The 285,646-nt window shown below is 38.0% G+C and overlaps 2 protein-coding genes across 3 annotated transcripts; both read right to left on the bottom strand.

Moving 5' to 3' along the window:
* Positions 1–21,233: 21,233 nt before the first annotated feature.
* On the bottom strand, positions 21,234–50,459 carry mei-9 (DNA repair endonuclease XPF mei-9). Its single transcript, XM_083117187.1, has 3 exons — positions 50,310–50,459; positions 41,701–41,802; positions 21,234–28,938 (listed from the first exon to the last, which is right to left on the bottom strand). The coding sequence occupies exon 3, from the start codon at positions 28,724–28,726 to the stop codon at positions 26,057–26,059; it is 2,670 nt and encodes an 889-aa protein (XP_082973313.1). The 5' UTR covers positions 28,727–28,938; positions 41,701–41,802; positions 50,310–50,459; the 3' UTR covers positions 21,234–26,056.
* Positions 50,460–123,618: 73,159 nt separating this feature from the next.
* LOC145983963 (uncharacterized) lies at positions 123,619–273,233 on the bottom strand. Of its 2 annotated transcripts, none has more exons than XM_083117185.1 (27): positions 273,143–273,233; positions 221,026–221,168; positions 212,015–212,184; positions 207,190–207,350; positions 206,645–206,804; positions 204,592–204,805; positions 203,653–203,873; positions 199,997–200,099; positions 199,031–199,158; positions 192,742–192,864; positions 190,347–190,514; positions 182,390–182,555; positions 180,858–180,973; positions 178,415–178,498; positions 174,029–174,242; positions 167,213–167,399; positions 161,431–161,614; positions 153,972–154,167; positions 149,976–150,187; positions 146,308–146,469; positions 144,872–145,000; positions 144,443–144,573; positions 139,749–139,842; positions 138,364–138,525; positions 131,339–131,435; positions 129,935–130,042; positions 123,619–124,731 (listed from the first exon to the last, which is right to left on the bottom strand). In XM_083117185.1, the coding sequence occupies exons 1-27, from the start codon at positions 273,202–273,204 to the stop codon at positions 124,661–124,663; spliced, it is 3,966 nt and encodes a 1,321-aa protein (XP_082973311.1). In that variant the 5' UTR covers positions 273,205–273,233; the 3' UTR covers positions 123,619–124,660. The 2 variants fall into 2 exon arrangements, with proteins under 2 accessions (XP_082973311.1, XP_082973312.1); XM_083117186.1 differs by lacking the exon at positions 273,143–273,233 and adding an exon at positions 228,078–228,141.
* Between the last annotated feature and the right edge of the window lie 12,413 nt (positions 273,234–285,646).

Raw genomic sequence — 285,646 nt, 5'->3', positions numbered from 1 at the left:
CATGATTAAATTCACATCATTTAAAATATGTCTTGATGTATTTATATTCCTTTTTTTCATAGAGGTCCTGTGGACCGCACGACTGTGTTAGTGCCCAAAATGTTCACGACTGTGGTTAAGGGTTAAATATATCAAAATGATTAAAGAGTTAAAATACTGTAAATTTTCTGAAGTTTTTATCTTTCCTTAGTAGGTTTCCATATGGGCTTCATTTCTTGCTTGACAAACCTCCAACTGTTTTGATTTAATCCAGTAACTCATGTAACGAGTGGCTGTTGTGATTCTCTGCCATAGGTGCTGGAGATGCATCAAAATTTACATTCTTTTGTATGAACATTAAAATGTGTAACTAAAATTGAAGGACTCTTTTTACTTTGTAACTCAATAATCACCAACATGTCACTTACCATGTTTTACCCTTGAGCCCTTCAAACCATTTCTGGCTTGAAAGGGTGGAATAATATATGTTGCAGTGCTTGAAATGAAATTTTGTAATCAAAATGGATTACTTCTGTGAATGGAAATCAGGAAAGCTTGATTGTAAGATGGAAGACTGAAGGAAGGTAAACTTTAAGATGCATTTTTATCCAATTCCTCTCTTACATTTTTCAAACATTCCGTGAGTATAACATACAAATACCAAAGAGGAAATGATTTGGTTGGTTGGTTGATTTAGTGTTTTAAGTCCACTTTATGCACAGTAAGGCTAATCGGGACTAAACCTACAGTTTAAACTGGGATCCGAACCACTATGAGCCTCCACCAGGTATCGAACCAAGGACCCCTTGATTACAAGGCCACGACGCTACCACTGCACCATCGGGGAGGCCAAAATGAGGAAATGAAGAAGGCTTAGAAGGTTTTCTATAATTGCTAAACATCTCTAGAAAAAAAGCTTAATGCATTTTCTCTATGTTTTATCTACACAACGAAGCAAAAATCCTACCCATATGACTGAAATCCCATGCAGGATTCAAATCTGGGTTATTTGGATGTACAACTGTTACAATTTTAAGGGGCTGTGCAGTTTCTTGGAACATAAGTGCACATGTATATTCAAAGATGAACTAGAACTTCTAGCTAACACTTCAAAAACCTTACATTTTCATTCTCAAACACATGCAAGCCAATACTGGCAAGATTTCAACATGCTTTGGAAGTCCTATATTACAACTTGACAATGCACAAATCACTACAAAATAAATTTAATTTCAGTTGTATTATGATAAATTGCACATTTCTGCCTTCTTCCGATAACCGACATTGTCATGGTTGGATTACTCAGCCTATATACGAACGGATAAGTGTGATGATTCAATTTTTTCTCATAGCATTCTAATTTCTTCTGGCAAAGCATGATATGGCATGATAATCATTTCATGTAGGGAAGTTGATTGGGACATCAAGTAGTCATCTAGTACTTGAAATGGAAATGTTACTCTTGTACCATAATATAACTGCAGTCACATAACTACATTGAAACTGCCTTGGAAATGAGTTCCATTCAAAATTATTTGCACTGTATATCCAAGGAGAGTCTATATAGATTATGAAATAGATTGAGTGTCATTTCTTGCAAATGTAATGATTATCTTATCATCTTGCAAATGTTTTTTAGCACACATGATCTTTGGTCCTTCAATATTACGCACATTATTTTTTTTAAACTCTTAGTTTGTGATAAGAGAAACTTAAAATCTTGATTATTTACTATATTACTCAGCATATTTTTTTGAACAAAGCAAATGAAACTTCTTCACAACAGAATAGAAACATGTGATGGCAAAACATGCAGTTACAGATATTACAGTTGAGATTAGATAACTTACAAATTGATCATGAGGCTTCTATCAACTCTTTGTCAGAGTTGTCCATGATAACATCCACACAATGCACACTATACCACATAAAAAAGGAGATGGTACATCATAAAGTAGATTGCTGGTGCAATAAACTTTATCTTCCACATTTGAAGATGATTATCTTCTATTTTTGACCTCCCTGAAATATATTGGTAGAATGTCATCTTGAGATCAAGAGGGTCCTCAGTTCGATCCCCAGTGGAGGGACATTGCACAGTGGTTCAGATTCCACTCTATAAACTGTAGGTCCAGTCTTTATTAGCCTATCTGAGCATAAAGTGGAACTAAAAGGCTCGAATTAAACAAATCAACATAAGTCTTCATTTCATTCCCTGAAGATGAGAGTTCAGTTCTTGAAACATTAGACACAAACTCTGATTGAACCTGACTGATCATCCAAGAATATCTAATTTATCACATATAATGCTTATTGCTGTATATTTTGAAAATTACACGTGAAGTTTGCACAAATAAAATGTCAAAAAGGGTGGGTTGTAAGTATTGGTATTGGCCGATACCAGTGGTATTGATTTACTGATACTGGCCAATACTTTTCTGGTATTTCACAGGACTGCAAATATATCATGTAGCATTTTTGAGAAGTCTCATCTTGGAAATTATGAAAAATTTAAAGATTATTTTTATTCTGCACCAGTTTTGTGTGAAAAAACTGAATTTTGTAATAACATGCAAGTTAATATTCTTATGTGATTTTCGAAAATTTTAAAGTAAAAATCTTGGCAAATTAATGCACATAATTAGAGTGGAATACACTAATATTAATAAATATTTTGAACAACTATTAATTATTACAGTTTTCAAGTATTGGTATCAGTGGGAATCAGTGATAGTATAGGCATCGGTTCAAGGTGGTATCGGGTCATAGTCAATGGGCCAGCCAAGAATTCGGTATAATTTGGGGGTACTAATTTTCCTTTATGCCACAGTTATATGAGTGTGTAGAGATACCAAAAAACATGCTTGCCATCTCAAATTGGTAGCTAATAGAAATGGTGGCCAATCCAAGATGGCAGATGTTGACATTTGAAGAAATGACGATGTCTATTTTTTACTATTAATTTTATATTAATCATTAATTTATTAATAATCTAGGCATCTAAGAAGAAAATGTTCCAAACAAACATTGTAGCATAAACGCTTCTCTTTAATTTGACATATTACAGTTGTTGGTTTTCAACTTAGAATTCATATGAAACAAATGAATTATGTAGTGTGTGCATCAAATTCTTCTAGCAGCATATGTCCTTAGTCCTATTTAATTACATGTATTGTAATTGGTATTGACTATTGAATAGTATATTATTGTTATTGTTATTAATAATAATAGTTTTTGTAGTATCAACTAGCCATTAAATTTGTTTAATTGTTACCAATGCTCATGGAAGAATGTTATTGATTGATTGAAATTAAATGTGTGTATGCGTCAGCACTTAGGCTATTTTCACCCATCATACAAGGTAACCAAAAACGTTCTTGCTGTTCTAGAGCAGTGATAAACAAAGAGCAATACAGTGGACAGTACGTACCTTTAGGTTTCGAAGTAATCTCCATCAGCATCCAACACCTTTTGCCAACGTTCCTGTAGCTGCACAATACCCTGGTGATAAAACTTGGCGGGCATGGATCCAGAGAAGTCCGTGAGTGCATTCTGCAGGTCTCCCTCATTTGCGAAGGATGTCCCACGGAGGTGGTTGTCGAGGGAATGAAACCGATGGTAATTTGTTGGTGCAAGGTTCAGTGAATATGGTATATGGCACTGTGTCTCCCAGCAAAGTTGCTGAAGGGTCTCCCGGGTCCTATTTGCCACATGTGGCTTGGCACTGTCATGCAGGAACAGAACACCCTTGCAATTCACCAATGCCGGCTCCTTCGCAATGCATGGTGCACCCTTTGCAACTGCTGAGAGTAGAGGTCAGCAGTGATTGTCTGACCAGGTGGAAGGAGCTCGTAATGCACCACTTGCCGACAATTCCACCATATAGAGAGCATAACCTTTCGTGGGTGCAGAGGTGGTCTTGAGGTGTGAGGAACAGGGTCACGTGGCGACAACCAATATCTGGTATGCTTGGGAGTGTCATAGAGGGCCCACTTTTCGTCACCAGTGAGCAAGCAATCAAATATGGGTGTGTTCAGGTGCCGAGTGAGCAAGGACAAACAGGCTGTCACTCATTGTTCCTTGTTGGCTGCCAACAATGTGTGGGGTACCCACTTGCTTAACTTGTATGACTTCCCTATCCCATGCAGGTGCAGTCTGACTGTTTCAGCGGAAACATAGAACCTTTCTGCAAGTTCATCACACGTTAGACCACTGTCCTCGATGGCTGCTTTTAAATATAAAATTAAGTAAAAGCCAAGATTTTTTTTTTACTAATCCATGATTTACTACTTAACGGTTGCTCCTATCGAAAAACTAAAGATAACATTAAATATAGAACATATTAAGCTTTCATTTTAAAAAAAGTTTGTTGAGATCGGGATGTCGGTTTCAGAGATATAGTCAGTTTTTCAAATGTCAACATCCGCCATCTTGGATTGGCTGCCATTTCTATTAGCTACCACTTTGAGATGGCAAGCATGGTTTTTTGGTATCCTTACACACCCATATAACTGTGGCATAAAGGAAAATTAGTATCCCCAAATTATTCAATTCTTGATTTTGGCCACTTGGTCCATAGACTATCTATCAGTCCTACTTGTAAAAAGTAAGGACTATTTTGCTAAATTTCCACATTGCTTAGAAGGAGCAATTTGTACAAAATTTTCACCTGCTTCCCAGCATATTTCTTTCAGCTAGTATTGGGCGATTTACCTGGCTTTACTTTGTATGTTCATAACATTTATAATATTAGAAGAATGCACTTTTCTATGACCACCTTGAGCAAGTACAAGTGAGAGAGAGCGCGTGCGCACACACACACACACACAAAATTATAGCCAAGTCACCAGACAGCCCAGTGCTCCAAGTGAACTTGCCCAGTATGATGTTAACAGGTTAGCCATGTGTGTTATCATTAGAACTCGGATTTTGGTTCTAAAAGGTGTGCTTTTAGGTTCCTAAAATAGGATCTAAAAATCCTAAAATAGGTTCGAAAAATGCAAAATAGGTTCTAAAAGTCATAAAAATCTTAAATTAGGCTCGAGAAAATTCAAAGTAGGTTAAAAAAAAACTTAAAATAATTCAAAATTCCTGAAAAATGCTGATTAGGTATAGTCACCGGCAATGAAAATGGATCACCTATATCCTGAAACATGTACTATCTTACATAACATTATGTGTGTTGCCTAATCCTACGGCGATGGCAGAACTTACCATTGGAAATTTACTATTAAAATCCACTCTTCACCGTATAGTTAGGCAACAATCTCTTTTTCATGTTATCCACAGTCAAACTCCGCAATTTTGTCTGTGAGGATCATCTTACATGCTGAAAATATTTTTTCAAGAAACACATAGTTAGTGGTGCAAACTTCAATGCTAAATGTTAGTTTGCAAGGCGTGAATGTCACAAAGCACCAAAGTAACTCGAAAGTGAGCAAGAGCACACAGATCAGACCACTTTGGACTGTACAGGTAACAGTGGCACCAGACATTTTGCTTTGTTTAGTGCTTTGAAAAATCACCATGGACTTGGAGGAAGGGAAATCAATACAGAGAACGTTTCAAACACGTTTGTCATTGAATTTTTTTGTGACCAATCAAAGAAAATTCCTCTGTATGACATAAAAATCCTGTAAAACCTTTAAAAATATATAAAAACATAAAAAAGGCTTGATTTAGGCACATAAACCTAAAATAGGTTCTAACAAGCAAAATAGGTTTTTTTAGATACTATAAAACTTAATCAGTTGTTGCGTTTTTTAACGAAACGCTGATATAACTTATTATTTCTTACATACCTGTAAAGGAAAAAATAGGTCAAAAACCTAAAATTCGAGGTCTAGTTATCATCATACTGAAAGCACAAATGCAAGAACACTCTAGATGGCTTTGCTGTCACAATGAGTAAACAGAGAGTTGTGTGCTTTCAAACAGGACATGATTGTTGGGGACCATAAATTCAGGCATTCAGTCACAGATTTATCTGCAATTAAATGGCCCTGGTCCACTGTTAGCGATGTCATTGTCAAGTAGAAATGTCATGGAAGCACTAAACCCAGTCATTGCTCTGGTAGGTCCAAGACAGTAACTGATCAGATCTGATGAACTCTGAAGTATATTGCGCGCACCAATCTTCTGGCAGTCTTATCAATGACTGCAGACAATTTCCATCAGAGTTCAGGCATACAGGCCAGTGTTCTCATGGTAATGCTGCTGCTAGGAAGCCATTCATCACATGCACAAATGTCTGATGTCATTGGACTATGGAGCAGTGGAAGAAGATCTTATGAAGTGATGATTCTTGGTAGTGGACCTAGTCGATGGTATTTGCCAGATTGGGTAGTGTTGACAGTGAAATTTGGTGGTGGCAGGGGGTAATGGTGCATTTTTTTCTTATCCCTGGTTTGTACTTGGACCCTTAGTTTTAATCAATCGAATGAACCAAGACATTTTACACAATAACATGTTTCCCACACTATGGCAACAGTTTGGAATATGCCCTTTTCTTTATCAATGCAATAATGCTCCTGCTCACAAAGCAAGGTCAACTGTGAGTAATTTGAAGAAAATCAGGTGGGAGTGCTAAACTGGTCCGCCCACAGCCCCAGCTTGAGAACCACCCACAAGGTTAAACACTGTAATAACAGCAAAGGGAGGCTTGATATCCTATTAATAACATGACTGGTGCCTTTGGAACCAACAGCAATGGGTGTGCAATGACTTTTGGCTACATAAGTGTGTGTGTGTGTTTGTGTGCAGGGTGACTACTCTAGGATCGTCATAAAATTCAAGTATAATTCCCAGTTTTTAAGACTAACTTTCCAAAAATTGAAGCAGTTTTCTTCTCTGTTTCAGCCTCTCACCACACACAATTATATTAACAATATAAAGGTTCTGTGCGATTCCAATGTATCCAAAAATTCTAGCAACATTCAATTGACCGGTATACATACAAACATATTATATGTATATAATTTAAGGAGCGGAGTTTACATTTGTCATTTTGCATACTAAGACTGGAAATATATCTACAAACACAGTCACAAATGTTACGGGATATTCTACAAAAAATTCTTCATTGTACACGGAGTTCAAATTTACCTAACGAAATATCTTATCTTGCAATAATATTTCCTATATGAGATAGATTGTTCTGCAAAGAACATTAACAAATCAAAGGGATTGAGATAATTCTGTTTTATTTTCCACGCAGCTTTCTTTTCTTACTCTTCCTCGATAAAAATAATAGCTAAAATGTAAAAAAAAAACTTGCCTCAGAACATTGATAAATATGTATAAATTCAATGGGATTTGGATTAATAAAAGTTTCAATTTTTCAAGCCTACGCAGAAAAATTCAAGCAGAATTAACGCATAATTCCCGGAATAACCACCCTGGTGTGTGTATGTGCGTACATTATGGGGAAACTCAAATTTGGTATTGTTCTGGAGAGAACACAGAAATTCATGTAGTGGAAGACAGAAAGTGGCAATGAAATTTACAAATACAAAAGTAGAAAAATTTATTACATACATTATAAATTACATTAAAGCTTTTTGTTTTACAACTTTCTGTAAAAGAGAAACCACAGACATAAAGTATTTAACAAAAACAACATATCATATTTGACAAAAACAACATATCATTTAATGAGGAACACAAAAGAGTCATTATCACATTTTCCACAAGTTTCACCTCTTTAAAAATCCTTTTGACATTTTATTGAAAGTGTCTTCTTAACACTCTTTGCTCTACTGTCAGATTAAAAATTATGGATACTCGAGCTTGGACTAAAAAAGAAATGGTTAGCATATATTAACACAGAACTGAATAAGCTAAATTTTGATGCAACTCATTTTTATGTAGATCTACTTGTTATATTTTAATTGGAGTCCAAACTAGAGTATCCATAATTTTTAATCTGACAGTAGTTCACATTGTTTTCTTTCATACTATCATGAGATTTGTACTAAGCACAACAGGTTTTAAAAGAAAGTACATCATACAGGCAAAACGACAATAGTTGTAACAAGATAATATTTCAAACATTGTGTACACTAATCCTTTGAATTAATCTGAAAGACAAGTAATAATCAAAGAGCAAATGATTATTAATGCTGACGCAGGCAATTACAACTCTACATATAAAATTAAGTTGAAACGAAGGAGAACTTAAATGGACGAAGACAGATGGCAGCTCCATGAAGCAAGTTTCAACAATTTGCTGTTGTGATAAATCACATAGAATGAGAAAAAAAATGTGGATTGAAGGACAGTAAGTAATTAGGAAAATATATAGGAAAGGATGACAATATACGGGAATAAGGAAAAGAAGTGATACAACAAATAAAGGACAACCCACCATCGTCAGACTGAGTAAATTTAACTATTTGAGAATCCCGAAATTTGCATTCTCATAAGGAAAAGATAAACCCACAAAGCTCAAAGAAGGAATGGAGAAAAATTCATGGAGAGTTGTATATGGCATTGGAGTCTGTCAAGCAATGCAAATGGACTCTACGGCTCATAATACCCAAGATCAACTCAAAACCTTAAGTTTAATCTGTAAGTGATGTAGGATATGCGAGTTCTGTCTGTGATTAATTGGATTGAACAAATATGATCCAGATGAGGGAACCGTGAACTCTTACTTGAAAATATATGATAATTACTGCTGTTTTTACAACATTTTTGAAGAAAACAAAGTTCCTCTATTCATATCTGTATGCAAGTTATTTGCTCAAGATGACAAGAATAGTTGATTTGAATTGCGCCTTGCTAAATGTGTTACATAATATCCAAATGGCCCCAAGTACAGTTAATTTGAAATCACTTGCTGAACTGATGTATGCATTTGTCTATGCCAGAACACCAATATTTTTCACACAAAAAATTGTTTTCATACCATCCATTGTGGGTAAAAAAATGTTTTCATACCATTGTGGGTCTCATGAATTATCTAAACCCTGAGGCCTTACTGCATTGGGTATAAGAATTCTAGAACTCCACATTAATATATATATATATATATATATATAAAATAGATAAAAGCAAGGAGGGCCAAAAGGGCTAAGTAAAAATCAAAGAAGGTAAAAGGAAACACTCACCGCACAGTAGAAAAATTCAAAATTTTCGCTAATTTCATAGCATCATCAGTGTGAGAAGAAATAGACGGAACACCGATGATGCTATGAAATTAGCAAAAATTTTGAATTTTTCTACTGTCTGGCGAGTGTTTCCTTTTACCTTCTTTGATATTTATATATATATATACACACATATATATACACATACACACTTATGTTTATCTTGCAATAATCTCAGGGCTTTTAAGCTCCTTTGTGTCCATTTTAGATTTCTTAATCTTAGATCCCAGATATCCTTACAAAACAAACTTTCTGAGTGACTTCAGTATCTTACCTTGCTCTTGTATAGTTTGGAGAAGATCTATCTAATATGTAAAATGGCAAATGTGCAGAGTTTACATTTGCCATTTTACATATTCAGACTCAAAATACACCTACAAACACAAGTCACAAATGTTACTGGATATACTAATTTACGAAGAAATTTTTACGAAAAATTATTAATTTGTTAAGGATTTCAAACTCAAATTTCCCTAATCAACTTCAAGATATCTTATCTTGCAATATTCTTCCACCTGTCTAATAGATTGTTCTGCATAGACACTAACAAAGTAAAGGGACAGAGAGAATCCACGCAGCTTTCTCTTCCTTTCTTGATAAAAATAAAAGCTAAACTGTTAAAAAAAACTTGCTTTGGGGCATTTATAAATATGTATATATTCACTGGGTTTAGGATTAATAAAAGTTGTAATTTTTCATGTCTACAAAGAAAAATTCATGCACACATAATTCCTGGAGCCAATAATTTATGCATAATTACCAGAATTCAAAGAATTCCTGGTGAGTAGCCACCATGTACAAGCAACTTTTTTTGGCATTTTCACTCAAAGCTAATTGCCAATAACGTTAAGTAAACGGTTTTGTATATTTTATATTTTATGAAACACTTATTGTAAATCCAGACCAACAGATACGTTACTTCCTCTCACTTTATAGAAAATATCTTCTAACAGTGGTAGAGTATAAGCAGCATTTTCTACATATTTATTCAATGTACTTTAAAGAGTACTGTTACATTGATTAATTAATTTTAAAGTTTTGGGTGCATCGTCTGGTATGACCATTTTGCAGCCTTCAATGTATGAGGGTTTTAAAGATCCCCTTATCTAAAACTCTTACCTTTTAGGTTAAAAAGGGATGTAAAGACCCCCCTTTAGAAAGGTTAAACATTCAAGTAATAGAGGGAACTACATGGGACAAATACAACACATTAAAAAAAGGAAAGGATAATTTAAAAACAACCTCAGAAACAATGGAAGAGGCATGCTCTTCTCAAAAAACTAAAAGCATTGGCTAAAACACACATTGTTTCCCAACATAGCTACCAAATCGTTGGGAAAATTAAAACTCTGTCTGAGGTAAATCAGCCATTGCAGAAAAGACGATGCGTTAGATGGCTGTGTTTCATTCGGGAGGGAGGAGACAAGGAATGCCAAGCATTAGTGGTGGTCTTGATAGTATGAAGCTTGTTCTCCGTATCTTATCCCACTCTACATGCTACGTCTCAAGAAGGTAGCAACAAAAAACATTCTGCAAGTCCCTAGCTGGCAGACTTGCCGGCAGCATTGGCTGCTTCATTACTTTGGATGCCTACATGACTTGGGACCCAGCAGAAGTGGACTTCAGCACTAGTAGAGAAGGGTACAAGTTGGCAAAGAATATGCTGCACTGCAGGATGTCTGGATGTTGGCAATTCCAAACTCTGGAGCACACTGATGAAATCTGTGCATAGGACTCGTTGAAAAGTATGAACTTTCACATAGTCCTGGGCCTTTATGACTGACTGCATAAAGTTCTGCCATGTATATCAAACATGCAGGATGTAAAGCACAGTTGTAATTTTCTGAGTCCACAACAAAGGTGCATCCAACTGATTTGACTCTGCATAAAACACTTTCAAATTGGGGTACCATGATCGAAGTTCTAAAACCGCTGCTAGTATATGACCGTTGATGTTTCTGCCTTTAGAATGTAGAATGAGTGGAGAAATGCCATGCTGACAGGATCTCATCTGCATGGACACTGAATGATCTAGTGGCACAAGGATGTAGATGGGACATAACCAGCCAACCATCTCTCATCTGAGAGATTGTGATCTGAAGGATGCAAAGGCATCGAGGTGAGGATAAGTCGTTGTCTTCGCAGGGATAAAGATGGCTCAGATGCCTCTATGCACAAACTGGTGACTTGACTTGTACGGAAAGCACTGGAACACACACAAATACCAGCATTATGCACTGTGTCTATCTAGGATGCAAATCCAAGAAGGCAGGGCAGATGAATACACAACACATCCATAGCCGAGCTTCACCTGATAAGTGAATGGTACAGGCGGAGAAGTACCATCCCACAAGTGCTCCATGATGAGTTAGCTAAAATTCATAGAAGATTGAGAACTCTTGAGACAAGAGAACTTTAGCTGGTGAAGGTGAGATGAGTATGCCAAGTTAGTTTCTTATCGAAAATGAGACCGAGAAATTGAACATCATTCACAAATCATTGACCCCATGTACAGGTCAGGGCAGTAGCGGCTGCTGGCTATTCGCGCACTCACACGTGCACACCCAAATAAATGTGCAATGATCAATTTTTATTATATTTATACATTGAAAGCCATTTCTTTGAAACAGCAAATGTTCCCGGGCCACATCACCTTCCATTTACTCGCTTACATCAGCTTTTTTATCTGTGTAAATCGCATCGAATGAGCGGCATGAACACAATTGGAAAGTGCACACAGTTGCACACTGAAGTAGTGCTGTGTTCGATGGTGGGTAGAGGAAGCAGAAAGACACTTATGGCTTGGATCCAGGGCTTTCGGACTCGCTTCGCACAAAGAATTGTGACATAGTAGATACGGACATGCGCTGCTGTGTTGCAATCTTTCCACTCTTTGCTGCTGTGTGATGGAATCGAGAACAACCCATGCATCATTGCAAATTGAGTTTTTTTTTTCCTCAGCAAGGGAAATTTTGATCTATCTTGCCTCACGCGGTTCTAAGCAAAGCATTGAAATCTGAATGAGGGAAGGGTGGGAAAGGAAGGGGAGAGAGTGTGGCATGTGGTGACGAGCGTATTTAAACATGCAAGGCCAGATGCGATGAGTGGAATACGTTGATATAGGTGCTAGAAAAATATTTTATAAAATGTCAGCAATTCAAATTAAAAACATTCACAATGTCGTAGGAATTGGTGCATTTAGATGGTCCGACTAGTATTTGGAAGTTCAACAAAAATTTCAAATAATCAAAGTTTAATCTTGTATTTTTTGTCACAGAACAGTCAATCCAATTCTTTCTTCAGTGCATACGAGAATCTGTAACTTGTACTATTATGTCACTGATTTGAGATAATTTTTGTAAAGTGGCTGACAAGAACAAGTTGCATTTGATTAGGGTTTCGAGGATCTCATGACAATGACTAAATTGAATAAGTACATTAAAAATGGTAATTAACTTAAGTGTATGATGTAATGTTTATGTGGCATTAAACTTGGGTTTCTGATGGGACATATTTACATTGAAGAAAGATAATATACACTATTAAAACCCAGCAATTACACAAAATACTGGCAATATTATTTTCCCTTACAAACCATAGCAGTTTATCGGTATAGCATTGTGAGTGATTTTTGTCAGGTCGTCGAATGCTGAATTTTCTACAGGTCACGAAAGAGACCAAACAACACATCTTCTCTTGTGATCGATTAAAAAAATCACTAGGGTATTTTTTACTTTGTAATAAAACTTATTTTTTAAAAAATTTCATGAAATATAACTCTGCTATCGTCTCATTATCAGGGAAAGGTGCGACATAACTTGGGATTGCAAATGCGGTTAGCAGAAATGGGCAGGAATAATTTGGTGGGAATAACAACACTTCTTCTGGATGCAAGTCCAAGGTGTACACCTATAGATCCAGACCACCAGCCACCACTGGGTCAGGGTCATGGTGGAAGGTACATTGACCACAAAAGTTAACACACACAGATTTCTCAGATGAGAAGCTGAAATCAGTTTGGGAGGACTACTCAACCAGATGGTTTATAATCAGTTGGAGCTGGCGAAAATTCTGTGAGCGGCAAAAGGTCATCCACATAAAGAAGACTATGTACGGGGGTGAGAATAGCAAACAGAGTCAAGACTAATCATGCTGCTCTGGGGTAATGCCATTCTCTTGAAGATGAAGGTCCAAAAAGGAGTTCCCAAGACACACATGGAAATATCGGTCACTTAGGAAGTTTCAAATAAAGTATGCCATGTGGTCACGAACACCCCAAGAGTGGAGCTGCCTCATTGTGGGAAATTGCCACGTTGTGTCATAGGCTTTATGGAGGTCCAAGAAATCATCCTGAATATGAGTTTCCAGCTGAACCAGATGGAATGGTTGGAGCGAAACCCACATTGAAAGTTAATAATATGGGAGTTCGCCTCCAAGACCCAGGTGAGACATTTGTTGACGATGCACTCCATTAACTTACACACACAGCTAGTTAAGGTGATTGGCTTGTAGCTAGATTTGTGGTGTGATCATGGCCTGGTTTCAGGATAGGAACAATAATAGCCTCTTTCCAGGATACAGGGAATAAACCAAACCAACCAAAGACTGTTGGAAGACCGTGAGAAGACCTTAGCTGTACTGGGTCCTGTCCACTTCAGTAGCTGTATTCTTTGAATTGCAAAGCACATTATCGAACTCCCATTCAGTGAATGGAGAGTTGTAGGGCTCGGTGTTATGAGTTCGGAGAACTAGAGGATTTTGTTCTTGTCAGTCCATCTCATGGTGGAAACGTGGCTGGTAATTGTTAGAGCCTGAGAAAACTGATGGCCAGGATATTTGCAATTATTTGCTATGTCTATGGAATCAGTATACAACATCCTGTTATGCTCTAGTTAGTTTGATTTGGTGTTGTATAAGTCCACTTTATGCACAGTAAGGCTAATTGGGACTGGACCTACAGTTTTAAAGTGGGATCCGAACCACTAGCTATGTGCCTCCACCGAGTATCGAACCTGGTACCCCTTGGTTACAAGGCAATGACACTATCACTGTGCCATTAGGGAGGCCCTGTTATGCTCTAGTGCACTCAAGAGGAGTGGATGAGATGTACTTTAGTCCAAATGGCTTTCGACGAAGCATGCATTGTCAGAGAAGACACATATTGGACCCAGCATGTCTTCTTATCTGCTTGAATGAGCCGACGGGCATGTTTAATGCGGCACCACTTAAGGTTCGTGGCAGTGTGGTTCCTTATGACTGCACTGATCTCCGCACACCACCGGGAAAATGGGTGTTGCTTTGCAGATCCACTGGGATGTGGAATTGAAGTGTGTGCAGAATCAATTATGCATGACGCTAAGATATGTAGGGTGTCAATTGTCGGCAAAGTCATTGCAAAATTGACCAAGTCCCACCACACGCAACACATCCCAGTCAGCTCGACAGATGCCAGTGAGAGAGCTGTTCAGGACCTAAAAGATGATCAGAAGTGAGTAGTAGATGGAAGTGATCACTTCCACAGAGATCAGTATGAATGCTCCAAGAGATGGAAGGAGCAAGGAAGGGACTGTAAAACGACCAAGTCCAAAGCAGAGTATGTGCCTGAGGATGAATTGAAAGAATTGAGAGTTCCATTATTCCACAACACTAAACCTGATGCCTCATGGAATTCATCTAAAAACTCACCCCGGGTGTCTGTATGGACAGAGCCCCACAAACGATGGTAAGAGTTGAAATCACCTAAAAGAACCACAGGAAAAATACATAGACAACAAACAGCTTTTGGCTGTGGCAGATGAACCTGCACAGCAACAGCTTTGAGGAGGGTGGTGAGAAAGACTGGCATCAAGTGGATGGAATCCAAATACAGATTGCTGCAATACTGTGATCACAAACACCCTCAGGATGCTTGTCTGTGTGGTAAAGTGCGTAGCTGTTTAGCACTGCTGGTTGGTTTGGGCAAAAATGTGTCTCTTGGTGACAATTAGAGCAGGGTCAAATTCAGATATTAACATTTTCAGTTTCTCGAGATGCATGCGGAAATCATTAAGGTTCCATTGGAGACAAGACATAATGTAGGGATTGGTGTTACTTTGTAAGGGATAACTGGCTTTGTCCTCTTATCATGTCCTCAGGTAAGGACAAAGAGGGCAAAGGGGATGGGGAAGGTCCAGCTGCTTTTAGTGGCAATTTAAGTTTTAGTGTGATAGGGGCCACCCTGACAGGAGAGCTTATACTTTTCTGAAAATATTCTCTCGAGTACTTCAATGAGGAGCATTTCTTGCCTGCTGAGAAAATTGTGGTCAGTGGCTTGCTTGAGGAAGGACAAGAGACTTCAGCAAGTGGTGGTGTCTGGGTTGACATATCACTGGTTTGGATGTTAATACTGTAATAGGCAAAAGCATCAGAAGCAGCTGTCGCAAATAGCACAGGCAAGGTTTTGCACAAACTTTCATGGAGATGACACTTCACTGCACCAGCAGAGAATTTTTCTATGATGATCAACTCTCGGATCTTCTTTCCTCATTGGAAAGTTTCCATGATGCCAGACTGGGTGCTTGCCTTTGCAGTTAATGAATTTTGGCCCAGATGGGTATGAGTTTGTCCAATGATTGGATACACTTACCACAAATGGCAGTAGTGGCCTTGGAAGATGGCTCAGTGTATCCAAAGTGCTGACATGTGAAGCACCGCATCAGATTGGGGATGTACGGCCTGACATTAAGGCTGGAATATCCAGACCATACCTTCTTACACAGGAGAGTGGTCGTAATGAAGGTGAGAATGAGTGAAGCAGTTGGTACAAGTTCTCTGGATTTTTTTTTCTATTTACTGCACTGTGGTGACATGATCTGAGAGCTCTTGGATTTCAAAAGGATTTGGTGTTTTAAGTCCACTTTATGCACAGTAAGGCTATCAGGACTGGACCTACAGTTTAAAGTGCGATCCGAACCACTATGTGCCTCCATTGGGTATCGAACCCGGGACCCCTTGATTACAAGGCGACGACGGAATTTTTAAAAAAATGGTGACATGTCCTTTAAGGTTGCAGCTCCATGTTTTTTGGTGTTGTCGAAATTATATTTACTATCAGCTTTTTTTTTAAACTATGCCAATTACAAGGTAACATGGTACTGACATGATGTTACTTGCCTGTTCCATTATGTTAGGCAGGCTCAAGTGTCTTGCATGTTGTTGGAAGTATCTTTAGTAAAACAATAAATGTAAAGGGTCAATAAAAAGTCACCTCTGGTCCATGCTGAAAAACATATGGCGTGTTCCACACTCAACTACACCTGCAGCCAACACTGTCCCATTGGAACATAACAAAAAAAAAAAACACATTGAGATAGATTTTTTTTCGAGGTTATTTCCTCTAGTAGGACCCTTAGTTATAGAGAGGATGATAAAGACCTCCCTACTAAGCCCCCTCGCCACGTCAAGGCCGTCCCACAGGAGGGGGAGTACTGTTGCATGTGTGCATCTTTGGTTAACTTGTAAGTTAAGTATTCAAATTATCACAAATTGAAAGTGGTTTAAATGAATGAAGTACTACACATTGGATAAGTAACTGTTCACACTATTGTCTAAGCTATGCTGCTCAGACTGACACATATCAGGTTCCATCTCTCTTGAAAACTTTAAAATTCATTTCCAATGGGGTTGTTTTCAATGTACTGGTGGAAATCCAAAAGAAGATTATTAAAACAGAAGATGTTATAAAATTCAGTGCAGGTGGGGGGAGTACAATCAATCATAAAATTTCTGAAGAAATATAACAAGAAGATCATAGAAATTACTCTTAAATATTTGGTAAAGTGCTGTTTGGAACCCGAAGCAAGGGGAGTCAGAAAACAGGTTCCATCCTCTTGTGTTCATCTTGAGGAAGATGAAGGCAACAAGCATCATTCAACAAGGATGTATATCTCATGGAAATTTTGTGCAAGGATTGTATGAGTTTCGACAGGTCCAACATAGTAAGCATTGTTGATGTACTTGTACCATTGTTACAAAGGAGTGTACACACACAAAGAGTTGGCTCTGAGGGTTATGATGACTTAGGCAGAGAGAGAGAGAGAGAGAGAGTATTACAGAGGCAGTTTGCAAAGATGAGTTGTACACAGTGCAGTCCTGGGCAGTCAGGTCTAGCCAGGAGTAAACACCCACTTTGGGTTGCTACTAGAACCATGCTTAATCTTATAGTCAACTGCTACATCAAATCGACTAGCAAGTTCACTTGCTACTGGACTGAATATCAATTTCTCATTTCGAATCTGTAAATTCCACCAGTACAAAGATAGATGTCTAATTCCGTCAATCAACTGCCCTATCATGTATGCACATGGCCCAATATAATCCAGAGGGGAATGGGAGTTTTAGAAAACATGATCTCAGTTGCCAATCTTCAACTTAGGTGATCATCAAATAATAACAGCATTATCGGTATTTTACAAAATAGATGAGAACGGACTATTAATTTAAGATGGTGGAGGACTTCCAATTCTTCTCGGATACCTGAACGACGAGAGACCAAGGAAACTGTCCATTGCAGGTTGCATGGCTTGAAAACTTTTTCGAAATGCATTTATGGTTTGAATATTCTCATGTACGAAGGTCTTGTTTCTATTATCATAAAACACATGAGGATGTATATCAAGAAGGACAGTGAAGATAATGATTGTAAGGACTTCAAACGTACATGGCTGAGATATTCCAGCATGTATCTTGGGAGTTGTCTATCTTATGATTTTAGACTCTCATGCAGGAGAGTATAAAGTAGACTCTACTGAAGTTGTTATTGCCTGAATAATATTGGTGATTTGCCATAGACAAATGAATGCATTAGTTCAACTGGTAATTTCAAATTAACTGCATTCAGGAGCATTCGGATACTATGTAACACATCTAGCAGGGTGTAATTCAAATCAAAATGCTTATCATCTCTTCTACATTGTGATTTAAAAGGCCCACAACCCAAATTTTGATCGCTTGTAACATGAAAACCATAAGAGATATTTACATAGGTTATCCTGCATTATGAAGCCTCATCCATTCAGATATTTTTTCAATGCTTAACACTATCAGTTTGCTCCATTCAGAAAATTCCATAAATTAATAACTGGAGTCGGCGTTTGTTCCAGAAAATGCACTTTTTGGTGAGAAAATTGTACGAGAAATTTTTAAAGGCCCATTTTAGGGGCATAATTCCTTACTGGAAATACTAACAGGCTGATATTTTGTCAAGAGAGACACCATCGGGCAAGTGTGTCACAAATGTGGCTACTAGATGTCCTGATTTCACAGAGACTGTATGGTTAATTTTAATCCCTGTGCTTAATGTTTTTAAATTACAGTTTGGACATTAAATGTCCATATTAAATTGTTTTATTAATCATGCAAAAAGGGCATATTTTGGAAAGAAATGCAAAAATTTCAGAATATTTATTCAAACCACAAAGCTTTCCTTCATTCACTGCCGCCCCTTTATTATTTAATGGCAGATGAAATTTTGGTGAATTGTATTAACTTGTTCATACTATGAGATTAGATTATTATTTTTGTTTGGTGGCAATTAGGAGGCAGGTGGGATATACCCTTATTTTTGAATTTCTTGAAATTTTTGCATTCTTTCCCCAAAGAATGCTTTTATGGGCTTTCATTTTCCAAAATGTGGGGAAAACATGTAACATGTCAGGACAGGTCTTTTGTCTTGATTACCTGCAAATTTCAACCTATTTGCATCCTTAAGTCAGATGCCAGAGCCACATTTCAGTAACATTGAAGACCTTTCCTTGACAGAAAAAAAGAAAAACAAAAACCCATTTACAAAAAGCATTTAAAAGAAAATAAAGTAACTATATTATATTGTTATTCAAATATGTCATAAAAGCATGTTTATATTAATGCACACAAAACATAACCAAAATATGATTGTGGTAAAGTGATGCTCATTCAGCAAGGCCAAACACAATAGAGATGGGGCGAGAGAGAAGAGAATTCAGGGTAGCCAGGGGTAGCATAGGATTCTCTCAGGAATCCAATATCAGTGCAAAATTATGATTTATGATTTTCTGTGTAAATGTATGGCCAATATTTAGGCACATGTTGCTTGAGTCTGTTGAACAATTTTCAGCCTGCTAGTGTTGCCAGCTAAAGAATTATGCCCCTACCTTGGCACTTTTTCACCTCTCTCATTGGCCCAAACTCATTAAATGCTGCACATGACTCATATTGGTCGCAAATCACAGAGCAACATGCCATCAGTCATCAGACAAATTAAATTTCCTTCAAAAGTTTCTTATACATTTTTCTCACTGAAAAGTGCATTTCTGGAAGAAAAAAAAATTAACACATACTTCTGTAAGTTATTTGTAGAATATTCTGTATGGAGTAAATTGATAATGTTAAGTATCAAAAAATACCTCACTGGGGGAGGCTTCATAATGCAGAAAACTTGGTGTAAATATCTCCTATGGTTTTCATGTTACAGGTGACAAAAACTAGGTTTGCGCTGACTTTTGAAACACACAGTGGTTTTGTATAATTGGTATCTTCAATAAGATGATTGAATTAAGCAGATAAAGGTAACTAAGCAATACATATATAATCATAAATAATGTATAATATACAATACACTGAAAGACAACTAATGCTTCATTTTATAAAAATGAAGAAAATGCTTTTTTTAACTTCTTAATCCTATTTCATGACTATAAATATAAATTATAGTGCAAAATAACATGTAGATATTATGATGGGTGCGGTAAATGCAGTTTATGAATTACTTACGAGAAATTTTGTTTTTCCACGATGCACAATTGGATAATTATTTCCAATTAATTGCGAAGGCTCACTGTGCAATAATTATCCAATTGTGCAATGCAGAATAAAAATATTATTGCCACTACATATGTTTTCAGTACTTCATAATTACACCATACGTTGTTGTGTTACTTTGAATTTTAAGTAATGATATATATCTATACATACACACACACCAAAATCATAACAGTTCACAAAATATATTTTTACAACTGTGCTCAAAATTTATGAACAATGCTGTCGAGTATTTCCATAACACTGCATTGTCAATTTTATACATTTAGATGGTAAATTAGTTCCAATGTATGTACCCAGTTATCACAGCATGAGAAACAATAACTACCAGTAGAATAGCTTTGTTTGACAAGAATCTTGGCAATTAACTTAGACTGAAAATGCAAAAGATTTGCTTGTAATGGGGCTTATTAAAACACACAAGATTACCTTTTGGAGTAATTTTTTTTTCATCGCAAATATTTCACTGAGAATAACTCAATCCCACATAATCTAACATTGTTCATTCCTCTAAATAAAGTACCACTACACATTTATGAGAAACTCCACATATTAAAGACAATACAACTTACTTCTGTTGATTTGGTTCCTGATGCATATGCTTGGTATATCCTCTTCAAGTTCAGAATCGGAGATCTCTCAAAATGAATTCACATCATGCCTTTTTGGATGGCCTGCATATGCTTACTTCTGAAGGTGAAGTACTGGTTCTCCTACCAGCTGCAGATTTCATGTAACGTACAAACTCAGGTCTTCCTGAGATGTATCACCAACACAGTCTACTTCATACTTCTCTGCATAAGAGTCTGACATCTCAAGACAGACCAGTGTCAAAATATGTCCTGGAATCATCATCGTCACTATACTTCTTGTTATACATCCTCATGTGTTTTATGATAATAGAAACAAGACCTTCGTACATGAGAATATTCAAACCATAAATGCATTTCGAAAAAGTTTTCCAGCCATGCAACCTGTAATGGACAGTTTCCTTGGTCTCTCGTCGTTCAGGTATCTGAGAAAAATTGGAAGTCCTCCACCATCTTAAATTAATAGTCCGTTCTTGTCTATTTTGTAAAATATCGATGATGCTGTTATTATTTGATGATCACCTAGGTTGGAGTTTGGTGACTCTAGTTCTGAGATGATGATAGCCATGTCTTCTAAAACTCCCATTCCCCTCTGGATTATATTGGGCCACGCGCTTACATGATAGGGCAGTTGATTGATGGAAGTAGACATCTATCTTGGTGGAATTTACAGATTCGAAATGAGAAATTGATATTCAGTCCAGTAGCAAGTGAACTTGCTAGTCGATTTGATGTAGCAGTTGACTATAAGATTAAGCATGGTTCTAGTAGCAACCCAAAGTGGGGGTTTACTCCTGTGTAGATCTGACTGCCCAGCACTGCACTGCGTGCAACTCATCTCTGCAAACTGCCTCTCTGTAATACTCTCTCTCTCTCTGCCAAAGTCATCATAACCCTCAGAGTCAACTCTTTGTGTGTGTACACTCCTTTGTAACAATGGCACAAGTACATGAACAATGCTTACTATGTTGGACCTGTCAAAATTCGTACAGTCTTTGCACAAAATTCCCATGATATATATATCCTTGTTTAATGATGCTTGTTGCCTTCATCTTCCTCAAGATGCACACAAGAGGATGGAACCTGTTTTCTGACTCAACCCTTGCTTCGGGTTCCAAACAGCACCCTACCAAATATTTAAGAGTAATTTCTATGATCTTCTTGTTAAGTTTCTTCAGAAATTTTGTGACAGATTGTACTCCCCCACCTGCACTGAATTTTATAACATCTGTTTTAATAATCTTCTTTTGGATTTCCACCAGTACATTGAAAACAACCCCATTGGAAATGAATTTTAAAGTTTTCAAGAGAGATGGAACCTGATATGTGTAAGTCTGAGCAGCATAGCTTAGACAATAGTATGAACAGTTACTTAACCAATGTGTAGTACTTCATTGATTTAAACCACGTTCAATTTGTGATAATTTGAATAATTAATTTGCAAGTTAACCAAAGATGTACACATGTAACAGTACTAAAATAAACAAATAAATAAATATGTAGAAAATGCTTCTTATACTCTACCACTGTTAAAATTTTTTTTCCAAAAAGTGAGATGAAATAACACATTTGTTGGTCTACACTTACAAAACATTTATTGGCAATAAGCGTAGTCTGAAAATGCTTGTAATAAACCCCATGTTGATGCTATTAAGGTTGCAAATACGTTTAAGCTTTTCCTTAATCTGAAAGATCTTTTGAACTATGCAAGAGTAGATGAGACATGAAGCAACTCAGAAAGTTTGTCTTGCAAGGATGGCTATAATCTAAGATAAGAAATCTAAAACGGACACATAGGAGCTCAAAGCCCGGAGACTACCACGAAATGAACATCGGTGTGAAGATAAATACTTAAATAAAGAATACATATATTACTATGAGACCTACAGTTGTTATTCTTCATGGTAATGACACCAGGCTTTAATGAAAACCCACGACAACCACAATGGCATGGTCAAAATGAAACTATTACTGCATGAAGGATAGTGGTTTAGTGGTACTTTATTTCGAGTAACATATAACTCAAGATTATGTGGTGTTCAATTATTCTCTAAAATATTTGTGAAGAAATATTTATTCCAAAGTGTAATCTTGTGTGTTTTAATAATGGCATTTTTATTACAACTCTTTTGCATTTTCAATCGAAGCTAATTGCCAAGATGCCTTTCAAATAAAAATAATGTATTGGTATCATATCATTGTATCATAGCATGCTTCCCATGCTATGATAACTGTGTACAAACAAACATAGAAACTAATTTACCATCTAAATCTATATAAAACTGAGAATGCAAAATGCAAAGTAACATGGTAGCTTATGGTGTAAGTATGAAGTATTGAAAACATACGTAGTTGCAATAATATATTCTTCTGAATTATAACTAATATTTTCATGTTATTTTATACTATAATTTATAGCTCTGAAAGAGGATTAAGTAGTGAAAAAAGAACATTGATTGTCTTGTAGGGTACTGTGAAACATACATTATTTATAAGAGTACAGAGTGTCCGGGCTAAAGGTATTAAAAAATTCATACATAAATCTCTGAAGCTATAAAGTTTATCATAGTATACAGGGTGTTTCCAGGCTGATGATACAAACTTTCAGGGATGATGGAGAAGGGCACATGTATCAATTTGAGAAAAGGAACCCTAGTCCAGAAAAGACCATTCGAAAGTTATAAGCGAAAATCGGTGTATGAAGATGTAATACTTTTTTATTACCTGCACAAGCTGTTCGGTCACCTGATCTGACCCCACTTGATTTCTTCTTGCAGGGTCATGTGAAGAGTCTTGTGTACAAGACACCTTTCGAGACTGAAGAGGATCTCCTGGCAAGAATTCTCGCTGCCTGTGACATTGTTCGAACGACCCTGGGGTTGTTCCAATGGGTACGCCAGAACTTTGTGCAATGATGTCATGCCTGCAGCGAAGCTGGGGGACGCCACTTTGAACAACTGTTGTGAATGTAGCAGCTTGTGAAACTTGTGCAGGTAGTAAAAGTATTACATCTTCGTACACCGATTTTCGCTTATAACTTTCGATTAAGTCATTTCCGGTCCAGGGTTCCTTATCTCAAATTGATACATGTGCTCTTCCCCATCATCCCTGAAAGTTTGTCTCATCAGCCTGGAAACACCCTGTAGTAATTATTATACAAGTTAAGTCACCAAGTTTTCATGAATATTAATATGGACACAATTTGTGAAAAATGATACTCGAGCTCTCACTAAGTCTTTTCCAGCATCTGAGGTGTTATTAGAGCAACTGCTTCACCTTATATCACTTGGTAAGGATCCTCACAAACCAAAATACAGCAACTGTGTCTGTTAACTTTGAATGTTTGATTCATCACTGAACAACACTGGATCAAGATTTGAAATGGCATCCATATCTCGATTAATTCAATATTCTTTTTTATGTCACTTTTGTAAATGTGTGACTATTGGTGACGTATCTGCACCAGTGACCTCGAAAGTGTGATAAAAGAAATTTCCTGCCACTGAGCTTTAGATTAAGAATACAAAGCGTGTTGTTCTCACATTATAATTAATTATTTCTGGATACTTTTACCCTGGACACGCTGTACATTTATTGTTCATTTACCTGTGATTATTGATCCAGTCAAAATATTCTCTAATATAGTGACGTAATAGGTAAGTGATGTAATAAATATACACTAAAATAAATTTTAAATGATTCAAACAGGTAACTAATGTCTATTGAGTAAGCACCCAAAATCGTGATTTATCACAATGCTGCCTAGTCAGATGTGGAGGGAAATTGGAACCTAAGAAGGGTAGCAAGGAAAGGTAAACAAAGTGGTACATGAGTTACCAGTCTTCATTTTTCATTAAAGTTCTCTTTGAAGCACAAATGCTCATTTCACTTCGTTTCCTGTAGAGAAAAACATCCCTTCCAAACAATATGCACACATATAATTATGTGGCATACAATTTACTGGTACCATATTTCACTGTATAATCATCACACCTGGCTATTTCAATCCAAAAATTGGTTTTTAACCTTCCATCACATAATTGTCGCATGGCATAATTCTGTTTGTCCCACTGCTTAAAAGATAAACAGAGCAGCAATGTATTCATCAGTGGCATATGGATACGAATACTCTCAAATGTAATATTTCGACTATAATGCACAAATCAGTAACTAAATGTGTTAACTTTTTTCAGACCAGAAAAATGTATGCTAAACAGTCACACACAAATAATGTGTGTCAATTTGGACTACCCAAATTTAACATGATTTTAACATAATACATGAGTATTCTGTGCATCCTAATCTTCAACCAAAGACAGTTTAGCTGGTAATAAAGAGTACAGTTATTATTTTTAAAATAAAGCATAATATCTGCGACAATTATGTGGTGAAATACAGTACATGAAAATGTAAATATATTCAACAACAACATACCAAATTGACTTTGGAAAATTACATGTGCAATATTCCTTTAAATTTTCAACACACATTGCACCTGGGGATATGTTTTTTAGTCAACACTATATTCAGAAATTTATATAGCATTCATAGGCAACAAAGTCAAGTCAAAAAATAATGTTATGTTTATTTCAATTTTTTTTTTGACAAATTTTGAAATGATAGCCGAACAAAACCACACACATGACAAGTTAATACTGAAGGAAGAAGAAAATAAACTTATCATGTCTACATGAGAGTTTCATGCTGCACTCCTAGTTGCAGCATTCACTGCAAATCTAAAATATGATGGCACCAAACAATGAATAAAAATATATTTAACTACGATCTTGTACACAAGTTGTCATCAGTTGAACAATTCTAAAAAAACTCTCATGATCACCTGTCATTTCAAGCATTTTGATCTCAACTTCCATGCAATTGAAAGGAAAGTTTAGATCAAAAATTTGATGGTAATTTTGATTTCAAAAAGACCACCTAAGGGGAAGCCCTGAGTTACTCAATAAGGTGACTTACTAATAACAGGCTCTGATATTAGCTCCTTATGTTGAATGTAAGTTGTTAAAAATATAATTTTGGATGAGGTTCAAGTTGGATTATGCTAATGTAAAATAATTTCAATCATTTCTCCTATTCTCTTGTCTTTAGTGCGTGTGGTTTAAACGTTCTTTATTTTCCTGAAACATTTATCTCATCTTAATGTATTTCTCTTCTATTAAGCAGATGAATTTCTTTTTCTTCTTCCTTCTGTAGGATTTTCTTACACTTTCACAAGATAATTCTTAATTTTCCTGTAACCTACAACAAAATACTTCAGCTTTGTTGTTGACATAATGAAAATCCTAAAAGGCTATCAATTTTCTCTGTGCAAGCATCTACTACAGAAATTTTCCCCAGTGTCTGTATATGAACACATAATTAGTTCAATGCAAACTTATTGAATCACTTAAAAAATTAAATGGTAATACTGGAAATTTTCCAATAACTTGGGGACATCAAACAGTATCGTGCAGTGGCTCCAAATAACCAAATAACAAATTTCTGTCACGATTTTGTGGAAGAGGACCGTAGTTCCATCTTCGCTTGTGCTCCTCTGCCTCTAAAGCCTCTCTTTCTTTCCTTCTTCTTCGGCTGATCAACTGGAACAGTCTCCTGTGGTTTCAGTGGTTTATGTAGAGCATCCCACAATGCATTGCCATTCAAGCTATTCCCCAATAGCTCAACCAGAGCTTCTTTAGAGTAAGACAATAAATCATCTAAAGATTCAACTTTGTTCAAAAGAACATATACATTCTTTGTGTTAATGCCAGGTAGTTTACTTACAAAATCTTGAATATTAGAATTGTATTTCTCACACAGTTCATCCATTGGTGTTTCTGCACCTAAAGCAGCAGCCTTGATGCCATCAGGTTGTTCTCTGCCTTGCTTTAATTCCTCAAACAATTCTGCAGTTGCATACGGAGATGGAGACCACACAATACGAAGCTTCGGAAAGTGCAATGTTAACAACTGAAGCCTGGCCGCCACGTCATTTGAGGAGATATCATTTGATACATAATAGTGACCTTGCAAGGCAAAGGGTTTATTTTGGTCAAATTCTATCAACAGCATTGGTTTTGCATAATACCGTGTCATTGATTGAGCTTGGTTATACAAACGGCCAGAATTGAGTGATCCAATTAAATCGCTTATGCTCTTTCTTTCAACACATATCTCCGGAGTCAAAATGTAGTCACCTATTTGTAATGTAACTGGTTCTATGTCTATTCCACGATGGTGAATAAGACCTGGAAGCTCACTACGAAATTCTCGCATGTCTACAATGATGATTTGCTTAGGAGAATCTTCTGACTGTACACCTCCGTGTCTAGTTGATATGTTGGACTTTTTAATCTCACTAGGTTTGCTTACATCTCTTATAAGGTCAGGATGATCATCAGTTCGACCATCCCTATTTTCTGGAATTACCATGGATGCTTTCTCTTTAATCAAATGTTCAAATGCTTCCTTTTCACGGCGAAGGGTAGTAAGATATGCCTGTTCTTCCACAGATCCTTGGTACATAAGGAAGTACACGTTGAGATTTGCTTCAGGGCAGGAGCTTGAATATACTTCCAACTGTCTAACAGCTGCCATGTCTGCATCATACATAACAACATACGATGGCTGATTCTCTTTCAAAAACCGTAATAAATTACAAGGATCATCACTTTTCAGTGGCTGTACAAGAATAATTGGAGATCTCATGAATTTAATATCTGTTTCATCATCATCATCACACTTGTTTTCTTCCTTTTTCCTTGTGCTTTTTTCTGCTTTTTCATCAGCATTTTTAACTAGCTGAGTCAACGTAAGTGTCGTACTACTTTTATCATCATTGTTGGCTTTTGCTTTTAACCCTTTCTTCATTTTTGTTTCTTCTGTTGCATTAGTGGTCACTTTCTTGCCAACTACTTTGTTATATAGTTCGCTTAAGACAGTTCGTGAACCCAAGGCCAACACATCCACCAGCTGCTTGCATACTCTTGCATCTTCTGCAAGGATTAGAACTTTTTCGGATTTTGGTTTGCACTTGTCTATCTGCCCTTGGATTTCTGCCAATACTTCAGAAAGAGCTTGCCACTTTGGACTGCATTCGAGGTTTGGTTCAGTTTCACTTCCATCCTTTTGAGCATCGTTGTTCCCTGCTTTATCTTTCTGCGGTGAATGGATGTTTTTGGCACTACCAAAAAGTCTATTGCGAGCTTGAACAAATAAAGTCTCGGCAGCATCTAAGATCACCCAGCCAGAGCTCTTCATTGCATATTCCGCACTTTTCAGAGATTGCACATACAGGTAAAAAGTCACACAATCATACTGAGTCAAATAACCTAGAACACTTCTCAAGGTCTTCAAATCGGCTACCAACTGTTTTGTTTTTGGACTTAACTGATGCCATATTGGATCCAACTGCAACTGCAAAATCTTATGGAATGATCTGGATATGGCATTTTCAACAGTAAGCTCATCAGTATCCAATGTTGGATTACATCTTTTCAGTTCCTTAACTGTGAAACTCATCAGATCTAAAATGGCTGTTTGTATTTGAAGCATGCTAGATGTCATCTGTAAATGAAGTTCCACAAGCACTGGTTTGTGTTTCTCTAAACTGCTAGTCACCGTTGCATGGAATCTTGGCCATAAATATAAGTTTCGAACAAAAAGTGTCCTCATAATGCGATCTATTCGAGCAAATCCAACAGTGAAAGACTGTGGGGAACTGGAACATGCTTTCACAAAACCTTGCTTATTCTTCTGCCTGTACAACCGTATTGCAAAAGCTTCTTGACATGATTCTAAAATACGATGTGCCCTAAATACAAGTATTCCAGTAACTAAACTAAGAGGTACACGCTCTTTCAGGATATCCACAACAAGAATGCGAGAAGAAACAAACAGAACTCCGCCCTCCTTGTAGATCTTCTCTCTATCACTAGCTCCAAATTCAGTTGTTATTATTTTAGGTAATGGTTTTACACTTTCTGCATCAAGCTGACTAATGAAAAATTCCTCTTCCTTATTCGATGTTCCCACCACCAAAACTAAATTTCCAGGATCACAGTACACTTTAATCAAACTGAGAAAGAACTGTTCTGTACCTAATCCCTTTGCAGCAATTACAAGTCCATCTTCTTGTAATACATCTATGAGCATTTGATTCTGAAAATGCAACATTTTTAGAATTCTTAAAATTACAGATACACAGTAAATCAAAATTATTTACACCTTTTTGAAATATATACAACTTCAAATTTGAACAAACAATTTCTTACATACCTTAGTTACATTGAGTAAATTCAGCAAACACAAAACCACTGACAAACTTTAACACACGCAAACTGAATATGCAGTCCTTAATGGTCACCAACCACTCCTTCATTAGCACCCTGGAAAGAACACAAAATGTTGGATAGTGTAAGTATTAAGAAATAATAAGTACTTAAAAATACAGTACATAAAAAAATATCAACATCTTAGGTACAAGAGTGAAATATATATGGCATATGATAAATATCAAATGGTGCTGAAAATTTATAGGAAAATAAACTGAAAAATGGCATAGCCATGAACAGGCACCAAGATGGATGCACCCATATTGTCTATCACCATTTTCATTTGTTTTGTGAAACGTGTGGCTGAAGTATTGAAACAAAACCCTCAATATATATATTTTTCTTATTTTCTTCTGGCATTTTGGGTTAATTAGGAAAATAAATAGCTAGGCAATTTGTGTCTTTGTGCACAACTGCACAGAAGTTTCACTTCTGCATGTTCATGATAGTCTTATACCTTACAAAAACCTTGCACAAAAAAAAAAAATCAAAATTATGATTAATGTGTTTGAATAAACCAAATATTGATTGGATAGGTGAGTTTGCAGGATGTTTGAGTATGTTACAAAAACATAACAGTATATGAAAATCACAAAAATGTTTTACTTCTCTTAACCTTTAGGAGCCCGATCGTCTTAATCGAGATGATCTCATGTAACCCTCGGTGGGCAGATCGTCTCGATCGAGACGTTCTGTCAAGGTCGTAGTTTTTACACCATAACTTCACTATTTTTGGCTAGAATTTTGATTTTCTTTTTTCATATTGTTGTTAATACATGTATTTAACAGAAATGATTGTTGCACGTTTTTTATTTTCATGAAAAAGGTGGGAAAAAGGAGACTTCTTTTTTTAGTCTTTTTTCAAGGGAAAAATTTTGCACAAAGGAAGTCCCGCTTTGTTGTTCTAAAGCAATGCATTTCCTCACCCTAAAAACTGCATTGGAAGGAAGTTTGTATATCGGTACCCCGAGGTCAAAAGGAATGTTTTCCATGTGGGAGCAAGCAGGGGTTGGGAGTTGGGGGGAAGAGGGGTTGTTGAAACTGCGTCGTAATAATGTAAGTAAACAGGAGCACACTGAAGAAAAGCCTTTGTTCTTGAGCACAGTGTTTCACAAATGGCAACAAAGGTTACCCTGCATTGTCTAAAAATAGAATTCGGAAGTAGCTGCAAGAATTGGCATGCTTTGTCACTCTGTTCTAGCTTTTCCTCCTGGAAGAATGTGCGTACGTGAGACTCGTTTTGTGCCAAAGATTTTTGAGTGAAGTGTGACTCTTCCCAAGACTTTATCATCATCTTTGCTTCTTTCATGTGACGTGTGATAGTGTCATCTGTGCCTGCTGTGTGCATGTTGACCTTTTCATGTCCTTTTTTGGGGGGAAACAGGGGGGAGGGGAATTCCATTTTTTTTTAAAAAAATTTTGGGGGGGATTCCCCCTTCCCCCCTCCACATATATGCCGAATGTGCATACATTTTATATCGTCTGAATCTGTGATTCATTCTGCAGACAACGGTATATCATTCATCTCTCTAGGGAAATTAGCCTCTGAGCTACAGTCATTTCAAGGTACTGCTGCATTTTGAAGCTTGAATCAGTGGTGTGCTGACCATGTGTTTTGGGGGTACAACTCACGTTACATTGGTCATAAGATAATAATGCAAATATTTTTGTGTTCCTTACATGTCAGCGATAATTTCCATGTGCATGTCGACACTGTCATGTACTTTTTTCCTTGGGGGAGGGGAAATCCCCATTTTTTCCCCGAAATTTTGGAATTTTGAGTGTTCTCTCCCTCCCCTCCACCACATATGTGTCATATTTGCATAAATTTTATATAGTCTGAATCTCTGGTTCATTCCGCGTACAACACTAATGTCTCTAGGGCAATTAGCCTCTGATCTGCACTCATTTAATTGAAACTCTGTATTTTGCTCAAAATTGGCTCGGGCATCAAGGGGGTTACATGTGAAAAGGCCTTGGGCTCTAAAAGGTTAACCAATTTTCAGACCAAAGCAATACAGGACCTCCAATTTGAGAAAAAGCATTCACTATGCATACATAACAAAACTAAGTCAGAGTTGCACGCAAGCAACATGTGCAGCTTGTCATGCTACTTTGGTGCGAAAGGTTCCATTTGTTTCCGAGGGTTCATTCCTGAGGGCTGATCATTGCCAAACTTTTCCGGTGGCAGCGCCACCCCTGTTATGTGTCTAAATAATTTTGTTCGTCATTTGGTTGCCCTTAGCTTTACATTGGAGAGTGATGGGATGGCTATTCAAACGTTACTTTCAACTAAGGTAAGAATTTCTCATCGATAATAAAAATGGGTTTAGCAAAGCTTTAAGATTATGCAGCCAGTCATATGTTTCCGAAAATTACATTCTCCTAAACCTAAGAATTAATACAGTATATTAAAGTGCAATGGCAGGTTTGCGCAAACGGGCTAAATATAGTAGTAGGTTCATGCACAAAGAGCACAAACTTGATGTCATTTGGGTTGTCCCTAGCTGCCATGGGATGATAATTTAAAAATTTAGATTTTTACACTACACTTTTTTTTTCTGGTTGTGTATGTGTAATTCAACAGCAGGAGTAGGAATCGGAGAAACTCCCAAAATTATAAAGGAAAAATGTATTAAGTGTGTAAGAGCATGATATTTATTATTATACACTATGACACTATGCCCTATCTGATAACTTAATATTAACATATGTTTTCATTGTATTAAGCACACATTTTCCCACTCATATTTTCATCCCTTGTTTTTTTTTTTTTTGGCAACAACAATTTTAAAATTAAAATTCATGTAAATAAAGAAAAACTAGTGGTTGTGAGACATGAAACAGAAGATAAAATATTATTTCAATTACAATTCTTCTCGACAAATGTGTGTATATAAAACAAAGGACCATATTTACTAGTCACGTTGAAAAGTATGATCACGTGAAAAAAAAAGTCAGTTATTAATACAACCATAAAAATAAAATACAGTCCCTGGAATTATTATGTATTATTCTTTACTGGATTCACAACAATAAAACACTTAAATTGTGAAAATTGCAGGTAACGTTAACAAGTGCTGTTCAAATTTTAAGGCTTTTTTGAGTTCTGATATCTTTTCTAATGTTGACGATAGACTTTTCAAAACTCTTAGTTTTACAGCACTGATTATAATTCATCTACCATGTTCAGACATAATTTCTGAGGTTATGATGAAATTGAACTTGCAAATTAATGTTATAGCGGCACACCCAGCATCAAATTCCCCATGGGAGAAGAATTGCCCATCAAAAGCGTGGGGACACATCAGGGGTGCTGCCACCTACAATAGTTTGCTTTGACCAGGCCCATTGACACATCACTTGTCACTTCAGTCTGAAAGTTGCTTTATAATCACACAGTCTCATAAAATTCTTAGATGCACTGCAATGTCACAAATCTTGCTGTTGTATTAGTAGATTCAGTGACCAATCAAAGTTAGTCTGGGAGTTGAATTACCCATTTAATAGGTGTGTAAAGTTTTCACTGACCACCACTGTAAATTCCAATTTCAGCTAGTGAGATACTGCATGCTGGTTATTGGGGTCAGTTCTTCCCATCAGGTATGCAACACAAATTAAATTCTTCTTTGTTTAACAAAGAAGGTGTTAACTTGGTCACCTTGCTTAATGAAATGGTTCATTACAGAATCAAATGACAACCAATTTTGAGATGAATTTAGCTGAACAAAATTTCAGTCTGCATAAAGGTTGTACTTCTTGTATCATGTTAACTTCAATAATGTTATTTTTGCTTATTTTGCTTTTGTTGTTCTATTGTGTAAGTTAATCTGTTTTTTTTTTGTTTTTTTGGGCCAAGAAATGTCAGTCTGATTTCAACGAAACTTTGCATAGTTGTAGGAACGTACAAGCACTACATTCTAATTTTTTTCATTTACTCCAGTCTGTCAGGGGGGACACAGGAGTGTACCACACGCAGGGTGGATAAAAATCATGATTTTTATTTTAAAAATCATTTTTGATGATTTTTTAAAAATCACACTTAAAGTTGCTTCCATGGTTTTTGGCACCACACATATATATGTGTGTTGTTTTTATAGAAAGGATTTTTCTAGTGGAGGTCCTGTAAAATATTTGAACAGCTTGATTTGAATGCATAGTTTCAGTAACTTCTCTTCCAGTGAAAATTCTGGAGGTATTTTATTAAAATACATATGTAAATTGTAATGTAAATTATTGAATTTTAAATCAAGAGAAATTGAAGTGTGTTTAGAGTACACATATTACATGTCCTTTTGTATGAGCTTCACGCCATCACTACATATATTTTGTTTCCTTCTTTTTCTTTCATAAAGCCTAATAAACACTATTAAATGATTACAAGATTAATGTACTTTCGCTGGAGAAGTAATAGAAAATGACTTCCTCAAAAATCATCCCTGATTAGAATGTGTCATGACAAGATGCTAGTGACTCCTGGTCACTGTATGTAATATGTAAATATCAACAGGCATAAATACAAATTATGCTTGAGGGTTTTTCTGTTTTGCAGGAAATCATCACAAATACTGTCATTAAAATTGCTTCCACAGTGGCCGCAGTGGCTCAGTCGGTAACGCATCTGACTACCATGCTAAAGGTCCCGGGTTCGATCCCCGGCCGGTTCAAATCCAGGAACTTTTCTAACGATGGAAGCGGCCCCGGTGTCCACCCAGCGTCGAATAACATGGGTACCTGGGGGAAACCCTGGGGGGGTAAAGGCGGTCAGGGGCGTGATGCTGATCACATCACCCCACTCACGACCGGATCAAGAACGTGTGGGGCGTTACCCCCACACCCGCTATATGCCTTCATGGCGTGGTGCTATGCACAGGGGAACACTTTAACTTTTTTTTTCCACAGTGTAAAACTTTTACTATGTCTTTTACCTTCAGTCTTATAATTTTGTGCAAATACGGCAGGTTAGGGAGCCAGGTTGGATTTCTTTAGCAGTATCAAAAATTTTAAAAAAATAAAAAAAAACACGTATAAAAGTAGAATGGCTCTTTTCCATGACTTTTCACCTTCTACTGTAACATTTTGTGACACTGAGAAAAGTGGCGCCATTCTGGAAGAATTCGAGCATGTACCTCTTGACAGATTGGAGGTGTGAGAAATAATGGACAATAACTTGCTCAATAATTGTTTCTACCTTAGAAACTGTTATGAACAGGTGCTAGCGACCTCTGCCAAAATTACTGGAAAAACATAATGGAAAATACATAGCACAGTGTAGTGTAGGTATGGGACAGATTAATTGGTACGCTATCGGTGTATATGGTAAAATTACCGATAATTATACCGATCCGATATATTGATAAATATTTTATATTTAGTGCAATATTCTGCCAATTTGTTATAATTTTTATGGATATAAACATATAATCTCCATACCCTTCCTTTTTTTAAAAAAGTAAATGTCTAAATATGCAACTTCTTTTGTCAATGAACCATATAGGTTCTTCAAGGACCATTTGCAATTGTATATTGGATCGGTAGGATATTGGTAAATTTTATATAGGTACTTTATTGGTATCAGCAAAAAATTCATTTCAGCCCATCCCTAGTGTAGTGTAACATAACCTCAAAGCAAAGAAACGAAAGTAAAATAATTAGTCAAAAATTGCCAAATAGATACGAGGCATATTTGGAAAGTAAGTACCGAAAGGGTGTAAGAAATAAAGTAAAATAGTTTTGTACTTTCTTTTATTTGCACTGCATTCTACTGACCTTAAACTACTTTTCTACATAGTTTCCACAATTTTTCAAGCATTTCTCATAGCGTGGCACTGGTTTTTGTATCCCATCTTCATAGAATGTTCCCGCCTGTGATGAAAGCCATCCATGCACTCCTTCCTGCTTCGACGTCATCATCCTCGTCGAAACGCTGACCACAATTTTCGATATTCCACGCGATCCGTCACAATTTCGTAGAGGACTGTTTTCCTGAAATTTGTGGAAATTCCATGGAAAGCGACGATATTGTGAAGCGTCTGTTTTCACGAATTTCCACGTCGACCGCATGCACCAAATTCTCGGTCACAACAAATGGCCGACCGCTCCTTGGCTCATCGTGAACTGTCTCACGACCTTCTTTAAACATCAAAATTAAAGACATCTCACAGTTGACGGTGGATGTCTACTGGTTTCATGTTTCTTGCATTGAGAAAACATAGAGAAAACAATCACAGACCGGACATCACAGTCGGTGGGCCGATTGATTTTCTTGAACATTTGAAACCTTCATAAACCTACGAAGAAAAAGCATGACCTGCTCCCACGACTGCCTGTGGCTTACTAATGGATGAAGGACGTCAGCGAGAACTCACACGGTCGCGACTGCAGCGCTACAGCGGCAATATTTGCAAAGGGTACTTACTTGATGAATACGCCTCATATAAGTTCTGTATCTTTATTACACTTTGCCACATGACTAATGTAGGAAATAACTATGGTACACATTTAATTTTATTATTCACTTCCAGCAGTTCACTCCCCATCTTGATCTTGAATAAACAATAAGGTTACAGAAGTGAAACCTTTGGAATGTTAATCATACTAGAGGGAGAGTGGGAGTATGTAGTATGGGTTGGTGACTCATCGCATACACATGATATTCACGTCTTGGTCTACATAGCAACAGGTGACTCATTGAATAGGAATCACGTCATTCACTCATGATCGACATACTGACAGCTTGACATCCTACAAGTAAGAAAGCCATTTCCTGAACCTGAATTGTGCTGTTATACGAAATATAATTTTTTTGTTGCTTTTCCCTTTCAAAAACCAGGGCGCACGTTATACATGTGTAAATATGGTGTATATTAGCAGAAGAAACTGTTTGCAATTTAGTCTGTATCTTACAGAAAATATTAGTGTTATTTTCATCATCACATTTTAACAGTGAAAAAGCATGGCTCACAATGACTACTAATGCCTATTAGTACAAACTCCACATGTTTCACTGAATCAATGGAGTATTGGTCATTCTCAAAAATGCTAGAAAATCATACAGTTTCCATTTTCTTATGTATATATATCAATACAGTAGAACATCATTTATCTGCATTAATTGGGACCAAAGGTTATGTGGATAATCAAACATGTGTTTATTTAACAAAGAAAAGCACGTACTGTACAGGTTTATCTTATACATACAGTACACAGTACTACATACGTATACATTACAAGAAAACAAAAGACATGAGAAAATACTCATACTATACGTACAGTATGTGCCTAAATTACAATACTGTGTTATTTATGTAGAAAAATAGGTGTTCCACCTCTTCAGCTTAATTGTTGCAGATTCCGTTACCCAACTTTCCTTCTGCAGGTTTGCCGATCCATTTAAACAAAACTAAAACACATCTAGATCCAATGTACAATTGAAGAAATTGCTTAAATTTGTTCGAACCTGAATCTTGCTTTTTTGAGTGTGCGGATAATTGATGTGCAGATAAACGACGTTCTACTGTACTTGGAAAAATTTTAAAATAACGGTTTTACTATTTCTGCATCAAGCTGACTAATGAAAAATTCCTCTTCCTTATTGGATGGTCCCATCACCAAAACTAAATTTCCAGGATCACAGTATATGAGTGATATTATTTTAAGTAAGGTCAGTTTCACAATAACTTGTTATATCCCACCCAGGCATAGTATTGCACATGCACACCGATTCCTGACATCCCTTGCACATGGAGAGTTGTGTGAGTGGGCATGACTCACTGAAAGAAGAAAAGTCCACTTATCCGACCTGCCACCCGTCGGACCCAATCCCTCAAAGCACGGCACATGGTGGATGGATGTCGGCCGACTTCACGCAGCTTGGCTCTTTGCTGGGCAAGATCCACGTCCTTCAAAGTGCAGTTGCAGGCTAAAGAGTCATGCCCATGCAGGAGCGGGTATTCACAGTTCATCCGGAACTTTGAGCGTGGGCACCTTTAGGCAGATGGCACAGCATTAAGGGAAACTTTTGATAACTGGGGAGACAGTTCAGAATTCTCAATAAACCCACATAATTTGTCAAAACCCCTTTAGAAGTTCTTCCGAGCTTTTGATTCCATCTCGGAATCATCATCAACCGCATCCCTTCTGTCACCCCTCGACCAGCTCTGATGATGATGTGCTATTTGTGTGCTTTTTAGTGTTTTTAACAAATATGTTGCCGGCACTTGACGTAAGTTTTCTACTGTCATATACTTAAACCTACAGAAGATGATTACTTCAAGCTCGGTTCCAGTATAAAATAAATTATAAGTGTAAGTATTAGGCTACACAAAAGACTGAGAAGAATCACAATTTTTAAGGTTGGTGAAATGGCAAAGTAGTTAAGGCAGATTCTCGCGGTGGCAAGGGTCTCATGTTCAATCCCCACTTCGGCTATTTAATGTCGCGTTGCATTTCTGTAGCTAATTAGAACATATTGGTAAAATGAATGAAAGAAAATACAACCAATTTACAACTTTTATAAATTCAATTATAATTATTTAAAGCTATCCTATTGACAACACCTGAAAAATATTGTAGAGTTATAAGACATTATAATTTTAAGCCCACTTGCACACAAATCAAGAAATATGAATATTAAATTGACCTCCATGACGAAATGGTGGGCACAGCACACTGCAATGCTAGGGGTCCTGGGTTTGAATCCCAGCCTGGGCATAGGTGTTCCTTGTGAGTATTCCTTCATCAATTACCATAAAATCACTCGCCCTAAATAACAAATCAAATTAAATTAAGATTTCAAAAAAGAAAAAAAGAATGTGTAAGTGGATATATAACAAGGTTGATTGATTTGGCTTTATTTTACTTTGCTTTTGTGCCACTTTTGGCTAATTGCGAAGATGGGAATGAGTGATGATACGATGAAAGTGATGAATGGACACTCACAAACATCCATGCTCAGGCCAGGATTCAAACAATTTGGTGTCGTAGCATGATCTTATGACTGATGTACCAATTACATTTTATCAAGATCTCATTTTTCTGCTCTCTGAGAAAAGGACAGCAGTCTCAAACGAACCAGCATTCTTTCCAATGAAGCCCTGGATATATATTAGATCACCGCACCTACTTCGAGAGAAAGAAGTCAGTGTGTTCCCGCAATAAACTTTGATATCCATCCAGTCCACATTCGGCTCACGTCACCATCAATTCACGTTCAGCTTGATGGTTGAAATTTAGAGATGCAGCTAATCACGGAACTTAAGGCATTTTAAAATTAAAAATGCCCAACAAGACTCTTGCCCTCGTCCTGAGCAACGATCCTCTGTTCTCGAGGGGGTAAGAAGTTGCCCAGGCTCAGAATCAAAACAATAGTTCTACACATAATAGACTGAAACAGAGGACATTACTTATGCAAGTGCGCCAGCCAGTCTGGCTCATTGACAGTGAAGTGATAAGGGTAAATAGTATGGAATCTTGACCCCCGACCTCGTTCAAAAATATATCTCTCCACCATGAAAGTTAAGACAGCGAGAAAACACATCAGTTAACCAAGTGTCAAAAGTAAAGTGCTCACTGTGAAGTTATTAGAGACTAAAATTTAATTAGAGCCAGATACTTCCTCGAACTCCAAATTAACCATGAACAAGGTTCTGTTGCTGATCCGTGCAAGGCTATCATCCCTTCTCTCATCCCCCTCAGTGTAAACATGACCACGTGTGGGAGGAGTTAAAACGACCAATAGAGAAGGAGGACAATTCCTCCCGGAGATGTGTACTCGAGGAATCATGGGTGAAGGAAAAAACTTCAAAACACTCACATTCACACCTCTACATATCGTAGAGGAAAATATTTCCTTCTCACTTGAGGACTCTCGCATCAGCACCTTTACATATCGGAGAGTAAAATGTTTCCTCCTCACTTGACAGAGTTTGGACTCTTAGCTTTGTACTCAGTTTTCAATCAGACTTTTTAACTTATTAAGAAATGGTGCATACGTAAAGACTAGTGTTTGTGAGCAATGCTGGCCATCAGCGGCCTCCGCTACGAACTTGTTTTGACCCAGTGATTGTATTTTGTCTGCAAGGCATGTGTGGAGAAGGGAGGCAAGGCGTTGTAAGTATTTCAACTGCAGCCCATTAAATACTATCTCATAACGTGTTTCAGTGTTCTGATTTCTTCTAGTAATAATAATTTTTGCTTGCATTGGCTTGTGATCGAAGACCAACATATTAGGAACTTATGTGTCCTTCTCCGTTGGCCAAGCTCGGGGCCGTTAACACAACCAACTTCCCCATATCTTAATTATTTTGGAACAGTTTCTTTTTCTCCCTTTTATTATAATCTGCTAACCACTAAGCCTTTGGGGCCGGTGCTATATAACAAGAATCAAGTGGGTTCATGTTGCAACTCTGGTTCTAGTTGTATCACGAATGCACAACAAATGATGATGCTTTTATTAAACCACATGTAGGTATCTTTCAATATATTAATTGGAAAAATCGTAAAACTATTGGGCAGGGAACTGTTTTTATAAATTGTGACACCTTTAAAGTGTTTATTACAAAACGTACAAGGGGAATATTTTGTTACCTGGGTTTGAAAGTTTTCAGTAAATCGTTCAAAATTAACAACCCTGGATGTTACATAGGCTGTCTTGTAAAGATAACATAAAAGATCTTTAATAAAACATGAAACTAGAATTGAAATGCAACTTTGTTTAGGACTACGCTATAATCGCAGTAGAGACTTGTCCCGTTAAATTTGAATCCTACCAAAAATTTAAAAATCCCACGCAAAAGGCACGGCGAGAGAGGGGTTACTTTCGAAAACAGGCTCGGCTGTTTAAAGGATAAGACGATAAATTGGCTTGCCAACTGTGAGGTATGGTCAGTGATCCGGTTCTTGGCAGCAGCAGAAATTCGTCACCGATTTGTGAAGTGTCCATCCACAATGCAAAGAGTGAAAGCAAAATGCGGAAATGGGTGATAATGTTCAAGGATGGAGAATGTGCATGATGAGCTGCACTCAGGTCGGCCATCTGTAACCAGTGACAATTTGGTGAATGTGGTTGACACCAAAATCCATACAAACAGACAATTTACAATCTCCATGACGTCATTGGAATTTCTGCAAGTGTCAAGGTCAGTGCTGTACAAAATTGTGTCTGAAACCTTGGACTTAAAGAAATTGGGTACTAGTTTACTATCCTTCGGACACATTTATTTATTTTTACAGAAGAAACTACTTACCGTAATAAGTTCCTGTAGCATTGTCGAACATCGGGAAGGTGTTTTGTGTGATGTGGGAATGTTTCATAGCTGAAATTCATGTTGTTCGTTGAAAATTAATTCTCCGACGGAGAATAGTGTTTGGCACGTACGCCTTCGTACACCATCACACGTCGTGACTGTAACATGATGCGTCGTGATTGTGTTTTGTTAGCCCCACGAACCATTGACACGTGGTTAGGTTAGGCAAACATAGTTAAAATTTGGTGTCGTGTTAGTATCAGGATCTAGAAATTGGAAATAATTGCGAACCATTGACGCTAGCCCCACGAACCATTGGTGCTAGCCCCACGAACCATTGGTGCTAGCCCCACGAACCATTGGCACTAGCCCCACGAACCATTGGCGCATGGTTAGGTTAGTTCGGTTAGGTTAGGCAAACATAGTTAAAATTTGGTGTCGTGGTAGTATCAGGAATATATATTTGGTTGTGAAACAAAAAAAAAATCGCGAAAATTGACAGTTTCAATTCCGAAAACTAACACCTTATTTTAGCTTATTTTGCAATTTCTAGATGTTCTACACCTTCAGAAATGCAGATACGTAAGTACGAATGTCAAAAATTGACGAAACGAAAAAATTAGAGGTGTCCGAAGGATAGTAAATTTTTACCAAAAAATTGTGCATCGATGAGTTCTGAAGATGCTTTCCAAGGAACACAAAATGAGCAGATTGGCCAATGCCTGGACATTTTTGACCCAATACCAGGAGGAAAGTGATGAATTGTTGGACATCATCATGGGGATAAGTCATGGGTGGGTCCCACTTGATGCCTGAATACAAGCTGCAGTCAATGGAGTGGTGACACACTTCATCACAGGCAAGATTATGGTAACCATGTTTTGGGACAGATGCAGTGTTTTGCAAGTGGATACATGCTGCAAGGGACCAAAATAAAAGCTGTATGCTGTCTGACCTTTAAGAAACTGTGGCTTGCAATCCAGAATAACGGATGTGTCAGCCATGATTTTGCTGCTTCATGATAATGCGAGGCATCACACCGCTAGTCAAATGCAAGATCAGATTGCATCATTTGACTGAGACAAATTGGCTCATCCTCTTTACAGACCGGACCTTGCACCCAGTACTATCACCTCCTCCAGCAGCAACAATGAAGTGAAAATGGGAGTTGAGGAACGGATTGCCTCGCAAGCAGCTGACTTCTATGGGGAGGGTCTACAAATGCTCATCATATGTTAACACAATTATTTAAATAACCACGGAAACTATGTGAAAATATAGATCTAGGCATGTAGAATTACAAAATAAATTTTCACTAAAAATTTGCAGGTTTTTTTCCTTTGTGGCAGAACAGACCATAATTATTTGTACCTTAAATCAAATTAAGAAAGAACTGTTCTGTGCCTAATGCCTTTGCAGCAATACAAGTATGTCTTCTTGTAATACATCTCAAACATTTGATTCTGAAAATTTAACATTTTTAGGATACTAAAAATTACTGATACACAGTAAATCACCTTCTTGAAATATATATTACTTAAAATTTGAACAAACACAATCTCTTACATACCTGAGTAACTTCTGCAGACACAAAACTGCAGACAAACTAACACACGGAAATTGAAAACATGGTTCTTAATGGCCACCAACCTCCTCTTCTTCATTTTGCACCCTGGAAATGAGAAAATGTTTGATAATGGAAATACAAAGATAATAAGTAAAAAAAAAAAAAGAACACAAAATTACATAAACATCCGAGATACAAAAGTGAAACATCTGGCATATCGTATTTAATCCCTGGTAATGAAAATATACTAAAAACAATATAGGCATACACAAGTACCACAATGGATGTACCCACATTCTTTACCACCATTCTCATTCATTTTGTTTTGTTCATCAATACTTATTTTGTTACTTTTCCACCATTTTGGGTTAGTGAACATGAACATGTGCTACCCATGTTGTTAGGTTGCAGGTTAGAGGAATAGACATTCTAGTTTCCCTTGAAATCATTATCAAGGGAAAGTGCTGCTCTTTTCATACGATCTTGAAGATAGCAGCATTGAATTTCCAACCCTGCTCCAACAGATGACATTAAATCAGCAGTTTTTTTATTTAGATTTACAAAAACATAACAATTAGGACTGAGTCGATACCACTTTGAACCAATACTCTTACTGATTCCACCAATACAGATACTTGAAAATTGCAAAAATTAAATTTTGTTCAAAATATTGGTGCGTAAATATTAAAATAATGTTATGTAATCAAAAAATGCTGGATAATTAGACCCTGTGAAAATGTTGCGTGACTATCTTGAGGACCTCCAATATGGTTGGTACGGGTAGATGAATTTCAACTGATACTAACACATCGGTACCTGCTCAGCCCTAATAACAATATATGAAAATTGCATTAAATGTTTTCTCTCTCTTTGGCAGCGTTCAGACCAAAATGGCAATGGCATGTACGTATGTGTTTATGCATGACAAACAGACCAAAGAAACACAATGCATACAATTGAGAAAACAGTCCAGTGCAAAATATATGCACGTAACATGTGCAGGTCATCATGAATTTCGCCACGAAAGATTGCATTTAATTCCGAAGGTTCATTTTGAATTGACACATTCACTTGTCGCTTCAGTCTGAAAGATGCTTTAGAAACATAGTCTCATAAAATCACTTAGATTTATCTGAATGTCACAAATATTGCTGTTGTATTAGTACAGATTCAGTGATGAATTAAAGTTACAGCTTCAGGCTTGGCTGGACCTTTGGCTGATGCCAGGGCAGTTGTTTGAAATTTCCACTCCTATCGAAAATATGCTACGATATTTCAAAATCTGAAAAATTACATGCTTCAAATTCCTTCTAGAGCATTCACGTGAATCATACGGGTTTGCTTTCACTGTTGATAACATCTAAAGCAAACCAAATGAAGATCCACGTGAACGATCCAGAAGGAATTTAAGCATGTGTAATGTGAAATTTAGAAAACAGTTACCTTGATATCACAGGTCCAGCCAAGCCTTAAGTCACGTTAGCCATGTTACCCATTTATAGGTGTGTAAAGTTCAATCTGAACACCTCTTGAAAATGTACTTTCAACTAGTGAGATACCGTATACTGTTGCTTGATTTAAGAGTGACCATAAGGAAAAGAACCTTTGGCCAAAAGTCTCAGTGTACCTTCCCATCCATCATACAACTTGGGCCATAATGAAGCCTGCTCAACTCTGTCCCTCCCCTGCAGCGGGAGCACAGGATTCGCAGGTCTGCGCATGTTCTTTTGCATGCGATTCCACTATAGCATGGTAGGTAATAGCAAACTGTCACTAGGGAAATTTTCACATGATTAATGAAAATTATCCACTTTAACACAAACCTCGTGGAAGTTGGTCATGTTAGCGTAAGATAATTACACATTAGCAGTCTTTCCAAATAGCTGATTAAGACAATTCCTAATATGAAGTGGCACTGTAACTGGCAAATATATGTAAATATATGCATATATATATTAGAAGCAGAAATTGCTTATGATTTAGTCTGCATCTTACACAAAATATGAGCATGTTTTATATTGCTATTGTATTAATAATTTCATTCTAACAATGCAAAAGTATGGGTGACAAAGGCTACTACTGCCCATTAGTACAGCCTCCATATGTTTCACTGAATCAATGCAATATTGATCAGTCTCATAAGTGTAAGAAAAATCAAAGTTTCCATTTTCTTAAAAAAATTACAGAAACACTAGCAAAAAAATTTAAACAGAAATGCACTTTAAGAAAAATAATAACGTCTTGCATGTGCAGGACCCATATTTTGTTACTCCTGCAGTAATCAATCAAGTACTGCTAGGCCAAATTATATTTTTCTAGCAGTATCAATTATGGTATATAACAAATCAAACTCTCCAGATATCAACTTATGTTTTAAAAAAATAAATACCTTTATAATGCCCATACACAATACAAATTAGATTAAATCCTCATAAAACAAATCCATTTCAGATTTACAGTAATTCATATTACTCCCATCTTTACCCTTTGTTACTCAAGTGCAGGAACAATCATGGATGCTTCTGGGTTGCAAAGATTCCATTGTAAGTCAAGTCAATGAGATCATTACAACCCCGAAGTGTCCATGACTGTACCATGCATTAGAACATAAAATAATTTACTTTCACTGTAAATGCTTATAAGACTAGTTTCGCTTCAGTGAGAAAGGCAACATCCACGATTTACATGGGATTTGGAACATTGCACATATACTTATAGCCAGAATACATTCATTTCAATAATTGTGATTTAATTTCCTTTGAATCATCTTTCTGCTTCATATGCGACAATCCGACATCCATAACAAACTTTTGGCTCACCGCTCATTACGTTGACATTTATATTAATCTACAGATTTTGATGTTTTGCGTAATACAAAATTAGTTGCAGCGTGCGGAAAACAAATAATGGAGATTTTCGATCACAAAGTATGATCAGCATAATCAAAAACCTGCCATTTCGGGGTGCCTTCACCGCTTATTAAAACCCTTTGTATGCACACTCAAATAGCAAAAGAACACACATGGTAACAAACCCAACAACGTAAAATTATAGTTGCTGTTGTGGAATGTCGTTTTGGGTGCTAGGTTCACTTGTGTGAAGCCTTCAGGCTGCTGTTCTTCACGATAAGGTAACAGACTTACTTTATTTCACAACAGAGGCGAAGATATAGTACAAGCAATGCAAGCACTGCTTGCATTATTCAAATATCATTTAATGTACTTAATGTTTTAGCCTTATTTAGTTTCCATCGCACTCAATTTCATGGAAAATTACGGTCGCAAACTTCCTAAGCAGGTCTGTAGCAAGCACCAGGCTCAATGCTTGTAGCTGCTCTTCAGGAGAATAACGCACCCGAAGGAGTCACATGGTGAAGCATGAAATTCTGGTGGAAACCATCCACAATGCTTCTACAAAAAGCTCTGCTTCCTCAGCTTGCGTGATTCCCGAAAATAATAGAGCTCAACCGAAAAACCAAAACTAGTAACAAATATTTGTCTTCATGAACACATAAACAAGATCCTGACTATAATAAAAAATTTTAGTCATAAAATAACTAAAAGAAGTTATCATCACTGTTCAAAATTCCATATATATATATATATCATTATTTTAGATTTCGCGAAATGCAAAATGCGTAAAAATTGACATTGGGAGTTGGGGCGAGATGGCAAATGCGAGCGTTTGTGTTTCCAGGAAGTGGAATGTGCACCCCCGTGAAGAGTTTCCCCAGAGAGGAAGACGACTCAAAGGACCTTGGTGTACACCCTGCATCCAGCTCAAATTACGTCAGAAGCGTTGACCGCTACCAGTGTTTGCAACTGCTACATTATTTACACAGTAATTAAAGTGAGCTGTTTCTCAAATTTTACAACTACATTCAATAAATTGACGGCTTTTGAATAGAAGAACTTGGGGTGAAAATAAAGCTATCTGAAAAAGAACTATATACTGTTATTTGTACACAGCACAGAAGTAAATCGTATACATTGTCAACAGAAGAACATGTTTTAAGTTTTTTGTTGTTGTTGAGTTCGTGTTTTAAGTCCACTTTATGCACAATAAGGCTAATTGGGACTGGACCTAGAGTGGGTACTAATAAGTAATAAGAAATTCCATACACTTTTAGTCGTATGTGGAAAGTTTGCATATGAAAGACGTTTACTACCATATGAATAACGTTAACTGGAATTTTGAAAGTAAATGTGACGTTTGCGGATCACATGGTTTATTTCGTCAAATCCAGCAAACAGGCCAATGAGGCTATAAACCTCGAAACCTCGAAAGTAGCCGCGGTGGCTCAGTCGGTAACACGTCTCACTACCATGCTCAAGGTTCCGGGTTCGATCCCCGGCCGGTTCAAATCTGGGAACTTTTCTAACATTGGAAGCGGCCCCGGTGCCCACCCAGCGTCTAATAACATGGGTACCTGGGGGAAACCCTGGGGGGCAAAGGCAGTCAGGGACGTGGTGCTGATCACATCACCCCTAGTCACGACCGGATCAAGAAAGTGTGGGGCGTTACCCCCACACCCCCTATATGCCTTCATGGCATGGTGCTAAGGAAAAAAAAAAAGCCGCGACTACTTTCAGCAGGTGGTAAGAATAGCATGTGGGGCTCTTTTCACCAGGTGTTCAGAAGACAAGAAAGTGCTGAAGACCACAAATCACATGATCATTTGCAGAAGTAATTATAATGCTAATAACCCTAAAGAGAATCAAAAAGTGCAGCGATCTGGACAGGGTTAATTAGTATGGAAATAAACGGTTCCGATTGTTATATGATTTTGGTAAAAATTTACTATTCCACAAACACATGTAATTTCTTTGTTTCGTCATTTTTAACATTCATACTTATCTATCTGCTTCGCGGAACATACTTTAAGGTGTATTCACATTTTTTTTATGAAAGTAATTTCAATTTTCACATTATGAGTACTTCTTTCTTTCAGTTTTTTCACTTGCGTAAGCACAATATGGCAATGTAAAATTTGTGTAACTAGTTAGGTTAGGTAAACATAGTTAAAATTCATTTAACTATGTTTGCCTAACCTAACCTTACGTAATGTTTCTTGGAACTATCGTGAATGGTTCAACGGATTTTAACTATGTTTGTATCATTGGTTGGAAACAAAGCATACCCAATGAACATTGACAAAACACAAGCACGACGCGTGATGATCTACGAAGGTGTAGACGCCAAAGGCTATTGTGTTCCGGAGAATTATTTTTTAACAAAAAACATGAATTTCCCACTATGATACATTCCCACATGACAGAAAACACCTTCCAGATATTAGACAATGCTACAGGAACTTATTACCGTAAGTAGTTTCTTCTGTAAAAATGAAGAAATCTGTTTGTGTGATAGTAAATATGTACCATGATTTCTCCTAGCACAAAGACTAATTATCGTAGAATTTTGAAAATCATTGTCACACAAAATTTGAACCTTACTTAAAGTAATGAGCATTGTTTGGACTCGAAAAAAGTTATTTATGTTGAAAAAAAAAAAAAAACAATTTGAAAATTACCTTATGCACTTCTCATGGTCAAGATATTCTCAGTTGACAAGTGAAAGTAAGTATCGTAGAAGCGTGGGAATGAATGTAGAAGTAAATCGGAACCTTAGTAGAATGCATGGCTAGAATTTACAATACCGGACCCTTCTGTAATTTCCATAATACTAATTATACTCACGAAATACTTAGTCGCGGTGGATCTTCTAAGGTTAAGATGTTGAGGTCAAGTGCAGAAATTGATCATTAACATGTACAAGTTGTAAAAGAAGTTCTTCAATTCTCGCAATCATTCTCCGTGTACAAGTATGGAAACCATATTTGTTGATAAAAACAATTGACGTTCACTATGACTTACTGTGTCTACAGCGTTGCCACAGTTTTGATTTGTGACGTTCGCTATGACTTAATGTGTCTACAGCAATGATTTGATACTTAAGAGAGCACGGATCGTGTTAGAATTGTGGAGGAGGATGCGTCGAAGATGAAGGACAAAAGTGAAAGTGACAATCACGATGTAGAAGAGGATATGGAATGCGAACTGATTTGATTACAGGTAAGTTTGGCAACAGTGTATGGATCGTAAAATTGCAGGATACGAAAATGGCATCTTCGGTGAGGAATGTTTGTGGTTAGTGCTACGAAAATAAGATTTGGAACGACTTGAGATGACCGGACCCCTATCAGATTTTCTTTATATTTGGCATACTCACTAATTGAGGCCTCCTAATCACGAATCTGAAGTTAAAATTTGTCGGAAACTTCTAGAAATTGCAAAATAAGCTAAAATAAGGCATTAGTTTTCAGAATGGAAACCGTCGATTTCCACAAATTTTTTTGTTTCACAACCAAATATATATATTCCTGATACTACCACGACACCAAATTTTAACTATGTTTGCCTAACCTAACCACGTGCCAATGGTTTGTGGGGCTAGCGTCAATGGTTCGCAATTTCTAGATGTGACCGACAAATTTTAACTTCAGATTCGTGATTACGAGGCCTCAATTAGTGAGTATGTCAAATATGAAGAAAATCGGAGAGGGGTCCGGTCATCTCAAGTCATACCAGATTTTTTATAGGTTCGTTGCTGCAATTACTGGAAAACCATTGACGAATAGCCGCACTGAAAATTCTCGGTAAGGTTAGGTTAGAAAAGTGTGAAAAAGAAATTCTGGAGCACGGAAAGTAATTTTTGGGAGTTCTACATACTACGAAACTTACATTTTTTTAATATTAAAATTCCTTACCAAAGTATCAATAGAGACAGGTGGGTAGCTGGAGCGGAGGCGTTGCCGCGACAGCAGTTGCAGGTTATTACCCCAGGGGCAGAGCCCAGAATCGGCGAGAAATTTTGACATTTCTTGGGGTACAGCAATGAAAAACCGACGGTAACAGTTTACTATTGGGGTGACAGATTTCTTCAAATTTACAGGACAAATTATTTACGGAAATCATTTTCTGTAGCATTGTGGAAGTTCGTAAATGTAGTTTTGATCCATTTTAATGTGAATACATGTTGTTTTCTGCGAAAATCTCTGTCCGACACGCTGTCTCTGCTGCCGCCTTTTGCTTTCTGCACGAGAGCACAATGTTCCGTGTGTTAGATGAAGTAAACCCTGTAGTCAGTATTTCAAACTCCCAGTGTTTTCACTAGAACATGAAGTGCCGAGTATTTTTAAATTTTTTTAACTATGCTTGCCTAAACTAATCTTACGGAAAATTGCTTGTGGGGCTAACATCAATGGTTTGCGAGGTATTAGCATAATTTCAGATCCCCGCACCCGATGAACAAGGTTGCAACACTGCATAAATCGACAAAACACTCTCACAACGTGCGATGAACCAGTACACTATCGCCATAATGTGTGTTACAGAATTGAAATAACAAGTTAACAGTTAGTACTCGTAAATGTAAGAAATAGACATTATGTTAGAAATGCATATTTCACCTTCCGCATTTCAAAATAGTACGTTAGCAATGTCAAAAAGTGTGAAAAAATTATTTATAGGTGTCACCCCCACAGTAAACTAGTACCAAACCGACTTCGACATACATTGAATGGTACAGATGCGGAGAGATTTTACAATACCGGGAATTTCTCCATTTCGTTTGAAATTCGGCATACTCACTAAATTAGGGCTCCTAATCACGAATCTGAAGTTAAAATTTGGCGCTCACATGTCAAACTTGCAAAACAAGAGGGTCAGTCATCGCAACCCACAATGCACAATTGCTCATTATTTATCGCAAGATTTTCCGTTTCGAATACTTAAAGAACGAAATATATATATTCCTGATATTACTACGACCCTAAAATTTAACTATGTTTAGTAACCTAACCACGCACCAATGGTCCGTGGGGCTAGCCATAATTCAGGAATTTCTATACGTGAGCGCCAAATTTTAAGTGCAGATTCGTGATTAGGAATCCCAAATTAGTAAGTATCCGAAATTTCAAACAAATTGGAGAAATTCCCTGTATTGTTAAATTATACCTAGGAATTTCTATACGTGAGCGCCAAATTTTAAGTGCACATTCGTGATTAGGAGACCCAAATTAGTAAGTATCCGAAATTTCAAACAAATTGGAGAAATTCCCTGTATTGCTAAATTATACCACAGATGCTTCGAAGTTCGCATACTCACTAACTGAAATCGAACTATGTAAAAATTGCATTCGTAGCATGATGAAATCGCAATAAAACAAAAGGAACTTGGGCCCCTAATACTTCCAATTCGAAGACTTAAAAAATAGTGGAACATTCTTGATACTTACAGCCTCGTTCAGTACTTTCTGAAAACATTATCTGTTACGCCATCGTAAATGAACATCATGATGGGTGGTAATTTAACTAGCCTACTGTAATATTTTATGTTCTTTGTACCCTTTTTGTAGACAACAATTAAAGCAAGATTACGTTTGTCGTATCTTTACTGCAGAAGATGACAAAATAAGGCCAACGTAATGTTGACGAATTTTAACATTTTAGCACAAATATACCGGACATATTCCTACGGTGAATTCCCCAAACACAATGGACCTACATGTTAGTACTCAACATTCAGCTGCCAAAACACAAAATACGTACTACACACAAGCTGGAAGCACTATTTTTGCAGGCTTAATGGTTCAATATGCGAAGATATTCCTCCTTGATACTGTGTCATCCAATTTCTTCCTTCGCATCATATATTGCTGTATCATTGTCGGTTGTAGCTTGATGAAAGTTCGACGTTGGTTCGTTGCTCCGCCATATTGTTTGACTGATGCGTGCGCACAGATTACTCATACATCAGGCAACTGCGACTTGCAGGTATGACTATATACACACAAGTGGAACACTGAAGGCCCCCCCCCCTTTCCCCCGCTGTTTCTTGATAAACCAAGGCGCTAGCCTGAAATAAGTGGGGAGCTACAAAATCGGGGGCTAACTAATACCGGTCAAAAGCTACTTACTTAATACTTTACTACGGTATAATTTTATGAGTGACATATTTTAGTCAGCAGAACCAAAGAAGCAGTGTTGCTAATGGAGCAGATGGAAAAAAATTGGTCCAATGCGCCGATCCACAGCTGTTACGTAATCAGGGGCGTCGGAACCGGGGAGAGACATCATGCCTTCCTACTCATCAACGAGGCGGGGTAATATGGTATTTTGCCCCCCCCCCCCCAAGTCGCGACATAAAAAATGTAGTAGTATTTACTATAATTCAGCCACTCGGTAGAGGGTTTTCCCATTCGGGTGACAAAGCAAACCTTGTAACAGTCAATGGCTGAACACGTGAACAGCCTTGTTCATTGCGAATACATAGGTTAGTTCTGACTGGCAAGAACTTAATGTTATAGGAATGCCTTTTCTGGAATTACGATCATTTTCTTCATAATATTTATTTCACAAATTTTAAGATAATACTTTTAGAACACACTGGTTTACACGCCAATTTCTGCAATATAAGAGGTGATACGGTATAAAAAGGTACGGTGAGTTTTTAAATTTCCTGCAGTAAATGACAGTTTTCTTCAGTTAATATATATATTGCAAATGTTTGTATTTGGCCTACTTTTACGTCGCTTTTCCGTTCACTTTGTTTAACCGCAACGATGAGAACGCATGGTTAATTTATTATGTATCATCTCTAACATCAAATTTCTTCCCACTTTTGGCTAATCGCTACAATGAAGATGAATAACTACAAGCAGTATTCGAAGTCGGGGTGCAGGAGTACCCCCCCACACGCACACTACCACCAACTGCACAATCTAAGTATCACCCAACCTGCCATGATAAGAGACGAACTTTTTCTTCTGTCCCATCACATTTCGAAAACATTCACTTGTCCCATCTCCTTTTATGAGACGAGACGGAACATGCCTCGCCTCGTGAGCAACACTAACATTACCAATAGAAGCATCCCCCTAGCTGTCCCCAAAGTCTCGAGCAAACATCCTCCCATGTAACAATTTACAGTTCAATGAAATGTCACTCACAAGAAAACAATCATGCCAAGGCGAGAGTCAAACCTGGAACATGCGACTTCTTCAGATAAAGCATGAATTTTGTGTATAATAATTACAACGCCAGTTCATTCCTGGTAATTCTGAATCTGCAGTTTGGTTTGCATATATAAGCAGGATAATATTTAGTTTTCGAGGGCTGTACCGTCGAAACGAGGAGTCAAAAATAATAATAATAATAATAATAATAATAATAATAAAAAACATATTAAGAAAGGTTTTTTTTTTGTATTTATGATGATAAGCCTTTGCATACGTTGTTAATTCTATATTTTTCTAGACTTGAGATGAGAACGAGAATTGCCCTCCCAAACCGAGACGGATGTTTATAAATTGAGACGAGGCTGTCAATGAGACATTTACAACTCTCAACGAGAACGAGACCAAGGCTGCCATGTCTCGTCTCGATAGCATCCTTAGTGGTGAAGTTGTGAACCAACCAATTAATGCGTTCGGGGTAACGAGATGAGGCGGCTTTTTTCGCAGTACAAAATTCAAAATAATTATATCGTACCATTTCAGTATGGGATATACTTTTCTGTTCATCTTGTGTCACTACGTTTTTAAGAACCAAATTTCTTTAATATGATTCGAGGGGGAAAAAATATGTGATTTGACAGTCTCAATGCAGTTTCTTATCGCAGAAATTCCGAAACTATCAGGAAATTGCAGATATTGGTCTGCAGTCCCATCTGGTGTGTGGAATTACGAAATTTCCTTCCCATCAGTATCCCGTCCTATACGTCTCTAATTTAAGAGAATGAAATAAGTCCGAAGGAATTTTTTATGAACAAGCGGATAGAACAAGGAAACTGGTAATTTTAGTGAACCAAAAAAAGAGGGGGGTTGGACACGTTGAATCCCCCTTAAATACGCTCATGGTTATACACATTATTTCCTTGTAATAATTATACATAAACTAAGTATAGATATGTACAGTGCAACTAATGTAATCTTCTCCGTGTATTTTCTCTTATCTGCACAAAAATATTTGATCATAATTTGCGCAACAGAAATGAAACACAAACTGAAATTGCTTTATGGAAAAAAAAGTAAAATAGGCTTTATAAATAAAGTGAAGAATGTGAAAATTCCTATTTTGCACTACATAGGTTACGGTAAATATCGATAAATATAAGTTTAAAAAATATTTTTGAGTGTCTGGTCAGCAACCAATTTTATAAGCAATATTTTTAGCATGGCCTGAGAACACACACGCAGCTGAACCCTTTCATTTATCTTGCACGTGAGCAGCACGGATATTTCATAGAAGAATGATCATTACAAAGCATAGCTTTCCTTTCTCCTATTGCTCCTTCTTCCATTATTTAAATCGGTACAGATTTGTAAAACTGCTGCACGTGTTCACTCACCGTGTGCTACCCATCCGGAACTGGACGCTCGAAGCAGACGACAAACGAGCTCTCCCTAAGGAGTGACGTAGTAACATGGCGGCGGCGTGTTTTCAGCGCAACGCTTGCCTCGCAACTTTGGAAGTCTCGTTTCTGCCTTAAACTGGACGCAGAGAAACGCGAGAACTTGCAGGGGTCATTTTTCCAGGGTGTAGTTTTTAAAATTGTTGTAAAAAAAATTGAGTGCAGATTTTGTAAGAAGAGCATATTACGCATACTTTAAAATGAAACTAGGAGATCAAGATAAATCGTGGGCTCCACACCAGGTATGTGGATCATGTGTGGAATCTTTACGAAACTGGAGCACGGGAAAGCGGCCATCTATGCCATTTGCAATACCCATGGTGTGGAGGGAGCCTCAGGATCACAGCAATGATTGTTACTTCTGTTCTTGTGAAATTGTAGGTTGAAATATTAGAAACAAGAAAAGGATAGTGTATCCCAATATTCCCTCTGCAATGAGACCTGTGTTGCACGGTCCAGACTTGCCTGTACCGACACCTCCATCAAGTCTTGAGTGGGTAATGGCCGCGTGCACCAACGCCGATTATTTCGAAGTTCAGATGAACGATATCAATTGTAATCCACTCTAAATGAACTTGGTTTAAAGATTTGCATTGCACCAACGAAAAACGACGTTCAGGAGATTCCGTTCAACTGATCCGAGATTAATTTGTAAGGCTATACCTGATTGGTTGGCTAAAACAAATGACAATCAAGAACCCAATAGAGTAATGTGATGTGTTAAAGTATCAACATGTAGGAGAAGAAAATAATTCGGGCTGCAAATTTCTATGAATTTGAGAGATGTACTAATCAACCTTCTCAATATGTACAAGGATGTAGTGGAGTGTAAAAAAAGAATAATATTAAAAAAGAACTGACGGTACAACACAAAAGAGAAGGAGAAAGCATGGAACCTTCTTCTACGGGACTTTAATGCCATACCAAATGCATTCGGAGAACAGCGTATGCTGAACCTCGCCCGCTAAATAAAGATATGTTATTATTATTTCTATTATTACTGTACTGTGGTAAGTATTTGAATTTTTCATTTCTTAATTCTTATGTATTTATATTGTCGTGTCGTGTAAACTGGTGTAAATAGCCAGTAACATGTATTGTCGTAAATGTATACAATCATATTTCCAACAGCATGTAGCAATATCGTAAACATTGCTGACTTTTATATATGTTTTGTGTTCTGGGATAGAAAGTACAGTATTTATAAACATTACGACTTTGCACCACAGAACCACAAATTATTATTATTATTTTGGCAGTTTTTAGTTTACATAGTTCTCGAATTATCAGCATTGTACATCCAACATCTCTAACGTTTGCACGCCCTCGATATCACTTTCCGCTCTTTTTATATTAAAAAACAACTGCCTGCAGTCGAAGCGTCAGTATCGTGAACCAGGATCAGACACCAAAACGGTCGCGAATGGCCGATCAGAAGATAATCTCGTTTTGATGTTCCTAGATCGCGATCAAGTGTTGAACCGTCTTCGTGCAATGGAATTTTCCAGTGATCCTTTCCCGATCCGAGTTTAAAATTTGATCTTCGTTCGTGCACACGGCCATAAGTGATCCTGGTTCAATAAGTGATTCAGTGGAAGGAAGTGACATGGAAGATGACATTTATGCCCCCCCTCACGGATCTCGTGACCTATACCGTTCACTCAAAGTGAACTCAATGATTTAGTTAGAGACCTAAATTTATCTAAAGAATTAGCTGAGCTTCTTGGTTCCAGATTTAACGAAAATAACTTGCTGGCTTGTGGAACAACATTTTACTGATACAGACACCGAGAAAAAGAGTTTGTGCCTTATTTCTCGAAACAAGATTCTCTCGTGTTTTTTTGTGATGTGTCCGGTTTGCTGACTAAGTTAAATTTTTCTTGTCTTTGAACTGATTGGAGACTATTCATTGGCTTGAATAAAACAAGTTTAAAATTTGTTCTGTTACATAATGGAAATAAGTTCCCCTCAGTTCCTATTGCTCATTCTGTGTCACTAAAAGAAACCTACAGCAATATGCAACTTGTTCTTAATAGAATTAAATATGAGGACCATGTTTGGTTGGTGTGTGGTGATCTTAAAGTTTTGAGCATTTTACTTGGACTACAATGTGGATATACGAAAATGCCATGTTACATCTGTGAGTGGGATAGTAGGGCACGAAATTACCACTGGGAAAGAAAAGAATGGCCAATACGAAAAACGTTGAACCCGGGTTCAAAGAACATCGTACAACAACATTTAGTCAGTCCTGAGAAAGTTGTACTTCCCCCTCTTCATATCAAATTAGGGCTGATTAAACAATTTGTGAAGGCACTTAACAAGGAAGGACAATGTTTCCAGTTCAGGTGCAACAAATTTCCATCCCTGTCGTACGGCAAAGTGAAAGAAGGTGTTTTTGTTGGACCAGACATTAGGAAATTAATGAATGATAAAGACTTCCAGGAAACAATGACTGTAGCTGAAAGAGATTGCTTGGATAGCATTCAAAAGTGTAGTGTTGAACTTCTTGGGGAACCACAAAAGTCCTGATTACAGAGAAGTTGTTGAGAATATGTTACATAAATTTCAAGAGCTGGGTTGTAACAAAAAAGTAAAGTAAAGTGTTCCCCTGTGCTTAGCACCACGCCATGAAGGCGTATAGGGGGTGTGGGGTTAACGCCCCACACTTTCTTGATCCGGTCGTGAGTGGGGGTGATGTGATCAGCATCACGCCCCTGACCGCCTTTACCCCCCAGGGTTTCCCCCAGGTACCCATGTTATTCGACGCTGGGTGAGCGCCGGGGCCGCTTCCACCGTTAGAAAAGTTCCCGGATTTGAACCGGCCGGGGATCGAACCCGGGACCTTTAGCATGGTAGTCAGACGCGTTACCGACTCAAATTACATTTTTTGCATTCATACCTTGATAACTTTCCACAAAATCTCGGTGAATTAAGTGAGGAACAAGGCGAATGTTTCCATCAGGACATGAGAGATATGGAGAAAAGGTATCAAGGACATTGGAGTGTTAGCATGATGAAATCGTGCTAAACAGAACTGAAAAATATGTATTGTGTAATGATACTGCTATATGTCGTTTTCTATATTACATGGGTCCTTTCTGTCTGTCTATATTCAGTTTAAAATAAACATGTTGATGCGTTTAGTGTGATAAGCTACTTATTCTGATTGAAGAAAACAATAAAACAGTATGCAATATTGGACAAAGCCCAAATTTTGAAATTTGATTTGTAAGAAAACCTTGCGTGATAGAGAAAAACGAATTTCATATTCGTGATCAGTATGGCACAAATAATAAAGTTCACCGATTAAACAAAAAACAACATTAAATTGAATTTAATTTGCGGCCCTGTGATCAATTGCTGATTGTGCTTTCGTAGCTGCGAAAAAAATGTAAATTAAAGAAATATAAATAAACATGTACGAATTGGCGTTTATACATGAATATGCCACATTTTTTAGTTGTCTTTATGATTAACTCTGCATGATCATCGTTTAAGTTATTGTAATACCATCCTCCTTCCAGTGGATTTTCAAATATCACACGGTGCATTTCTTGATATCAAGCTCCCTTGAAAAGTATGTATTTCACCCAGGACATGGCCTCGATACTTGATGCCAATTTTTCTTGCAAAAAAAAGCTGGACACGTACTTGAAGAAGGGACATTCACAAATAATATCCCGGAGTGGTTAACACATCGCGCTACGACGCCAGGGGTCCCGGGTTCGAATCCCGGCCTGAACATGCTATTCCTTCACCATATCATCACTCATCCTCATCTTCGCGATTAGCCAAAAGTGGCAAAAATGCAAAGTAAAATAAATTTAATCAATCAAATAACATCCATGCCCAGTACTTGGGTTCTTTATTTTTTTTTAACTGCGTTATTTTGTTGGTATTTTTAAATATACTTCAGTTGAAGCCAGTGCATAATTATTCGTTGACATATCACTCATTCTCCGAGAATATAGTGGCGAAAAAGTTATTACTATGGGCGCCTCCAGGATCACTCAGCAACCCAACATTGTTGAGTAGCAAGAACCCTGGAGGCGCTTGCTACCTGGTTGTTGAGAAGGAGCGACCGCGGCTTCACTCAACATAAAATTCTCTCGCTGCCTGCGGTCAACAGTCGTCTGCAAGTCTGTGGTAGTCTGCTTTGCAACATGGCGCGGCGGAACTCAGATGCGTGGAGTGAAAAGTATATACTTGCAAGTTTGATTATGTAGCCCAAGTGCACCTCTAGGTCGCGCATCCGATAGATTTAAATAGTAATAACTATTTCGCCACTATATTCTCGGAGAATGAGTCATCTGTCAACGGATAATTATGCACCTGGTTTCACCTGAGGTACATTTAAAAATTCCAACCGAATAACGCAGTTAAAAAAAAAGTAATGAACCCAAGTAATGAACATTAAGTTTTTTTGGCAAAACGGGTGAGCATGCTCTTGCAAACACGTGTCCAGCTTGAAGTCGAGAGAACCTTTTATATCGCTACCTAAGTTCAGGATTCGAGTTCCGGTATAAACATGGATGTTATTTGATTGATTTAATTCATTTTACTTTGCATTTTTGCCACTTTTGTCTAATCGCGAAGATGAGGATGAGTGATGATATGGTGAAGGAACACTCACAAGGAACAGCATGCCCAGGTCGGGATTCGAATCGGACCCCTGGCGTCGTAGCGCGATGTGTTAATCACTCCGGGATGTTATTTGTGAATGTCGAGTACGTGTCCAGCTTCTTTTTGCAAGAAAAATTGGCAACAAGTATCGAGGCTATTTCCTATGTGAAATATATACTTTTTAAGGAAGCGTGATTAAAAAAATGCGTCGTTTAGGAAGTGTGATATTTGAAAATCCATTGGAAGGAGGGTGGTATTAAAAGTGAAAAAAAAGTAAAGTGCTCCCCTGTGCTTACCACCACGCCATGAAGGCGTATAGGGGGTGTAGGGGTAACGCCCCACACTTTATTGATCCGGTCGTGGTTGGGGTGATGTGATCAGCATCACGTACCTGACCGCCTTTACCCCCCAGGGTTTCCCCCAGGTACCCATATTATTCGACGCTGGGTGGGCGCCGCTTCCAACGTTAGAAAAGTTCCCGGATTTGAACCGGCCGGGGATCGAACCCGGGACCTTTAGCATGGTAGTCAGACGCGTTACCGACTGAGCCACCGCGGTGGTATTACAATAACTTAAACGATGATCATGCAAAGTTAATGACCAATACAACTAAACATATTGTGGCATATTCATGTATAAACGCCAGTTCGTACCTGTTTATTTATATTGCTTTAATTTACATTTTCTTTTGCAGCTACGAAAGCATAATCAGTAATTCATAATTTAAACTATATCAAACATTATTGCGTGAAAACAACGTGATTTCTTATGGACACAACATCGTTATACAATTTTCCACACATTTTGCAACTTATACTCACTGTTTAACATTTCTGTTCGTAAGCCGACCTCCGTGGCTACCACGCCAGGGTCACAGGTTTGAATCCCAGCCTGGGCGTTATTTGTGAGTGTCCTTTCATCAATTTCATCATATCATCACTCGTCCTCATCTTCGCGATTAGCCAAAAGTGGCAGAAAAGCGACGTTAAAAAACAAAATTACTGTTCTTAAATCATATTTATTATTGTCCTATTAACAATGGCAGATTGATTGATTTGTTTTATTTTACTTCGCTTTCGTGCCAGTTTTGGTTAATTTGCAAAGATGGGAATGAGTGATGATGATATGATGAAATTGATGAAAGGACACTCACAAACATTCATGCCCACCACGGGGGCCTATTAACAATGGTATGAAACTATTTAAGGAATAATGATCTAATTTAAAAGCACATTCTCGAAATTAATCTTTCTTTCACTTATAGTGTAGCGTATGTTATAAGTGTTTTAACAAAGGTTTACAACCAATAAGGTCACACGCACACAAAAAAAGCAGAGTATTGTGTCGAACTTGCGCTCCTATACGAAAATAATCTTTAATTTAAACATACTTATATATCCTTAAATAAAATTGGCCACAACCTTTCTACACTCAATGTCACTCCTCCATGGCCATTACGTATTATTTTGGTCGGAGAAAGAAAATTGTAACCACAGAGAATCTGTTGTAGCTAACCAAAGTTCTCAAATCAGGAATATCAAATTTCCCCCCAATTGTATCTCTAGTCACAGATCTAGATCTACTCATGCTTTACTTCGAGATTAACCACACACGTTCATTTGGAAAATAGCATCCGATATATATGTCATCATCCATTCATAATCCATGAATAGTGGCACTGTATTCAACAGCCCAACACGTCCTGCCATTTTCGCTGCAGACGCCACAAGGCAACGCAATGCGATTTTCGATTGTTATCGGCTGGAACGTCGCTACTTCTCAACTCTGCATCCAGGAAAGGCCATAAAACCGTGTGACGTAGCAGGTCAACATTTGCTACCATGTTGAGCGATCCTGGAGGCGCCCTATTTAAGGCTATTGGATGCGCGACCTAAAGGTGCGCTTGGGCTACATAATCAAACTTGCAAATACTTTTTACTCCATGCATCTTTTAGTTCCGCCGCGCCATGTTGCAACTACAGAAGACAACAGACTTGCAGACGACAGTTGACCCCAGGTAGCGAAAGAATTTTAATTGAGTGAAGCCGCGGTCGCTCCATCTCAACAACCAGGTAGCAAGCGCCTCCAGGGTTCTTGCTACTCAACAATGTTGGGTTGCTTAGTGATCCTGGAGGCGCCCAATGCACCAGGGAGGGTGGGGGGTAAGAGGTCGGTGCACTCAGATAGGAAAAGTCTGCAGTTCCGAAAAATATCCAAGCCGACATATTTCCGCGAAACAGATAACAGATGTTGTGCAGGAACAAAATATCCCTTGAAGAATTTCTGGCCTCACTCTCTCTGTATCCCTCCTGCTGTTGCGTGTCCACAACCCTCTTGTCCGGAAAGCTTTGTCCAGATGGACGTTTCTAAAGATGATTGAGTTTTCCCTCGATTTGTCTTGAAATTTTCAGTTGAAGTTTGGTGTTGGTCAGTAGTCCCCAGTTATCAGGTGCATCGGAAACATGTGAATAACAATACACTTACATAAGATGAAGCTATTGTGGAATGGTAAAGCCGGCAAAATTAAAAGCTTACTATCTTGAAAACAATCCCATCAAAAAAGTTACCTCTCAAAAAGATCTCGGAGTTATCATCGACGAAAAACAAAACTTTAATGAGCACATTACGAACACTACTAAAAGAGCAATGCGTCTCCTCGGTCTTCTGTACAGGTTCACTGAAATCCAAAACCAATCATCCATCAGCATATTTTACAAATCCCTTATCTCCCCCATTCTTGAATACTGCTCTCCTATCTGGACCATGGCTTCAAAAACAAATCTTTCCCGGATTGATTCCGTTCTCAACTTTTTCCTCGCCATTGCTCGCCACAGAATACCTTCTCTGAGGCACCTTCACAAAACAGACATTATGTCTGTCTTCAATATCCAACCACCACACACTCGTCGCGAATTAGCAGACATGAAATTCTTGCACAAAATCATGAATGGTAAAATTAAATCCGAATTTCTGCTCAACAAATTTCATCTACGTGTTCCCACACAGCCAACCCGCAACGTTAAGCTCTTCCACAATCCCGCCACAAGGCTCTCCCTTCTACAGCGGTCTCTTTTCTAGAGGCTTCCTCACTCATATAATAACCTGCCTCCAAATGTGGACATATTCTTGCCAGAACAAAGTTTTAGAAAATTGTTAACGATATATGTATAATTTTGATTTGTTTTCAGTGCCATCTTGTACTCTATTTTGTTGTTGTTGTTATTGTTATTTTCCTGCTGTTACTGTTTCAGTGTAAAATGGTCATTCAGTACTGTATCTGAAACTTTAGGTAAAATAAATAAATAAATAAATAAGGTGTTCTATTTCCAATGAAGCACATACATGTAGTGGCTGAGCGTGACCTTCCCAACAGTGTAAGCCTATCATGATGAAGGTTATTTCCCGTTGTGCTTATTTTTGGGCTGACATGGTTAGTGATTTATCCACACACATCGACCCCCCCCCCTCATTTTTTCAGAACACTTCCCTGGAATTTTTCACCAAATTAAAAATTCTGGATAAATCTCTGGGATTGGTGTTTTCTTTGCTAGGCTGTGTATCTCCTACATTTCAACTGAATTTTAAGTCAGTCTTTTTCCTATCACAATGAGTAACGTAACGATAAAAAATATGCAAAGTTAGATAAAATGAATAATAATAATAGCCTAATAATAAAGAAACGAAAACAGAAGGAAACAGAAAAATGCTGAATACTTTTTACACCGCATAACCAAGTATCAGCTTCGTACCCTGAATCACAAAATCGGCGCACTTTATTTTTTATTTGTGTTACTAGAGAAGGAAGGGGTGGGCCTACCTACATCCACAAGTTTCTTCTTGGCAGCAAAATCCTTGCTGGATAACGGCGTCTGCACCAAGTTTTCCACCCCACCGCACAATGACACTCGTTTTATTCCATAATGCACTTCACTATCACACAACAGCACAGGGCCAACAGTCCACTTTGAATAGATGGAATTCGCAAAAGCAATACCTCGACAACAAGAACGGGGAAACAAAAAGAAACCAGATCCAAAATTGGTCACTGCTCAAAGCAGTGATCTTTCGGACTGTGAGGGGAATATCCCTTTCGGATATAAAAAATTCCCTATATTTAGTAAAAAAAAAAATAATACAATATTAATTATAAAAGAAATGCTCACTATTTGTTGGGATATATCCAGAAATTTCTATCAAAGGACATGTAAGTGCTTTCTTAAGATAGTGTAAAAGCAAATCTAACACCTAAAAGATCATAAACAGGCTTTTCGAACGGTGTTCGAAGAGTGTTTGAATCACGGACTACGTAATTAATAATATTTTGTTCACATATGACATGAGATTTGTAAAATTGGTTCAATCTTCAGCTTTCATTAATATTTATTTATTTATTTATTTTTGCACTTTTTAGCTCAATTATTACCAGCTAAGTTCATACATAAAAGGAAAACAGAGATCTTAATATTTCTGATGTTTATGCTCTCCTACAAGCGAAAAACAGAAACAAGAATTTAGCACATCAATGTGTATCTAGTTTTCCCGTATCCCGCTCATTTTTAGGTTTCTCCTTTTTCCCCTTCCTGTTAGATTTTTGCTTCAGAATTCCCTGTTCCTTGAAAAAACCTCCTTGAAGCACCACCGGCTCAAATTTCCTTTGCAGTCAACCATTCGTACCCGACAACGCTGGAGCCCCTCCTTTTGCAGGACCTGTCTCGCTGGCGCGTATTCAGTGATGCCAACCCAAGCATAATGGTGCTAAATTTCGCACAAGTTTAAAAACTCTTTTGTAAGTTGGGGATATAAATAAAACAAGAGGGCCACTTTTCGTTGTGGTTGAATTTTCTCAAACTTTTCACGTATAACGTCGAACCCATGTCGTTGGTTGAACCATTCGAATTTATATTTATATTTTTGTTATAAATTAATATTAATAATATGAAAATCACAGAACAATTTAGTAGTACGTAGCATAATTGGGGAGTTTAAACGACACCATGGATGTCCAGAAGGGGCAAGGCAAGGAGACACTTCCTGAAAAATGAATGTCAACCATTTTCACACATACAATTTCATTTCAGTCACATCAAATTGTTAATTATTGTAAGGGCGTTGCAGAAAAATGTTAACTTCAAACTGAATTAGTATATTTTGAGAAGGGAAATATACCTAGTTTACCCCAACCCTTTGCTTAATCCTCCCTGGTGGAAAGAAATACTGCGGACGTCCATGAATAACACTTTTTCTAAACATGGGGTTTGCAACGCTGCTGTAAGCCTGTGGCCGTAGGTTTACAAACCTAGGGTTTGGCCCGCTCTTCTCCCTATATTCCTTGCTCTTCTCCATCCAGATACGTGGTCAGAAATTTGTAAGGAACATTCAGACGGCTTACAACTTTCCGCAAGCAAAAGGCGGGAGTTCCCATGTGCCCCTGGTGCTGAAGTGTTGCAATCTAACAAACAGGATCTCGAAGACTGGTATTAGGCCGAGTTGAACTTTGAAGTTTTTACTAATTTTGCCATATAATTACATACATTTTACTAGAACTAATAAAGTGTAAGCCCGGCTTACACGGCTTACATGGATGCTCCGCGCCTGCATACATAATTCTTTCATTCATGACTATCATCATCATATCCTTTAGCCATTGCGCAAAAACCTGTTACATGTTGAACGGTAATTGCCTCTGTTTGAAAGTATACATTTAAAACTGAAAGAAAATATATCGCACGGTAACACATCGCACCACATTTCGTCTCACGCTGGCTTTTCTTGGGGGGATAGAGGCGCAGGGGCAGAGCCGACCCGGGGAGGGGCAAGTCGGGCACTCTCCCGAAGTCCAGCGCTTCAGGGTTCTCCGTGCCAGATAAAAATAATTGATTGTGCACAGTTTATTGTGGGTTTATATGTCCCTGGTGGTTCCAATGAAGCAACGAATCGGACTTTTCATAACTACATTGATTCTATTAACACACTTAAAAATATCCCAAATTATAGAAATCATATTTTAAACAAGTACTAAATAAAATTCATGTTCTAATATTTCAATCAAAAATAGCTCATATGCACTATTAATTTAATTATAAAATCAAGACATGGTAATATTAATTTACATGAAACAATGTAAATTCACCACAACGCGTCAAAATTAAATATAATGAACATATAACCCAAGGAATATACAGTATAACCATGAAAAGAAACACCAATTTAGAACCTCACATATTTCTTGGTTTGTTGTGCCTGCTTATTGCCCTTACACTTTGCCTGCTTTCCAAGAATCATTTCGCTATTTTTAAATTCTGAAAACAAAAATTGTCCTAAGGAGCATGAAGGATATTTTTAATGGCTTGTATGATATTTTAACTGTTTTTTTTTAATCATTTAGTTACGATTCCGAGAATCACTTAACATTACAAAAAGAGGCCGTTCACTGATGATAGCGTAGTGGCTAATGCAGTCGTCTTATCATTAAAGGGACAGGGTTCGATTCGTAAGGAGAGGGGACAATTTCAGTGCTTCGGAACTATGTATCCCGCTCGAAATTGCATATAAAGTTGATTATAATTGACAGTAGTAAGTGACATTCTTGAAAATTCATGACAGTTTTGAAAAGTTAACCCTAACATCACATATTTATAAAGTTTGATGAAACGCAACGATGATTGGAAAGCAGTAATTCCCCAATGCGAGTGAGAAGGTGATAGGGGCCGAGCGAGACTATTTTGAGAGTGGTGATTCCAATTTTACGTAGTCCATACTCCTACATATAATATGCAAATTTCTCTTTTACAGACAAAATTTCACTGTCAGGTTATTTACTACTGGAGTTTTCACTGTTGAAAAACCGGCAATAAAACGGGAGAGAAATGTTCCTTTCTATTTATTATTAAAGGTGCAACATCAGCACTAACCTTACAGGAATGAGAACGCTAGAAAATGTGATAGGATGACTGGTTACTAGGTTTGAATCTGCGACCCCGAGATTTTTTGTTCCCCGTTGCACATATATTAGTGTTACAACATGAAATGTTTACGAGATACAATGTCCCTTACCTTGTTTTAATTAATTAGTTCACAACCACCCAAACTACTTCCCGCGTTCCACACCTGGTGATTGCGTTTGCTGCCCGGTAGGACCCTGATTGTCTCCCTGGAATGGATTGTATCACCATACGGACCCTCCCAAAAATCCTTAATTTTTTGTGGATTCTGAAAATACCATCCACAAGTTTTTCTTAAAAAACTGTTTTGGTACAGTAAGTGAAGTTGATGTGTTTTTTAATAATATATGCAGAGGTGAAATACTAAAAACAAATAGACGGTGTTAAAGGCGGAGCTACTGCGGAGCATGGGCACTCGTCTGGTCTTCCTCTAACATCCGGTTACGCTTAAGGTGCTATGGACGTTAATATGAAAGGGCAAGGTGGAGGTTCTTTTACAAGGAAATAGGGTGTCAGCTGTGTAGCATGTGGTTGCACAGTTCGATCGGGAACAAATTTATTGAGTCAAGTATCACTTCGAAGGTTTCCGAAGGACATAGAGAGACGAAACCTGTTGATACAAGCAGAACGAAGAAAGGATTGGTACCCGGAAAGGATTTGTACGACTTGCATTTTATTACAAGCATGTTGATCGTTTATCTGCGTATTGTGTTGTGGGTAAAAGCACGCCTCTTAGTGAGGTTTCAAACCGAAGCGACACGCGACAGCAGTGGTTTGTACCGAAGTGACAAGCGACACAGGCCCATTTAGTCTATAAATAAGCATTTACCGCTCATGGGAGATCAAGTCTCAGGTGGCATAATACACGCCATTGGGAATCTGAGCGACACGTGCAGCTTGTGTTGTTTCGATTCGAAAAATTTCATTGATCACTGAGGAATCACTTTTAAGTGGCACGGAGATTACACACCGAAGCGACAAGCAACAGCCCCTTTACTCTCAAGGAAACAATTCACCTTGCATACAAGTACAACAGACCGAGGCGACACGATGCATGGTACTGAGAAAACAACAGTCCAGTCCAAGCGACTCGTGCATTTTCTCGTGGTGAATTTGTTCGAAAGGAAGCTTTCAGACTGCAGTGATACGTGTCTCTTGGAAACCAACATTCAGAAATAAACAACACCTTCCGAATTAAAGCAACACGACAAATTGCAGGTGTTGCTTGTCGCTCGGACTGGGCCGTTTTATCAATACCGTGCATTGTGTTGCCCCGGCCGTTATTTGCGCAAGCGTGACTGGTGAATGGTTTGCTTTAGATCGAATGCTTCTGTCCGAAATCCCAATATCGCTTGTCGCTTCAGTCTGAAAACTCCCTTGTTGTTTGAAGTAAATTCGTGCAAGTTAAAGTGGCATGCCATATCATAGGTTTTCCCTAAATCCCTCAGACGGAAAGGCGACGTTGAAAGCACATATATTTACTAGAATTCGTTATGTGTCATTACCTTTGTAGATTTGTTGGCAAAGATTCACTTAAGCATACTTTATAATATAATAATATCACTTTTCCATTTACAAAATAATTGAATATATCTAAACTTTCGTACGTTTTGAGTTAGTCGTGCGTGTACATGAGATACTTGTATGTAGTATGCTATACAACTGGCGGCCAAAAAGACACGTCATATTTTAATAATCTGCTTTGCAGTTATCATCCGACGGATTCTAGACGTCCACTCCTTCATAGTAGAACCTTAGCAAATACCTTTCTTGACTATAGTCTCACAACTGATGAAAACAAGCGCTCATTTCTTACTTCGTATGCCGGTGAATCTGCACTGGCAACAACGAGGACTGGCCTAAACCGGAAATTCCGGAGGGACCGGGCAAGACCTCACCAATGTTTATGTTTACATTTTTAACACGGTCTATACATTGTATTATGTACCAGACATAAAAAACCTATTGTCAATGTGTGAAATTCGATTTCTAGAAAAACATGATTCACTTCATGTTTTGTTAAATTTCTTCAAACTTGTCAGTTAAGTGGAACTGTCGAAGTGAACCATCCCAAGCAAGTGATCTTGTAGCCGCAGTTGAAAAGAGGACTTTCTTAATTGTATTCTTTATCTGAGAAAAGTTTTTCATTTTTACTGAACAGTTGTCAAAGCATGCTTCACTCTGGCCCTCACCTCCACGCGGGAGTACGATGCACAGGACTCGCGGGTCTGCGTCTGGAACCGCAGCCAGCATAATCCTTTGTGGGATTATGTGTTGTTCTTGCGTGTGATGAGTGTCTCCTTAGCTTCAGCTTTAAGCAATGGTATGGAGATTCAAAGAAAGTTTTGTGTGTCTTAGTCTTGGTAGGGAGCTCATTTCGGATGAAGGTGTTGAAATCAGAACAGTATATTTTATAAGGACCCCGCAAACCCGCGATGCAAGGACTTCTCAAAAGGTTGGTTTCTATTTTCAGTCATTACGTTCTTCTAAGTACTTTCTAGCCATTGGCAATTTTCTAATATTTAAATGAGATGATTCACGCCATTGGTAATTTTATATATTTAAATGATATGATTAAAAAAAGTCTTGAACAATTAAGAACTTTGATATATTAAAAAGCACCTCTTCTAGATTGTGATGTGACCTAAATCAAGCTAGTATTGCCTCGATGTATACATACCATCAAAGTTTAGCTAACGGAAAGAATAAATTGAATTGAATGCGTCAACAGAGCATCGATTGGCTGGTTAATGTATTTATGACCGCTTGTTTGTGCAATTATTACCTAGGGTGGAGAAGACGATTGGAGCAGCATATCTAATTTAATCTGAAATGTAATATAAATTACATAAATATATAAAAAATAAAATATATAATTATTAATATAATATATTCTGTCGTTAACGATGGTTGAGTTATTTAAATTATTTATTGAAATATATTTTTTCTCGGACACACAGTGTGTGTGTGTATATATATATATATATATATATGAAAAGAGTGTTGGTGGATTTAAGAACTTGCCCCCCCACTCCGAAATAAGTTCCGACGTCCCTGTACGTACAACAAGAAAATTAGAGAATTCAGGCCTATCTAACGTTGAGTTTTAAACGTCATGCATTATACCAGGACTAGGATTAATATGTACTAACAAGTGGCTTTGTATGTAGCTACATACATATGAACTAAAAATTCGCAAAATATGGACTAACACATACGTAAAATTACCAAAAATGCTGCAAAGACTTCTTCATAGTGATTCCGGAACTGCAACGACAGACAATACACTACCGACACTACCACTGCTTTGAGAACTAATAACATGCGAACGTGTTAAACCGCGACAGGACCAGAACACTCCTCCTCAAGCAGTATTATTGCCTCTCTGTGATAAGACGACAGTCGGTTGCCTTTGTTGTACATTTACAAACGATGCCGGCTTCCACAACAATAACAAGTACATATACTGCCACATATACTGCTATGAACTTGTCACCCATCAAAACATGGGAATTTTAACACAGAAAACAATATGCATCGCATTAAGCAGCAAAATGACAGCCTTCTCTATGCAATTTCTACAAGAAGACGTGCCGGAGCCAAGAGTTGAAATGCATATGGAGCCACATAAAAATTATGGTGCTTCCAATCCAACAAAACTCACCGTCACTTTACCTGCCTTTCTCCTTCCGTGAGAGAAATAGTGCTTCATTATTACAGTTGGCAACACTAGTTACTAGCTAGCCAAAGAACATGCACTGCATAAAAGAAGCAACCACTACGTCATGCTATATTGCCACATTACCGTCCCTGTCGAACGGTGTGGACCGCGAGCTGGAGCGCTATTCAATTTTTTTCAATGATGTTTGCGCGAGTGTGTCCAGGAATGGAATGACAATATGACAACAATGGCGAAGGTTGGCGAGCAGAGTAGAGCACGTGATGCTAAGAGAGAGGGAGACGAAACGAAAATTGGTATCTGCGCAACGGCAAAGATATGTGTGTTGAACTCTACTTTTAGGCAGGAATCCTTTATGTCAAATAAAATGCAATAATTTTATTGTTTTCTTTTCCTAAGCCATTATTGAGTGGAATAATATCAGAGACGTACTATTCATATGAACAGTACAAAATACATTATAAAAACTACACTCAGGCCGTGTCCGAAAGGTTCAAGACGTGCAAGACCGTACTTGAAGCGAGCATCCTCCGAGTTTGATATAGGCAAAACACATTTCTTCAATTTTGCAGGAGAAAGTACTAACGGAACTGAGATTCTGTAGACTTTTGAAAGGTCGTGGAAGTGTTTTCTCCCTTCGTTCAATTTATTCGGCCGGTAAAACATGTATTTTTCGAAATTAATGTCTCTGCGATGCACAAAAGCTCTTGCCTCCATTACCTTCGACAAAGTGAACCAAATGTTCCGTGCGTTGGATGACGTAACCCCCCGGTCAGTATTTCCAACGACGCCATTGTTTCCCCAGAACATGACAATTTTAACTATGTTTGCCTAACCTAACAGAACCTAACCTAACCTTGCCGTGAATGGTTCGTGGGGCTATTTATGAATGGTTTGTGGGGCTATCCCTGCATGGTTCGTGGGGCTAATCGAATGGATTGTGGGGCCTATCCGTAAATGGTGTGTGGGGCTATCCGTGCATGGTTCGTTGGGTTTTGGGACCCGGAAGAAAATACAAAATCTGTAACACGAAAGTAGGAATTTTTCGGTTAAGATGGTTTGAAACACTGCATACCCACAGATGATAGACAGCGCTAGTCAAGATTTGCCTCCATATTGCGTGTAACGGAAGCGAAAAAGCAACGAACAATAAATACTCGTAATGTGAAAAATTACAATTATTTCAGTGAAAAAAGCAAAATCCCACTTTAAATAATGTTTCGCAATGCATAATAGGTAAGTACGAATGTAAAAATGACAAAATGGAAAAAGTGAAATGTGTTTTGCCTATATCAAACTGGTACCCGCGTATTAAACACTTGTTTTTTAACCATAGAAATTGAATTGAATTGAATTTTATTTTCTTCCGTTGATCCTTGATTAAAAGGGCATGGAAAACGTCAAGATACATAATGAAATAATATTTAGTTTAGTACATCATAACAAAAAAGAAGAATCATTGTGTAGTACATTACATCAATACACCAAAGCAAAAATTGAAAAATACACTTCATTACAGTACAATAAAAATATAAACACATTATCATTGTTGCATGATTGAAATAAGATTACAATTAAAATACATATTGTTTAGTACATTTGCCTTGTATTGTCTTGTTCCATGAATTCTCTGATACTGTAGAGAGCTCTCACATAGCATTTTTAAATGTTCGTACCAACAAAGTGCTGACCCATAACGTATATTTAACCTGTGTTGCTGGCTTTCTACCTCCGTAATTTCAAACAAATGAACAACGAGTGCGGAAATCACGTGACCTCGTCAGTATCCATCTGTACGGCGAGCTGTGCACTTGCGTACTTCTGTTCTTGGAGCTTTCGAACTGTACTAAGTGACGTCACTTCCGTCAAGACCATACTTCAAGTCTGTACTTTGTACCTCTCGGACAGCATCAACTCCCTGGATGTATAAATACTACACAGCAGCGGCGGCTCAAGGAGTAGAGCAGCCGTGCCATGGCACTACCCTCAGAAGAATCGCATACCTCGCCCAAATATTTTTAAATGAATACATTGATAGTTTACAGACAAGGAGATTGGAATCTTGCAATCGGTCAAGCTGACGTGACGACCGCCCCAACCTCCTCACTGCATCGCCAGCTATTTCGTTCGTATCCTCGCGAGGCAACAGACCGTGCCGCCCAAGAGCTGGCCTAACCAAGTTGACACACGTGCGGAGGGTTCAAGAAGTATCAGCGAGGACCATTTCCACCATGAGCCGAGAACAAAGTGGCAATGGGCGGGGTTAGCCCATAAGACACCAACCGTGCCCGTTTTCGCCTGGCACGGCGAGGGAACTTTCGCAGTGTTGACACAGTTGCCACCTTCAGAGATAAGTCGCTAAATATGACTGATTTGTAAGACCCGTTCGGGAAGTAATTTCTGCCTACTTTTGGAGAAAAGAACCTAGTATTTTTTCAAAGTAAATGAACATTTTGATAATAGAGGGCCATCCAGACTTGTTTAAAAATATAAAAGTAAAAAATTCTATGATGCTGCGAGTTTCCTTTGGCATTTCGACAATTTCTTTGTACAACAAATATAATTTCGACATCCAGTTGGAATACGTGTGCATGGGGGAGGAGAAGGTTAGAGGATTTGTTTTTCCCTTCCTCTTGTAATTGTTGTGTTTTTAGGGAAGTGTCCTGTAGTGTATAAAGATAGGTTAGTGAGTGAAGATGAACCGGATTAGTGCGTTATTACTTAAACACACATTGTTTTCCACGTTACAAAACAAAGATAAACATTTTGGCCAGTGGCGCAACCTCAACGAGGGGGCAGGGAGTGGGCTTTGAGGAGTTTTTATATATATATATTTTTAATTTCATGATCATGTTGGCACTACCCATCATAGTTGCCGCCACTGCTACACAGTGCGAGTACGTTTTTGCTAAATTGAGAAGATGAACCACAGCAACTACGATAAGATACGTCTGTTTTTATGAGCAGCTAGAATCTTGTGTATATCCAAAGATTTTGCAAGCTCTTTAAAGGACAGAACGGATAGAACCAAGGGCAGCGCCAGGGTGGTGCGAAGGGGTGTTTGCGCACTCCTAAATTTTTTCCGCGCCCCCTTCAGTACCCCTCCTCTCAAAAGCTATATTTAACCGAAAACAATACAATCATAGAGAATGTATTGCATAAGGTTCAAAAAGTGTGTTTTTAAAGGCACTATTTTGTATTTTGTATTTCACTTCCACGTTCAATAAAACTGCAACGTGTGTCTATGACAATTTGCTTGGAGTGGACGACGTTATATACATAATCATGAACTTCCAGAAAGGGAAGGGACAAGATGGGCCACGGCTCCCCTGGAAAATGAATATCAATCTAAAATTATATATTTCGCAGTAACTTAGGTTAATTATTATAAGAGAGTTGCAGGAACATGATAATTTCAAAGTGAAAGAGTGTTTTTTTTTTAGACAACAACATTATTAGGGGGGATATACCTCGTTTCACCCCCGTGGAAAAATAATTAGCTTGCCTCTTCTTGGAAAATAAAAATGCTCCAGTCGTCCATGTATGTGTATGTCATTGGCCTTCCTTGAACAAGCTGCTCCTTTCAAATTTCCAAACATTTGGTTGTGCTAAAATCAAGCAAAAATGAAGTAAGTCTAGTATTCTTCATTTTCATTGGTATATTATCGTAGATGCCAACTAAAAGTTGATTGACATTTGCTTTATATATAGTGGCTAAAACATGCATGCATGTTTTCTTTATATTGAATATCGCATCCCTTAAATTTTATTCAGCTCCCCTGCTATCAGCCGCTGCTGGATAGAGCACAACCTATCGTTACCAATTCGATTACGAAGGTAACACTTGATTTGCCGCAAGCAGCCGTTGATAGGGGATGCCAGGGCCATCTTTAATCCGAGGGAGGCCGGAGCCTTCAATTTGGCAACCCTGTAAACCCTGACACCAGCCGGCCGATATTACTCGGAAGAAACATTAGAAAAAGAACGTACAGACCTAAAAAAGGAATAATTTTCTGTAATATTCATCCCGTAATCACAGCATTCGCTCAAATTGTATTCGCTAGTTTATTCAACGTTATTTTTCATAAGTAAAGCAGTATGTTATTAAGGTGTTAAAAATATGCATTAAAGTTTTTGAGCCGCATATCAGCATTGCACGGATTATTCATCTACTTTTCACATGTGCCTCACATATCCAATATTGATGTCATTGAGATTTTTAATTATGTGCAAAATAAATCAGCGACGTCGAAGAGCTATAACCATGACATAGAGGTAGACTTATTTAAAACAAATTTACGCAAAAAGCAAATTCCACGTTAAGAAAAGTTGTGTCCATGAGGCACCACACGCTAAGCTTAAACTTAAAGTTACTTATATTAAGTACAATGGCGAAACTACAACTCCCGAAAAACAATTCGTATAACCTCTAAGAGCATAAAACTTAACAGGCCTAACCTAACGAAAACAGTAGAACACGACACTCATTCTTTCACTGTAACATATCTCCGCAAGAGAAAAACAACGGAAATGTAAAACTCATTTCGAAACCATGCAAAATTATCCACTTTCTCTCAGGGAGTACATAGCCACCAACACCCGAAATGCCACTTATTTGGAAAGATTTATTTTAAGATAATCAATTTCGTGGAAGGCATTATTTTAGCCTTGTACATATATACGTATATGCACACAAAATAAATATTTGCTCATACGCACATGCACATCGTAATTACAATGTGTTGTCTGTTGAAGAAAATCTTGGCAAATTATGTCATAGACTGCTAAAATGAAGACGCTATACAGAAATATTATGTACACAAGATAAATTTTACACTCTCCGCTAGACCTCAGAAGGGATGAGCTTGGAATTCTCAACCCTGGCCGCATTCGACAAGACCATAGCATATTGCAGGAAACATAATCGGTAATTCTCTACAGGCGTTCCGCGGCCGGTAAAAGTAGTATTACGCTACCTCCCGTTGGAACTTCCAATATCACTCATCGAGGAAGATCTTTGCGAAACGAAAAACTATCCGGTAGAAGAAATAAAACGGTTGACCAAGAAAGGGCCACCGGGTCAAGCCAGAGTACCAATCCCACTCTACTTGGTCACGCTCCGCAGAGCGCCGGGCACCGCAGATATTTACAACGAATATCTTGTCGCGAAGCACAGAGTAGTTGTCGAGACATACCGGGGAACCGGCATCCTCCAATGCTGGAAATGCCAGCGCCTGGGCCACACAGCCAGGTCCTGTGAGGCCAACCCGCGCTGCGTGCGCTGTGCAAGTGTGCACAGAGCTAGGGACTGCAAAAAGCCTAACAGGGAGGACCCCTGTCTCTGCGCCAACTGCACTTTACCGCATCCGGCCAACTTCAGGGGCTGCAGGATCTTCACAAAAGTAACGCAGGGAAGGTCCTTTGCAGATGCCACACGGATTCCAGATCCAACTGCGGCCACCGACAACAACAGACCCAACCAGCAACAAAACGTCATCCCACCAGAGATTCCAGTCAGACAACAACAACACCAGCGCCGCCCAGGATGGCCACTGCAAGACCACCGTGGACAGCAACCAGGGAGACGCCGGCCGCCAGCCACCCAGGAAGATGACGACGTACTTCGCACTTTCATCGCAGCACCCACAGGAATCAGCTTCACCAAAATGCTGCCACATCGGATGAGAGCAGCAGGAAACCTAAGAACAGCGAAGGACCCCTTCGATAAAATTGCAGCAGTAACTATCATGATTGCAGATGTGAACGAAGATGGCTGCTTCCCATAGATGCACAATACAACGGCAACTGCGCATTGCGTCCTTCAACGCAAACGACATCAAGAAACAGAAGACTAAACTTCAGAATTACATCCATATCCGGAAAATAGATGTCATATGCCTCCAGGAAACCTTCCTTAAACCCAAGCACCGTTTCCAGCTGCGGAACTACAAAACATATAGAGGGGATAGGCTACAGGCGCAGAGGGGAGGAGTAGCTTTCGTCATCAACAGAAGATTACCCACGGAAGAAGTGCAGATTCCACCCCTGCTACAGATGGAGGCAATCGCAATCTGGATACTCACGCCGAGGACTCCGCTTGTGATTGTCTCATGCTACAAACCACCGGACAACAGGCTGGAAGACCAAGATCTTGCAACACTGGAATCCATTAGCCCACATCTCATCATCATAGGGGACCTCAATGCCAAACACCACAGTTGGAACTCCAGACACAACAACATAGCAGGAAACCATCTAGCACGAATCCTCCCAGGCACCGCACTACAGATTGATGCACCAACAGAACCCACGCACTTTCCACCCAGAGGAGAGCCAGACGTCCTGGACGTAGTACTATACACTGGATGTGCCATCACAGTAACACCGTACACTGATGTGGCACTAGAATCTGATCATGTACCGATCCTATTCGAAGTGGCACATCAGGTAATAACCCACTCACCACCGGCACAAACAGCACCATCTATAAACTGGGAGGCTTACACAAGACATCTCAACCAACTCGTCGACCCTAGGATGCCACTCCAGTCACCAAGGGAGATCGACAACGCTATCACCAACCTCACCACCTACATGAAGGACTCAATGCACAACGCTCGATAGCACCGACAAGACGAGGACAGAAACCGACGAGCAGACCACAATGCATACTTTCAATTCCTACTGATATCCAAAAAACGAACCAGAAAGCACTGGAATACCACCAGGGACCCCAGGAGCAAGCAACTTTACAACGAGCTGGCAAGACTGACGAAAAGAAGACTCCAGCAGAGCATCACCGCCCAATGGGAGAAATGCTTCTCAGCTGTCCAAGAGAAGGACCGAGAATTATGGAAAATAGTCCGACAAGCTACCCGCCCACCACCAGACTCGTACACCACAGTGCTTCAGGGACCAACGGGATTAGAAGTGGAACCACAGCAGCAAGCAAACACCTTTGCAAGACACTTACAAGCAGTCTTCACTCCAAACTCCCGCAGCCTCCAAACCCACACCACGAACGAGTCCAAGAAACGGTCAACCAACTCAGAAATGCACAACTAGAAGACAGGCCGCGTCTTGCAACCCAAAGAGAGATCGCCGGATACATCCGCCGGATATCAGAGAACAGCGCACCGGGACTGGACGAACTCCCACCGATGGCCCTGAAGCGAGCACCCCGGAAAGCGGTAGTGACCCTCACGAGGATCACAAACGCCGTACAGCAGACAGCCCACTTTCCTGCGCAACGGAAAACGTCAAGAGTCACGATTATCCCCAAACCCGGGAAAAATTCGCGCCAACCAGCCAGTTATCGCTCAATTAGATTCCTTTCCCACTGAGTAAGGTGTGTGAAAGGGTGATAAAGAAGAGGCTGCAAGAGCTCACCACAGAGAGGAATATCCTGCCCTACATCCAGTTCGGCTTCAGACCAGGGCACTCCACCACGTTGCAGCTAACCCGGGTGGTGGATCACGTGACTACCATGCGAACCAGAAAACATTACATCTTGGGTGTATTTCTGGACATCCAATGCGCCTTTGACAAAGTCTGGCAGGAAGGAGTGACCTACAGACTCCACACCTACCGCTTTCTGGATTGCTACGTCTGTCTCATAGACAATTACCTGAGAGACCAGAGTTTCATCTTATGCCACAAAGGAGCAAGCGCAACACCGAATGAGAATGCACGCCGGGGTACCGCAAGGTTCGGTCCTCGCCCTACTACTCTATGCTGTACACCACAGATGTTCCGGTTCAACGAATGATCTCCCCTGCCGTGTTCGCCGATGTCACTGCATTCTTCACAACACACTGAGATCTGGACGTGTGTTACAGAAGAATGCAGAACCAACTCCAAACATATGAAGCCTGGACCAAACAGTGGAGAGTACAGCCAAACCCCACCAAATGCGAGGCGGTTATCTTCGGTGCCCGAAGAGTCCACCGACAGCGGAGACTGCAGCTGCTGGAAGACGCCATCCCCCACAAAGCATCTACCAAATATCTGGGGCTAACCCTGGACAAAGGTCTCACATTTAGATGCAACATGGAGGACACAAGACAAAAGCAGGCAGCAGGCTAGGAGGACTCTATGCTGTACTATGAGCTTACTCCCTCACACTGGAAACCAGACTTCATGTATACAAGACATGTATCCGGCCCATACTTCTCTACACCATCCCAGCCTGGCACCAGGTGGCACCATCTACTTTCTACCAGCTCCAGATCATACAGAACAGAGCAGCAAGAACCATCAGCGGACACAGCAGAGACACGAGAGTAGCCCAGATCCACGAGGACCTGAACCTGCAGATGCTGAGAGAACTAGCGGTAAGACTGACACAGACTTTCTGGACAGACATACACTTTCACGACAACCTGGCTGTACGCAGCATAGGACAAAGTAACCATCCTTAGGTGGAAACACTGCACCCCCTCCCCCCGACCCGATGACCCAAGAAACAAAGAGACGAACCACTGTACGACTAAACCCAAAACCTGACGCAAAGCAAAACCCTGCCTCAATCATTTTACTTCCCAACCCGAAACTAAACCCCTTGTATGATTTACATAGTATGTTTTCCTTGTATGCCTATCCTTGTATGATTTCTATGTATACACCTTGTAATTTTCTCGTATGTACCAAAACTATTGCCTTTACAATATGTCCATTCCTCATATTCCTTGTATGATTTTCATGTATACCCTGTATGTTTTCCGTGTATGTTCCACATGTATCCATTCCAACTGCACTTTACATTGATTCCATTCCACACACCTCGCCCTTAAAAGCCTAACAACTCACACCAGCTGACGGAGCAAAACATCCATAACGAACTGCCAACACGCTCAATCTCCAAGGAGGCAACCACACACCACACTTCTACGAGGCCAAAACCTCAAATCTCACGCTCCAGCCAAGTTCATAGGGGCAAACCTTCTCCCCAACCCTAGATACCCCCGCTGTTGCAGTTGCAGCAGAAAAACAACACATCCCAAATCATCAAACAAAATTCACCTCTTCTTACACACAAAAGAAAAGCCGAGTCCTATGGGACGTTACTTACACCACTTCCTACCAATGAAGAATGATGATGTAATACTCGCCCATGTTTGTTTATCACATCCAGAACTACTTTGACGTCTTAATTTTAAAACTTTAAAGCCAGTGTGTTAGACCTTCCATCACTTAAATATTTACATTCTAAAGAATTTCTAACGTCATTTCGACATTCTAGCAAATAAAATAGGGTCAAAGGACTGTACACATTATTGGAAAGTTCCTTGCGGCATATTATATGTCTCATAGTTGGTCTTGCGTTTTCTGTTTATTTCAGATCCCCAAGCAGTAACCCAAAATTATTTTTAAATAAATTTGAAATTATGCTAGATAATTTAATCAAATCCATGAATGAACTAATTATACTAGGTGATATGAATATTGATCTTCTGAAACGGGAATGTAACAGTCAAACATACCTAGAAATATTAAAATCAAACAAATTAGAACAGCTAGTAAACAAACACACAAGAATTACCGAAACTTCCGAGTCTTTAATTGATCATGTTATAACCAATATTCCCAGAAACTGTGTAACTGTCCAAGTTGTTCACACCCTAATCTCCGATCATACTGCTCAACTTGTACATTCAAATGACAAAAACCTAACGTACATGCCAACACTTTCAATGGAGTATAGACAAAAAACATGGAAAATATAAAATATCTTAAACTACTATTGAGCAATGAAACGTGGGATGACATCTTCAATCTTACTGATACCAATGAAATATGGGACTATTTTGTTACTAACTTAATTTATTACTTAAATTTAACATACCCCAAAATAACTAAGAAAGTAACCCCTAGTTCTACTAAAATCCCACTCACTAATGATATAATGCTTCTCAAAGAAACAATGAATAATGAATATACTAAGTTCGTAATCCACAAAGATATCAAGTATCAAAATAAATATAAAGAGCTAAGGAAATTATACAGAAAATCCATTAAGGAACATAATTCAAAGAAAATATATAATGAAATTGTGAATGCTACTAATAAACAAAAAAACAATTTGGAGTATTATAAATAAACGGCGAAAATCAACCATAAAATATGAGGATAACATAAAAATTATAATTAATGATGAAGAAGTAACTGAACCAGAACTAATATGCAACACATTCAACAAATATTTTGCCGATTTGCCTAATACAAATCACAATGTTGATAATAATAATGACACAACTTGGAATCCAACACATAAATATGTTATAAATAGTATACTTATTTCTGAGTTAACAATAAGCGAACTTAATGAAGTCATCAGAGGAATAAAAAATAAGAGGACTTATGGTCCAGACGAATGGTCACATGATTTAGTAAAGACCTGTTCACAATTTTTTGAGAAACCATTGCTTCATGCAGTGAATTCCTCAATGAGAACTGGAATCTTTCCTAGAATATTGAAAACTAACAAAGTTGTACCTATTCATAAAAAGGGAAATAAAAATAATATTGAGAACTACAGACCTATTTCACATACTTCTACATTCTCAAAGATTATTGAAAAAATTATATCTAAAAATATACTAAATTTTTGCAATAAATTCAATGTATTAAATAAATGTCAGCATGGATTTCTCTCAGGTAAATCTATAAATACAGCTCTTGCTCAAATGATTAATTACATATCTGAATCGTTGGAAAATCATGAAATTGTTAATGCAGTATTCCTTGACCTCTCTAAGGCATTTGATAGAGTAAACTATAAAATTCTGATGGACAAACTCTATAGCTATGGAATAAGAGGGATTCCACATTTATTAATACAAACATATCTACAGGAAAGAATGCAATATACACAAATACGTTTTAATATATGTGGAACTCTCACTGATTACACCTCTAACATGAGAAGTATTATTAGTGGTGTTCCTCAGGGATCAATTTTAGGACCATTGCTATTCATCTTATACATTAATGACATCCCTGAATATCAAGATACGAGAGTAATTACTTATGCAGATGATACAACAGTTTTGGTTGATGACAAGGATATTGCCAATCTTGAAATTAATACTTTTGTAAAAATTAACCAAATAATTCAATATCTAAACCTAAATAAACTAACTATTAACAATAATAAAACTAAATTTATGACCTTTAATCCAAGTAAAAACAACAAAAATGTCCCACAAACTACCTTCATTGATAATATGGTAATAGAAGGTGAATATTCTACCAAATTATTGGGTGTTATCATAGACAATGATTTAACATAGGACGAGCAGATTGACAATATATGTAGTAAACTAGCCACAAATCTTTATCTTTTGAAACAGCTAGCACATTATAACGTAACTGAAATCAATAAAACTATTATGGACTTATTTACCCTCATATTGAATATGGTATTGTAGCATGGGGGGAGAGCTTCTCATATTAAAATCTCCAGAATACTAAGACTTCAAAAAAGGGCATTGAGAATTATGTTTAAATTAGGTTATAGAACTTCCTCTAAAGAAACTTTTAAGGAGCAACAAATAATGACTGTTTTCTCTCTATACATATACAAAGTCATCTTATTTGTTTTAAATACTGGTCAAGTGACCAAAAATTACCAAATACATGACCATAACACTAAAAGCAAAAATGACACTACCACCTAAAACAGACTGCAGTTATCAAAAAACACACCACTGAGTTCTGGAATATGGTACTATAATAATCTCCCAATCAATATTAAAATACTCACACCCCAAATTAAACAGACAAAAGCTATAAAAGACTATTTTCTAAACAAAGCACTGTATACTCTAACTCAAGGGTTTCCAACTAGCAGCCCGTGGGCCGCATGCGGCCCCCGTTGCCTTTTTCTGTGGCCCTCGAAGCCAGTTTGCAAAATACGTTAATTTTATTTATTTTTATTAAAATACGTTATATTTTTACTGAAGGAACGGAAGCTCTGTGAAGAAAGACAATATCACAGGTAGAATTGATTTTGCAGTCAATAATGATCATCAGAAGAATCTAAAGTGATGTAACTTTCTCTTAACACCATGCATTCCACCCCTTCGCTATGTGGAATGAACTCGCCTGCTTCCGCGAAGGCTTCACTCTTTGTGTTTAGAAACAAACTCCAGAGCAGCGCTATGGAGATCTGTTTTATAGTACTATGTACGAAGTACGAAGAGATTTCCGGTGTTCCAACTCGGATTGTACTGTGACTGATTGTTAAAGTTTGTGCAAATATCGAAATGAGCAATATCTCCAAAAAACGAAAGATTGAAAATGAAAATACAGAAGGTTGTTTCATGTTGGTGGTAACGATTTCGATCACCAGGGAGCAGCACGTAGGCACAGCACAGAGCAGCCAGAGCCAGTAGGACGAAAGTACTGTATGTTGACTTGCAAAGACGATGGTTGGTGTGTGAATGAGTGTTTATATGGTACCAAAAATTCCAGACTTTTTGGAGGGGTACATCTGTGCCCTTTCCGACGTTGGTTAGTTATAGCCAGATAATTAAACAGTGCCACATGAAAGCATTCCATGTGTCAAAGAAGGGCATCAATGCAGTGTTGAATCGCCCTAAAGCTTGCACCGTACCTCTTGCTGGAACCAGTCAAAGTGGGCCTCAGATATATCGGAAGCCCAAGCGTTCCTCCGATGTTGTGCGGAAAATGAGATCCTTGGTGCGATGTGAAAACCCTGCAACGCAAAGAGTGACTGCACAGGCAGTGCAAGGTTTCCCTGCAACTGTAAATCCCATCATAGCCCAAGATTTACAACTTGTGTGGAAGCACAAGGCTCAAGTTCATAAGTTGCGTGCCTCACATGTCCAGGACAGGAAGACTAACAGTCGGAAGCTCTACGAACGCCATCTGGCAGGGGACCGCTGGAAGTATGTGGTGTCCTTGTATGAAGCATGGGTGTATCTGTCGGGTTGTGGTAAAAAAAGGGCCATCTACTATCATCCACGTGATGCAAGAGGTCAATCTGAGTGGGTACGTGGATGTGCTGAAAGTTTTCCATGCGGGTTCATGGTTGTTGGTGGTTACTGCCATAACGGCAAACTTCCACTGTGCAGAGTGGTAAAAAAGGGTAAAATAAATGCAGACTATTACCAGACGAATATTTTGGAGCCACTTTACAGACATGATATTCCTTCTCTCTATGGCAGCGACACATCTCGTGTTGTCATCCACCAGGACAAGGCTTCCAGTCATACGGCAAAGTCCACGCAGGCATATAGCCTATGGATCGGATGGAACGTGAAACGGGCATTCATGCAATCCCCTTTACAGACATCCCTGTGAAATCCCCCGATGCCTCTTCCATGTATTTTTGTGGGTTTCCGTTGTTGAAACAAGCCTTGGGAAGCTGACGGCCCCGCACAATTGAGGGTCTTTGGAAAGCTTGTCAGGAGGAATATGATAATTTGGACCAATGTGTTCTTCAACGCAGTCTCCTCCAATGGAAACTCCGCTGCAGGGCCATTGCTGCAAGATAGGGGTATCACGTGGAGCACCACCGCTCGTGGCGTCACAGTTTTTCTTAAGGTGAGGTGTGTTCTAACTTTGTTACCATGGACGTGAAACAACCTTCTGTAGCTTCTCTCGAACCTGAATTGCGTGATTTGCAAGGTGATGTGTTCCTTCAAACTAGGCAAGAAAAGAGCCCAGAGTTTTTCAAATATCTTATAAAGGAACGCTTTCCAAACCTTCATAGTTTTGGGCAAAGAATGACATCAATGTTCAGCAGCACATAAACGTGTGAAAGTGTTTTTTCTTCAATGAAGTTTATCAAGAACCGCTACAGAAGCAGACTGGCAGATTCTTCACTCCTTCACCTTCTGAGACTTTCAAGTACAGAAATTCAAATACAACTTTAATAAGAGAAGCAGATCGGGCTCAATTTTCACATTGAACACTTACTATGAAGTATTCTTATTTGTATGGTGTGTCTTTAATTTCTTTCAATTCATCAATAAGTATTAGGTTTTTGTGAAATAAATTGTAATTATACAATTTTGATTTGTAATTCCATTGTTTTATTGCCTCATTTTAGAAATTTAGGTCATGCGAAAGTACTACATTTTCAGTTCAGTACTTGTAATTTTTAATCCCCCCCCCCCAAAAAAAAATGCGGCCCGCCTATCAACTGCTGGATACAATTTTGGCCCTCGGACCTTTTGAAGTTGGAAACCACTGCTCTAACTGAATTTTTGGAAAATCCAGGTCTAGAAATTAACTAATGATACCTCTAATTTTTATCATATGTGATTACACCATATTTACTCATTTTATAATATATATACTTTATTTTGTACTTGTTTTAACATATATGCCCTCATGTATGACATTCTGTTGAAATATATCTCCTTTTGTGTACGATAATTTTTATGTAACTTTTTAAGGATATATCATATTCTTAACAATCATGTATCTTAAACTATTTGTAGAAAAACTCTCAATAATACACATGTAATCCTTGACGTTTTGCATACCTATGTATTGCAGATTTATGGAAATAAATTATTATTATTATTATTCCAGATATTTAACAATAAATTTCAATTTCTATTGGTAATGTATGTTTTCCACTTACATCGTAATGCCAATCTTTTGTCCAGATTTAGAAAAATAGAAAGATTTTAGACAGATTCCCATGTTCCTTTAAAAGTCAACATCAATATTGCTATTCGCGCCTATCTTTGTAGATTGATTTTTAAGCCGGCGAGAGAGAGTTGCAAAATTTCAGGATTCCGACCATAATATAAAGCTGGTCATGGGTATGCACAATTCAATAACACAAAGCTTATAAAGTTCGTAAAAGGCAATGTTGAATGTTTCAACCATTGCAAGCAGCTGCTTAAGGGTCTTTATTTTTAGTTCCTTTTTGCCCCAATGTTCCATAATTCTTAAACTGATCAGCGAAAGATTGTAGCTTTTTGTGCTTCAGAAAAGCGACACTAACTTAATAAAGTAGGCATCAAATAAATAATAGCACCCTTAAATAATAAGTGCGTTAATGACTACATTTTCTCTGCCATGATGAAATATCTTATGTTTTCTTGTTCAACGACTGGAATTCAGAACTTAGGGCTAAAAATGGGAAGGTTGAGGAAATACCGTCCACTTAGGAGGTGCCACTCTCAAGGAACAAACATATATTCACTACAAATTCAGCTCCACTATGAGACAAATGTTGATTTGCTTTATTTTACTTCGCTTTTTGTGTCATTTTGGCTAATTTGCGAAGATTGGGATGAGTGATGATATGATGAAATTGATGAATGGACACTCACAAACATCCCCAGGATTCAAACCTGGGACTCCTGGCATCGTAGTGCGATTTGCTAACCACTTCGTCACAGGGCCGGCACTATGAGACAAATGTATTGACATAAAAGCAATGAATGTATAGTTGCAACTCATGCACTGGGCATTTTAATTACTGAAAATAACTGCTGAAGATTATAATTCTTTTCAGAATATATTATGCATAAACACGTATCAGAATTGGATCAATAGTTATAGACATGCTTCAAAGATGGTTTTTCCTGCAATAAATCAAATTTCGCCATTATGACGGTATTGCAGAAATTATTTTCTAACCCCACAAATGATAATTATCGTGCATGACCATGACAATAAAAATAATGCCACTGTACCTCATAATTTTTTTAAAACACCCATTTGGACCGGTATGCCTTTACGAGGCATTTCAGGATTGGCTATACGCGAAAACGATCGGTTTTCTTCTCTGGACTATAGATGGCGAAATAGTCCACCTATCCAAGGTGGAAATTGATGTCCACATTTCTGTACGAATGTTTGACATGCAATTTTCCATGCTATGTGGAAAAATAAATTTACACTTTCACTTACATTTGGCAACACTGCATGAACAACACTGCACCCCGTTTGTTGTTTCTATGTTTAAAAATATCTACTTGGACAGGGCTTATATTTGGTGTATGACTTATGTATGTACAGGTTTCGGTTACAAAGTAACACCACTCTTAATTCCCAGTTGCGCCATTCGTGGGACACCCTGTATATACATATAGTATAATATGTGTGCATGTGTGAAGGTAGGTAGAGGGGGGCCTTTGTTAATATTTTGCAGGGGGGGGGCAAAATTTGTAGATCTGGCACTGCTCAAAACCCTGTACCATATCAAGTGGAGTTCCACAAAGATATATTATTGGACTATTACTCTTAATATATATTAATGGTTTGCTACTAAATTTAAATTAAGCAAAAAACACTCTTTATGCAGATGATACCAATGATAATGAACAAACCCCTAACTCTAATATCAAACATGTAACAATCAAACTCAGTGAATGGTTTTCTGAAAATAGTTTAGTATTAAACAGCAACAGCAGCAAAACTGTTGCTGTCAATTTCCATCACACATGGAATAAAATTATAAATGACTCAAATGTTATGTTAGGTAATAAGACAGTAAATCACGTTAAAACAGTCAAATTCCTGGGAGTATGGATTCACGAAAGCTTAAAATGGGACCCACACATAGATCACCTTTCCACAAAAGTAGGAAAAATTATATTTTGCCATTAGTACATTGAAATCAATATCAAACTTAGAAACATTGAAAATACTATATTTCACCATGTTTCAATCTTTATCATCATACAGTATAATCTTCTGGGGAAATGCCACAAATAGTAAAAAAAAATAATTTTTGTGCTGCAAAAGAAAATTGTCCAAATAATAGCAGGAACTAAGAGAAATGCACCCTGTAGATAACTATTTTAAAACTTAGGCATATTACCCTTACCATGCTTGTATATACTTCATCAGCTGATGTATGTAAAAACAGACTTAAACGATTCCTTCAAGTGTAACAACTCCTCACATAAATACTATACAAGGAATGACAGCAAATTCACAACACCACATTATTTAAAGAAGGACCAAAATACACAGCTGTTCACTGTTTCAATAACCTTGCAAGTGACTTAAAAACAATACAATCAGCTACCTCATATAAAAAGCATGTGAGAAAATACCTACTATATCATTGTTTTTATTGTTAAAAGAGTACCTGACACATGGGCGTCCGGAAGGGGGCAAGGAGGGGCCGTGCCCCCCCCCCCCTGGAAAATGAAAGTCAACCAAAAATTATGTATTTCACACATAAAATTTCATTTTAGCCACAATAATATGTGTTAATTATTGCATGAACACCATAAATTCAAATTTAAGCAATGTTTTTTTAGGGAACAACTCTCTTTTGGGGGAAAATGTGACTTTTTTGCCCCCCCTGGAAAAAAATACCTTCCTTGCCCCTCCCTGGAAAAAATCCTGTGGACGTCCATGATCTGACAATAAGTTGTAAATCTTAAATGAACTCCTAGGACATGTACATGTATGTATTGATTTTATCTATTATGTGTATGTAAATTAATGTAAACATACCTTCCCAAGTAACCACAACCATTGGACCTACATAAGTTTTTACATGGGAAAGGTTGGCTTTACCTTGATTGTCAAATTGACGTTGCTCTTACGTTGGGCCAACGGTGGTTCAAACGTTTGCCCAAACATGGAAAAGAAGTCAAAGTCAGTTTTAAAAACTACTTTCTTAAGTTGAGACAACTTTCAGGAGTATGCTGTAAATTCTAGAGTGTAAAATAAGTGACATGTAACAGTGCTTCTTTTCGAATATTTCACTCACAGCATATATTGGAAATATAATATACTTATAATGAAAGTATAAGCTATTTTTAACTTCAGTCACTCACCAGTCCTTTGACAGCCGCCATGGATGAAAGATGTGTTGGCAACAAATGTTTATTGTTTGTCTCCTTAGCTGTAACAGAACAAGAACATTTTTACAGGTATTCTTGTGAAAGTGGTTAAAAAATGTTATGTGCAGACTAAATTCCATGAAAGGTGAAAACTAAGTAAACTCTAGAAAGTTTTTGTGCTGCCACTTGAAGGTATGGTGCCTTGAAAACAATGATACCATGTGACTGAGAAAGTGCTGTGTATTTTTTTATTTTCATAAATAGATTGTTCTATTGCTTACATTTGGCCTCACAATAAATTATGTATATATCAGAACACAAACTTATCCATTCTTTAATTTTCAGTACGTTGGGCCAACGTAAAAGGTAAAAACAACACATTGGACCAACGTAAAAACCACGGCCAAAATTACTGTTGCCCAACAATATGTTTTTACGTTGGGCCAATCACTTTCAGTTACTTGGGTTATAAGTAACATTAGCGAAAACAAGAAGATCTCCAAGAATCCTCAATCAAATCAATTATAACGTAATCATTGTATTTAAATGTTATGTATAATATATTCACACACACATATTATATATATATATATAATTGAAAAAAGGATTGTTAACTGTAATCTAATGTACTGACATGTTCCATACCATGTGTGTTAAACAACTGCTGTAGAATGGTCAACGGAATGAAATACGTAAATCATGCATAAGATTTGTCATTTTACACGGTACCATTTTTGTTATGGCGTAAATGTTAAGAAAAATGTTTTCATCTAAAGCGAGCCTTAAACATCATTTTAATCAAATTATTATTATTTAATTTTATTAATACTTTTGCTGACTTATGCCTGACGATTTTGAGTAGATTCACATTGAGATTTCAAATTGAAAGAATAGATGTGTTGCTACGCCAATGCCTGATGTTGAGTGGATATTTGTGGCCCATTTGTAAGCGCAACTCGCGCTTGTTCATGTTCTCTATTATGGCCTCGATTTTACCCTGTGCTTTACAGTAACCTTCTTTAAAATCCTCCCTGTGAGGTTCATGTTTCTCGTTTATATCCTCTACTTCTCTAAACGAGTTTTAACTTCATCAAAGTTTTCTCATAAAGGTGTGAAATTCTGCAAACGGACCCTTACCTCTTTAATTTCCCAGTTTTCTTGAAATGCGTTACATTCGTGATAACTCACCTTCATTAAACTAAACTTTCTTGCGTACCAGCACTCCCATCTCTGCTTCATCAATTTGTTCTCTCGAAGCTTGCCTGGGTGTGGCCATGACGTAACTTCTAGTTGGCGGGCAGGATCCTTTGTGTGCTCAAAACCGTCGCAATTTATGATATTCAGTTCTTTGATGAGTTATTGTACGTACCAAACAACACTTATTTGTCCACTACATCCTACCATCAGTCTTGTACATAACTTTTTAAAAAATTAAAAGAAAAAAAAATCGATGCATACACACTACACATTGATACGAAATATCTGTTCAAACAACACACCAAACCATAAACATACTACGTAACCTTGATGATTGGGACACACGAAAGTACTAGGATTGGGCATATAACATGTTACAGTGAACTGACGTAGGTGTTACTTCTATGTCTGACTCTATGCAAAGTCACTTCCATACAACGCGAAAACACTTGTTCATTGCATGGCGGCCGAGTGGGGACGTTTGTTCTGATTCTTAACACGTCACATCACATGACATCGTTCACTTAGAAAAAAGTAATCCTACCCAGAGATGAGCGGAAAATGTTGAGTTTCACATATACACACTGGATGAATATTTAACTAATTTGAAACCAACTCTGGAGCACATTGAAGTGGAGATGACCACACATGACCACCGCGCAGGAATGTTGCTTGATGTTTTCGTCTCATGTCGGTTATTCCCCGATGGATCTTGTGCGGGGCACATCCAGCTGCTACAGTAACAGTCACTAAAACTAATTGCTAAACCTGGCGCTCCTCACATAATTCCGCTTAGTTCTAATAATACATATGTGGTTAGGTTAGGAGAGCCAGGTTTAAAATTCCTAGCAATTTGTTTTGTAGTTTAAGTGACTGTTAGCAGCTGGAAGTGCCCCGCACCAGATCCATTCCGGATACGTACGCGTTAGTCTCGGGCGTGGTCTCGTGAGTGAAGAGCATTGTCCTGCCACCTAGTGTTGACAAGTTAAATTACAACTTAAAATGTACAACTTCTCACACATCATAATATAGAAATGAATTCAGGGTCATGGGCGTCCGGAAGGGGGGCAAGGGGGGGGGCGTGGCCAACCCTGGAAAATGAAAGTCAACCAAAAATTATGTATTTCACACATATAATTTCATTTTAGCCACAATAATATGTGTTAATTATTGCATGAACATCATAAATTCAAATTTAAGCAATATTCTTTTAGGGAACAACACTTATGTTGGAGACAATGTGCCTTGTTTGTTCCCCTTAAAAAAATACCTCCCTTGCCCCTCCCTGGAAAAAATCCTGCGGACGTCCATGTTCAGGGAGCGAAATCATGGAAGACTGTTGGGGGGTGGGGAAAAAGATCTTAATCTACACACTCGCGGGCCCAGATATAGTACTATAATTATAATATGACATCCATATTTATAGTGTTATTAAATATAAACTTTTAAATACATTCTTATTAAATCTCATACATAGAAAGGAACCTAATTTGTTACTTTTATTACATTGCCTTTCACTATCGACTCTTCCGTGAAGCGTCGGCTAACACGCCGGGTGTTGGGAGGGCGTCTGCCGGCATTTAAACCCACAACAACTGTACGCCGAGCTTGACACTGGACGCGTCAGTGCTTCAGTATCCAGACAGTTGGTGTCCAGTTTGTACGTGTTTGTGAAGTGTTAAGGTGTTAACAAGTGTGTTAGATTGTTTTGTTTTAGTTTACGTATTACTGGTGCTGCAGGGGTGCCGAGATATTTAGATTTTTCCAGCTTCTTGTTTGGCACATCAGGGGGCGGAAACGTGTGGATAACATATCGCTAAATACAGTCTCCAAAATTTAATGTTCGAACTCTCTGTCCACTACAGAAATCCCTTGACACTTTATCAAGATCTTTCTATCTCTCCCTTTAAATTTAATACCAAATATTACCACCAAAATTTCCATGCCAATTTTACATTTACTGTTGATATTGAAGAGTGGATATTGCCTCCTCCAAAAAATTAATTCTCAATCTCCACACCAGAACTTCCGCAACAGTCTAAGACACAAGAATTGGATACCCCCCTCAATTTAATGCTCAATGCCCTCTAACTAAAATACGCGCCATAATCTAAGACCTAGAATTGGGTACTGTCTCCCCCAACGTTTAATTCAGAATCCCACACAGAACCCACGTGCCTAATACCCTTCAACACTTTATTTTCTTCATCTAATGGATTAAATATGTTGCATTTAAGGTGTAAAATGTTTACATATATTTTGGAAAAATATATAAATGTTGAATCTTATATTATTTGAAGGAAAAAGAAAATATCGATGGCGCAGCCTGCGAGTACCTGTGAGTACCCTGCTGGTGCTTTTCTGCTGTCTAATAATGCTACGTACAATTTAAAACAACGCATTTTTATGTACTACGACTCTTACGTCATTACGAATTCTTGTAGGGAAGTCAGAAGGCGTTTTCCAGCAGAATTCCCAGATGTTCCTGTTCCACACAGACAGAGACAATGTTCGAGAACTTATGAACAAATTTAGGGAAACAGGGTCTGCTTGATAAGAAGCGAAGGGAAAACGGCGTGGCTTACTGGGGAGAAACTAAACGACGTAGGAGCACGATTGGAACGCACATTTCAAAAATCCCTCCGGAGCCTTGCGCAAGAAACAGACATTTGCATGACGTCTGCATCGCGAGCTACCAAGCTTTTAAACCTGAAACCATACATTAGAGGAATTGAAAGAAAATATCAGGAGAGTAATTGAAGCAATTTCGGAAGAGGAATTGATACGTTTTAGTGAAAATTTCCTTTAAAAATGCCGTAAATATGTGGAAGCAAGAGCACATAATTTCCAACACATCTTGCAACAAGGCACGTGCTCGTTTTAATTTTAACTGTCCGCGTAATTGTACGAGCTTATTTCATTATATAGCTAGTGGTTCCATTTACGCGGTTGTAGCATCCAGTTTGCCGGCAGACGCGATCTTCCTGTCCGGTGTAATTGCGGCCGTGAAAGGCACTGTATATCAGTGGCGTCTCCTGACCCTGAACTTAAGGCGTTGGCAAAGAAGGAGTGTTAACCCCTCCCCTTCTCAATGTGAACAAATGTTACAAATTTTGCCCGAACATTTTTGGTGTAAATTTAGAAATATTTAGAAAAACATTAAATTACATAAATTGTTTTAAATCAAGTAAATACTTCATTTAAAATAAATTATTAATCGTATTTGAAGGGTAAGGAGAAACAAGGACTGCCAAAGAACAGTTTAAACGAGAAAATTAATGTACAATACTTCGCCATACAATTAATTTTTAAAGCACGAGTTTCAATGATCTTAACGTATTTCTAATTCCAGTGGGGGAGAAATTCTAGTTACTTGGGATATTGTATGTATTATACCTAGTCTGGCCATAAATACTGTTACACACTATTTGGTGAATAAATTGAATATGGTTTCAGATTTTTAAATGTTCTTTTAGTATGTTACAGTTACATATATTACACACAAATAGCACCATTCAGTTTTCAAAATGTACACTTTCCGAAAGTTTGTAACAGTATTTATGGCCAGACTAGGTATATTTAACAAGCCACTTTGGCTAAAAGCTTGCAACCAGAGGGGTCTGCTCGTTCATTACAAAATTGCTAAAATGCACATGCACATTCCCGGTTTTTCCCCTTCCCCTTCATTTATCCTTCCAAAAAGTAAAATTTGAAAAATCAACTGCTCATTACTTAGTTACTTGAATTCCAGTCTATTCTTCTTTCTTTAGAGAGAAATGCGCTGATCACCGCCTCATAAAATTTGGGTTTATCCCCTTCTCGCAGCTTAGAAAGTAATTCCTTCTCGATGGAGATAAGACTTAAATTCGTCATGCGGTTCTGAGGTTGAGTAGATCGGCAGAATGTGTGGATCCTCTTCAGTGATGTGAACGATCTCTCGACAGATGACGTCGTGGAAGGAATTGTTGCGATCAACATTGCTAATTTATACATTTCTGTAAACTCACCCACTAGATTCGTGTCCAGTAGATAATTTACAATCTCAATTGGTGTTTTCTCTGATCCTTCAGTGGAAGCATACCAAACATAATGTTCATTCTGTAGTGTGGTTAAATTAAACAGACTGCCATAAATTTCCTGCAATTTATGTACGAGATGGTGAGGAAAGTTTTCTCTTTTATTCAAGTTGCCCCGTTTTGTGGGATTTAGTAAATCAAAATATTGCAATTTTTCAAATGATGCGAATATAATTGTTATCTGGTTGTTGATATTATCAATGATTTCAAAGTAAAGCCTCCGGCATGGTCTTTCTGTGATACGTTGTTCAGTCGCCTCCTTTTCATTTCAACAAACTCTTCCTCTTCTACTGCACCAGTTATAGAACTCCATAGTGTTTCGAAATTCTCCCTTTCCTTTTGCAGCTGTTGTTGAAATTCAGTTACTTTATTACTGCAATACAAAATATCAACAATTTTAGACTGCAATATACTGAATAATACGTCTGAAAAGGCAAGCAAGTTGGATAAAGCCTTTATTAAAAATATGTTTTCGAAATCCTTCAGGAAGCTAGAAAATTATCTTGAAGTCATTGCAGTCAAATGATCGAAGTCTCCACTTTCACTAACATGTTCAAAAAACATCAGCAGTGCTTCTCTGTTCTCATTGACTGTCCACAATAGCCTAGAGGTAAAATTCCATCTGGTAGGAGCTAATGACGGGAGCTTTCTGGACATGAAAGCAGAAAGTTCGTGTAACCTCTTTGGGGAATGAGAGAAAAACGTAGGCAGTGATTTAAGACCACAATAAGCTCTTTGTTACATTCTAACGATTGTTGCAGCACCAAGTTCATGACATGAGCATAACAATGCGTAAAAAAAAGCTTTCGGATACTTTTCCAAAACTTTGCTTTGAAGGCCATTCAAATGGCCACTCATTACCGAAGATCCATCGTATGTCTGGGAAATTAATTTATCCCCACACTTATATTTATCCACTATTTCAGTCACGTGACTAAAAAGAGCTCCTGCAGTTTTATCGGCGCTCATGTCATCAAATCTAAGAAATCTTTCAATGACTTTTTTCTGTGAGGCCGAAAAAAAAACGTAACACGGTTGACACCTGAGATTTATTGCTAATATCTGATGTTTCATCGACCAGATAGCCACAAAGTCTGTGTTTTGAATTTCATTATAGATTTCATCTCTCAGAATATCCGAAACTGAATTTATTAAATCATTTTGAATGCCTGCCGAAGTACCGCGAAAAACTGTAGAATTTAATAAATGTTCTTTTAATGAGGGATCGAACTCGGCACTTGCAATAAGGAATTCCATGTAATTGCCCTTCTTTAGAGATGCTGCATATTCATCATGGCCTCGGAATGGCAATTCTTGCTTTGCTAAATAGCAGACGGCGTTAATCAACCTCTTTAATATTTCCCTGTTCTTTTTTTACTTTTTCATTGTGTAGCTCTATTTCAGCTTTTCGTTGAGTATCCATAATAACGTCAATTCTAGTAGGTGTGGCAACAAAACTACTAAATTTAAAGAAACTAGAAAGATGCAATTCAGACTCACTGTGTTTTTTCGCTGCAGTATTGAGATGATTCAAATCCGCATACCCTTGATAATTCCAAACATGTCCAACAGTAAAATTTATTCACCACATCACACCCGCAAAGCCAGTCTGAAATTTCATAAAGTTCTTTTCGAAAATGTCTCTCAAAACCTTTTCCAGCACCATTTTTTCCTTTAACACATGTTGACATCGTGAGATTCGGACATGGTCGACCATTGCCAATCACTTGTTTCTTCTCTGAATACGAAAGCGAAGAAAAGGATTTATTTAAATACTTTTGCACAACACTTTCACTATTCCCCATCTTAAAATAATCACATCACTTCACACCACACGTTTAAAAAATAATGCACAACAATCACGAGCAAAACAACGCGGAACGCATTGGATTTCCTCGCAACGCCCTACCCGTCACGGACCGATCTGCCTGCCTGACAACCACTGCGCGCTGCGCCGCGTTCGAAAACTACCGGCCGCTCGAAACTGACAAAGAAAAACGCTCAAAATCGTAATTTATAAAAGTACAGATACTTTCTTCTTTATTTCATTTTCCTTTAGGCGTTGACACACGACTTACACACCCAGAGAAATCGCCACTGCTGTATATATCAGATATTTATAAAGTAGCGAACTAATTCCTATACTAGCTGGTTAAAGATGTCAATAAGTTACAAAATATTTGAAATAGTTTTATTATGTAATACTTGAAATAGGTTCTTTTAGTTTTTGCTTTCTATGAATATGAACCAATTAGATTTCATACTTATATTTGTCTTGCATTCTTGTTTTACATTTAGCTATTGGACATATATAGATCTATTAATGATTTCTTGAAAGACAGAGTGTGTGTTTTCAATATTATCCTCAGTGAAATCTTTTGTTGTTATAACATAAACTCTTCATCCCTCCGGAATTTTTTGGTTTGAGGTCAAGATTGTTGGTGGGAGGAAGAATTTCCCCAAGAATTTCGCACCCTGAATTAATTATTACTGTATTGTTATTATTACATGATGATGAACAGATAAGGATACAAGTAGTGGCGCGAGACGGCCCCACCAATGAACACGCGAGAGGAACGGTATTTCGTGGAAGGGAGCAAGCGACTGCAGTTACCAGCCTTCCAGCATCGTGTACTTCCTCGCTCTGCCCACTTCCTTGCTCCAGAGACAGCTGGGACAGGGTATAGGGGAGCAGATGCCCCCACTTTTGCCAATTATTGTCCCGTACTATTGTCTCTTATAGCTAAACCTTGTCTACCAGAAAAGTAAAATGTCATTGTCCTCCCCGCCCTTAAGTTTTGTCAGCATACGAGATGGCAAATTGTCAATCAGGCACTGATTGCCGAGCATCAACAATGTTGTCCTTCACGCAGATCAACGTTAACGAACAGCCCTTTCTCTACTGCGCGGCCTGCTCTTGGGCACATGTTCCAGACTCCTTCCAGTGGCATGCACAAGATTTCCGAAAGGGGAGTGTTACGTATATTTTTTTAGCAGCCAGCCCTTATTTTCCATTCTTTTCCTGCCTTTGACGTTCTCTTTCTTAGGAATACTGCTGAAAAGGGGGTTATGATCCCCCACCAACTCCTTCTTGAGTACGCCACTGGGTCCAAATATTTTCCAGTTGTTAACCGATAGCGAGAAAGAGTTCTACCAATTCAATACGTTTGTCCCGTGCGTCCATTTCCTTGCGAGGCTGAGAGATCGGGAGAAGTGTGGCGGACGGCGCTAGTAGAGATGCCGACATTTTCGACCAGCAACGTTACGCTTAAGTTTACCCTCGAAAGCGTTTTGCTTCGCTCGGAATCGTTTGGAGGTTTCGAATGTGCAACACTGTATCAAGATTACGTTGCAGACTAAACCGTTAAAGTCAATAGTTTTTGTGAGCATTGTTTGCAATCTGAGAGCTCCGAGCTTGAGTTGTTCTTTCCTTCGCGACTACAGGTGCCCTGGAAAGAGCTGCGAATGAAGTGAGGAACAGACCTTGAACGAAGACAATTCCCTGGCGTTTCCACTCCCACGACTGTTTGATCGATTGCTGAAAGAGGAGTAAGCTGATTCATTCATTTATTATTATTATAATTGTTGGTGATGCATGGTACTGTACAAACTGTAGTCTTGTCAAGGAAAATGCAAAATTAATCTATGGTCACAACCGAGGGCACTCAGTCGCAAACAGCATGATCTGGTCTATGCACGTTTTTTTAAAAATTTTTGTTACTTAGCGTCGTTTTTCTTCCACTTTTGGCTAATCACGACGAACTGTATTCGCGGAAGACAAAACGATAATGGAGAATGTCTTCTTTAAGACAATCCTGATTATGTTCCTACCATTGAAGAAGACCCCATCACTGGAAAAACCGATCCATGTCTCAAGCAATCTCCACTTATGCCGTGCGAGGTCAATATTGGAAGCAAGGTTCTTAATGGTTTTATCTACTTCTACTAGAGAAAAGAAGAAAAAATAATTGGGTCGTCAATAATGAAGTTAACACACATGTTGAATACTTACTAAATGTTTCACTTTTGTGCACTAATATAGTCGTTTTTTGGTTTTATAAATGTTTGTGAGGTTTGCTCACGTTTTTAAAGGAGAATGCAGACTTCGGTCACCATTTGCTATCTGCAGAACAAATTTCATCTTCCAAACCAGCGAAAAAACAACACGATTGCTGGGTTCAATGTTCTTAGAGATGATGCCCTTTGTTGCTCGTTTTTTGTGCGTGTTTTCGATATTATTCCAGTAAAGTATATCAGTGACGTGCGGTGACGTCGACACTTGGGGTAGCGATGAGTGGCGTGCCCAACGGGAGTTTGTGTGGGTCATAATACTCCCCCCCTGTTTTAGGGCGCAATTTTCCTAAAAGAAGAACGTCAAAGACAGGAAAAATTGCAAAGTTAGGAATTACTACAAAAAATTGTACACGTAACTCCCACCCACCTTCGGATATCAAAAACGATTTGATTTTACTACTGAGCCAGAGATGCCGGGTTCGAATTTCGGCTTGGCAATGGGTGCTCTTTGCGTGTCCCTTCATCAATTTTATCGTATCGTCTTCGCGATTAGCCAAAAATTGCGGAAAGCGAAGTACAATAAACCAAATCAAACAATCAATCAATGAATTATTTGATTTGATTCGCTTTTTTTACACATTTGGTTAATTGCGAAGATGATACGACAAAAGTAATGAAGGGACAAACACAAAGAACACCCATGTCCAGGTAGGGGTTCGTACCCGGAACTCCTGGTGTCGTAGCGCACTGTGGTAACCACTCCCCCACTGTTGGTTGATTTGATGTTTTAAGTCCACTTTATACACAGAAAGGCTAAGCGGGACTAGACCTATAGTTTAATGTGGGATCCGAACAACTATATGCCTAAACTGGGTACCGATTGATTGATTGATTTAGTTTATTTTACTTCGCGTTTTGTGCCTCTTGGCTAATTTGCGAAGATGGGGATGAGTGCTGAAATGATGAAATTGATGAATGGACATTCACAAACAACCAAGCCCGACCGGGATTCGAACCCGGGACCCTTGGCGTCGCAGCGCGATGTCCTAACAACTCGGCCACAGGGTCCGGCACCGGGTACCGATCCGGGACCACTTGCACTCCCCCACGGAGGTCGGCCGACAACAAAGATGAGAGGAAGGCGCTAACCATTCGAATACGCGGGTATCAGTAAAGCAAACTGCATTTTTCCTGAGTAGTAATTTTCAATTGAATTTTTGAAATACGATCTTTATATATGATTAACGTTTTTTCAAAAATTTTGCATTGCTTCATTTCCCTAATTTCCCCATCTCACGATCTCGTTACTGATAGTGTTGCCCACGAGACGAGACTTTGGCCTGTCTCGTCTCGAAAATATTAGTTTGTCTCGGGACACATGATCAATCTCGTCCCGTCTCGTCCCGTGGGCAACACTAGTTACTGAAGAATCCGGGCTCGAGCCCTGGCCTTTCCATGAGTGTTTCTTTGCAACCAATCTTCACCCGTTTAATTTAATCAACGTTCATCGTCATGGCAAAAAATACATAAAGCGATGGGAGAGAGAAGAAAATACAAATAATTTCCACCAGTGCATCTGCAGGGCACTGTGAAATCAGGAGCCTAGAATTCTCTGTTTGTGATTGTCCCTCACGACTTTCATAAGCTCTTAGCTACTTATTGTGATTAAATCTACATATACAGCTAGAAAAACCAATGGGGGATAAACAGGTAAAAAACACACCTTTAAACACACCTTTTTCTACTTTCTTCAATGATATTCATTTGGCTTTTTGAGTTCTGGGATACATTTTTCATTTCTAATTTTCTCATTATTCACTGCAGGCAGAGTACAACACATAAGAACAAGAATGCACGCTCGTCACGAATTCCGGCCTGAATTGTTCTTTGTGAGGTGTCTTTATCAGTTTTATCATATCATCACTCATCCTCATTTTCGCGATAACCAAATGTGGTAGAAAAGCGAAGTAAAATAAACCAAACCAACAACAAGAAATAGAATGCGCGTTCTCTTGCCCAAATAAGTACATCCGTATTTATGATTGTTTAGCTTATCCATTCTTTTTATTGGAGGCCAAGAGATTAGTATATTTAAATAAAACACTACTAAAACGAGAGCAAGAGAGAGCGTGAGCAAATATTTGTTATTTAATCATTATATATTCCATATTTAAAAATAAAAAAGCATAAATTTTTTGTCTGCACATAAGACGTTCCAATCGTATAAATAATAAAAGCACATCCCATATTATACATACATATTGTACGTACAACGTGTAAAAAGTAGTGTAAATACAGAGAACATATGTACTGCAGAAACATTTTCCCATAGCTCTTTAGAGGATTTACAAAGGAAGTAAATCTCCTATCTATCTCCTATATGTCCTATAGGAGATAGACTGGAGGACCTGAAAGAACGGACTTTCAACCATTGAAGAGGGGGCAAGGGAGGTAGAGGCATCAAGATGGCTGCCGACCATGCGGGTGACGTCAATGTGGTTCCCCCTTGGCCAGGCAACGATTGGTCATCGCCATTTTCACGTTCCATGCCGCAGTGGCCTTGTACTGGGGGTGTTAAGTGACTTATTGAGCCACCCTGTATGGTTATTTTGAAAACAGCTCTTAAGAACAGATAACAATTCCAAAACACACAAAGCTCTAGACCTTGTTCTGGGCTCATTTTGAATTTAACGGAACGGTAAATCAATAGTTCGAAATGTGAAAATTGTGGACAAAGATATACATCTATTCATTTTAATGCAGGGTGAGATTAAAGGCGCTAAGGAGAATTCCCTCGTCCTATATCTTGAGCCATCCCAACCAGGAATAATCAATCATCTTCCACCCACTGGATATAGAAACCATATTATTGAATATATCACACTTATAGAGTTCCATTCAGTTCATTTTAATTTGAAAGTCCCATAGCTACACATAAAAAGATATTTAAACAATTTTTGGCTGATGTGTACCACATCCAATGCTTTTTAGAAGCCAGTATTTTCTTAGTTTACATGGATCCTAATCAACTCGTAAGAGGTCTAACTTTAGAATACTTGTAAAACATTTGAAGGGCTCGGATGTAAAACATGGTAAGTGATATTTTGGTCATTTTGGAGTTACAATGTGCATCGTGTAGTCCATCGTAAATGGAGTCGAATCGTACTCAAAGTGTTTCGTTTCGTCAACAGATAACAGAGCTAGACATGTTGAAAGTTATGGTATATACCAGTTGTTTTATGTAAAGTATGGTAAGTAGCAAATATGGCGGCGAAACGGCTGTTACTGAATTGCAACGTGTCTCATAAAGTTCGCGAGTATTGAGGCAACAGCAAAGATGAGAACGATTTAGAAAGTGTATATGATCCCCATAATGACCCGGAATATGTACCACCAACTAAGAATGAGGAGAATGAAGAGGTTGCCAATAAAAAATACGACTAAAACTGTGCATGGCCACGTACATTCTATTTCATGTAAAAGGTGGTTTCTACTGTAGATACCATTGTTTACATGCAGCAGTGCTCATAATGGCAGTTTCGAATTAAATTTTACTCTCGTGCCTGGATGTGAACTGCGATCTAGTAGAGAAGCACATACTTTTCTTCTACTAGATATAAATAACTGTAGTCACATAGAAATTCATTTGATTTTTAATTGGGTATGCACATTTAAGGCTGCTTTAAGATATCATGCCTTACAAGCAACATCAAAAATGTATTACACTTAAGGAATATGTAATTTGATCTCAATCATATCAATTATTTGGATCAGTTTAGTTTTTTATAAAATATTTCTTTCATAAATCTGTAATGCGCATTTTAAAAGTTATAATATTTTTATGCTGGACTTAATAAAGTATTTGTAATTTAATTAACTTTCGTATTTATGATATGTGTGATCGATAAAATCTCCCGACTGTCAGTCTCCCTCCCACAATCCTACCTAGAGGTGTTGAGTTCTTCAACAGGTAATGGGGTGACGTGTGGTCAGCACGTCCAACACTCAGCCTTTATAGGAGATATCCGCGACCTGGTGAAGCTACTCACTCGTAGCTCCTAAATTTCCTCACGATGGTGGGTTGCCACCGGCCCAATACACAGGCCGAGAACCCAGAGACTGATCCACCACCCTGCATTTACAACAGTCTTTAATTTAGTGCAATATATTATTTTATGACTAAAAACATACAGGCTGCGGCAATGAATTGGACGATTTTGCAACACTGAATATAGTTTCGTCCGAGGTAACATGCGACTATCGCCATCTCCCAGCCCCTGCTTTATCATTCTGCTATGATAGAATTGTGGAATGAGGCACAGAGCACATTCGCTGTAAAAACATTACAAAAGCAATGGGAATATTCCTTGGCCCACGAGATCACCGGATCTGTCCATGTGAAAGCAAAACTCTTCCAACCACCAACCCCAAGCACCCTCAATTAACTTAAAGATCAGACCCAGGAAGAAATTGCTCCAATTCCTGTGGCCATGCTGCACAATGTGGTGTGTAGCTAACCTACCAACAAGACTGATAGTGTGTGTGGAACAAAATGGAGGTCTCTTTTTAATGTTATTCCCTAATAAACAAAAAATGTAACAATTGTATTTGTATTTCTTCTTTACTGAATAAAATAGTTCACTTTGTATGATGATGTACATTTTGTTATGTAATATTTTGTTTTGAATATGGAGTATTTATAATCGCCAGATTCATCGCAGCACCCTGTATGATTCACGTGTCGTGGTTTTGTAAAGTAAATGTCTAAATACACAGTTCCTTTTCAAAGTCTATTAGTAAATTTTGTGTAGTAGTTTATCAGTGTCCTACAATAACAAAACTAATTCTATGATAAAATGAGATCTCTGCTCACATAATTAACGATGAAGATGTATGTAGGAGTTTTCAAACTGTATTACAGCGCACGAAATAAATTTCTAACATATCACACACACTCACTGTATACATAGCCAAAAGTTACCTGCATGACATCAACACACGTTAACACTATGTAAGTGAAGGCACAAATGCAAGAACGCTCTACTTGCCTTTGCTGTCACAATAAGTAAACAGACAGAGTTGTGTGCCTTCGAACGGAGAATGATTGTTGGAACACACAAATTCGGACATTCTAAAAGAGATTTCTCAGCAATTAAATGTGTCCCAGTGCACTGTTAGTGATGTTATTGGCGAGTGCAAATGTCATGGAAACACTGAGCCCTATCATCGCTCTGGAAGGCCCAGGAGTGATTGGGACTGGCAAACTCTGAAGCAGGTTGTGCGAACCAATCGTCAGACAGCCTTATTAACGATTGTAGAGGATTTCCGTCGGAACCCAGGCAACTCAGTGCCTGGAGATGATAGAACTTAGTTTTCATGGTTGTGCTGCTGCTAGAAAGCCAATGATTACATACGCCAATGCTCGGCGTCACTTGGAGTGGTGCAAATGACACCGTCATTGGACTATGGAGCAGTGGAAGTAAGTCTCATGAAGTGACGAGTCCCAGAACATGATCTGGCAGTCAGATGGACACGTGTGGACCTGGTGGATACCTGGCGGACAGCCTTTGCCAGCGTCTGTTGTAGCAACAGTGAAATTTTGTGGTGTGCTGTAATGGCTGAGATGTTTTCTCCTCGTTTAGACTTGAGCTCTTAGTTTTAATCAATGGATTGATGACCTCTGGCATGTACTACAACATTTTAGACCATAACATGCCTCCCATGCTGTGGCAACAGTGTGGAATAGACCCCTTTCTTGTATCAAGATAATACTCCTTCCCACACAGCGAGGTCAATTGTATGAAGGGTTGAAGGAAATCAGGTGCAAGTGCTTAACTGACCTTCCCAAAGCCCTGAACCCAATCAAGTATCTTTGGGAAAAGCTGCATCACCAACTCGACCAACAAACACACATCAACTACTCATTATGCAACAGGGAGAATGGAAACAAATTCCGCCAGCAGTTTACCAGAACTTAGTGACAAGCCTAACCCGAAGGGTAAATGCTCTAATAACAGCAAAGGGAGGTTTGATACCCAATCAACATGATTGGTGTCTTGGAATTAACAGCAATGGATGTCCAGTGACTTGGCTATATAGTGTGTGTGTGTATACACACTATATATATATTCCACACCAAGAAAGACATCCCATTCTCCCTGGCCCTCAGGGGACAATGCCTCAATACCTCCTGATAGAACAACAACCTCTGCCTACACCAACCTATAGTCAATTGTGAATAATCCTTTCACCTTGGTCACCAAACAAATATCCCTCATACACCTCCATCAAGAAATATTCCACCAACCCCGCTGTACTTGTCGCACAATATCACCCTGCACCCCCCCCCCACACACACACAAAATCAGAGATACTCTACGTTCCCTCCTTCCCATCCTTTACAGTGATCCCAACACAGAAAAACATCTTCCCCAAGAAACTCAGAGTTACGTAGAATTTTCAGCGAAAAATGCAGGCTCAACCAGGACTCGAAACTAGATCTCTGACATACCGTGCCACTGCTCTACCACTGACCTACCGAGCTCGCCTGACTTCATCCAATTTTTAAAGTACATCTCCTGTGTGTGCCTTATCTCAATGAATTTACATCTCTATGCTGGGAGGAACCAGGCAACGTCTACAGTGTTTCAAAGGCACTGTATGTCAGAGACCCAGGTTCGAGTTCTAGTCGAGCCTGCATTTTTCGCTGAAAATTCTAAGTAGTGCTAGTAGTGTGTGCCTAATATTAATTAAGCTCACAGTTGTTTTCAAATACCCCCTGCTCCCCCTCCCCTACTCACAAATGCAAAGCCCCAGGTGAAAAAACCTTCTACCCCAAAGGAACTTGCCACACCTCTAACCTCATCTATATCCTCACCTGCAATATTATTATTCATTGATGAAAATTATTTTTGTTACAGAAACAAGAAATTATATACTCACATTGGCCTCAGTGAAACTATTCCTAATTGTCTTTATCACTTGCACAGCCCCTCCTCAAAAGTCAGAGTCATCAGATGGGCGACTTCGGGTTCTGACTGCAAATAACGAACGCATTTCAATTTAAGGACTAAATTCTGAATATTCTTAAATAGTTGAAATTGTTAGTGTTATCCAGACTCTTTTAAAAAATCAAAACTTCTCTAGATACAGTGCCGGATCTACAACCCGCAAAATCTCGCATTGGGGGGGGGGGGGTGCGGAGACAAGTAAGCCTTTAGGGGGCCCTCAGCCATTGACATAGTAGAGGGTTCGCGTATGTAAAAAAAAAAATAATAATAATAAACTTAATTGCTAGGAAGTGCAGAAACGAATACAATATGTAAAGGTAAAGTTTTATGTGCAGATAGCACCGGAAGGCACATTTAGGGTATGTGGGAGTAGGGCCCCAAAAATTTCCGATGTTGGACATCTTGGAGGTGATGTGATCAGCGACATGCTCCGCCCACCTTTACCCCCACCGGGTACCATTTGTTTTGAGGCTGGGTGGGCCCTGGAGCTGCTTAATGGGGGGGGGGAAGCCGGAAAAACCCCAACCTTATGTCACCCACCTAAGGTATCACGTGTGTCAGTCAGGCTAGAATTTCACAAGAGGTTTCTTCAGCCTATCTTTAATCAGGGAAAAGTTGACGGTATGATTGTAACACATGTATCACATGTATCATTTTCCAGGTGTGAGAAAACAGTTATATATATAGTATATATTACATCACCACGGGCGCCGAAAACGAAGGGCCCAGGGTTGCCCGGGCCCCTCCAGTTCTTGTTTCGCCCCCCTCCACCTATAAGGGGCCCAATGTATAACTTTCAAAAAAATATATAACTTTTGCACACAGAAACTTCGCACACAACAGGTTGGAAATTACGCACGATTCTGTTCTGAAATGGGCAAAATCAATAATGTGGGATTATCACTCAGTTTGAGTGTCTTTCTTGTGCTTGTGCATTTACTATTTTAGTATTTCCTTTTTTAAACCGACAATGAATTAAGGAAAACTCATGGTATATTATGAATTAATATGTGCGAGAATAGAGGAAGAAGCGTAGGAATACTGTAGTCTTCATGCACTCTTGAGTGAGGCAGTCCATTTGTTTCCTTTCGGAAAAGTCAAGCAGAAGTTAGAAATGTTCTGTTTTCACTATGACACTGTTTTATACGTATAATCAGGATTGCTTTTTTTACATGTACCTGTAAACATGTGTGTACTACTTCATACTGCATTGATGTGGCTGAAAGTTGCAGTGTTACATATTTATACCAATGCTTAACCAACGTTCAAAGCAATATGTGTATGGGGGGGGGGGGGGGGCCTTAAGCGATTACCCGGTGCAACGGACCCTTGGCAGCGCCCGACCAGGGCGTCTCGATTTAGTAGAGCCAAATCTTTATTTCTGATCACATAAATGTAGATATTTGTTTTATAAAGAGTTGGATTTGTGAAGAGAAAAAGTAATTGAAGTTACTTCTCAATGACCAATGTAAATAGGGGAAAGGGGGCATTTGAAATCATCCTCCCAAAATCTAACAATTTCATAGTGAGCTCTCTAGTGTAATTTAACTGAAAATCAAGATTTTAGCTGATTTTCCAAGTGTAAAAAACTGAAAATTTGCTTCACGCCACAAGAGTTAAAATTCCAATTTTATTGTATAAAAATTCTAAGATTTAGATAATTTCCCCCTATGACACCTAATTTTTTAAATTTCACTTTTTCAAATAATTAAAGCGAAATTCATTATTTTTCAAAGTTTTAAAAAAGTAAATGAACACAAAGTTTAATTTTAAATTTTTTTGCAAAATACCCCAGTATCAATTCGGTCTATTTATCTGAACCGAAAATATCGGACTTGCATATTTCCATATTTCCAGGTGTTATGATATCATTTTTATACACTGTTTGTGATTGAAACTAATCAGCAACAACATGGTGATATGAGAAATATACAAGTTGAAAGGTATTTTAGCAATATTTGGGCACTATCAATTAGCTACGTCAACTCGAGAGCGCTCTGTCATATGTCTTCAGCTAATCGTATTGCTACCGGAAGATATATAAAATAATTGAGTAATGAAACTTTTCTCCAACAAGTACATTTCCTTGCAACTAGATGGCAGCATACCTACCACTTTCATGTTCTCCAAGTACATCTATTTGCTACTAGATGGCAGTGTGTAGCAAGTATCATCGGGGAACCTAACTTGCGTGACATGCAAAGAGAGATCGATGATACCTCGGAGCGTGGTAGTGGCGTACCATGCAAAGAGAGATTGATGATAACTCGGAAACGTGGTAGTGACATGCAAAAGATTATTTATTATCTGTACTTGCATGCCATGAAAGAGAACCAGTATATTATCGCCACTTTCTGGGTTTTTAACAATTAAAGTTTAACAGTATGTTAACAGTTAAAATGTATATTATGTTAATAGTTTGTTAATAGTTTGTTAAATAGTCTGTTCAAGTATGTTAATAGTATGTTAATAGTTTGTTAATAGTTTGTTAATAGTCTGTTAATAGTTTGTTAATAGTCTTAAAATAAAATATTAAATTTTTTTATTTTTGAGTTACCAAGATTTTTTTTTTTCATTCTTTCTCTGTGAATGTTTTTCCAAATTATTAAAAAGCTTATATCTCGAGAACCAAGTAACGTAGAAAGGTGTTTTTTTTGCATTCGTTTTGATTTGATGTTCTGTATCATATGAAACCAAACTCGATAATAAAAAAATTAAATATATTAAACCTAAGAAATTTTATTTTAAAAGATTTTAATATATAAAACCTATCATTTTTTGAAAAACAAAATGAATATATTAAACCTAACATTTTTTTAAATAAAAAAATTAATATATATAAAACCTAAGAAATTTTATTTTTAAAATTTTAAATATATAAAACCTAATATTTAAAAAATATATATAATTATATATATACAAATTATAAAAAAGAATAACAAAATGAATAACAAAATAATTAAATTACACCACAAACAAGAAATTTTGTATACAAATATACCACATCAGATATAAATTATGAAGACTCAGATATTCCAAATTCTCTAGCTAAACTGCAAGAAAAAATTATAGAAGCAATTAAAAATAAACTTGAAATCAGTTCTCTCAAAATATATGTAGGTTCAATACAAACAACCCTTACTTAAAAAGTATAAATAGTGATGAGCCTGTAGAAACCTAATTATTGTGCTATGAACACCAAAATCTCATCTATGCTTAACCTACTCACCGAAGCATATAGAAATGGGATGAAAAAATTGTTCTGCACATGAAAGCCATGGCTAATCACACAGGAAAGTGATATAATGTTGTCTGTTTTCTCTAATGTATGTGCCACAGACAGTTAGCTACTCCATGGATCATCATGCACATTTCCACATCCTTCATTGAAGTCACACCCATCTCCATACCATTGCATTAGTCATGGCATGTTCTACATACATCTTACAAAGTTAACAAATTTAAGTTGGTTTCATGGTCCTTGCATTCAAGGAACAGATTACAGACTGCTTTACACATGCAGCAGATTCCTCGATAATCTATATCCTCCATTGGCCATGCTGTATCCCGGAGGCACATGCAAATAAAATTGCTTATTTTCTTGGAAATGATTAGGCATGCTGTTCTAAGCTTCTCAGGTAGCTTGTTTCCTCTTTGAATACAGATGACTAGAGCCCGGAAGTTTGGAAAAATGCCTCTTTTTATCTACTGCATATATTGATAAAATTTTTCCGGATATACGTTTCTTATGTTGTTTCGAATGTTTTGGAAGCCTTTTCATTTTGCCTATTTTGCCTATTTGGGACCCCTCTGCCTATTTTTAATTATAATGCCTTTTTTGCCTTTTTCAATGAAATTTGACATTTTTTTAAAAAAAATGTGTATATAAATTATTTTTCTCCCAAAAAACGTTGTTGGCATTTATTTTTCTTCCGTTAATTATGTGAATAATTTTCGCCTTATTTAAGTAATATTGAACTCACGCATGTTTCAACATTGCTGAAGGAGAAAAGTGTGAGAAAAAAGTATTTCATGCTGAGTCAGGATATTGCCTTTCGGTTAACATTTCTTGTGCATGATTGACTGCTGAAGTGGACAGGTTGATTTCGAACACAAAGAAAATATTTCTGAAATCTCCCTCTCGAACCCGAAAATTTCAGGAAGTTGCGATTGAGCTTAGTTTACCTCAGCAATCAGTCTTGACGAGATAGGGAACCTGGATATCAGCAGCTATATATTATGCTAACAACCTTCAAAAAATCAGTGAGGTGATCGATGCTCTTCCAGAAAATGAAGCGGCTTCAATTCGTGAAGTGAAAAAACTCCTGTGCTATTCAAGTTTACTTTTGCACATTATGGTGCATTGCCAGAGACAATTACAATTATAGCATCCATGAAAATCTTCGAGGAATCTATGCAGCAGATGATGGAAGTGCCAGGAGAAAAGGGGGTGAGCTGTTGCGGAAAAGTGCTAACAGGTAGTGAGTGCAAATGAGGACTTGAAACAATTGAAAACAATTTGTGATATTCTAAAAGGTGAAAATGCTGTTACCAAAATGAATCCAGCTACATTAGCTTGTTATATGTATGCTCCAATAACTTCTGTCGAAGTAGAAAGATCATTTTCTATTATGAAAAACATTCTCTCTGACAGACGACTATCAATGAATGTTTAGAACTTAAAAAGCACCTTGTAGTTATGTGCAATCAAGATGGAGAAAATTGAAATGCTCTTCCCAATTTAGATTTTAACATTTCGCCAGAAATTATAGATAAAAGTAAGCGACTTCTAAATGTGCCTTTTTTCGGTTTATTTTGCCTTTTTTTCATTTTTAGTGCCTATTTACCACATTATAAATGCCTTTTTGCGTGCCTATTTTAACGAAAATAAATGCCTGAACTTCCGGGCTCTACAGATGACCACTGTCTCTGCCTGGTTAATGGTTGGGTTAATGGTAGCACAGTTTGCTTGCAGAAAGGACTGTCAGGTTTCGGAAAAACACTGAACTCATTTGTTCCATTCTCTGCACAGTGTGGTGAATGCAGGTAATATGATGATATCAGTGATAAGGGTCTGTTGGCAATTGTGATAATGTAGAAGATAGAGAAGGTGATTTGGAGACTGAACTAGAATGCAATATTGGCAAGCATGCATGCCATTGTAAGCCCAGCACAGCAGTGGCAATATTTCCAAGTAGAACTTATTATGTGGATAACCCTGGTACACTCATTAAATGTATAATTTCGGCCTCTGCCATAATCAAGGAGTCCCACATTCAATCCCCAGTGGAGGCACATTCTACAGTGGTTCAGATCCCACTTTAAATTATAGGCTCAGTCCCAATTAGCCTATCTGCGCATAAACAAGCAACATTTTTAATGTATAATTTCTCTTTCTAAGGTAAATCTACTTGTGACCACCTGACTTCACATTTCACACATAAGCTATTATTATTGAATTCGGGTTTTGACTAAATACTTGAACTATTGGCATTGGTATATTTTATATCACTTGTCTTTCCTTACAGATAGCAGCACCATGACAACTGCATCTGGAGAAGGTCCCCGCAACAAACGGAATCTGCTGGGGTACTGGCTGCTGGACTTTTGCAACAACTATGGATATGTTGTTATGCTGAGTGCTGCTCATGACATATTGAGTGCTGATTTTCACACTGGCGTATGTATATATTTGTGGATTGTGATGTTTTCATTCATCCTTCTTCTCCCAGTGTACAGGCTGATTCAAGAGCCTCATCCTGTAGGACAACTCAACTCCATTATTGTTGCACATAAAATAAAAAAAATAAAAATAAAAAAAAAATAAAAAAAAATTGCAAAAGAGGGAAAGTTGTTGGAATTATGTGGGTTTCAATCCAGTGTTGAGGATTTTTAATCTAGCATGAACCTTTGAGGTTGTACACTGGTATGAGCCTTGATGGGAGCTGAAAATACCATGTTGCAATCTTTATCCAAAATACCTTAACCATAATTTGAGGCATAATAATGTGACAAATGCAGGCCCCTCCCCATCCTACACTTATGAAAATTTGACTGTTCTGCCAGTCACAGATAGACATCCATCAGTCTCTCCTTCAGTGCAGGAAACAACAGAGTTTACCATCCAAAAGTATAAAGTGCAATATAGCCAGATTATCATTTGTACATTTTTTCCCATTTCTGTGGGTTGATGTGGACAGGTGGAGGAGACTGCACATGTCACGTGTTCACACATTTTACTTTGCCTATGATTATCATCATCAGTTCATGATTCACATGGCATTTTCAGCTACCATTGAGTCTCATATCAGGGTACAGCCTCAGCGGTGCATATGTTAATAATCCCAATGCTTTAAATTGAAACCAACATAATGTTAACAACGCGAAATTTGCGAGTGAACTCACTACCTCCCTTCTTGAACACCTGTTCTAGATTCAAATTCGGCCTAGTTTTTTATGTTTATTTTTCATCCAGACTTCTGGTAGAAAAACTTTGCACCAACAATTTCTCCACACTGTTCATCACGACAAATCAAGGAATATAGAAAAATGCACAACTATAGCACACAAGTACCGAAAAAGCTTCACTTTTGCATGGAAAACGAAGAAACAACAAGTGTCAATACTATCGTCTTCCCATCCGGTCGTTTTATTGCTTCGGGGTTGCCAGACAATTTTGCCAAATTTTCAGATATTTGTAGTTCACAGGTTCCTGTAGCGGCTCTTGGTGAGTTTAGATGATGAGTTTCTAATTTATTTAACATCCGCCTTGAAAAGAAATTGGACAACTTTCTCACAATATGAGGATTTTTTTCAAACGTGCTAATCAAAACATGTAATTAAATCTATGTGATGTACTCCACATCATTGTAATCCAAATGTACATTTTACTAAACTCAGAAAAATACAACGCATATAGCTATATGATAATTTTGTGTGTAGCAAGAATCTATAGCCAACTTCCGTGGCTATCATACTGCATTACAAAACCAGGGCTCCTGGGTTCGAATCCCGGCATGGGTATGTGTGTTCTTTGTGAGTACCCCATCATCAATTTCATTATATCATCGTTCATCCTCATCGTCGTGATTACCGAAAAGCAGCAGAAAGCGATGGTAAATAACAAAACTCAAGCAAGAGTCTGTACATTTTCAGTTACCGATATTTTCTTTCCTCATTGGAAATTGCGTTATTTATTATTATGGAATACAGAATGATTTTTTTCAATGGTTGGTAATTTTTTTCTTATGTTAACTTCATTGCTTCTGGCAACTCTTCATTGTTTACCGTTCTCCAGGGAGAGGGCCAGTTTCGCCTAGGGGGTGGGTTTCGGACGACAAACCCTCCATCCTCCCATCCACAGATCCCGTGCATGTTATTCCGCCAGTTCCCTTGCCTCTTACCCCTCGCGACTGAGCCTGAGAATGCTCTACGTCTTGTAAAGTGGGAGGACGGCGCCCCGCCACATTTCTCTCGAAGTTCCGTATTCCCCCGCACGGTAGCGTGCAAACTTCGCAATTGTCGCGGAAGAATGAATACAGAACTGACTAACCAACGATCCATAAGCAATGGAATATTTGCAATTCAGACAATGTAAAAGCTAATATATAAATGTTAATGTAATGTTTGTTCACTTGTGGTGGTTACAAACGGCAGAGCGGCGTCCATATCGTCCTTATGAGCGGCTGCCCCTGGTCTTATGTTTGATTTCTTTGTGTGGCTATTGTTCAGTCCTATTTAGAACAGATCTAATTCAGATTATTCTTCGTGCAAAATAAAGACCTTAATACCATACATTATAGCTTTATAACTTCCATTTCATCAAGTTCTGGAAGTACTTTTATTGTGATCAAATCATGCTACTTTCACATTGATTTAATTTATTGAGACATAATTGCTTTTTTCCTGAAATTAGAAATGTCATTTCCACGTAGTCATCTGGGACTAGTGGTGCAGGCATAGCAGGCGCTGTGTCCTATGCATGGCTTACGGCTGGAGGAATTTCACCAAGGAATTCATTGCTGCTCATGCTATCTGTTCAAGTTCTGATGGCGTTCACGTAAGAGGAAACGTTTTTTAAAAACATTTCCATTTGGTATGCTTATATGGTTTGTTATGTAATTTGCATCTTACTTCCCTCATCCACAATCCCTCCCACTCACTCTGCAATGAAAGTTTGCACAGGTCTCAACTTAAACATATTATTCCCTCACAATGAAGGGTAGATGCACTTACTAATTTTGACGCTGCCATCTATAAACTTATTTGCATAGGTAGTATGATTTGATTAATATGGCTCTGATTGCACATGCATGTTTTGTGCAAAGCCCTTTTGATGGTATGTACAACGTTCTAGTCTACAGAAATCTCTTTGATTAACTTGCTTCAACTGCTGTTCATGTAGAATTTTGTGTATATATAAACATAGTAACATATATTTTTGTAGTAAGATATCAATATCAAAGTCCATAAATAATATTTCACTTGCCTCACCCCCACACCCCCTATATGCCTTCATGGCGTGGTGCTAAGCACAGGGGAGCACTTTACCTGTTTACCTTTTACCTTGCCTCATGTATTTATTTTATTATTAACCTGATCCAAATTTGCACCATTATGAAGCAAGTTCTTTACGAATGCCTTAAAAATACATGGGTAGGAGATTTAATAGTGGTGACTATTTATTTACAAATGATATGAAAGAAATGCCTCTGTGAAACTTTTTTTACAACCCTTTGATGTAGTCACCAGCATTGTGTACAATTGTTGCCAGTGATTTCACCTTAGGGATCAAATCAAAGTCGCAGGGGCTTAAGTTGTGGGTGTATGGTGGATGGTAGAGCACCTGCCATCCTCATCGAGATAACAAATCAGCACAGGTTGGCCTACATGCACCCGAGCATGTCCTGCAAAATGAAGAGAGGATTTTTGCAGCAGAATATATCGCCTCTTCTTTCGCAATGCAGGTTGCAGGCAATGCAGATTCCTCGCACGCCTCTTGAAGACCATGATGACACTGTTGTTCTGTATGACAGCGGGCACATTCAATGTTTATCCAACTCTGCTCTTCCTGCTTTGAAAACATTGTTGTGACTGCAGAACTTTAGATTATCAAGTCCAAAGATACTCTACTCCTCTCATTAGTGTGCATGCACCTAGTGTTGAAGGCAAGAGTCCATTTACTGGGAGGTAGCTTAGGTATTAAACTAATGTGTGGTATAAGCAAGAAGCATCGGTTTCGTTTCATGATGTATATACAACAGTGTTGCCACTATTAAATCTCCAACCTACGTATTAACTGTTATCTTATGAATGTTAGTTTAAAAAGATTTGACAATCCTGAAGAACATAGTATTGTGACATTTTTATACAAATATGTGAAATGTGCCTTCATGGTATGGTGCTATATGCACAGGGAACTGTACCTTTTTTTTTACCTTACCTGTGTGAAATGTATTTTTAAAGAAAAACTATATCATTCATCCCTAAGTATGTAGATACTTCAGTGAAAAAGGCAGGCTGAACCAGGACTTGAACCTGGATGTATTGCATACTGTGCCATTTCTCTACCAACTGAGCTACAGAGTCTGGCTGGCTTTGCCTGATGTTTTGCTGCTGCTGTTTGACATGTGTGGAATTGTCTTTCTGTGCTATCACTACAGGATGTGTTGCCCTTGAAACACTGATATGTTGACAGTGCCTAGTTTCTCCCAGCATCAAGCTGTATATTACTTCATAATATGGCAAACATAGGGGATGCACTTTGTAGAAATTTCAGCCAATCATTCTAACAAGCAAGTAATTATTTTTATCAATGCTGAGTGTATTCAGCTCCTCAATAGCATAGCGGTGTTTAACCTGAGGCCACAACATTAACCACTAAATATCACCCATTAAACCAGGTTTGATATCCATAGAGGAACATAGAGGTTTAGTTCCCACTTTAACTGTAGGTTCATCCCCAATTAACCTATTTGAGCATTAACTCAACTTGAAACAACCTTTTTAAAACACTAACCTTCGTGAAGTATAATCAACACTAAATGCAGAAAATTATCTGTATAAAAAATAGCCATTACTTCAGTGGAGGTATTAGAAGCTCTATTAAGCATTGTTTTCAGAATTCTACCCCAATCTGTTCACTATTCATGACTTCTGTTATGATGATGCAAAAGTTTCCTGGAAAACCTGCATTTTTGGTGTTTATTTTAGGTGGGGTTTTCTAAAAAATCCCCATCGGAAAACTGTGCTCAGTCCTTAGAGGTCCTTAATTGATATTTACTGAAAAGCACATTAAAAGGCCTTACAGGAAAAATATATTATTTTGTTAATATTTTCCCTACAAGTGATTTTTTTTTGGTGCTAGACTTTATTCAGTATTTCAACATTTTCTTTCACTGCAACTTAACTTCATCTTTTATATTCTTTCTGTCCATAGATTTTGGTGCTTGCTTAAGCATCCAGAAGGACAAGGTGCATGTTGTCCAAAGGCTGCCAGTAAAAGTACATCTGCAGTGCACCCTGAATCTGCTGTCAGTGCTGCCGTTAGCACTGTTGCTAGTGCTGCTACTCACCTGACCATTGAAACCGAATCTTCCAGGAAGGAAATTTATCTTGAAATTCCCATTGGAGCGAGCGTTGAAATTAAAACTGAAATGCCATCGATGTGGAGACATCAACCGTACCCAGACCACCAGACAGTCCACCAGGCAGTCCTCCATCCGAGAGTGCTGATTTGAGTAGAAATATATTTTCTGAGTTTGTGGACAAGCTTAAGTCTGTGCCAGCACTATTTAATTACATGCTTGCTCTGGGAACAGTCTTGTTGTTTGAATATTTCTTCAACCAGGGATTGGTAAGTTGCATGCAAAATGTGTTTATATTATAGATTAATATAAATTATTATAATTATTTTTCATGTAATTCATGTACTCTACTTTTGTTTTGATACATGGTTTCTTTTCGCATGGCAAAATCAGGGGGCCTCCCCAATGGTTTAGTGGTAACGCCATCATCTTTTAATCAAGGGGTCCTAGGTTTGATACCCAGTGGAGGCACATAGTGATTCAGATCCCATTTTAAACTGTAGGTCTAGTCCCAATTAGCCTATATGTGCATAAAGTGGACTTAAAACAAAAATTCAAACTAAGGCAAAATCTATTACAGTCACCTGGAAAATCTTGATAAAATAATGTTAAATCAGAGACTCGATGAGTCCTTTCCTATTTCTGCTTGGAATATGACAAATAGAAAATTAGAGGTTCTCTTATTGTGACTGCATCTCATGATCACATTTTTCTGTAAGTGTGTATTTTGCTGAACATCAGTGGGAGTTTTTGTAAAACCATAACAGATGAAGGCAAAAGAGGATCAGGCAACTGCCTCTTCTTGCTGGCCGCAAACTCCACTGTCATTGAGACAGCACAGTAATTTTTAAATCATTCAGAGAGGAAAGAAAGGTGAAGATTGATTGGTAGGAATGTGTGTGATTAAAAATGTAATGATGCAAATGACATTATGAAATTTCTCAAGATATCACCATTCTTGCAAATTCAAGGTATGATCAGGAGACACTTATTTGACCAAAATTATATTTTAGCTTTTTTTCTAATTTTTCTGTTTCCTTCTCTAATTTATTTTATGTTGATTCCTCTACACTTGTTAAATTTACTTTACAAACCTGTTATCTGTGACGATGTATTTTTTATGTTTTATATTTTTATTTTCTTTATTTCTTCCTTCATTTAGTTTGAACTGATCTACTTTCATAACACTTCGATAAGCCACCCAGAACAGTACAGATGGTTTCAAGTTGTAAACCAGATTGGAGTCTTTTTGTCTCGAATATCGGTTAATTGTTGCACTATTGACTGTCTGTGGGTGTTGTCAGTATGGCAGGTAATTATGTCATGTGCCTACTCTAAAATGTTACATGGTAATTGTTGTTATGATCTTTGACAAATGGAAATAATAATTTAATTCATTATATATCCATTAGACTGTTTCATTCATGTTTCCATTTAACATTTGAAAGCCATCATCTCCTGTAGTTATAGCCAACAGCAGTGATAGATTTTATGGATAGTATATTTTGCCACCTGCCTGTGAGGCAGAGTGGTTAGCGCAGGGAGCTACGTTGCCAGAGATCCTGAGTTTGAATCATGGCCTGGGCATTCTTTGTTAGTGTCTGTTCATCAATTTCATCATATGATGACTCATCTACATCATCGTGATTAGTCAAAAAGTGGCAGAAAAGTGGCATTAAATGACAAAAATCAAATCAAATTTTTATTTTGCCACATTGAGTAGAGGAAAGGTCTAAATATGCCCCCCCGCCCTTTTTATTTTGTCATTTTCGGAGGAAAAAAGTTAATATATCGAACACCTGCCTTTAAAACACATATCTATGAAATATATACATGCTAAAAGTATAGAAGGTCTCCATTTTTTTTAAAAAAAAGGAATTTCCAGAAAATGTTGTATTTCAAAATGGTGGTCTAAATATGGGCTACCATTGGCAATATCACAAAAAGCAATTAAAATTTAAAGAAACAGTCATTTATGACTAAAACATGATAAATTCACATTTATGAATAATCTGTTGTTTTGAAAATCATGCAGAATGGGAAAAAATCGAAATTAAGAAAAATATCCAAATATTTGTTGAAAATGTGATCTCAACATGGATGAACAATTGAAATAACATAAAAGATCAAAAGTAAAAAATGAAATATATTCATTTTTCATGTAGCAAGATGGAAAATGTTCTATGTATATGACAGTGTCAGTCTATAATTTGCAGAAATCGCACATATACAGATCTTTGTGTGCCCATAAAGAACAGGATTGACACATCACCCACAATTCATTAGGATGGTCTTCAGAAATTTTTTCACTACAAAACATGCACTCGTCATTATTATCTTGTGGCTGTATTTCTCCGAAAGGAACTTCAATATCACTTTCATGACTTTCAATCAACTGCATCCTAGTGACGGCCTCTTCTTCATATTCATCTGAATCGCTGCTGTCCACATCTTCCTTGAGTTTTGTCTTTCATGCTGCAAGGTTTGATGAACCCTGTTTGCAGGGATTCTTTTTGTTTTCTTCTTTTCTTGGTCTTCTACCAATGACTTTCGTTTCCCTTCTCCAAAATCCAAGTTCCTCTTTCCCTTTCATAGTTTACATGCCGACCTCTCCATCGATGCAAAAAGAGCAGCCTTGTAGAGAGATCCCGTAACAACAGAAGACATCGCAACCTTCAGACCTCTATTACTCGTTTTCTTTGTGATTGATGGAACAGGCGAGATATGGAATGGGCTAATGAGATCTCTTGACATTCCTTGATGATTGGTCTCATCCTGCATGCAATGTGGCACAGAATCTAGCGAGCTTGCTGGCAGTGTTCAACCTGGGTTGATCCACTTGGTCCAGGGATTGCATCGGGTGACATCTCAGCTGAGGAGCACATCTTGTCAGATTCCCTTTGAGCTTCAATGAAGTCCACCTCGGAGAAGATATTTTTATTCATAGGGTAGATTCCTGTTGTTCTAAATCCATTTACCGCAACTTCACCAGTTTGGACCTTCAAATAAGCTTTTCCAAAAAGCTCCATCATGTCGTAGGAAGTGGCAGGTTTCTGATTGTGACGTACCCACATCTGCACTTCCTCACTATAGAACACCTTCAAGGGTCCTATGAAAGTTTTATCTAGTGGTTGAAGCTTGTGCGTTGAGTGCGGAAGCAGAGAAATTATGGTTATGTGGTTAGCTCTGGCAATGTCAATGACTTCCATATTCCTAACATGGGTGTAGTGTCCATCCAAGATAAGAAGCACGGGGGAGTTTGCTGTAGGGACCACTTTTTCGATGAAATGGTTAAGCCAATTCGTAAAAATGTTGGCTTGAATCCACCCAGATGGATGTGTGAAACCAATTGATCCCGGTTGAGCTCCTCGCATGAGCTGTTCGGACATGTTCTTCCTTGGAAACACGATTGTTGGGGGACGAAAACTCCACTAGCACTCATGCAAACAATGATTGTGACTGTAGCCCCCCTTTCTGCTCATGTGATTTGCCTCTTTCCTCTCCTTCCGATGACGTAAGGTACTTTACTTTGCACTATCATGATACCTGTCTCATCGACTTTAAAAATTCTGTCGGGAAGGAATTTGAACCATTCATAAGCTTCATCAAGAAAAAATTTCTGGACGTGTTCTTTGTTAAATCCTAGAGCTCTGGAAAATGAGGTGCCACTCAGTTTTCGCATAGACAAGACATTGCTGTGATGACGAAGAAAGAGATCTGACCATGTTCTTCCTGCCTCAGCTGACCGGAAAGGATGGTGTATGTTGATCTTTTCTGCAACTTGATAGGTAATTCTCTTCAGATCGCCAATTGTAAAACCAAAAATCTTTGTTCTGAGAAAAGCAAATATGACACAAGCAACTTCTCCAGTTCTTCCCCTAAGATTGTCTTTCTTCCAAACTTTATTTTTGATGCTTCAGCTGGCGTCAAAGAATTATTATTGCTAAGTCTTCGCAACATAGAATGAGGAACTTTATGATCAACGGCCACTTTATCAAAACTCATTTTTGTCGATCTTATGTCTGCTATGACACTCGCCATATCATCTTGATTCCATATCTTTCGTTTTCCCTTCCTTTCGTAGCATGGCTTCGTCCTGGGCATTCTAAAATAAAAATAAACATTTATTAGTTCTTTGTTTAAGTATTACTAATATGTAGCCCATATTTAGACCTTATACCATAGCCCATATTTAGACCATCACACCATTTTCTTCTTCAATTTATTTTCGCACTCTGTGGTACATATTTCACAAACAAATCATGGCATTATAAAAGCCCACATTTGTTTTATGTACCACTATGTACCTATACAAAGCAGATGAGAATTCAGAAAATGTTGAGTTAAAACATACCTGAAAAATTTTTTTGGAGGTCGCAAATATATAACAGCGTCCAAGGCCAAAACAAACCACCACTTTCACTTTGTCCTTGACAGATAACCAGTTCCGATAGCCTCCACTAGGCTGCAGCACCCTGGAGCGCTGATAACTCCAAAACCCATATTTAAACCTTTGCCCATATTTAGACCTTCTCCTCTACTTGACTCAAAATCTTGCCACCTAACATTCAATGTTCAGGTCTTGCATGGGCATCCTTGTGAACATCCTTTCATCAATTTTGTCTCATGATTCATTATCATTATCATGAAAGCCTAGAGAGGCAGAGAAGAATCTTATCTGTGCAGCAACATATTGTACCCATTTCCTTGTTAGCTTTGCACACCAATCTTGAATGGCCTCTGATTGTGGAGGCTGTGAAAAAGACTATTTAATTTATATCTGGTTAATGGTCCCCTGAAGTGCAAGGCCTTGGGTGAGTGCCTAAGTCATCCCTCTCTAGGGATACATAACTGTAGATCAAGTAACATAGATGCTCATAAACCCTCAATCAAATATAGAACACACACCACTTCATAATGGTAGTGTCGTGAAGATATAGTGTGAGCAAAATTGATGTTTTTTCTCTTTTCTAGATTCCAGAAGACCAGAGGGAATTCTCGATGCAAATAACCTGTGTTGCAGATGCTGTTGGAATTACCTTGGCAGGAGTGCTTTCTATCCCAGTTCATAACATATTGTGTACCCTGCCAGAGCCCCAATAAAGAACAAAATTTCTGGAAAGTGGCAGTTATGAAGCATTATATTATCAATACTATGATTTGTTCAGTGTTTAATGTTGTTCAATATTTTTTTTTTTAAAAGTGTTCATGTGGTCAACCACCTATGATTTTAAATTGGTGTTGTCTATATGTAGTTAGTCCAGATTTCTTGTTTCTAAAATATTAAAGGGCAGTTCCAAGAGTTTTTCTAAATATTTTGAAACAATGACTCTTTAGCTATCACATGTTTATTTTAATTATTGATCTGTAAGTGCTAGATGGATGAAATTTTTTTATTAGATACAGATATCAACATAAATTGTTGTCAGGGGATACAATTACTTTTTTGGATTTGTTTGACTCATGTATATTAAATAAATTCATGTTTCCTGAATGATATTAAGTATTATGGGAGATTTCAAGTGTGATATTTATGAATGAAACCAAAGAAACATTGTGATACTAGTGATATAAGATTTTAGAAGTGAAAAACTGTTCAAATAAATCTAGTCTGTTACATACACACACATTATTTGGCTGGTACTGGCATATCTCATTCCATGTTCAGAAAAGTTATTGAGTGGTACTTACCATATTTTTTAAAGCCTTTCTATCAGCATTTTAAGTACTGGCAGAAAATTAATGTAGAAAGTTGAAAGTGTATTTGTTGATATTTAAGAAGTTTTTTTATCCAAACTCTTCATGTTAAGTCATAAAAGTTTCATGTGTATCAAAGATAATGTAAGTCATATTATTAACATGTGATAATAACTAATATGGTTTTGTGTTGAAGCAAAATTGTTGTTCAGATGAATCTTATTAAAATTTATTATTTCGATAAATTTGTCAGCTGTTTCATTCTTGTTCAATCCACACACAGTTGTGTTCCATTACATTGCTACATAATAAATGTGTTGTAGGGCCCAATAGAGTAATGATCTATGAAACAGAAGTTTCTATGTTCACCTTTAAATTTCTTCCGATTATTGTGGTGATGGAATGGGGATTTCTGAATGGGGATTTATAAAAGTGGACTTTTAAATGTGAAAACATTTGGTTTATCATAGGCAAGGAAAATTGTAATGACATTAAGTAGGTAAATGGCACGAATGACAGTACGTTCAGTGCAAAAACAGTAAGTTCACATGTTGAACTTCACTTTTCTGTGTGTGTTCAATCATTTACACCAAGCATAAAAAAAAAATCTAAATATAATTTTAAAAATACTTCTTACAATGTAATCTTCAGAACACCATAGGAAACAGGAGCATGTGGTGACATTTGGGTTTAGGCAAGCAGCTGAAAATGATTCCATTTCACCATTAAGCTTATAATCATATAATACAAGGCTCATTCAATATATAACTGGAAAAATGTTGTAACAAATACAGTTTGTAAAAAAATAATAGCAACACATCATGCTCACAGCAATTTTCATGAATATCAGTACGTAACACAGGCATATAAAAAGCAAATGAAAGGAGAGTACTATTGGGTTTTATGGGACGTCTTCGCCCATGAGCGGTGCTAGTCACTTGTTTCTGTATTGTTAATACAACGTCCAGATGATGCTGAAATTGTACATCCATTCATTTTCTGAGAAAGCAGTTGCTGTGAAGGTGTAAGAAGTCTGTGAGGAGTTTTTTTAATCTGCGTTAACTGACCGTGTGGTGACTTTCTATTGTTTTGGGCAGTGACTGTGCATTGTTTCAACAGTGTCACGTGATAGTATTGTTGCTATCTGGAAAGTGTGAATGAACTAAAATGGGTAAAAAATGCGATATTTCACCTTGTAAGCATGGGCAAATCCTTGCTTTAGTGAAAGCAAATCCCTGAGACAGATTGGTGGAATACTGATTATTCATCATTCAAAAGCAGGCAGAGTTATTAAAGAACAGAATGAACATCATAAATCGTTTCTCCAACAACATTGTGGCAGAAGGAAGAAAACATCACCTAGGACAGATCGCAAAATAAAAACAACAGCATTGACAAATCAAGGACTGAGTTCCTGCCCAATTGCGTCTGTTCTGCGAACAGTCCTTTAATTGATCTCAGTCATACTAGTGTAGTGTCTCGATTGCAAGATGTGGGTATTACCAATGAAAAACTGTGTAAAAAGCCGCAGCTGACACACGCTGACAGGACAGCAAGATGCGAGTTTGTGAGCCCATACACAAGCTGGACTGAGGATGATTGTAAACACATGATTTTCTCAGATGAAAAGAAATTTAGAATTCTAGGAAACGATGGAGGAGTGAAGGTGTGTTTCAAGGAACTTCAAAATGATTGTATTTCTGAGACACAGAAATTCTCTGGGGGAGTAATAGTATGTGCTTGCTTTGCTTTGCAGCTAAAGGTGTTGGAAGGATTGCTGCCATTGCTTCTAACTCACAGTTATTCTCATCAAATATTATAGGTAATGAATCTTTTCTCAAACATTCCCGACATTCGTTGTTTTTATCCCCCTTCATTTTCTTGGCTAACAGAGAAGTTTTCACAACACGCCCACATCTCGTCCCTACGAATGCGGCTAAAAATATGGAAACAGTAACTAAGTAAATTAGCAATAACAGCACAAAATGAAGCCAATTATCAAGTTGAATATCATCTGTCTCTGAACAGTAAGTATATATATCCTTTAGCGCGACACAAATGAAAAATCTCAGGGATGCTGCAGTTCTAGGCTAGCAAATTTTCAGTAATGGATTAACTTTACAATTACAGTAAACAAAATATACGACATATTTTAACAAATATAAAAGCTTGACATATCTGGATAAGGCAAATAGGAATTTAAATTTATTGTAAGCATTTTCATCAAATATGATACCAGAATTTCAAACGAGATCGTCACGGACATCAAGGATTGTCTCACTTTGATTTTGCAGAGATTTATTTCAGTCTTGTCTAGAAAATTGAGAGGAGACACAGTTTTTCTTGTCTCAGTACCATCTCTATTTTCAAAAAATCTGTTAATATATAGGTTTAAGTATAGTTTGCCGAACACCCTCTTACAAAGCTATGAAAATTATGTGTGAGGTACAGGAGTACATTGTAGCCCCCTCCCTCCAAGTCGGTCTCTCGTGTCTTGTCTCGTTTGTGTAAGTATTTCGTTTCGGAAAATTCCACTTGAAAAATTCCAAAGGAAAGGTCAGTCATATACTCTTCTGATGAAGAGTTGTATCTTATCTTCAAATTGATGTGACCACGTCTTTAGAAAAGTGTACCCCCCTTACGCAAAAGAGCATTCGCCTGGAGAGTGATTTTCTGGGAGTAAACTTTACCTGCTTGTATGGTTCCACACACAATTTAAACAATTTTCATCTCCTTTGAGAGGTTTTCAAACCTCGAACACAGGTTAATGAAGTAACTAGTAGCAAGCACAATGTAGTAGAATAAGTTTACAATGGTTTGAATTTCTGTGGTAAGGAAGATAATGCATGTAATTTATAAACAATATAAACTTTTTTCTTGAGCGAATTGAAAATAGGTTCTTTTAACAGTAGTCCCTTGGCTCTGTCAAATTATCTATGGGAGGGGGGTACAGGGGATACAACTGGATTTAAGGATTTAGGGGGTACAGTATCCCTCTTCAAAAATTTAGGGGGTACTGTACCCCTGTACCCCCCATTCGTGTGCCACTGCCCTGAGAGTTTCTACACATCCTTGTCAACCTTCAAAAATCCATAATTAAAATATCCTTCATCCTCATGTTATCAGATCACTGATTTCGCTTTTATTTACTTTTTCTAGTGTCCTTTGAAAAAAATTCAATCGATCTCCTGTCCAAACTCATAATAGCAACTTTGGTGACTGAGTGCATTGAGTGGTAAGCTTACAATCTATCCATCATAGGTTTTGGGTTCGAGTCCCATCCTGGACATGAACATCTTTTTGTGAGTGTCCCTTTGTCAATTTAATCTAATCATCATCATTGTAAGGTATTACGTAAACTAAGAAAAGGGGCAAGAATTACAAAACATGCACCCATGTTTACTAGGTTTGAAGAGAGATTATTCAATAATTTCTCCAGCTTGTGATATCAGAAATGAACAGAAGCAAAAATTTGTTTATATTTTTGTAATTCTGCAAATTTTCTGAAAATTTGAGATAGTTCATGAAGAACACACATAGGCAATAATTAAAATAACAGGCCTTTGGAACAGGGGAGAGTTGGTGTTTTAAGTTCACTTTTTGCACAGTAAGGCTAATCGGGAATGGACCTACTGTTTAAAGTGGGATCCCAAGCACTATGTGCCTCCACTGGGTATCAAACCCGGGACCCCTTGGTAAAAGGCGACGACCCTACCACTGCACCATCAGGAAAGCCCATGTAACTGAGCAGAGGCACGAGGCAGTAACAGTGTCATCATCACTGAGAGCAATGCTAACGAGATGTATCTTTACAGCACTTCCTTAGCTTCTATTGTGCTTAGTAAGCTGCAGACAAAAGCAATTTTCTGAATAAATATGTAACCAACAACAGCTGGTGGGTCCGAAATAAGTGAAGAACAAGTAGGTAAAAAAAATGAGGTGATAGAGAAAATTAGATCAATTGTCACAATTCTACACTTTGTAAACTTTAGATTTAAACAGGTGTTAAGAATTTTGCAGCAGCACACATGTGGGTATTAACATGCACAGAGAAAAGAGTATTCTTATGTTTGTAAGTGTAAAGAAAAGCAAATATAAAAATAACTTGATTCAGTTACAGCTACTGCATAAAAAGTATTCAAATTACAGTTACCCATTTTAATGTAACTTGCTTTACAGTTACAATTGCTTAAAAAAATAACATTACTTACAAACACTGGTAATGGGTAATAGATTGCAGAAGCTATCAAGTCAAGGGGTTGTATTTTTCCCACTAGGGATGGAGGTCCAGGAGGCAACCTTGCAAATTTCAAATGGTAAGGAGGGTTGAATTACACCTCATTAAGTAGGTTTCATAATTTCAAACAATGTTTGTAGGAAAAAAATTATGATTTGGTCATTGGTTTTTTAGTGAGTTTTCAAAAACTATTTAATGAGTTCAGTAAGTCCCTATCTTTGTAACAGACTAATATTTTTAAATTAAGAAAAAAAATTGTTAAAATATGTCACCACCACAGGACAAGTCGAATGGTGGCATCTTGATAATCATGGTGAGCCCTTAGAATGTGCCCAGGAAAAACCTTGAAAAAATGGGATAGGAAAGGTGGTTGAGAAACTCTGTATTGGATAGGTCACAATTTCAATGAAATTTTGTAGAAAACATTGATATGAACCACCATGTTTGGATGGGCGATCAAAAATGAATTTATATGAATCTAAACGTGCAGAGAAATTTGATTTTGGTCTTGTCCAGGTGGTTCCTGCCTAAAATCTTGCCCCCCCCCCCAATTACTTTCCTTTTCCATGGGATCATCATCAGAACCAAACTTTCTCAGGGGAGAGTGTATACTTTCACCAAACTGAGATATCCAGGAAGTAACTTTATTCTGCTAAAAAAAGTAAATAATACCAGAATCTTAATGTGACAACCATAACCATTGTACTACTACCACATACTTAACACAATAACAGTATTGGAATTTTGATCGCTGTTTGTCTCTTTAGTTTAATAATAATGGCCAAATGAAATTGATGAACAGACACAAAGGAATCTATGTGCAGGCTAGAACTCCAACACACGATCTGCACAATAAACATAGAACTCTTTGTATATAGTAACTATCTTCACACACTGAAACATTTCACAATTCACTTGTTAATATTTTTATTACAATATACATTTTGCAGCATCATTAGGATTCTGAAAAATATATTTTAGGAAAAAAAAAACTATTTTAGTGTTTATTTTTGTAGTTTGCAGTACATATTTTGACATTTCAATGCATATAAATCTTCTATATAGTGATATGAAGGGATATAATTATTTATTTATTTGAGTTCGAGCCAGTAAAGCTTCCCTTCTCTTACATATGCAACCAATATTTTATGTGTTCCAGAGGATATGTGCATAATAACATGGGAGAAAATGCCACTGGTTGTAAAGTAGCTATCCTATAAAATATTAAACACACAAACTGTTAGTTACATAATGCAATATACTGTATTATTGTATAGGAATGATATGATTATATGAAGTGTAAGAATTTGTGCTGGTAGCCTATTGTATAGGAATGATATGATTATGCAAAATGTAAGAATTTGTGGTAGTATTATTGTATAGGAATGATATGACCTGTAAGAATTAGTGCTAGTACCATTGATGTATGTGAGTGTTTACAAAAACAAAGTGACCAATACAAATACCCATAACATTTCATGCTATGGATTATCCATTTTCTTTAGTAATCATTCTCATAATTTTCTCTATTTTTCCTGCATTTGGTTTTCTTTGCAGAAATGCTGGGTTAAAGGGGATTGTGACACTGACTAACCCTCCTGGGTATGCTGGTTCCTAGCCTACACCTCTTTGCTCAATGAAGAGTAAAATGTTGTGGATCAGTCAGAGAATGAAGAAGAATCTTTTCTGGTGTCACAGGTCCATCTGAAAAGACAAATTACTTTAAATAATATTTAGGAATTCAGAATATCTTTTTGCTATAGAGGTTAGTTCATTTTAGCATCTTTTGTACCTTTACATCTGGTCTTGGATTTATCATATAGTGTACACATACAGTATTGAGTACGTACATATAAACCATTCCTAGAACACAATACATAAATTACAACAGTCAACATCGCAAAGGACCTGTGGATGCTGATGGGGGTAGTTGTGAAGAGGGGAGTGTGCAGATGCATCTTCCATTGAAAAGTTTTAGTCAACAATGCCGAGAGCTTTATAATGTTTGAGAACAAGAAGTTGAAGGTATAGAAGCGATTTGTGTTTCCAAGAAAACTATCAACATGGAGCAAAAAAAGGAGCAGCATGTGTGGACATGCAAAACTTGCACAATATGGATTACTTCAGCTGCAATTGTTGTAACTGCAGATGTGCAAGATACACCCAAAGGATGTTGGCAGAGAAGTACATACAAATGGCAAGACCTACTATAATCATAATCTTTATTTATCTGTTGACCCATTTTTCCATGGGCATGAATATCGTCAGATACATGTAAATATAGATAGGATATAAGAGATATTATAGTATAAAAAAATCAAAGATGTTTACATAACGCACATAACACAAATTTACATAAATTGAACATTTATAATATTAAAAACAATGATAAACAGGCATGGACATCACCAGAAATTTTCGTGAGGGGGTCAGGCAAATGATAGAAGTTGAATAGTAGAGAAATAATAAGTATTATTACTACAGTTATAAATGTTATTATACAATAATAAATATTATAAACTAACCAAAATAAATTTTATTCGAAATAATAATAATAATATTAATAATAATAATAATTATAATTATAATAATAATAATAATAATTATTATTATTATTATTATTATTATTATTATTATTATTATTATTATTATTATTATTATATAAATGGGGAGACTTGATCCATCAAACAAGTTTCTATTATTTATTTTGCATTTTATGCTGTTAGTATCTGAAATGCATTATTGATATTAACTTTTGCATGTCTCATTCAAGAAAACGCTTTAAATGTTAGGGGGATTTTATTTTCATAAAGTTTGTTGTGAAACCTCTCACCTACAACTGTAATTATTAGAATTTTGAAAAGTGTGGAACCATTTGTTCTTTGGATGAAATGGTAGACTATAACCTTGTTCCTGTATTTCTCACTCAATGTTTTCGATCCAATGCAATTTTACTTTGATTATTCTGTTCAAATACTAACTAAATTAACTTTATTTCTGTTCTTAACAATAAGAGTAACGAACTTTCAGCTTTCTTGTATCTTTAAATGAAGGATGTCAATTTCCAGGGAGAGTCCATCGACCCATTCGACCCCCCCCCTCCTGATACCCATGTAAACAGGTATGCCCATAATAAAAATATATAGCGTATGCATGATTTTATTTTCTTAAGTTCGATACATTATTCCTTAAATTTATGTGATAGTAAGGTCTATGAGATTAGTAGACTTTTTTTTAAATACATAATTGACAGTTGTGCCCAATCTATTTTACAATTCATTTATGTCATACAGCGCTCTTTCTGCGAGATATTGCTTGATTAACTGCATTTTTTTCTTAAAAGGAGTGATATTTTTTAGCCAAGAAGGAAGTTTGTTGTAAAATTTTACACCTGCAGAATGTGGTGATCTGTCAGTCAGAGTTAGTCTGTTTGTCTGGACATGAAAGTTCTTCTTTGTCTTGTGTAATATCCATGGATGTGTTCCTTTCTAACTTGTGTCTCATTGTTTAGTATGAAAATAATAGATTTATAAACATAGAGTGAATATAAAGTCAAAATTTTGTTTTCGCGAAAGGCAATTCTGCACGTGGATCTAGATGGTATTTTGCATATAAGTCTACAGTGGCGTAGTGTTATAGTATGCCCGTACACCTGGCATTCCCAGATTTAAAATTTCAAAAATGCGTAAATGCTGTAAATATAAAGTAAATCTTGACTAATTTCATATATGTCTGACCTTCATGGCATTATAATAGCTATTTCTCGCGATCTGCTTGCAACGCTCCACTAACAACACTCGTTCTAGAATTTTTTTTCAATGCCTTTCCTGGCCGGATGCCAAGCAGGTTCGGCATACAGGACCCTGTATTCCTTGCTGCCTTTCTGTAGGGAAAGCTTGGATCTCTAAAGCACGCGCCCAAATGCTCTCTCTTATGCCAGCGTATGGAGCAGAGGGCTACGTGATTGGTTCACGTGACCCTTCCTGCCTTCTGAACAGACGGCAGAGGTAGAATTCCTACCTGGTTCTTTGCGCTCGTGCCACTTGTGCTATGTGTTGCTACAATATGCAATATTGACTGACGTAACTTTACCAAACTGAAATATAGCACTTCTTAATGGCCACTGCATTGTATAATTTATCGCACGAACAGCGATGTGCATTAAAAACTAAAAGATCAACACAGTTTTTGTCAAATAAGTTGCTGAAGTCCTCGTGGTAGAAGTTCAGCCTGTGGCTGCTCTACCACTTAATAAAAATAAAAATAATAATAGTTTTGTGGGTTATTATTTTTTCATTATTATGTAACTGCTTAATATTGTGTCAATGGAAATATTTAGCATTCATTTGAAAACTCTTAACATCGAATGGTCTCTGGACAAAATTATTTTTTAAAATGTTTATCAACATTCTCAAGACGTAATAAACAGTGGTCTGAATTACTAATCGGCACTGTTACGTTAGTAGAGTGTACGATAGTTGGATCATCCGCCCACCTCCATGTCAGAGTGTTTTGCACAGTGCACCAAGACAACAGAGGCCCCTGATTCGAATCCCGGGGTGAGCACGGGTGTTCTTTGTGAGTGTCCCTTCATCAATATCATCATCACTCATATTCATATTCGCGATTAACCAAAAGTGGCAGAAAAGCAAAGTAAAATAAACCAAATCAATCATTAGTTGGATCATTCACAACAATGACGTCTACTGTTGTCCAGAGGCTTGTGATTCAGGTAGGTTTTATAATGATTTGTGTCATGCCCAAAGGTATAAAACACCAGAGTTCAAAACATTTGTGGCATAGTGAGGCATCTAATTTTCTAGCTAAAAACTGCATGGATGATGATGCTTTATTGCAAACCCAGCTGACTTCAGGCAAATAAACAACACCTGTGACGACTAATTCCATAAGTAAATTATTAACCAAAAAAGGGCCGATCTTTCCATCGGACTTGGCATTCCCACCTGAAATGCCCATGCTACGCCACTGTAAGTCTAACAGCCCTTTCCTGTAGTGTAAATACTCTTTTTGTATGTACGTGAGCTGCTCCTCTCCAAGCTGTAATGCAGTACTCTTAAGTGAGGATAGATAAGCAAAGCACAAGAAAAGCAAAGTAAACAAACAAAATGCCTGGGGGACAATGCCTTTAGCTTTGTGCACATGTAACTGTACATATCTACGAAATGTAATGTGATGCTATTGGCCATTATGTGGAATGTATAAACAGGAAATTCAGCTGCTACTAATTCCTGTTAATTTCACTTTACATTCCTAACATTTCTTGCATGTTGTATGTGAAATTCATTTACTATGTGCATGTGGACAAAAGTGTTATATCTGTTACATTGCTATTTGCGTCCATTCAGACAGAGGTTTGCCAGAATTTTTCATCTGCAGGGTGCAAGTTTTGTATTTATGGGAATGTAAGGGTATATTTAGAGCAAAAATTACTATAAAAAATGAAAAATTTTAGGAGTGTCAAAAACATTTCGGAAGTTTGTTAGAGGTGTGTGGATAAATCACTGACTGTGTCTGTCACATTAGCCACATGGAAGCCATTTGAAAGAAGTTGACATATTCACATTGGGAATGTATCTACGTATGATGACTTTCTACAGTCAGAAGTTTAGAGCATAAAATCACATGCTTTAACAGGAAATTTAATTTTCCATAAACACTACACATATTATGTCCAATCCAGGTTAAGTCCACAATGACAAATTTCAAATTATTTTCTTAGTACACTATTCAAGCAATAACCACATTTTCCAGAAAATAAACACCCTATCATGGTCTACAGTTGAGTAAAATTTTACATGTCCAATCTTATATTGACTGCATGAAGGTCAATAATAATAATAAAAAGAACAGAAATGTAGTGCTAAATGAATGTTATGTCTGTCATGCTGCAAAGAGAAGAGAATAACAGACAGTGGCGTGGGGGTTTTGTCCCTGTCATGCTGCAAAGAGAAGAGAATAACAGACAGTGGCGTGGGGGTTTTGTCCCTGTATTAAAAAAAAAAAAAAAAAAAAAAAAAAAAAAAAAAAAAAAAAAAAAAAAAAAGGCAAAATGAGAGCTGGCTACCAGAAAAAGTGTACGTAACCCCACCCTTTTGGAAATCCTGGGCATGCCACTGATAACAGATAACTGAAAACAATTACCATGCAATCAGTTTGAGAAATGTTCAGAATCAAAAAAGCTCATTGCAGATGATTACTAAGACAGGTTTCCCATTGGACAAAAAATAAACTTGTGCAATTACTGTATAACATGCATAAGAAGAGTCCTCCTCTGTAGCCGAGCGGGTTAAGGTGTTCACTCGTCGTGAGATCGTTCGCTGCGGGACGGCGTAGGTTCGAATCCGGCTCTAGTTGGAATTTATTCAGCCTACGTATAGGGCCGGTGGCAACCCACCATCGTGAGGAAATTGGGGAGCTCCGAGTGAGTGAGCGTAATCCTGTCGCGAAGTCCTACAATGGCTGGGGGTCGGTCGGGCTGACCACCCATCCCCCTAGTCTGGCTGCAGATCTCTACGCCACCTGGGTGGCTCGCGTGGGAGGGAGGCCAGCAGTCGGTAGGTAAGCCTTGGCCCGATATTGGGCTGTTGCGCTATTGGATTATGGATTATGCATAAGAAGAATATGGAATTCAAGCAGAACTTGAGGATCTAATTGAAAATGGAAGTCTTGTTTAGTGATGAATGACTTATCAACACTTGTAGTAAAGTGAATCAATAAAATTGTCTTATTACACTGAATGTAATAATGGCCATGACCATGGTGTTTTGGTTAGCTGAAAGTGAGAATAATCAACATATAATGAAAACAATATTGTCACACTACTGAATCAAACTAGCAAGTTAATTCTTCATATAAATTTATATATTAAATAGAAAAAATAGCCTACCTAGTTCAAACCATTTAGCATCTCCAGCATCTTCTCTAGCCGATTCTAAAGCTTTCTTAATTGCAAAGAACACAGAGCTGGCCAGGCAAAATGGAGGTTCACCAGTAGCTGTAAAATAAAGAACAATACTTCAAATTTCCGTTTAAAGAGAAGTTCAAGGATTTTATTTTATTTGAGTGTGTTTTAAATGCACTTTATGCACAGAAAGGCTAATCGGTACAGATTCTATAGTTTAAAGTGGAGAAATTAAAGGAGAAATGTCTATAATAAGGAAGGAGCAAATGAATAGGTGCTATATCAATATTAGCCAATTAAATCATATCGCATTGTTGGTGAAATTGCAGATAATTTTATTAATCCAATGTTTCTACAAATAATCTGTAGTTTAAAGGAAGCTTCTTCCATCTTATTATTTTTCAAATAGTTTTAAAGTGGATGCCTAATGCTGTTTTTAATTACAGTCACATGCTTATACATTAACTAATGATATGAATGAATCATAATGGCTCTTCATAGGAAAATTGCAACTTTACATCAGGCTGATAGAATAACTTATCAATATCATTAAATATTATATTGGTATTTTACTGACACATGAAATAAATCACATTGATGCATCCATAATGTATGTAATGCACAGAAAATTACAAATAACAAAATTGGTTGTAAGAGTGCAGATTAAATTTTCTGATTAACCTTTAAAGATGCAGGCCAGAGAGATCTCCAATATTGCTACTGTGAGATAGACCTAAATATTAGAAATCAAACCAGGTAAAAAGGGAAAGGTAAAGTGCTCCCCTGTGATTACTGACTGAGCCATTGAAATCAAACCAGCATAGCATAAAACAGGTTATAATGTCTTATTTTCATCCCTTTTGTCAAATCCAGTAATGTAAAACTATATTGATGGGGAAGTCGGTTTTAAGTCATTTTATGTATGACTAGGCAAATAGCCAACATTTATTTTCTAAATTAATGTCAAATAGAGCTGCTCTCCTAGTAAAATTACTGATTAGCAAAATTATACCATGTGGATAATGTCACGCAAATCAACACTGAGCACTCTCCTAAAGGTTAAACAAACACCATTTTATTCTAGAAGAAGGATTTTTTTATTCATTTTGCATACATGTAAAATGAAAATAGATTCAATATGTGAATGCATACATTAATTTAACACAATTTCTAGTGTTTATTCATCATGTAATTCACATGGATTATATGTATTTATTTATTATCACTTTCTACTTCTATATGTACAATCTTAAATATATAAAATTAAACATTTGCTGATAAGATAACCAGCCAGTTCTTCTGTTCTCATAATATAACATATTATTTTACAGAAATCTTTTTATTTTGACACAACTTATATATTATAGAATTACATAAAATTGTACATACCTTTAGATCTCAAGACACCAAACGGATTAGGTGCATTTCTTCTTAGAGTTATTCTAAAATCTGCTGGGATGTCCTTGCTTGTAGGAATATTATATTGCTATGGTTTAATGAATGTATTAGAACACAAAATAATTTCATTTTTATATTACAGAAAAAGTAAAATATTTTGATGCAATTATAAGATTCTAAAATATCTTACAACATATGAGGTAAGCATCAAATTTTAAAAATGTAGATTTAGGGTTACTAGACGTCTGGTTTTTCCCGGACATGTCCTACATTCTAGCCCTATATCTGGCGTCCGGGAGGAATTTGAAAAATATCATAAATGTCCTACATTTTGAGCGTCACATAATATTAATTAGGAAAATACGTGTTTCTGTTGAACAAAGAGATCAAGCAAGTTACAAGTCTATGGACTGCACTCCCAAACTCAAAAGAGTGAAATTTATTTTGATTGAGTCATTGCCCAAAAAGAGAAGAAAAGTTTCTGCTAGAACAAAAATGGAAGCAATTAATGAACAAAGTTATGGGGCCACAATCTGATGATGTCACTGTTCAATGCCTGAGTGGAATTTCTTGCCTTGAGGTTTATACTGATGGAACAAAGTGTTTCCCATTCTTATTCAATATTTGGATTGTAAAGCAGGGGGTATAGAGAACAAGGTTATTGAATTAAAAACTACCCTAGATGAAACTTTTGGAACCATTTCAAGTTAAGGTAATTGCTGAATATTTGTTTGCCATTCCAGGTCATAATGAGAGAATACCATCAGCACAATGAAGGCACAAGAGAAATATTTTTTCAAAAAGTCTAAAACGTTTGGTGAGGTTCAGTATAATTTCAAAGAGTTTGAAAGAGTTAGACTGTTCAGTGTCTCATATATATATTTTGACAGAACCTAAATTTTGATGAAAATTGGCTCCTAATCAGTTTAAATTACTTTCTAACATGTTCTGGAAATGTGTATTATTTATTGTGAATGTTTCTTGTCCTACATTTTGACTTAAGTCCTACATTTTGGGGCATTATGTGTTACATTTCAATTACAGCGATCTGATTTGATATTCCTGTTTTAAAAATTTTCTGTTTTCTCACTATAAACACATTTTCATGATGTATCCATCACAAAGACCACTATAAATGTCATGAAACTAAAAATTTTAAAAAAAAATTGTAGTTAATGTTCTCTAGTGGAAGTACAGAAACTCTTAAATTTGACAAAAACCTTGATATATTAATGGCTAATCGTGTGTTATTTTTGTTTCACATTACACAGTTTTTATAGAGCAATCCCACACAGAGATTCCCCAAAACACGAGGCTCTCATTAGTTTTCATCTTGAGGAAGGAAGACCCCCCCCCCCCCCCCCCCTGGGATGCTTTCTTTTCAATTTTGTGATGACTTCCTATTTGCACAGAGTTTACTGTAAATCATTCTACTGGATACTTTCTTCATGATCTCTTTTTTTTTTTTTGTGAAGAAACTTTTCACTTTTAACTTATTTATTGCTGTGAATTTTTATCATACTGTCATAATTAACATTCTCCAATTTTAACATTTGCAGAATAAGGGTATAATATCAATGCTACAAATCCATCCAAAAGTTATGCACTCCTAATACTCACTGTTTTCTACTTGAGAATAATAAGCCTGCTCTTAAGAATTTTAGAAATGTTTAATTAGTTTTCAAGTTTGGTGATCTAATGTCACACATAAGGCTTTCATGGGGTTGTTTAGTTATAATTATATGAGGGTACCAGGTTTTTTTGAAGGAAGGAAGTAATTTTTATCACACCCAGAACAAGTAGAGTTTGAAATAAATTAATGGTGTACATTCAAATTTCATTTAATCCATCTCTAATTATCATATTTGAGTATTAGATTATTATTGATGTGAAAACTACTCATTAAAAGTTGTATTCTTGAAATAAAAGAGGGGTATAAAAAACATCCAAATGTCAACCTCACTTCCATTTGCATGTGCACTCTGGCCCACATTTTGCTGCAAACTAACAAGGCTCTGTGGTCTGGACTGTCAGTAAAATCCTCCGTGAGACTTGTGTTGTGTGCTGTACATTTGTGTGTGTTTGTAATTGTAGTTTAATCAATTTCGTGTTCATCCTCCCTCATCTTTGTGATTAGCAAACGTAGCAGAAAAATGCCTTATTTAAACACTAAAGCCAATGACCAAGGCAGTCTTATTTGCATAAAAAATACACTGTAAACATAACATTTCAACCTTGTATAGGGTCTTCTTCAGACTAAGAAGAATATTATCATTTTTTTCATAATAATTTCATAATAATATCATTCATTAATGATAATGGTATAAGATTGATTACTTTTGCAACCTCAAAGAATTTAATTGTGAAAAGTACCACTTTTAAACATAAAGATATCCATAAATATACCTGGTCTTCTCCAGATGGTAAAACTCATAATCAGATAGATCATATTCTCATTGATAAGAGAAGGCATACTAGTATAATTGACGTTCGTACACATAGAGGTGCTGACTGTGCCAGTGACCATTATTTAGTAATTGCTAAATTAAGAGAAAGACTCTCAGTGATAAATCATAAGCAACAAAATCTAAAAGTTCTAAAATTTGATACAGGAAAGTTTACTGATGAAAGAATTAAGAAAGATTACCAAATTAAACTGTCAAATAGATTTGATGTTTTGCAGGATTTAAATGATGATGAAAATATAAATGAAACAGACGTAAATAAGAATTGGGAGCACATACGTAATGCAATAGAATCAGCAGCTAAAGAAAGTATAGGATACCATAAACCGAGAAAAAGTAAGCCATGGTTTGGTAATGAATGTCATAATCTAATAGAAATAAGAAATCAGGCTAGACTTAGGTGGTTAAATAACTCTGATGATACAAATCAAAACAATTATAATAGAATAAAGCGAGAAGTTAACCGCACGTTTAGAAGTAAAAAAAGAGATTACTTGAAAAGCAAAATTAACGAAATTGAAACAAACAGCAAAAATAAAAATATCAGAGATTTATATAAAGGTGTAAATGAGTTTAGAAAGGGGTGGCAACCTAAAGTAAACTTGATAAAAGATAAAGACGGTGATTTTCTAGCTGACCCAAGCGATATTCTAAATAGATGGAAGAACTACTTTAATGACCTTTTAAATGTTCATGTAGGAGATAAATCAGAAGTGAGTGAAGTCCACACAGCAGAACCTTTAGTTCCAGAACCTAACTTGACTGAAGTTAAAGATGCTATTAAAAGGCTAAAGAATAACAAAGCACCTGGCATTGATTTAATACCAGCTGAGTTAATTAAATATGGTGGAAATTCATTAATATGTCAAATTCATAAATTAATTTGTTTAATATGGAATAAAGAAGAAATCCCTGAACAGTGGAAAGAATCCATAATTGTTCCTGTGTTTAAAAAAGGTGATAAAATGAACTGCAATAATTACCGTGGAATTTCTCTACTCTCAACAACATATAAAATATTATCTAACATTCTTTTAACAAGACTAACTCCATATGCTAATGAAATTATAGGTGATTATCAATGTGGATTTAAATGTAATAGATCAACTACAGATCAAATTTTTCACATCAGACAGACACTTGAAAAAAAGTGGGAATATAATCAAAATGTCCATCAGCTATTCATTGATTTCAAAAAAGCATATGATTCGGTCAAAAGAGATAAATTATATAATATATTAGTAGAGTTTGGAATACCTAAGAAGCTTGTTAGTATGATAAAAGTGTGCACCAGTGAAACAGAAAGTAAAATTCATGTGGGTATTAATATGTCTGACAAATTTACAATTCATGATGGGTTAAAACAAGGAGATGCATTATCTCCATTGCTCTTTAATTTTGCCTTAGAATATGCTGTAAGGAAGGTAAAAGAAACTAAAGAAGGACTAAAATTAAATGGCGTGACTGAGTTGTTAGCATATGCAGATGATGTAGACTTACTGGGGGATGATGTGAATACAATTAAGAATAATGCTAAAATATTTTTCGAAACTGCTAAAGAGATAGGTTTGGAAGTTAACAAAGAGAAAACTAAATATATGATTACAGGCCGAAACCAAGTGTTAGGTAATAATCAAAATCTAATTATTGATAACAACTCGTTTGAACAAGTTTCCAAATTCAAATACTTAGGAGTAATATTAACAAATGAAAATTATATTAAAGAGGAAATAAAAAGTAGGCTTAATTCAGGAAATGCATGTTACTTCTCTCTTCATAAACTTTTGTCTTCTCGTTTAATATCTAAGAAACTAAAAGTTAAAATATACAAAACAGTAATTTTGCCTGTAGTATTATATGGATGTGAAACTTGGTCCCTTACATTGAAAGAGGAACATAAATTGAGAGTATTTGAAAATAAGATCCTTAGGAAAATATTTGGACCTAAAAGGGATGAGGAGACAGGTGAGTGGAGAAGGTTACATAATTTAGAACTACATAATTTGTATTCATGTCCAGATATTATTAGAATAATTAAATCAAGAAGACTTAGGTGGGCAGGCCATGTGGCACGAATGGGAGAGGAAAGAGGAGTTCACAGGATTCTTGTTGGGAAACCTGATGGTAAGAGACCTGTAGGAAGGCCAAGACGAAGATGGAGGGACAACGTTGAGATGGACCTGAGGGAAATCGGTAGGGATGGAAAAGAGTATATAGATCTTGCTCAAGATAGGGACAGATGGAAGGCCTGTGTTGCTGCAGCCATGAACCTTTGGGTTTAAGAAGGCTAGGGAGTTAGTTAGTTAGTATAGACTAAGAATCAAATTCAAATGAAAAACTATCACACTGGAAGATTATATATATATTTCCCAGGGTCTAGACATCAATACACATGACAGTGTCAGTTCTTATCTTGGTAAGTCTCCTGTGATTTCTCCTGGCAGGTGATGGACACTAAAGCTGACATGTGATTGACAGGTACCTGGTGAGTGTCTGGTACCATCTTCTTATGAATTCCCTCACATTAGAATGAGGATTAATTCCTTATCTCCTGGTCTTCTACCGTTCTCTTTCCCTTCTTCTTTCTTCCTCCTTCCTTTTTCTTATCCTTTCCACTCTTTCCAACAGTCTCTTTTATTCTTTGTTGATCTTAACCCCTTGATTCCCAGCCTGTAGATAGAGAGCAGGATCCCACGACCATGATGCTTCAATAACAGTCTCGTAAATGTATCTTACATTAAAGTAATGGATAACATGATCGTCACTTAGTATTTATTTCTTTTTAATGCTAACCTCTGCTGCAGATTGATTTTAACAGCACACTACGATGACAAGGGCCCCAGGTTCGAATCCCCGTCTGGACAGTGGTGGCGATTAGGGGGGCGAGAGGGAGCAGTTGTCCCCTCCCACACACTTTCGCCACTTTTTCCGCCGCACTATGCTAAATATTATATACAAAGGGAAATATACTGTCTTTGCCCCCCCCCCCTCCAGTTTTGCCAACTTGCTACCCCAGTTTTTGAACCAAATCGCCACCACTGCTCCTGGGTATAGGTGTTCTTTGTGAGCGTCCCTTCGTCAATATCATCATATCATCGGTCCTCCTCATCTTCCAAATTGGCCAAAAATGGCAGAAAAGCCAAGTAAAATAAACTAAATCTATCAATCAATTATTTATTTTTAACTCTATTATTCATATAATTCTTCTTTATTTTTAAAATAAAACACGTAACGAATTCTCACATGCATCACTGAAAGGATCGTTCATGTATGTCCAATCTCCGACAGACTTTGACTCACTACAGTCACTTTCCTCTTCTTCCGGAACATAATCCGATGAACTACTATCCTACTCTTCCATATTTTTCTGCTTTTGTTTTAAAAAATATGCAAGAAAACAAAAACACACAGGTTTCCTCAATAGCACGGTTACATACTTTCAGCAACGGATGGCGTAACAAGCGTGCTTTGCTCATTGCTTGCGATAGTCACGTGCTCAAATGACGTACAGCAACACGTAGACTTTGGTCCTTCCCAACCAGAGGCATTCGTACCTTTTCTTGGCCATTACCTTGCAAAAATATTTCCTTGTCGGCCAGTAGTACCAGCTACGTACGGGCCGTACGTAGTGGTAGGAGAACATGCAGGCTCGACTACGTACGGGCCGTATGTAGTGGTAGTCAAGAGGTTAAGTCCCCATTCCAGTTCATTATGTCTTCTTTCTTCTCTATTACCTTGGACCCTTCCATTTCCTCACTAGTTCTCTTTTCTCCCTCTCTAATGCCTAGTCTCATCTCATTCTATGCAATGTCCCATTTCTCTCATGTGTTTGAATATTACATTTCTGTCTTTTTTCAGCCTAAAGTCATCCATATGTTGCATCAACCTGTCTTTCAGTCTCTCCCCCCCCTATATATATGCTATCACATTCATTGCACTTCGCATCATAGATAATCCATTCCTCCTTATTTTCCCTGTTTTCTTCCTTCTTTCTCATGCTCTTCGCTATCCTTAAAATGGTACATGGTGTCGTGTGCATTGATGTCTAGACCCTGGACCTTGTGTGCATATACAATGTTCCAGTGTGATATTTTTTTCATTTGAATTTGTTTCTTAGTCTAAAGAAGACCATATATAAGGTTGAAATGTTACCCGTATAGTCTTTTTTTTACACAAATAAAACTGCCTTGGTCAGTGGCTTTAGTGTTTTAGAAAAATGCAGTAAAATAAACCAAATCAATCAATAGTCATAGAAAATCAATTGGCTTGTGATTGTACAATAGGTGAGCTGTATAAAAAGTAGAAGAATGTATTGGGAAAATGACGGTGAATGTTTCATTGTAACTGCAGCATAAAAACATCAATTTATACAAACATACTTTGTACTCCCTATTTATAATTCAACTGTTCATGCTATTTTATTTTAAAAAAATATATATTTTAATAACAGAAATGTTTCTAGAGTAAAGTACATAGAATGAAAGGAAATGCTGATAAAGATTCAATCAGAGTTAATTAAAATTAGATATATAATTAAAGTGAGAGCACCACCTGAGAACGAGTATTCAGCAACTCGCCAGTTGTGGGATTGTATATCAGCTCTTCAGTAAGCCAATATCCCATACCCATAACAAAAGCTCCTTCAACTTGGCCAATATCTATTAATGGACTCAGACTCTTTCCAGCATCTTCTAATATATCCACTCTTTTCACCTGAAACCAAATAACTGATTTGAACATGATAATAATATTCCGGTTAGCCTCTGTTTTTACATACTGAAGTTAAGTTTTTGTGCATTTCTAAATATAAACATTGCATGTGTGCATATTTCTTTACAAGGAAAATATAAATAATGGAAAATAAAATAATTATGGATATAAAATGTATGAACTAGAGATGGGACATTATCTGATGATATACCTAGGTAGACATATAACTGTATAGGTTTACATTTGCTGATAATTTTACCAGTCTGAAAATACTATGAAACATATATAGTATAAAACGCTGCTATATTAATATTTATGAATGTATATAGTTAAAATTTATATAGTCTGGTTTTCTTTGTCTAAAAGTGAAGTTTCTTTTTCTAAGACAAAACCCATTGCTGTCACTTAGTTGCATGCATTAAGCAAGGAGGAGAATGAATAGAGAATTTCCATGGAACAATTGTAATTTTATAATAGATTGGTAACATATAAGTTATCGAGCTCCTGTATAGTCAACTGGTTAGTGCTCTCAACTTTGGTGCAAGTTTTCATGGATTAGATTCCCAGTAGATGCCTCCAAAATGTCCGTGTTGACCAAGTATCATGATGACAATTGGACAGCTACTTGAAAAGAAGTAGTTGGCTCAGGTCTCAAAAGCAAGAAGACATCATTGACATGGACATGCTGACCATGGATGACCCAAGAAAAAGTTGTAAGGCAGGCCATGGCCCTCAAGAGGGCTGGTGTTCCATGGAATGTAGTTTAGTTTTTAGCATATTGGTATCAGTTAAATTTCAAATCAGGGCATCCCTAGTAAAATTTATTACATCAAAAATGAAAATTGCAAATAATTTTGAAGCATCTCGGTGCAGTCTTCTTGAGTCTTAAATGTATCAAAATATCAACTAGATCTTCTTTCACATCATAATGGAGCAATGTCTCATCTTCTCCTGAGTTTGTAATCTTAATAAACATGATATCACAAAATATGCTAAAAACTTCTTTATCCTTATGTGACCTTTAACCTTTAGAGGCCAAGCAGGATAAATTTAGACCAGCATGTGCATTGCGTGAAAGCCCTATGAGATGTAGAATTGTAAGTTGTGGCATATACTATGAACACAGGATACTCCAAAAATGTTAAAGCATGTAAGGAAAATATATGGGTACACTTGCATACACACGCATGTATTTAATTATATAAAGTGATGATGATGACACATACCATACATTCTCCTGTTAGCATATCAACATCCACCTCTGAAATCCCTACTCCCCACACATCATAATGATGGATGCGGTCCTTTTGAAAATCAACCCTAGAAAGAAAGAAACATGCATCTGATTAGTAAATGAAATTTGGAATTATTTAATGGAATATCTTCAAGAATAGTAAAAAATACTAGAGGAAAGTGACCAAAGTCAGACCCCCAATTGGTTTTCGATGATGTATTTCTAAATATTAAAGTCAACAATGGTTTATCATTGTTAAAATACTCTCTAGTAAGTTTCCACTTTAGGAAACACTGCCAAAAGAATTCTCAATTATAGCAAAAGGTTGCAAGAATGAGCTTTTTGAATAAGTACTCCAAATTTGTGCCCCCTACTAATATTTGTAAAACAAATATTATAATGTCAATTGAATGGTAATTTAAAGTAGAAAATATATTAAAAAAACTGATGTTATGTAATATTATGATGATCTTTTTAAAAACAGTTTAAAACTTATACGTAAATTCATAGTAGATTGGACAATCTCCAAAACAATGTTTTGTAGTTGTTCTGCTCTAGCAGTCGGCCAACAAACAGACAGACGTTTTCTGTGTCTCTTCAGGAATAAGGTGAGCCATTTTCGTCCAGCCAAACTGTCTCTTTTAAAAGGATGGTCAATATTGTTCCATTCTGCTGATATGCCATGTGTCTTACATCTGAACACATTAGGTTAAACAATGTTCTCTCCATCGCTAAACAATACTTAACAAATTCTTCTAGCTCTGCTGTAAGTAAAGTCGGATGACCCATTTTTGTCTGGGATGTTTCTTCAGAATTCCAGGATCTCTCACTGGATAAGACGTTTTAGGGACAACAAACTATTAGAAGTTTTCTTACATCCTATTTTCTTCATTCTCATTGCATCTATCGCTCTGGTCATCCACTCATTTTCCAAGCATATTTTCTTGACAAGTCATGAAAAATATCATATTTTTGAAATGTTCTATATTATGCAGGATATTGTAAATAAAATGTTGCATAACTACTCAGAAATTTGCTTCTTTATGCTCAAACGTGATGGCAATTTCCTCCAGGTGGAGAAAAACTCTATTCAGTGTTTCAAACCTCTCTGACTTCAAGTTGAGCAAGCAGAATCACAACAATTCATGGAATGTGCAAAATTGAGAATCATTTACAACAGCATTTCTCGTCTAATTGAGGGACCAACTCAAAGCTGGTTACTCTCAGCTTGCACTGAAGTGCTTTTGCTAAGTTTATGAATTTGAGGCTTTGGTGGTCAAATAAGAAGTTGCGAAGAGTACATAAGAATCCAAGTCATATTTGTGGATAACATGCGAATGACAACAGAGAGAAAGAAGGGGAGAGGAAGGTGCAAGAGAGGGAGGGGGAATGCATGAATGAGAGTGATACATGCATATGTGTGTGTGTGTATATATATTTATGTTATTTATCTCTTCATCCCTCATACCCTGCTTACAATAATTTATATTATTATTAAATAATTCTTCAAGCTTTCCTGGTGGCAAATACTGAAGAGATTTTCTCGGGCAATCAGCCAGGTGATTTCTGGATAGTCTTCCGAGCTTTCAAGAGCTAACGTCACTCTCATCTTCAGGGATCTCGCTGATTGCCAAAGAAAACCTCTTCTATATTATTATTTTTTGCTGAATCACTAAATATTTTTATCAAGAGCTGCCACTGTAGCAGGGTGAAAATTTATATCTCATAAAGGTACATTAAACTGTGTTAACCTTTTGAGATCCCAAAGCCATTTTCACATGTAACCCCCTTCGTCCCTAGCTGATTTTGAGCAAAATGCAGAGTTTCACTTAAATGAGTGTAGATCGGAGGCTAATTACCCTAGAGAGATGAGTGATATACTGTTGTACGCGGAATGAACCAGAACTATATGAAATTTATGCAAATTCGGTATATATGTGGCGGGGGGAGGGGGCTAACTCTCAAAATTCCAAAATTTTAGAAAAAAAGGGGTCCCCCTCAACCCCAAGAAAAAGTACATAACAGTGTCGACATGCACATGGAAATGATCGCTGACATGTAAGGAACACAAAAATATTTGCATTATTATCATATGACCAATGTAACGTGAGTTGTAACCCCAAAAGGAATGGTCAGCATGCCACTGATTCAAGCTTCAAAATGCAGCGGTACCTTGAAATGACTTTAGCTCAGAGACTATTTGCCCTGGAGATATGAACGATATACCGTGTTACGCAGAATGAATCACCGATTCAGACGATATATAATTTATGTACATTCGGCGTACATATGGAGGGGGAAAGGGGGGAAATCCCCTGAAAAGTACTTTTTTTTAAAAAAAATGGGGTTTCTCCCCCCCAAAAAAGCATACGAAAAGTTCAAAATGCACATAGAAATTATCGCTGGCATGTAAGAAAAAGAAAAATATTTGCATCATTGTCATATGACCAATGTAACGCGAGTTGTATCCCTGAAACGAAAGGCTTGTACGCCACTGTCTCAAGCTTCGGAATTGAGCGAAATGCAGAGTTACATTGAAATGACTATAGCTCAGAAACTAAATGCCCTAGAGATATGAACGATATACCATTGTATGCAGAATGAATCACAGATTCAGACGATATATAATTTATGCACATTCGGCGTACATATGGAGGGGGAAGGGAGGAAACCCCCCAAAAATAATTTTAAAAAAAATATAGGAAGAAGAGTACAAATAAGAAGGTTTCTTTGTATTTACCTTTGCTGCTCCAGCTCCCAGGTTTGGTCTGGAGCCATGATGCCTTACTTCTGGTGGTACTCCATAAAACATGGCTCCAGACACAGGGGCACTTTGCAGGTAACACAGCTGAATCTACTTCGGCGTGAAGTTCGTGGCCTGCACAGCACACACCGTTATTCCCGTGTCATGGTGGGGAAGTGATGGAAGCCACTAACCTCGTAGCGTGTGTTGGTGGATGGAGATGAACTTGATGATGGACCAAGTTGTGCTGCACCTTGGGGAGCTGGGGTTCGAGTGCCTCACCCACCACTTGTCCCCAAAAGACTTATAGCCAACTTCTCACGGAACTCACAGTGCCTCACGTTCTGATGAAATGTCTCGAAGAGCAGGTAGGCGTTCAGGATACATTGGTCGAGAAGGTGGAAGAAGAGCTTCACAGTCCACGTCATGGTCTTTTGTTGGACACTGTAGGAATTAGTCATGTTATCGGCCTTGTCAACGTAACCCATGTGGCTATTGTATTCGCATACAATAGCTGGCTTGAGTACGTTGCCATGGTCATCCAAGAAATTTCCCTCAGCTGGTGACTGATGGATTTTCGTCAACAGGTACACCTCTCTCTTGTCTTTCCAACATATCACAGTCAAGTTATTCTTCACCCGAACACATAGGTCACCTCTTTTCAGCTTCAAGTCAGTCTTTGAAAAGTTGGGTGGGAGGCCTTTTCGTCAGGAATTGACGGTCCCGCAGCAATAGATACTTCTTGTTGCGAGATCATCAAATAGCTCTGGAGAAGAGAAGTAGTTGTCCATAAATAATTTATGACCAACTCCCTTCACCTTCTCCATCAACGCTACAACTAAACCATGCGTCGCTGATGTCGTGGCAGTTGCTCTGTTCTTGTCCTTGCCCAGATATACCGTTATTTCATAGGTGTATCCCAAAGAATCACAGAGTTTGTAGATCTTGATCCCAAACCTCTTGTGTTTCTTTGGAATATACTGTTTGAAGATGACTTTCCCTTTGTACAAGACCATAGCTACATCAACTGCTAAATGCTCTGTAGGATAGTAGCAATTAAAGCTAAGCTCATTGATATTGTCAAAGACAAACCTCATCTTCCCCAGCCTGTCATAATCGGGATCTTGGGGGGGAGGTGTTCTTCGTGTTGTCCTCAAAGTGTAGGAATCTGAGCAAGTGATAAAAGCGGTTACGTGAAATCTGTTGTCCATAAAACTGTGTGTGAAGGTGGGGTTTTCTGGACCAGTAGTCCAGAAATGTAATCTGCGGTCAAGTCCCATCAGTATTGTCAAACCAACGAAAGTCTTCATTTCATCAATGGTCATGTCACGTTCGGGCTTTGTCGTTGGGTGCTTTGTAATATGTTGGTGGTAGTATCTGTTGGTCTCAGTCACCAGATGCTGGAAGATTTCTTCAGAGAAAGTCAAGGAAAAAATAGTCCAAGGAAGAGGATGCATCGGCAATGTGTCGAACCTTCAGTCCAGTCTGTTCTAGGAAAGGTTGGGGGTTGGGAGCAGTTCTACCAGTTCGGGAAGGGGGTTGTCAGTTGGATGGAGCAGAAGGAGGGGAAGGGGAATGTCTTTGTGACATATAATCAGAATCACTTGTCACACCACAAGAAAAACACGGAGATGACAAAAAAGTCCTTGGAAGTCTGTCACTTCAGTCAAAAAATATCTTCGCACTTGGGCACAAAACGACACACACCTACGCACAACTTTCACGGCCAAAAAGCTAGAACGCAGTGAAAAACAAGCGCCGTTGGAAGCTTTGTGGTCCCAATATAGCAAAACACTATAAAGTTTCCTGATTTTGTATTTTCCTGCAATTTAATTATTATTTCTATTTGGTTCTCTGTAAACTGTAGAATCGAGGTTCCACTGTATAAAATGTACACATCAAAATAACATGGGAAAATATACTAGCTTGAAACATGTGCTTACCAGTGATGTGCAGACAGGTCAATGTTTTTCTTGAAACATGCTTCTATCAATTCTGGCCATTGGGCATTTCTCATGGTTTCTCTGATTGGCTTAATCCTCTCAAGCAAAGTTGTACAACATATTTGAACACCCTGAAATATTACCATGCAAAGAAATTAAATTGTCACATATTTATAAAGGTAAGCTAAATCAACCACCCTCTGTGATTGAGTGGTTATCAGAGTGAGCTAACATGGAAGGGGTCCTGGGTTTGAATTCTGGACTGAGCATGGGTGTTCTTTGTGTGTGTCCATTCATCAATTTCGCCATATCTTCCATCACTCATCCTCATCTTTGCGATTAGCCAAAACTAGCAGAAAAGCAAAGTAAATAAACCAAATCAATCAATAAGCTAAATCAGTATTCAGAGTATTATAAACTGTACTTTACCCTGCAAACTAGTTCACTCCCCACTGATCCTCCAGTTGTGGAATCATTAGGACTGATCATTGTGTCACCTGGTTGCACATTTACCAAGTCAATTTCAATTCCTAGTGTATGTGCACATACTTGTATTGCCTGCAAATGTAAATTAACAGATAAAAAATAACAATTTCTAGATGCAATCAAGCAAGTTCTAAGGCATCTGTTATATTTGGAGATGATTTCTAAGTTTGGATAACAAATCTGAATATTTGTATAGAAAAAGATGAACACAATTACAGACATCCACAAAATCTTGGTTTAGATAATTATAAACTATTTCTAGTTCTTATTTTGTTAGATTAATAGAAATCAACATTTCTTCCCTTTCATGTGTAAGTATGAAGTAAGATTGGAGGATATATTTATTGGACTTATGTCACTTTGCCGATCTTTAAACCATGCAGCATGTGGAACCAAACTGAATAAGTAGATACTGAAATACAGGCTGCACTATGAACAGTCATCATGTTATTAAGGATCCAGATTTTAAAATTGGAAAGTACCCAATCTTCATGTAAATTAAAGATAATTATGAAATGTCAATCTTTACTCAAAAGTGAGAGAAAATTTAGTTGAAAATACTCCAATATGACCGAATGATTAGCAATCAATCATATCAGGTGGTTGTACATGAAATGTCAGATTTGGTAGTGAAACTTCAACATGGGACCTCACGCTGTCATGAAGCACTAAAAATTAATTTCCGTTGACCAATCTAGGCTGCTTAACTCATACTTTTTTATGCATTTCATCCAGTTGGGTGCAGTACTTCTCAGCATTCATTATTTCACCAGTTTTCAAGAATGAGTAGTGAGGAATACCAGCAGGACACCACCAAACAGTCACCATTATCTTCCTCAGATGAAGGGTCAGTTTCAGCATGTGTTTTGGGGCATCATCAGCATCTAGCTATTGTGGAGGGTGGTGACAATTATCACATTATATCCATTTTCATCACATGTTACTACTCTGTGCAAAAATGGAATGTTTTGGTTCCAGGTGGCACATCATGTGTTGTTCGTGTGGAACCCACTTATCAAGCTTCTTGACCTTTTCAAGTTCTTAGAAGTACCCAGAAACTGTAGAATAATGTAGAGCCTCAGACACTTCTGAATTGTAACAACCATGATTCGTTCATTTAATGTGTCAGGTCCAAATGCTTTGTTGAAGATCCTGGCTGCTTCTGGTGTTGTGGTTAAGTTTAAACTCATAAAGAAAAAGTAGGCATATTTGACTTAAGTCCATGTTGTCTATGATCACATGGCATGCTAGCACTCAACTGATTCCTGGTGCATCACTTTCCAATACACTGGCACCACCTGGGGGCATTTGGGAATTATCCAACATTCCTGATAGGAATGGGAATAGGAATTATCCTGATAGTATCCAATTCGCCTTACCTTTGTGTTTATACCTTGACCCATTTCAATTCCTCCATGTGAGATGGAAACTGTACCACCTTCATGATATATGGAAACTGAAACATGGTAGTAGGATCCTGGATAAATAATTGGAAATTTCATAGGAACAAGATGTAAACCTTGTTTCTTCCACCTGTTAGCCTAAAAAGCATCATTTAGATTAATTCAAGTTTACATATGTGCCATACAAGCTATATTGTTTTAAATATGTGAACAGAAATATATTATATTGATCAATTATTTAATTTATTGATTGATTGATTGGTTTTGTGTTCTAAGTCCACCTTATGCACAGGGACTGGACCTACAGTTTAAAGTGGGATCCGAACCACTATGGATCAATTATTTGAAACATAAATATAATAGATATAAAAATAATTCAATTATTGCTCTGGTTACATGCTCATATACACATAATATTTTTTTATTGGCATACATACATTAAGTTTCATACCATCAACAGGAGAAACATTGAATTTTTTTGTAATCTATCACAGTTCTTTCTCCACTGATAATATTGAGTTGGTTTGTTATTTTACTTGGTTTTTCTGCCACGTTTGGTAATCACAAAGATGAGGATGAATGAGGAAATTGATGAAGGGACACTCACAAAGAACAATCAAGCCTAGACGGGGACTTGGACCCGGTACCTCTGATGTTGTAGTGGTGCTGTGCTGAACATTCCCCCACAGAGTTTGGCTCTGCTGATAATATGTATTAGGAATAGGATATATATGAGATACCATATTAAGATCATTGAAGGTGATTAATATTAATGAAAAAAACTATCAACCTTCAAATATACAAACTATACAGTATTCAACTAACAAGTTTCAAATTATCTTCGCAAATTAGCCAAAAATGGCACAACATGCAAACTAAAAAAAGCAATCAATCAATCAATCAATGAAGTCTCAAATTTTATTTTAAAAAAGACAAATGAGAAGCAAGTCATGCTGAAATAGTGTCACTGAAGGGATGTCTTGTTGTTTACATTAAGTTCTATGAAATATAATTTTCAATACATTATAAGATCAATTGGAATGCTGATCAGGAAGAAACTGAATGGAGAAGTGACTTTGTGCACTCTTGAAAGTTGCAACAAGAATGGACCACTTGTGCAGCTCACACAACAAGAAATAAATACACAGCAGTATATCTAACTGCCCTCAGTAGTCAAGATCTACTTTTGTGACTTCAATCTTGGGTACATTCCATGTGGTATTTGGAAAGGATAGAAAATAAGAATACAGATTATTCACTCAAATGCTGATTGGAAATGTGTGACACATGAATCAAGAAAAGAGCATAAATACATGGATTATTTGATGTACATGGTAACCTATTACATGTTAGCATGTATTACAGTAGGAAAATATTCTGAGTTTTCAACAATAACATTTGAGGCCTCCTCATCATCATGGCATCATTACCTTGTAATCAAGGGGTCCTGGGTTTGATATCTGGTGGAGGCATATTGCACAGTGTAGGTCTAGTTTTGGTTATTCTATCTGTGCATAAAGTGAACTTAAAACAGCAATTCAACATTCAAGAATGTTATTTGAATGGTTCTCTCACAGGTAAGTTGGTTCTACACTTGAAGAAAGTTGCATTAATATATCTGAGTAAATAATGTATTTGATACTCTGCCAAAGTAGAGTTTGAAAGAAGTATTGAATACATGTGAACAGAAAAATCTTATATTGATAAATGATTTGAAATATAAAGATAATAGCTATAAGTATTCAAAATATTGTTTATGTTACAAGCTCACCTTTACATGATTACATAAAGTGTCATTTGGACACTGCAGAATTTGAACATATGTGGAAATTATCATGAGGAAATATCATATGAAATGGGAAGTTCCTGCATTTGTATTTATGAGGTTTGGCTAGAAAAAAACCAGATTGATGTTGCTATTGGCAAACAACGAATGCTCGAAGGTTGAGCAATGCATGATTCTATACTACCATATCCTGCCTACAGAATGACTAATTGCCCTGGGTGCAGGCCTCTCAGTTTCGCTGTGGCACTTGGACAAAGCGGAACATGCGTCTGTGCTCCGTCGGAAAAATGCTGAGTATTAAAATGGAACATCGTGTCAATATGAAGTTCCTTTACAAACTGGGGAAATCTGCAACAGAAGCATACGACATGTTAAAATCTGTGTACGGGGATGAGTGTTTATCACGCACACAAGTGTTTGAGTGGTTTAAACGGTTTAAAGAAGGACAGGAAATGATCCAAGACAACCCACGTTCAGGACGACCATGCACGACAAAAACGGAAACAAACATTCAAAAAGTGAGTGATGTGATTCACAAAGATCGTCAATTGACCAGTAGAGCATTTGCTGAAATCACAGGAATAGACAAAGAAAATTTTTCGACAAATTTTACACGAGAATTTGAACATGAGTAAAGTGTGTTCAAAACTCGTGCCAAGGAACCTGACATTGGATCAGAAGGAAGCTTGAGTGAACATTTGTATGGACACTTTGAAGAACATTGAAACAGACCCTACATTCTTAGAGAGAGTGATAACCTGTGATGAATCGTGGTTTTTCACATACGACCCTGCCACAAAGCACCAATCAATGCATTGGAATACCCCGAGTTCGCCACGTCACAAGAAAGCTCGCATGAGCAAGTCCAAATTCAAAGCCATGATGATTGTCTTTTTCGACATTCGAGGCATTGTGTACATTCATTGGGTACCCGAGGGTTAAACTGTAAACCGACATCATTACATTAATGTGCTGAAAACCCTTCGTGAGCGAGTAAGAAGACGACGACCTGATTTGTGGCAACGGAAGTCATGGATTCTGCACCAAGACAATGCTCCTGTCCATACGGCCCTGTCAGTGAAGACATTTTTGGCTAAATATGGCATCCCAGTGTTAGAACATCCGCCGTATTCGCTGGACCTTGCTCCCTGTGACTTCTTTTTATTCCCCAGAGTGAAGTCCGCCCTAAAAGGAACCAGATTTGAGACAGTAGAAGCTGTGCAAAGAAAAGCGACGGATGTAATGAACATGATCTCCGAAAATGACTGGCAACACTGCTTCCAGCAATGGAAAATTCGTATGGAGCGGTGTACAGATCGTGCAGGGGAGTACTTTGAAGGAGATAAAGTTCCTGTTGTACAAAATGCTGAATAAAAGATTTCATAGCATCAGTCCGGTTTTTTTCTAGCCAAACCTCGTACATTGTCAAACTTTGGAGCAAGAAGTGGTTACTGAATTGAATTATGACCTTGCATGAAACCCATTTGATCATGTTTGTAAGATGGCCTTAATTAACTCAATGTCAGTAACCGCTTCTCACTCCAAGGTTTGACAAAGCAAATCCAACAGAAATAAATTTCACTAAAGGCCCAAAATATTTTACTTGCAGAGTGAGGGGGAGAAGCACAGAAAACTTTGCTATTGATTTAAATAAAATACAACTTGTGTGCAATTTTGCAATAGCATGAACAGAGGCATAGTTAAACCACTCCCTTCACACACGTACACACACACATGACATTTTCTCAGAATGTAGTAGTAGTTTAAAAAAACAGTGTTTTACTTCTTATACTCTTATTTCTCACAAACTTCAAGAGCTATCTGTTGCGTGTCTGTATCAATTCCAAGTTTAACCTACTTTATTGAACTCTGCCACGTGCTTCTTCCTTTCCTCATAATCTGATGATTTCTGTAGAGACTCAATCAATGAAGGGATGGGATTTTCAGTAAGCCCTTTTGGAATATCTGTTAAATTCATATTAATAAGGCGAACATCCAGTGGGTCCTTTTTGGTCACTTTTGCAATATGTTCCATGATATATTCAATACCAGCAATTGCTTCAGTTGTTCCTACAATTATAGAGCAAATTAAGAAATGTATAGACATTTGACAAACATTTAAAATTGAACTACAGTGAAAGTATATGACATTAATTGTACTGAAACAAGATGAAGAGCAAGACCAATAATAATAATAATAATAATAATAATAATAATAACAACAACAGGAGGAGGAGGAAGAAGAAGAAGACCTGGATCATTTTGACAATGGAGATGAAATATCTTAGAAATATTGATACTTTTAGGACCTTTTGTAGTTTCATGCTGTGCTGTGGTTATAAGTTTTTATCTTATTTTCCATACAAACAAGACAATTTTGGTACATGTGGTACTGTCTATATACATGAAGTACTGCTAATACAGTTCATTGACCACTAGAAGTGGGACATTTTGAGTGTTGTTTATTTACAAATAGGGAAACTTTTTAGTGAAATAAATTTTGTGGTTTCAAAGCTTCAAAACAGAAGGCTCATCCTACCTTTTGCTTGTGGAGAGAAGTGGCAATACTTGTGTAAATTGGCTACTGTACATATATTCAAATATTTTCATAAGTTCTTGACTACTCACAGACTTCAAGCACAATAAGAACATAGATGTGATTGGCAAGAAGGCACAGAATCATGTGTTTTTCACCTACCAGGTGTCATTTACAGAGAAAGATAGCTTTAACACAAGAAAACAGTGGTCATTATGTGTTTAATCAACTTGTCAGAAGTCGTGAGATATATGAAGCCAAACAAGGTACGTATTAATACAAGGGCTGTTAAAAAAGAAACAGAATTTTTACAAAATTGAGAAAATGGTAATATTCACCAGCTATTTGGACCTGCCTCCTTCAAAGTACTCCCCTCCACTGTGCACACATTGCTCCCAGTGTTTCTTCCAGTCCTGGAATGTCTGCTGGAACTCCAGTTTTGGAATGGCTTGTAGACTCTGTAGCGAATTCCCCTTGATCTCTTCTATTGTCTTTAATCTGTGACCTTTGAGGGTTGATTTCAACTTTGGGAAGAGGAAGAAGTCTGCTGGTTCCAAATCAGTGGAGTAGGCTGGTTGTGGGAAAACAACTGTCTGGTGCTTTGCCAAAATCTCCTGGGTAACAAGTGAAGAATGAGCACATGCATTATCGTGATGAACCATCCAGGACTTGTTCTACCACATCTGTGGCCTATTCTGCTGCACCTTTTCTTGTAGTCGTTGCACAATGTTAACGTAGAATGCTGTGTTCACTGTAAAACCATGCAACCCAAACTCCGATTCTCTTTCAGTCGAAGAACATGATTAACATCATTTTAACATGGAATCTACTCATTCGTCAACCTTGATGGAGGTTCAACCTGATTTTAAATGCCTGTACCAATCATAGCACTGTGTTGATCTGAAACATTCCTCGCTATAGGCTTCGTATAACCCGTCGTAAGTCTCTTTAAAAGTTTTATTCAGTTTCACACAGAATTTCACACATACTCGCTGCTCTTCCCTTGCAGTTACTTCATAGTAGGATAACTGAAAATCACGGCCGGCACTTAACACACCTGCACTCAAAGCAATCTACTGCATTACTGCAGTAAACAATGGCTTTGAAATTGGGCCAAGTTAATAACTAAGGACATCGCTAGGCAACACCACTGTTGGCTCTCTCCAACAAATTTATATACAAACTTTACAAAATGAGTTCAGTCTCTCTTTGAACAGGCCTTGTACTTTACATAAACCACCTCTATCTTCAATATCAAAAGCAAATTCCAAAAGATGACATCCTCAATGGTCCAATAGAGAATAGCATACATACAGCAAACAGAATTATTGAACACATGGAGTTACATCTGAAGGTATGTCTTTCCTAATAAATACCCACGGGCCCTGCATCACAGGGGGCTCCAGAACTACCTGTTTTTATTTTCTTACATTGGTTTATGGAATTATATTCTGTAAATGTAGTGTTGAACATAAGAACATCAAATGTCTTAAAAATCTATAACATAATTGTACAGGTACGAAGTACCCATGACAGTGAAAAATAATGACCTGGAGGTGGCTTCAACAAACAAAAATGAGATAGAGGAGGTGTAGGGTATACCCTACTTTAAAGCTTCAAAGTTTTGATCAAAACATGAAGCTGCATTGGGAATAAGAAATGAAACTCTTCAATAAAGTTAGTGTAAAAAGAATGGTGTTAGGACTGTTGTGCAGCACCTAATCTTTTGACATCGTTTTTCAGGCATCCTTAGATTATATTTATGCTGCTGTTTGGCAGCTAGCATAGGTGCTGGTGTCTGGACTCTCAGCCAGTATAAACCTGTGTGGAACTTGATCTTATCACCATTCGTCCTCATCTCCATGATTAGCCAAAACTGGCAGAAAAGTGAAGTAAAGTAAGACCATTCAACAGTTTCAACGATTTTGTGTTATGATTGACTGACCTCCATATTGATTGATCTGCAGCAGCAGAGATGCAGTATAAATGGACCCTGAGATCAGTTATCAAAGTCAAAGATGGTGTGATTGATTGTGTACTGCAGTTGTGTTTTGTGTTTTGCATGTTACATTACATATAACTGTGGCAATAGCGGAAAGGTAATTATTCCAACTCAAGTTAATCAAAGTATTTTTCAGAATTAAAATGTCAGAATCAAGATTAAGTGCTTTAGCTGTGTTGCACTCTTAACCTTGGAAAGATGGTGGAAGAATTCATGTCAAGTAAACAACAGCAAATAAACTCTAAGATGAGTGTATTTTTGGCAAAGGTGAGTGAGTATAGCATCACTCTGGTTAGTTATGATTACTTTTCCTTCTAGGTTTACATTGCAATTTATATGTTTATTTTTATCACATTTATGTACATAAAAAAATCAAGAATTAATGAGTGGAACTGAACAAAATTTAAGTAGAAATTTAGGGGTGAAGCTCAAGTTCTCTGTATGTGTGAGAGGGAGAGGGCGCTGAATCATTAGTAATGTAATTTCTTATAAACACATATGTGAAATTAGATGACAAGCATAGAATGATGAGAGATTGACACACATTATTAACTGATTGTCAATGATGCAAGGAGACATTGAACTCCGTACACAATTCAAGTTAATCTGTTAATTGGGGATAAACTGTGTGAAGTTTTCCACTGTGTATAGCAATAAGAGTGATATAATTGTTCATATAATTGAACATCTTGTTACTGTTACTTTGGATTACTATTAAGTAAACAATATTATGGCTCCTGGGTAATCTACACTTACAGTGATACATACTATACCACTTGGACAGCATTGTGCATTGAAAGTGAATTTGTGAAATATACAGTTTTGAATATAATGATTCAATTCCATTCCACCAAAATGAACATATTATCGAAATTTGTTTTTGTGACGAAGAAAATTTTGAACACCAGAAAATGCATTTTTTGATGCAGGAAGCCTTTGTATTTTGGAAAATTTCCAAGGATTTACATGAGCTTTCATATAATTACAAAAAATACATTCTCTTGACTTGCACAATACCACCAGCAGTTGCTCCTTTAGCATTCCAAAATAATATTAAATTATAAAACAAGAAGAATAAGAAATAATCTGAGAATAATTCAATTATCCTTAGAGATTCTCATTCTTTAACACTAAGCCAGAAAACATATTTTACTACCAAGAACAATTGCATCAATGCCATGTTGCATTTTGCAAACACTTAGAACCCAGAGTGGGGCCTTTGAAGTTCTTAGGACAACTTTAAGCAATTCTGGCATGTAGCTATATTTACCATCTTACAATCAACTTTCATTGGCATACATATTGGAAAACCATACCTGGAGCTCTACAGTATGTGTTTGAAGCATTGTTTGTGCGTACTGATTGTGCATGTAGTGTCCATTTACTCGCATCATAGCAACTTGGCATAGAATCCTTAGCAAAATAATCAAGAGATTCATTGAGGCGGCATCCCAGGTCACTATACAAAGAAGCTTCCAGGTTCAAAATTTTACCTTCTTCGTTTACACCAACCTGAAACAAAAATCTGGTTAAATAAAAACAATCATGTTTTATAGAATCATGGTATTTGATATTGTTGAACGTTGTACAAAAGACACACTTTCCCAACATGGTCAAATTGACTTATCATTTGTTTTTGCTCTGTAGTGAGTAGTCTGTGGAGAATGCTCTCCAAGAAAGTTGTATTGTACCAAGAATGTAGCAATGTACATCGTGTCGCGGTCGGTCGCGTTAGACACTAATAAAGTGTTAATTAACTGTTAGCACGTGTTGTTACTCCTTGTACCAAGTTACGGAAATATCTGCGTTGAAGTTCAACAGGTTATGGGCCCAGATACGTTCCCACTGCGCCCGTGAAATTTGGTAGTTTGTCGGAGTGCAACAGTAAGTGTCGTCGTCGTTTGGAGTACAACAGGAAGTGTCCTTTGTCTTCCTAACCGGACTGGTGAGAGTTTTACACTTTCGGAAGAAGCGTGTTTCGTTTGCTGCTGAAGATGGAATTCAAGACAACAGTAGACAAGCTAGAAGGTGCAAAGAACTGGCCGAGATGGAAACGACAAGTGGAGCTGCTGTTACGACACCACGATGTCCTAAAAGTTGTGGATGGCACGTGTACTTCTCCACAGGAACTTGGTGCTGAGTGTACTATCGAAGATCGACGTAAGTACGAAGCAGAGTGTAAAACATTCCAGAAGGCGGACATTATGGTACAAATGATATTGGTGAATAGTATGGATGATGCAAATTCGGAACTTACCAGCACGTGTGATACGTCTAAGAAAATATGGAACAAACTAATGTCAGTATATGAACAAAGTTCAGCACAGCGTTTGGATCGATTGTCGGAGCAGTTCTTCAATCAATCCAAAGATGCAGCGGAAGACATTGCAACATACGTGTCCAAATTACAGAGAAATTTTCGTGAAATGAATGACGAAATGGAACGTCTCACGAAGTCCAAGGTTCCAGAACTGCTTCTAATGAGTCGAATCATGTCTACCTTACCTAGTGAATATTTTGAATTCAAAAGTGTGTGGGAATCAGTTCCAGTGGAAGAGCGTACTGTAGACAGGCTAACTGAACGACTCAGGCTAATTGAAATGAGACTTCCCAACAAGAGTAGTGACACAACAGCTTTTGTGGTAAAAAGTGATGATCCGAAGAAACACAAGAAACGTCCAGAAAAAGCGAAAAAGTGTTTTAAATGTCACAAGGTAGGCCATTTTGCCAAACAATGCAAGTTGGTGTTAAATAGATCTTCAACCAGTGGAAGTGACCGTGTTCCAGAAGGAGGAGCATTTGTGAGCTTTGAATCGAACTGTCCTGTTTCGGAAGTTTGGATTGCAGATACTGGAAGCACAGCACATATGACTAACCGGAAGGACTACTTTCTACAGTACCAAAAATTCCCAGCACCAAAGGAATTACAGGTGGGAAATAAAGCCATCATATTAGCACATGGCAGTGGTATAGTGAATGTGGAAATGTTGGTCAAAGGTAGGTGGGTGAAAAATCATCTTTGTGATGTGTGGTATGTGCCAAATACCAGTAAGAATTTATTTTCTGTGAACTCCACTACAAAAAGAGGTTTTCTATTCTGTGCAGACTCCATGAAGTGTTTACTAAAAAAAGAATGGTAAGGTACATGCATGGGGAAGTGTTACTTTAAGTGGTTTGTACCAAATGCACATGCGTGCATTACCCCCCAAAAATCCTGCTGAAGTGTGCTTAGTGTCAGCTTCCGATACATTGCAGTTGTGGCATGAAAGGTTGGTACACCAAGGTAAGCAACATGTTCGGAAGTTTCTAGTGCAGCACGGAATTGATGTAAAATCTGATGATCAGTTTTGTGAAGGCTGTGTGGTTGGCAAGCAACATCGTAAAAGTTTTGGACAGCGGGTTACTCGTGCAGAAAAACCAGGTGAAAGAATCCATGCTGACGTGTGGACCAATGCAAACAAAATCATTGGGTGGTGCACTATATTTTGTTTGTTTCAAAGATGACTTTTCGAAATTCCGACGCGTGTTTTTTCTGAAACAAAAATCGGAAGTTGCTGCAAGACTAAAACAGTTTTTAGCTGAAGTCAGTGTTGCAGGTCATGTAGTAAAAGAATTGCTCACTGACTGTGGGAAGGAATTTGATAATGCGGAAGTGAAGGCTTTGTTGAAAGAAAAGGGGATCAATTTCAGAACCACCATGCCTTATACACCTGAACAGAATGGAGCTGCAGAACGTGAGAACAGAACATTGGTTGAATCTGGACGCTCAATGTTGCATTCAAAAGGTCTTCCAGTGAAACTTTGGGCTGAAGCAGTGAATACTGCAACATATGTTCTGAACAGAACTGGACCAACAACAGTAGAGAAGAAGACACCATATGAACTTTGGTATGGAAAATACTTAGCAAGTGTAGATCATTTGAAAGTGTTCGGAACAGAGTGTTTTGTTCATGTACCAAAGCAAAAGAGACAGAAATGGGACAAAAAGAGCATTAAGGGTCTTCTGATTGGTTACTGTGATGAAAAAGATGGTTACCGCATCTGGAATCAGAAAACTGATAAAGTGTTGCTCAGTCGTGATGTTATTTTTGGCACGGAAACAATTTTGCCAGTAAAAGAGTCTTTTGAAATTGTTTCACCAGAAAAATCAGTAATGTTTGAATCTACTGTGGAAGAACCTGATAGCCCTGGTAGTGAGTCTGCAAACTACGATGATACAGGAAACAGATGCATCACACGAGATGTAACTGGTGGAAGTGAACCACTTTATGAATTGCGAGATCGTCAAAGGGTGCAGAAACCAGTGTGGCAAGATGGTTATGTATTACAGGTAGATTGCTTAGAACCGAGCTCATATAAAGATGCCATGGCATCAAGAAATGCTGCAGAGTGGAAATTAGCAATGGAAGATGAAATGCAGTCTTTGGCTAAGAACCGTACTTGGATACTAGTTGAACCTCCAAGCAATAAGAAAGTTATTGATAATCGGTGGGTTCTAAAAGTAAAGACCAAAGCAGATGGCAGTATCTTGAGATTTAAAGCAAGACTGGTAGCAAAGGGTTATCTACAGAAGAGTGGGATTGATTACGATGAAACCTTTAGTCCAGTGGCTCGATTTGATACTGTACGAACTGTGCTGAGTGTTGCAGCTTGTGAAGGGTTGAAGTTAGCTCAATTTGATGTGAAAACAGCTTTTCTTTATGGTGAACTTGATGAGGAAATCTATATGTGTCAACCTGAAGGGTTTGATGACGGGACTGGTCGTGTGTGTAAACTAAAAAGGAGTCTTTATGGACTGAAGCAAGCACCTCGTTGCTGGAATAGACAATTTGTGAATTTCATGTCGAAGCATGGTTTTACATGCAGCAAAGCTAATCCCTGTATGTTCATTCGTAAGAAAAATGGTAAGAAAATGATCGTAGCCATCTATGTGGATGATGGTTTGGTTGCTGGCAATGATATTGAAGATATCAACAGTTTTCTCGGAACTCTAAAAGAAGAATTTGAAATTGTGGTTGGGTCATTAGATTGTTTCTTGGGCATACAAATAACACAAAAGGAAGATGGTTCTATTTTTGTATGTCAAGAAAACTATACAAAGAAAATTCTTGAGAAATTTCGCATGAGTGAAGCAAATGCTGTGTCAACACCTGCTGAAAAGGGAAGTGTAAATGCAGGGGAAGAAAACGCACAGCAGTTAGTAGACACTAGTGTGCCTTACAGAGAAGCAGTTGGCAGCTTGATGTATCTGGCTACAGTCACTAGGCCAGATATCTCCTATGCTGTTGGATTAGTGTCGCAAGCATTGGACAGTCCAAGACTATCTGATTGGCAAGCAGTGAAACGAATTTTCAAGTATCTACGAGGAACCACTGCTTATGGAATATGCTACAATTCAAATCATAATCCTGGGATCCTGGAAGCCTTCAGTGATGCAGATTATGGTGGAGATCCAACAACAAGACGCTCAACAACTGGAGTTCTATGCAAGTATGCAGGTGGAGCGATATCTTGGATGAGCCGGAAGCAGAAATCTGTTGCTCTATCAACAACAGAGGCTGAATTTGTGGCAGCCAGCGAGGGAGCGAAGGAAGTGATATGGCTAACAAGACTATTGGATGAGATCACTCATCTGACAGGAATGCCCACACTGCTGGTGGACAATGCTAGTGCTATTAAGTTAGTAAAAAATCCTGAATTTCATAAACGCTCAAAACATATTGCAGTGCCTTATTATTTTGTAAGAGAAAAGTTTCAGGAAAAAATGTTAAATGTGGAACACATTGATGCTGAAAGTCAGGTAGCAGACATTCTCACAAAACCATTAGCGAAAGTTAGGTTTGCTAAATTATGTGGCTTAATGGGAGTGGGAAATTAAAAGTAGTGTACTTATTGTTATGTTAAAGGGTAGCAATGTTTTTTTGTAAAGGGAAGCTTGTGAAAGTTGTTTTTGAGGGGAAGTGTTGAACGTTGTACAAAAGACACACTTTCCCAACATGGTCAAATTGACTTATCATTTGTTTTTGCTCTGTAGTGAGTAGTCTGTGGAGAATGCTCTCCAAGAAAGTTGTATTGTACCAAGAATGTAGCAATGTACATCGCGTCGCAGTCGGTCGCGTTAGACACTAATAAAGTGTTAATTAACTGTTAGCACATGTTGTTACTCCTTGTACCAAGTTACGGAAATATCTGCGTTGAAGTTCAACAGATATATATTTCACAGAATCTAGAAAAAGAGTGCCTCATTATTGCAGGATTGCTGTTTCAACCACACTTGATACATTACAAAGTAAATTTTGTATTTCTCATATCTTGTGCCATTTTTCTGCCACTTTTGGCTAATTGTGACAATGAGGAAAAATGAAGATTAAGACGATGGAGGGGACACTGAAAGGGAATATCCATGCATAAGAAAACCTGAAGGAGGAGAGACTATTTCCACTGAATCTGTCCCTTTGAGGCAATGGACAGTTATTATTAACATCTGTACACTAAACTTATGAAATCAATGACTGTGAAAAGCTTTTGTATCTTTAGCTTCATATACTATTGTAACAAGTTATTATTCTTACAAGAAGTTAGCGTAATGTTATTACAAAGATGAGTAACAGCTTTATAACATCATGGAACCAATGGTTAAAATCCTATAGTTAGATGCTCACTCAACACACTCTTACAGCAAGTTTGCAGGTATGTGTAACATCTGAGGCTCTGCACAAGGGTTATTACTAAGGCTGAGCAGATACATTGCTTTCAGTACTGGTTGGAATTTAATCACCAATAGCAGTCGATACTTTCTGGAGTCCATAGAGTCCACAAAAAATGTGATAAAACATTATCATGGAGGATCCTAGGTATACCAATGTGTGTGATGGTGAAATAATTTTCTTCTTGTGAAATTAATTAAAATATTCATTATTTTTATTACAGAATCCATGTACTTTGCACATGTACCCTTTACAAATACACTCTATTATATTTCACACTTCTTGTTTTAGTTTGTATTAGAAGGAATTTCAGAAGTTATGTCCCAAAAGTGAGGCTAAATGACAGTCTGCAGCTGAATGCCTGGCTCTGATTCTTTTTTTTATGATGATGGTCTTATGTTTCATCACTGATAGAACACTGTTAATCTAACCAAGAAATCAGTTAGTTAAGTATGCCAAATTGCAAAATGATGGAACTCATATGACATGACCACATTTGATATTGCTCTGTTTACAAGTGTAATTTTAGATCTGAATTCAACGGATTATAGAAATATCTATATTTCACTACACAATAAAATTATCAAAGCAATAAAAGAAACAAGCAGATTTATTTCAGCCAGTCATTGATTTTATTTCTGTTCACATAACAATCTTGCACTTTGATAGTAAAACAAAGTATTTTCTTTCATTCATATTTCCTATATTGTTATGTGGAAAAATTACAAAAAATTGTTCATTGCCCAAATTTTTTAACTTCCAGGTAAAGAAGCTATTTATTTAGATTTATGTTCTGGAGGAGTGCATGCCATATGTGCAACCAGACACTAAAATGGATCTTGTTTGTTGTAGCTAATTCACTTTGATGCTGACAAATGTAAAACTTTTCATATGTTTGAATGAACAAGGAATTGTTATTTATTAAAATGTCCCTCAATATTTTTGAACTGGGAGGCAAATCTATTAGCAGGAAGGTTTTCTATTTATTTTGTATATTGTGCTATATTTTATCATTTTTATGTATCATTTTCTAAAAAAATAGGACCCCTTCTACTGGTCTACTTTTTGAGTAAGCCAAGGCTTCAATACATTTAACTAAAAATATTTGAAATTATCAAAATGCATATTAATAGATACCTCTGAATTAATAAGGGGATAGTGTGCTACAGTAACCTATTTCAAACAAATATATTTTTCTGTATGCAAACCCCTTCCCCTTTAGTGAACATAAAAATGAAATGACTTTTAAATATGTATTATGTGATATTACTATGTAATAATTGCCAAACTCCAAGGTGGAGTGGTTAGCACAGTGCACTACAATGTCAGGGGCCCTGGGTTTCAATCCCAGCCTGGACATGGGTGTCCTTCATCAATTTCATCATATCATTGCTCATCCTCAACTTTGATATTAACCAAAGGTGGCAGAAAAACGAAGTAAAATTTAAAAAAAATATCAATCAATCAATTGTTATGTAATTTTTTATTTATCCAAAAGCATTTAAACCACCAATGATTACATGACAAAGAGTATTGGGCACTATGCTACCAAAACTGCAGAATCATGGTAGTATGTATAAACTACACATTATTGAGGAAATATCAAATTAGTAAAGTACATGCAAAATTCTACTGATTAACTGATATCAATACCAAATTATTAACTACAGTATCTGACATATCAGTGACAGGCAATGTTCAAGATGTGAAACTTTTATGAAGTCAGAAGTTGACTGGAAATTTAGGAAATGCCACACTTTTGACCCGCAATTTAGATCAATTTTCAATCACTGAAAAATGCACAGACAGTAATTTCCTGCTAAGGTGAATTAGAACAATTAATATGCAATTATACAAATAGATACAAATTTCACCAGTGGCAGAAAGATAACTAGAGGTCCATTGTCATGATATTTAGTAGTAGTATTAGTATTATTATTTGCTTTTGTGTCAGAAGTTCCTAATTTAATTATAGATATGCAGCAATGTACAAGTAATCATGAAAAATGTCAACAGAGTCTATTTTCAGATACTGAATGTGAAAACTACCATGGTACTAAACATTTACCTCATATGATATATAACAAGGCTGACGTTTTCCAACCATCTTCAAGTTGGTGTCAAGATCCAGTTGAAGTCGGACTGGTTTATTGAATTTGTTAGCAGCCAGTCCACATGCAGCAGCAACGTGTGAAGATCTTGAAATTTTTGCTCCATAACCTCCACCAAGACGTCGCACACGAACGTAAACCCTAAGAAGATATCAAGTGATTTGAATATACTCAACACTGAAGACAATATAAAATAAAAAATGTATAAAATAGTAAATTTATGATATTTCATAGAAACTAGAAAAATAACAATCCCTGAGAGTTGATTAGCCATTTGTAAACATTTCTGCATCCAGGACCAGAATGTATTTTGGTACACAGTGAACCAAATTCACTGCCAAATTCTCCTGCTTTGGACAAATTTTATTCTCCTAACTTTTACTCTTTTTAATGTTCACATAAAAACAATTCCTCTGCAACTTGGGAATTGTATACACAAATACACACATTACATATACATACACTGTGTTTCAAAATGATGTGAACGATTTCAACCCGTTAGATTTTATTCATAAATTGTCAATATGAATAAGATATAACTTCACACATATGTAAGTCTTAATATAACTGTCCAAGTGCCAATGGTTATTGCAAAGTTAACTCCCAAACGCTCAATGTGAACACACTTTGTTACTCTGCACTCTGCACATTTCAATGAAGTAATCCAACTCCATCCACACACTCCCTGATTCAGAATGTTCTCATCAATAATTTGCACCATGGCGCTCATGCGGTGGACCTAATAGAATTCTTTGGTGTTGGATCTTTATGAAATCGAGTACGAAACTGACGTTGCATGCTCACAACTGACCTACTCTCGCAAAATCCTCACCACAGGCAGTCATTTTAAAACTGGTCAGCCTGGCACCTGGCGGCAGAATTTAGAACTACCGGGACCATTAAAGAAACTTAAGGAGGCGTTTGAATGTATTTTATGGGATATTCGATCAGTAATTATGTTGTCTTGCTTATGAAATGTGTTCTTATCATTCACATCAATTCGAAACACCCTGTATGTATGAGGGCAATTTTTTTTCAACCTTCGATAGGGCATGAAATCAAGACCACAGTGAATAGCAAAATGGTTTTATTAACAAAAGTTACGCACACGTATAATCTACTTTTCAACGTAATCACCAAGAAGATTCAGACCAGTGGCGGTCCCTCCATGGAACAGAGGGAACAGGCTGTTCCCTCCTACTTATCGCCCATTGAAGCTATTTAAATTATCTATATTAACATAATAAGAACACTTCTTTCTCCCGAAATCAACATTTCCAAAAGTAACGCCGAAGAAAAACATTCACCGTGACCGGCCGTTTGTTTACATCACCTACCCTCGTCGTTCATCCCTCTACGGCCTGATGCCGAGTATTTCCGACCACGCGCGAAGGTAAACGATCCTCACCACGGAAGCTGAACTCTCTAGCTGTTCCCTGCGAGAGACATAGCAAATTCCTTTTCCTTCGAATTCTTGCTATGTGCTAAAGTTTAATTGCGTCGTAGTGATAGTTTGGAGTGTAGTAAGTCCATATTTTCCTAATTTCATTGCAAAATTGCGTCTGTCATTCATAACGAACTGGAAAAATGTTCTATAGTGTAAGCGTCTGCTAAATGCTTTGGCTAAACACTGCGAAATAGCTTCCGAGGGAACAGCTCGCATCCATCTGTTCCACCAGCCCCAAGCCAAGGCCCAAGACGCACACAGCGGCAGGACAAGAAAGCGAATGTTGCAAGCGTAGGGTTGCGAATGCTGTCATTTCATCAGAACGTGAAATCGGAACACTTTCTACCTATCAACTCCTCTGTTTCCATGCTGTAACGGAACCATCTCAGTATATGTGTTTGTCCATTTCCAGGCATCAAAACATCGATGTATCAGAAGTGTTTTTACGAAGCTGTTACACATGCACGGGATGCACAATCCACTCGACAACACGAAATTCAAACTATGGGCTGCAAACTGGATGCTGACAGTTCTCGAATATTTCACTCTGATTTCAGCTTGAACACCACTAATGTGTCTTGTCCTCCCATGTTATGTTTGCAGCTCTTATGCTCCGGAAGTTCCGCTGTCGTCAATGTCTTCAGCTTTAGACCCAAACTAGAACTAGTAGTAGACTTTGTTACATTATGGTATTTAGTCCTTTTCATTTTCAAATCACTAGATCTTATAAAGCAACCAATGGACACTGACTGATCACTAATCGACTGCATGAATTGCCACACTTACCTCTGAAGTCTTATTAACAGATTCTGTTGTACAGATCAACCGCGAAATTGAAGCCGCGTATTTATACCTTCATTATATTCTATATAACTATTCATTAATATTGCCAGTAGTTCGACTCCTTCTCTTATTCAATAACGTTCCCTCTCGCGCCTTCCACAGATTAAAAATTACAACGAATCGCCCTACGTGTGGTGCTACCTTTGTTGTGTAGCTTCCAAATGCTAACAAGTCTCTACATAGTGTTCAAGTTCACTGCGACAACACCGAAAGAGCAAGAAAAATTTACGTGCAATATTATCAAAAACAGGATTATAGAACATTCTCCGTCTTGCCTTGATAAGTATTTCTCTCCTTAAATTATCGTCACATCATTCAAGAAGACAAAAACCTAATTTTATGTAGTGTAAACTGAAAAAAATCCTGGTGGGGGGGGTCCCTCGAGCCACCTGATACCCACCTTGGATATGCGCTATTAACAATAACAGGGTTATAGAACATCCTCCGTCTTGTCTCGATAATTATTTATCTCGAATTATCATCACATTATTCAAGAAGCCAAAAACCTACGTAATTTTATCTAGTGTAAACAGAAAAATATCCTGAAAGGAGGGGGGGCTCGAGCCCCTGATGCCCACCTTGAATACCTGCTATTTACAATAATAGGGTTATACGTAGAACATTCTCCGTCTTGCCTCGATAATTATTTCTCCTTAAATTAACGTCAGATTATTTTATTTCACACCACAAGAAACAAAAAATCTAATTTTATCTAGTGTAAACCGAATACATTCGGGAGGGGCTCGAGCCCCCTAAGCCCCCCCCCCTTCGATACATGCCTGAAGTTACTACAACTCTGTAAAATGATTAACTGGATACTCTTCCAGCTGCAAATTATTGTTGTCCTTGTTTGTTCCTGAGAAGGGAGTTTGGAACAGTTCGGGTTTTGTCACAATTTCTACAAATCTAGCGGACATCATGAAAAAACTTGGCCATCTGAATTTAATTATTTCATTGAGGACGTTTGAATTACAAGAATACTCAACTCTACATAAAAATTTCAACGTAATATACAAATAGAGAGATGAAACAGGATTCGACCAAACATTTATTTCCTCTGATCACTCATAAATTGCTTTCATTATTTTTTTATTTTTTGTGCATCAACAATTTTGTTTTTAATGTTTTCTTTACATTATATCATATTTGCTTTAACAATGTTATTGTCATAATTTTAACGTTCTTCATGTATGTCACTTCTGACAATTTGTAACATATGTATCATATATTTATTTAGTTCATTTCAGTAAGGGTTGAATTTTAATTTGTCTACTGCATATTACGACAGGCATGGAAGGAGGGGGGGGGGCAATGCAGGTCACCTGTTCCCCTGCCTGATTTAGCACCGCACGCCACTGATTCAGACATTTATTGTACTGATGCACCAGCTTTCCAATACCCTCTGCAAAAAAAGGTGCAGCCTGTCTGTTGAGACAGGTCTGCATGGTGTCCTGAAGCTCCTCCTCATTGGTGTGGAAATGCCGTCCTCCTAACCACTACTTCATCGCTGGGAAAATGTGGAAGTCACTTAGTGCCAGGACTTGGGTGTAGTGATCAAACACTTCCCAGTGGAATCATTGAAGAAGGTCTTGGGTTTACCCAGCAACATGCAGTCAGGCATTGTCATGAAGCAAGAAAATGCCCGAAGACAGCATACCTCTCCCTTTGTTCTGGATGGCTCTGTGTAGTTTGCGCAATGTCTCACAGTATGCAGCCACACTGATTGTGGTCCTGGGCTCCATGAAGTCAACCAGTAACACGCCTCACACTTGGCGAGAGAGTCGATTGTAGCAGACATCTCTATGCACCCATCGCTCAGCTTCAACTGAAGCCTTGGCAGTGGTGGTGGTAGTGGTAGGGGGATGCCAATCACGCTGCGTGATGCCCCGCTTCCTAGAGCTTCACCGGCCACCTGGCAGCACCAGCGGAGGTTGAAAAAAATTAGTCCTTGTATATATTACTCAAGTATACACACTCCTTTAGAACAAAAATGTTTTGTTGCTCAGCAGTATTCTTCACAAAGTTTACAAAAATAAAATTGTCTAAGAAAAAATAGGTAAATAAAATACATCAACAATGTCGGTGGGAGATGTGAAACATTTTCTGGGCCCAAAATAGCCTCAGAATAGTTCTATGGTGTGTTATTGGATTATTTTTGTTCTTATTGGTTCTGATAGCCTTGGCTAGGTTAGTCAAGGCAGACTGGTTGGTTCTGCTACCTATGCATTGTAGGGGAAAATTGCTATTATAAATACACAATGAACTAACTTGTTAACACTTTGCAGACTGAAAATACAGTTTGTTTCCTGTTTTTCAGGAAATCATAGAAAATATGTTGTATATATAATCTCTCATTTATGAATTTTTCAGTAACAATTTATTTAAGAAAAATAAACATTATAACAGAAGTTACTGAAAATATGTTACCAATACATAATTAATGAAAAATAACTGAAAACTTCTTCTTGGGATCGAAATTGTTACTAACTGAAAAATCCAAAGCAAAATCATTGTATAGAATTATCACAATGCGCATAAAAGTTGTTCAGTGCTATTCTCAATAGTATATGCAAAAGTGCAACATAATTAGATATGAGAACAAGTACAATTTCGCAATGAAGAAAGTGCAACATCCAATGGTTGAAATTTGAAAGAGGTCGTTACAACACCTGTGCACAAGAGATGCGGTGTGATTATAGCCTGTCATTTATTCACAATACAAGTGTATAGAGAACAGCAGACTAGGCCCGTTTCTAGTCTGAAAAGTGTTAATAAAGAAAGTGGACATTTTGAAATGTGAGTGTGCCTTAGAGTAATTTCTTCATGTGAAAATTGTTGTTTTAATAATCTCTGTCAGTGCTCCCAGAGTTGAGGAGTTGAATTTGTTGAATTTTTATTTTACATCCACTCTATGCACAGATAGACTAATTGGGACTGGATCTACATATTAAACAAAGCATGAGTCTCCACTTATGTGTGGTTTACACATCCTTGGTAATTACAACATTTATGACCCATTGCCAGATCCTTCCTCGCCTGTGGCCAGAAATGACATTAAGGACAAAAATGGAATAAAAGTAGTTAAAAGAATATACGGCTTGGAAATCAGCCATCTTGTGTGGACACATGCTACTCTCTACAGTACTGCACTGGCCCTGCTTTGCTGATGTGTGCCTGTTTTCTCCTACTGGCAATTCCCCTCCTCTTCTCTTCTTATTACATCATCAGGTAAACATAACTCATTGCCTTAGTTGCAATTTGTGAAAAAAAGCTGGAAATTTTACATGGTGATGGATCTGGAACATGTCCAAAACATTGGGATTAACAAAGGCATGTAATGAACATGCATGCTTAGTTTAGTATTTGCAAGCTGTGGTTATGCAAACATTAAAGAACTACACTACTGTGCAAGATATAAAGTCAATTTGCATTTCAGTAATAATACATACTTGTTTTTGTTCATTTTAAGTACATTAGCAACCGCACCCTGTACGAAGTCCATAGTCTGAGTTGATGAATACACATCCAAACCACTTTCTGTTGGAACACACAGACAGATCTGAGTTTCCATTGTGTAGTGATACTGAGCAAATATTTGGAATTCCCCTTTTATCTCATATTTTGGTGAATCATCATCTAGTTTAAAAGAAACAGAACCATATAAGCAAGACTGAAATGTGTTATACTTGACATTGAACTCCTTGCATGAAGAGCTGTTGTAAAGTTTTAATTATACTGTGCGACAATGAAAATTGCCGCAGAACAAAAACATGTGATTCCTATGGAGTTAAGTGTCCTGATGACAATAGTGAAAAACGTTTTTCGCTATCACCTAAACTTTTCTCTGGAAACGCAATTTTATCAGTGCACGACTGCATGTTATTGTTCTTGCGAAGCTTATTAGCACAGCCTGTTACTAGGACTCGACAGTGCTTAGGGGAGGGGGTGGAGAGGGTAGGGATAGATAGCCACTTGGTTGAGGATTAGTGGAGTTGCAGTTATTTGCATCAGTCAGTTGCTAGTGTGATCACACAGTGTCTGTTCCTGCAGTGTGTGTCATGCAAAATCCCTAACGTGAAGAATACTGTTTGTGTGTGTTTGCGTGTTTCTTGTATTCAGCGATGTCTAGGAAGTGTGTTAATTCGCCAAATCTTTTCTGTAATGTGTGTGGTGAGTTTACGACAACATCCCATTTCTCCACTCCTCAAAAAGGCATATGAGTTGTATTTTGAATCAAAGGTAGATGAGGGTAAGTGTTGGGCACCACAGAACTGTTGCTCACATTGCTCCCGCTATTTAAGAGGCTGGTTGCATGGAACCCACACATCTATGCCATTTGCCGTACCACAGTTGTGGAGGTAATCTAGAGACCACGTAACAGATTGCTACTTTTGTTTAATGAAAGTGACAGGAATCTCAAGTAAATCAAAACATACAGTTTCATATCCAAATTTGGAATCTGCAATGTGCCCAGTTCCGCATTTTGATTCTCTCCCAGTCCCAAAACCACCAGTGGAATGGACACTGGAAGATGAAACAGAAGATGGTAGTGACCAACCAATAGATCACGAATATCTTGATTACACGCCATCTACATCACAGCCCCAACCACAGCCATTGTCACAGGCAGAATTGAATGATCTTGTAAGAGATCTAAGTCTTTCGAAAAGGCAAGCAGAATTACTTGGGTCTTGTCTTCAAGAAAAAACCTGCTACAACCAAACACTAGTATATCATTCCGTAAACGACAGCTTGGTCTTTCCACTTTTTTCTCAATGGCAGAGAGTCTGGTATATTGTAATGAGATAAATGGGCTGCTTACAGAATTTGGAATGATTCACAATCCGGAAGAATGGTGCCTATTCATAGATTCCTCAAAAAGTAGTCTCAAAGCTGTTCTCTTGCATAACGGGAATGAGAAACATTCGATACCAGTGGCCCATTCCATTCAGTTAAACTAAACCTAAGAGAACATTATACTAATTCTGAAGTATATTGGCTATTCAAACCACAAATGGAAAATCTGTGGTGATCTCAAAGTTCTGGGGCTTGTGCTGGGAATGCAGACTGGTTACACAAAATATTGCTGTTTCTTGTGTCACTGGGACAGTAGGGCAAGTAAAGACCATTATGTAGTGAAACAGTGGCCTTCGAGAGAAAGCTTCAATCCGGGTGAAAACAATGTGTCACATGAACCCCTTGTTGACAAAGACAGTGTGCTGTTACCACCACTCCATCTGAATTTGGGCTTCATGAAGAATTTTGTGAAAGCAATGGACAAAGATGGCAGGGGTTTTCAATTTTTACTGTCCAAATTTCCTGTGATTAGTACTGTAAAAATTAAAGAAGGTATTTTCATTGAGCCTCAGATTTGTGACTTGATGAAAGATATAACCTTTGAAGAGTTGCTAACAGATACTGAGAAGGCAGCTTGGCTTCCCTTCAAAGATGTATGCAACAATTTATTGGGTAACGTCAGGTCTTACAATTACAGGGAACTGACAGAACACATGCTGGACTGTTACAAGGCTATGGGGTGCAACATGTCTTTGAAAATACATTTCCTGCATTCTCATTTGGATTTTTCCCGCCTAATCTCGGAGATGTGAGTGACGAACATGGTGAGCGATTTCACCAAGATATCACTGCCATGGAAAGACGATATAAGGGAAGATGGTCACCAAACCTTTTGGCAGATTACTGCTGGACACTTGTACAAGAAGGTTCACCATCCACCCACAAACAGAAAGTTTCCAGGACATGTTTCTAACTTGTAAGTACATTTCAAGCTTTTTGCAGATTTCTCGTACCTTTTTTTATATTGTGTAATACAAACAACTAATTTTGTTCCCTGATCTGTATTTTATCCAGCAACAGGTTTCTCCTGTATTGTAATGGAGTAGTTTCCAAGTATCAAGAAAGTTGCTACTTTGTTTTTCATGAATTACAATGTATTACTAACTATATGAAATATAGGCTAAGTGGTACATGTGGCATATCTTCTCCAGAAAAATTGGTATGTGATGGAACATTTCTGATTTCATTTTCGTAATCAGCGTATTTGATTTAATAAAGAACACCTTCTTTCATCTCGCAGCAAGACACAAAGTTCTAATTTGTTATCGACCTTATAAAATTGTTGTGCTAGATCAACAAGTCATGCCTCATTGTAATCTGTCTGTAAGTTGGGTCATGAGTACCATTATAGGTACTACAGGAGGTATAAGTTGGTTAATGAAATGTTAATGAGAATGCATTGAAATGTGTGAATGTGTGTGTGTGGGTGCAAGTGCACACACACACACACACACCAGATATATAATTCCAAATTTTAAAAAAATAATATTTATTTGATAGGGAAGTAATGAAATTAATATATATATATATATATATATATATATATATATATATATATATTCAGATCTCTAGGTATAGATTTCTGCACCCAGATGAGAATAGATTTGGCACTCTCACCCAATATTTAGGAAAATTAAAGCATTCCTTAAGTTACACTTCTCTTCAATAATTGCTTGTAGTTAACATCCCTGGCACAGTAAGCCATCTGTAAAAAAATATGATTTTTACCTCAAATATGCCTCGTTCCTCTTTTGTTTCTTAACTGCAGCAAATAAGGCTAATCAATACAAAATCATGCTTTGATAAAAGGTTCCTAATGCACATTAGGCATTATTTATTTCTCTCTTTGTTGAGTAATTTACAATGCTTTACTATTCGTATATTGAGTACAATTTGTACAAAATACAGAGAGCTGATAATTCAGCACTTACTATGAGGAATGGTTTTGAAAGAGTTATGGTAAGTACAGATTTAATATGATTCTTAAATAAATCACTGTACTGTGTGTGAGAAATTAGCAAGAAAATTTTTAGAACTATTTCTTTGCAATTGATACATATAGTACTGATTAAACAAAGCATCAATACTTTCATTTCACAGTATAGCACAACACTCACTATTTCCAATTTTTTTTTGCACCCTGGTGGCTGGTAAATATTGATACCAATTCCTGACCCCTTGTCCCCTGGCTAGAGCTCTCTCCGTGTGAATATGTAATTCCAAGAGTTCTATATTGTGAGTGAAGACTCCAAATTCTGCTGATATTTTTAACTTTCTGTGTAAACAGTGATTCACAGATTGAGATTAAGAAACAAGACTCTTGGTACATTTTAGAGCATTGCGTAGGCTACAATTTGGCTAGTTGAGTTATGTCCACTTCATACACAGAGAAGCTAATTGGGACTGGACCTACAGTTTAAAGTAGAACTCAGAATCCTTTCATTACAAGGTGACGATGTTACCACTACATCATCAGCGAGGCCCTAATTATGCAGCAAGTTATTGATGTTTTGGTTCTGCCAACTGTCTTAAATTAGATCTTTTGATCTCTAATTTTCATAGCAGTTAGATCCCTGGTATTGAATTTGAACATCACTCAAGGCGATTAAATATTATAACCCAGCGGCGGCTCAAGGGGTAGAGCCGCCGTGCCATGGCACTACCCTCAGAAGAAATTCATATGTCGCCAAGTAAAGTTAAATGAATACATTGATAGTTTACAGACAAGGAGATTCGAATCTTGCAATCGGTCAAGCTGACGTGACGACCGCCCCAACCTCCTCACTGCATCGCCAGCTGTTCGTTCCCCCACGCGTCCGTGCCGCGGAAGAGCTGGCCTAATCATGGACCTAACCAAGTTGACACACGTGCAGAGGGTTGAAGAAGTCTCAGCAAGGAACATTTCCACCATGAGCCGAGAACAAAGTGGCAGGGGGCGGGGTTAGCCCATAAGAAACCGTGCCAGTCTTAGCCTGGCCTGGCGAGGGAACTTTCGCAGTGTTGTCACACAGTTGCCACCTTCAGAAAAAAGTCGCTAAATACGACTGGTTTGTAAGACTCGTTGGGGAAGTAACTTCTGCCTACTTTTGGAGAAACGAACCTAATATTTTTCCAAAGTTAAATTAACATTTTTGATAACCGATAGATGCACCAAGAGGGCCATCCAGACTTTTTAAAAAATATCCTATGATGATGCACGTTTCCTTTGGCATTTCGACAATTTCTTTTCATAACAAAGATATTTTCGACATCCAGTTAGAATACGTGTGCATGGGGGAGGAGAAGGTGATTGGATTTGTTTTTCCCTTCCTCTTGTAATTGTTATATTTTTAGGGAAGTTTCCTGTAGTGTATAAAGATAGGTTAGTGAGTGAAGATGAATCGGATTAGTACGTTATTACTTAAACACTTGTTGTTTTCCACGTTACCAAACGAGGACAAACATCTTGGCTAGTGGTGCAACCTCAAGGAGGGGACGGGGGGGGGGGGCATTGCAGAGTTTTTTTTTTCTATTTACTTGATCACGTTGGCACTACCCATCATAGTTGCTGCTGGCCGCCACTGTTATAACCTACTGCAACAAATCTTTGGAATATCCACTTGGCATGGTAGAGAGATTTATTTAAGTACTGAATGGATGCAAGGTTCCAGGGAATTAGGGCTCTCATGAATTTTTTGTGAACCTCATGTTCAATCATGGGCAATCTGTAAGCTGTGTCAAGTGAATTGCTGATATTCTAAGACAGGAGATAACCATCAAAATTATAATGAAAAAGGTTCATCTAAGTTGTGGTAATATGTGCAAAATTATTCATGACCAACTGAATTTGTCAAAAGCATCAGCATGCCAAGTTCTGCAGTTATTGACTCTTTTCCAAATGCAAATGGAGTGAGATTCTGCTCTACCTTAGATGATTTCATTTTTAAAATTTTTTTTCCAGCAGCATATGATAATAAAGGATCTGGATCTATATCTAGAGATGAAACGAATGAGTAAGCAGTGGAAATATTCATCATCGCCTCCACCTAAGAAGGCTAAGATGCAAAAGTCTATGGAGATGGTGATGCTTCCTGTTTTGGGGGAATGTTGTTTGCCTAACCATGTCTCTTCAGCAGAATCAAATCACTACCAGCAGTTACTATTGCAACCTACTGAACAAGCCAAGGGAGAAAAATGTGTGTACTTCGCCTGAAAGGCGTTAATCAATTGCTTGAAAATTTCTGCCAAAGTTGAGTTGCAGAAGGTCAAAGAGCTGTAACAGAAGTGTGTGAATATTGGAATGGGCTATGCAGATGAGGGCAATTCCACCTAGGTATTGTTTTGTTCCTCACTCAATTTGTTCATGCTGACAATTAAAACTTTACAATGACCCCTCATATTATCTGACAAGTGGATGTATCAACTTTGTAAAAAACCAATATATCTATTGTACAGAACTGAAACATGCAAGTGTACTTACAACCTCCAACACAAACACACACACTGAGATTATGGTTAAAGGCATGTAAACTTTGTTTCAAATTATTGTTGGGCAACACTATTCACTAGCCTCTACAACATGGAGGTGTCCACAATTACTTTTCTTTACTATTATTATGTCCCATTGCTGCTCCTTTAGGCAAATTGCAAGGATGAAGATGAATGATGCTTTAATAAAAGTAATGCAGGAACACTCATCCAGATCAGGACTCGAATCCAGAACTTTTGACAGAAATTCTCTGAGGTGATCACATCATGCTGTCATTGAAGTAGTTATGGAGGTCAACAAAAGAACCTCATAAATGTTTGTACTAAGTTTTACATTATTGCGATACCTAATTCATATAAATTCATTATTAACATTATTCACCATCATTATTGTAAAATTATAAAGTCATAGTAACACAATATAAAATAACTCCAGTCCAAATTAACCATGAAAAGTGAGTTTATTGTTTAAAGACTCAAAACTAATTTGGAAAATATTTCAGTTCGACAAAATTATATTTTCTTGTACTTAGAATATTCTTATGAGGGATATTTTACAGAAGAAAACAATATAATCAAAATGCTTGGAGAGATTGACATTTCTTGATCCTTAATGAAATTTTACTGGATACTGGCAACACCAATAGTAGTGCTCAGAGCTGAATTGAAGCAACACCACTTTCTGATCAAGCTAAGATTTCTAATTTTATAAAAATAACTGTTGCTAAAAATATAATCAATACACAAAACCATCATACTTTTCCATTGATATCCTTTTTTTTTTTTTTTTTTTGCTATGAACAAAAAAGAAACAAACAGAATTAACATTCTCTATATACTTAGTATTTGTCTCAAACAGCTATAATTGGATTTAACAAAGTTTCTCAGCTGTGGAAAGAATTAATATTATCTATGGTATTACGAGCACAAGAAAAACTTACTTTCTTTGATGTTTTTCACTTCAATTGGAATTTTTACTTCATCATGCAATTCTCTTTCTTTTTTCAATGCTTCTTTAATTGTCAGAATTGGTTTCTTCATATTTCCATACTTAGCAGTCACTTTTCGAGCTGCTTCTAGTGCTATAGTTCGAGTTTCTGCAACAATCAAACCAATCGCCTGTCCAGCATAGAGAACTTTTCCAGTGCAAAATACCTGTAATGAGAAAAATCTAGTTATTCACATTTTGTATTCAGAAGTGTGATAAGATGAGATTAGATTAGATTAGGTACATTTCTATACATGTTTGCATTTACAAATAGATGATATGATATGTAGTGTGAACTTTTATTTAGGAGCTGGCAATTTCTCACCGATTCCAATAACCACTGAATTTTACTTAGGCATTTCAGTCTCAGGCAAATGTTAAATTAAAGTCTTACATTTTTTCCCCATTAGCTTGTTCCTTGGTTCTTCATTTTAGTTTCATTGTATCCAATTCACAGTACAGAATAAGTATAAATCAGTATAAAAGTCTTTCATAATTTTTCTTGTCCTCATCATCTTGGTATCAACTGTATGCTCACCTAACGATATCCCTGCCAAATTGCAATTTAACATGCATAAATATTGTTCAATTGCCCAGAAAAAGCATTAATATTTATTATTGTTAGAAAATAAATATTGGTAACAAGAATAGATAACTTAAATGTTATCAAAAACTAATAAGCTTAATTCCATGTAAATAAAAACAAAAATGACTGTCGAGGAAAAAAATAAAACAATATAACATCACTCTAGCTAATGCAGGCCAATTCACACAAACACACATGTGCATTCTCTGTGTGTGCATTAGTAACAGTTATAAAGAGGGAACAAAAATTACATAGAATATTACAATTACCAAATAAGGTCTATTATATTATACAAATTATACAAATTTAAAATTATAAAGATATTTGAACCTGGCACAGGCACTTGATGGAGAGTGACATACACTATTGGACTTTGTCAAATGTAGAAAGACACAGATCTATCATTAAAATGAAATAAAATTTTGGTACATGTTATGTTTTCTTAGGAAATACAAGATGATTCATATGAAAATTTTATAAAGAATGATTATAACTATCGACCTTGATAGTTCAAGAGAACCTTTTCATTATTCATCACCAGGAAAGTTTCAAGACTTAATTCATATTAAATTTGCACTTATCATAACCACTTCAAAACTGTTCTTCTTAGTAAGTGCTGCAGGGATATCATTAGGGGGAAAGGGGGGTCATGGCCCCCCCCCCATATGTCTAAGTGTCCCCTTCAAATTTGTCTCCATAATATACTGAAAATTTCATTTTGATAATAAAAAGTGCAAGATAGTATTTCAGTAAATTTTTGTTGCAGTTTGAAACACTGTATGGTTCTCCTGCATGACCCGCAAGCAAGGCATTTCTTAGTGCCCCTCAGTTTCCCTGATTCTTCCTCGTCCAATACAAAATTAGATGCATTGAAGGAGTATAATGGCCAGCCAGCTCAGGAAGTCTGAAACCTTTTGGAAAAGCACTTTCTCTCCATGGCCACCAGTTAAGTGGTAAACAGCTGTCCACATTCCCTTGGGATCGCAATCACTCCTTCCGAGAATCCTTGAAAACTATTCTTATTCCTGTCTCAGTTTATGCAGATTACGGATATGCTGGTAGAACTCTGTAGGTTAATGGCTGGACAAGAATATACTTGCGCTTTTGAAATGGCAAGAGACGACACTCGTGACAACGACGGGACGAAACAGACATAGAACTCTGTCCATTTTCCTGAACTGGGGTGAATGAGAAAGATGGCGCCAGGTGGGGGGTTTGGGTTTAATTGCTTCGACTGAAGCAAAGTAATAAGCATTTTGATGTACCGACATCCCATTGTTCCTCAGTAGGTTTCCACGTATTTTCCAAGAAACCTCTCCCGCTTTTTACCCCATTCTGAGCAATTGTTGACTGTCAGCTGTAAAACAGGGGTTTGGTGGTCTGAGAGTAATTCGTGGTTATACAGTTTCTGTAAACGCGAGAGGGTAGAATCACGGAGTATATGTGATCTCGTTTTCGAATATCGCGAGTTGAAAGTCGACTGTGACGCTGCCACCTGTGGAAACAATGGATCAGGATCAACCGCATTCACCAACACTCCCAATAAAGTCATGGACAACTTTACAAAGAAACAGCGACAATTGCATCTCCTCTACTTTTAAGGTAAGTTCTGAAAATATTATGTAATCTGTACAAAGCTACATTAGCTATCATTCATTTTCTTCTACTAGCCATTATATTTTTTTCAATTTTGAAATTTGTCACAAAATTTTGTGTTCTAAAAGAGCATGTGACCACAACACAGGAGCCCAGATTTGACTCTCAGGGTCGTTAATCTTAGGTGGGAATTTTACCTGCATAAGTCGATCTGGGACACATTCTCGGCCTTTCATAAATGGGAAAATCAGTTAAGGGTAAAAGTCGCTCAACAGCGATCGGAACATATATGAAGCAGCATATATATACACAGGAAGTGGCAATAAGCTCAATAGGGATGACAGTAATTTGGAAGAAGGGTGGATACATTTCCTTAGAAAATGGGATAATGCCGGTAAAAATTTCGCTAAGTTGGGTTTTCATGTTACCGCCAAAGTTTTGAGAGTTGTAGGGGAAGAACAAGAATTCTCATTGGATTGGTGACGTTGCGGTTGAGGGGAATCAGTCCCGTGGGGGAGGAGGTAATCTCCAACTCTGCGCGGGTAGACCATTGCCCACGCACTTCACCTTACTGCTGGACCGGAGTTCCTTGGCTGCCAAGTGGGCACCTGGTTTTTAGTATTTTAGTTTTGGATATGAGTATTTTTTAGAATGTTTTACCTGGATAGGGATTTTTACGATTATAATAACTAGGATTTTTAAGTGCTTTTTACCGATTCCTTCAACCATATTCCTATTTAACACTATTTCACGTGACACCATGTCCGGTGTCTAGACTTCTAGTTGGACCTGAAGAAGGAGAAAGTATTTACCTCTGAAACATTGTCTGGATTAACATATACTCACTCACGTAAGTTTGAAAAGTTTTAATACTATTTTACGTATTTATTTTGTATTCAATAGTAAGTAATATGCACTTAATCACCATGTTGTTATATTCCACATTAGATGACTAGCTTAAACTTCATTATGAACACTATTCATTTTGCGCGATTGTCATACCCCTATTTTATAGTTAAACCTAGTCCATCGAAGGCCATCAAGAGCCCATTAGAAAGATGTTTGTCGGCGGATGCAACATCCAAGAATATCCTCTATTTTTCAGACAAATTTACAAATATATGGATTGATGACATATTTTATTTTGTGATTCAAATATAACAGAAAAATACATGGATATCTCAAAACATTCTAAAATGTCTCTTGTTACTCTGGATCTGCACGCTATTAAGTTACGAGTTCATTATGCATTTAGATTCCCAAATAATGGTCATGGATTCTCCGAGTCGATATCCATCTCAAATTGCACAACTGCGTCAAATTTTGCCATAATTTCTACCAAGCCAAAAAAAGAATGTAGTCTTATCCTCACCTATACCAAGGTGCCGGTACCATACCAGTGTACCGTTCCATACCGTATGGAAAAAAGTATTGTGTATATGTATGTACACACACACATGCACACATATAAATATATATATATGTGTGTGTATCTGTGTGGGAGTGGCGCCCCCCCCAAAACTGACCAACCTAGCGATGTCCCTGAAGTGTTGTAATATCAACTCTCTGACCATACTCTGACAATATGCTGACTAGTGACGTATTGTAAATTACTTAGTGCAAGATAGAAATAAATAAGGCCAAATCTGCATTGAGAACCTTTTACGAAACAATGATTTTGTACTAATAACCTTATTAAGAAACAAAAGAGGAATGAGAAGTATTTGAGGCAAAATAAATTATTTCTTTATGGTTGGCTTCTTGGGTTAGGGTTGTTATTTGCAGGCAATTATTGAAATTAAGTTAAGAAAATAATATTTTTTATAAACATGAAGTGGGAGTGCCAAAATATATTCCTCCCTGGGTGCAGAAATCTCTAGCTATATATATATATCTGGTGTGTGTGATACATGAAATGCATTCTCATGGACATATCATCAATCAACTGGACCCCACCGGAAGTTAACACTCTGAGTGATGCCTATGAGAAGTTATGATTAATAATTACCTCCTCTTCATAATTTTATCATCTCATAAATAAGATCACTCCAGGAATATCAGTATGGCTCAAGAAATGTAATACACCTGGCAATTTCTGTGAAAAATATACAATTACAGAAGAAGAATTGCATAAAGGAAATATGACAGAATTCTTACCTCTTCCTCTTCTACCTCTGCATAAAAAGAATTTTTCCCTGGTATGTCATGTGCAGAAAGGAAAGCAAGTACTCCATGCATTTTCTGTAACAACATTGAAGAAAATGTTTTAAATCATATTCATACAGCTCACCCATAAATCAAACTACTCAGAATATAATTGTATATATATTATTTGATAATAATTACTAGGGATGGGCCGATATGAAATTTTGGCCGATACCAATACAGTACCAATATAAAATTTACCGATACCGATAACCGATATTCTACCGATCCGATATAAAATTAGAAATGGTCCTTGAAGACCCTGAAATTTTCATTGATCTCCATAATAAATGTGGGTTTCGAGCTGATTGCAATGCAAAAGAAGTTTAATATTTAGACATTTACTTTTTCAGAAAGTAGGGCATGGAGATTATCCATAAAAATTACAACAAAATGGCAGAATTTTGCACTAAATTATAAGATATTTATCGATATATCGGATCGGTAAAATAATCGGTAATTTTACCGATAAACCGATACAGTGATATGCCTATATCTGCCGATACCGATAGAGCACCGATTAATGGGTCCCATCCCTAATAGTTACAAACAGAACACAGTAGATATTTGGCAAAGTATGCATGGTATAAATTCCTTTTTTAATTAAGTACAGGCAATATAACTATAATAACAACATGAAAGAAAAATGGATTTAAGAAACTAGATTGTTCTCATGCTGTTCTGCATTCACCATTACAGGCATCAGATATGACATTAATCAGAAAAGCAAGAATAAGGATTTCTCAACAATTTATATTTCAAGATAAGAAATTATAAACAAGTTAGATAAAATGCCTGGCAAACACTAGCTTACAGCCAGAACTTGAAGCGGAAATTGTTATGTGAAAGGTCATTTGGATATTTCATTATCCCAAGGGAAAGATGGGCATTTTGATTTAACGTTGTGACAAGGAAATACTGGAGGAATGAATCACTCCCCCCTCTCCCCTCCAACATGCAACTACTTTCAGGGTACTAACAAATTATTTATCTGCTGATGTGATTCAATAATTGATAGCTGTGATTTAAACAGCCAGAGCAGAGATGTGAAATAATGCAAATAAGAATTTCATCTCTACTACCTCAAATGACTATCTGAATATATGCAACCAATAAATACATAAAAAGTGGATCAATACACTCCCCATAAATTTAATATTATAAAATATCCTGGGGTAGAGCATCTTATTGTTAGAATCATGCTCTGAATACTAGGAATGTGAACCCCTAGAAAGAGAACAAAGCTCTGTACAATAGTACTACAGGAAATAATTGCTACTTCAAGAAACATTACATCCATGGAGACAAAATTACCACCACTGAATGCTGGGATAACCTAAATAACTAAAACAGTAGTTACAAATCATTTAGCAAACAGAATTCTGAACAGTCATGGACTCTTCTACATTGTAATGATCCACTGAAAGTTAACAAAGTTGTTACAAACCAGAAATGTCCGTGACTGTACAATCCATTTAGAATGTATGAAATGTGCAGAAAAGGTGTAGGCAGAGTCTCATATCAGCACTACTGAAATGAGATTGTAACATTTGCAGAAAATATGTTTATTTTACTTTGCTGCCACTTTGGACTAATCGCAAAGATGAGGATGGTTGATGGTGTGATGAAATTAATGAAGAAACACTCATAAAGAACATCCATGCACATGCCAGCATTTGAACCTGATACCCCTGCATTGTAGTGCATTGAAAATATGTCCGTGAAGAATGTGTAGGTCTAAGAAGCAAAGACCAACTTCCAAACTTCATGTCCATCATATGAACTGTGAAGAATATTTTACATTTCATTTGTGGAAAGAAGTACAGGATTTTGTGCTTAGGTAAAATACTGAAATTTTAGATTTTCTTTTGTTGTTTCATGCCCAGAGCTTGAAGTGAGAAGGGATGCAGGGGGATGGTATCCCCTACAACTAGCAAAAATTTTTGCAAAGCATCCCTTCAGCTACCTCACCCTCACCATGTTAAACCATAGGAGTATCGCCTCCAGCTATCCTTAAGGCTCAACCAAACATCCCTCTGGCTAGCAATTTCCACTTCAAATGCTGTTTATGCCAATCTATGTTTCTGCAAGTTAAAATAAAATGTGCTCTTTATTGATAGGTCTTGGTACATAGTGTTATTTGCAAACTGTCCTGTTTTGTTAAATACTCAGAGTCAGAGTGGACTTCATTCGACATCAGGTAATTTGGAACAAGTGTTCCAAAAAAGGCACATTTGTAGGTGTTAATTAAAATTACAGCTATGTATTTATGTTATACAAATTTTAATGTTACCAAATGTTAGGTGGGCCTTATTTGGCACATGTACATTATAAATGGTAATTGTAAAAAATGGTGCATATACATATACATTATTTTCAATAGTTGAATTATTACCAAAGCTTCAGAAGGATCTACTTCAGTTAGAGTTGCATTTCCAACTGTAGACAAAACAAATGCTGCATGAAGTTCCTCAGGGTATTTGGGTATGTCATTTACATACTGTGCTTCTCCTGTAAAATAAAAAAGGAAAAGGTGGACAATATATATGAACCATGGAAATAATTACACATCAAAATCTCCAAATATTTCATCAAATATTATGTAGTACACATTGAGTCACACTGTAAATATTGAATGAATGTTTTTGGTTCTGTATTCATCTCATGCTATTGACCTCAAACTTTTTTAAAAAAATATTATTATTATTAAATTTGGAAGAGCAAAAATTTTACAGTGCAACCTCGATTTTAAGTTTACAGGGGACCAAGTTGAATAAATTTAAAATGCCGGAAAATCTAAAATCGAGGGAAATTTTATAACATTTTGCTCTTTTGGGACCATGCACATTGAATGTATAATGGAGGAAAATGTAAAATCTAGGAACGTAAAATTGGGGTTCCACTGTATTTGGTACTTTAAAGACTCTTCAAATACATTTATATTCTAGTTCTGGTCCACAATTGTAGCAGCTAATTTTGCCATTATTATTGGAGAGCTACTTGAAGAAATAGTAATGGACTCCAGTCTACAAAGAATCATAACAATGGTGATGGAAATTATGCAATGAAGGTCTTGCCCCTCAAAGGGTTAATCCTTTGTGTGCCATAGATTTTTAAAACCATTGTAATTCTATTATTGACTGCTACACAAACCAATATTCTGATAAAAGAAATGAAAATGTGGTGCAATGTTTTTCAGAAAAAAATATGCTGTTGAGACTGCAGCACCAGAAGATACATGATAGTTATCCATTAAAATAACTATAATCTTTGAATCGGTTGAAGAGGGTTGGCAACAATGTGTTGGGGATGTGTATCTGAAGAGACAAGGATACAGGAAGATGAATAATAAGATATTTTATGATATGAACAGCACAAACAAGTCAAATACAACACAAATTTGCTATAGAACATATCAGTTTCATCCTGAGCAGTTAAATAAAGTAATAGAAATGTTGACACTTTATTTTTTAATTTAAAAAGTCTTCCAAAGGGTAGTAGTTTGTTCTGCATCTGAATTATGCACATCATTAGAAAGGTTATTTTGAAAAATGAATGAAATGAAAAATTGAAGTAGTAAAAAAAGTTGTACTACAGTTGTATGTGACTGCATGGTTTATTAAAAATATTTCAGAGAAAGTACATATCTTCCTTTCACAGAAAATAATCACAAACCCGATGTCATAGTGGTAACATTGTCACCTTGTAATCAAGGGGTTCCGAGTGTGATACCTGCTAGAAGCACATTGCACAGTGGTTCGGATCCCACTGTAAACTGTAAGCCCAATCCTGATTAGCCAATCTGTGCATGTATTATTTCTCATGCAATTTTGAGATTACATTTTGGATCGAAAATTTAAATGGAATGGAAGTAACATCTGTTACACAGTACATTTAGTAGTCTGTTTATCCTAGATTCTTTCTTACCTGAACATTGAACTTGTGCCTCTACTTTTATTACAGGTTCATTCAAGGGCCATTCTTTTTTGTCTGTCTCAAAAGATTGTTTTCCAGATGAAAGTGGTCTTACTAGTTCTTCTCCTCCACTTTTGAGTGATGCACTAACAATGGGTTGAACAACATGCAAAACAAACTGCAATACAATTAAATTTAAATAATTTTTAATGCAGAGTGTCCCAAAATAGTGTTTACATTCTTTAAACATTAATAACAGAGAAACTATTGAAGATAACTTGACTGGACTTTTCATATTGGAAGCTGCAACATCCATATTGAGTGTGTTTGAGTGTGTTTGGGTGAGTGTAGACATTCTGTTGATTTTAGATCCTTCACAGTTCGCCAGGTGGTAGGCATTAGTGTACAGAAAATGGCAGACGTGAGCAATTTTTATTTTGAGAAACATAAGATGTGTCGAATATTAAATCATATCTCCTGATTTAAATGCGTTAGATCTATACCTGTTGGGAACTGTGAAGTATAATGTGTACACCATGAAGTCATTGTCACTGGATGACTTGAGACATGTGATTGAGACTATGCATTCCTTCCCAAGGAAACCATATCTGCTGCTTGTCGATCTGTTTAGCGTTCCTGCCAATGGTGGTCATTTTGAGTATCTATACATTTAAGGTATGTGGCACGAAGAAAAGTTCATACTTGCTGTTTTTAGTATCCTTGTTATTAACGTTTAAAAAGTGTAAACATTATTTTGAGACACTCTGTATGTTCTAAAACACGTAACATGATACACATTCAAACCTGCCATGCCCATTCATAGCCAAGAAATTCCTGCAACTGAGGTTAAAAATGTAACAATGAACTATGTTAATGTACAGGGTGAGTCAAAAGTCCCAGGACACCCTAAGAAGTAGAAAACGGAAGGAAAAATGAAAGACTTGAGGTCGCAAGCAAAGAATGGGGCTGGGGCAAACCTTTTGAGGTAGGTCAGGAATGTGGCCGCCATCTTGGATCCAAGTCAAAATTTTCAAATGGAAAGGGGGTCATGCGACATGTCAAAATGCATTGAAAGTTTCTCAGGAATTCATTTCCGTAAAGACATTGGACCTATCTGGTGTGGTACAAAAGTTATGGTACAAAACATTGGTCACAGCAAATGGTAAAAAGGATGTTTTTGTTCTTTACTTGCAGGTGACTGGCAATGGTAATGACGAAAGCAGAGAGGATTGAGGTGACCCTGATGTCTGAAGGATGCAGCTGCTGTGTGATAGCTGCAGAGTTCAACAATCTGCATCCAGAGAGACAACCAATATCCCACAGTACCGTCACATCCCTGATAGCAAAATTCAAAGAATCTGGGACTGTGAACGAAAAGCCACGGAGCGGTCATCCGAAAAATGCCACTGATGAGGGAACAAGAATAGCGGTCTTGGCATCATTTGCCAAGAGTATGTAATGCAGCACACGACGGTTATCAGCAAAATGTGGTATTAGTCAGAGGTCCATCATGCGGATTCTTCATATCAATAAATGTCATCCGTACAAGGTTCAGATACTGCAGCACCTATCAAAAGATGACCCTAATCGATGTATTGAGTTCTACATCTGGACTTTGGACCAACTGCAACGGAATCCCTCATTTGCATGCAGCATTGTGTTCAGTGACGAGGCGAATTTCTATGTGAATGGTGAGGTGAATCAGCAGAACCACGGGTATTGGAGCAACAACAATCTCTACTGGATCGAAACATCCAAAGGCATGTATGATAAAGTAATGGTGTGGTGTGGCATGTGGCTGTATTATCAGCCCAATATTCACTGACACTACCCTTAATGCTGAGCGTTACCTGGACATGCTACAGCAGATAGTGTTCCCCTCCCTTGCAATGGAAGATGGCAGTTTCCTGTCATATTTCCAACATGACTGGGCTCCACCACATTACGGCACAATTGTTCATGACTGACTAGATATTCAGCTTCCTCAGCATTGGATTGGTCGTCGGGGTCCTGTTGAGTGGCCAACCAGATCACCCGACCTCACACCACTTGATTTTTATCTCTGGGGTAATCTGAAACAACTTGTGTATGCGGTGAAAATTCGTGATCGGCGTCATCTTGAGCAACGCATCGTTGAGGCCTGTCACACAATTACTGCAGATACTCTCTTACAAGTGCATCACAAGTGGATCAGGCACCTGAGGCTTTGTGTTCAGCTTGAGGGTGGGCATATTGAACATTTGCTGTGACCAATGTTTTGTACCATAACTTTTGTACCACACCAGATAGATCCAATGTCTTTACGGAAATGAATTCCTGAGAAAATTTCAATGCATTTTGATATGCCGCATGACCGACCCTCCTTCCATTTGAAAATTAGACTTGAATCCAAGATGGCGGACTCCAAGATGGTGGCCACGTTACTGACCTACCTCAAAAGGTTCACCCCAGCCCCATTCTTTGCTTGCGCCTCAGATCTTTCTTTTTCCTTCCGTTTTCTACTTCTTAGGGTGTCCTGGGACTTTTGACTCACCCTGTATATTATCTCTTTTATTGTATTATTATGAATTATTGTATCACTACTAGGGCAGGGCCAATACCACCTATGATGTGATACCCACTATACTGATACTTGAACAATGAGCAAGTTAACGTGGAATAATTATATATTATAATTTATAACATCACAACTATACCATATCAATCAACTAGAGTTTGCCTAGAAATATTCTTAAACATATATGAGATAATGAACATATTAAAATCACAACTCCCAATTTTTCCACGCAATTTGACTTGGAACTGAAGAATATTGTATATTTTTCATAATTTCCTGGACATATTCACAGTAAACATATTCCCAGGGAATTATGCAGAATATATTTTTCAAGGAACCAAGGTGTAAAAACTTAAAATGCAGGGAAAATGTAAAATCCGGGAAAAAATTTATAGCATTTTGTTCTATTGGTACCATGCATAAAAATGTAAAACTGGGGAACTTAAAATCAGAGATCCACTGCACTCTGTAAAAATGTCGAAGCACATTTATATATATTACTCATGTAATATATATACATTCAATCATCAATAAGAGAAACATAGAATAAACTTTTTGGGTGGTTAAACTAATTACAATAATGTCATGACTAAAGTTCTTCACAATGATCGTGACACGGTCGTGCCAGGTTCAACTATAGCATATTAATATCCATAAGAATAGATTTATCTCAATACAAATTGAGCATGAGTAACATGAGACTGTATATCGGTATACACGTGATACCTCCCAGGGCACGGGAAAACGTTAAGATTTGCAGTAAATTAACAAACTCAGGACTTACGTGTTAACATCTAGGTTCAGAATATATTTATCTTGATTATGCAATTAAGAACAACATTTTACATCATAACGAAATGCACTAAAAATCATATTAACAGCAGCACAAAAATTATCACATGAACTTCCATTAATCTCGTAACTTCTATTCCCCCGCAACAAGATTCATATCTATCAGGCGGGATGGTATACTTCAGCACTCTGTTCATACGTCCAGGAAGGACATGTCAATCGCCCCCTCCATTGAGAAACAAAATCGACGACGACTCGTGGAAGCACTCACAGTCTAGGAGATTTTGGATTCAACCTTCTAAAAGTATTTTCCTCATGTCTGGAGAACAATTAAAAATCTTCAGATTGTCGAAATTCACCTTGCACTCTTCCTTACGAGTTTTTGTATCCAATAACACTGCCGTGTTGAATTTCACTTGGGTAGCTATGAACGGTCCTGTCCACAAATAAAACAACTTGGAAATGGTTCGGTTAACAGCTGAACTTGGACGATGACTTCTTAGCAGCACCAGGTCATCCTCCTTCAACTGCAAAGCATGGCACTTCTGCTTTAGTTTCCGCCTCTGCACAGAATATCGTTCCCTTAACTGCACTTAAACAACCTTACTCTGCCAGTCTTTCTCACCTTCTTCGGATTCGGGCTAGAAATTTAGTACAATCTTGGATAGAACTGCACGTACAAAACAATTTGTAATTGTTATCAACCAATGAGGCAATGTTGAAGAGCATTTTGAACAATATCTGGGAGACACACTGGCAATACACGTGAAGAAAAAGTAAGAATTTCTGCAACTCAACTAGATAAAATCTTTGAATCACTGGAACGTCACTGGACAGATGAATGTCACAAACTAAGCCCTTTTCCGTGCCAGACCTCTCTGAAAACACCTTACTATGTGCAATAAATATCTCGAACAATTCGGCTCTTTGTTCCTTAGCCAATAATTCACTGGAGTCAATCTTCTCCTTTATATCCTCTAGCGGTGTAGCCCATTTATGGTAGCTAGCTTCAATCCTCCGGATGCTCATTTGCTTATCAACGGAATCATCATCATCTAGCTTTTGCTCAATTGGCTCTCCATCCACCATTAGATACAACTTTTTATGCTTGAGATTGATCTCTGCTTCATATTTCTGCAGGAACGAATAACCCAATAATAAGTCTGAAGGCAAATCCTTCACAACAAAAAATTCTAAAGGTATGGTGCTCTCAGCAATTTCCAGCACGATTCTGCGCTTTCCCACAACTCGAGTTCGACTTTTTCCAGCGAAATCAATAAGTCGTATCTCTGGAGTAGCTTGTAACATGGCCCCTGGCAAATTTTGCTTTATTTTCTTCCAAATCTCGAGACTCAGAACAGATATTTCAGCTGCAGTGTCCATTATACAAGTGATATCAACATTTGCTACACGTGCCTTGAACTCAGGCGCTCTTCCAAAGTTTTTAGACTGACTAGCCTGACACAAATTGTAAAGAAACTCACTCTCTTCATGATTAATAACAAACACCAGCTTCAGATCATTACTTACAGACTGGGAATTATTTTCTGCAGGCCCCAGTTCTATCCGAGACCGCCCGACATCAGAAGGGGACGTTTCTATGCCAGGCGTGGGGTAAAATCCCGCACCTGGTCGAGATTTGCTCCATTCTCCCAGCAAAAATTTCTGGTCAGCTCAACGCTCTGTTGCTGCTCGTTACTAGGGTACGACACTGCAGCATCTGTTTGTAAGCCACTGCTCGCCGCTTGGAATCGTGGAGAGCTACGACCTTCCCTCAAAGGTTCACTGTGCTCCGGTGAAGATACACGGTTCTCATTTCGTGGTCTCTCACAAGGTTCGTATCTGGGAGCAGCATACTCACGTCTCTGCCTATTTTGGCTTTGTTGACGATAACGATTGCCGTTTCTATATGGACCTGCAGGGCGATTTTCACGGTAATTATTCTGCCTCTGGACCATACGAACCCTCGGGTTTCTGTTTGCCGAGTTGCCTGGAATATCTCTGTTGTTCTGGTGAGTAGGATTCTCCTTCCTCCACGCAGTTCGCCAAGCATCCTGCTCTTCCGCTTGCTCGTATCTCTTAACAAAATCTGCAAGCAAATCAACAGTTACGGGTGCGTGGGCCATACACAATTGCTTCACTCTATATGGCAATTGGCCGATTATGAGGTTTACCACCTCATGCTCTGTGTAGTGGCTACTCAGGTTTCTGTAAGCAGAGTATACAGACCAAACATATTCTTCCAAACTATTGTCATTGTTTTTATTGTACCGTTTGGCCCTAACAGATGCCAACTCCCTTTCTTTTGCCTCTGAAGACGCAAAACGCCTCTTAAACGCCCTACGGAAATCTGAATATGTGTGGAAATCATTCTTATGAGAGTAAAACCAATGATAAGCCATGCCCGTTAGCAAACGAGGAATAATCTCCAGCCTGTATCTATGCGGGATCTGAAGGATCTCAAGGTTGGTATCTAATTCTTTGAGATAAATCTCAGCCGAAGTGGCTATAATATTTCCGTCGAATTTCCGCATGGAATTCAGGTCAGCCATGCGGGGAGTCATCCCACCACGCGTAGCATTGATTCGAGATTTTCTTTCTTTTCTCTTTTCCGATAAAGTCGACTCGCTGCCTGAAGAACTGGAAACTAACTCTCTGTGGCGTCTTTTCTTTACATGTGTACGGTTTCGTTGCCCCGAAGAGACCTCAGAACGACTAGGAGACAGCAACCTTCGAAAAGGCGGGCCCAGCTGGTCCATCCGCGGTAACTCTGGTTCACCGGAGAGTGGCAACTTGCTTAAAGTGGTTGAAATTTGAGCCACTTCGTCACAAAGATTACGCATGTCTAAAGAAAGCTTCCCTTGTTTGGTTTCCATATCATTTTTCCACTCTTCAGCATTCTCTCTAGGACCCTCCGTGCTGCTCTTAAGGTTTTCTGCCACCATCTCTACAACTCGCAAATTCAAGTTCTCTCTCAGCTGATATGCCATACTGGTCACCTGGTTATCCAACTCTCTGGACATTTCTTCCCTGAAACCACTCTGTGTTTCAGTGATTTCCTTTCGGAAGTCCTCCTTGGTCTGCTCAGCTTCTTCCCTCAACAGAACAACTGTTTCATGGAGTTTAGATTCCAGCTGCTGAGAATTTGACTGACACGCTTGACGTAAGCTCATCATCTCAATTTCAAGGTTTTCGTTCAATTTCTGCTGTCCCTCAGACATTTGCAGAGTCAGTTGTTCGATCCTCCGTCCCATCTCTGAATTGGACGCAGCGAGTTGTGAACAACTATGGGACAGTTTCTCCTCCATCCTTGCTTCTAGCCGGCACTCAAGAGTTCTACTACTTTCTTCTAGTTTTAGTTGTAAACTGTGCTCCAATATATTCATATTTTCCTGGAGTTTATCCTCTAACCTCCTAGAGTTCTCGTGTAACTTAGCCTCCAAGCTATCAGAATGTTCCCGCATTCTAGATTCTAGATTATTAGCATTTTCCGTAATCCTTTCCTGGATTCTAAGTTCTAGATTACTAGAATTTTCGGTAATCCTTTCCTGGATTCTAAGTTCTAGATTACTAGAATTTTCGGTAATCCTTTCCTGGATTCTAAGTTCTAGATTACTAGAATTTTCGGTAATCCTTTCCTGGATTCTAAGTTCTAGATTACTAGAATTTTCGGTAATCCTTTCCTGGATTCTAAGTTCTAGATTACTAGAATTTTCGGTAATCCTTTCCTGGATTCTAAGTTCTAGGTTACTAGAATTTTCGGCCATTTTTTTCTCGATTCTAGTTTCCAGGTTGCTGGAATTTGCCTCCAGCATTCGCTGCAATGACGCAAGCAAATCAGTAGTAACAGGAACAACAGGAACTGCAAGTTTTTCTTTGCATGCGAGACATGTTAATTCACAAGGAGAATTACTTTCCTTTGGTGACTTTAGCTTTGCACAATTTAAATGAAAAGTATTGTGACACTCAGTGCAAACAAACGTATCATCAAGCCTTGATGTAGTCTCACAGCAAAACACATGAACTGTGCTTTCGTCAACATTTAACGCTTTGCTTCCACTTCTTAATATTTTCTTTTCCATTGTTGCGCATCAAAAGTTCTGAGTCAACTGCAAAATCTAAAACACGTTACCAAAGATTAACGTAACTAATTCACAATGTGTTCGTGGCCCCACGTTCTGTGCGCCAAATTATTGACACGGTCGTGCCAGGTTCAACTATAGCATATTAATATCCATAAGAATAGATTTATCTCAATACAAATTGAGCATGAGTAACATGAGACTGTATATCGGTATACACGTGATACCTCCCAGGGCACGGGAAAACGTTAAGATTTGCAGTAAATTAACAAACTCAGGACTTACGTGTTAACATCTAGGTTCAGAATATATTTATCTTGATTATGCAATTAAGAACAACATTTTACATCATAACGAAATGCACTAAAAATCATATTAACAGCAGCACAAAAATTATCACATGAACTTCCATTAATCTCGTAACTTCTATTCCCCCGCAACAAGATTCATATCTATCAGGCGGGATGGTATACTTCAGCACTCTGTTCATACGTCCAGGAAGGACATGTCAATCGAGAGTCAGAACAAATTTTATTACCTTGTAGAAAAGTGATGATGCAAGTTTTTTTCTGTATTGTGGAGAACCATTGACAGGAAGCTCTACAGGTTGCACTTCTTTCTCCAATTGAGCCAGAGCACCTTTTAGAGTTTCTTCTTTTGAGAGCTCTTTTCCCACAAGAAATTTTTCAGTTTTAGTTGCATGAACCTGTTTGACACAAAATAAATAGTTTTATTGGATTGCAAAAAATATACCAAATAATTAAATCTTGTTTGTTGCCTTAAAAGGCGAAAGTTGCCTAAATCGTACCACTGGTCTAAGAAAACAATATACTGAACATTGGTGCAATCAAGCGGCAATATTTGGAACCTCAGACATACCCAAGTACAATGCGATCAGTTGTAGCTGTTGGTGAAGTGATAGGCTTTGAATGTTTATTTGAAGAAAAATACTGTCCTTCATGCTTTTTTTGCAGCTTTTGTAAGGACATAGGAGACAAGTGAGTTATGATTTTTTTTAACTTTAGTCATTTGTCACATTTGTCAATTGTGTTAGATTAATTTTAATCACATTCACATTGTAGTTTGCTGATGCAGTGGGGCAGGGAAATTTTTAAATTCCAAAATGGTGGTGGCTCCAAAATCGCAACATGTTGCTTCTGCCGAAAATCACACCAGTGTGATTCTTGTTTTCTCTTCTTCTTCTAGAGTCAAGTACAATGGAAGAAGAAAAAATGGGAGAGAAGGTGAAAAGAGTGTGCGGTGAATAGAACTGTGACAACATGACATCTACATTGGTTGTATACAAGGAGGGAAAAATTGGATTAAAAGTATAGTCTTCTGAAGAATCGAGATGAACGGATTGTTGATGACCGCATTCAGAGAAATTGTTCTGCTCCAGAATCACCTGAAAGAAACACCGAGAGAGTCACAACATATGGAATGGAGACAGAAAAATCTTCAAGGCTAGAAAAGTACCCAAAATATGCCCTTGCTGATGTGAAGACTGGACAGAATGAAACCAATTGCAGGGCGAGAGGTCTCCAAAGAGCTGTACTGCTCACTTTCAGTCTCTATAAGCACAAACTAGAGGAAATGCAAGAGAAAAGAAGTTAGCATTTTGCTTAAACTCTCTGAAAATTCCAGTTTGTAGAGAAACAGGGTCCTTAAACCTCATCACAGGCAAAAATACACATAAAAGGACTGAAACAACAAACTACATCTCCGTATACATTACAAAATCTCAAGCTTACCAAAAGTTAACTTCCAGAAGAGAAAAATCCTATAAGGTCTACAATTAGATCGAAGAATTTGAAATGTTGCGAAGAAGGTAAAATCCAAGCTATTGCTTCTTGTGTAAAGACTGTGGAAGAAAACATGGTACAATGTATCAAGTGCAAAAAATGGGTACACGACTAATCTCAAATGAGGAACTGCATTTCTACATTTGTGAGGTTTGCAAATTAACTACAGTCCAATGTTATATTTACTTTTTCAAGCTTCAAATTCATATTGAGAATACGTTTAATTGTGTATAACTTTCCATTCATTATTTCTAATACTAAAGATCTGATATATCACATATGTTTGGAATAATTGTGGCTCTAAATGAACATACTTCTAAAACAAAACTTGATACTGTATTTTATAGTCTTTGAGCCTTTGAAACATGTTCTTTCTCAATCTTTTAAATAGCAGTGCGATTTGGACTCACCGTGGTGCAATTTAGGAGACCAGTTGTCGAAATCACACCATTTGCAAAGGTTTGGAATTTCATATTTTTCTGGTACTTCCCATTGGAATAAAATTTTCCAACGACATATGAAAAGAGATAAGAGCTTCCATTATGATCTGGTATATAAAAAACTTACGTCACTTGTTTTGCAGCTACACCCATTTCTTTGAAAACTGGTGTGATTTAGGCAACTTTCCCCAGTATTGAATGAATCTCTTCATTTGCTTGTATGGAAGTTACATACAGTTAACACTAAATTAAATAATTTTTTCAACATGTCCAGCACACAGACTTAATTTATGTTAAAATTTATATTGCATTCTTACTTTATATCATTATAAAAAAAAAGGTAAAGTGCTCCCCTGTGCATAGCACCATGCCATGAAGGCATATAGGGGGTGTGGGGGTAATATATCATTATATTAAATTAAATTATCACATCCTTCCTCTAACTAAAGTAATGCATGTCACTTTCAGAAAAACATACCCAATACAATCAAGTTCAACTGTTATTTCTTCAAGTAACAACAATTGTCCATTTATAGAAATTCAAAATATTGTTTTCATTATGTGTCAGCTTGTAAGATTTATAACTGTTAGTTACACAATTTCAGTAGAATCCCAAGTAAGTTTGTTACTTAACTGGGATACCTGTTTTTCATATGAAAACAAGACAACAAACAACCTTTGAAATACTTACAAAATCAGCACTTATGGCTCCATAAACAATATTAATGTTCTTTATCTTGTAATTTGAATTATCTATATTTGCAAAGAATCCTGCATTCATGTAGGAAATTGAATTCTGCCATGATCTTCCAATCTGAAATATAAATTAATAAAGAGTTATTTTTTCATTTATAATGTGGTTGAAGCAAGAATATTATTTGGCTTATCACCCTATGTATGTGTGAGAGATATGGTCTATAGCAAAATATACTAAAATAAATTTAAGAGGTAGCTGGAATTCTCAGCCTGAAACATAATTATACAAAGTTACATGTTAAATGATAGCTGCCACTGGTCCATCTGTGGGAGGAATGTGTCTAAAGGTGCATCCCCACTATGCCAGCTGGCAAGTCCGGGCTCAAAAGTCGTTCTGCTTTGCCGAACTTGGTAGACATCCCCACAGGACTGCGGGGTGAAGATGTGCATCAGTCAGGTTCGACGGCTTGTTGGCAGTGCACGTGAAATACTCTGTGAAAATGCATGACTAGACGGGTGGCAAAATTTGTTTTTTTTTTTAAAAAAGAAACAAATAAAACAGTTTTTTGTTTTAAACATGTTTTAATGAAGAACAAAAACATGTTTCAAACAAATGAAAAAATAATTATTTTGCTTTTTAATGCTAAGAAGAATTATTTTCTAAGAATGATGATAATATTAGTTAGCAAAACAAAATTTTTAGGAGTAACTATAAATGAAAAACCAAGTAAAAATACTTGTTAAAGAACTAAATTCCAAACTATTTGCACTGAGGATATTAAAACAACACAATACAAATTCACTAATTCAGGTATATTATGCAATATTTCATTCACTAATCAATTACGCAATAGAATTTTGGAGGAACTCACCTCAAGTTTAGAAACATTTAGAAAACAAAAGCAAGCCATTAGGATTATAGCAGGAATAAAGACTATGGAATCGTGCAAAACTTTGTTTAAGAAATACAAAATATTAACCCTCCCTTCACTGTACGTACACACACACACACACACACACACACACACACACACACACACACACACACACATATATATATATGCGTTATATGCGAGAAAAAATATTACACTATAAAGTTCAATAGAACATACATATAACACCTGAAATAAATAGCTTCTAAAGCCATACTTCACCAGGCTAACATTAGTTCAAGAAGGACCCAAACAGATGGCAGTTAAAATATTCAATAACCTACCAAATGATATAAAAGCAGAAAATACGACAAGTTTCAAAAACAAATAAAAAAAATTCTATTAGTTAATAAGGAATATTGTAGCGTTAGTGAATATCTAGATTGTAAATTTCAGAAATTTTGTAATTATAATTGAAGGGCTCGGGTGTAAAATATGGTAAGTGACATTTTGGTCATTTTTGAGTTATGAAGTAAAATGTGCCATCCTTCGATTTTTGAGTGAAATTGCCATGTCATAGAATTTGCATTGGACTCAGTGAAGCCTTCTGAAATTGGTAGACACAACAAGATAACAAGTTATCTACAGTATATCTTCTAATAACCTTTTTTCTTAATGAACTCAGAAATGACTAAAATGTCACTTACCATGTTTTACACCCGAGCCCTTCAACTATATTTATCTGAACTATACTGAACCCTCCAAATAGCAATGTATTTGGTTTATATGGAGTAATAAAATTCTAAATTCTAAATTAATAAGGAATCTGTTAATCACCAAAGGAAGGGCTGTGTTTCTAATTGCAGTAGACTCGCGATTATCCAAGCTAATTGTGACAGAGATTACCTCGGATACCAAAAAACTCGGATAATATGGAGATAATGTGCAAATAGGTCGTAAATGACAAAGCAACACTTAAAACTGTATAGTAATTATTTATTACTAGTACAATATAAATGAGAAGATAACTTTTTCAAAAAGTTTTTCATAGCTTTTTGGACTAACCTCTTTACTCTCTTCGATGCTGCAATGTAAGGCCATAACTGTAGGGAGAGTAGATCAAGTGGCATAGACTCTTCTTGCTGTTCAATGTAGGCTATAGCAGCTTCGATCACCTTCAGTCCCTCAGAATGTGATATTTTTGGGGTGCTCTCGTCGGTGTCGTGCTCCTCGTAATTTTCTACAGGATTGATGACCATATCAACAATAGCATCGTCAGTCAACTCCATTTGTTGATCTTGGTTACACCACTCGAAGACGTCTTAATTTTCGATTGGCATTTCCACTGGTAGCTCATTAGCTAGCTGGACAAGTTGAGAGACATTTTCATTGTCTGATCCCGGCAAAGTTTCGTTGTATTTCCCCAAGCCAAACAGCTTTCTCCATGATCTTTGAAGTATTGAGTTCTTAACTTCATCCCACGCCGTCGCAATCCAATATGAAACATCTTTCACCGTTATTTTTTTAAGAGTTTCTGTTATGCCCATCCCTTCATCCAATCTGGAAATCAACACCTTAAGAAGCCTCCGCTGGTAGTTTCTTTTCATAGTCTCAAGAACCCCTTGATATAGGGGCTGTATTAGTGAGGTTACATTAGGTGGCAAGAACATGGCTTTAATATCGCCACTACAAAGTTCATTGGCGTCCGGGTCCAACAATAATACCGCTTTTCTAGGAAGCTTTTTTCTTATTAGAAATGCCTCAACCACAGGAACGAATTCCTTGAAAAACCAGTCATAAAAAAGTGTGCTGTCCATCCATGCACTTTTTGATTTCTGTACATGGTGGGAAGACAATTGACATTAACATTTTTAAACGCTCTTGGGTTTCTTGACTTTCCAATCAGGAGGGGTCTTAACTTAAGGGAGTCAGATGCATTGGCACAGGCTAAAATGGTCACTCTTTCTTTACTCTTTTTGAACCCAGGAGCGTTTTTTTCTGATTTCACTGCCAAAGTCTTGCAAGGAAGCAGCCTGAAGTTCACCCTGTCTCATCACAGTTGAAGATTTGATCCGATGTCAGTCCATCAAGCAAAACAACTTCTTTCATTTTTGAAGGGAATTCAGCAACTTCAGATGAATTAGCTGACAATTTTTCCACAGTAATGTTGAGTTGTCTAATGCCGTATCTCTTCTTCCATCTGTCCACCCATCCATCACTCTCAGTAAAACCTTCTTCACCGTCCTTAAACTTTTTTTGAAATTTTATTGCCTTAGCTTGCACCATAGGACAACTTACTAGACCTCCCGCACCTCACAGATGTGAAAACCACAAAAATAAAGACCTCGGACATCTGCTCATATTCACCTTTCTTCATTGTTTTCCATGCTAAACCACTGCCCCCACTCACACTTTGACTCACCCACATTTCAATGTCCTTCCGCTTATGTCTCCAATCCCCAACAGTCACTTCCCCAACTCCATAATCAGCGGCAACCTTTTTAATAGACTCACCTTTATCCAACCTTTTTATTGCTTTGAATTTTGTTTCCAGAGAAACCACACACCTTTTCCGTTTGCCACTCATACTACATTACTCGCTTAGAATAGGCCTACACAGATATAAACACCACCATAACAATTGGATACACTGACAATGTAATGAACACGTGGAGCGTGGATGGTGACTTGACTCCAACTTACTAGTAAACAAACAGGGGGTGCGTTATGAAGTACGATTTTCAAACCACTGCCTCAGTTAACCCGGAGCCTCGGTTAATTGCAAGTCTACTGTATAAAGTAAACACTTGAGAAACTTCTTAAAATACCTATTTATGCTACTCTAAAATCTCGCATGTAAGCTGTTCGAGAAAGTTCAACTAATCTACACTATCCACGTACTAGCCATTCTGTTTTCCGAAATACTTTTCATCCTACATGTAACAAAATATTGACATTAACAGATATGTGCAGTGCGTTAACTGCGGAACAAATATGTTTCATCCATATACTATTCAACTTTATGAATGTTATGATCACTTCTAAAAAAAAGTAAATAAAACATAGCCAGGTGTTTTAAACGTGCCCCACGGTATCATATCATATCATTACAATATGTTTCTTTGTTAATTGAAATTACATTTTCAGCCACTGAATAGACTTCTGTCCACAATGAACAAAATGAAATGAATTGAATGAAAACACAAAGTTCCAAAACACACAAATAACTAGAATATCAAATATAAAAATGTGTTTTAAACAAGTCGAAAGAACGTTACAGACACGCTCGGCACCATTCGTTCTGTACCCTACTTTGAGCATCCGCACGATTTCCTTTGAAGAAAACCGCTACTAGTCGGGTTGGATTCGGCCTGGCAACAGGCCTGTCGACAGAGGCCAAAGACACATACCAACTTGCTCAGCTTTTGTGCGAGGCCTTGCGAACTGGCATAATGGGAACGCACCTTAATAATTAAAACATCTGCAAAGGTCAGCTATAGTTGGTTGAGAGGCCTGGTGCATACAGTATGTGTGAGCTCTATAGCCAAAATTGTTCAGATTTTTGAAAAAAAAAACAGATTTTGTATCTTAGTCTGAAATACAGATGTCCTATAGAATAACAACATATTATTACAATTACAATAACTAATTTATATAGGATTTGATAATATTATCTAAGGTTAAAACCAAGAATTATGGGAGGCTAATAAAAATTACTAATTAGTGCTTCTTTGCATTTCTGATGCACCACTAGTGTGACACTCATTACATTTAATTACAAAACTGCATGTGTTCAACATCAAACTATTATTTTAAGTATCAAAGTGGCAATTTCAAACATATCCAATAACTTTCTCAATCATGTTCTCTTTTATTTACATTTATTTGAATTTTTATGCTTTTGAATTTACATCGTTTCATATAAAATAATATTTTCCCCTCGTGATTTCATTTTATAATTTAACGATTATTGCATATTAACTATTTTTGATTGAAATATTTCAATATATTTTTATGTAGGTAATGCACTGTTTATGATATGATTTCAGTAATTTTGGATATTTTAATATGTGCCAAAACGATCCATGAAGTCAGGGAAAATCTGATCAGTTGCTTAACTGGAAGGGCCAGCATTTTATAGAATTTCTATAAACTCATAATAAAAACAGTAAACAAACAATTAATTTTATCTGGTGCAGGGCGCACAGACTATGAGCCACAGTAGACTAGTTAGTATGGTGTCTGACTGCCATACAGGAGATCTAGGTTCGATTCGGAGGGTGGGTGATCTAAGGTCGGAAGTTTTCTGGCCTTGTCCAAGCATAAAGCAGCTCTGGGGCTCACCCAACCTCAAATCAATGGGTACATGGGGGCAACCCTGCAGGGTAAAGGTGGCTGGAGCATGGTGCTGATCACATCACCTCCAAAATGACCAAGATCGAGAATGTGTAGGGCCTTACCCCCACAACCCCTAAATATACCTTAATGGCATGGTGCTATATTCACAAGGAACTTTACCTTACCTTTACTAGGGCCCACTGAAGCATGAGACCTCAGGCAAGTGTGTAAGGTGCCCCTCCCAAGAGCTGGCTCTGTTTTCAACATGTAAAAATGTTTCAAAATTTATACCTAAACTCCAAGCCTTAGATGCAAGACTGAAGAAAACATTAAGTAACAAGGAAACTTTGGTCTCCCCAATGGAATAGTGGAGACACATTGCATAGTGGTTTAGACCCAACACAATTCAATATTCATCAAGTAGATGATCCAAATGAATAATTTCTCTAAGTAAATTTATTGATTGTATGTCTCTTTTAATAGGCTTCAATGTATATATTTCCTAGTATTTTATTATGTTTATGTAAGTTTAGGATCCATTGCCTATGATTTTAATCATGTCTATGTTTATCTAATTATTTTGTATCTTTTCAATTTGTAATTGTATGTCATGTATTTTTTTATATGCAACTGCTATAATAAAATATTAATGCTGTTCACACCAGTATAAAGATCCATAATATTAACATCTTATTTTTATGGTTCAAGGGATTGGGCAAAAGGTGGGGAACTATTACATTTACAAATTGTTACACCATTCAGCCTTGCTTCCATGATATGAAAAACTCAATATGCTGACAAAGGCAGAAAATTTATTTTATTTTAAAACATAAACTAAACGTAACGTTTTAACCTTCTAGCAAGGTCTTCTTCAGACTCTGCACCCAGTACTGGAGAAGACCTTGCTAGAAGGTTGAAATGTTATGTTTAGTTTATGTTTTAAAATAAAATAAATTTTCTGCCTTGGTCAGCATATTGAGTTTTTCATTACAAATTGTTGTTTAATGAAATATCAAAGAATGCATTTCAGTATTCTAATCATATCTACAGTACATAAACAAGGGTTACACTTACTCTGTATAGTTTCAGAATATGCTCCTCAGTAACAGGTGGAAATGTAACATTAAGTATAACTTTTCCTGCCATGTCAGTGTTGAGGAATTCTGGTAAACTTATTTCTTTTGTGCTCTTGTCAATATAACCTGTAAATTAATGCATGTAAACATTAATTAAGGTCTTAGCAGAATGTATCAGTTACCAACACCTCAGCTCTGTGAATCTTATTTTTCTTGTATCTCTAAGTTACATATCTTCTGTGCATGATTCAAGGCAATTTCAAATGTGTAGGCAGGTGAAAATTGTGTCCCTTGATTTGCTGTTCTAAAAACATATTGTTGACTATGCAATACCCTGTTCATGAGAGAACTTAGATGTGAACCTTAATAATAATAATAAAAATATTTTTTGCCCATAGATACATGTTCTAAATGGGTTTGGACATCAATGGTGGTTTGATCTCAAAAAATCAAATTTAATATTCAATTAGTGGCATAACTATAGAAACACATTGTTGAAGTTGTCAACTTTTTAAACAAATTATGCATTTCACAATGTTGAACTTACTGTGATTTCAGAAGTTGAATTTTTCACATTTTGAATTCAGATATCACAATGTATATCTACCTCCCATGGGAGTCAGGAAGGGGGGCAAGGGGTCTGTGCACCCCCCTGAAAATGAAAGTCATCCAAAAGTTATTTATTTTGCACATATAATTTCATTTTAGCAACAATAATATGTGTTAATTATTGCATGAACACTATAAATTAAAATTTAAGCAATGATTTTTTAGGGAACAACACTCTTTTTGGGGAAAATGTGCCTTGCTTGCCCCCCTGGAAAAAAATACCTTCCTTGCCCCTCCCTGGAAAAATCCTGTGGACATCCATGCTAGCTCCTGTACTTGAGTTCCAGTGAATATCTTTCATTCGTGAAAATGTTATGTCAGAACTATTGGTATACTGGTATATTGGTATACTCACCAATATTTATTTTACCTCCAACTGTTGCAAGAAGCAAAAATACATCTGATGGAAAAGTCTTGTTTCTGTGTTTCAACATCAGATTTCCAGCTATTGTGCCTACCTAAAAACAAAGTATCACAATATTTAATATTTTTGTATTTTCCTCATGATATGAGTAAATTAATAATCAAAATCGTACTTACAAAGTAGCTCTTGCTATAAAAATATGTTTTAGAAGTAACAAATTAATTACCTGATATCAAGCACGTGCACCTAACATTTTTAACCATATTTTAATAAATATTACTCAAGACAAATATTGTATATTATATGTAGTGGTATATCTAGGATTAGAGAACATCTAATGCACTAAAAACAAACACTGTATACAGGGCTGGACTGGCCCACCAGGACACCGGTGTGCCCTCTCGTCTTGGCACCCTTCCGAAAAAGATACATTTGGCGGCTTATTTTCCTTCTACTCAGAATCTGTCACAAATATAGCAGTGGTGAATATACGTTTCCTTTTCTGTTTCCTCTTAAACTTACACAGGGGTGTAAGCCGACTTAGAGGGGCTTACAAACCGTAACACCCCCATTTGATTAGCACCAAAACCGTATTTCTGATTACATCTATGACTATTTTTTTAATTTGTTTGAGTGTATTTTAAAGTCCACTTCATGCACAGAATAGCTATTCGGAACTGAAGCTATAATTTAAATTGGGATCCTAACCACCTGGTGTGCAGCTAAAGGAGTTGGATTAATTGAAGTTATTGCCGCATAACATATTAAGAATATTGCAAAATCATGCAGCAACATAAGCTAAGAGATTACTGTTATTTGATGTTATTATATAGGTATTAAATAAACACATACCTACAATAAAAGTGTTGTTTAAATTAGTTTTAAAATGAGGCTATTAATTTTCGTCATTAAAACCATAAATATATAACATGATTTTTTTATTGAAGGAAGGTGGAACGTTGGATGACCAGGGTAGAAATATAGTAGGGAGGGGGCAAAATCTATCTCACCCAGGTGAAAAATTTATCTTGAGCTGCTCTGGACTTACAAACAACAAAGTAGGACTGAGTGGCCTGGCACCTATGGAACAGAAAACATGACTCCAAAGGATTAGTAATGGTCAGGAGAAAAATAACACAAAAGTAACTCGTGTTGACGATACAGTTGGAAAATTTGCAAAATTGAGCCAGAGGCCTTCCTCTGTTCATCCTCTGACATAGTCATTGGTTTATCTTTCTCAATGACCAGGGGTCCCAGGTTCGAATCCCGGCCAGGGCTTGGTTGTTTGTGAGTGCCCCTTTGTCAATTTTCATCATATCATCACTCATCTCCATCTTCGCAAATTAGCCAAAAGTGGCACAAAAAGCGAAGAAAAAAAAAGCAACTCAATCAATCAAAATCTTTCTCAATTACTCTCACAGGCCGGCTGGAAATAAGCGAGGGTCGAGTGCGTGGATTATTTCTTTACTGTATTTCACTACTTGTTTTAATGTTAACAACGACACAAAAATTTCCTGTAAGCAGGGTGGTATTTGAAAAAATTGCAGTGAAGAAGAAATGCCAGTTACTTCTTTCAAAGCATTAAGGTACTACATAAGTTATTGAATATTATTAGGTGTATAGCATCCCAAGGGCTAAAAATTAACAATCCATGATGGCGATGCTGTAATGAGAGGGATGATTCTCCCCATACAAATCCCACCCTGCTTTGAGTCACAAAAAAACAAATATTTTTTTTCTTTTTCATGGATTTAAAAACTTACTGAAATTATTCAAGAACACATCCATACATGGTGCTATACTCATGTACTCAATTTAGTGTTTACAGCACAGTGTCTGAATGTTAGCTTGTTGCAAGAAAGTCAAGTGCTTCTGAAAGTCTCACATATGCTGGGAAGTTTATTTGTGGCAGAATCCCAGAGTTAAACTTGTAGCAATAGGAACCACAAGATGGAAAAGCTGAAGTGATGCCATGATAAAAATATTTTGTCATCTGCATTACTGGACTGAAGATCGCGAAAATCAAGAGAGGATACAAAAACCTATGTTCTGTCAGCTTTTACATTAATACACTTTTTCTCATTGCCAATTCAAATGAATTCAACACAAAAAAGTGTGAAATGATGCCACAGTACTTCTGGACAAGTTCAACATTTTCAAGACAATCATTGTTGCGATGATTGTGTCCACAGGTTGTTATAATTACAAAACTCCCCTTTCAGATTATCTACAAACGAGGAACTTGGATTTTGTTCAAGCTCAGTGATATGTTTCCTGCAAAAATAGATTTGAAAAAAAAAAAGCCAGGGAAACTAGCAGGAGATGAAAGTGTTGGATCAACTGATTAATAAATTCCGTGGAACTGTATTCAACTGAATTATGGATGTCATTGTTCAAAGTGCAGCATATCGGTTTTCTGTTCACAAAAAGTTAGTTGTATTTGGATTTAGAATGCTTCTATCCAAGAAGATTTAAAGAAGCAGGAAGCAGTTCAGCTCCTCAGGCATTGAACAAAATATGTTCCAAACACTGACAATGAAAGACAGAAAGAATAACTTACGTCATTTTCTTCAAACATGCAAACTGTCAGTGGAAGATGAGTACCAGTCTGACAGTAATGACGAATTAGTGAACATGGGATGAAATTTTAAGAAATGGACCAGTTAGAAGGTGAGAGCAAATGTGTGAGGTAAAGTTGCAACAGATGTATCAAGCGTGCATATACTGTTATTAGTGAGTGCAATGAGTATTCCTTGCAATACACTGAACTGTATAAAGTTTGTAACAATTTCCTTACAATTCCACTTATGCAAGTAAGCTGCAAAAGAGCTTTTTCCAAATTAAAGATAATAAAAACAAGTGTGAATGAGATATTTTCATTGCTATTGATCATGACAATATTATCAACAAATTATGCTGTGAAAGTTCTGAAATGAAATGCCTTCTTTCACTGTAAAATTCCATTTCGCATCTGGTTCGTTTTAATAGCAAAGTGATTTAAAAAAACTGTTTGCATAGTAGTATGTAATTAACAATAGTGTAACTGTATTTTAAGGGAAAAGGGGGTACCAGAAAATAACTTTTTATGTGATGCACATTGCAAATCTGTACAGTACAGTACATTGATGCATCACAATACATATACAAATTCAAGCATAAATAGAAAAAAACATGCTGAAGTTTTACTTTATTCTTAGTGATAATTTTAAGAATTTGAAAATATATTTGAATTTTATTACTGAGGTTAAATTGATATGTTTACAGCCTGATGCTTGTTCTTTTGTTATCTGTGTTGGTATCTCTTGAATTTCTTATGTCTACTTTTAATAGATCCTATATAAAAAAGGGTATGTGTCAATTCAGACTTTACTGTAAAGATAGCCCATTAAAACCAACGAGTTCTTGTGGCGCCCTCTTCAGGAAAATTGCCACCGCCCTCTTGGCAGTTCCACTCTGGCCCTGAGTTTATATGGGTATATGGAGAAAGATGAAGCATAGCAAATGAAGTTTTCAAAATTCTAGGGTCAATATTTGAAAAATAAAAGAACTCTCCTTATTAAATCAAACATAAAATTAAAAAATTCCTAAACAATGTTACCTACTCTATTCCAATTTCAAAGTTAAAATTATTGATATAGTTCACTTACATTGCGAACTGGTATGTTGGCAATCTTATCCACATGAGCAGCTAATGTTGCAGCATAGGAGTAGCGTTTATCTTTTGATGCTTCTTCAAGAATTGGAATGAAATCTGCTAAAGTAACTGCACCTCCAACAGTTAATACAGGATTCATGGAATGCTCTAGAAGTTCACTTACATGCTTGACATCAATGAAAGCATTGTATTTTGTGTCATCTTCAAACAGACCTAGTGAAACATACATAAAAGTTTATCAATTATAACAGAATTCTATTTCTGAAATGTATCAAAGTTTTAGATCTTATTCTATATAAGTTATTTGGTTAAATATTAATCTGTTGTTTTATCAGTCACAGTACATGAAATCTGATATTCCAGGGTAATAACAAAACACTAAGATAGTCAAAGCATTATTTTAATAGTTTTTTTAGAAGTAGTGTATCAGCTTCAAGCAGAAAAATAGTGATACTGATATTTCAAGTGTAATGGTGGCAGGAGCTTATTTCTTTGGTCAATCCGTAGAAGTGGCCAAGTTTTGTAATGTAAAATGAGATTGGATCTACAGTTTAAATTGGGATCCAAATGACTGTATAATGTGCCTCCAAAGGGAATCCAACACAGGAACCCTTGCATACAAGGTGAAAACATTACAAGTGAGGCTCCAAGTCGAGAATATGTAGGACCCTTCCTCCATGTCACATATCACAGTGCAATGCATAACTGGTACCTTCACCTTTAACTATTATCAGCTGCACTGTCATGGTATTTATAGCTGTAGGTTTTATACTGTGGGAAATATTTTTTTGTCATCAAAATGGATAATTTTAGTTTGTTAGAAAGTGTATAATGTCGACATTTTGGAGAGGCCAAATAGCAAAGATATAGATATGTGTAATCAAATAATAATAATAATAATATTAAATAAAATATACAAAAACAGGCTTACCCCTTGCTGTATGTCCTCCCACAAGCATATACTTCTCACCAGGCATCTGCTTAATAATTTCTAAAAGCTGTTCTAAAGATGTTGGGCGATACCATTCTCCCCCCTCAAGCATCATGTGAATAGGGTCAATGTTATGCCTTTTCCCATTACAATGGGAATTATCATTTTTACAGTTTCCTATACATAATTGGTTGGTTTTAGGGCATACTATATCCTGAAAAAAGAACAAGTGTGGTCATTGTTAAGCACTGTGTGTATGAAAGTTTACTGTAAATCTACTACATAACCTCACAATAATAAGAAAAACACTTAATAGAACAGATATAATCTCAGACTTTATATTAATCTTTCTTCTTCATTGAAACAATTACTTTCTTACATATAATGTGCATTAAACAGTATAAATTTTGGAGTTTGTGAAAACCTAAGAGAAATTCAAAAGTCACAGATTTCATTGGAATGTCAATGAAATATATACTATATATCCATAGAACAGCAGAGAAAAATACATTCAAGTTCAATCCTGATTGATTTTCCAACAATATATTTGCCACAAAGTGAAATGAAAAATTTTACAGTTAAGAGAAATGTGTTTATTGGTTAGCATATTGCACATGACCAGCTGCTTGGATAATACATACAGAGATATAGGTTTGTCCCATCATCTACTATATCAATCATTCATCTATATCATTGTAATTAACCTAGAGAAAGAGATAAACAAAATAAATAACCAAAATAGATATATAATATGTGAAGTTTAAAATGTAGAATCAATTGTAAAATAACATTTCAGGTAAGCAATATTATATTGTATTAGTAATATGTTGTATAGTCATTTTCAGAGACATGTGTTCCCATAATTGTCCATCATGATATTCATTCAATGGTTTTGTGCAGTATGAGGTTGAAGGATTAAAACACAACCATCAACAAATCCAGAGGATGTAAAACAAAAGTGACAAAGATGGTGATGGCAAAAAAATTGTGAACATATCTTTGATATTAACTCTACAAATGCTCAATAGATTGTTAGTATTATAGAGGATACTATACTATCTATAGAAATCTGGAGGTAACCATTTCTACTATAGCATGTAATCAGTGGCGTGCCCAGGATATTCGAAAGGGAGGGGTTATGTACACTTTTTCTGGTAGTCAGCCTTCATTTTGCCATCTTCTTCTACCTTTGACATTCTTTTTTTTTAAGAACCCGGAGCCAAAGGGGGGGGGGGTTATAACCCCTACCAACCCTCCTTTGGGCACGCCACTGCATGTAATATTTTTATTAAATAGATATTACTGATATTAATATTAATAAACACAGTAGACAACATAAGTTGTACAATGTTAATGAAAACAGCAGCATTACAGTACAGTTCAGCTACTGAAATCAATAGGTGTTTCAGAACACCTACCAATCTACTATAACCAATAGACTGAATTTTCAGTAACTACATATTCACATTATCAAAATGCCAAATGTGTATTTCCTGTTTATGATCATTTATATTTTCTAGAGGTCCCCACACATACTCTTAAAGTCATCACCTTGTATATCACATCATCATGATCAAATCACGTGTAATATCTACTTTTAAGAAAAAATTCTAATCTTCATGTGACTCTTACATGAAAATATTTCGAATCTATTTCTTTGAAACTGGCAACTTTTATTGAAAAGGATCCAATACGTTCACAGGGCATTACAATTTTTACACTTTTTCAACTTTTTCTCTCTCCCTCTTTGCCTTGGCACCCATGACAACCACGTTTGTTACATTACTTCCAAACTCTGACTTTCTGATACAGATACCACTGGTATCAACCAATACTAATACATCAGCATCCACTCAGCCCTGTAGAAATTCGTATGAAAATTCCCAATTAAAATATCTTTAGGATAAAAATAATATTTCGTGGTGTTACTGTATCATCAGTTGATGCCATCTTGAATGAGTCTCCATATTCTGATAAGTTTGAGTTCATTCTGGTTCCTTCACAATTTTACATTATAAATACTATTTTAAATCCTATGTACAGATACACTTACTTCAATATCCAAAGCTTTTGATCTTAGATCTGCAGGAGCATCCTTTGCAAATGACTTAAAGCAGTCCACAATTGGACGATATCCTGTGCAACGACAAAAGTTTCCATCTAGAGAATTCTCTGCTTCCTTAACAGTTATTGATCCCTTTCTTTCCAAAGTACTGTTTTGAAGAAAATATACAAAAAGAAGCAAGACAAAAACTTTCCACTATATGTGAAGTCGCAAAAACAAATCACAGAACTGGAGGCTGAGAATATATCACGCAATATTAAAAAAAAAAAAAAACATATGGAAAGAGCTAGAATGTATCCTGTCACCTGAGTTAATAACAATGCTTTCTAAATTAAATTGAGCATACTATGTATAATTGAAAGAAAGACAATACAAAATCTTACTTGATGAATAGTTCCTTAAAGTGCATTTTCTCTTACACTGAAATTATAGGTGGGTTAAATTTGAATATTTAAAATCACTTTACATTTTCAGAAAAATCACTTACTTATTTAGTAATAATTAATTTGCTGGCTAAAGTATTGCATACAAACCTGTACATGCTCATAACAAAGCCTGGGCTACAATATCCACACTGTGTTCCATTGAATTGTGCCAACCGAGATTGTATTGGATGGTAGCCATCTTTTTTATTTCCAATTCCTTCAATCGTTGTAATTTCCCAACCATCACAAGCATATAATGGGGCTAAGCACTAAAAATACAAGCAATTATTGTGAGAATATAGGAAAATACAAACCAAATTATTTGCACTCTTGACTCAATACTTAATCACATATTCTACGTATATGAGCTTTTCTGTATGAGTGGACATATATAATAAGACACTTCATGTGACACTAAATTAGTTTTAGAAGAATGGCAATTCTATATTACATAAAGCACATACTTTATTAGGAATGATTTTTCAAGTTTTCATTTTATAAAATTTTGTAAAAAAATTGTTAACATATAAAATATATTTTTCCAACATATGTGATTTCATGGAACTGTACAATACACCTTTAGCCATAGTATTTCTTTTTGTACTACGAGGATGGTATTACAATTATGCATTCAATACAAAACAGTGATTGTAATGTTTCTGAAATGATTGAAATCCTTGTTTAGGTTAAGAAAGCAGACTAAAACTCTGAAAGTCACATTGTGTAAGTGTTGTTTATTGAAAAAGCATTAATTTTTCCAATTTCATGTTTATTTAACTGTAGTGCAACAGTAGATACGAGTGTTCTCTCCAAGTAAAAAATAAGAATGTAATACGCCACTGGTTTTTATGACACTGCTAGATTGTCATCTGGTTAACCCTTAACTGGTATCATCTCATAATGTAACATAATTGGTATCATGGTGTCTGACAGACACCTATTATATTTAATTATGTAAAACTTTATTTTCTTTGATTTTAAGTAATTATTTGTTGCATGTCCTTCTTACGTATATTTTGAAGTACTTGAAAGAAAAAAAAATCAGAAGAAATGAGGACAAGAAATATATAATACAAATTCAAAGACAACTCATATAAAATGCATTTTAAAATATATATATATATATATTTCAACTGTTTCTGGCAACACTGACCGTAGAGACGCTACGGTCAGTATTCTGTGCCTCTACTCAAAGTGTCGTCGATCTTTTATCTACCGTCTTGAAAATGCGACTCAGATCGCGAAATATTGAATTATTTCTATTCGTGTGGTAAGTGTTTACTGTCTCCTTCATTATTTGTATTTATCCGCCCTTCTGGCACCATTTCTAACCCTATTCCTGTATATATATATATATATATATATATATATATATATATATATATATATATAATACTGTTTATTATATATTTCTTTATTTTTATTTTTATTATTAACCATAAATACACAATTTAAAGTAAAAATGAAAATTGCGAAAGAATACAAATTTATAAACTAATATTTTGAAGATCAAATGCTTTTATTTTTTGGAGCGTACAGTTTCTCCCATTAGGAAGTAATATAAATAACCATTTACTTTTCATGCAAACTGATAGTGAAAATTATCATTTGTATTAACGTAGGATATATACTTATATCAGAAGAATCTGCGAAGAACAGAAAACTGTTTTTAACAAATGCAGGTACAATTTTAATCACATATTTTCACAAGGCAATCCTGACTGATTTTTCAGGCACATGTCAGGCAGATTGGCTGCTAGGCTTCTGCCAAAGGTATTTTGTTCTCCTTTTAAGTTTTAGTTCACAAAAAGTGCATGTTTTTCTAATATCAAAGAATTAAGGAACATCATGTGGCATGATATGCAATATTTACCCAAAATAGTCACAGAAAACACAAAAATGCGAAAGCAATGTTTACTAGAAAAAGTTCCATAACTGGTATCATAGGTCTCTCAGATGGACAAACAACTTTGCCATGATAAAACTCAAAGTCAGATAACAATACAGGCGAGAGATTTTCACTGCACGTAGACAACAATCCAACTCGAAGGAACAGGGAAGGAGAGAGCAATACCATGTCAGAGGAGAGAGAGAGATTGGTGCAAGAGAAAAAACGAGACGTCTCTCAGATGCATGCTACCAGTAGAGGGTTAACTTTCCACAAAAAGCATAAAGTTTACTCTTTCGTCATAAAAATTTCAATCTCATAACTAGATAATCGATTTAAGTATAGAAAGATTATACATGGAGGCATGGAACAGACTGAAGGCTATCAATTTTGAATACTGTGCCAGCGCGAAAGTTTGCCGTGATTGGTGCGAAGGGGAATGGTAGAGGAGAGGATGCCATTTCATATAGTCAGTTGCAATGGAGCATTGGGAAAATGCAACAATGTGTTACCTGTGATTGTAGTTATTATGAAAAGAAGTCTGTGACAAGAGTGCAGCATGTCTTTAGATGACAGTTCAATGTTGGTCGACATGGACACGAACCATCTCGGAATATCATATTGGCTTGGGTGAAGAAATTTGAAATATGACTAATAAAAACTGAAACAAGCCATTGTTGACTGTCATGTGTGATGCTGCCTATGTGCCCCCAACAACCCCGACAATGCAGGGGGCTCCCGAGATGTAGGGACCCCACAATGTGCTCCCAAAATTTTATATAATCGCAGAAATTCCACAGATAGTGTAGCTTATAAAAAAATCTAATTACGAAACAGAAATCTGGTTCACAGTAACATCATGTGATGATGTCTGCAATAATACAGTGGCCTATTGTCTCAGTCAGAGGGGCCCAGGTAACTAGTCATGTGGGTCCCCTCCAAAATGTAGAATTAACTTTCTTGCTCTGCAAATAGTAATCAATAGGAAAATATCCCTCATCTCATACCTTTATAGCCATGCAGTTTGTCGTAAACATTGTGTAATGTGTCAATTGTCTGCAGTTATGAATCTAGTAGAAAGATTCAGTTTCTCAACAAGTCAATTCCTTATTGCTATGCAATAAACATCAAACTTGGTATTTCATGAACTTTTACCGCTAATATTAGTTTTACAGGTGTTATTTAAAATGTAACTTCACACTAAATATTTTCAAGGGGGCCCCAAGCCTTTTCACGTTGAAATAAGAGCTGAAATGAATTTCCCACATTGTCTACACCTCTTACGTTTTACATCAAAGGGACCCAAAAACTCAGAAGGTGGAGCCTTAGGGCCATTATCCCCTCTTCTGCCACTCAGGGTATACACCGTATGAGTTAAATGTGACCATTAGTTTGTGTAATTTTGTAAGATCATTTTTGCTACATATTGAAATTTTGTAGACATTTTATCTGTCAAATTAGTTCTTATTTTTCAATGTGTTACTATTATGTCATCTGCAGTGTTAGAAGTGAAAATTCCTAGCTGTGAATTTCCTTATTCGAGTTTGAGGATAGAAGGAAGGATCCTTTTATGGAACAACTTGAAGACAATGCAGTAGGTGGAGGAGGAAGCTTATGCAAATTCGAGCACTGAATGATCTATTAATAAAATAGTTCTTGTTTCATGAAAAAGTCTTTAAGAAATATATGATCAATGGTCTATTGAAAAGAAATTTCAACTTTAAAATTGAATAATGATATTGAGGTCCACTAACCTGTGGCAAACTCTTTTGGTATGTGTGTGTGGGGGGGGGGGGAGCTCCGTTTCTACAAGCAGCATTTCATTGTGTGACAATTTTTCATTGAATTGTGTCCCATCACAGTTCTATTATCTATCTCTGAAGACTGGAATCCATGGCTATTTCTTCGTGCAGATTACTACCTTGTGATGTTAAGTCACAACAACAATCTAGATGTCCAGTTCAACTCCCATAACTGAAGTGATAGTTTGCTTCAGTATATTACTCAGTATAAGTAATATAGTAATGATAGCAACTCTTACGTTGAACCTTGGCCTGGCACAGCCAGGGGATGGCTTAGGGCTGAAGATGCATCCACTTCAAAGTTGAAAAGAGGAGTGTTTACTATCCTTTAACAATTTCCCTTAAACAGTTTTTTTTTAAAAAGAATATCTGTGTATTATAGTATGTAATTCCATTAAAAAAATGTTTCAAGCAAAAAATACAAAGGATTGTGAACAAAATATTTGGCTGTGTGAAGCCTCCCCCCCTCCCCTCCAAAAAAGATAACTGTGCTGATGCATTGAAGTAAGAGAAAATATTTCCAGATTCTTCTTCCAGTTATTTATCAGAGATTCAGACCATCCTGATTTAGTTTCAAGAAGGTACTACAGTAATATGTAAGCTGATAACAAAAAATGGGAGGGCAGAGTATTTGCGGTAAAAGTTAATTACCTGTACAACTGGGGGGAAGGGGGACTAGCTAACTATTGTACATCCATCCCACTCTGATATCATGTTGTTTTTTTGTCACGAAGGAGGCCTCCAATATTTTACTTCCGCTACGCCACTGCTTTGTAGTAACAGACTGAGTTTTGTACTTTAGATATGGAGTTCGTTATAAATTGTTAAGTGGCAGTTTGATGTTAAATACATAATGTTGGATTATGAGGTGCATATCTTTTAAAATCAACTCAACTCCTTGAGTGCAATCTTCGTGTGTTTCAATACACAGCATTGATGAAGTTGCCGCTATTGATGAGGACCTATGGAGGCATGTGTAGGGTAACTTTGAGACATGCTTGATGTAAACGGAAACCATCTGCCTGATGTAGTTTTAAAGAAAATAAACTTGTAATCTGTAAGTAATAAATAGCATACTTGGACGTATTTAGACACGGTTTCACTTATTTTTCCCTCTCTTCATATATTGGCCATTTGAAATGTGTCCGTCGGCTCCACGCCACTCTGTCTATTCAAGAAAGAGAACAATATTGTATTATTATATTTACAATACAGAGTATTGAACATATTTTCTTAAACTTACTGAATTAACAGAGAAAATTTCATCCAGTTCACTGAGTGGATTCTTCCTTTTGACAGATACAATGCAAGAACCACATCCACCTTGGCGACACATGAATTTTGTACCTGGTAGGTGAGCTTGATCCCTCAGGAAATCAACAAGTCTGGCTTCGGCTGGCATTTCATTTTTTACTGAAAAGTATTATTCAAAAGTCCATTAAATTATAAAATAATTCAATGAATAAGCTTTAAAGTGTTCCTTTTGTAAAATTATGAATGTTCCTAATGTTACAGAAAATTCAATTCAAATTATATATACACACAGAGAAATTTCAGCTTCATATGAGGTTTGACCAAAATGAAAGTAATTTATTCTGCAACTCAGAAAGGTGGTGTGAATAGATAAACTTGAAACTGTGTGACATACTCTCTCTTCTCAAAGTGATTATCAATGTAATTATTTCACCTCATTTAGTCAGTGGCGTATTCTCCCTGTTATCTGGAATACCACTGGTAAACCACCTTTTGCCAGAACATTTGAAGATGTTGGACTTCTGTTTTTGTTATACTTGCATGCCTGCATTGTTGTTTCATTTCTATTACATCTAATTAATACATAATAAATATACACAATAAATAAGAATTGCTGCAGTAAAGGCCACTGAATATGTCACTGATGCATTGGTGTTTTATCATATCTCATTAATACATAATAAATATGAACAATAAAAAATAATTGTTGGGGTAAACCAGGTCAAATTTTCAGAATATGCCAATGCATTCAGTGATGAAATGAATTATTGAAACCAGTGGAGCCCTTCCCTCCAATGGTGTAATCAAGGGATAATGGGTTCAGTACCTGGTGGAAGCACATAATTGTTTGAATCCCACTACAATCTGTAGGTCCAATCCTGATTAGCTTATCTTCTGTCTCCTGTGGTAGTCTGTATTGAGATTATCTACTAAATGAATTGATGGTGGAGAAAAAAAACAACATTTTTTGTAGATTTATTTTGTATAATAGGTAATTGAACCTAAAAGAGATGAAACATCAAGTGAGTGGAGAAGGTTGCATAATACTGAACTCCATAATCAATCTTCACCACCAGGTATCATTATAAAAAAAAAAAATAAGATCTCGGCCAATTGTAGGGTGATTTTTTTAAAACTCATGGTTTTCTTTGTTGCGTAAAATTTGTAAATGAAGTATTATTTCCATGCGGTTTGCGGAAAATGAATAAGGAAGGATGGGAGATTTATTGGAGTATGTTTACCGGTTTATATGCATCCCAGGTAATATCGCCCACGCCTCAACAAAAACAGCAAATATTCACCAGTGTACCTTTCGCGTCTATATGGTCTGGGGGTTTGGATGCAGTGCGGAGGTTTAAGTTTCCTCCTGTAGATAGCACCGTTGTCATTGTCAACAATAACCAGGAAACTGAGCTGTTGTATTGTTGTGCTGGAAAGTTGTGTGCTTTTGCGTAATTGTTGTCCTGAAAAGTTGTGTTATTGTGATCAGGACACACAGTAAGAATGGTGTACTCCTTGCAGGAATGTGTGTTTATTGTGAAAAGTTTTTGGAAAACTGATTCTGTTGTTGCTACGCAAAGGGCATTTAGAAACAAATTTGCCTCACGTTCTGCCCCAGACAGGAACACAATATTGTCGCTAGTGAAGAAATTAGAAGAAACAGGATCGCTTCTGAGTGAGACAGGGAAACATCGGACCCTGCGGGCAGGTGTTGTGGAAGATGTCAGTGCTCGACTCTTGAGGTCGAACAAGAAATCTCTCCGTCGTTTGTCACAAGAAACCGGCTATAGCTATTCAACATGTCAAATGGCAGCAAAAACTGCGAAACTAAGAGCGTACAAAATTACAGCTGTTCAAGAATTGTAGGATCCAGATAAAGTTAAACATGTAGATTACTGTAATTGGTTTTTAATGTTTATTGTGCGTAATCCTGATATTCTGAAAATAACGTGGTTTACTGATGAAGCCTGGTTTCATCTCTCTGGGTATGTTAATTCTCAGAATACATGGATATGGGCAGATGAAATCCACATAGTGTAATCAAAATTCCGTTGCACTCACAGAAAGTTGGGGTATGGTGCGCTGTCCCAGCATCACGTATACTGGGTCCAATCTTCTTCAATGAAACAGTGAACACAGCGGTACAGGGCAATATTCATGGAATTTGTTGAAAGTTTGGACGACATTGAACTCACACAGGGTTATTTTCAACAGGATGGTGCTACATGCCATACATCGCATGACAGTATGGCACTGATTGAAAGTTTCTTTGCGAATAGGGTTATTTCAAAGGGATTGTGGCCTCCAAGGTCTCCAGGCTTAACTTCACTTGACTTCTTTCTGTAGGGCTTCCTAAAGGGACGTATGTACACAAGCAACCCTACATCCCTGGAAATGTTGAAGCAGAACATTATCACTGAAAATGCGAACATTAGCACAGAAACACTATGTCAGACAGCCCTTAACATGGAACGGCGTGTTCGACTTTGTTTACAGGAAGGAGGTCGACACTTTCAGCACCTTCTTTAAAGGTGAGATGTTATGTCATATGTCTGTGCCATAATTTTTATGTTTTATTTATGTTTGAGTGAATACAAAAAAAAGAACTCATTTTCATTAATTCAGTTTAGCAAAAATCCAATACTTCAATGTTATTGTAGAGTACACTGGTGAATATTTGCTGTTTTTGTTGAGGCGTGGGCAATATCACCCGGGATGCATATAAACCGGTAAACATACTCCAATAAATCTCCCATCCTTCCTTATTCATTTCCCACAAACCGCATGGAAATAATACTTCATTTACAAATTTTACGCAACAAAGAAAACCATGAGTTTTAAAAAAATCACCCTGTACATTGGCATTCATGGGAGAATTTACAGCATTCTTGTTTGGAAAATTGACAGGCAAGCCAAAAAAAAGTTAAGGAAGTGGTACAGATGGTGAAGAGTTGATTGATATTGCCTAGATAGAAGATGTACAGTCACGGACACTTCTGGGTTGTAACGACCCTATTGAAGAAGCACTGAAGCAAGCCATCCATGTCTGAACACCAAGCGTCTTGTGACTAGACAACCCTACCATCATTGCAATTCTGCGGCTTGTATACCAGTCACGGCTATACATCTCTGTAAATTGAGTAGTGATGCCAAAGAGAAAATATGAGATGAAGATTGTCGATCGTAATGTCTCGTGTTCTCGACATGGAATAATACTCGGTCCATGTTACATTCCATTATTTAATGTTGTTTGGGAACGAACCTGACGGACTGGGTTTATATTTCCACTCCTTGCATTACAGTAAATTCCATATTTTACAATTATATTAATGCTTTGAACGAATATAATGCCCAGAAAAACATCGAACACACGTGCACACCACTCTTCTCACACACATGTACGTGAAAACAAACACACAAAGCTAAGTTTTAACTTCCAAGTAAATGTCCAAATAACAGTAACTGGAGAAGCACGATGTGCGAAACATGGGATTTTTCACAGAAAGGCCAAGGGTCCCGGGTTCGAATCCCGGTCGGGCTTGGTTGTTTGTGAATGTCCATTCATCAATTTCATCATTTCATCACTCATCCCCATCTTCGCAAATTAGCCAAGAGGCACAAAACGCGAAGTAAAATAAACTAAATCAAATCAAAATCAAATTCACAGAAAGAATGCGTCTATTTTTGACATACATGGTTTCTATTAATAGACAATGAAACAATTATGAGATAAATTAACATGCATTTTCGTCTTCAGTTGTTGAGGAAGGAAACAGATTGACTGGAAAAAAGGAAACATGGTGTTAGTGATAGAGTGTTGGTTAGCGTACAGAGCTTTCATCAGTGAGGTCTAGGTTCGATCCCCACCAAGGACAATATTTTTTATTCTTTTCTATTAGTGAAGAAGTATGTAATATTGTTTTCTAGGAATTTTGACGAAAGGATACACATCAAATTTGTTCGTTTAATCTGTATTTTCATTCTTCTAATAAGTTCTCTATCACAAGAGGATATAGAGATTCTCTATCTAGGCGATGGATATCTTCTCAATGGTTCCGTAGCTACGATTCTCCAGTCCCTTCCACCCACTTGTCTTATTTATTTACTTCATTCATATCAACTCATGAAATACCATGAATCTAACGAAAACACACAGATATAGTTAGAACAAGAAACACACCTCGCGTCGAAGGTTCCAGACTCGAGTTCTGGCTTTTTTGCGAGGGTGATTATTTCTGTGTCTGTTTATCATGTTTGTCTAAAGAATATTCCTCATTATTGCCGTGATTAATCTAGGGAGAGACCAAAGCGACTGAAATAACAAAAGTACAGAAAATGCAAGACACATCTGCCTTGGAAATTAGCAATCTGAAAATTAACTTGCGTTTCAGTCGACTATTTTCGAAAGAGTTTCGTGTTGTCTCGTTTGAAGTGTTGGTTATCATGTCGGACTAGCATGCGGGCAACCCGAGTTCAAGCCCAGCGGAAAGATAGTTTTCTTTTGTTGTTTTTTCAACCTTATTTATAAAACAGGTTTCTGCAAAACGTTTTAAATTGCATGCCACTTTGTATGTTGGTAATCTGAAAGCAGCAAAGATGAAAATTTGATGTTCCGAAGCGACGATGTATTTGTGTATGTGTTGAAAAAACGCAGTTATTTATTAGCGAAAAACATGCAGCCACGTGATCATTGAGAACGCTTCGTAGTTGTCAGTGCTAATATGGCTGTAGCTACAGTCTGTCAACACACACCAAGTTTCACGTTCCCCGTAAAATGATTACCTTTCCACGTTTCAAAATCATGAGTGCTGTCTAAAGCAATACTTTGATACTTGCGTTTGCATGTTCGAATCTAAAGTAATACGAAACTTTTTTTCCCAGGAAATGACATTGAAACCATTAATAACTGTTTGCAATGTGATATTGATATCACATATGGAAAGAATAAAAATGGAGAATTTCGCTTAAAACAACTTATAAATATATTAAATTATGTGGATACCTGATGTGAAACGTAGGGGAACCTGTCCTAAAATGACATACGGTAAGGAAAAAATGCTGTAGCAAGTGCATTAATTGCAACTCTTTGTTTATTTTTTACATATTAAGAACTCAAAGCATTACCTTTTATATGGTACAGTTAAAAATAATATACAGGGTGTCCAGATTAGACCTTTAACATTACAAAAGAGCATAATTTTGAAAAGATTTTGAAAATTGTTGTGATTTAGTGAGTTTTTTACTAAAGTGTTACCGTGAACGTGAAAATAAAGCGAAATGAATCAGGTGAGATACTGATAAAGTAAAATTTTAAATCACCAAGACCGATTGTTGGACAAAGAATTAGGCCTGCCAAGACCAGAGCTTTGCCTAAATCAAGTGTTCAAAGATAAAAACAAAACACAACAGAAAATTTAATAAAAATATGTACGAAAAGTGGATATGGATGTGGAGGTGTCCTCCTGCTAATTCCCTTTTTTTGTTTTACGTGCATTTTATTCAAAGGAGAAGACATAACTAAAAGTTAGGTAATAATTGAATTGTTGTTTTAAATCCACTTTATGCACAGTAAGACTAATCGGGACTGGACCTACAGTTTAAAGTGAGATCCGAACCCCTATTTGCATCCACCGGGTGTCAAACCCGGGACCCCTTTATTACAAGGCGACGACGACTTTGACATTGATATGAGTCTCGCTGTCTTGGGGAAAACAGACACCAATGTGCAATTTGATGATCGTTGTAGAGTTTTAAGACATAATGAGCTTGTGTACAAAAAGAAATATATATTTGTCATGTATTATCGATGCGATTAAAATTTGTGAGGAATTTGAATGGGCTTTGCATGGTCATGACAAAACAGAGGACTCATTAATTGCACCACGACTCTCAATTATGTTTTGAAAGACCATTTAGAAAGTGGTTCAAGTGTCTTCAAAGGTACATCAAAGATAATTCAAAATGAACTTTCAGCTACGATTTTCTCTGTTTGCAGGAAGCATATTTTATCATATTTAACCCATATGTTGATTGTGCCCTACCTCTTGCAAACCTCACGAACCGCCACTGGTTCCAATTGAAATTTTAATTGGTTTGAGTTGACTTCAACTGGAATGAACTGGATTCAATTGGATGCCCAGTAATTGTATCAGAATGAATTGTCTTTAATCTGAATCTCAACTGAAAGCAGGCACGTATCCAGGAATTCCTTTCGGGGGGGGGGGGGTTTAAAAAAACATCATATTTGTATGTTTAAGGCCTGTGGTGGCGATTGGGTTCCAAAACGGCGGGGGGGGGGGGGGCAAGTAAAGTTTACTTTCTCTTGGTAGACAAGGCCTAGGATTAAGAGGCAAAAAAATGGGGAGCAACATCCCCTAAATCGTTGCCACTGTTTAAGGCTGCCATTTTAATCAGAACATGAAATCGGAACGTTTTGTACCACTCGACTCCCCTGTTTCCATGCATTAACATTGTGTGCCGGAACCATCTGAGTGTGTGTGTTTGTCCATTTCTTCTCATCAGGCATCAACACATCTATGGTGTCTGAGTGTTTTTACGAAGCAGTTACACATGCACGGGATGGATAATCCACTCGACAACGCGAGATTCAAACTGTGGGCTGTGAGGTGGATGCAGACAGTTCTCGAATATTTCTCTGATTCGAGCCTGACCACCACTACTGTGTCTTGTCCTCCCATGTTTGCAGCTCTTATAAAAGCCGAAACCCACTAAATTGTTCATATTCAGGTATCTGAAAACCCTTCCATTCCCAACACATCTAATGTTCCCAACATGATCAAATGCTTACTTATTTATTTCTAGTGATGTGCCCAAGGGAGGATTGGTGGGGTCATAACCCCATTTGATCCAGTATTCCTTAAAAAAGGAATGTCAAAGACAGGAAAAGATGGCAAAATGAGGACTGACTACCAAATAGTATTCATAACCCGTCTCCCTACCGATAATCCTTTATCTCGGACACATTTTTTTAAAATCAACTCACCAGACGTTTTATCATTTTGTATTCGATACTTAGGTAAAATGCATTCTTCCTGCAGGTTTGGATATTATCCTTAAGGGTGCTTTCACCTGCCTTCGCATCTAACCTTAACAAAGCCCTAATTTTCCATCCTTGTGACTTGGAGCTTCAAGACTTAAGTAGATTTCAGACCGAAGGGATACACGATACATGACTTATGGAATGAGCCAATCAACAAAAACGTTTCACACCATAGCGACACAAAAGGCCTCACAAACCAACGTTCGACTTGTGAAATCCTCAGGCAACACAGTGTGAAATCTCCCTTAGTAGGCCACTGTCATCGTCACCTCGAAGCAGCAGCTCATGTTGACCACCGAAGAAAAATTGTTGCCGCACGGGCATGGTGTTTAATTTTGATGTTAATAGACCTCAATATTATCATTCATAGTTTTAACGATGCAATTTCTTTTCGATAGACTACTCATATTTCTTTCAGACTATTTTAATGAAACAAGAACCATTTTGTTAATAGATCATCAGTGCTCAAAGAGCTTGTGTAAGCAGGGAGTGTAAAGGACGCAAGGGGAAGGGGTGCTATCCCCCAGCTAAAAAAATCATAAAGCATCCCTTTCCAGCTAGGATAATTTGCATAAGCATCCTCCTCCACCTACTGCACTATCTTCACGTTGATCCATGTAAGGATCCTTCCTTTCCCCTAAATCGAACAAGCAAATTCGCAGCTAGGGATTTTCACTTCGAGCACTGTATAGGCCCATGGTGGAATAAGGGCAACTGGGCCTAAGGGCAACAGGGATAATTACCCTGGGCTCCACCTCTGGAGTTTTCAGACCCCTTTGAAGTAAAACATGAGAGGTGTGAACAATGTGGGATATTTATCGCTGATCTTATTTCAATTTCATATTGAGGCTACGTTTACGATAAACTGCGTAGCTATAAAGGTATGAGATGAGAGAATGTACCTATCGATTGCCATCTGTGAGTAAGTTAATTCTGTGCTTCGGAAGAGACCAATATGTCAAGTTGCCCTGGCCCCTCTGGCTGAGACAATATGCCACTGCTTATTATCGCGGACGTTGCCATGTATGATATATTACTGGGAACCAGATTTCTGTTTCGTAAATCCATTTTTTTAAATAAGCGACACTATCTGTTGAATATCTGGGATTGTTTAAAATTTCAGAAGCACAAACAGAAAACATAGCGAGGCAACTACACCTCGGGGCCCTCCCGCGTTGCGGGGGTGGCTGCTACGCCACTGCTGTGATGTCTTCATTAGCTGAGAGGTCGTTTTCCAAGCTAAAGTTGATCAAAAATCACTTGAGAAGCATAATGACAAGAGTGAGATTGAGTGGACTGATGCAGTTAAGCATTGAAAGCAATCGGGCTCGAAAACTGGACTTGACCAAACTAGCACAAAAATTTGCATCCATCAAAAATGCAGAGGACTGGTAATGGTCATTTAACAATATTGTAATTTTTGTAGTAAGAGTGCATATATATATATATATATATATTTACAGTTTTGTCTGTTGTCTATACTTTCGTACCAATTCTTACACTGATTCAAATTACATGTATGTATTTTCATATTTTTATATATGTATATGTCTAACATAAATATAGGCGTGAATTAATATTATAGAAAATAAAGCTAAAAAAACAAAAAAGAAAAAAACCGAGTAGGGGCACACAACTGAAAGTTGCATGGGAGCACAGAGCATGTTAGTTACACTACTGACTGGAAAACAATTTTTGCTACAATATCTTAATTTTAGTACATTAATTTGCTACCACACTCTTCATTCCCTCTAAACATAAAAGTTCAGAATGTTAATCATTCAGTTACACAGGAACCCAACATTATTTATCAGTACACACAAACATGTGCACACATGCACACATTGTCATTTTATCTTAGTTTCATAACTGGCAAATAGTTTTTGCTCCCTACATAAAAAAAAGGTTGCTAAAACAAAAGCTTTTTTGAATGTGCATACCTGTGTATGATTTTTTATTCACAGTGAATGTTACATGGTCCACGGGAACAGTTTCCACCTGAAATTTAAGAAGTTTTGAACAAACTCGACACCTGCCACCATAAACACCAGCGTCAAGAGGAGGTCCTGTGTCAGGTATTAATCTGAAATAATAAAGGTACAAAGTGGAAAATTAAAATATATTGAGTACAACACTTGCATGTTTCAGTAAAAATTAGTTCCAATACAGCAATTTTTATGCAGGATTTGTTTGAAGATATTATCTCCAGTTATTTGCCACATTAATATCACAACTTGCCTGGTTCATAATTTCTGCGTTATATATATTTTAAGTTTCAAGACATTTGTTCAATAAGGCTTATATTGCTTCTCAAACAAGATTACTGCAGGAGATGCTGCTGTGATTGAAACCCACCATTTCATCCCCACAATTTTTTGTTGACTGTAAATTATTTTTTAAATCTTGGAAATTCTTATTTAAATGTACTACACTGCAGCTATACATGGACTCAACAGCTATATTAGGCATCTATGCATATACTCCACTACTTAATAATACCCCCTTCCATGTTGCAATGATGATGGGTATGATGGTAATGATGATATACACTCCATCCTGGGAATCTCTGGAGGAAGTAAACAAAAACAACTCTCTGCGCAAGTAGTGAGTCAATGAACTCATGATAGGAAAAGTGAATGCAACCACCAGTCATTTGCAGCAGCATGCACACTGCTTTGTTCCACCAACTCTCTTCTGTTAGATGCAGCCCTGCTCCACAGATTTCCGAGACATATTAAGGTTATTATACACTGCTGTTCTGCCACTTTTGCCTAATTGCAACGATGGAGATGAATGGTAATAAGAGAAATGGATGAAGGGACAAAAACAAACACATGTGGAAGAGACAAAACAAACTGAAACCACCACAGAGTATTATCTTGGCTGCGTGTCCAGGCGCCCCAGGCCCGTAGCTAGCTAGCTTTGCCCCCCCCCCCCTGTGAAAAATACAGAACACATTATTAACCTGGAATTCTCACTAATCTTTACAATAATCATCATAGGCGTGCCTACGGGGCGGGGCAAGGGGGGGCATTGCCCCATCTAATCACTGACGTTCGCAGATTTTTTCCACAAAGGGACAAGCAAGGTATTTTTCTATGGGGCATATTACCACGATATTAGTGCTGTCCCCTCAAAAAACACCATTTGAATTTGAAATTATAGCATTCCTGCATCCTCATTACATAATAATTAATGTAAACTACTATGACTGAAATCAAATTATACGTGTGAAATATATACTTTTAGGATGACCTTCGTTTTCGAAGGAGGAGGTGTAGTCATCCTTGCCCCCCTTCCAGACATTCCATGCCCCTATATTATTATACTTTCACCTAGAAATTTAGTGGAGAGGAATCTTATCGCTGTTATTAAACAATATTATACTCTAAGGCTACGGCCAGACGAGCGATATTTACTGCCAGAATTCTGCCGTAAATGTAGCTGAAGAAATGCACCCTTAGGTCGTAAATGGGAGTGGCCAGAAGCAGCAGTAATTGTAGCCAGTTTGGCGCGTCTTCAAGGTCGTGTCGCGAAGGAATGCGCCGGGACCCATTTTTTCCGCAGTATTTGCCGCGTGAGCGTGGCCACGCGTAGCGATATTTGTAGCTGCCACATTTACTGCGGTAATTTAACTGTCGAACTGTACAACTATGGATTATATTGACAGTGAACATGTAATAATTGAAGTCCAAAAGTATCCCTGTTTGTTTGACACGAATTGTGAGGACTACAAGAACAGAAACATGAAGATGGATGCGTGGATGAAAGTGACAATGGATGTGGTTGGTGAGAAGTGGGGAGATATGACCTCTGAAGAAAGAAACGACATAGGTAAGTACTTGAAACGAATCAAAATGTATTGAAAATACAAAGTACATAGTTATTATTTTTTACACTATTACGTCAATTAGCAGGTTAGGATTTTTGTTTACTACAAACATTGCAATGAACAAGACGAAATGAAATGATATTGATAGTAAATGAAAACATAGTATAATGTATTACTATGCTCATAAGTGGGTTAAACGAAAGTAAATAATTACAGCCAATGCCAATGGTGTGTTCCATGCAGGGGTGGGGGAGCATAGTATAGAAAAAGTTTTGAACATTTTGAGAACAGCTTTACAAGCAATCGTTTTGCCAGGGAAGTGATCCTTGATCAGAACAAAAATAGGTAGTGAAAGCATCTCTCATCCGAACACCACTTTTATTTCCTCTTGTTCCCTGAGCAGGTATATTCTCTAGTGGACATGAAAGTGTATCCTCAAAGTTGTACCCATCTCTCTTCCTAACAAAATTGTGTAGTACACAGCATGCTTTGATAATACAATCGGCAAACTCCGGACTAACATCAATGGGGCGATGGAACAGCCGCCATTTATTTGCTAATATGCCAAATGCACATTCAACAAATCTTCTTGCTCTGGTAAGTCGATAATTGAATATCTTCTTTTCAGGTGTTAGGTTTTTGTTAGGATATGGCCTCAGCAAACTTGAGCAGAGTGCGAAGGCCTCATCAGCTACAAACACATATGGAATTGGATCACCTGCATGTTCACTTGAAAATGTCTTGGGCTCTGGTAAAGATAATGTGTTAGAATAGATTTGTTCCCCCAAATCTGTAGCCTTTAATACATTTGAATCACTTTCTTTTCCATAAGCTCCAGCATTTATGTACGTGAAGCAATCAGAGACGCAGCTGATCTGAAACTTGTTGGAGAGCGGGGGGATGGGGTGGAGGTTCTGGACCTAACAAAGTTGTATGTATGTACAGTCACGGACACTGCTGGGTTGTAACGATCCTATTGAAGAAGCACTGAAGCAAGTCCTCCATGTCTGACCATCATGCGCCGTGTGACTAGACAACCCAACCAACATTGCAATTTTTCGGCTTGTATGCCAGTCACGAGTATACATCTCTGTAAATTGAGCAGTGATGCTAAAGAAAAATACGAGATGAAGATTGTCGGAAGTAATGTCTCGTGTTCACGACATGGAATAATACTCGGTCCACGTTACGTTCCTTTATTTAATGTTGTTTGGGAACGAACCTGATGGACTGGGTTTATATTTTCACTCCTTGCATTACACTGCATTATCGATGATGGGAATGAGTGATGATATGATGAAATTGATGACTGGACACTTATGCCCCGCCTGTCTCTTGATCTGTTCTTCTGTATTATGCTTTTGTAACATGAATGTTTTTCTTTTCAATATTGTTCTGCAGGACGTCCGGAAACATGGATCAAACTGATGACCAAATTGACCACAGAACAGAGGAAGAACTCTCGCAGACCATTACCAGCAATGCCACCTCTTCGACGGAACACTTTAAAGCTGTACCTGCCAAACGAAAGAGGAGATCTGGAGATTCATTTGAGAGGGAATTGTTGGACATTCTTGGAAAAAACTGGCCCGACCCACATGAAAATGATCCTGACAAAATGTTTCTATTATCATTGCTACCAACTGTGAAAACACTACATCCTTCAGATAAATTAGAATTTCAGATAAAGGTCATGCAGTTGCTCAAGTCTTACGATGATGCTGCTGAACGCAGGGGTTCATTTCAAGCAGTTTCCCCTACAAATTTGCTTCCCCAAACTTCATGCACATCATCATCATCCAGAACTACCGTTGAATCAGATGTTGAATCAGAGTCAGTGTTATCTTTCTTTGATTTGTAGAGAACATTTTATCTTGTTATGTTCTAGTTTTATCAATGTCTGTGTAGTATGTATTACCTTTTTACTTTCAGTAATATTAAACTAAACTTACCGTAATGTAACTGCGAGTTTCTCTTCCACACTTATACAGTCCCTCATAACTGTACCTTCTCTTTTCAGGCTACCACTCACAGTTGCAAGTAGCAGTTCAAAGGAGCTTGTAGACATTCTATAATATTCAAAAAACTTATCTGGATAGTCTTTCAGTTTCCTATGAAGAAGCACAAACTTTCCTTTGTACGATCTTTCACTAATAATAGGATGAATCCACCACTGTCTCTTACGCTTTTGCCGACGACGACGAATCAGAAGCAAGCACAGAGCTGCTTTCGACTGGCAATTCATTGTTACATGCCACTATGAATGGAGCAATTTCTTTCAGCAAACTCAAGACACGTTTTGAACACAATGCTTTTCGTAGTAAATGTCGCTCGTCTGGCCGGGGCAGAAATTTTGTTGCTATATTTAACGCAGAGTAGAGCGACATTTACAGCTACCGTGTGACCACCCACTTGCGATAATTGTAGTTGCGACATTTACGGCAGAATTCTGGCAGTAAATATCGCTCGTCTGGCCGTAGCCTAAAAGGAAATGGCGCAACCACAAGGGGGCAGGAGGCATTGTAATTTGTCTTTTCCCAACCTTGGACGGAAATCAATTGTGGGGGGGGGGGGGCAAACATTGAAGTAAAAGAAAGCAAGACAAGCAGAATCTACGAGTAGCAGGACAAAAGGACACTCAAGATGGACTTAGTTTTCACGTTCTTCTTACATTATTTCTTCCAGACGGCCAGATCACCTGCAGGGGGACACAGAGGGACAATTGTCCGCTCGACTTCAAATTTTATACAAATAAAAATACATTTCGTAAAATTTTCATGCTCGCTTCGCTCGCAAAGTCCTCTTTTCTTGCAGTCTTGTCAAGTTCAGAGCCATAGCTAGGAAGCAGCGGGAGTTGGCCCTGGGTGCCGAACAATCTGATTGAGAAAAATTATTAAAGAAGATGTCATATGGCATGGCGTCTCATGAATTTTTTTGCGCCCTATTAAATCAATACTGTTTTCAACTTGCAAAAATTTGGATCGAGATATTTTCTTGCTCGCTTCGCTCGCAATTTCTTTTCTCCAATGCATTGTAAATTACCAGAGAGAAGTAAGAACAAATAAGTGCTTCAGACAGTTGCTGCTATAACAGTTTGGTTTGGAGGAAAAGGAGCGCTCACATTTCAGAGACAATTTATATAATTTTTGCTGTTGGTTTGTTATGGGGCGGATGAATAAATTATGTAATGTATTTAAATATGTTTTTATATATATATATACACATACTGTATATATAATATACAAACTCGCGCAAACACACACATATATATCACATCAATGCAAAAAACTAAAACAGTGAGATAAAATGAGGTTTATCTTTCCAGACTGAATTTTCGAGGCTTTTGCCCCCCCCCCCCCCTCAGAGGGTCTGCGCACGCCTATGATAATCATGTGTTACTTACTGTAGGAACATAACAAAGACACTTATTGATTTTGTGATTTAATAGGATGTATGGGATTCCGTGTAATACAGTGGCGCAACCACAGGGGGCGGCATTGACCTTCCAACGGAAGTCAATTCTAGGGGGGCAACATTGACGGCCAAGGGCACCTGCAGGGGGGCACGGAGGAAAGTTGCCCCCCTTCGATTTCAAATGTTATGCAAATAAAAATACATTTCGTAAAATTTTCTTCCTCGCTTCGCTCGCGAGCCCTGCTTTCCTCAGTTTCGTCAAGTTCAGAGCCGTAGCTGTGCGGGCAGCGGGAGTCAGTCATGGATGCCAAGCGATCTAAATGAGAAGTTGTAAAAGAGAAAATACCATGGTGACCAGTGAAATTATTTGTGCCCTATTAAATCAATATTTTTTTCAATTGCAAAAATTGGATCTAAAAATTTTGTAATGTAATGCATTTGAGTAATATGTGTTGTACATATATGGATTGAATACGTACACAATTTAGTGTTAGCATGTTGCGTATGAATTTTCTAATTTTATGTCGTTCCATGTTGCATATGTGTAAAACATATGTTGTACATGAAAGTTATACATGTTATATGTACAAAAATAATTATCTTCGAAATGCAGTGTGAAATTGACGGTGTTGAAAAAATATTTAAAATCGTTTGACCAAATAAATGCTTTAGCACCAACTTCTACCCACTTTTTGCGTAATTTATGAGGATAATAATGTATTTGATACTACTGCTACTACCACTAGTAGTAGTAGTAGTAATAATAATAATAATAATAATAATAATAATAATAATAATAATAATAATAATAATGCCATTATTATTGTTATTATTATTATTGTATTAAAGGTGCCTAATGTGTTCAGATGTTTTTCTTGGATTTGTTGCTATGAACTTGGAACTGCTTAAATTGTTGTCTCCCAAGTCATGTGGTAGAGAGAGAGAGTGGATATTTGATTTTTGTTACTTATCGTTGCTTTTCTGCCACTTCTAGTGAGTGATGACGTGAAATTGATGAAGAGACACTCAGAAACAGTGCAGCAACAACAAGGGGGCAGGGAGCATTGTCCCCCCCCCCGACCTTGGACGGAAGTCCATTCTAGGGGAAGCAAACATTGAAGTAAAAAAAGACTAGGAGAATCTAAGAATTGCAGGACAATTGGATACTCACGACAGTGGCGACTCGTGGTCTGGCTCTATCGGTGTGCACTTCAGTCTATCGTCCAGAAGTGTTATACCACCCCTGTGAAATACTCACACCCGTTTTTGCGTACATAATGAAGCTTAATATATTGGCAACCCAAGTTTTGATTACCTTTCACTCAAAATGGGGCTATGACAGAGTTATACGTATTTCATGATCTATTTTAACACGAATTTTTTTACAAATTTCAAATATTTCGAAAATTATCCAGCCAATCACGAGAAGAGCGATGTTATTGTGCAGTATGTAATTCAGCTTTGGATAACCTGACAAACTCACTCAAAACATAGAAATACCGATCTACAATGTCAATACTATTGTCGAATTGCAAAATATTTCGTAAAAACTTTCCCCTCGGCTCTGCTGATATTAATGAGCAAGGAGAATAATAACATTGGCGTACACCAAAGAAGCCGATCCAACTACCACATGGAGGAAATCAGTTGTAATATATCTAGCTGTTGTTTATTTCTAATGACAGACTGATCAAACCAAGCGAAATCAAGAGAATAATAAATGTTAAAGCAAATAACAGTACTCACTAAGTTCACACTGCCCTGCTTCGTAATCATACTTCAGAAATTTCCTTCTCTTCCACCGTATCCATCTATTACTGCAGTTGCTACAGGCTTTGTAGCTAACTTCCATCCAAAAATTCAATAACGTTAAGCCTGCTTTCGCTATGTTCAGTTTCCCTATTCATCATTAAATCAAACACTTTGCACTGAAACAGGAACGATCTTTTGACAGCGTTAAATAATTTTGTAACGCAGTAACAGCCACACAACGCAAAACAACTGACTATTTGATGCACGCTCCTTCCCCGCGGGTTGATAATTCGACTAATGCGCCACAGAGGCCGTTTATTTTGACGAAGATGCACGAAGCAAAGGCATGCTTAAAATACCCGTTTTGGTTTCAGTTGGCTTCCCCCCTCTCCTCCTTTTCTTCCCCTGTTATGCTCGGGACAATATACCATCGAAATTTCCCTTTCATAAAAAAATCCCTCAATTTGCGATGATGTATGGGTTGCATCGACTGCGTCACACGATCTCCAATGGAATGGGTTTGCAACACTACATTTGCTCGCGCACAGATCGCTGGGTTCACAACCTTCCTAAATGATGCAACCTCCCCTCACACGGCCCTCAAGCCAAAACATCCAATCAGCGTCCTCTACGCACTGCTGCAACAGCGTCATAGCGAGCGAAACTAGCATTGTGTTCCAGCCCCGATCGCGGCCTGGTCTACGCGGGTTGATATCACTGATCCAGTGCCGGATCTACAACCCGCAAAATCCCGCAGTGCGTGGGGGGGGGGGGGGCGGAGACAAGTAAGCCTTTAGGGGGCCCTCAGGCATTGACATAGTAGAGGGTTCGTATATGCGCATATAAAAAATAAACGTAGTTACTACGAGGTACAGAAATGAATGCAATATACACAGGTAAAGGTAAAGTTCCCTGTGCATGTAGCACGTGCCATGAAGGCACATTTAGGATATGTGGGGGCAGGGCACAACATATTTTCGATGCCGGACATCTTGGAGGTGATGTGATCAGCACCACGCTCCGGCCGCATTTACACCCCCCCCCCCAACGGGTACCATTTGATTTTATGGTGGGTGGACCCTGGATCAGCTTTTTGCGGGTTGCCAAAGCTGGAAAAATTCCGACCTTAGATCAAATCAGGGTACAATTTCACGAGAAATGCTGTGGTGAAGGTTTCTTCAACCTATCTTTAATCAGGGAAAGTTTTTGATTTTGATTTGATTTGATTTAGTTTATTTTACTTCGCATTTTGTGCCTCTTGGCTAATTTGCGAAGATGGGGATGAGTGATGAAATGATGAAATTGATGAATGGACATTCACAAACAACCCGGGACCCTTGGCGTCGCAGCGCGATGTGCTAACCACTCGGCCACAGGGTCGGGCTCAGGGAAAGTTTTGACTGCATGATTGTAACAAAATGTATCATTCTACAGGTGAGAGAAAATAGTGTCATTCATATATATATATATATATATCACATCACCACCGGTGCTGAAACCGGGAGGGAGGGGCAGAGGGGCCCGGGCCCATCCAGTTCTCGTTTGACCCCCCTCCATATAAGGGGCTCAATGCATATTACATAGCTTTTGCACACAAGAGATGGGAAATCAAGCAGGATTCTGCTCTGAAATGGGCAGAATCAATAGCCTAATGTGGGACTATCACTCAGTTTGAGGGCGTTTCTTGTGCTTGTGAGTTTACTATTTCAGTATTTCCTTTTTTAAACTGACAATGAATTAAGGAAAACGCATGGCATATTATAAATGAATATGTGCGAGAATAGAGGCTGAAGTCTTCATGCTCTTGAATGAGTCAGTCCATTGCAAGATAGACTCCTTTGTTTCCCTTCGGAAATGTCAAAAATCTCTCGTCCGGATGAAAATTTTATCTTGGGCCTTCCTTTTTTATGTAAATATGTGTGAAGATATTAAACTCCTATAAAGGATTGTAAGAATAAGTATTATAAACAGAATATGATAAAAAAATCCTCAGTCAAAAGTTACATGTAAAGTATTATGTTGTATAATTACATTTTCACAGTATTGCAGTGACTTTTTTGTCCAGCTAATAAAGTTCGATGTACCCTGATATATGTTTTGTTGTCAAAGACAGTTATTGCAATTACTACTTTTCAACGGTTAATTCAAGTGTATTAGGTTATATCTTAAGGAAAAGAAAATTGCCCCTCTTCCAGCAAACAGAAAGAAATCAGTAGTTTTGCTTTACTTAGCTTTACTCCCCAAATATCTCTTAACAAATCGGCGCCTATGCACATCACCCCCTTCCCATTTAAAAAAATGAGTTGAATTCAATATGGCGGCCACTAATATGGTTAACGTCCGCTTGGAACACACCAATGTGGTTCCCCCTAAGCCTAACCTGTTTGTATCATGACCAATTGTACCCAGCCGAACTCCTTTACTTTTTATAGAGGGTGTTAACGGACTTTTGAATCACCCCGTAGGCCCTCGGATGTGAGTTTGTCAACATGAGATCAAGAATTACACACACAGACATTATATATGTGTAATACATATATATTGTGTGTGTGTGTGTGAAGGTAGGTAGAGGGGGGCCTTTGGTAATATTTTGCAGGGGGGGGCAAGAATTGTAGATCAGGCATCGCACGGATCTCCACCATCTCTCTTGGTGGAGCGGCGTGGGAACACTTGATGTTTCGAAGGAGATAGAGTTCAATAAATAAGTATAATAATAATGATTTGCATTACAGATTTATTTCGGTGTGCACCTGCGAATGTGCGAATAGGCAGAAGCCGCTACTGACTCACGATGGAATTAGTTTTCACGTGTTCCTTTCATTTTTCTTCCAGACGGCCAAGGGCACTTACAAGGGGCACAGCGGGGCATTGCCCCCCCTCGATTTTAAATTTTATACAAATAAAAATACATTTCGTATTATTTTTTGCTCGCTTCGCTCGCGATGTCTGCTGTTCTTATAGTTCAAGTTCTAAGCCATAACTATGGGGGTGGCGGGAGTCGGCCCTGGTAGCCAAACGATCTATATGAAAATATATATATATATTAAAGTTAATGCCATGGCGCCCTGTAAAATTATATGCGCCTATTAAAATAATTTCTTTCTATGAAACTTAATATGAAATATTAATGATGACACTGTAATCCAAGAAGTCATTGATCACTCAAGGGATTCCTATTTGTTTGTCAGGTGTCAAAGGTTAACGTAACCAGTAGGCAAACATTGTCTGTAGTGATGCAAGAGTCTCCCCTTTGAAGGAAATAGAATCCGTGGTGGACTAAGGGACCCACGTTTTAATGTTTTAGCAAGTCCAAAAAAATGTGTTACAAATTCTTACACAATTCATCAAAGTGTAGACAACATGTAACCCGTATTTAATTAATTCGATTTTTCTTGTATAACACAACACAAAGGTGTTGTTGGATTCTCGTTAAATTCCTCTGTGCTTAGAAATCTTTCATACTGGAAACTAGAGGGAATCATTATGAAGCATGATTTATAAAAGGCTCGCTACCTTAATCAGTTCTGCAGAGAGGCCCAAAGCCGTTGGTACATATTAATCGTCTATTAACATTATCGACCTGTAAATATCAAGTAGATACAGTCCCTATTAGCCTATTTATGTTAAACTTTATATTTATATTCTTTGGCAATTTGGAAAGGTCATTATCGGAATATTGCTATTTGATGTTGCTGGAATTATTTTTTGTTCGTTGGAGTTTCAAGATATCATCCCTTTTATGTGAGGAGGCTGCAAGTGCCTCTGTGTACCCTGCTATATCTGACAATGCGACACAATATATTAAAAATTTGTCCCCTCTAGGATTGACTTCGCCCCCCTACAAAGAAATCCTGGCTACGGACCTACGCCAGACCCTGTACGTAGAAGAGAGGTTGACATTTGAGTGCCACAAGAGAAGGTCACCCTTTACACTGAATGAATGGTGGTAATAGTGAAAATAATAACAGTGGTAATGGAATCTGGATCAAGATGGCTAACTTTGAATCATGTTTCACTGACTGGTAGACCATTAGTCTAAGGTAAAAATATATTATAAAGATAAGATTATATTAACTGAAAAACATGTCAAACACTAGTTTAAGTAAATTATCCTGATCAGCCAGTCTGGCCAAACTGTTTATTCATAATCATGTGAATTATTTTCACATTAGATTGTACAAATGGTATAAGATTTGTTGGGCTGAATGATTGAGAAAAGCAAAATAAATTTTTCTCTAGAATATCCTCTGAATCTGAAAGAACCAAAAGATAATGAGAGAATTGCCTCCTTCATCACAGATAGGCAACTGGGCACAAGCCCGCCCCCTAGTGCCGGATCTACAAATCTTGAGCCCCTTGCAAAATATTACCAAAGGCCCCCTCTACTTACCTACCTTTACACATACACACACACACATATATAATATCAGGGTGGCTACAGACAAGCGGAAATGAAATTCCCTCACTTATCCAGGTTTTCCAGGACAAAATTTAGATTTTTCCCTGACAATTATAAATTAAATTCATGTTTTTGCAAATAAGAATGTCATGCAGATCCAGGTTTAAGTACCTATATTAGCTTCCACGAAATTGACTTCATTTCTCTATGATTTGCATTCAAACTGCAAAATAGTGAATTTGGAAAATTATTACTATTCACAAACTAGAGAGGAATTATGGGATTTTTTCATATGCAGCCAGTTTTCAATAAAGTATTTGATTATTTTTAAAGTTACGTTTAAATGAGATTAGAGTGAAGTGATTGATGCAAAAATGAATTTTGTAATTTTCAATCTCTTTAGCCTTTCTCGTTATTATATGTTGATAAACGACGCACGGTTTTAGAAGCTATATCGGGCGGAGCCACGCAGAGGGTTTGCGTGGCGACCAGCCAATGGCAGGAGTGCAACGTTGTACAGTTAGGAGACTGCGGCGCGCGAGTTAAACGCCGTGTTCTGTATTTTTCTTGCGCGCAAAAAGTTTTCATAGAACTCGCCACTTTAAGGTTCATCATAAGATGGGACACGACATTTTGAACCAGACTGTCCAAGTCCCATGAATTTCGGTCTCCTACAACCGGAGTTACCGTTTCTCGAAGAAACACGGGAAACAACACATCTCTACACAGACAATGACCCTTTCCTTTTCCTTCAGTGTTCCGTTTGTTTTTGTTTTTTTTCGTTGCCACCGTGTTGACCCCGCTGAGTTGTTGTGTCTTGGTAAAGCTATGGGTGTTAAATTCGGCTGAATATGCACAATGACCCTTCATTCTCGTGGGCGTTCACGAACATTGCGAGTCAGTTAGGTCAGTGAGTTCAGCGTTTTCGTAACAAGGGCGGTGTAAGATAATTTTATTCGTACACCACGAAGAACAGTTGTGAGAGTTTTCAATACAGCCCTTGTTGATTAATTTATTTTACTTCCGTTTTTCTGCCACTTTTGGATAAACGCAAAGGTGAGGATGGGTGATGATATGATGAAATTGATGAAGGGACACTTACAAACACCTATGCCCGGGCGGGGATTCGAACCCGGGACTCCTGGCGCGTTGTGAAATACAGCCCTGAGGTTCGATAATTGTGCAATAGTGTGTGTGTTGCGTGAGTGTTATTTAATAATGTCGCGCCGGCGCCATTGTGGAGTGGTTAGCACATCGCGCTACGACGCCAGGAGTCCCGGGTTCGAATCCTGGCTTGGACATGGATGTTTATGAATGTCCCTTCATCAATTTCATTATATCAACACTCATTCCCATCTTTGCAATTAGCCAAAAGTGACAGAAAAGCGAAGTGAAATAAAACAAATCAAATCAAATTAATAATGTTCTCGAAACGTAGTACGTACCAGTAGTACAGGCACCAAGGGTAAAATACTCGTATTACGTTCACAAGACAGAAATCTTAGTTTTAAAGCTTGTTCTTACTTCAAGGAATTGGCGTTCGCAAGAAGTGCGTGCTGAAACAGTGTTTACTCAGAGTCGAGAACTTAAGTCTAAAGCGTTTGGTGTATGTGTGCACACCGTGTTGCGTAAGACAGAAATCGTTGAACCCCTGTTCAAATCTCCTGGGAAACATGCCAGAAAACAGAAACGAGAGCGATGATGACGACCTTGCAGTTCCTCTACAATAAATACCTTCAAACTTCTTTCAGGTACGAGTTTCTCTTAGCTGCTGTGATATGATATAATCCTGTGTAGAATTATTCACTATATATTTCATTGTACTCAAATATCACGTGCATGCAATAATATATATAAAAAGTTGAATATTGGTCACAACGAACTCTCTGTGTTTCCCTTCCGGTAGCAGTTGGTTTGGCAACAGCGCGACATTACTGGCTGCGTATTGGCTGAACTCATGTTCCTTCTAAAAGCGTACGCCGTTTATTTCCAATGAGGTTTGGAACCTTCTGCTTGCAAGAACCATGAGTGCAAAGCAAGCTCATTTTTCAATACACAAACCTACTTCTCTTTTCTATGTAAAGCAAACAACTTAACCCTTGCCCACAAGTGAAACAATTGAATCATACAATACAAAGTGTCATATTTCATTACATTATCAATGGGACTCCTCCTTCAGTACAAACATTCACAGTATATCCAAGTGATGTACTGTGAAACTGCCAACATGCAGTTATACCATTATTACTGGCGAAAAGGGTATATACGCGTGCACTCCGGTACAGCAAGGCCAGCAGTGGTGGCACACAGCATAACTGTTAAAAATTAATTATTTTAACTTTTGGTTTCTCATTATTTCTTCGGGGTTGCCTCAACAGAATATCAACCGGCAAGCGTCCAAGGTTCGTCCTTTTCTGATATGGGGCCATCAACACCCTCTCGCGGCCTGTTAACAAAACATCTGCGTAGTACCACAACCCTGGCAATGCCATCAGAAACCCGAAAAATACCCCGGCGACCTTCAGGGATCCAATAGGGGGACGTTGCGTGGAGACAAAGCTTGTTTTCCAACTGGGCTGGAAGAAAGTAGACACTGCCATGGGTCAGCCTGCTGATGTCTTCAGTGTTGCGAACTGCACGATTAAGTGTCCAAGTGTACTGTATACTCTCAGCGATGTAGCATATCCACCAAGCTAGTTAAAATTTATATTCATAAATAAACTAAAGTTTCGAAACACAGGAGAAACACAAAAATATGATTGCTGACATACGGATGATATATTCTATGTGAAGATAAACGTTTCCGAGAGTTCGGTCTATTAAGACATCTAACATGTCCATGGACACATCCGCCAAATAGAGTTGGTGAAACTCGCTGGCCGCGGTCACACATTTTCAAGCGCTTTGCGGGGTGAAAAGTTATGGCTTTTTAGGCGGGTGAATTTCCATTTGTTTGCTTCAAAAACTTTAGTGTTTAGTGTTTACTATTTACTACGGAAAGAACTACGTGGTGCCAGAGTGGATTTGTGAATATTGCAATGTGTGAAAATCTTGAAAATTGTTTCAATCATCCGCGATCGTCTGTTGCATTAAATACGTTTGACAACGGACCAACTGAAATTCGAAAAAATTAACAACTGCGCCAGGACATTCATCTTTCCCTTAGACGTTATGGAAACAGTATCAGGTAGAGTGCTAATTTTTTCATTATAACGTACCATATAGAAGCAATGAATTCTTGGTTTTCTTAATTTTTCGGGATCTGCTTCCCCAACGGAAAATGTCACCGCACGCCACTGGTATATACCTAGGTATGTATTAAAAATTAAACGCAAGCAATTTATGGAAGGGGAATCTACTGCATTGTAAAGGTGCCTGATTTTGCTAATCAAATATTACAACAGGAACACGATGTTGATAACAGCTTCCGAAAGATTATGTACGAGGGGCGTCCAGGAAAAAGTTCCAATGGCACCTGTACACAGCGCTAGTGGTCGGAACGCAACACACATATGCAGGCAGGAAGAAGTGTCATGTGGCTGTAAAACGCAGCCATTTTAGGACAGTTCTAGGTTAAAGGTGGCAGCTCTCATACAGTCTCCCACTGACTGCGAGGTACGTGTGGTAATCAGATTTCTGTACACTCAGAATCCGGCATAGAGCCACCAGCAATCATGTGAGGTGTACAGACCAGACATCATGAGCGATAGTATGATCAGACGATGAAGTCCAATCCAATGTGCACGACCCCATACAGCGGAGTACATGCAGGCTCCTTAACATCATTTCAAATGAGAGATCTTGGACCACTCCCTGTACAGCCCTGGCCTTGCATGTACCCACTTTCATCTCCTTGTTCAGCTGAAGAAATTTCTGGCAGGACAAGGTTTTGACAGCTACACTGCAGTACCGATAGTTCCAGTCTTTGCTGTCACACACATATGCCATGGGCACACAAAATTTAATGTCGTGCTACGACCAATGCCAGAACAACAGTGGTGATTATGCCGAAAATTAGATTAGGAGTCACTGTAACTAATGCTTTTAATTACTACTGATATTCTTGTTTTATTTATGCATGATCGGTAGGGACCTTGATCTTTTATTTTTCTTCCAAATTGGTGTTATTCTTTTTTATTATATTTATTTTTACTATTCAGTGTTATTTTTCCAAAAATTCACATTTTCAGTTTAGCGCATTTTGTGGAAAATATACTTAAAATTATACCTTCATGGTGTTTTTATACTACTGCTTTAAATTGTAGGTCACATGGCCTACGCCTGTTGAGAGAGTATCATACATTGGAAGTTATTTTTGGAATGTTATTTTCCATACCCCTCTTAATTTTAAAGTAGATAATGGTTTTAGATAAGGGAATTTTTCCCATATATACCGAAGGGTGCAAAATGGCCATACGTGGCAACGCACCCAAAAATGTTAAATCAATCAAATCAATCTCAGGTGACAGATACCGATTTAAATGTTTTTTGGCACCAAAAATTGGCATTATATTTTTTTTTACTTTTTAATGTTATGTTTCCCAAAATTTAGAACATTTTTCTGCAAAATCTACCAAAACTCATACTTCCATTGTGCTTTTTAAACTATTGTTTTAAATTGTAGGTCACATGGTGTACGTATTTTCATGACAGTTTGACATGTTGGAACAGATTTTTTTGGAAGTTATTTTCCATTATTTCTTGCTCGACAAATGCCGATCTTACGACTCCACTGTGGCGGTAGGTGAGCACTCGATCTCCACCAAAATCGCACCACTTAGTTCGGTGATTCAAAACACTTCTCTTGTGACAAATACTGATGTTGCGGCTTCTGTGTGAACCCCACCACTTTGCTCTGTGGTGCGATTTGTTCTGATAGAAGTTGAGAAAATCCTAGGCAATACTTGATTGAACGTGGCTGTCGGAATTATTCCACGTACAACATACATTATAATTTCTCTTGGATAAAATGTTGGAAAACTTGTGTGTTCTAGATACACAAATATGGCCCATGTTGTTTCTTTAAGCCTAAAAAAAGACAAGAATGTTGAATTTCGAGGTATTTTTCGTTGTTTAAGTACATTTTTAAAATTCGCAAAAAATTCCAAAAATTCACGTTTTAGTATGCTAAATTCTCGTTATTTCAAACGGGTGAAAAATGTGTCCACACATCACTGCACATTCATAAACACTACCTCGCAGCAATTGACATTTTTCACTGTTATTGCGTTTGCGAAAAATCAAGGTCCGTACTAATTGGAACTTACTTTCTGGACGCCCTTCGTATAAATCAGTAGACGAGAAGTTAAAATTTAGCAGATCTGGTCGAGAAAAGTCAATTACTAAAGAAACAGATATGCTTTTAGGATTGAATGATTCGAGTAATTATGATATTAAAATATTTACGTATTTATTATTATAAATTTATTTCATAATACTGTACATTCCACGAGTTAAACAGGACCAAAACGAGTGTTGCAGAAATGTTGAGGTTGGGAGTATCATGCACTTGTCAAATTTTTATGACGTTTACCAATGCATATTTCTGTTTTACTATTTCGTGACATTATTCAACATCCCGATTTGTTGGATTCTTCTTGACATGGAATTGCAGTTCCATGTCATTGTAAACGAATGAATCCGATGAATCTCATGAATCCGATGTTTCTTGGATGAGTATGACATATTTTGTCGTTTACAACGTTTGCCGGATGCAATATCCAACAATAATGGAGCCTTAGTCTGCTGCACCACTGCAAATATGCTGATGGAATTTTTTTACTCTTCTGGCTCACTTAATCTTGTTCAATTTAGAAAAGCGTACGAAGGTTTTCTTTCATCATCCAGGCGTAGTACCATAGGTAATACTGGTTTTGCACAGGTTAACGTATGTGATTCTTGTCGGATGTTGCAGAATGACAAGTATCGAACTGCTACGTTCGACAAAAATCGCATACTTATAAGGAGCCAAAAAATTTGTTAAACGAAATGTTGTGCCAAACGAGACAAACACGGATGTACTAGTCTCGTACAAGGCTCTGTTTATCAGGTGCGTATATTCAGGGGCGTATATTCAGGGGCGTATATTCAGGGATACCTAGGCTATCTGCGAAGCCCAGACTCTGTGTCCAAAATACAGAAAAAAATATCTATCAGAAATGTGCATAAAATTGTTCATTTTAGTAAGAAGATGAACCTGATTTTTTAGGAGTTGGAATTTCTTTGAATTCGCGAGGTGGGTCGCGGGCAACTCCACGGGGTGACGGGCAAACGTGACAGAGCTATCTTAAGAATCGATCACCCGATTAGTGTTGCAAACCAATTTTTCCTAGCATGTAATTTCCCCAGAAACGGGAAATTGTGGAGCCAAATTGTTACACGAGAGGGAACAGGGTTATATATGGCGGGAAAATTCCCTCTGAACTTCCTCAACAGTCTGGGTCAATGTTGCAAACTAATTTTTCCCAGCATGTATTTTTCCCAGGAACGGGTAGTTTTCAAGCCAAATTATCGCAGGCAAGGGGAAAGTGTGGCATATGGCATGGACAAGAACGACATTGAACGCTTGCAGACGAGTTGAAAAAGAGGTCGTTGACCTTCAAACAACTTGAGTTACAGTGGGGAGAAGAAAATTGTTGGCTGACCGGGAGTGGATTATGTTATGAGTGCATCTAAAAATTACCGAAATGACAAGAACCAGTTTTAGTCTAGATCGCGTCGAGTTGTCTTTAAGGGTTTCTCGATACGTGGAATTTACTTAGAGGCAGCGTGTGACTGGATTGTATTTTTGTGAATGATATGTGCTGTGTTGTGTAGTGAACTGAAATGAGGGACATAATTAACAAGCTGTCTATTCGGCTTACGTAGACGATAAGCTCCAAATCGATGTGGATTTATCTTTTATGTCCACTTTATGCACAGATAAGCTGATGGGACCTACAATTAAAGTGGTATCCGAACCACCATGTATCGAACCCGGACCCCCTTAGTTTGAAGGCAACGACGTTACCACTGCGCCAACAAGGAGGCCCCGAACTTCAAATCGTGAAAATAGGTAGGTAGAAGTATATATTTATTCTCGTATATAGGCCTACATAATATTTCACAATATGGCCCTCTTATTTGTGCAAATGAGAATGAAATTCTTTCCTTACTGACATAGTGTACATTTGCATATTTTATTTATGAGGTATATATTTTTAATCACAATGTCACATTACTTCAACTAAAAAAAAAACATCCTCACCAGCAAATTTTTGTCCATTCGAACACTGTGATATGGTGCGATAGCCCAGGTTTTTTACCCAACATACGTCACTGCTGTTTATGCATGGAATTGTTGTCAGATGTTGCAGTCCGAAGACATTGAAAAAATCAGAACAATGCCATGCATGCGATTTTTGTCGATGTTCAACATTAGTCGGACGGCGATATCCGACAAAAATCGTATGCATCAATAGAGCCTAAATGTTCATCCGACAAATGCTGTATAGCCCAACACATATATTTCTGCCGTGCGATGCGCGACACAACTCAAGAAGCAGTGTTGCTAATGGAGCAGATAGAAAAATCGCTGCTGTGCGCCGATGCACAGCTGTTACGTACAACAAGAAAATTAGAGAATTCAGGTCTATCTAACGTTGAGTTTTAAACGTCATGCATTATACCAGGACTAGGATTAATATGTACTAACAAGTGGTTTTGCTTGTAGCTACATACACATGGACTAAAAATTAGCAAAATATGGACTAACACACGTAAAATTACCAAAAATGCTGCAAAGAAGACTTCTTCATAGTGATTCCTTATTTGAGTGATTTCAAACAAAATAAACAATTTATTATTTTTCATTGCATTAATGCACTGGTGGCGTTCTAACTGTTCACTCCCAAAACCCGTCTACACTGGTACGAACTGGAACGAGAGATAATACACGACCGACACTACCACTGCTTTGAGAACTAATAACATGCGAACATGTTAAATTGCGACAAATGGACCACAACACTCCTCCTCAAGCAGTAGTATTGCCTCTCTGTGATCGGCGACAGTCGGGCATTGCCCCCCAACCTTTGACCGAAATGAGTTCTAGGGGGCAAACATCGACGGCCAAGTGTACCTGCAGGGGGCAATTACCGCCCACAACTTCAAAATTTATGCAAATAAAAATAATTTTCGTAAAATTGTCTTGCTCTCTTCGTTCGCAATACCTGCTTTTCTTAGTCTTATCAAGTTCAGAACCGTAGCTAGGGGCTGCGGGAGTCGGCCCTGGGCGCTGAATGATCTAAATGAAAATAAGTTGTAAGATTGATTGATTTGTGGTTTTAAGTCCACTTTACGCACAGAAAGGCTAATCGGGACTGGGCTGCAGTTAAAATTTGGATCCGAACCACTGTGCCATTTGCCTCCACCGGGTATCGAATCCGTGACCCCTTGATCACATGGCGACGTTGTTACCACTACACCATCGGGGACGCACAAAAGTTGTAAAAGAGAGAATGCATTGGCGTCCCGTGAAATTATTTGCGCCCTATTAAACCAATATTGATTTCAGCTTGCAAAAAAAATTGGATCCAAAAATATTCTTCCTCGCTTCGCTCACAATTTATCATTGTTCTCTGTGAAGTTCGACCAGAACGGAATCCGTGATTAAATGCACAGAGGCATAGGCAGTGGAATGGGTGACCCCCAGAAGTGACGCATGTGTGTAAGAGGAGGCGTGTGAGCAGGCAAGAATCGTGATCCCAGCATGTTGCACCCAAGGTCACGTAAAGAACGAAAACGGGGAACAATACGCGTGACATTGAACTTCGACCAGGCACCAGACCCATACGGAAAATTCCAGATAGTGGGGTATTCGACGGAAGCATGACGTCACGGACACGATAAGGGAGTCCGCCATATATAAGCGCGTGCTGTGCACCGAGGAACCGCAGTGCATCATCACCATGGCCAGGGGCAAACCTATTGACAACACCGTGAGGAGAAGAGTGGTGGAGTTGCAATGGGATGGACTCAGTGAACGGGAAATAGGGCGCCAACTGAACTTACCCAAGTCAACCGTCCACTGCATCATCAAACACCACCAAAATACGGATACTACAGAGCCAGGTAAGGCCCCCGGGCGAAAACGCCTGCTGAGCGTGCGTGACCTACGGATATTTAGGCGCTATATCCAGACCAGCAATCATGTTTCTGTGGCCGAATTACGACTGTGGACTCGAGAACGCTTTCACATTGAAGTGTCAACCAGAACCATTCGCTGTTACCTACAGCGATGCGGTTACCGAGTGTACAAGGCGAAACGTAAACCCTTCCTTTCCATGTTGAACGAAGGCAATCGACTACGGTGGGCACGAATGTACCGGGGTTGGACATTTCGGCAGTGGAACAGGGTTTTGTGGACGGACGAATCCATTTTCAATGTTGTGTACGGGAAAATACGGAAAACAGTCATTTGTAGGAAGGAGGAACAGAATGAAGCAAAATGTTATGCACGTCGGGTAGAGAAACCTGCGTCAGTGATGGTATGGGGATGCATGACGGCATCTGGGGTTGGCCCCACTACTCGTCTGTGAGGGCATTGTGAATGCACACGCCTATACACGCATACTGGAGCGGCATCTTCCCACAGTGCGAAGGCACCTGTTCCACAGGCGGTGTCTCATCTTTCAACACGACAATGCCAGGCCTCATACAGCGCGGCTGACAAGAGAATGGTTGACTCGCCATCACGTGCGAACTCTGCCATGGCCACCATCGAGTCCCGACCTCTCGCCCATTGAGAATGTGTGGCGTGTTCTTAAGCGACGTGTGCAACAGAGGGGACCCACGACAGTGGCTGCTCTTATCGCCTGCCTGCAGGAGGAATGGCACCGCATCGATGTGGAATACCTTGAACGACTCGTCCGAGCATACCCCGACGCATTGCCACAGTTATTCGCCGACGGGGCGGCGTCACACCATGGTAAACAGGATCCCCTCTAACAGTGGTCGAACTTCAATGCCACGTGTAGATGGACGAAAATGTTTTATTTTGTGTGGACACCATACATTGCTGCGTTGCAGCGGAAATTTATGTTTTCCTTTGTTCCATGTAGCCTGCTGAATAAAATATGTTCAGCATATGCATGTGTTCTCCTTCTTTCACAACGCACTCCTATATTTGTGACTGGTCGAACTTCATTGTCACTAAGGTTGTACCAGACAGAGAAATAAGACTTGTTTTAATTGATTTTGTTTTAAATGCATGAACAATTGTTTCGAGGAAAGGGATCGTACACATTTGAGACAATTTATGTAGTGATTGATTGATTAATTAATTAATTAATTTGCGAAGATAGGGATGAGTGATGATATGATGAAATTGATGAATGGACACTCACAAACATCCACGCTCAGGCCAGGATCCGAACCCGAGACCCCTGGCGTCGTAGCGCGATGTGCTAAACCACTCCACCACGGGGACCGGCTGTAATTTTTGCTGTTGGATGTTGTGAGATGGATGAATAGGTTGAATAATATATGTTGTATATAATATGTATTGAAGAAACTTTGAATACGTACACAATTTAGTGTCCAAGTCGTTCCATGTTGCATATATGTGAAACATATCGTGCATGAAAGTTAAACATGTTAATGTAAAAAGAATTAATTATATTTGCAATTCATTTATCAAGCACTTTCTGTCTTTCAAAAATAGTTTCTGACGTGTTGAAAAAATAATTCAGATCGCTTGTTCGAACACAAATGCTTTAGCACCAACTTCTATCCCTTTTTGCATAATTTACGAGGGTAATAACGTCTTTGATACTACAACTACTACTACTACTACTACTACTACTACTAATAATAATAATAATAATAATAATAATAATAATAGTAATGGTAGTCCCGGGTTCGAATACCAGCTTGGGCATGTATGTTTGCGAGTGTTCATTCATTAATTTCACCATATCATCACTCATCCCTATCTTCGTAAATTAGCCAATAGTGGCACAAGAAGCGAAGTAAAATAAAGCAAATCAATAATATTAATAATAATAATGTTATACTAACACTATTATTATAAAAATTATTATTATTATTATGATTATTATTATTATTGGTACATTTATCCTGGTACTTGCCCCCCCAGACAAAAGTTCGCGGTTGCGCCTCTGCTCATGGAGCCACATAATTTATTTATTTGAACAATTCCAAAATTATGAAATATGAACAATATGTGAAATAAACCTGTTGAAATATGTAAAATTAAGTATATTTTCCTTAAATATGTAAAAGTAAGTATGTATTAAAGTTAGAAATATGGAGAAATATTGACAATAAAATGTCGCAGCCGCTGCTCTCTTGCCAAAATTCTTTATTGGGATGCTAACACCTTGACTGGCTTCCTCCTTCATGAACTCGTGCACGTTGCTTAGAATTTCCTGAGCTTGCATGGCTATGCAAGGTTTTTGATTTCACCTTTGACAGAACTGGAGGCATTATGGAATTTAACGTTCATTAACAAACACACACTTTCACATACACACACGCAATACATGCACACAACGTCAAACCGGTCAAATACTTAGCGTAAAATAAAAATATGGTGATTCCAATCCAACAAAACTCACCGTCACTTTACCGGCCTTTCTCCTTCCGTGACAGAAATGGTGCTTCATTATTACAGTTGGCAACACTAGTTACTAGCTAGCCAATGAACATGGACTGCATAAAAGAAGCAACCACTACGCCGTCCTATATTGCCACATTACCGTCCCTGCCGAACGGTGTGAACCGCGAGCTGGAGCGCTATTCAATTGTTCTCAATGATGTTTGCGCGAGTGTGTCCAGGAATGGAATGACAATATGGCAACAATAGCGAAGGTTTTCGAGCAGGGTAGAACACGTGATACTAAGAGAGAGGGAGACGAAACGAAAATTGGTATATGCGCAACGTCAAAGATATGTGTGATGCACTCTACCACGACATTCAACAAATTACAGGGTTACATAGCACCTTTTTTGTTTCCATGTTCCTTCAGAATGTCCAACAAAATGCCATGCTACGATCTGCGTCATATTTAGAGGCTTATCAAATTCTTCTGCCCCTCCGGAAATTTCTCTCTCTCCCTCCCCACCTCCCATCACTTGTTCCTGTTCTGGCACTGTGATTGTGTTGTGCATAAAAAAAGCCTAAAAGTTGAGGCCGATATTTAGCAACAAGATTTCCTGTTCCCATGCAGCACTACATAACGACATCTTTCAAAGCAAATTCCATGGCATCAAATAAAAAAGAAAGTCAATAAAGGCAAAATTCCCTGACTTTTTTGACCTCTCAAATTCCCTGACTTTTCCCGGTTTTCCAGGTCTGTCGCATCCCTGAATATGTATGTAATGTATGTATGTATGTACACACACACACACACACACACACACACACACACACATATATATATATATATATTTATATTTATATACATACACATATATAAGGTGTGTGTGTGTGTGTGTGTAATTCTTGATTTCATGTTGACAAAGTCATATATGAGGGCCTAGAGGGTGATTCAAAAGTCCCTTAACATCCCTTATAAAAGGTAAAAGATTAGGCTGGGTACAATTGTTCATGATACAACAAACAGGTTAGGTTTAGGGGATCCACATTCAGGATGGGGGGTGGTTGGTGGGGTTATAAACACCCCTTTTGGTCCAGTATTTTAAAGTAAACAACGTCAAAGGCAGGAAAATATGGAAAAATGAGGACTGACTACTTGAAAATGTACACATAACCCCTCCCTTTCGAAAATCCTGGGCAAGCTACTGTCCACATTGGTGTGTTCCAAGCGGACGTCCGCCATATTGAATTCAACTCAAAATGTTAAATGAGAAGGAGTTGATGTGATATATATTCTGCTGGACAATAAAAAACCGGACACCTTAATATTAGACATCTGAATTGCAATTACTTATGAATTAAGCTCTCACTTTGGTAGTTTTCTGTAACTTTCGTTTATGTTCTAATTTAACTTATAAATGTATGTAGAATATCCTCAAAGTTTGTTTTCTGTTGAATATATTTCCAATAATTTAGTTAGCCTTCGAATCAGAATTTATGCGTTAGCACAAAAAATGCAAGTGTCCGTTTTTTTTTGTCCAGCAGTGTATATGACACTGTTTTCCCACCCCTGGATAATGATGCATTTGTTACAATCATGCAGTCGTAACCTTTTCCTGATAAAAGTAAAGATAGGTTGAAGAAACCTTCACCACTGCATTTCTGGTGAAATTCTGGCCTGATTTTATTCTAGTCTGACTGCCACGCGGGAAACCCGTGGTGGATGATGTAAGGTCTAAATTGTTCCGGCTTTGTCCTCGCATAAAGCGGCTCTAGATCCCACCCTGCCTCAAATCAAATAGTACCCGAGGGGGTAAAGACGGCCGCAGCGTGGTGCTGATCACATCACCTTCAAGATGGCCGACATCGAAAATATGTGGGGCCCACATGCCCTAAATATGCCTTTATGGCACGGTGCTATATGCACAGAGAACTTTAACTTTATCTTTACCTATATTCTTATATTGCATTCGTTCCTGTACCCCTGAGTAACTACGTTTATTTTTTACATACGCGAACCCTATACTGTCAATGGATGAGGACCCCTAAAGGTTTACTTGTCTCCGGGCCCCCCCCGCACTGCGGGGTTTTGCGGCTTGTAGATCAGGCACTGCCGCCCCCTCAATTCTTGCATCCAGACAAAAGTCATCGACCACATCGCCGAGCCTACATATGCGAGGAACTCCTGGATAACCATTGGAGTAAACATACTTCAACTTGTAAATCACTTCTCACCCTAACACCAAAACATCTGGCCACACTCCTTAAAATGTCATCCACACAAGAACAATTACCACTACTAACAACACACAGCCAAAAGCTCACTGATAACCTTCCCCACCTCCTACAGTCCAATCAGAACCACAATATGTGTCTTATCCATCCAAATGACCTTCTTCCACCCTCGAAACTGCCGTTATCCATGACCCACACATCGAAAAGATACTTATTGAGGGGAGGAAGGGTATTTGGAGAAATAAAGTAAAAAAAATAACATGTTACAGTGAAGCGTTAATAGCTTATTTGTTCGGAAATCAGAATTAACAGATTATCGCCCTAAGATACTATGATACTCTATTTGCAAGAGAAAAAAGGCACTCAAAACAGGCACGTAGCCAGGGGCAGGACTCGGGGAGCTGAAGCTCCCCCGAAATCATACAAATATCTAATTTAAATAGTACAGAGTGGTAATAAATTTTACTTCCTTAGCAGGATTAAACATCTTATAGAAGTTGTAATATGCTGAGAAAATCTAAAATCATATTCAGAATTTCTAGCCACCACTTTTTCGCCTTTAAATGGCGGCTGCTGATAAATAAGCCTTCTCCGAAATAAAATTCTGGCTATGGCCTGACTCAAAAGGAGAATTATCGCTTATCACACTATAATCTTTATTGTGCACCAGCCGAGGACGGCGGTACAGTGATGCAGGAAATTTGCACTCTTTCTAGTTTTAATCCTCAACTTCCGCGTCAAAATCTTCCCGGCAACCTGTATTTTATTGGGAGACTTTAATGGCCATTCACCCCTGTGAGGCGATCATAAATAAGATAGACTGGGCCTCGCCATTCCAACTGGATTACCCAGAACGGTTTTATTATTTTTAACGATAATACTCCCACCCATTACCCTTGCAACGGCAACACACCGTCGTGCATCGGTGAGGAGGAGGGGTGTGTGTACTGAGTCATACGCTTTTTCTATGTCCACTCCACGAATGAGCTGTAGCAGTGGCGCAACCACAGGGGGCAGGGGAGGCATTGCCCCCCCCCCAACCTTGGATGGAAATGAGTTCTAGGGGGTCAAGGAGGGGGGCAAACATTGGCGGCCAAGTGTACCTGTAGGTGGCAATTACCGCCCACAACTTCAAATTTTATGCAAATAAAAACAATATTCGTAAAATTTTAATGCTCGCTTCGCTCGCAATACCTTCTTTTCTTGCTCTTATCAAGTTCAGAACCGCAATTAGAGGGTGGCAGGAGTCGGCTCTGGGCGCCGAACGATCTAAATGAAAATAAGTTGTAAAATTGATTTATTTATTTGTGGTTTTAAGTCCACTTTACGCACAGAAAGGCTAATCGGGACTGGACCTGTAGTTTAAAGTGGGATCCGAACCACTGTGCCGCCTCCACCGGGTATCGAACGGTGACCCCTTGATCACAAGGCGGCGGTGTTACCACTACACCATAGGGGAGGCACAAAAGTTGTAAAAGAGAGAATGCATTGGCGTCCCGTGAAATTATTTGCGCACTATTAAATCAATATTGGTTTCAGCCTGGAAAAAAAATTGGATCCAAAAATGTTCTTGCTCGCTTCGCTCGCAATATGTCATTGTTCTCTGTAATGTATTGAAAATTTCCAAACAGAGAAATAAGACTTCTTTTAATTGATTTTTGTCTTAAATGCATGAACAAAATTGTTTTGAGGAAAGGGAACGTGCACATTTGAGAGAAAATTTTTGTAATTCTTTCTGTTGGTTTATTGTGAGATGGATCAATTGGTTGTGTAATTTATTTAAATAATATATGTTGTATATAATATGTATTAAAGAAACTTTGAATACGCACACAATTTAGTGTCCACGTCGCTCCATGTTGCATGTGTGAAACATATATCGTGCATGAAAGTTATACATGTTAATGTAAAAAATAATTATATTTGGAATTCATTTATCAAGCATTTTCTATTTTTCAAAAATAGTTTGTGTGCTTGTCTTCCATTATTAATGTGAAATTGAACGTGTTGAAAAAAAATAATTCAAATCGTTTGTTCGAACACAAATGCTTTAGCACCAACTTCTATCCCCTTTTTGCATAATTTACAAGGGTAATAACGTCTTTGATACTACTACTACTACTACTTATAATAATAATAATTGGGCCCGACCCTGTGGCCGAGTGGTTATCACAGCGCGCTGCGACGCCAAGGGTCCCGGGTTCGAATCCCGGTCGGGTTTGGTTGTTTGTGAATGTCCATTCATCAATTTCATCATTTCATCACTCATCCCCATCTTCGCAAATTAGCCAAGAGGCACAAAACGCGAAGTAAAATAAACTAAATCAATCAATAAATCAATAATAATTGGTTCCGGGTTCGAATCCCTTCTTGGGCATGGATGTTTTTGAGTGTCCATTCATCAATTTCATCATATCACTCATCCGCATCTTCGCAAATTAGCCAAAAGTGGCAAAAAAGCGAAGTAAAATAAAGCAAATGAATAATAATAATAATAATAATGTTTTGATAATAACATTATTATTATTATTATTATTATTATTATTATTATTATTATTATTATTATTATTATTATTATTGTACGTTTATCCTGGTACTTTCCCCCCAAAACAAAAATTCGTGGTTGCGCCTCTGGGCTGTAACAATATTTTTTCGTAATTTGGCTATTTTGAACTGAGACTGTGAGCATGTTAATGACATTGTGGCTGCCAAGGTCTAGTCTGTAGAGTAGTAGTGGTAGCAGTAAAAGTGATAATGAGAATATGGATAATATTAGTAATAATAATTATAATTATTATAATTATAATCAGTTAACAATTGGAGCGTCCCAAGATATCGTCACGCTACGGACCGAGTAAACCATAAGGCTTGATTCACATTTACGCTCAAGCAACACTCACGTCACTGTCCCCTAACGCTCCGCTCACGATCAGGGGGTATCCACACTAGCGGTCAAGCTTCGCTCCGGTCAAGGTACGATCAACGTGAGTCTGTTGGTTTCTTCACAGAGTACACCGATTTTTCTGTATAAAAAGCCTGCCGATTGTGCTAAGTACAATGTTTAAGAGATTTTCAACGACGGACTTGTCTGTTACAGCACTGGCATTAATTAGAAGAAAATAAAGAAGAAAGAGAATTGCGAAAAAGGTGATTGACTGATATGGTTGATTTACTTCGCTTCTCTGCCAGTTTTGACTAATTGCAAGGATGAGGATGTGTTTTGATATGACGAAATGGATGACGGGACATCACAATGAACATCCATGCCCAGGCCGGGATTCTAATTCGGAGCACCTGGCGTTGTAGCGCGTTGTGATAACCACTCGGCCACGGATTGATTGACTTAGTTTACTTTACTTCGCTTTTTGTTCCACTTTTGCCTAATTTGCGAAGATGAGGATGAGTGATGATATCATGAAATTAATGAATGGACACCCACAAACACTCATGTACAGTCTCGGATTCGAACCCGGGATCACTCGGCCACGAAGGTCGGCTATTAAAATACGAGGCGTATTCGAAAAGTAAGTACCGTTTGCAAATTTTGCCGCTGTAGCGATGCAGTAGCGACCGTGTGAGTTCTCGTTGACGTCCTTCTTCCATTAGATAGCCACAGGCACGCGTGGGAGCAGATCATGCTTTTTCTTCGTAGTTTTCTGAAGGTTTGAAATGTTCAAGAAAATCAATCGGCCCGCCGACTCTGAAATCCGGTCTTTCGATTTGTTTTCTCAATGCAAGAATGGTTGAATTCTTGCCTAGAGGACAGACCACCAACAAAGATGCCTGCTGTGACACATTAATCCGGCTGCGTCGTGCAATCCAAAACAAAAGACGCGGAATGCTTAGCGAAGGCATTGTGTTGCTTCACGACAATGCTCGTCCGCATACGGCTCAACAAACTCAAAATGTCATCACGTCATTCGGCTGGGAACAATTTGTTCATCCGCAAACAGCCCCGACTTGGCACCAAGTGACTACCATCTCTTTCGTCATCTGAAGAAGAAGTTTCTTGCTGGTCAGCGTTTCGACGAGGATGACGACGTCGAAGCAGCAGTGCATGGATGGCTTTCGTCACAGGCGGGAACATTCTATGATGATTGGATACAAAAATTAGTGCCACGCTACGACAAATGCTTGAAGAATGGTGGAAACTACGTAGAAAAGTAGTTTAGGGTCTGTAGAATGCAATGCAAATAAAAAAAGGTACGAAACTATTTTACTTTATTTTTTACATCCTTTCGGTACTTACTTTCCGAATACGCCTCGTATAATACTGTTTATTGATATACTTTCGGTTTCAAATGGGCAAACGTTTATTTGCAGCTACAATGTGCAAAACTGTAAATGTCAACAGCGGTAAACACTACTTTGTCGGTCTAGGTTTGGCATGAACATTTTCGGGCTCATTGTTTCATATCGACTTTGTTGACCATTTCTTTTATCAGAATGTTTCCGATACAACACGCGACAAATAAACATCAGGCTGTAAGCCTAGTTTCAAGGATCGGATTGTTACGCACATAGTGTGAAAAGTCGTCTTCCTCGACTAAGAAAAAAATAATCTTGTTTACTATTCCGTAAACGAAGAACAAGTTCGTCTAGATATCAAGAATGATTTTTTGCCTTGGCAGATTGTTGACCAATACCTCCTTCCTATCCCTTTGCACACACACACAAATGACAATTTTGTTGTCCGGAAATATATGACCGGCAACAGATTAGCTTTTTGATTTAAGGATTTTAATTCATGCAAAAAAGGTCATTACAACTAGTGCTCATGGATCATATTTGTGGTTAGTCACCTATTGATTTTTTTCGTTGGTTATAATTGTAATTTGGTTGTTTCGGTCAGTTTTTTCTTAAATTTCTTTTTCTCGGGTTTATGAAATTGCATATTTTTACCGATGTTTTACAAACAGATTTGACAGGAAAATATTTTGGGATTTTTTTGCGCATCGATCAATTTTTTCTATACTCGCCTTTCTCTGTGTTTCAATATTCCTTTGACTTCAGCCCGCCCATCTTCTACGCACAAAACTGGGTTACGTATGCTCTGCAACGGGGCAAAATACTGCTATACTGAACGGAGGGTTGAGAGTTACACACGTTCTCATAAACGATCAAGCTTCGGCAAAGTCAAGCTCCGCCCCCTCACTCTCCGGTCAAATATTCTTCCCCCCCCCCCCCCCGATCGTGACCGGACCCAGAGCTGAGCGCGATGGGAACGAACCTTGACCGGAGCGCCTGGTGTAAATGCTTCTATTTAAAAATCATTCAACAATATTTAACCGCACCGTGAGGAGAGGGTGATCAGGGGCGCGTTAAGTATCTGAGCGCTCAGCGAGCAACGTGATCGCTCAGCTACTTGACGGCCAAATAGACGTTGCTCCGAGAGCGCTGTTCACTTGATCGCTGAACGAACTTGAACCTTGCTCGCCACAGGTTTCAGCCACAGAATATAGCGTATTTGTATTTCGATCTCGTGAGGCAAAAGCAAGAAGAAGAAAACTGTATGAGGATGGCGGGGTAGCGAGTGGCGACCAAATAGGAAATATTATTTATGATGAACGGCTTGGAAGTTCAAGTAACAGAAGGTTATGCAATATTCCAGTTTTTGTAATTGTATTAAAATGAAAGTGTTGTTTATTCCAAAATATTAAATATTAAATATACACCGTAGTTTTGGAACGTTGTGCAAGAGTATGAAAATGAAAATTTCTACAGTTTTGTTCACATCAACTATTCTATTTCCATAATTAACAGCTTTTCAAACACCGAAATTTTGTCACTCGACGCAGCCACATTGATCACAGATTATTTAAAGGCACTGATATTTTGATCAATGAGCAAACAGCGTCAAGTAAATGATCTGTCTGCTCAACGAGCGAAAATCTTGCTCAGCGAGCGTCGCTCAGATACTTGACGCGCCCCTGAGCGTTACTTGAGCGTAGATGTGAATGAAGCTTAATGTCGCCCCTTGCTCCGGAGCGTTGATCCGCTCCGCTCCGAAACCCTGTTAGCGTTGACTGTACAGTCACCGGCAATAAAAATGGGACACCTAGATCCTGAAATACTCGCTTCCCTGCAAGGCGTTGTGTGTGTTGCCTACTATGAACCGATGAGCGAGCTTCAATAGCAAATATTGAATGGCAAGTTCGGCCTCCACCGTACAGTTAACATATCGCCATGCAGGGAAGAGAGTATGGACACCTATTGCTGTCCCATTGTTATTGCCGGTGACTGTACGGTCAACGGCAAAGATAATGGTAGGCAAATTGTCCACCGCTATTTGCATTACTTTTTATTCTACTTTCTATGTTGTTTTAAGGAATGAAACTATGTTGCATCGAAGCTTATTGACGTCATTACTTCAATTCATTATCATCACATTGTGTAAAACAGATGGAATGAAAATAATGGTGGACAATTCGCTTACTGTTTCTTTTGCCGTTGGGTGTACCTGCGAAAATTTATGCGTGCCACTAATGTGCACAAAAATAATGATCAAGGACTTTCATTTTAATCAGCTGGACCTAACAACCTGTTTGGTAATCAATAAATAATCTTTTTTTTTACACTTTGTTTGGTAGACAGCTCTTAATGTAAATTTTATTGAAATTAACTAGAGTCTAGACATAAGGTAGATTATGAATATGTGCTGTTATAGCTATCTATTCTTATATCATCCTTTTAGCCCATATAACCCGTGGCACAACACCCCGTGTGGGCCAGGACCTACTTACTGACTGCCAGCCTCACTGCCACCTGCCGAGGTTGGAGACCATCCAGTTATGGGGTGACTTGTGGTCAGCACGACGAACCCCCAGTTGTTGTTGTAGGTTTATGTGACCGGGTTACGCTACTCATTCGTATCTCCCAAATTTCCTCACGATAGTGGGTGGCCACCGGTTCCATACACAGGCCAAAATCTCAAGAGAAAAGTTGTTACGTTTCCCCCAGAAGACTCGAACCCAGAAGCCCCCCAAAACCGGTCTCAGCCCCCCCCCCCATAGCCCCCTATATTTTTGTAGCACGGTAGATGCATTTCGACTAAAAACTTAGGAAGTAGAAATTCATATTTTCCATTATAAAACTTCCATTGGGACAAGTACAATGTTCAAATACATTTTCTAGTTCGGTTAGATCTCAAGGTTACTTTATTACGATGTGTTGTAAAATCAAGGAGAGGGGGCAGCTGAAGATATGCCTGGAAAACAGTGGCCACTGATCATTTCATACTAACAAGGGAGGTTATCTAAGTGTCCCCCTCCGATTTCCACGAAACTTGGCAGGTGTATAGAGGGGCCCAAAGGAAGAAATACTTTTTTTGTGTGTTTCAGTTAAAAAACTGTTTTAGGGGGCCAAACCCCCTCAAATGTCAAGATGAGGAGAAATTGAAGTGGGGATCTGACCTCGAAACTACGTAAATATGGCATAGGAAGAACACGCACATATAATTAGAATACACACAGCACAGAACTGTAGGATTTTTGGTACCAAACGCAAGTGCTATCGTGAAGGACGATGGTGGTTGAAGTTCTGTGCTAATAGTACTGGCAGATACACAAGTGGGACACTTGAGATATGAAGTGCATATCACTGGCAAACACAGCTCTGTGCTCTGTGTGTCCCAATTATATGTGCGTGTTCTTCCTATGCCATATTTACGTGGTTTCGGGGTCAGATCCCTACTTCAATTTCTCCTTATCTTGACATTTGAGAGGCGTTTTGCCCCCTAAAACCGTTTCAGCTAAAAAACACAAAAACACGTATTTCTTCCTTTGGGCCCCTCTATACACCTGCCAAGTTTCATGGAAATCGGAGGGGGAAACTTAGATAACCTCCCTTGTAAGTAATGGGTCACTCATGCTACGAAATATGCTGACTGCCTGGTAGGTGGACGTATTCATTGGCTGTGATATTGTTCTTAGTTTGTTGGCATCCACTGCTAAATGTGGACAATTATTAGCCTCTATAAATTATGTTACCATATTTAGGAATAGGTTTAACAGGTGTGACAAATGAAATGAATTTTTATAAGCAAGACGACATTAAAAATCCAAAGAAGCGTTATGTTTGTTTATTTCTGTTTATTAGTTTTTCATTCGAATACCAACAATTGCATAAATGTTAAGCGATGTTCTCTCGTTGGTTTCCTTTCATCTATCCTTATCGCTGCAAATATTCGAGAGGAGAAATACGAGGTTAAAGAATCAAAGAATACACAATCCATTATTCTTAAATGCTAAGAATTGGAAATATTAAAATTAGGCTCCCAACCCCGATAAAACTGTTGGATTGATATCAAGGGGTATCGGGAATGTTTTTCGGATTCCACTAGAATCTGTAGCTCACGTCCCGATTAGCTTATGCATATAGTGGACCTTAATACAAATTCGAATCAACTAATCATTGCAATACAGTGCGAAAATCAGCACGCTTGGGTAATTTTATTGCTCGCAGTTCTAACCCTACATGTCAATAAATTATTATCATTTGCCAGGTTAGAAAATATAATTTCTACAGTAACTACCGTCACAGTGGCCAAATTTGATTACGTGCAGGAGAATCAATCTTTGAAGCACATCTAAAACTATTGATCGAATTCTGATCAATATTTATGCATAATACATTCTGAAATAAAATTGAAGGGCTTGGAAGGAATTAAAACATGGTAAGTGACATTTAGTTATTTTTTAGTTACAAAGTAAAATGTCCCATCCTTCAATTTAAGAGTGAAATTGTCATGTCATACAATTTGCATTGGACTCAGTAAAGCCTTCTGAAATTAGTAAACCCAACACAAAAACAATTTATCTACAGTATAGTTTCTAATAACTCAGAAATGACCAAAATCTCACTGTTTTACACCCGAGCCCTTCAATTATAATCTTCAGCAGTTATTTTCACCAATCAAAATGCCCAGTGCAAGAGTTGCAACTATATTCGTTACTATTATGTCAATATATTTGTTTCCTAGTGGAGGTAAATTTGTAGTGATTTTTCCCCCTTGAGAGTGGCACCTCCTAAGTGAACGGTATTTTTCGCATCCTCCCCATTTTTAACCCTAAGTTCTGAATTCCAGTCGTTGAACAAGAAAACGTAAGATATATCATCATGGCAGAGAAAATGGTATCATTAACACACTTTCTATTGATGGGTGGTATTGTTTATTTGGTGCCTACTTTATTAAGTTAGTGCCACTTTTCTGCAGCACGAAAAGCTACAATATCTCGCAGCTTCCTTCTGTTGTGATTTGGACAGTTTAGAGTTATGTCACACAATGAGGCAGAAAGGAACTCAAAATAAAGACCCTTCAGCAGCTGCTTGCAATGGAGAGCTTACGAGGCCCGAATCACACCCCCTTCCACAGACAGAAAAGGCAGCCAAGGCACCAACGGTTATGGTACAAGTCCTGATTCGAACGCCAGTTCGGTATCTTTGACATAGCTCGAGACGAAGCCGACCGGACGCGTATCTGGTTTCGAGCCAGCACCTGTTTTCTGAGAAGCGCTGTTTCGCTGCAGTGTTTAGACATCCAACACGAACTGTGACGACGTTCCGCAGTGAAAAAAAATAAAGCACAACACAATAACAAACCCTAGCAAGCATAAGGGCAACCTCACGTCATGAAATCTATAAAGAAACTGAATTGGCAACATCTTATTTACTCCACGTGGACTTGACAAGAGCTGTCACTTCCTAAAACGGACGCTATTGGTGAGAAAGGTTTGAGGGGAGGATATACTTGGCTCTATGCAAATGTGATGGATGGTTGTTTACTCTTTCTAATCTTTCGGAACTTCCTTTGAAGTAAAGTGGCGTCCTAAAACTTTGCAAAATATCGTCGTCACTGTTAGATGTCCTGGATTGAGAGCAACGAAGAGTCAAAACGTAAAAAGATAAAAACGTAAAGATAAAAAGTTTGCCGAGATAAAGACTCGAAAACGTGAATTACCAATAAAGAGAGATAGAAAACATATTACCGTCCATTCTTACGATACCACTCAAACGATAACCTATCCAAGGAGGGCATCTAAATATCGTGTAGCTTGTATGTTATTTATAGATGAAAGCAGCAAACTTTGGCCTACATATTAAATTGCCTTTTAGTAGTCAAAGGTGTTCCAATAAGTAATGTTAAACAACGGTTTAAAATGGCATAAATGCAGTGACGTGCACTGAGTAGCAGCTAGTCGAGCAGAGATGGATCAATCAATCTCACATCTCTAATTATTTTCAAATCACAATATTTATTGTCTTGTTGAAACCACAGTTCACATACAGCACTTCTTTTTTCACACGCTTCTCGGCCTTCGGTGAGATCAGCGGGTAAGACTGGACTAGCTGGCTTTTCCTCCGCCTCACCAGTTCCAGGTAGAAACGGGCGCCAGAAGGAAAAAGGAAGATTTTTTCCTCTATCTCCCTGCCCCCTCGTCCCCCGCTGCAATGGTTCAAAGCCCGTGCTTTTAGGCCTTCCAGTCTATCTCTTATAGGAACAGAGAGGATTGGTTTCCTTTTGTAAATCCTCTAAAGATCTCAGGGGAACATTTTCTGTAGTACTTATGTTCTCTGTATTTACACCACAACTTTTTACACGTTGTACAATATGGGATGTAGTTTTATTACCGTACTTATGAAATTGGAACGAATTATGTGCAGACAAAAATGTTATGCTTTCTTTAATCTTTCTTTTTTTTCAAATATGGAATATACGTATAATGATTAAATAATAAATATTTTCTCATGCTCTCTCTCACTTTAGTAGTGTTTTGTTTAAATATACTAATCCCTTGGTCTCCAATAAAAAAAAATGGGAAAGCCAAACAGTCAGTCATAAATACGGATGTATTTATTTGGGCAAGATAACGCGCGTTCTTATTGTCGTTGTTGGTTTGGTTTATTTTACTTCGCTTTTCTGCCACATTTGGTTATCGCAAAAATAAGGATGAGTGATGATATGATGAAATTGATGAAGGTATCTCACAAAGAACAATCCACGCCGGGATTCGAACCCGTGACGAGCGCGCAGTTTTGTTCCTATGTGTTGTACTCTGCAGTGAATAGTAAAATAATTTGGAATGAAAAATTTATCCCAGAACTCAAAAAGCCAAATGAATATTATTGAAGAAACTACAAAAAAGTGTGTTTTGTTACCTGTTTATCCCCTCTAATATATTGAATTTTTGCCACCTCCATAACTTTTTCTAGGTGTATAGATTTAATCGCGATACGTAGCTAATGAGCTTATGGAAGTCATGAGGGACAATCATAACAGAGAACTCTGGACTCCTCATTTCACAGTGCCCTGCAGATTCACTGCGAGGAAATTATTTGTATTTATTTTTTAGCGTTGCTCTTCCATTACTTTACCTAACTTCTGCCATGACGACGAACGTTGATTAAATTAAACAGGTGAAGAGTGCTTACAAAGAAACACTCATGCACAGACCAGGGCTCGAGCCCGGATCCTTCAGTAACGAGATGGATAAATTAGGGAAATAAAGCAATGCAATTTTTTTTTAAAGAAAAAAACGTTAATCATATACAAAAATGGTGTTTCAAAAATCCAATTGAAAATTACCACACAGGAAAAATGAAGTTTGCTTTACCCGAATGGTTAGCGCTTTCCTCTCGTCTTTGTTGTCGGCCGACCTTCGTGGGGGAGTGCAAGTGGTCGCGGATCGGTACCCGGTGGAGAGACATAGTGTTTCGGATCTCATTTTAAACTGTAGGTCAAGTCCTGATTAGCCTTTCTGTGGATAAAGTGGACTTAAACACCAAATCAACCAATTATGGGGGAGTGGGTATCACAGCGCGCTACTACACCAGGAGTTCCGAATTTGAAATCCGACCTTGGCATGGGTGTTCTTTGTGTTTGTCCCTTCATTAATTTTATCGTATCATCTTCGCGATTAACCAAATGTGACAAAAGAGCGACGCTAAGTAACAAAAATTAAATTAAATCATTGATTGATTGATTTGGTTTATTTTACTTAGCTTTTCTACCACTTTGGCTAATCGCGAAGGTGATACAATGAAACTGATGAAGGAACAGACACAAGGAACACCCATGGCCAAGCCGAGATTTGAACCCAGGATCTCTGGCTTAGTAGTCAAATCAAATCGTTTTTTCATTTTTCGAAAGGGGGTGGGAGTTATGTGTACTTTTTTTTAGTAGTCATTCCTCATTTTGCAATCTTTTCCTGTCTTTGACGTTCTTTTCTTAGGAATACTGTGTCCTAAAGGGAGAGGGGTTATGACCCATACCAACACCCCTTCGGCACGCCACTCATTGCTGCCCCAAGTGTCGACGTCACCGCACGTCACTGCATAAATGTATTGGCGTTATTAAGCGTTAAAGTAACATTGTAAGAATCGCCATTCTGCACTTTTTAGATTGTGGTTTTGCGAGAGGATAAGTGTCAAAATTAGATTTGTGTACTTTTTATAGAACATTGCGGCGTAAAGTATAGTACGAAACTGTTAAAATTGTGATTAACAGTAGTACATGTTGCGGGCACAATTTGTCTTAATTTACGAAGCGATATATTATTCTAAAACAAATTATTGTTATTGTTAAAATTATATCGTTTCCCTCTGCGTTATCATTCTACCTCAGACAACGACTCAATATAAGTAACTAAGGAATTAAGGTAAATTAAAAATTGATTGCAAGTTTGATTTTAGGATTGGTAATATTAAGGTTCTGGATTCGAACCCTAGTCGTTTCTTAGTGAGTACGACGTGTTGTGTGATTTTGCGTGCTCGTTATCACAGAAGTCAACTGCCAAAATATGGATACCACTATTACTGATCTGGTTATCTTTGCATGCAAATGTGTTCTTAACACCTTTCGCTTGGAGAACGCATCTTTATGCTGTTCCTGTGTGGTTGGACTTTACAATCTTTGATCTTGTATGCATGGTTGTTAAAGGTCCATGAATTTTAAACAAATTCAATTCCGGTCCATGAGAGAAAGCGTAAATGGGTTCTCTTCAGTACCGTAAAGAACCTTTTTATCTGTAAAGTGTTTCAATTCGGTCCAGGAACCTTTTTTTTTCGGATCAATTTAAATACGGTCCAGGATCTATTTTTCAATGAAACAATATTCAATTTACCCTGCTTGTATACATGCTGGGCAGGTTGGTGAATCGGGTTACCAGTCTACGCTACTTACTCTCTTTCCCCAGTAGCCAAGCAGCACGTTACAGTAAAGGTAAAGTTCCCCTTGCATATAGCACGGTGCCATGAAGGCACATTTAGGGGATGTTGGGGTAGGGCCCCACATATTCTCGATCTCGGTCATTTTGGAGGTGATATGATCAGCAGCACGCTCCGGCCACCTTTACCCCGCAGGGTTTCCCCATTGATTTGAGGCTGGGTGAGCCCCAGAGCCGCTTTATGCGGATTCCGACCTCGGGTCTCCCTCATGGCAGTCAGACGCCATACCGACTAGACCAGCGGTTTCCAACTTCAAAAGGTCCGAGGGCCAAAATTATATCCAGCAGTTGATAGGCGGGCCGCATTTGGGGGGGGGATTAAAAATTACAAAAATTGTAATTACTGAACTGAAAATGTAGTACTTTCGCATGACCTAAATTTCTAAAATGAGGCAATAAAACAATGGAATTACAAATCAAAATTGTATAATTACAATTTATTTCACAAAAACCCAATACTTATTGATGAATTGAAAGAAATTAAAGACACACCATACAAATAAGAATCCTTCATAGTATGTGGTCAATGTGAAAATTGAGCCCGATCTGCTTCTTTTATTAAAGTTGTATTTGAATTTCTGTATTTGAAAGTCTCGGAAGGTGAAGCAGTGAAGAATCTGCCAGTCTGCTTCTGTAGCGGTTCTTGATGAACTTCATTGAAGAAAAAACACTTTCACACGTGTATGTGCTGTCGAACATCGACGTCTTCTTTGCCCAAAACTACGAAGGTTTGGAAAGCGTTCCTTTGAAAGGTATTTGAAAAACTCTGGCCCCTTTTCTTGCCTAGTTTGAAGGAACACATCGCCTTGCAAATCACGCAATTCAAGTTGGAGAGAAGCTATTTTAATTTTCAATCTTGCGTTTTTTGGAGATATCGCTCATTTCGATATTTGCACAAACTTTAACAATCAGTCACAGTACAATCCGAGTTGGGACACTGGAAATCTCTTCGTACTTCGTGCATAGTAAAACAGATCTCTATAGCGCCTCTCTGCAGTTTGTTTCTGAACACAAAGAGTGAAGCCTTTGCGGAAGCAGGCGAGTTCATTCCACATAGCGAAGGAATGGAATGCATGGTGTGAAGAGAAAGTTACGTCACTTTAGATTCTTCTGATTATCATTATTGACTGAGAAATCAATTCTACCTGTGATATTGTCTTTCTTCACAGAACTTCCTTCAGTAAAAAAAGAACGTATTTTAATAAAAATAAATAAAATTAATGTATTTTGTAAACTGGCTTCGCGGGCCGCAGAAAAAGGCAACGGGGGCCGCATGCGGCCCGCGGGCCGCCAGTTGGAAACTCCTGGACTAGACCACCGCGGCTCCAGCTCAGTCTAATACAGCTCCAAGCTAGAAATTTCATGCATGCTCCAGACATACCATAAGACATTTCAAGAAATAAGTCTTGCCGGACTGCAGGAAAGAAAATAGGAAGAATGTAAGAAACGGGAAAACAGAGAAGGCGACAAGGATTCGTCATGGTCTCTGCACCATTGTTCAAGAGAAGAGTCATTATTAGAGCCCGGAAGTTCAGGCATTTATTTTCGTTAAAATAGGCAGGCAAAAAGGCATTTATAATGTGGAAAATAGGCACTAAAAATGCAAAAAAGGCAAAATAAACAGAAAAAAGGCACATTTGGAAGTCGCTTATTTTTATCTATAATTTCTGGCGAAATGTTAAAATCTAAATTGGGAAGAGCATTTCAATTTTCTCCGTCTTGATTGCACATAACTACAAGGTGCTTTTAAGTTCTCAACATTCATTGATAGTCGTCTGTCAGAGAGAATGTTTTTCATAATAGAAAATGATCTTTCTACTTCGACAGAAGTTATTGGAGCATACATAAAACAAGCTAATGTAGCTGGACTCATTTCGGTAACAGCATTTTCACCTTTAAGAATATCACAAATTGTTTTAAATTGTTTCAAGTCCTCATTTGCACTCACTACCCTTTTGCACTTTTCCGCAACAGCTGACCCCTTTTCTCATGTAACTTCCATCATCTACTGCATAGATTCCTCGAAGATTTTCATGGATGCTATAATTGTAATTGTCTCTGGCAATGCACCATAATGTGCAAAAATAAACTTGAATAGCACAGGAGTTTTTTCACTTCACGAATTGAAGCCGCTTCATATTCTGGAAGAGCATCGATCACCTCACTGATTTTTTCAATGTTGTTAGCATAATATATAGCTGCTGATATCCAGGTTCCCCATCTCGTCAAGACTGGTTGCTGAGGTAAACTAAGCTCAATCGCAACTTCCTGAAATTTTCGGGTTCGAGAGGGAGATTTCAGAAATATCTTCCTTGTGTTCGAAATCAACCTGTCCACTTCAGCAGTCAATCATGCACAAGAAATGTTAACCGAAAGGCAATATCCTGACTCAGCATGAAATACTTTTTTTCACACTTTTCTCCTTCAGCAATGTTGAAACATGCATGAGTTCAATATTACTTAAATAAGGCGAAAATTATTCACATAATAAACGGAAGAAAAATAAATGCCAACAACGTTTTTTGGGAGAAAAATAATTTATATACACACATGTTTTTTTAAAAAATGTCAAATTTCATTGAAAAAGGCAAGAAAAGGCATTATAATTAAAAATAGGCAGTGGGGTCCCAAATAGGCAAAATAGGCAAAATGAAAAGGCTTCCGAAACATTCGAAACAACATAAGTAACGTATATCCGGAAAAATTTTATCAATATATGCAGTAGATAAAAAGAGGCATTTTGCCAAACTTCCGGGCTCTAGTCATTAAGTAATCGTGTGCCTACGTCACGACGCGCGAGCTGAAAGTCGAATTGTTTTCGTTACTCTAGAAAGGTCAAATGGAGAAAAGAAAAGTCAAGGTCAATGCGAAGAATAACAGCCCAGACAAAACACGCGCATTCAGTGGCGTGCCCAGGATTTTACGTGTAATTTTTGGAAATCTCTGGGCACACATAGTTAATGTCCGATTTGAAGCAGAGTTGCAGAATATGGTTACATTGAAGATCAAGAAGTGCATCAAGCGTCAGCGGCCAAAGACAGAAATATTGTTCACAATACAAAACCGGATAAATTGAAGAAACACTCTCTGAAAATTGCTATTAGCTCCTGACAATGTAGAAAAGGACTCTACATATACAGTGAAATTATATTTGTGCCAACAATTTAGTAGAAAAACGCGGAAAAAAGTAACACCTTACAAGGAGGAAACACCTGAGTACTTACTTTATAACCCTCCTTGGCTTTTGTTGATACATGGAAAGGCCTAACTTTCACTATATTTTACCCGCTTGAGTATAAAAAAATAGTCATATATGTGATATTCGCGAGAAGTTAGATTTTACAATCACACTAAAAAATAATAAAATATGGTAAACACAAAAAATGGCACCAAAGTATTAAAATATTGTAACGAGTGCACTCACGGCCCCCGAAATGACGTGTCAATCATACCCCGGCACGGGGCCAAACGTCGTTATGGGTACGGGAGACCGGTCGTGACTCTCGGTCCAGGTTTTCAAGTTCGGTACTGAGACGGTCGTTTATTGTCTTACTATTGCGAGGCGGAGATTAATACCTTGAAATGTTACACTGTTTTGTTTACCTTTGATATGTAGATTCGAACAATCATAAAACAGTAATAGCATAGTATCTGGTACCTGAAAAACGTCAAATAATCAACACTGACGAACGGTAAAAAAGTGAATATATATTGTAACAACAAATAAAATATTGCAATCAACAACTGTTTACAAAACCTCCTCACTCTCACAACATTCACGCTATCTCTCTTTCACACACATGAGGTATTTTTACATGTGAAGTATGGATACAAATCATGGATCTCATTAACATATCATTCCTTTTAATTTTTAAACCTTTATGTGAATTTAGGGCATTTGTCTGCCAGCTCCTGTGCTCTTTTAAATTAACTTAAGTGCCAGCCCTCGGAAAGCGGTTAACTAAGGCAATTGGGTCGGCGTGGTTAAATCTTTCGTCCTAATGAACGAATGCATCCAGTCGTAAGCGCGACTTTATACTAGTTTCCCGGACGGGGGTATTGCACATCAGCCTCTCTCGTCCAATGAGAACAACTACTCAATTACATAGTGATGCAAAAACTTAATTGGCTCCAGCTGCCGGAATACACTAATCAATCGTCGGCGCGAGCAAAAATTACCTTAAAAACCACTATGCAACAAATAATACTATTTCACGCACACGACCTTGCAATAAAAACAACTACGCTTTCCACAATTAAAAAGGACTCATCAGTCAACTATTGACAAATTAAATGGCGCGACGGGGCGGTCGGTTACACAAAAATGGAGCACACTTTGACAATTTATACTAAATATTAAAGAAATGAAATGGAGCTTCTAACGCTGAATGCAGACAATTAAATTAGCACATCTGAACATGAAATAACTCTTTTTATAACAATACCAAAAATTATCAGACGCGGGGTTAGGTTTAGGTTTTTCCTGAGTAACTTTGCGAATAAGTGAGACTTCGGCGTTAACTGTACGGTGTTGATACTAACGACGCACGTTTACATGTACATGAGACCCTCTGAAGTATACTGTACCAGACTCTGCTACATGGCGTGGTCATTCATCTCTCCTGGACGCGGGACTTGCACACGGTTCCTTTGTGGCGAAATTGTCCTCCAAGGTCGATCGCGACGAAGAATAATTGCGACGATCTGTTGTACTTGCACCTCCTTAGTACTTCGGGCGTTCCTCTTGCCACTAGCGTCGGATGTACGTGGTCACGCGCCGGTTCGGAATCTCTCTGGTGACTGGCTTCGATTCGGCGTCGTTCTGGAAGCGTCGTTCTGGAGTCGTCCTTCAATCTCTCCCTCTGGCTTCGATCGGCGTCGTTCTGAAGACGTCCTTCGGGCTTTGGGCAGTGTTTGGCTTTGGTGTCGTCTTTGGCGTTGGCTGACTGGCTTCGGCGTCGTTCTGAAGACGTCCTTCGGGCTTTGGGCAGTGTTTGGCTTTGGTGTCGTCTTTGGCGTTGGCTGACTGGCTTCGGCGTCGTTGCAGGCGTCAGGGGGAGCGACGGCCCCCTTCTCTATCTTTTTTTAGCCCTCCATCCTTATGTAGTCCACGCTTGGCAAAAACAAATCACCGCGTAATCTTCACCAAAACAAGGCGCACACTGGTAACGCTCTATCTGCGATTCACTCACGGTACGTAAGGAAACAAAGTTCACGGACACAAAACAATAATCACGCGAGAGTGTAGCGCGGAGATGCTCTCTCTGTGAAATCCGGGTAAAAACTGTGTCTGGGATGGTAGCACCGTATATTTAAGAGAGATTCAAATTCGTCCGTTGGGAATGACGCTAAGGTGGCTTCGCTTCTCTTTCTGAGGGGTGGAAATGACCTCTGTCCATTGTCTTGAAACGCGGTCAAGTGCGCGTCGTCGATCCTTGCAAGCTTGAGCTCCAGCTGGTTTTTCCTGGTCATCCGTGAACATGGGTTCGAACGCCTGCTGCGACTCAAGCCCGGTAGCGGCGAAAATAATCCTTCCTTATCTTCGCGTTGGTGCAAATATGTCATGTCCTAAGCCGAAAAGACAGTTCCGCTGTCACTCAAGAAAAACCCGTCCCAGCTCCCGACGTCTGGCTCGGATACAAGTTTATCCACAAAATAAAATACCTCACACTTTCAAGTTGGTGCATAAAATGAATCAATAAACAAAAAATATAATTTTTATCGAACTGCGATTTACATGTCGCTAGATACCGTGACATCTCGCCCTCCTTCCGATCAAAAAATTCTGTAGGCGTATAAAATTTTTTACTACTCAGGGGCATGAAATTTTGACTACAAATTTTTTAACACCCTGTACAAGAAAAGTAAACCAGTTCGATAACATAAAACACATGATATAAATGATACTTCCAATTTACATAATAGATATACATTTTATACACTCTGGGTATGGCGCAATGTTATTTTATACTTCTAAAATGGCGCGATGTCTCTTAACCATGTTTCGCCATCCCATTCCTCCCTTCGGCGCTGACGACCTGACGGGCCCGGCTGTGGAGATGTGTGGCTGGGATTCGGACCGTTCGCGTTTCGCGTCGGGCTCCTTTGAACCCTCGGCGGGCTGCGCCTTGTGTGCCCGTTGTCAGAACGCGGGCTCTCCGGTCTACTGTCGGGGTGACGTTGATAATAACCATTGTTCACTCGCCCGTTGTAAAAGTTGCTGTCGCCGCTGTTGCCATGGTGACCCGGCGACCTAGGAGTTTGACCACCTCGACGTCTCTGTCCCCGATACTGGCGTCTCTGTCGTGGCGAAGGCGGATCATCTCGAAACTGGCGAACTTCGGCTCCTGGAGCGCGTTGCTGCCCATCGTACCTCCTCTGGACGAAATGGACGCGTGGGTGCTTGTTTCCCCGGTTTCCTTCCTCCTCCGGTCGCCTTCTTTTGTTCCATCTTTCGTTTCGCGTCCTCTCGCGTTCCTCTTCGCACTGGTTTAGGTTCTCTAGAGTGAGCGACATGGCTTCTGCATCGTAAACGCACGCCCCGTTGAGATGCCGTCTTATCTCTTGCGGGTAATGATATATTAGGGCCGCAATTATCTCCGACGTGGTCATCTGTGGCTGGAGAGCCTGGAACTCATTGAACTTACGCCAGAAATATTGTGCAAAAGTAAGTCCCCCGTTCCTGTCGTACCTCTCGTTCCTCAGTTGGATAAGCATCCTTTCCACTTGCATGGGGCGCTGAAAGTGTGTCAAGAACGCTTCCCTAAATGCCGAGTATGAATGAAAGTGTCTTTCATTCCGATCCAGCCAGTTCTTTGCCCGATCTTGCATTAGGCCTTTCAGCACGAGTAATCGCTCCCCATCCGCAAGTCCTAACTCCCGGGCTGTTGCTTCAAATTCCTCGATGAAGGCAGACGGCAATATCCTGTCGGCCCCGGAGAACTTCTTGAAATGTTTTTTATATTCCGGCGGGAACAGAGCTCTTCTCGTTGGTGCTGGTTCAGACCGTATATCTTCCCGGTTTGAAGTTTGGGCTTCGAACGGTCGCGGCGATGGAAGATGTAGTCCGGGTTCCACTTCGCTTCCCCCGTTGACAAGCGTAGTCGGTCTTGCGTCACTCGCGCGCCTTGAAGACGAGGGGACCGCATCTGGCTGCGATGACGTCATGGCTGCCGGCTCTCGCGATGATCCGGGAACGTCGGCTACGTTCAGTCGCTGCAGTTTCTCTTCTATTTCCTTTATCTTTTCGGAATTCCCTTCCGCTAGACTCGCTGCTCGCCGTACCTGTCGCTCGAGGGCATCGTTGCTCCGATTACAGGCTGACTCCAGCTGTGCACATTGTTGGCCGATGTGTTGCAAAGCTCCTTCCTGCTCATTTATGCTCTGCGCCAGTGTTGCCACCTTGGCTTCCTGTTCATCGATGCGAGCGTCTGTCCTGGCGATCCTGGATTCGATTCGAGCCTCGGATTCTTGGATCGTCTGAAGGAGTTGTTGCTTTATTTCTTCTCCGGAGGCGCGAACCGTCCCTTGGAGGCGTTCTTCCATCCCTCGTACGTCGGTCTGCATCCCTTGCACCTCAGCCTGCAATCCCTGGATGTTGGTTTGGACTCTGGTTTCCAATCCCTGGATGTTGGTCTGGACCCCTTGCATTTCAGCCTGCAACCCCTGGATGTTCGTCTGGACCTCGGTCTGCAATCTGGTTTCCATTTCTTGCATGTTGGCTTGCATCTCGGTTTTCATTTCTTGCATGTTGGCTTGCAACCTCTCGGAGTCGGTACGCATCCCTTGGAGCATCTGGAGGATAAGCTGGAATTGGTTGGCACCACTGCCACTTCCTACGTCATCTTGTTCCTTGCTGTGGTCGCTGTCCGCACGTGACGATGTACCCCCTTGGGCACTTGGTATCTCCCTTTCCATTTCCAACGGGCCCTTGCACTGGGGACAAGCCGGTCTGGCCCCCTCGCTGTCGATTTCGAAATCAGCAAATTCCTTTCCACAAGCCTCGCAAACCATCATGACGTCACTCTTGTTCAAACAGTCTATACGACGATTTCTTAATCTCATGAAGGCCTTTCGTTAATTATCTGCTCAATCTTCTGTCGCACTTTGGAACAGTTACGCAAACTTACGCGAGCTCACACAAAAATGTGAATTACAAATCGATACATAAAAAGAAAAAGGAGGTCCGTCGGGAATCCCTTATCCCGCAACTCAGCCTGATGCCATAAATTACGCCAACAACCAAAAAAAGTACACAAAAAGTACATAAAAATGCCCTATGCAGCTGCCCTTGCTGCTTTCGCCGAAAAAAATATCTGCCCTATTGTTACCAATTACGCCCAAAAACGTGTCCTTACACGTGAACCTACGACAAATACATGAAAATAACCCTCGAAATACAAAGCAAAAAACACAAAAATAACCAGGAACCTAACACAACAATTTTATGCGTGACGTATACAACAATGAAATTTCTACCGCTCTCGCAACCTGGCTTTCCTGGAAAGACATGACAAAGTTGCCGTCCCATGTTCGCGGCGCCAAATGTAACGAGTGCACTCACGGCCCCCGAAATGACGTGTCAATCATACCCCGGCACGGGGCCAAACGTCGTTATGGGTACGGGAGACCGGTCGTGACTCTCGGTCCAGGTTTTCAAGTTCGGTACTGAGACGGTCGTTTATTGTCTTACTATTGCGAGGCGGAGATTAATACCTTGAAATGTTACACTGTTTTGTTTACCTTTGATATGTAGATTCGAACAATCATAAAACAGTAATAGCATAGTATCTGGTACCTGAAAAACGTCAAATAATCAACACTGACGAACGGTAAAAAAGTGAATATATATTGTAACAACAAATAAAATATTGCAATCAACAACTGTTTACAAAACCTCCTCACTCTCACAACATTCACGCTATCTCTCTTTCACACACATGAGGTATTTTTACATGTGAAGTATGGATACAAATCATGGATCTCATTAACATATCATTCCTTTTAATTTTTAAACCTTTATGTGAATTTAGGGCATTTGTCTGCCAGCTCCTGTGCTCTTTTAAATTAACTTAAGTGCCAGCCCTCGGAAAGCGGTTAACTAAGGCAATTGGGTCGGCGTGGTTAAATCTTTCGTCCTAATGAACGAATGCATCCAGTCGTAAGCGCGACTTTATACTAGTTTCCCGGACGGGGGTATTGCACATCAGCCTCTCTCGTCCAATGAGAACAACTACTCAATTACATAGTGATGCAAAAACTTAATTGGCTCCAGCTGCCGGAATACACTAATCAATCGTCGGCGCGAGCAAAAATTACCTTAAAAACCACTATGCAACAAATAATACTATTTCACGCACACGACCTTGCAATAAAAACAACTACGCTTTCCACAATTAAAAAGGACTCATCAGTCAACTATTGACAAATTAAATGGCGCGACGGGGCGGTCGGTTACACAAAAATGGAGCACACTTTGACAATTTATACTAAATATTAAAGAAATGAAATGGAGCTTCTAACGCTGAATGCAGACAATTAAATTAGCACATCTGAACATGAAATAACTCTTTTTATAACAATACCAAAAATTATCAGACGCGGGGTTAGGTTTAGGTTTTTCCTGAGTAACTTTGCGAATAAGTGAGACTTCGGCGTTAACTGTACGGTGTTGATACTAACGACGCACGTTTACATGTACATGAGACCCTCTGAAGTATACTGTACCAGACTCTGCTACATGGCGTGGTCATTCATCTCTCCTGGACGCGGGACTTGCACACGGTTCCTTTGTGGCGAAATTGTCCTCCAAGGTCGATCGCGACGAAGAATAATTGCGACGATCTGTTGTACTTGCACCTCCTTAGTACTTCGGGCGTTCCTCTTGCCACTAGCGTCGGATGTACGTGGTCACGCGCCGGTTCGGAATCTCTCTGGTGACTGGCTTCGATTCGGCGTCGTTCTGGAAGCGTCGTTCTGGAGTCGTCCTTCAATCTCTCCCTCTGGCTTCGATCGGCGTCGTTCTGAAGACGTCCTTCGGGCTTTGGGCAGTGTTTGGCTTTGGTGTCGTCTTTGGCGTTGGCTGACTGGCTTCGGCGTCGTTCTGAAGACGTCCTTCGGGCTTTGGGCAGTGTTTGGCTTTGGTGTCGTCTTTGGCGTTGGCTGACTGGCTTCGGCGTCGTTGCAGGCGTCAGGGGGAGCGACGGCCCCCTTCTCTATCTTTTTTTTAGCCCTCCATCCTTATGTAGTCCACGCTTGGCAAAAACAAATCACCGCGTAATCTTCACCAAAACAAGGCGCACACTGGTAACGCTCTATCTGCGATTCACTCACGGTACGTAAGGAAACAAAGTTCACGGACACAAAACAATAATCACGCGAGAGTGTAGCGCGGAGATGCTCTCTCTGTGAAATCCGGGTAAAAACTGTGTCTGGGCTGGTAGCACCGTATATTTAAGAGAGATTCAAATTCGTCCGTTGGGAATGACGCTAAGGTGGCTTCGCTTCTCTTTCTGAGGGGTGGAAATGACCTCTGTCCATTGTCTTGAAACGCGGTCAAGTGCGCGTCGTCGATCCTTGCAAGCTTGAGCTCCAGCTGGTTTTTCCTGGTCATCCGTGAACATGGGTTCGAACGCCTGCTGCGACTCAAGCCCGGTAGCGGCGAAAATAATCCTTCCTTATCTTCGCGTTGGTGCAAATATGTCATGTCCTAAGCCGAAAAGACAGTTCCGCTGTCACTCAAGAAAAACCCGTCCCAGCTCCCGACGTCTGGCTCGGATACAAGTTTATCCACAAAATAAAATACCTCACACTTTCAAGTTGGTGCATAAAATGAATCAATAAACAAAAAATATAATTTTTATCGAACTGCGATTTACATGTCACTAGATACCGTGACAATATAAATGGGGGTCAAAATATTACATGTACCAAGTATAGTTTAGGTAACTTTTAGAATCCAGAATACAAAGGCTAGTCAATTTCTTCAGCATGTTTTTAAGCTTATCAGTGTAACAGTGGATATTCCTAGCTGGGGAAATGCTTTGTCGAGTGTGAGGATATAAGTAGAGGAATGCTTGTGTGGATCAAGCAGTGGGTGGGAGGGATGCCTATGCAGATAATATTAGCTGGTGGGATGCTTTTAACGTGAGGGGTAGCATCCCCCCGCGTCTTCCCTCCCTGCTTCGAATACTGAGCTTAACCTTATGTTCAGACAGGTTAGTGAGTTCTGGATCTACAGTTTAATCCTGCGTTAGGTCGCTTGTTTTCTGTAATGTACGTACATAACTACAGGGTTGGGGAAAAGGTGCACCCCACGCGCCTATCTTCAAGGTTCAATCTTTGAAAATTAATGAACCACGAGCCTTGACTGGTAACATGTCAGTTCTGGCCAATGCCTAATCCTCTACTCGTAAATTTGGGCCAGTCGTTTAGAGATAAAATTTATCACATAATGTGCAGAATAGTGAGAAGTTAACTGCATGGTACTCGAAAACGTTGTTATTGATGTGATGAAGAAACTGTCCGCATTACCGCAGTCACAATATAGGCAATGGATGCTTTGGAAATGATCGTCGCGATGGCTGCTTGGTGAGCAGGCTGTTCCCAAATTATAAAGATAGGAGAAAACCGGGGTTGAAGTATTCTTTAATAACTAATTGAGATTTTGGTCATCGTGGCGATGATCGCTCATTCCGCTTTGGAGACTTTTATGGACTTGAAAAAGTAACTATTCGTTGTCTTCAATAATCTCATTCATTTGTCCGTTTGGGTTAATTCTCATGATTTATTATATTATTGTTGGAGAGGAAAACCTGCTGATATACCAACCAATACCTGAAACATGGATCCTCTTCTAAATTACATTTAAATTTGTATGTGAAGCACTGAAAGAAGTTAACATCTGAAATAGCGCTCAAGATACTGATGTGTGTAGAGATACATTATTAAGAGCATTATTCAGTCTCATCAAGACATTACTAAATATTCAGCACGTTGACACGTTTAAGACAGAAATCAGATTAAGGGACGTGTACTTTAGAGATTCATTGTTCGCGTGATTATAAGGCTCTTTGCCTGATGTCACCTTTGTGAAACCAAGCAATGGGATATTTTGATTGCTCATTATATTCTGTTACTAACAGAGGAGCTTTAAAAATATGCATATAATTTTATATTTAGGGATGTAGCATATTCAATTATTCTATAGGCCAATAACAATTTGGAAGATATGAAAAAATGCGAGTTAAAAGTTCAGTTTGCTATCTGTACAGAAATGAGTGAAATATCCTTTTGAGGAGCGAATTTTTAAGAAAGTACAGATGGCCTGCAAAGAAATGAAAACTATCCAATTTGGAATCTGAATCAATCATAATTGAATGCGAAACACAATTTGTGAACAAGATGAAATAGAGTAGACAGAAAGCTATTTTTTGTCTGTATCGGCTTCTACAATGTGCCATTGTTTAGAATACGTTTACTTTATCTCCATTTTACTGAAGTCCCTTGGACATTTATTTTTTCACTTTGAAATATTTCGAAAGCATAATTCGCGCTAAATATCCCGAAACTAATTAATTTCCAGTAATCTCTGCCAAGAAAAAGGGTTGTCCAATTGGTATTTACTAAAGGTTTTATAATTTTTTTCTGTAAACGTTTTATATATTCTCGCGGCACGCCCTGCAGCTAAAGAGACTACTGCTTAGTTATGACCCCGCGATAACGTCAAGCATATCTGCCTACTTCAAAGGGCCCGTACAGATGAGGAGCACTTGGGATAAAAGCAAAGTAAAACAGCAGATCCGGATTTTGATGGGACTGGGAATGGAGTCCCTGGGTCTCCATTTGTATTTTCATTATTCGACGTCGTTTTCTGTCACTTTTTGCCTAATCGTGACGATGAAGAGTTGCTTTCATGAAATTGACAAACGGTTACTCGCAAACATCCAATGTCAAAACTCGAACCTGGGACTATCAGAGGAGAGATCACGTAACGTACTCGACCACGCAGACAGGTGGGGACGTGGATCCTCCACCTGCAAATAGGGCCCCACTGGTAGGAAATGGCTTTGAAAATGCCCCAAAAAGTAACAAAAATAATGAGGAATTAAACATGTGGCTAACTATTTTTTGAAAATACAGGGTAACACTTTCAAAAATTTATTGTGAATGAACTATTAGCATTACTAAGTGACACAGTGCATTAGTTGTTTCCGTTGGGCATCTGTAATACTCTTTGCTTTATCAAAAATATAGCACACAAAAAGCCTTCCCAGCTCCAGAAAGCGACATCTTGAATTTGCGGTGAAAAATGGAACTACAGGGAACACCTGCAATACGGAAAAACAAACAAACAAAAAAAAACTACGACTCTACTCGTTCAACTAATGTGTCACTTGCTAGTAGTTTCTACACAATATTTTTCTAAAAGTGTTACCATACTTTATGTATACCCTGTATATATATATATATATATATATATATATATATATATATATATATATATATATATATATATATATATATTATTTATATAGCCACGGGCCTCCGTACATACAAATCAGAGCCGTTAAAATGAATCGCAAAGATAAGAAATGTAACATACCTAGCATCGCAATGAGAACATGTTATGTATGGAGACTCTTTCTGTTCTCCCACAAGCGACATGTTGCCTTGGAGATGTTGACAGTTCTCTCGCCGCCTGAGCACTGAAACCGGTGGATCTACAGATTAAAATATGGGCGGATCCTTTAACCCACGATGCACATGAAACTGTGACGTCAGTCAGCATCCGTTCACTGTAACGTGCCGTAACTTTCTCTAAAGGAAAAAGAACCATAGCAACCGTTTACGTTGCGAGAAGGAAGCGTGCAAATCATTCCATTCTCGCACTGGCTGACCTTGCTTGCTTGATTATCTTTTCCTCCCAGCCAGGGACGTCGTTAGGGGGATGCCCGGGGGGCACTGGCCCCCCGAAAAACTGTTCTACAATTGCTGAAAATTTTACTTTCATGACAAATATTGCAAAATAGTTTTTCAGTAATTTTTTCTTTCAGTTAGAAACACTGTTCTTGAATTTGAGTGGCACGAACCCAAAACAACACATTTCTATCTTGTTTTCCTGGTTCTAGCTATAGTGGATGTCAGTGTAGGAACCTAACACTTCGTTGTTTCTCGGAATTTTGAGGGAGCGGTCTTTCCACCCCTAGCAGTCGCAGGTCAACAACAGGCAGGGTTGGGCGTTGGGTGTTGCCGTTGCGTGAAACAATGTTTCGAGCTTGAGTAGTTTGTGACCAGATTGAAGAACGACCGCTTGTGTATCGGTAAACCACATATATGCAGTTACAATTGGTCCCGAATCAGAGCGCAATACACGCTAAATAAGTATAATGGTGGCAGGATGCCTACGTAGATTATCATATCTCCGTTTAAGTAGTATTATTCGCACCAAATAACTATTCTACTATTGAAACAGTCTAAAACACGCAACGTGTTAAAAGTAATTATCTTCACAAACTGTACGATTTCTTGAGTCGCATATTTTTCTCGATATCGTGAAGACCGATTTTGAGAATCCTCCTTAACAAACGATGCCTTCCCGATGGCGCAGTGATAGCGTTGTTGCCTTGTAATCGAGGGGTCCCGGGTTCGATACATGGGTGGAGGTAGACAGTGGTCCAGATCTTACTTTAAACTGTAGGTCCAGTCCCGATTAGCCTTACTGTGCATAAAGTGGACTTAAAACACCAACTCAACTCAACTCCTTAACAAACTTTTCGAAGAATCGAAAATTTAAACAAGAACAAGTAAATACATTTTTGTCATTTTGAAGTAAATTATTATTATTATTGTTATTTTTTGGGTATTTTTGGTTCGTATGAAGTCAAGTACAATAACCAACCCTTGCAATAAGTCACTGGAAAGACATGTGTGGTTGCACACATATTTAAGTATCTATAAATAAATAATAACCCTTGGTTCGACAGCCTGGAAGGGCCTTGGTCTCCCTCTAACAATCCTACCTAGAGGTGTGAAGATATTTAACCAGTAATGGGGTGATGTGAGGTCAGCACGTCGAACCCCCAACCGTTATAGGGGATATCCGTAAAGAATAATTATATTCTTGTGGTAAGGAGTCGTTGTCATTTAACGAACTTCATTGATTTGTTCCATCAGCATTATTTAAAATGTAGTGCCATACTGAACTTACCAACTTAACAAAGGTACATTGATTGCTTAATGAGGCATTTTCCTTGTGTTGCAGAGCAGTTTCAGTTTTTGGAGTATTGCAATGTTTTACACAGTCCGTTGGAAGAATTTTTAGAATATTGATGTTTTGTCAAAGGGACCACCCCGGAATAAATATCTGTGGATGTTTTACAGGTTTCATCGTATTTAAGAAGGTAATTTTCCGGTGCAACTTTCCTCCGTACAACTATCTTTTGCCACTCAGGCTGAAGAGCCGATAGGTGGAACGACCTTGGCAGAATCAGAAAGGAACTCTTATTGGCACCATGTTGACAACATACTCAAGAAGTCCCGCAACCGACAGAACTCGAAGCGCTCGGATAACGGTGACATACACTTTGGTTGAACACAAAGAGATGTATTGTTAGGAAATGCAGTGATTTTATGGCACGTCCCTTTCTGGGAAGTCGGGGACCATTTGAAAACACACTTTCCCTTCATGCAGACTAGGGATGGCGAAACGGATCCGGATCCGAAAGTTCATGATCCGAAAATCCGGATCCGAGAGTTTCGTATCTCAATCCCATTATAATATTACCACACCTTAAAAGGTATTATGATCTTCGATTACAAAGAAATTTTTCATTAGTTAGTCCTACAAGTTTTTTTTCAAGTGTTGTTCCTAAAATACTTTGCTACGCATAGGCTAACACACTCGTGCACAAAAATAATCTTACTTGTTTAACATAAAATGTCAGAGGTGATTTTGTAAATGCCATTGAAACGAATATGTATTCATTCGAATGTATTGGAAATGGAAACACACATAAATGTGAGACATTCCATTCCAGGATGAAACCTTTAACATATTTAACAAGATAGAAATGTTATACAAATATTATACAATTGTTCTACAGTTACAGTTCTAAAAAATAAAATAAAACATTATAATATATGCAGTGTTATATAATTACAAAGTGTAAGACTAACAAGGGAGGTTATCTAAGTGTCCCCCCTCCGATTTCCATGAAACTTGACAGGTGTATAGAGGGGCTCAAAGGAAGAAATACGCACACACACACACACACTATATATACCGTGCGTCCATTTCGATCTTCAGCCGAGAGATCGGGAGAAGCGTGGCGGGCGGCGCTGATGGAGATGCCGACATTTGCGGCCTGTAATGCCCGCTTATTTTTATGAACATATGCAGACATTTATATAAATATTGCAAAACGAGCACTAACCTGTGTTATAAGAGTTGTTCAAACTGATGTCCACCTACATTCACACATTCGTGCCATCATTTGATGAAATTTTGATACACACGCAAAAGTTCTTCTTCCGTAATTCTTCCAAGTTCTGCCCTTATATTGTCTTTTAGTTCGTCGATGCTATGAGGGTTATTTCGATAGACTCTATTTTTTAAGGATACCCACAAATAATAGTCACATACGGTAAGATCTGGCGAACGTGAAGGCCATAAACCTTTAGAAATTATTCTGTCATCAAATACCTCCCTTATAGCGTCCAAAGAATCAGCGGCGGTATGGGCTGTGGCCGAATCTTGTTGAAAATACCCATATTGTCTCTCATTATCTGATAACAACTGAAAAAACGGCGCGAGTATTTGTGTGCGGTACCTCTCTCAATTTATTGTGTCTTCAAAAAATATAGGCCCTATTATTCTTTTTGCACTTACAGCACACCACACACCAATTTTTGCATCATGTAACTGAACTTCGTGTATTATTCGGGGATTTTCAGTACTCCAGTATCTATTATTCTGTGAACAAACATGACCACGCAAGTGAAACCATGCCTCATCCGAAAAAAATATTAACTGTGGATCAACAATACCATCTACAATATTCTGCAAATCCCAATTACAGAAATTTACTCTACTTACGTTGTCAGGGGGCAGTAATTCTTGCACTATAGAAACTCTGTACGGTTTTAATTTTAATAGCTTAGTGGCTGTATGTGCTGATGATTTTGACACGCCCATCTCCTGTGAAACAAGGCGTAGAGGAGAACGTTCTAACGCTGCACCAATTTCATCGAGTTTTGCTTCGGTTAGAATCCGTCGTTTTTGCTTAGGTGTTTTACAATTTAACGATCCAGTTTCTCGTAATTTAAGGACAAGATGTCTAAGCGTATCTCAATGTGGATGTGAAACGCCTGGGAATTTCTGTACAAATTGCCTACACACGTCTTGACACGAGTCTGTTTTCACGTAAGTATCATACATAAAAAATATTTGTTCTACGAGGGGGGGGGGGGCTGGTAAGTTCTCGGCCTGACCCCCTTCCGCACATGTTGTCCTGAAATCATGCATTGCATTTGAACCATTGATCTTTTGGAAGTTTAAGTGCCAAGGAGGAGTTGCGAGGTGTTATGAAGTTCTTCTTCCTGTATCAGAAGTCGCCGAAGGAAATCCATGGTGGCATGCTAGACACATTGGGTGTACATTGACCTTCACACTCCACTGTGAAGAAATGGTGCTCAAACTTTAAGCGTGGTGATTTTTCCACAGAAGATGGTGAAAGGTGTGGGAGGCCAGTGTCAGTGTCAACTCTGGAAAAAGTGGGTGAGGTTCATGACCTGATTTTGAGTATCAGACGAATTTGTCTTCAAGCGATAGCTGAGACCTTGCACATATCCAAAGAACGTGTCTGGTCAATAACCCATGATCAGTTCGACATGCACAAGCTTTCCGCGAAATGGGTGCTTAAACGTTTGAACGCCGATGAGAAACGCAAACGTGTGGCATCTTCTTAGGTGATTTTGCGGTATTTTGCAAACTCTAAGCAATATTTTTAGAATCGGCTTGTTACCCAGAATGAAAGTTGGTTCCACTACTTTGATCCTAAGACCAAACAGCAATCATGCGAGTGGCGCCACTCAGGATCTCCCAGCCAAAAAAATTCAAAGCACAGAGGTCCGCAGGTCTGCTTGACTCAATATTCTGGAATAAGGATGGTGTTTTGTTATCAGACTACCTTCCAAAGGGACAAACCATACATAACATCAGAGTATTACTGCAGTCTTCTGGCTAAGTTAAAGGACGCTATTAAAGAAAAGCGCCGGGGAAAATTGAGAAGAAGTGTGTTGTTTCTGCAGGACAATGCTCCCGTTCACAAGGCTCTGGAAGAACAATGGACTTTCTGAAGGACCCAGGGTTTCTGTGCATTGACCACCCACCTTACTCACCAGACCTTGCGCCCTCTGATTATTATCTCTTACCTAGACTGAAAAAAGTTCTGAAAGGACAGAAATTTAGAAGTGATAACGAGGTTATAGCAGCTGCCGAACAGTTTTTTGCAGACCAGGATAAATCTTTTTTTTTTCGGAGGGGTTAGAGAAGTTGGAGCAACAAAGTGCCAAGTGTGTAGACTTTCGGTGAGAATACGTTGAATAGCATGAAACTTTCGTGCCTGTGGCTAAAGTCCTTCTGGGTCGGGCCGAGAACTTATCAGCCCCCCCCCCCCCCCCTCGTAACGTGAACCTTGCGGCTGGTATTCCAATCGTCTCACTGACACAACACACATACACACTGCAATAACACAAACAAGTAACGGCAAGTATCCAAGAATAACACTCTTGCACACAGTACGAAATTAACAAGCTCTTGGTTTACATCTGCTCGCAACTATATTCACAGCTCTGTCTTCATCTAGTCGCGAAGGAACAAAAAACTCGAGCTCGGAGATTTCGGATTGCAAGGAAGCTCACGAACACCATAGACTTTTAACGGTTTCGTCTACAGCGTAATCTTGATACAGTGTTGCACATTCGAAACCTCCAAATGATCCCCTTCGACACAAAACTCTTTCAAGGATATAAACTTAAGCAGGACGTTACTGGTCAAAACTATGATTAAATTGTTTTATTATCTGTGGCTCTTAATATCGTTTCTAAAGCGTATTTTTTTGTGTATATAAGGGCAGAACTTGGATGAATTAGAGATGATACATTATAACACAGGTTAGTGCTCGTTTTGCAATATTTATATAAATGTCTGCATATGTCCATAAAAATAAGCGGGCATTATAGGCCGCAAATGTCGGCATCTCCGTCAGCGCCGCCCACCACGCTTCTCCCGATCTCTCGGCTGAAGATCAAAATGGACGCACTGTATATATATATATTTGTATGTGTGTGTGTGTATATTATATATATGTATATTAACAGGCAACAATATGTTATAAACACATTCTTACTTTCCAAAGAAGCGCTCATGTGGGATGGCCAAACGGATCCGAAAATTCCGGATCCGTGCAACCGGATCCGAAAAATTTTAGGATCCGGATCTGGCCATCCCTAATGCAGACCAGGGACCTAAGCAAAGTCACCCCCTCCCACAAAATCTTCTCTTCATCTGGCACTAGTTGTCGGCCGCGCCGAAATCACAAAGAAGATTTAGCTGCAGGTTGCTAGGACTTTCTGGGTTAATTACTTTATGGTTCAGGATGGACATAGGCTTTTCAAATTGCAAGAGACAAAATTCTACTGTTTATCCCTTATCTGGCGGGGGATGAAAGACAAAGAAACATCTTCTTCTTTTTTTCCCTTTGTTGATTTAGTGGACAATTGAAGACTTTCAGCTAGTTCGAAGTAGTTTGATCCGAGAAGTGGTTTCATAGTTAGTAGCCCCTGTAAACGCGAGATTCCGGTAGGATCACGGAGTGCTTGAGATCTCGTTTTCATGCATTGCGAGTGAAATTTCGATTGATTTGGTTCATTTTACTTCGCTTTTCTGCCACATTTGGCTAATTGCAAAGATGGGGATGAGTGATGATATGATTAAATTGATCAATGGACACTCACAAACACCCATGCCCAGTCCGGAATTCGAACCCGGCACACCTGGTATCGTAGCACGATGTGCGAACCACTCCGTTACGGGGGTCGGCGAAGTGAAATTTCGAGTGTGAAGCTGCCAGATCGTCTTCCTCTCGAAAAAATTGAAGTAGGATCGACTGATCGAGCAAATGTCCAACACATTGACTTTCTAAATTGGTGTCCGACTACCACACAGGAGCCCGGGTTTGACTCCGAGGGCGGTTGATCTCACATGTGATAAAGAATAAGTCACATTTCATTTACGAAAGGAAACGAGGTATGTAGTAAACTTTATATAGTAGTGTGCATGCTATAGAAATATTACGTTTCAAAATTCTGCACATTTTGTGATTTTTCTTCATTTAGCCTTCACCAGGGTTGTCAAAGGTCCATGAACCCATAAGTTCTATGGGTTTTATTGGGTTCCGTTGCAGGATCGGAACCTTTTCTCTCGCACAATTTAAATTCGGTCCTAGTAGTGTATTGTTCCATTAAAAAAAGGTTACTGGATCTTATTTAAATTGATCCGGAAAAAGTTCCTGCAATGAATTTTAATTGATCCTGGAAAAAATGTTCTTGGACAGTGTTTAAATTAAGCCGCAAAACAAGGTTCCTGGACCGTATTTAAATTTATACGGAAAAAAGTTTCCTGGACCGAATTGAGGCCTAGAGCCCATTTACACTTGCTGATTTTCTCTCCCGGATGGGAAATGAATTTATTTACAATGCCCGGACCATTAACAAGCCTGGGATTGTTAAAGATCAGGGAACGCATACATTCTATTTTTTTCTACAGGGTTCCGTTAAAGAACCGGAACCTTTCATCTCGCATAATTTAAATTCGTACCAAGTTGCGAATTGTTTCATTTCAATACGGAACTTTGACCCTATTTAAACTGATCCGGAAAAAAATGTTCGTTGACCGTATTTAAATTCTTCAGGAAACAAGGTTCCGGGACCGAAATTAAATTCATGTGGAAAAAAGATTCCTGGACCGAATTGAAAACGTTACAGATGAAGAGGTTCCTTACGGTCCAGAACCCATTTACGCTTGCTGATTTTCCCTCCTGGGTGGGAATTGAATTTATTTAAAATCCCTGGACCTTTAACAACTCAGGCCTCCACCCGCAAATGCAGACGCTGCGGCTGCTGCTTAGGCGGAAAAGTTGACTAGACATACAAATAAAATTAATCCGAAGTTATATAGCGAATAATAGTTACTTACATAATAATATCATGAAATGTGGAGAGCCAAATTACTTATCAAGCCTTTTCTGTTATATACCTATCCTAGTGGGAGCGAAAATCTTTTGCTCTTGGTGGTGACCTCGGTTCCTGCAAATTCAAGACGGCATTTTCTAATTTTCATTTCTATTTGGGTCGACAACTCCGAGGTGGAGTGGTTAGTAGGTTACGCTACGAAGCACAATGTCCTGGGTTCGAATCCCGGCCTTAGAATGTGGCTTCTTTGTGATGGTCCTTTCATCAATTTAATCTTAACTCATTCTCATCTTCACGATTAGCCAAAGAGTGTCAGAAAAGTGAAGTAAAATGAACCAAGTCAATCATTTCTATTTAGTTATTACACCGCTTTTCTACCTCTTGGGTTAAATGGGACGATCAGATTGCATGATGATCCGAAGGAATAGCGATGCGAGAGACATGATGCAAGCATACCTGTTCAAGGTCTGAACCTTGGGCCTCTGATTTCGTAGTGCGTCATGCTCATGCTTCGGGAGTGGAATCCTTTGAATGAAAAACTATAAAAGTAGGGTGAAAGAGAACAACATTGTACTTTGCAAAAGAGCCATGTTTAGGTCCTCTAAAGAAAACTACAATTATTCAGTAAAATTAATTTTGAAGGACAAAGCCTGCGAAGTGTTTCTCCATTCGGTGACGCGTGGTCATCACATAGAGTCCATCTAGTTTTGAGAGTGGAATTCGCTTACATATTGATTTCAAGTAGCTACCCAATTGTCCTCTCGATGTTGGGCCATCACAGAAATTTTGGAGTTCCTACCAGGGATCGAACCTCGAAAGACTAGAGCGCAATAATTTGAGCGCGCGGGAATTTTGTTGTTTCTATTGCCAACATATATTCAGTTTTGCACGCGCAAAGATGATTACTTTTAAGAAATTAGATGTGTGTATACATTTTCTTGTATATATATCGTAATCATTCTCCAATGTGTACAGTACGACACCACAAAAGACTCGTGCATGTCCCACAGAATAGTGGTTAACGGTGTCGCCTTGCACTAAAGGGCGCCTATCTTAAACTCATTACATAAACATTTCATTTTCGCAACGTTGTCATACTTGTACAGTCTTGGACACAGCTGGCTTGTAACGACCCTATTGAAGAAGCACTGAAGCAAGCCATCCATATCTGACCACCAAGCGCCTTGTGACTAGACAACCCAACCAGCATTGCAATTCTGCGGCTTGTATACCAGTTACGGGTATACATCTCTGTAAATTGAGTAGTGATGCCAAAGAGAAATACGAGATGAAGATTGTCGATCGTAATGTCTCGTGTTCTCGACATGGAATAATACTCGGTCCACGTCACGTTCCATTATTTAAAGTTGTTTGGAAATGAACCTGACGGACTAGGTTTATATTTTCAATCCTTGCATTACAGTAAATTCCATATTTTACAATTATATTAATGCTTTGAACGAAAATTTAGCCCAAAAAAACATCGAATACACGTTCACACCATTCTTCTCACACACATGCACGTGAAAACAAACACACAAAGCTAAGTTTTAACTTCCAAGTGAATGTCCAAATAACAGTAAATGGAGAAGCACGATGTGCGAAACATGGGATTTTTCACAGAAAGAATGCGTCTATTTGTGACATACGTGGTTTCTATTAATAGACAATGAAACAATTATGAGAGAAATTAACATGCATTTTGTCTTCAGGTGCTGAGGAAGGAAACAGACTGACTGAAAAAAGAAAGCATGGTGCTATTGATAGGCTGTTGGTTAGCGTACAGAGCTTTCATCAGTGAGGTCTAGGTTCGATCCCCACCAAGGACATTTTTTTTTTATTCTTTTCTATTAGTGAAGAAGTATGTAATATTGTTTTCTAGGCATTTTGACGAAAGGATACGCATCAAATTTGTTCGTTTAATCTGTATTTTCATTCTTCTAATAAGTTCTCTATCGAAATGGGATATAGAGATTCTCTATCTAGGCGATGGATATCTTCTCAATGGTTACGTAGCTGCGATTCTCCAGTCCCTTACACCCACTTGTCTTATTTATTTACTTCATTTCATATCTAACGAAAACACCCAGATATAGTTAGAACAAGAAAGACACCTCGCGTCGAAGGTTCCAGACTCGAGTTCTGGCTTTTTTCTTGCGAGGGTGATTATTCTTGTGTGTTTGTTTATCATCTTTGTCAAAAAAATATTCCTCATTATTGCCGTGATTAACCTAGGGAGAGACCAAAGCGACTGAAATAACAAAAGTACAGAAAATGCAAGACACATCTGCCTAGGCATGTTATACCTTGTGAATTAGCAATCTGAAAATTAACTTGCGTTTCAGTCGACTACTTGCGAAAGAATTTCGTGTTGTCTAGTTTGGAGTGTTGGTTATCGTGTCGGACTAGCATGCCGGTAACCCGAGTTCGAGCCCAGCGGAAGGCAAGTTTTTTTTTTGTCTAATTTCATCCAACCTTATTTATAAAACTGAAGTTTCTGCAAAACCTTTTAAATTGCATGCCACTTCGTATGTTGGTAATCTGAAAGCATCAAAGATGAAAATTTGATGTTTCGAAGCGACGATGTATTTGTGTATGTGTTGAAAAAACGCAGTTATTTATTAGCGAAAAACATGCAGCCACGTGATCATTGAGAACGCTTCCTAGTTGTCAGTGCTAATATGGCAGTAACTACAGTCTGTCAACACACACCAACTTTCACGTTTCCCGTAAAATGATTACCTTTCCACGTTTCAAAATCATGAGTGCTGTCTAAAGCAATACTTTGTTACTTGCGTTTGCATGTTCGAATCTAAAGTAATACGAAACTTTTTCCCAACAAATGACATTCAAACCATTAATAACTGTTTGAAATGTGATACTGATATCATATATAGATAGAATAAAAATGGAGAATTTCGCTTAATACAACTTATAAATAGGGAGCGGAAGTTGATGAAATGTCATCTTTTTTCTGACATCTCGGACGCGATGCCCATTAAATATACACAATATTACACTTCATCTAGAACCCAAAAAAGGTAATTTTAAAGTGCATTTTTTTGCATTTGTTGCCATTTGTCAGGTTTTAGGTCATTTTCCCGGATTTTCGGTATTTACCCGTCATTTTTTTCAGTATTCGGTATATTGTTTCATCATATTTTGTCACTTCTTTAATTTTGGTAATATTCTTGAATCTTTTCACCAAGGTATATATATCTCGCAGGATTGCAATTTACGAGCAAAAGAAATGCTGAACTGGTGACAGTCTTTGTTGTGTCGGGGGAAACCACCAGGTGCCCGCCTGGGGCAAACTCAGATTTAAGATCAGATAAGGAGAGGCTTGAAATACCATAGCTAGACCCCGTTTGGACTGAAAATCCTCGTTGCATATTTTAATTGAATGTGCATATGCTATCATTTCGTGCCCTTTTTTTTAAAGCAAGATTGCATTTTGTTTAATTTCATTTTAATTTCAATTTTTAAACTGAAACTAACAAATTTGATTGTCATTTTTTGAATTTTACGTCATTTTTTCCCCCATTTTTTAGGATATTCTATAGGTCATATACCTATTTTTTTAGGTAATCAACTTCCGCTCCCTACTTATAAATATATTAAATTATGTGGATACCTGATGTGAAACGTACGATGCACGATCAGAGAGCCTGAATGTTGCATTGAAAACTGCAGAGAACAATGACTGACTTATGAACAGTGAAAGGTTTTTCCATGCTCCAATGGGATTTTATTTATAACTATAAATAAACAAGGGAGAAGGTCACAGGTTGGTATGATGAACTAAATTGTAATCTAAACGTTTTAATTGAAGAAACAAAACACGTTCGCGGTTAAAAATAGGGCATTCAATTTCAGACACATTACACTAACTGAAAGAGTATTTTCAAAATTAATAATATTTGGATAATCGGCAAATCCAAACTTGTTGTTAACCACGTAATGCACTTGATAATCAAAGAAACATAATTTTTCTTGAGCATGCCCTTTATTTTGTGTCTTGATTGTTGAAATAATACGTTGAAACGAACAGTAGTATGTTTTAGAGTGTGTTTAGAATCTCTTGTGTACTGCATGTAAATACTGAAGTCATTTTAGTATCCTAATCAAATAACAATTATTCAGTGTAATCCTTTAAAAGGAAAGCCTTTGTTTCTTTGCAGCTGTTCATGACAGAAATTCAATTGCAAGACAAGTTACCAAATTAGCAATAGTTCTCTTACATATTTGTGGTATGTGCTTGTCTGCCTTATACCGGATGATGAAGGAAGCAGATATAAAAGATAGACAATTACTGTTCTTGGGTAGCTCGTCCTGCTTTTGTCAGAAAACCTGATCAGCATACTGAACCAAGCCATCACACGAGATACGATTTCAATAATATAATCCCGTTTCTGTGGCCAAATACCTCCAAAAAAAGGCAATAAAATTGTCAGTGTGAGGAGACGGAGAAATAATTTCCTTTTATCTTACATTATACTCTGTCTGTATGCCTAGCGTGGTTTGTCTGTCCCAAAGCTGAAGACAAACCTCTGTCTGTTGTAACGCGTGGCATGTTTTCTTCCAGTTTACAAATCACGTAAAATACCTTCGTTCACTTGAGTGTGCTGGTTCTGCAGGCTCAAGGTCATGTCGACTGATAACGAGATAGACCACGTGACTCCGGGGCCAACTGTCAGCACCAAAGACAAGCTTCAGTAACTTTTGCGAGGTTCCTTCTAGTCCTTGACAGAGCGCATGCTCCGTAATTATGTGCAGAAAACCCATGTTTTCTGTTTATAAAATTTACGTATGTTTGGATTGTGTGCTCAAATGTTGCAGTAAACATAACTCCGTG

This window comes from Lepisma saccharinum, chromosome 2 (assembly GCF_977018435.1).
Source record: "Lepisma saccharinum chromosome 2, izLepSacc3.1, whole genome shotgun sequence".
In the NCBI taxonomy this organism is placed as follows: Eukaryota; Metazoa; Arthropoda; class Insecta; order Zygentoma; family Lepismatidae; genus Lepisma; species Lepisma saccharinum.
This window is presented reverse-complemented; position numbering and strand designations above follow the sequence as displayed.

Bases quoted from the DNA above. Each gene is read 5' to 3' on its own strand.
- mei-9 (XM_083117187.1), bottom strand. From the start codon at position 28,726: ATGTTGCATTTTCAGAATCAAATGCTCATAGATGTATTACAAGAAGAT.
- LOC145983963 (XM_083117185.1), bottom strand. From the start codon at position 273,204: ATGTCGCTTGTGGGAGAACAGAAAGAGTCTCCATACATAACATGTTCT. The intron at 204,806-206,644 runs GTAAGTGTATCT...TTCTTTTTTCAG, and splicing joins CAAAAGCTTTGGATATTGAA to GATATAGTATGCCCTAAAAC. The intron at 180,974-182,389 runs GTAAGAAAGAAT...TTTATTTTACAG, and splicing joins GGCACAAGTTCAATGTTCAG to GAGAAGCACAGTATGTAAAT.